Source organism: Homo sapiens, chromosome 11, assembly GCF_000001405.40.
Source record: "Homo sapiens chromosome 11, GRCh38.p14 Primary Assembly".
NCBI lineage: Eukaryota > Metazoa > Chordata > Mammalia > Primates > Hominidae > Homo > Homo sapiens.
Window position 1 is genome coordinate 69,688,043 of NC_000011.10, and position 232,081 is coordinate 69,920,123.

A 232,081-nucleotide genomic window follows, 5' to 3' on the forward strand; every position below is an offset into this window, starting at 1 on the left:
GCAGCCTTGAACTCCTGGACTCAAGGAATCCTCCCACTTCACTTCCCAAGAAGCTAGAACTACAGGCATGAGTCACCACACCTGGCTGATGTTTACATTTTTTTGTAGAGATGACATCTTGCTGTATTGCCCAGGCTGGTCTCAAACTCCTGGCCTCAAGTGATCCTCCCACCTCGGCCTCCCAAAGTGGTACATGCTCTTTTAAATGACAAATTATATTATACTATAGACTGTGTCCTGAATTTACTTCTTCTACTCCACAATATACCTTCAATAACAAACCAACTGTGAAATTGCCAAGACTCAATATAACAAAGGTTTATTTATCCACTGTTCTCCTCCAAGTCCAGCACAGGTCACTGGGGGTTCTGCTCCACGTGGTCACGCAGGGACCCAGGCCTAGAAGGTTCACCAGGTTGTGACACAGTCATTGCAACCTCTTCCACGTGGCTTGGTAGAGAAACAGAGAGTGTGAAGAATTCACAACTGGTTTTTGGTTCCCTTTTTACATAGACATTTCAAACATACCCAAGTGTAGATAGTGTAAACAGACCCCCATATACCAATACCCAGCCTCAGCAAGGATCAATATTTCACTGTTCTTGTTCCAACAATGACCTCATTCCCCACGCCCACCATTTTTGCTGAGTCATTTCACCTGTACATACTTCAGTGCATATCTAACAGATACAGAGTTTTTTTACATAACCATAATACATGATCCCACCTAGCCAATTAACAATATAATTCAGTTTCCAGACCATTTCCATTTGTTTCAACAGTTAAAAACTGTCTTTTTAAAGTGTTTTTTTTTAAACAGCCTCACTCATAAGACTTCATTTAACTTTAATCACCTTTCAAAGGTAATATCTTCAAGCACAGTCATACTCTGAGGTGTACTAGAGGTCAAGTTTTTAACATGTGATTTTTGGGTACACAATTCAGTCGTGTGTGTATACACACACACACACACACACACACACACGGTTTTGGAAAAAACAAACTCAAACTGAAGAAAAAGGTTATAGTAAAAGTTCTCCTTCCTACCCTGTCTCCAGTCCTCTAATTCCTGTCCCCAGAAGCACCCACAGTTTTATCGTTTTCTATACTTGCTTCCAGAGAGGTTATCTGCATATATAAGCATACATATGTATATGCCTTTTTTTTCTTTTTTTTTTTGAGATGGGGCCTCACTCTGTCACCCAGACTGGAATGCAGTGGCACTGTCATAGCTCACTGCAGCCTTGAACTCCTGGACTCAAGGAATCCTCCCACTTCACTTCCCAAGAAGCTAGAACTACAGGCATGCGCCACCACACCTGGCTGATATTTACATTTTTTGTAGAGATGACATCTCGCTATATTGCCCAGGCTGGTCTCGAACTCCTGGCCTCAAGTGATCCTCCCATCTCAGCTTCCCAAAATGGTACACACCCTTTTAAATGACAAATTATATTACATTATAGTTGGTGTCCTGAATTTACTTCTTCTACTCCACAATATACCTTCAATAACAAACCAACTGTGAAATTGCCAAGACTCAATATAACAAAGGTTTGTTAATCCACTGTTCTCCTCCAAGTCCAGCACAGGTCACTGGAGGTTCTGCTCCATGTGGTCATGCAGGGACCCAAGCCTAGAAGGTTCACCAGGTTGTGACACAGTCACTGCAACCTCTTCCACATGGCTTGGTAGAGAAAGAGGGAGTGTGAAGAATCCACATTTGGCTTTTGGTTTTCTTTTCAGTTTCTATTATAGACATTTCAAACATACCCAAGTGTAGGTAGTGTAAACAGACCCCCATATACCAATACCCAGCCTCAGCAAGGATCAATATTTCACTGTTCTTGTTCCAACAATGACCTCATTCCCCACCCCCACCTTTTCTTGCTGAATCATTTCACCTGCAGATACTTCAGTGCATATCTAACAGATACAGATTTTTTACGTAACCATAATACATGATCCCCCTAGCAAATTAACGATATAATTCAGTACCCAGACCATTTCCGTTTATTTCAATAGTTAAAAACTGTCTTTTTAAAGTTTTTTTTAACAGCCTCACCCATATGACCTCATTTAACCTTAATCAACTCTTCAAAGGTCATATCTCCAAGTACAGTCATACTTTGAGGTGCACTGGAGGTTTTTTTTTTTTTTGAGACGGAGTTTTACTCTTGTTGCCCAGGCTGGAGTGCAATGGCGGGATTTTAGCTCACTGCAACTTCTGCCTCCTGGGTTCAAGTGGTTCTCCTGCCTCAGCCTCCCAAGCAGCTGGGATTACAGGCATGCGCCATTATGCTGGGTTAATTTTTTTGTATTTAGTAGAGACGGGCTTTTACCATGTTAGTCAGGGTGGTCTCGAACTCCTGACCTTAGGTGATCCACCCGCCTTGGCCTCCCAAAGTGCTGGGATTACAGACATGAGCCACAGTGCCTGGCTAAGTTTTTAACATATGAGTTTTGGGGCCACAATTCAGTCACTTATGTGTGTGTATACACACCTATACACACACACACACACACATATGGTTTTTGAAAAAAGAAATTCATACTGAAGAAAAGGGTTACAACTAAGAGAGAAGGTTTTGCACCTATTTTGTTGAGCTGAAAACCAAACAAGGCCCATGTGTTGAGTTGCTGGCTCTGTCTCCTGGGTCTCTTTATTTTCGACTTCAGTGATGAGAATGCACAGGAGGAGAGTGGCTCAGAGAGGACACGAAGGGGAAACCTGAACTGTGAGAGGTTTACAGGGAAGAATGAAAGTGGGTGACGCTTTGCCTTAAGCCATAAATGAAGGCAAGGGAGATCAAGCAGGCAGTCTTGACGTTAGCGGGGAAGTGAAAAAGAAGATGGAAGAAAGAAAGGAAGGGCCAGGGAGGAAGGGAAGGTGGGAGGGACAGTGGGTAGGATGGGGTAGAAGGAAGGTATCAACTTTCACACATCATTATCAAGAACAAGGAAAATTTCAACTTCAGTGTGAATAAACAATCATCGACAAATGCGGAGATTAATGAGATGACAGAATGATTAATAAATTGTTGGATAAGGGTTTTAAAGCAGCCATCATAAAAATGCTTCAACTGCAATTATGAATTCCCTTGAAACAAACGAACGCATTAAAAATCTCAGCTGTCGGCCAGGCACGGTGGCTCACACCTGTAATCCCAGCACTTTGTGAGGCTGAGGCAGGTGGATCACTTGAGCTCAGGAGTTCGAGATCAGCCTGGGCAGAATAGTGAGACCCTGTCTCTACAAAAAATACAAAAATTAGCCAGGCATAGTGGCATGTGCCTGTAGTTCCAGCTACTCGTACTAGAGAGGCTGAGGTGGGAGGATACCTTGAGCCCAGGAGGCAGAGGTTGCAGTGAGCTGTGATCAGCCACTGCACTCCAGCCTGGGTGACAGAGCTAGGCCCTATCTCAAAAAAAAAAAAAAAATCTTAGCTGTGAAAACTGATCTTACAAACTGGATTATTCTTGTCATACCCAACTAAACAAAGTCCAGAAGCCCGGGGGGAAAAGCACTCCTGATACATAACAGTATTTCAAAAATGTAATTCTCTGCAAGCCTGGTTGCTGAAACTGCCTGCTATAACCTGAAATCAGTTTTACCCAATAGCTGCTGATGCAACCTGCTGCAACCCTAAGACTAGGTTTACTCACCGCCCTTGCTCACCAATCAGAGCTTGCCAGCTCCCCAAAACCTCCTTCATGCCAATGAACTTTCTTGAAGAGCAATAGGTAATATTTCTCCTTTTTACAAAACCTTTAACCTTCCCTTTGTTTTCTGGACATATTGAAGACTCCCTAGTCTGTATGTGTGCCCCAAATTGCAATTCTTTCTTCCTAAATAAAATGTTTTAATTTCAGAGATTTTTCTCTATGTTTTACTGGATTTTGACACAGCAAAGAAATGGAAGTTATGGAAAAGAACCAAATGGAGAATTTAGGATTGAAAAATACAGCCAGGCATGGTGGCCCATGCTTGTAATCCCAGCACTTTGGGAGGCTGAGGTGGGTGGATCATGAGGTCAGGAGATCAAGACCACCCTGGCCAACATGGTGAAACCCTGTCTCTACTAAAAATACAACAATTAGCCGGGCATGGTGGTGCACACCTGTAGTCCCAGCTACTCGGGATGCTGAGGCAGAAGAATCACTTGAATCTGGGAGGTGGAGGTTGCAGTGAGCCGAGATCGTGGCACTGCACTCCAGCCTGGTGACAAAGCAAGACTCCGTCTCAAAAACAACAACAATCACACACACACACAAAAACCCAATAACAATAACAACAACAAAACCTTTCTGGATGGGCTCAACAGTCAAGTAGAGATGAGGGGGATGAAGTCAGTGAACTTGAGAACAGAGTGATCAAAAAAAATGCAGCAGTGCAGAAGTTGTGGTAATGAACCACAGGGAGAAAGCAGACCAGAAAGAAAATGAGCAGTCCCAGGGCCTATGGAACAACAGCAAAACAGTGAAAATTCCTATCATGGGAGTCTCAGAAGGAGAAGATAGAAGAGTGGGGCTGAAAAAGTAGCCAGAAAAATAGAGGCTGAAAACTTCCCCAATTTGGTGAAAGACATAAACCTACAAATTCAAGAAGCTGAACCAACCCCAAATAGGAACAAAACAAAGAAATACATGGCAAGACACATCATAGTTAAACTTATGAAAACTTAAGACAAACTCTCAAAAATGCTCAGAGAGAAATGACCCTTTACTCATAGGGAACACCAGTTGGAACAACAGTGGATTTCTCATTGGAAATCATGGAAGCTAGAGGAAGTGGCACATCTTTCAAATACGTAGAAAGCAGGGAAGGGGGAAGAACTTTCTGAAAATATCCTTCAGGGTTGAAGAGAAAATTCAGATATTCTCAGATGAAGGAAAACTAAGAGAAGTTGTTGCTAGCAAACTTATTGTTTAAAAAATGGTTGAAGGGGGCTGGGCATGGTGGCTCACGCCTGTAATCCCAGCACTCTGGGAGGCCGAGGGAGGTGGATCACGAGGTCAGGAGTTCAAGACCAGCCTGGCCAAGATAGTGAAACCTCATCTGTACAAAAAAAATACAAAAATTAGCCAAGCTCAGTGGCAGGCACTTGTAATCCCAGCTACTCAGGAGGCTGAGGCAGGAGAATCGCTTGAACCCAGGGAGCGGAGGTTGCAGTGAACTGAGATCACGCCATCGCACTCCAGCCTGAAGGGTTGGGTGCAGTGGCTCATGCCTGCAATCCCAGTAGTTTAGGAGGTCAAGGTGGAAGGATCGCTTGATTCCAGGAGTTCAAGACCAGCTTGGGAAACATAGGGAAACCTCATCTCTGAACAAAATTAGCCAGGCATGGTAGTATGTGCCTGTGGCCCCAGCTACTCTGGAGGATAAGGTGGGAGGATCTCTTGAGCCCAGGAATGCAGAGACTGTAGTGAGCTGAGATTGTGCCACTGCACTCCAGCCTGGGTGACACAGTGAGACTCCATCTTAAAAAAAAAAAAAAAAAAAAGAAAAGAAAAGAAAAGAAAATGTTCAAAGGAAGTTCTCTAAATAGGCTTTGAAGTTCAGAAAGGAAAGAAGAATATCGGACTGATTAAAAATAGGGGTAAAAATACAAGATTGTCCTTCTTACGCATTTTAACAATCATCTTTGATGCCTGACACCAAAAATCATGGCATCTGATGTGGTGCCCAATATAGGCAGAGGAAAGACTTAATGATAATTTAAAAGTGGAGAGAGAAAGAGACCTAAGTAAAGGTAACGCTCTTGCATTTCACTCAAAATGTTGAGCTGTTGATAGCCTCAGACCGTGGTGCCTTATGCAGGCAGTCATGTATGTACACAACCATGCAATGCTAACAATGGGGTACGTCCTCAGAAATGCATCGCTGGGTGATTTCACCATTGTGCGAACATTATAGAGTGTGCTCGCACAACCCTAGATGGTGTCGCCTGCTGCACACCTGGGCTATGTGGTACAGCTGATTGCTCCTAGGCTATACACCTGCACAGCACGGTACTGCTCTGAACACTGCAGGCAAAGGTTGCACAATGGTAAGTATTTGTGTATCTAAACATATCTAAAAACATAGAAAAGGCATAGTAAAAATATGGAGTTTTAATGTTATGGGACCACCATTGTATATGTGGTCCACCGTTAACTGAAACATCATTATGGGGCGCATGGCTGTATTGTAAAACTCAGTGTCTGTCTGTCTGTCTCTCTTTCTTTGCCTCTAGTGGCAAAAGGTACACCTTCTCTCCTCGCTCCCCTAATTGAGGTTCCTTTTTGGTCACCTTGACAGTGGGGGAGGGAGTATGAGACTAAGGCAGGCAGGATGCTGTCTCATGTCCTCCATAACTGAATGGACAATTTCTGCATCTGGGTGGCCCTGCCCCACCCACTCCCTCTCCTCTTTGGTCTTGTAGAACATTTTTGGCTGTCATTTCCCAATCCAAAGAGGGAAGGTCGCCCAGTGGATAGTGAACTGTAGGAACCTGGGGGAATACCTGTGCCGTGGGTTTTCCTCTGGGGAAATGTCTCTCCCCTTCTTAGTCCTAGCATCCCACGAGGGCTGATTTTTCCCCGGGCTACAGAAGGGGACACAGCCCAGCTGGTCAGAGCCTCCTGTGCCCAGTTGGGACGAACAAGGGACACAGGAAGGATCCCTGAGACCCAGTCTGGGGCTCTTGCTGGAGTTGTTGGTAAGAGAAGAGAATTGTCCATCATCTCGGCTGAGGCTGCTGGGGCCATCTTGTCACTACAAAGGGAAAAGATGCTTGAAAATGGACAGACAGACAGATGATGCCTGGTGTGGTGCCGGTTCCCAGGTCCCGCATGCCTAAAGCCCGGCACCTCCTGGCCTTCTCAGTAAAGGTGAGCCAATAAGTTCCCTTGTTTTTCCTACCTCAAGTCAGTTTGAGTTGTGTTTTCTGTCACCTGCGACCACAAGAGTCCTAATGCCGGGGTGGCGGGTTCCAGCCCCCTCCTTGGTTAAGAGGCCTTTCCCAGCCCCTGGGCACTTTGCCAGAATCCCCAGGAGTCAACAGGCCTTGAGGCGACGAAAAGGTTCTCGCTTTACAGATGGAGAAACAGGCCCGAAGAAAGAGTGGGATTCACTCAAGGCCTCCCTGTCCCTGGGATCTTTTGAATTCCATTTTGGAGTCTCACCAGCAGAGAGTCTTGTTCAACGGAAACAGTTTTTTGCTCCAGTCTTCTCTCATTTTTAACTCCATGTCCGTGGTGTGGGCCTAAAGCTCGGCTTGCCAGACAAAACACAGGACACCCGATTTGATTTGAATTTGAAATCAGCAATGAATAACTTTTTAGTATACATATGTTCCAAATATTGCATGGGACACATTCCTACTGAAGAAATGCATTGCTCACCTGAAATTCAAATGTAGCTCAGATGCTGTATTTTTATGTATTTGGCAACGCTATCTAAAGCAGGGAGAGGGGATGCAGGAAGAGGGCAAGGCTACCTCTTTATGAGGAGTAGGGGAAGAGTCGGGGTAGGGTGGATGCTAAGATGCAGCCTCAGAAAAATAATCTTCCCCATCTCCTGCCAGAATGCCCGCATCACCCACGGTCTGTCATCAGGGTTTTGCAGCTGCCAGGTCAGTAAAAATGTGGCCTGGAGAGCAAACATATTAACCATCAACAGTCTAGTGTGAATTAGTTTACGTACATTCACTTGTTATCCTCAGCTGTGCAGAAGGGAGAAGACTCCAGAGAGGGAGGTGCTGATAAGCCTCTTTCTTCATTTTCTCCCTGAAGTGCTGGTCTTCAGAGCACAAAGGATGGAATTTGAACTGGTTCCCTGCACACTAGAACCACAGGGGAGATTTTTTTTTTTTTTTGAGAAGGAGTCTTGCTCTGCCGCCCCGGCTGGAGGGCAGTGGTGCAATCTCGGCTCACTGCAAGCTCTGCCTCCCGGGTTCATGCCATTCTCCTGCCTCAGCCTCCCAAGTAGCTGGGACCACAGGCGCCTGCCACCATGCCTGGCTAATTTTTTGTATTTTTAGTAGAGATGGGGTTTCACTGTGTTAGCCAGGATGTTCTCAATCTCCTGACCTCATGATTCACCCACCTCGGCCTCCCAAAGTGCTGGGATTATAGGTGTGAGCCACCGCACCCGGCCCACAGGGGAGCTTTTAAAAAATCCCAGTGTCCAGACCACACCCATTCCCATTAAATCACAATCTCAGCTGGGCACGGTGGCTCATACCTATAATCTCAGCACTTTGGGAGGTTAAGGCAGGAGGACCTCTGGAGCCCAAGAGATCGAGACCAGCCTGTGCAACATAGCAAGACCCCATTGCTACAAATTAAAAAAAAAAAAATGAGCTGGGCATGGGTCTGTGGTCCCAGCTACTTGAGAGGCTGAGGCAGCAGGATCCCTTGAGCCCAGGAGGTCAAGACTGCAGTGATCAGTGATTGTGCACTGTACTCCAGCCTGGATGACAGAGTGAGACTGTCTAAAAAAAAAGAAAAAGAAAGAAAGAAAGAAAGAAAGAAAGAAAGAAAGAAAGAAAGAAAGAAAGAAAGAAAGAAAGAAAGACAAAAAACTCAGAATCTCCATGAGTGGTTTCCAGCTATCATCTTTTTTTCAATGTGCAGCCAAATTTGAGATCCAGTGGACATAATAGCTCAGGACACATGGTTCTATCCTTGGTGAGGTTTGCTGTGGATAGGCAGCCGGCTCTGTGCCAGGAATCCCGCAGACATCATTTCACTGGATTTCTGTATAGCCCTACCATGCAGACCCTGTTAACCTCATGTCCGCAGAAGGATGCAGGCTCAGAGGGGTGATGTGACTTACTCAAGGTCACACAGCAATCAAAGGGCCCTGCCCACAGCCCCTGAGCTGCCTCCAGGCTGTGTGGCTCCAGGAGAGTGCCTTTCCTGTCTGGCGCCTGCCACGGGTAGAGAAGGCTGTGTCCACAAGCATCATCCAGCCCTGCCTGTCAGCTCTCTAATCAGCATGGTTACATGACAAGGACACCAAAGAGTGAGAGGGGCATCTTGATTGGCAGATGGAGACAGGGAACGCCCCAAGGGTTAACTCTAGATGTCCTGGGCATGTCATCAGTGAGAATGACAAGTGGAGGTCCCTTTTACTGGAGAGCAGGGAGGCTTCACCTGAAATAGCCTTCGTAGACTTGAACAACGACATTACCCCCCTCGCTGCCAACGTAAGCACCTGGGAACTACTGCCCTGAGTGACCCAACCCTCCTCCCCGACTCCCTCCACCATCCCTAATCCCTGGCAAATGCTCATTTGGAATCATGTTTCATGCACACGTTGGTGTCCGGTTGCACCTGCTCCTCCTTGCACTCAGGATGTGGCCCACATCTGGTCACCCTGACCGCTAATTCTTGCCTTCCCAGCCTGCCGTGCAGCTGGGGCTGGCCTGGTCCTGTGACGCAAACCTGGTTCTTAGGATGTAGCCGGAATTTGCTGAAAGGTTCTAAGGAAGTTTTGGCTTTCTTGATGAGAGAGGCCCAGCCCGAAATGATTCCCTCTCCCTGAGTACAGGGCGCTCAGCTGAAGCCACAGCAGCCCTGGCGAGACGAGGCCCCAGCAGGACAGGGACACCAAGGGAATCACACAGGGCACAGCCCAGGCATCGCTGGGTCACTGGGTCCCTCTGGATTTGTGGCTGGACAAAAAGAAATCCTATTTGCTCCGGTCAGTGGTCCTCCGTTAAGGGTGATCTTGCCTCCTAAGAACATGCAACAACTTCTGGAGGTATTTTGGTTGTCACAACTTGAGGGTTTCTACAGGCATCTAATGGTGGGGGGTGGGGGGGGCACTGTTAAATGCAGGAACGTCTTTCCCCAGGGAAGAGTGCTGAGGGCGAGAGGCCCTCACTTAGGCCGCTGTTCCTTGGTGTTTGTTTCCTGCAGCCAAAAACACTCCTGGCAGAGAGGCCGCCCTAACCACTGAGACTGCTAGAGAGAAGGTGGACTGAGGAAGCCAAGCCCCTAGGCATGAGGAAAGGGCAGGACAGCAGGGCCCAAACCAGCCTCCACCACTAGAGCTGGCTGGCCCAAACCCGCTAACTTCCCACCCGAGCTTTTGGTGTCCAGGGCAGACACACCGAGGGTTTCCTCCCGTGGACGGTGCTGCCCCCCACCAGCCCCTTCCCCACCCTCCCTAACATTCTAGGCGGATAATAGAATGCACCTTTTGATACAAACAAACTCCATTTTAATATACAAAACAAACCTCACTTACATACATAAATATAATTTGGGGGCATAAATAATGTAAGAAAATAAGAGATGTACATATCAAAATAAATTACTCATAAATATCATGTTGGAAAACCAAGTGCTGGGGAAAGGGTTCTAGGTCTTCCCCCGCTGCTTCCACACAGCAAGTTATTGACAAGACTTGGGGTCTTCAAATCTTTTCTTTTCCTGATTTTTGAACAAGAAGTGCAGGTTGACATAAGGTGGGGGGCCTGGGAGGCCCCAATCCATGGGGAGGCATGTGAGGTGGGCAGAGGGCTGGTGGGCTGGGAGATGGAAGCAGGTGACACCGGGACAGCAAGTTATTCTCAGGACAGCATCCATGACAGAACTGGCCTCAGGGGGAATTCTCAAGTTGTCCCAGGGCTGGAGTGGGGCTCCAGGCTTCCCCTACTCCTGAAGCCTGGTGGGCCATGCCTGCTCCAGTCAGTTCTGGCCTGGAGGGATTTGGGAAGGGCAAATGGTCCCTGGAAGTAGAGATATAGATCAATTCCCACATGGGGTTGAGTGAAATTTACCTGCTGTTTTACAGAGTGGATCACCTGTTCCTGAAATTAAAACTACTGCCTGTCTTCTGGCTGCTCCTGGGGAAGTGATGAGAAAAAATTAGAGAATTTCAGCTTGACATAAGAATTTTTCCAAAGGAAGTGAGTTCCCCATCGATGGAGGTATTCAAGCAGAACTGAGACAGTGCAGCAGCTTGTCCAGCAACCTCGAGGGAGCAGAATGGGGGCCCAGGCAGCAGCTGGGCAAGCTACAGGCTTACAATGTTATGATCAGACAAGTCTATTGGCTAGAAACTGGCACTGCCAATGGAAAACTCTGAATATGTACAACTTCTAGATGTTTCTTCCTAAAGCTAAACAGAACGTGGACTCAGGACTGTTCTTGTAGAAGCACGTCCCCCACGCTGCAGGTACCACAGCCCCTGGCAGCAGTGAAGAGGCCCGGGCATGGTCTCAGTTACTTCTCAAAGCTGGGACTCCTCACGGCCTCCAGTCCGGTGACAAGCCCAAATGGGTCCATGCTGTCGGTCTCCAGGGGCGAAGAGAACATGTCAGATTCCAAGTGGCCCCTGAGGTCCTCAGGCTCCTCTGGGACCATGGGCAGCATGGGCAGGAAATGAGAGAGTGGAAGAAAGCCTCTGTTCTTGTACAGCTGCCGCTGTTTGGCACTGCTCAGGGAGACCGGGAGGCGGTGCTTCTCGGATCGGTACACATTGTAGCCATCTGGGCGGATCTCCTCCTCGAAAGCACAGTCTTCCTCCGAGTACTGAAGCTGCAGAGAAAACAGGCAGCTCTGAGCAATCCACAGTGGACAGGGAACACGGGTCCACATGGACGTTTGTGCTACAGACTGTCCCTGGTGGCCACCAGCAGTGACCTTCCACATAAGCATCACTTGCATGTTTTATACATACTTCCTGATGTACACACTGTACGTGTAAGTATATATAAAATATACCTTTATATATGTAAGTATATATAATATATAATGTACTTTAAGGCCAGGCACAGTAGGTCACACCTGTAGTCCCAGCACTTTGGGAGGCCCAGAGCAGATGGATCACCTGAATCCAGGAGTTTGAGACCAGCCTGGGCAACATGGTAAAATTCCATCTTGACAAAAAGTACAAACATTAGCAGGTCATGGAGGTGGGCGCCTGTAGGCCCAGCTATTCGGGAGGCTGAGAGGTGGGAGGATGGGTTGAGGCTGGGTAGTCAAGGCTGCACTGAGCAATGATCATGCCACTGCACTCTAGTCTGGGTGATAGAGCAAGACCCTGTCTCAAAAAAAAACAAAACAAAAAACCCACAACTATATATATACACAGAGAACACACACACATATATAAATGTACTGTAAGTGTAAGCATATATAATATGTACATTATGTTAATATATAACCCATTAATAAATTAAATATACATTTATATACCTTTATAAATTATAATCTTTATATAGATATACATGCACACAGACAAAACTGAGGTTTATTATTTCATATATGTATATTTTATGTATATACTTAATACTACATATACACTCTATATAGACCCAAATAATTTCCACTAAATTACCTCACTTTTTCGAGAGCCTTGTCCTAAGCAATAATATCCATCAACCCACAGGAATGCCGTCTGTGTTTCCCTCACCCTTTACATTACAGACATAACTCCTGGCATTTAAAAAGTTCCTGGGTATTTCATTGGCACTTTGGGAAACACTGATAAACTGGGTTGTCATCTTAGGATAGGTCTTTTAAATAAATTGCGTGTGATCCGATCTGGGTCCCAGATGAAAGCATCTGTTCCCCACCTATCTCAGAAATCACTGTGTGCCTTTATCATTCTAAGGCCTTCTGGTCTGCAGCAGTTCTGAGAACCATCAGCCCCGCTGTCTCCTCCATTCAGTCACCAAGGGCCTTCCAGGCAGGCTGCCAGGAGGCAGATCTCAGCAGCCCCTCCCCCAGGCCAGGCCAGGCCAGGCCGGCGCCCAGCTGGTGGCCGGAAATGTGTGCTGAGGGAAGCCTTGTCTTAGAACATTCATAGTCCACGGGGTTGAGAGGTGCCAGTGGGCAAGTGCCATCCCACACCGGTGTCATTACCCCTTGGCGACCCAGGACAGGCGCAGGCGGGAGCCGGAAGGGCTGGGCAGTAAACACACTGCAGGACGGCCTCAGTCAGGTTCCTGCCTAAGTCTGCAAAGGTCACTGAACTGCAGGTGGGTGACGAGGTACCTGTGCTAATAAGCTCCTGATAAGAGGCTCATTGCAGCAACCCAGGCTCCTGCCGAGCCCACGGATGGCTGGGACAAAGCATCGGACAGCAAGCGTGATTTCTCCCAAACTCCCAAAAATGCCAAATGATCAATAAACAAGGAACACAAAACCGAATGATTGGAGGACCTTCTTCTATTTACTTGGCTTGTCCTTTGGGAGAAATTAGTATCACTTTCTCCATACAGAAAACGAAATGACTTCAAGTTTCTAGAAGAATGTGGCATTTTTATTTAAGAAAGAGGCCAGGCGAGGTGGCTCATGCCTGTAATCCCAGCACTTTGGGCGGCTGAGGCAGGCAGATCGTGATGTCAGGAGTTCGAGACCAGCCTGGCCAGGATGGTGAAACCTCATCTCTACTAAAAATACAAAAAAACTAGCCGGTCATGGTGGCACGGTGCCCGTAATCCCAGCTACTTGGGAGGCTGAGGCAGGAGAATTGCTTGAACCCCGCAGGTGGAGGTTGCAGTGAGCCAAGATCATACCACTGTACTCCAGCCTGGGCGACAGAGCAAGCGAGACTCCGTCTCAAAAAAAAAAAAAAAAAAAAAAAGATCCTCAATTTCTGTTAGACCATGCACAGGGGATCAAGAGGCACAAAGGGGGCTGGGCGCGGTGGCTCACACCTCTAATCCCAAAGCACTTTGGGAGGCCGAGACGGCCGGATCACTTGAGGTCGGGAGTTCAAGACCAGCCTGGCCACCAACATGGTGAAACCCCATCTCTACCCAAAATACAAAAGGTAGCTGGGCTTGGTGGTGGGTACCTGTAATCCCAGCTCCATGGGAGGCTGAGGTAGCAGAAACGCTTGAACCTGGGAGGCACAGGTTGCAGTGAGCCGAGATCTGGCCACTGCATTCCAGCCTGGGCGACAGAGCAAGACTCTGCCAAAAAAAAAAAAAAAAAAAAAAAAAAAAGGCACAGAGGGATTTCAGGTGACCCAACCCCCAATTTGGGCAGAATGGCGGGTTAGGTTGACGTCCCCTGCTGGCCTCCCATCATTAGGAACCCCCACACCCCCTGCCATAGTAAATGTCAAAATTAAAGTTGCAAGGGTGGGTTTGGAGCGGCTCTGGGTGGGAGTCAGCGTCCAGCGTGCCGACCACCCCCTTTCTCTGCAGTCCTCTCACGCAGGACTCCGCCATAAAACCTGAAACAGGCGCTCCGAGTACACGGAGCACGGCAGAGGCACCGAGCAATTTTGAGACTCTAAAATGCTTTGTCCCGCTGTTCACAAAGGAGCTGGTTGGGCCGGAGGCGGCCCCGCCTCTGCATCCTTTCTGGGGTGGGGGCCCCGGGCAGGCGCGGCCACCCCCGCCCTGGCCCCTGCTCCGCCAGGGAGTCCGGGGCTGCGTGTGAGGCCTGCGCGGGCCGAGACCTCACACAGCCTCCTCTGCGCGCGGGGCCGCGGGAGGGGCGCGGGTTCGTTCCTTTGAACTCCCAGCCTTTGTTCCCGGCCACCAGAGCCCCAGCGCTCGTACACTTCCGGCCCCGGGACCTCTGCGGTTACCTGGGCCTTCCCTGCCAGCCCCCACCCCCTGCCCCCACCAGAAAGCGTTTACAGGACAGGTGAGGCCCGCAGGAGGAAAAGCACTCCCCTGGCGCAACATGACTCCAGCGCATCTGCGTCTAAGCCACACCGTGCTCCTGGTAGATTAAAAATTAATTCTAAAAAAAAAATCTCTCCTATCCCAAATGCACTGTTTTCTGCCTTGCTTGACAATTGATTTGTTTTTAAAGGAAAGTTATGGGTAGATCCTCTTTTTTCTTTCCCATTCTTTTTTTCTTCTTTTATACTGGAGGGAGGGAAACGGAGGCGAGGACCACACACGCGCAGGCAGAGGCTGAAAAGGCCCGAGGTGGGTTTTCCTGTTTAATATCAAAGGAGGCCGAATAATGGGTTTCCTCGGTCCGGCTAGGCCGGCCTTTGACTCAATTGGAAATGCAAAGGCAGCTTTTGCCTATTCTCTGGCTGCTGGCTGAGACCCTAAATTTCCGTAGGAAATCGTCGGACATGCACTTAATCGGTCTTTGCAATCTTTCCCTCGAAGTTGCACGCGGGTCTGGGCGGAGGAGGCGAGGAAACCCTGGATTCGAACCAGCGCCTTTCTCTCCTTCAGGCCTCCGCCCGGGGACAGGCGCCGGTCCCCCGCCCCGGCGCATCCGCCCCGTGGGGACACTTACCAGCCCCTGCATCTTGCCGTCGGCGCCCATGCAGAGGTACCGCACGCTGTGCACGCCCTTGATGGCCACGGTCCGCAGAGCGACTGCCTTGATCTCCAGCAAACCTAGGCGCAGGGGAAGCGAGAAGCTGCAGCAAGGACCGCTGGGCCCGCACCACGTGGGTGCGGTCGGTCCACAAGCCTGTGCTTCTCCCTAGCGTCCCGCGCTGTTTGGGGACTAACGGAGGGATCCTAACGTCCAGGTGCCAAAACCTGGGGTTCCCAGGAGTTGAGGGGTCCGCAGGAGCCTAAGGGTGGCAAAGGAAGGAAGGGCGCTGGGGTGGGGCGCGCGCAGCGGGGTGGGGTGCGCGCGGCGGGGCGGGCGGGGGTGCTGGCGGGCACTCACTGTGCGCGCTCTGGCCCCGCGCGCAGTCCACGACGCCGTCGGCACGGATGCGCAGGAAGCAGCTGGAGAGCCCGTGGGGGCCGGAGGTGTACAGGTGCCGCAGGCGGATGGGGTCGCCCCAGCCGTAGTGCACGTGGGGCCCCGCGTCCGAGAAGGCGAGGGGGCGCCCGGCCACGGCCAGCCAGAGGCCGGCCAGGATCCATACGTGGACCACCACACACCCGCTCCGCATGGCACCTCCCTGGGGCTCTCGGCGCAGCTCCGGCGATGGGGGTGCGGGAGGCTGGGCGGCGACCGGGATGCGCTGCGGGGCTGTGAGTGCCGGGTTGGGATGGTCGTGGCCCTAGATCCTGGACGCAGCGCTCCTGCTCTGACGGCGCGGCGGCTCCGGGCCGGCAGCCTTATATAGTAGCGCCTTACGGGCCCCACGGGTAGGTGCCCAAGACACCCGAGCATTTCTTATCGGGATTGCATCAAGCCTCCGCCCCCCGCACACACCCACTCACACCCCGCCTCCGGCCCCAGCCCCAGCCCCCTCCCCGGGCCCGGGCAGGCAGGCGGCGGCTTCTTGTCCCAGCCGGGGTGACCCCGCCCAGGCCGTTCGGATCTGCGGGAGGAGGAGGCCTCGCTTAGCGGCCGGGTTTCGGGGAACTCCTCCCCACCGCGCAGCGGCCCCGAGGTTCTTGGCTGGGAGAGTTTGACTTTGTAAAGCAATCGACAACTGGGGCCCTTCCCCCAGGCCTCAGGCTCCCAGTGGATGCACTCGGCGTGGGGCACTAGCGGGGGCGGGGTCAGGAACCCCGGGGCCAGAGGTTGGGGGGCACCGAGTTTTGCCCCCTTCACCCTCTGTCGGGAAAAGCCTCACCTCGGCCTTAGTGCCCTTCCCCTTAAAAGCCCACTCGCACTCCCTCCCCCGACTTTCGCAGCCCCGCACATCTGACGTCAAAGCCGTCCCGTAGAATTTTCCCCGGCAGTTCCGACAGTCTCAGGTTCTTTCAGCTTCATCTTCTTGCAATTCCTGCCCCGCCCCTTTTATCCGGGTAAATTGCCCCCCGACGGGGGGCCGGGCGCGCTCTCGGCCGGCGGGGAAACAATGGAAGCCGCGCGGACTGTAGGTGGCGCCGCAGCCTCGGCGTCCGCCTGGGCTTTGCGCTCCTGGCCCCGCGCCCCTGCCTGCTCCGCGCTCGCCCCGGCCCCGCGGCTGTGCGCGAGATGCAACCTGAAAGGGGGCACTGGGAAGGAGGCTCTCGGGCAGGGTGGGCGGGCCAGCTGCGGGATTGGTGAACCCCAGCTTCTCGGCTGGAGGGTGGTGGAGGCAGGGGCGCAGGGAGGGAGGCCTGGGCCTCCGTTTCCCGTTTTTTGAGCTGTCTTGTGTCGGGGGTCTGGTTTTTGAGTCCCCGAGTCCCTGCGCACGGGGTCAGGAGGAACAGCACGGTCGGGGAGGTCGAGAGCGCCTTACCTGGTGGGGAGGGGTCGGGAAGGGGCCCAGGAACGGTGATGGGCGCCCCTGGCGTCCGGGCAGGTGCCAGGTGAGGAAAGAAATGGGGGCCGCTCCATGAAGCGGTTCCTGCCAATAAAGAAAACGACATCCAGAGAATACCCAGGCGGGGAATAAAGGGGTCCTCCTACGGGGCTTTGGTTTAACTCTAATTATTTCTTGTTATTCTTCCAAACCCCCAGCTCCTGGATGTGGGGCCCCAGGAGGCTGGTTTTGGGGGCAGAGCCCTCCTGGCCCAGCGCAAAGGCGATGGGGAGGGCAAACAGGAGAGACAGCGAGAGAAATGCCAGGCCTAATGAATTTCAATGAGCAGAGGCCACATTCATTCCCCAGTCAGTGACTGGCGTTAATGACTGAGGGCGCAGCAAATGTCACCAGGAAAGTCTTTACAAAAAGACATCATCCCGAAGGCTTTCTAGACCAGGGACCCCCACGCTGTGTGTCTTGGTTCAGAAAGCCGTGGCTTCTGTTAAATCTAATTACTTCCCCCCTGTGGCTTTAAATCGACGGCGGCTCCTATTAAACTTAATTACCCTCCCCTGCAGCTTTCGTTTTAAAGATCCGTGGTAAATGCGTGATAAATGCTCTTGAGGGCGATGGCAGAGGCTGCACTGGGGGACACGACCCAAACCGGGTGGGGGCGATGGCAGCCTCTGGTTCCACCCCTACCCCTCTGCAGCCCCTTCCAGGGACATGGGGAAGAGAGTGGCTGATGCGATCAGGGAGGTGGGGAAATGAGGAAGGCGGCTGCTGTCCCCCAGCCCCTGTTCTGAGCGCTTCATGGAGGTTCTCAGCTCAAATCTCCACAAGAGCCCCCACAGTATTCTATTCCTCCCTCCCCCATGGAGCAGGAGGGAAATGGCCCCAGAAAAGTGGCCGAGTAACCCAAGGTCGCACACTCTGTTAGTGGTGAAGTTGGAATTTGAACCCAAACAGTGGGGCTCGTAAATCCAGGCTGTGCTGCGTCTTATCCCGGGACAGGGGCTCCGGGGTCAGACCCACTGTAGCATGGATCACACCCGGCCACTCCCTGGGTAGGTCGTGGACCGCTGACCCATTGCCCTCTCAGCTTGCTCTCAGGCTTGTCCTGAGGGTGACAAGGAAGAGGGGACAGAGAGGGCCTGGGATGTAGCACTCATGAAGGTGTTGATGGCAGGCCTTGAGGTCAGCTGTGTGCCGGCCATCTCACAGGCACAGCAATGCTCTGAGAGCTTAGGGGATGGATCCTGCTCATGTGAGGTAGCTGACGGTTACAGAGATGGACTGCCGGGCCTCGAGGGTTTGCCCCAGGTGGGCCAGGCACACGATCTTGGGTGTTTGCTGGGCTCCCTGGTGTGTGTGGTTAGAGGGAGCCAAGCCTGCAGAGGACAAGGCAGTGCTGGCCAGCAAGGGGCTCTCCTGGCGAGAGCAGAGGTGTGGCAAGGGCTGAGGTCCTCCTCCCACTCTGTTCTGTGCACACCGGGACCTCTGAAGCCACCTGTGTGCTGCATTGGGCTGACTTTGCTTTTCAGGTTGTGTTTGATTTGCCCCTGGGTGGCTAAGCCGGCTGAATCGCCCAGGTGGGGTTTCATTCATTGAATGGCATGGGCAATGGGTAGCAGGTAGGGTCCAAGGCACCTGGATGTCCCGCTCACCCATGCAGGGGTATGGGGGTCTCCAGCCCAGGTGTCCAGAAGGGCTTGGCTTGGCTTTGTTCTGGATTTGATGTTAGCTTTTTTTTTTTAATTCATTTTTTATTTTTTTATTTAATTGCCCTGTAGAACCGTAAATCCTTTTTCTGGAGTCTTCCTTCTTCCATCTGAGGGTGTAGAGGTTCCTTCTTCCTGATTATGGCAAATGAGTGATTTCCACCATTTCTAAACCCGTGTCCCAGTGTCTAAGAACATCTTATTCGGCTTCACCTCCAATTTTTACATTATGAAAATCATAGTTTTCCTTTCATTTTACAGTTAGAAATGTATGTTTTGCTGTCAAATGTGCATTCTTCTACATAAGCACTCCCTAGAGCCCCTCCCAAACCCCCTGCTCCCACCTTGTGATTGAAAATTATTTTGTAATTGGAGAAACTTCTGGGTGTGGTAAAAGTCTTTATCAGAAAATAAGAACTGCAGGGTAGCGTGGGACCGAGAGAGCTGTGAACACTGAGGTGATCGAGGCCACGCCCCACAGCTGGTTCCTGGCCAACTGGAGGCTGAGACCCAGGGACTCCTGAATCTCAGCCCAGTATTTTTGCTACAACCTGCTAGAACATGCATTATTTCCCCCAAGACTTTCTGATTCACCAACAGCCATTTCTTCCCCCATACGCATCGTTATTCTGAAATGAGGCCACCCAGCTAGCCCAGAAATTGGCAGAGACTGTGACAGAGTAGAAGGAAGACCTCTTTGAGATTCCATTTCCTCATTTGTAAAACAGCAAAAGGAACGCTAATTTACAGGGTTAATACGAGCATTAGAAAAGACATCCCCATCTATCAAGTGACCAATATTTGTAAGATAGAGACAGCCTGGCACATGTAAAGCACATAACAGAAGGGTAGCTATTGTTACTGTTGTAAATGCTGCTCTCTGGCGATCTTTGCTACATTTATTACTTATTTTAAAATTTAATGGCAACTCTAGAAAAAGATATATAGTGACAAAAAGCTGGATGGAGATCCACTAGAAAAGGGTAAATAGAAGGCTGGGCGTGGTGGCTCATGCCTGTAATCCCAGCACTTTGGGAGGCCAACGCAGGAGCATTGCTTGAACCCAGGAGGCAGAGGTTGCAGTGAGCCGAGATCGCACCACTGTACTCCAGCCTGGGCAACAGAGAGAGACTCTGTCTCAAAAAAAAAAAAAAAAAAAAAAAAAAAAAAAAAGCAGAGAAGGATAAATGGAAGATGAAAATGTTCTCTATCTTTATTGTGGTAGTGAATACACAGGCAATGACATTTATCAAAACTAATAGAGCTGTTCCCTTAAAATTAAGGTGCATTTTTTTCAGAGCAATTTCTATTAAATTCTAAAGTAAATTGTGTCTGAATTTTAAATAAGCATTAATAGATACTTTTTTTCCAGTTGTTTTATTGTGTTGAAACATAAACAACATAAAATTTACCATCCTAACCATTTCTAAATGTACAGTTCAGAGGAATTAATACATTCATAAAGCTGTGTGGATCACCGCCACCATCCATCTCCAGAACTCTTTTCATCTTGAAAAATGAGATTCAGCTGGGTGCGGTGGCTCACTCCTGTAATCCCAGCACTTTGGGAGGCCAAGGTGGGTGGATCACCTGAGGTCAGGAGTTCAAGACCAGCCTGGCCAACATGGTGAAACCCCATCTCTACTAAAAATACAAAAATTAGCTGGGTGTGGTGGCGCATGCTTGCAGTCCCAGCTGCTGTGGAGGCTGAGGTGGAAGGATCGCTTGAACCCAGGGAGCGGAGGTTGCAGTGAGCCAAGATCACACCGCTGCACTCCAACCTGGGCAACAGAGTGATACTGAAAAATAAATAATAATAAAAAAAGTATGTATGTATCTTAAAAAAAAATCATTTGAATTGTAACCTCCTTTCCACCAACTCAGTTGTAAACACTTTCCTTGGGATTAAATATCCTAGCACAGCCTTTGACACCAGCACATCTGAGTGATACAATCTGTTGTCCCCTATTGCTGGACGTTTAGGTTGTTTCCAACGTCCCCTGCCAGACCATGCAGGGGAGAACATTCTTGGAGACGCATCTCGCGCATGTCCGCTCTTGGAATTACTGAGCCCTGTCGTCTCTCCCCCAGGTAGGCCCTGGCCCTGTGTAAAGGGTGGAATTCAGGAAGCTGCCCTGCTTCTGTTCACACAAAGGGCAGCACAGCTTCCTCCAGACATCTGCGGTGAGCCTGAGCACACATGGATGTTCTCAGCTCAAATCTCCGCAAGAGCCCCCATGGTATTCTATTCCCCCTTCCCCATGGAGCAGGAGGGAAATGGGGGCCCCAGAAAAGTGGCCGAGTGACCCAAGGTCGCACACCCTGTTAGTGGTGAAGTTGGAATTTGAACCCAAACAGTGGGGCTTGTAAATCCAGGCTGTGCTGTGTCTTATCCCGGGACAGGGGCTCCTGGTGTGTAAGCACCACCACCAGCAGGCACCATGAGGCATAGCAAAGCTGGAGTCGGAGCCCTCCCTTTACTGCCGGTTCAGAAGGCCCAGGACGTGAGCTCCCCTAGCTGGGAGGGCCTGCTTGTGCTGTGAGCCTTACTTTTCTCACCTGTGAGGACAGGAGCTGACAGAAGTAGCCACAAAGGGTATTTCTGTACGTGAATGCTCTTTTCCCTCTGGTCTCCCTCATCAAAACAGATATGAGTTCCCATCGCGAATGTGTTGAGCTGTCAGAGTAGCAACGTCGTGAAAGAATGCGCCCAGGCTTTGAATGTCAGCTACTGAAAGAAAACAAAAAGTAGCTTAATGAGAAAACATTAACCGTGTTCATGCTGACTTCGTGAAAAACCATAAAGTGAAAATATCGAGGTTGGAAATTCTCAGAAGCCCTGGCCTCTGTCTGCTTCATAAACCTTTCGTGGAGAAGGATGAGTCCCAGACTCCACAAGTGGATGGCTCTTCAAACTTCATGCCCAAAGGGAGGGTCTTTTCTCTCCAAAAGCTCAGCCACCTTTCCACAATGTCTTTTTTCTTTCTTCTGTCCGAGATGGTTAGGAAATCCCAGGACAGGCCTGGCCAGCACCATTTGCTGAGTGCTTGAAATCCTCTGGCCATGGTGGTGGTGGTAGTGATGGCTGACACCAAGTGCCCAGAACTGTCCTGGGCAGTTTACATGCCTCACGGTATTTGGGTCTCATAGCTCCCATTCTAAAGAGGGGCAAAGTGAGGCTCAGAAACTGCTCCTTGCCCAGAGTCACAAATAAAGCCAATAAACAGCAGAGTTGGGATTTGAATGCAGTTCTAGCTGAATTTGAGTCACAAAGCTATTTAATCATTACTCTCTTTTTATTTTTTTAAAAAAGAAGCAAAACCAGGCCAGGTACAGTGGCTCACATCTGTAATCCCAACATTTTGGGAGGCCAAGGCAGGTGGATCACTTGAGCCCAGGAGTTCAAGACCAGCCCGGGGGACATGGCGAAACTCCATTTCTACAGAAAATACAAAAATTAGTCGGGCGTGGTGGCGTGAGTCTGTAGTCCCAGCTACTTGTGATGCTGAGGTGGAAGGATCACTTGAGCCTGGGAGGCAGAGGTTGCAGTGAGCTGTGATCCACCACTGAAAAAAAAAAAAAAAAAAAAAAGGAAAACCCAAACAGCTGCTCTTTCAAAAAGTTAAGAGCCCTGACCAAATTCGGAGCCTCAGCTAGGGGCTTGGCCCTACTCTTCGATTCCTTGGCCCCATGACCTGCCCATGTGCTTCCCAGAGTGGTCACTGGAGACCCTGGGCTGACTCTAGCAAGATAGCCAGAGAGCCCCCACTTCTGAGTGCAGCCCTCAGCTCCGCCTGCTCTGCTGTGTGGTACCTGGACGTCATGTCTTGGGGTGGAAATTGACCCTACATGTCTCCTCTTCAGACAAAGCTCTGTGGAAGTGAGGATACAAGTGCGCAGTTTGCGGGCATGACCCTGGTGTCCTGCACGGAGCCAGCCTGGCACTTGACGCTGCCAAGAAATATTGGATGAATCATTTAAAAGAACTGGAAGGGCCGGGCACGGCGGCTCACACCTGTAATCCCAGCACTCTGGGAGGCCGAGGCGGGTGGATCACTTGAGGTCAGGAGTTTGAGACCAGTCTGGCCAACATGGCGAAACCCCGTCTCTACTAAAAATACAAAAATTAGCCGGGCGTGGTGGTGGGCACCTGTAATCCCAGCTACTTGGGAGGCTGAGGCAGGAGAATCACTTGAACCCGGAAGGCAGAGGTTGCGGTGAGCCGAGATTGAGCCATTGCACTGCAGCCTGGGTGACAGAGCCAGACTCCGTCTCAAAAGAAAAAAAAAAAAAAAGAACTGGAAGGTGTTGACATTGCTGTGCACTCACTGGCCTCCTTGCCCATCCTTTCCTTGTTCATCCCGTCTCTCCTTCCTCCTGCCCTCCCTTGACTTCCATTGCCAAACTGATCATTCGTCCCACCTGCAAACTCATTCCAGACACTTCTGATGGGTCACACATCATGTCGAGAAAATTAGGCCAGGTACAGTGGCTCATACCTGTAATCCCAGCACTTTGGGAGGCCAAGGTGGACAGATCACCTGAGGTCAGGAGTTTGAGACCAGCCTGGCCAACATGGTGAAACCCCGTCTTTACTAAAAAAAAAAAAAAAATGGCCGGGTACGGTGGCTCATACCTGTAATCTCAGCACTTCGAGAGGTCGAGGTAGGCGGATCACGAGGTCAAGAGATTGAGACCATCCTGGCCAACATGGTGAAACCTCGTCTCTACAAAAAATACAAAAATTAGCTGGGCGTGGTGGCGCGTGCCTGTAGTCCCAGCTACTTGGGAGACTGAGGCAGGAGAATCGCTTAAGCCCGGGAGGCGGAGGTTGTAATGAGTCAAGATCACACCACTGCACTTCAGCCTGGCTGATAGAGCAAGACTCTGTCTCCAGAAAAAAAAAAAAAACTTAGCTGGGCATTGTGTCAGGCACCTGTGGTCCCAGCTACACGGGAGGCTGAGGCAGGAGAATCGCTTAAATCTGGGAGACAGAGGCTGCAGTGAGCCGAGATCATGACACTGCACTTCAGCCTGAGTGACAGAGTGAGACTCTGTCTCAAAAAAAAGAAAAGAAAAAGAAAAGGAATTCGAATCTCTTCCAGCCCTGTGGTATCTTAGCAACAGGGCTTCTAGCTGGGCAGAAGGGGTGTGTTTGGGGCAGCAGGGGACGCAGGCAGGGAGGTCCCATATGGGCTGATGTTCCTGTTTCTGCTGAGGGCTGTTTTGGGCTAATGGGGCTTCCATAAACAACAACTTTCTTCAAGGTCCACAGCAGAACACACTCCGGGAACTGACCCCTGCATGCGGTTTCATTTCAGGGGCCGCTTCCAGATGCTGAGTCCCCCACTTGCATGATCACTGTGACTTTGTAAATGCCAGTATTTCTCTCCTATCCGTATCAAGAACACTGATAGGAGAGGAAGTCACCTGCCAGTATCCGGTGGCAGCTCATAGGAGAGGAAGTCACCCGCCAGTATCCGGTGGCAGCTCATAGGAGAGGAAGTCACCTGCCAGTATCCAGCGGCGGCTCATAGGAGAGGAAGTCACCCGCCAGTATCCAGTGGCGGCTCATAGGAGAGGAAGTCACCCGCCAGTATCCCGCGGCTCATAGGGGAGGAAGTCACCCGCCAGTATCTGGTGGCGGGGAGTCAAGACAGAGACTTCCAGTTGAGTCACATTCAGTCTGTTCGCCTCAACTTGGAGGTATCAAGGCCTCACCCCGGGGAGTGGCCTGCAGTTATCCCTGCAGCAAGGCGGAGAGCCAGGTGTTGTTCCGTTTTACAGGTGAGAGGCCCACGAAGCCTGCCTGGCTGTAGGATCCACCAGTGGGTAAGGGGACCATGAGCAGACTCCGAGAGGCCAAGTGCATGGCCTGCGGTCACTCAGCGAGCAGAAGCCTCATGGACAGGGTTTCCCTCCCTGTCCAGCTGCCCCCAGGCCTGGCCAGAGATCAGCAGGCCGGACAGATATTCCCGGAGGCTAAGCTTGTATGAGTCTGGAGGGTGTCACTCCAGCTCATTTGCAATAGATGAGCTCAGAATTCCAGGGTTGGAAAGGACCTTCAAGAGGATTTCCTCAGCCAGGTGTGGCGGCTCACTCCTGTAATCCCAGCAGTTCGCCAGGCCGAGGCAGGAGGATCACTTGAGTCTAGGAGTTTGAGACCAGCCTGGGCATAGGGAGATCCCATCACTACAAAATTTTTTAAAAAATTAGCCAGGTGTAGCGGTGTGCACCTGTAATGCCAGCTGCTCAGGAGGCTGAGGTGGGAGGATGGCTCGAGGCTGGGAGGTCGAAGCTGCAGTGAGTCATGATCGTACCTCTGCACTCCTGCCTGGGTGATGGGATGAGACCCTGTCTCAAAAACAAAACAAAACAAAGATTTCCTCCAAGCCCTTTATCGTCACCTAAGCAAAATAAGCAAAGAAAGGGTTTGCCCGAAGACGTCCAGCCACCCGGCTGCAGCGAAGAGGCTGGAAGTACTTAAAAACAGCATCCCTTCCCTCCCCTAAAATAAGCACACACATGGCGGAGTTCCACATTTAATTTGTAATAAAGTCTTTTTTTTTTTTTTTTTGAGAAGGAGTCTTGCTCTCTCACCCAGGCCGGACTGCAGTGGCGCTATCTTGGCTCACTGCAAGCTCTGCCTCCCGGGTTCATGCCATTCTCCTGCCTCAGCCTCCACAGTAGCTGGGACTACAGGCGCCTGCCACTGCGCCCAGCTAATTTGTTTGTATTTTTAATAGAGACGGGGTTTCACCGTGTTAGCCAGGATGGTCTCCATCTCCTGACCTCGTGATCCGCCCGCCTCAGCCTCCCAAAGTGCTGGGATTACAGGCGTGAGCCACCGCACCCGGCCAATTTGTAGTAAACTATTTTTAAATAATAAAACCCCACACTTAGAAGAGATCTTATGAAAAATCCCTGCCTAAGCAGATTGGAGGTTGCCAGAGGTTGGGAAAGGAGAACAGGGGTGACTGTTTCATGAGTCAGGGGCTTTCTTTTGGGGTGATGAAGAAGTCTAGAAACTTGATAAAGGGAGTTTGGGGGAAGGTACTAAATGCCATGGTGAATTGTACACTTTAAAATGGTTAATTTTACGTTATGTGAATTTCACCTCAATAAAAAGAAATCATATAAAAAGAAAGGAAGCAGCCGGGCACAGTGGCTCACGCCTGTAATCCCAGCACTTTGGGAATCCAAGGCGGGTGGATCACCTGAGGTCAGGAGCACGAGACCAGCCTGGCCAACATGGTGAAATCCTGTCTCTACTAAAAATATAAAAATTAGCTGGGCACGGTGGCTACTGGGGAGGCTGAGGCAGGAGAATCGCTTGAGCCTGGGAGGCGGAGGTTGCAGTGAGCCCAGGTCGTGTCGCTGCACTCCAGCCTGGGCAACAGAGTGAGACCCCACCTCAAAAAAAAAAAAAAGAAAAGAAAAGAAAAAAGAAAATAAAATAAAAAGAAAAAAGAAAAAGAAAGGAAACAGCTAGGACCTCACTAAGACACTGAGACCCTCAGGGGGGCTTGGTTATGGAGTGGGAGTTGGTAGCAGCCCTCATAATGGTTGAACTTGCAGGCTTGCTGCTCGTATGTATCAGGATGGCATAGTGAATGTCCTTGTAAGAAACAAGTGCAGGCCAGGCGCGGTGGCTCATGCCTGTAATCCCAGCACTTTGGGAGGCTGAGGTGGGCAGATCACGAGGTCAGTAGATCGAGACCATCCGAGCTAATGTGGTGAAACCCCGTCTCTACTAAAAATGCAAAAAATTAGCCCGGCGTGGTGGCGGGCGCCTGTAGTCCCAGCTACTCGGGAGGCTGAGGCAGGAGAATGGCGTGAACCCGGGAGGTGGAGCTTGCAGTGAGTCGAGATCGGGCCACTGCACTCCAGCCTGGGTGACAAAGAGAGACGCCGTCTCAAGAAAAAAAAAAAAAAAAAAACACCTTGGGAGGCCGAGGCAGGTGGATCACCTCAGGTCAGGAATTTGAGACCAGCCTGGCCAAGATGGTGAAACCCTGTCTCTACTAAAAATACAAAAATTAGCTGGGTGTGGTGGTGGGTGCCTATAATCCTAGTTACTCAGGAGGCTGAGACAGAGAATTGCTTGAACCCGGCAGGCAGAGATTGCAGTGAGCTGAGATTGTGCCACCGCACTCCAGCCTGGGTGACAGAGTGAGACTCCATCTAGAAAGAAAGAAAGAGAGAGAGAGAGAGAGGGAGAATGAAAGAAAGAAAGAAAGAAAGAAAGAGAGAGAGAGAGAGAGAAAGAAAGAAAGAAAGAAAGGAAGGGAGGAAAGAAAGAAAGAAAGAGAGAGGGAGGGAGGGAGGAAGGAAGGAAAGGAAGGAAGGAAGGGAGGAAAGAAAGAGGAAGGAAGGAGAAGGAAGGAGGGAGGGAGGAAGGAAGGAAGGGGAGAAGTATTTGGAGAGAAAATGCCACAACTAACTTCCAAATGGCCCAGGAAAATCCATATGTGTGCATAGGTGTGTGTGATGAGAGTGAACGCAGAAGGGGTGGGGTGCAGGGGAGTGGAGGTGGAGGCTGTACAGGTTTTGTCAGACTATTCTCGAGACTCCTCTGTGGGTTTGAAATTTTTCAAAATAATAAAAAAATGGAGGGGAAGAAACCCAACCCACCTGCCTGGTACCTGCCTGTGTCTTATTCGCCAGAGCCCTCAGCTGCGATGGGCAGGCGTGTGCAGCTCACACACTGGTTTCCAGACATGCTCCTGTGGAAGCCTGCAACACTCTGCGCAGGCACTCGGCACTCGGGTGACCGTCACTGGCCCCAGCTCCCAGAGCAGGAAACCGAGGCTCAAGAGGCTACACGCCGACCCACGCGGCGAGGCCCAGCACCAAAGACGGTGCAGAGGAGAAAAGTCGAGCTATTCTGGGTCCCCGTGGGGCATGTCAGGGGATTCATATTGCATGCCCAATGTGACAGGCGGAGGGCATATTTTCCGAGGCAGCCGGTCCCTGGGGAGTGACCCAAGCTCATCACTCTGTCCTCATCCTGCCCTGATCAAGGATGCGGGGGCTCAGTCTTTTCTCAATCGCCAGCTTCCTTTCGGGTCAGAAGTTATGCTTTGTGTTTTGTTTTGTTTTTTTAACAGAAAAGTTTTTTACAAACTTGGTTGTTGGGTCTTCTTCAGCATGGAGGAGTCAGCGTCCCATCTGAAGTCACTCTCAAGTACGAAGCTGAGAGGCCAATCCACGCCCAGGCCACAGAGAATAGCCCCTTTAGGACTAGAGATCTTGAGAAGGCCAGCTCCCGCATCCGGTGATCCAGAGCTTTCTGCAACTGTTTTCTTACTAATGAGAGGCACCGTATAGCTGAAGGCCCTCTTGAGGCCAGACTCTGTGTGTGTGTGTGTGTGTGTGTGCATGCTTGTGTGTGTGTGTGCACATTTGGTTATATGTACGCATGTGCCATTGTGTACATTTGTGTGAGTGCATGTGCTCATGTGTGCACATGTGTGTGCGTGAGTATACACAAACGCGTGCTCATGTGTGTGTGCACATTTGAGTATGTGTACGTATGTGCCATTGTGTACATTTGTGTGAGTGCATGTGCTCATATGTGCACATGTGTGTGCATGAGTATACACAAATGTGTGCTCATGTGTGTATGCGTGTGCTGCGTAGTTCTTGCAGCAGCGGCTCTGATGGCTCATTCTCCATGTTGCAGAAGAGCAGATAGAAGCTCAGAAAGGCTCAGGAAGAGCCCTTGTCTCCTTTGCAGCACTTGCTATAATTGCCTTAAAATAATCATCTATGGAATTATCTGCCCATGGTCTGCCTCTGCCTAGTGTCTGTAAGCTCCATGGTCTCACACACGTGTGTGTGTCTTGGTCACTCCTGCCTCCCCTGGGCCCAGCATAGCCCTGGCAGGGCATAGGTGTGATGAATCTCCTTCAGTAGAGGGGAGAAGGGTGGGAGGGAGGGAAAGAGAAGGGCAGAGAAAGAGGGGGCTTCAGCCTCCTTCTAGCTTTGCCTTTCCAGCAGGCCAGGGATGTTCCTGCTTTAAGGCATTTAAACAGATGCTCTGGGCTCAGCTCTGGCTAGGGTTTCTGGCTGCATGCACCACAGATCAAGGGGGCTGGAGGATTCCTGCCACAGGCTCCCACTGTGTGCCTTGGGACAAGTCCTTGGCTCAGTTTCCCCACCTAGGAAACAGGATGGACACGGGCTTGCAGAGGGTGGCCAGAGGGAGCCAGGCCAAGCGGCTGGGATGTGGGGGGCTGGACTAGGAGGGGCCTCTTCCCAAAGCCCCAGCCAGGGCTTCCAGTCCCCCCAAGACTTGCCATGCTTTGCCTCCTTGCAAGGAACTCCCGTCAGCTCCTCAACCCTCTGCTCCAGGATGGTGCCTGCCCTGAACCCTTGCCATCCCTCCTCCACCATCATGCTTCTTGTTTCAGGCCCTCTATGGGACAGGGAACAGATGCAAGTGCCTGGTCCAGGCTGTGTGTGTGCAGGATCTAGCACAGCCCCATTCTACAGATGAGAGCACTGAGGTGAAGGGGCTGTCAGCCTTGGCCAGTGGAGAGTGAAAAAGAGCTCCTCCTTCCTTGCTCCTCACTGCCTCCAGTCTCCTTCCTTCTCTCCCCTCCCCTTCTCACCTCCTCCCTCCTCCCCTCCTCTTTTCCTCCTCCTCCATCCTCCTCTCCTCCCTCCCCTCCTCTTCCCTCCTCTCCTCCTCCTCCCTCCTCCCCTCTCTGACTCTCACCCTCCCCTCCTCCTCCTCCCGCCTCCCTCCTCCTCCTTCCTGCCTCTCCCTGTACACTGCTCATTGCCGTCACTACTGGGGCTTGGGGTCTTTTGCTGGGATTAAGTCCATGGTCCTGGTTGCAGCTAGGGGCTTATTCCCACAGGTCCCATGGCCAGAGTGGGAAACACGTGGATTTCCATTTAAACCTCATTTATGGTGGTGCAGTCAGCCTGTGCCCAGCCTGATTCCCAGAGGTCAGTTAGTGGGTGGGTTATGGGGTGTCCCTCGTGGAGAGGCTGGCAAGGAGAGTCAAGCCAGGATGGGGTGACCCCGCCAGTGTGGAAAACCTGGCTTGTGTGGGCAGTGCTTCCTCTTCCATCTCCAGCATCTGATTCCCATGGCTCTGTTTGTTTTAAGGGTTTCTTCTAGAAGCTTCCACACAAGACAGTTGGAGTCACAGTCTCTGCTCCTCTTGAACTTGGCACCAATGACCCTGAATCTTTATGTGACATCCTTATGAGACTCAGCTGAGCTCTGGGCTCTGCTGAGCTGAGCTGGGGTCTTGTGGGGTGTAGTGGCAGCTGGGGCGCCTCCAGTACCCCTGAAGACCCCAAGGGAGCACCCCACCTGCCAGGCATCAAGTGCTCAGGGCTCTTCTGAGCAGTAGCAGCATGCTTTGGCTTTCCCGGTCAGGTCGTGAGAACAGCAGGGGCCGCCCACCGGGCACCTTGGCCCCTCAGGCTTTAATGAGCAAGCGAATGACTGCCAGTCTCACACCAGCCCACGAGGGGGCAGGTTTTCCTGCCTGAGGCCACACAGCTCTTCAGCTGCAGGGTGGGGACTCACAGCCGACCGCGGGACTCTGATGAGTCCCCTGGGGCTCCTGCGACAATGATCACAGATGGCGGCTTAAGCAAGAGATTTCTGCTCTCACCGAGCTGGAAGCTGCAAGTCAGAAATCAAGATGTTGGCGGGGTCAGGGCTCCTGGGGCCCAAGGGAGGATGCCTCCTGCTCTCCGGCCCCAGGTGTCGGCCTCCTCCTTCCCTGCTTTCTGTGTCTAAACTCTTGCTCCGTCTTTCTCTTCTGTGGACATCTTCTTTTTTCAGGACTCTCATCGTCTAACTCAGTGCCCCCTGTCCAATCCGGGATCATCTCTTCTTGAGATCCTTCACTTAATGTCATGCACAAAGACCCTTTTCCAAGTTAGGTGACTCCCACAGGTTCTGGAGGGACACACATCTTGGGGGGCATCACTCAGCTGACTCCGTGAGTCAATGCTCAACCTTCTCAGCACACGGGCCCCAACCCCAGGAGCTCCTCTGCTCCCCAGAGAGGGGGAGTGGGCAGTGGGTCCCCACAGTGTCCCCGAGGTGAACTTGGGAAGTTGTTGAATGATTTTGCAGAAAATAGGGGTGGGCGGAAAGGAAGCCAAACCTCCATCCTCACCCCTGCTTGATTCTTCATGGAGTTTGTCTCTGGATGCACCGTCCTCAGAAGGGAGAGTTAGCAAACTACACCACCGAGCACACACTGTGGGGAGCACATCTGCAGGGAGCACACCGGTTGAGCGGGCCTGGGGGACCTTGGACAGAGGCAGCTTGGAGGGAGATGGCAGGTCCAGATGCCCCTGAGGATGGACTCGGAGGGGTCCTCCCAGCAGAGGGCCAGGGACATTTCTTGATGTTGGTTCACTGAGGGGCCCAGCTCCAGGCACCCCGGGAGCCGATGGGCTCATTGACACCATCCCCTCTTGGCCTGGCAGGCTTGCAAAGCTGCTCCCCAGGTCCCTAGCAACTGCAGCCTGGTTGTTCCCATCGGATGAGACCACCCCCGTTTGGGACCTGACCCTTGACTTCCCTTGGAAGTGGAGACGGTGGTGCAGTTTGCTAACTCTCCCTCCTGAGGACGGTGCATCCAGAAACAAACTCCATGAAGAATCGAGCAGGGGTGAGGATGGAGGTTTGGCTTCCTTTCCACCCACCCCTATTTTCTGCAAAATCATCCAACAACTTCCCAAGTTCACCTGGAAAGTCGTGAGGAACTGTTTGCAAAAGAAGAAATACACATAGCCAACGAGGATAAGAATGTTCAAACTGGAGGGAGAAGCCTTCCTCTTACTTAGCAAACTGACAGAGGCTTATCTGAGAAGTCCTGCTAGGTAGAGGTTCCTAGGTGTCGGGGGAGCAGCCTCTCCTGAGGCCAGTGGGTGGAGGAGTGAATCGGCGAGGGTCTCCAGCCTGGCAGAACCCCTGCAGCATCCATCCCAGTCCACTCCTGTGGGAAGCCACACTGTGATCACGATGAGTCCAGAGTACCTGCCAGGTCCCAGGAGACTCTGCCCAATGCCCATAGACTTTGCCAACTGTTGCCTGGCTTTCTCGGAATGAGACAAGCTGAGGAGAGCAGGGCCTGGCTTCATGGGGTCCGCCGCAGCTCCCACCCTGGCACAGGATCAGCACAAAGTGAGCTGATTCAATGAACGAATACGCTTCAAACTGTTCATCCTCTTTAACCACACAATTCTACTTCTAGGAGTTTAACATAAAGAAAGTCCTTAGGCCGGGCGCGGTGGCTCACGCCTGTAACCCCAGCACTTTGGGAGGCTGAGGCGGGCGGATCATGAGGTCAGGAGTTCGAGACCAGCCCGGCCAATATGGTGAAACCCCGTTTCTACTAAAAATACAAACGAATTAGCTGGGTGTGGTGGCACATGCCTGTAATCCCAGCTACTCAGGAGGCTGAGGCAGGAGAATAGCTTGAACCCAGGAGGTAGAGGTTGCAGTGAGCTGAGATCACACCACTGCACTCCAGACTGGGCAACAGAGCAAGACTCTGTCTAAAAAAAAAAAGAAATTCCTTAAAGAAATATGCAAAGATGCTCATTAGGGCCCAGTTTTGTCCAGTTTTGTGCAACTTTTTTCTGTAAGGGGCCAGATAGTAAATTTCAGCTTTGAGGGCCGTAGGCCTTTCTCACAACTCCTCAACGCTGCTGTTGGGGCATGAAAGTGGCTACAGGCAATGCATTCACGAATGTGCATGTCTGTGTGCCAATAAAACTTTATTTCTAAAAACTGAAACTTGGGGCCAGGTATGGTGGCTCACTCCTGTAATCCCAGCACTTTGGGAGGCTGAGGCGGGCAGATCACTTGAGGTCAGGAGTTCGATACCAGCCTGGCCAGGATGGCCCATTTAACCCATTGAACAATGGGTTACATGAAGAAGAGTTCATTCAAACTATTAGGCCCCCGATAAAAATTGTCACCATGTGAGGCAAGGTACAAACAGCAGGACACCCAGCTCTACAGTAAAATTGGTTCTGTAAAAGCAAAAAAAAAAAAAAAAAAAAAAAAGAAAAGAAAAAAACACACATTCTGGTCCATTTTTTTAAAAGTAAGAGAATACACCCATTCTGTCCTTATTTTTATCTGTCTCTTTTTTCCTGCATTTCCTACACTGAAAATGGATCACTTTTATCATCACAGCACAGAAGCTATTAAACCAGGAAGAGATATTTTTAAAATGTTAACTTGGGGCCAGGACAAAGGAGGCCTGTGGTGTGGTTGAGTGACTCCCATCAGTCAGCAGCGAGCGACCACATGCAGGGACATCGTGCAGCTTCAGTGGTCAAAGGTGTGCAGACAGCGCTGTCTTACCCGTCCCCGAATGTCACCTTCCTCCCAAACAAATCCCCGGGGCTCCTGCACAATGGCTTTCTACTCAAGATCCTCCAGCCGGAACCTCCCCGATGTTTTCCTTAGAGGGTCAGAGGAGCTGCCCCCTGGGATGGAATCCACCGCTCCCTGGCTCACTGGCTTGGCTGCCCAGGGCTGTGACCTCTTGGAGCCAGGCTCTCTGGGACACTTTGTGCTTGCGAAGGAGGCTTTTAACTTTTTCAAATGCGTTCGCAGCCCATGATGGTGTCTTCTCCAAAGGGCTCCATGAAATTCTCGGAGACCTGTCAAACCTGGCGAGTCCGCAAGTGCTTTGATTTACAGGACAGATGTTTGCCAGCCGACACTTGGAGGGACGGAGGAGGCGGGGCGGGGTTACATAAGAATAGGGGTGTCAGCTCCCAAAAGGTGGCAATCTCAGCTCTAATTCCTTAATGCCCAATATGGTTCAGAGGTCGGGCTGTTAATGGGCAGGGAACAAATTGGGGATCGCCACCTGTGCTTCAGCCAAAGGGGGAGGGCACCCCCTTTACAGGCCACAGACCGGCTGCCAAAGCTGCTGTGCTCCTGGGTCTGCCACTGACCAGGTTTGCGATGCTGTTTGTCCTCTCTGAGCCTCAGTTTCCTCACCCATAAAGCAGAGCCACGCTGAAGAGTAAATGAAAGCAGCCCGGAAACACCCAGCCCTGGACCTGGCACGCGGCAGGTGCTGTTTTTCTCTCGCTGCACCTCCCCATAACCCAGACAGGCCATCAGAGGGCAGAGTGGTACCCTTCCAGCGGGCTTTTTCTGTATTATAGAAACTTCCAGGAAGGGTGGACTGGCAGACACCAGGCCTTAGGAACCTTTGTTTATCAGATTCCTGGTCTCTGCGAGATGAAGGGTCCAGGGAGGACAAGGGCCCTTGTACAAGGCTGCTGTGCACAGTGGCACAGGCTTCGCACTGCACAACTACACAGTTGGTGGACAGATGGAAGATGGTGTGACATGGCGGCCTGGGGGGCTCAACCAAAGGGTAGAGGTAGGGAAAGAACAGACTCCAGAGTGCCTGACTTCTGGCTCCAATGCTACATGACCTGACTTCTTTGAGACAGGGTCTCGCTCTGTCACCCACCCAGGCTGGAGTGCAGTGGTGTGATCTCCGCTCACTATAGCCTCAACCTTTCAGGCTCAGGTGATCCTCCGCCTCAGCCTCCTGAATAGCTGAGACTATGGTTGCATGCCACCATGCCTAGCTAATTTTTGTATTTTTGGTAGAGGTAGGGTTTCACCATGTTGCCCAGGCTGGTCTCAAACTCCTGGCCTCAAGCAATCCTCCTGCCTTGGTCTCCCAAAGTTCTGGCATGAGCCATTGCGCCTGCCCTGACTTCTCCTTCTCCTTCTCCTCCTCCTCCTCCTCCACTTCTTCTGCTTCTCCTTCTTTCTTCTTCTTCTTTTCTTTTTTTGAGACAAAGTTTCGCTCTTGTCGCCCAGGCTGGAGTGCAATGGTGCAATCTCAGCTCACTGCAACCTCCGCCTCCCAGGTTCAAGCGATTCTCCTGCCTCAGCCTCCCAAGTAGCTGGGATTACAGATGCCCGCCACCACACCTGGCTAATTTTTGTATTGTTAGTAGAGACGGGGTTTCATCATGTTGGTCACGCTGGTCTCAAACTCCTGACCTCATGCAGTCCGCCTGCCTCGGCTTCCCAAAGTGCTGGGGGCCTGACTTCTTTATTTGTGCATTTAGTGACTCTGTGCTTCTCCTGCTGGAGAAGCAGGAGTGTGACCTCACAGGGGCAGGCAGGCCCCTTGTCCTCCTGAGTACTGCTGTTTCTCCAGCATTAGTTCAGCGCTTGGAGCACTGGAGGTGATCGATGGTTATCTGTGGCATGAGTGAAGTCGGGTTCGGGGGAGATGGAGTAGGAGAAAGAGAAACTTTCTGAGCTCCTGGCTAGCCCAGCACGCCAGGGAGAGGGGCTCAGGGTGAACTGCACTGGGTGCAGGCTTGGGCTTGTCACCAGAGATGATGAAGCCCAGACTACCTTTAACCCCGGGTGAGAAGATCATGGTGGGGTTTTCCAGGGCCACTCTGCCTGGGTTCTGAGCAGTGAGGAAGACTGTGACCTAGAATGCAGACCTCAGTGCAGAAGTGGCTCCCAATTCAGGAAAAAACACAAGCCCAGCACATCGGGTCATTGGTGGGGAGCTCCTGGTGGGCTCTTCTCTTTAGTTTTTTCCTAATTTTCAAATTTTCTCTAAAGACTGTGCAGAACTTTTATAATGTTTGAAAAATACAGCAGGGCATGGTGGCTCACGCCTGTGATCCCAGCACACTGGGAGGCCGAGGTGGGCAGATCACTTGAGGTCAGGAGTTCGAGACCAGCCTGGGCAACATGGTGAAACCCCGTCTCTACTAAAAATACAAAAATTAGTCGGGCATAGTGGTGCGCACCTATTATCCCAGCTACTTGGGAGACTGAGGCAGGAGAATCGCTTGAACCTGGGAGGCGGAGGTTGCAGCGAGCCAAGATTGCGCCACTGCACTCCAGCCTGGGTGACAGAGCGAGAGACTCTGCCCCAGGAGAGAGAGAGAAAAAAAAAAAACACCTGGAAGTTGGGTGGGGGAGGTCACCTGAGTGGGTGAAAATGTCTGTCTGGATAAATAGATTACACTCTTGTTTATCATAGTGAAACATTGGAACCAACCTCAATGTCCAGTCTCTGGGGACACTTTGGTACCCAAACCATGAGTGGCTGTGCCAGTCAGTAGCAAGGTGTGCTTGCTGACATAGACAGATGTCCCTGGCATTCCATAAAACCAGGCTTCAGAACATCACCTGCCATATGAGCCCAAAACAAACATGCTCAGTGTGAGCCATATTTATGTTAAACCATGAAGAGGGTATAAAATGAAATATGAAAGCAGCTCCCCCACCGCTCTCAGTATCCCTGCTGTTAACAGATTTTTGTTGTATGTGCCTAAGAATGTTCTATGTGGGCCAGTCGCCGTGGCTCATGCCTGTAATCCCAGCACTTTGGGAGGCCGAGGTGGGCAGACCACCTGAGGTCAGGAGTTTGAGACCAGACTGGCCAACATGGTGAAACCCCGTCTCCACTAAAAATACAAAAATTAGCTGGGCATGGTGGCGGGCGCTTGCAATCCCAGCTACTCCAGAGGCTGAGGCAGGAGAATCCTTTGAACCTGGGAGGCGGAGGTTGCAGTGAGCCGAGATCATGCCATTGCAATTGCACCCCAGTCTGGGTGACAGGGCGAGACTCCATCTCAAAAAAAAAAAAAAAAAAAAAAAGAGTGTTCTCTGCACACACAGCATTTATAGGAAAACCTTTTTGTTTGACATCTGTGTAGCCACATACTAACCCCAACTTTTCTTTTCTTTTTTCTTTTTTTTTGAGATGGAATTTCACTCTTGTTGCCCAGGCTGGAGTGCAGTGGTGCGATCTCAGCTCACTGCAACCTCCGCCTCCCAGGTTCAAGCGATTCTCCTGCCTCAGCCTTCTGTGTAGCCGGGATTACAGGCTCCCACCACCATGTCTGGCTAATTTTTGTATCTAACTTTCCTTTTCAAAGATCTATACATATCTGCAGAGCAAAATTGTCTGCTTAAAAATCAGAGTGCAGTGGTATCATCTCAGCTTACTGTAGCCTCGACCTTTCAGGCTCAAGTGATCCCCCTGCCTCAGCCTCCCAAGTAGCTGGGACTACAGGTGCATGCCACCACGCCTAGCCAGGCTGGCATCATTTGATAAAGTTGAAGGTCTGAGTGCGGTATGACTGCTGGGTGAATTCCCCTCAGGACCAAGGTGTTCTGAGCAGCCAGGTTCCAACAGCTCCAGATTAGGACAGCCCACCTGTCTCTCTATGGGGAGATGGCTGAATTAATTGTATCAGGTTGATGCAAAAGTAATTGTGGGTTTTGCCATTGAAAGTAATGGCAAAAACTGCAATTACTTTTGCACCAACCTAATAGCACATTCACACTGTGGAATGTGATACAGCAAGGAAAAAGAAAACAAGTACAAGTTCACTCATTCACATGAATAAATCTCACAAATATAATGAAGAGGGAAAAGGCAAGACCTACACACGGGGAAAAGTAAAAAAGGACATTTTTTAGAGAGGAGTATCTAGGCTGTAAAGCTATAAAGAAAGCAGAGCTAAGTCAGAACGGTGGTTCCCTTGAGGAGAGAAGGATCGGCTGGGCTCAGAAGGGATGGGAGAGGCTTCTGTATGCTGGTTGGGGTCTGTCTCTTGCAGGGCCATTGGTTCTGTGAATTTTCACTTTAAAATTATTCACAAAACCACCGTGTGGGCCAGGTGTGGTGGCTCATGTCTATAATCCCAGCACTTTGGGAGGCCAAGGTGGTCAGATCACCTGAGGTCAGGAGTTCGAGACCAGCCTGGCCAACATGGTGAAACCCTGTCTTTACTAAAAATATAAAAATTAGCTGGATGCGGTGGCATGTACCTGTAATCCCAGCTGCTCAGGAGGCTGAGGCAGGAGAATCACTTCAATCCAGGAGGCGGAGGTTGCAGTGAGCTGTGATCGTGTCACTGCACTCCAGCCTGGGCAACAGAGCAGGACTCCATCTCAAAACAAACAAACAAACAAAAAACAAAAAACTGCTGTGTGCTTTTTTTGCACTTTTCAGTATGCCTGAGATTTTCCAGGACAGAAGAAGGAAAAAGTATGCAAGGAGAGACCATAAAAAGGTAGCCATGCCTATCTCTGGAAGGTGAGATTCCTGGCCATTTCCACTTTGATGTTAATAAAACCATCACCATTTATGAAGTGTTTGCGACGGGCCATTGCTTGACAGCTGTCATCTAATTTCAACCTCGTGACAATTTTGAAGAATAGCTTTTGTTGTCCCCTTTTCACACCTGCAAACCTGAAGGAAGAGACAGTGGGATTCACGCTCCTGTCCCTCTGAAGAGCTACGCCCTTCGATGCTTTTCTGTAAAGAATGACCATATATGACTGGAATGCAGTCAGAAAGGAGGAAGCGGCTGTCACAGTGGCTGGGCTTAGGGCAGATTCCAGGCCTCCATGGCCCTGGGTGCCAAATGGCGGGGCCACCATGGTTTCGGGGCCATCCAGGGGGCTGGTTCCCTTTCTCGGTGCTACAAGCAGGTTGTAAAGCACTTTGGAGGCCAATTGGCACCAGGACAAGGAATTGCACCCTTGAGGTGGTTCGTGACCCCATAAATTGCTCAGAGGTGGGAGGCAGCTGGGAGGCTCGGGAAAAGCACAAGCCAGGTCATTGGAGGCTGCTCCTTTCCCAAGGTGCGGCATTCCACGGGGTGATGGCCCTCGGGCCCCAGGAGAGGGAGAGGAACCTGGAGGAAAAGTGGACGCAGACAAGACCCCAGTGGAACGGGCCGGACAGCAGGCACCCCAGGACATTGTGAGTCAGGGTGGACAGGGTGCCTCCCCTGCCGGGGCCTCTCCCTGGGCACCTGCGGAGTCTCCGTAGGCCTGCAGCAAAGGGGGTTTAGGTTTCAGAGCGCACGCACATCAGAGGGACCACATCAAGCGCCTGCAGCTTCCAGGTGTGAATAAACCTATGGGGAGCGCTGGCGCTGGGCGTGGGCCCTGGGAACGGTTTAGATTCCGAGGTAACCCGATAAGCACTGGCTAACACCTGCACTCACTACCTGGAATATACAGACATATCCATCCCCATCCCCTTCCCGTGGGGAGCTGAGGCCTCCATTTCATGCTTGGGGTGCACCTACTTACTGTCTGCAATGTCCCGGCCACATCCACCATCAGAGGGGGAAGGAACCCTGTGTTTCTGAGGGAAAACTGAGGCCCAGAGAGCAAGCCTGACTCTCCGAGGCCAAGCAGAGCTGGGACCCAAGGCCTCCAGCTCGTGCCATCCTGCTGCCCCACTGCGGGCATCCATCTTCTCTGGGATTTTTGGCTTCTGAGGGGGTGCTGCCCAGGAGCTCCCGGGGACAGGGCGTGTGGCTCTCCCTGCCTCACAGAAATGTTTCAGAGGTGGAATGATATGGGCAGAATGATATGCCCATCGTGCCATATGACTCTCAGAACAACACGACAAAATTGCAGGTGCTATGATGGTCCCCATTTAGCCTTGCGTCAGGCGTTTGTCCTGGGCCAGCTCAAAGACCACACAACTGCATCCTCCATTGATTGACGGGCTGCTCTCCAAGGCGCCGGATGGGTGCTAGTGGTGGGCCTGGCTCGGAGGCATCTCCTGGACAGAGCCAGCCTGGATGCAGAACACATGCCCCTCCTGCTCCCAGGGGGTGGCCCAGCCTGTCTGTCCAGGCCAGGCCCAGGGACGTGGAGACCAGGGCAAGAGTTTCACCTGTCCAACTGCTGCACTGCACTGGCCCTGCCTGCCCATGGAGGGCACCGCAGATAAGCAGGGCAGGTACTGGGCGGTCAGAGCCATGATGGGGGTGGCACACCCTAGGGCTGAGGGCCCTGAACTGAGGGCAGCTGATGAGAGGGAGAAGTCATGGAACAGGAGCCAGGGAGCATCCTACAGCTGGAAACACAAGTGTGAGGTGTGGGACTGGGAGTCGAGGAAGCCAGAGTCAAGACTTTGAGAGAGATGGGCATCACCAGGAGGGGAAGGCTGGCAGGTGCTCTGCACTTGCAGTATCTGCAACAGAGAAAAAGATGCCCCTTGCTCTGGACATGCAGCTTGGCAGGCTGTGGGAAGATGGGCATCATCCAGGAGGGGCCCTGGCACAGGGTGTAACCTGCACAGCTGTACCAGGCTGGCCTGCCTGGGCATGTGTGTGTGTGTGTGTGTGTGTGTGTGTGCATATGGATGCGGGCTGCCCAGAGAAATGCCCCCACGTGTGCACACACTTATGCGCACTGTCTTGCACACAAGCCCAGGAGAAAGACTGCCAGAACAGTGGGACCCTGGACGTTCCCTGGGCCAGTTAAGCTCACCGAGGTTTCTCCAGCCTGATTGGTGGGGCCGGCTTGGGAACTGGGAGAGACAATGGCTCTAGAGCCCAGGAGCTTGGATTCACTCTTTCTCATGTGTAGAAAGAATGACATGCCCCTTGTGCCATATGACCCTCAGAACAACACTACAAAACTGCAGGTGCTATGACTGTCCGTGTTTTGCAGAAGAGGAGACTGAGGCTTGCAGATGTTTGCAGAGTTGCCTAGGTCCAGGCAGCAGGTAGGAGGTTGGAACGGCAACAATAGCGACTGCTGCAAGATGAGCCTCAAATCCATGAGATGGGGTTTTGAGGTCCTCCTGTGCTGGCTGTGGTATCTGCATGCCTTTCTGTACCTTGGGAGCTTATGTGCATAAAGAAAGAGTGACCAGCAGAACGCTGGCTGCAGGGGGATGCTCTGCAGGTTGCGGGCACATGAGGAGCTGTCTCCATACTGCATCCTCGGGTGTTTCCTAGTTGGCCATTTGCAGTGAGTACCTCGGGTCTGAATCACCAGGGGTCAGGTTTAAGAGCTGAGGGTCAGAGGTTACCAAGGTACCCATGCCAAGCCAGAGGGCTGACCTTTATTTGACCAAGTCGAGGGACCCCCAGGACCCCAAAGAGGGGCTTCAGGCCCCTGGCTGCCTTCTGAAATGATGCTTGGGGGTTGATCCTAATCGCCCCTAATTTAGGGGCCAAATGGTCAATTAAGGGACTATTAGAGAGTCAGAGAAGCAGAAGGTGAACTGAGGAGACAGATGAGAGGCAGCTGATGCCTCTGCCATCGGAGCTAGGCATGGGTTCTGCCGGCCAGCCCAGGCCTGGGAGGGAGGGTGGCTGCCTCCTCCCCTGGCATTGGCGGGGCTGGGCCTTGTTGTCAGCACCCCCGAGAGACCTGATGGCAACATTTCCTGAGGTCTGCCAGCAGCCAAGTGCCTGGCAACATGCCCCATTGCCATTTCTTCAGTTAATACTCAAATAAGCTAAATATCTACCAAGTGCCTCAGTCACTGGTCAAACACCAGTCTAGGTGCTGGGGACTCATCAGGGAGCGAAGTCAAGTCCCTGCCCTTGAGGAGCTGTAATTCTAGAGGACAGGGTGGGGACTGAAAAATAACTAAGCAGCTAAGTGTGCAATACATCAGGTGCTGCCGGCTTCCCAAGCTTAGTGGCTTCACACAAAACCCTAGTATTGCTCACAACTCTGTGTGCAGGAACTGGGGACTCAGCAAGGTCAGCTTGCGACCGCTCTACCTGCCCGCTGGTCTCCCTCTGAGACTTCCATCCTCAGGAGGCCGGGCTGGGTCGGAGGTCCGAGGTGGCTGCCCTCCTCCACCAGGGACCCCAGGGCTCTTGCACACATGTCTCTCTCCAAAGCAGGGCTGCTTGAGATTGGGCTCCGGCTCACAGATCTGTGGGGTCCTGGAGGCCTTGTAAGAACACTGGCTTTTGCTCTGAGCAAGAGGGTCCCAGAGTACAAAAGCACAAAGGCAGCTGCACTGAGCGGGAAGGGGCGCAGGTAGACTCCGATGGTGGCTGGGACCAGGGGTGGTCAGATTCTGCCTCCATCCTGCAGGGTAAGGGGACAGGGCCTGCTGCTAGATGGGGCTTCTGGCCTGGGAGCAGGAGGGTGAAGTGGCTGAGTCCCCAGCTGGGAGGTGGGTGAAAAGAGCAGGTTTGAGTGGGAGGTCCTGGCACAGTTTGGACTTGTGGAGTTGGAGGTCCTGTGAGACATCCATGCAGCAGTCTCTGGGGCAGCTGGAGGCGAGAGTCTGGAGTCCAGGGAGACAGACGTTCTGGGTCACCAGAGTCAATGAATTTCAACTCGAGGGCATTGGGAAGTGTATTAGTTCATTCTCACACTGCTAATAAAGACATACCCGAGACTGGGTAATTTATAAAAGAAAAAGGTTAATTGACTCACAGTTCCACATTGCTAGGGAGGCCTCAGGAAACTTACAATCATGGCGGAAGGTAAAAGGCACGTCTTCACAGGGCGGCAGGAGAGAGAACAAGAGCCAAGCAAAAGTGGAAGCCCCTTATAAAACCATCAGATCTTGTGAGACTTGTTCACTACCATGAGAACAGTATGGGGGAAATCACCTCCATGATTCAATCATCTCCCACTGGGTCCCTCCCACAACACATGGGAATTATGGGAGCTACAATTCAAGATGAGATTTGGGTGGGGACACAGCCAAACCACATCAGGGAGCTTGCCTGCCTGGTAAGCATGGGGGAGAGGGGTCAGACGGAGCCACAGCTCTGTGGCCTTAGGAGGTCAGTAAATGCAGAGAGCAGCATGCGGAACAGAGGAGGAGGTGACTGGGGCTGAGAGGCACCCACATGGCGTGGAGCACATTGGGGGGCGAGGGGTGATCAGAGGTCCTGCAGGTGGAGGAGCAGCTGCTAGATGTGCCAAGAGCAGGTCGAGGATCCCAGGGAGGGGCTGGCCTGGCTGGGTGGGTTCCACAGGGCTGGGGAAGGAGAGTGCAGAGGACAACGCCTAATGCTGCAGGAGAGAGGGGCAAGTGTGGAGGCGTGTTCTGGGGCCGGGCACAGGCAGGAGCCAGGACAGAGAGGGGGCCAAGCGTCTGGGCCCAGGGGCAGGAGTCAAGGGGTGAGGAGGGGCCGTGCATACAGGCTCTCTTTGGAGGAGAGGAGGCACAATGGGAAAGAAACTTCTAGAAGGTTCTACAGACCAGAGGTTAAGCCACTTGTCCAAGGTCATATCGCAAGAAAGGGGCTCTGTGTGGATTGGACCTCATGCCTCAAGGCCAGGGGCTAGAAAACCTGGGCTTACCCTGAGGGCTGCAGAGTGAAGCCTGTGGAGGCATGGCGGCTGCCTCCTTCTCTCTGTGCTCTGGCCTCCAGGCCCGCCTCACCTCCACCTGTCCTGACCACCACAGAGATCCTGCTGAGCACAGACCCATGGCAAACCTGTGGCAGGAACTGGCGACCTCCAGCTAGGAATGGCTGTGGGGGGCCCTGGATCTGGCCACCTGTGACTATGCCTGGCATTGCTGGTCTCTGCCCCGGAGGCCCCTTCCCTGGGTCACTGGCCCTAACCTGGGTCCTGTCAGGGACCCCCTGAACCGAGGGGCTGCTGCCTCAAGGGTGCCCCTCCGTCCTTGGGCCACACGTCCACTGTGGCCAGTTGGCCTCTGGTTACACCCTTGTCTCCTCACGAGGCCATGGGGACCTCGATGACTGCCCCCCACCTGGGCTGGGTGCTGGCCTGGCCCTCAGAGGCGCTTCACTAAGTGCTTGCTGGGCAGGTGAGAGCCGCAGTGCATCTCCCATGTGGAGAAGGCAGAGCGTGTCTGGGTGGGAGGTCAGCCCTGCCCGCTTCCGTTTGTCAACCTGGGGCTAGGTCTCCTTGCTCCTGGCAGGACCTCCGACATCCTCGCCATCCACGGAGGCAGAGATGGGGCAAATAGCTCTGGTGTTGGTGTTCCCCAGCATCAGCCAGGCCTGGAGGGATGGGGCAGACCCCAGCTTAGGGGTGGAAGGTTTTGGGGGGTCCACCAGGTGAGGCTACTTATACCACTCACATCCTATAGATATGGACCAAGTGGGTCCCTTCTGTACCACCTGCACAGAGGTTCTGGGGCTTTGTTTTTTGTGGGTTTTTGTTGTTGCTATTGTTGTTGTTTTGTTTTGTTTTTGTTTGTTTTGAGACAGGGTCTGGCTCTGTCACCCAGGCTGTAGTGCAGTGGCACAATCACATCCCGTTGCAGCCTCAACCTCCTGGCCTCATGTGATCCTCCTGTCTCAGCCTCCTGAGTAGCTGGGACTGGTCACCTTATTTGTGACATGACCAGTGAGCCTGGGTGGGATCCTCTCTATCAGTGCACCTGCCTCTCAGGACTGTGCTTATGATTCCCTTGGGAAACGTCTATCTCTACATTGAGAGGAAGACCCTCAATGCATCTGTATACAACAGACAGGACCTCTCACCTAATACTTAGATGACAGCTTAACCAGGGAACATCACCACCTCCCCCCAAAAACAAAACATACACACACTTTAGTCACAGGTAAACCCAGCTCAAGAGGGGCCCCCAGTCCTGGCCACTGAATAGGGAGAAGGAGGCCTGGCTTGACCCCATCTCTGCGCTGTGGTCAGCCCACTCTCTTGGGTCCCTCATCCCCTTGTCTGTTCCTTGAACTGTGAGCGGCTTTGTGGTTTGGGGGTCTTATATGTTGCTCTGTGATTGAAAGTGATTTGTTTTGGCTGAAAGTAATTTGTTTTCCAGGCTAATTTGATTATCCCCAGGGGGGCTTCCTACCTGGGGCCCCAGGCTGCCCGCTATTACCATCAATTACCATAAAGACCCTCTTCAAAGGGCAGGACCCCTGAGGTTGGCCCATTAAGGCAGGGCTGAGCCCCTGCGGGCCAGCAATAAACTTTCTGATGTTAAATGATGGCTGAAGTGTCAGACGCAGGTGATGGGGAGCTGGGGCCAGGGCCACTGTGGCTTATGAGGGTGAGATGCCTACTCATTGAAAACCGGGTCTCTGTGGGGTTTCTGCAGCCCCCGGCAGGGACACCCTGAGTCAGCCCTGGAGTAACAGACAAGGTCCATCTACGCTTTCCTATATGAGGCTCCCAAAATGGGCAGGCCCTTGGAAACTCTTTCCCAAATCTTGTCAACAACCCAAGAGGCAGGGGTGATTTGTGCCCATTTTACGGGTAAGGAAACTGAGGCTCAGAGAGGTGAGGGGACCTGCCCAGGCCACTCAGAGAGAAGGTGGAAGATTACAGGATAGAGAGGTAGGCCCAAGTACCACCCACTCCACCCAGAGACCCCCTAGATGTGACAGTTGTTAGGCACGTGCCCAATCTCTTCAGCCTCAGAGTGTTTGGTTCTGAGGTTGGGCTTGTGAGCACCTCCCAAGAGGAATCAGCCCCATGACTCACTGGCCAGGTCTAACAGCCCCAGTACCTTGCACAAATGACTGGGCTCCGTGGGGCATCCGAAGCCAGAACAGGAGACGAGTCTGTCAAGCAGTTGGGCCTCCTTTAAGCAGATATTTCAGGAGGGGCAGGATCCTGAGGGCTGTGCTGTGATCCCACACACGTGGGCAGGGCCACGGCAGGCATCTGAGTGCGAGGAATAGCTGAGACTTCACTGGCAAACAGCTGGTGTCCAACTTTGCCAACTGGGTCCCATCCCCTGCGGGTGCAGGGTCATAAGCCTGGTGACACCCTCTGTGTTTTCTCCCAGCTCTTCCCAAGGGAGTCAGTGGATCTCTGGAAACATTCCGTGGGTGCCTAAAGCCTTGACCTGGGGGCCAGTGAACCATATAAACATTACAAATCCTAGGAAAGAAAAGGAAGAAGGGAAGAAAAGGAGAGAAAAAGAGAGAAGGAAAGAAAGGAGAGGGAAAGAGGGAAAGAAAAGAAAGAAGAGAGAAAGGAGAGAAAGAAAAGAAAGAAGAGAGAAAGGAAATAAAGAAAAGATAGAAAAAAGAAGGAAGGAAGGAGGAAAAAAAGGAAGGAAAGAGAGAAGAGAGAAAGAGAGAAAGAAAGAAAGAAAGAGAAAGAAAGAAAGAAAAGAAAGAAAAAGAAAGAAGGAAAGAAAGAAAGAAAAGAAAAAGAAAGAAAGAAGGAAAGAAAGAAGGAAAGAAAGAAAGAAAGAAAGAAAGAAAGAAAGAAGGAAAGAAAGAAAGAAAGAAAGAAAGAAAGAAAGAAAGAGAGAGAGGCTTCTTTCTCCCCACCCCCTGCAGCCAGAGTCCATCTTCCACTACAGCAGTGAATGTTTGGTTGGAGCCAAGAGAGGAAGAATAAGGACTTTCATAGATGCTCTGGTGGCTGGAAATGCAGTGAAGGAATGCAGGAGACAGGATGACCTTTTACAGAAAAAATTCTCCTTTCTCAGCCCGCCCAAGGCTCTGCTGGCTTTTCCTGTGGCTTTCCCAGGGATTCCCTGTGAACCACTTCCTTTCGCCCCAGTTGGAATATCTGGGAGGAAAAACCTGTCGGGGGACCCCTTGGCTGGGGTTTGTGCCAGGGACCCTCTCAGGTCTTCCTTGAAGATGAAATGTGCCAGCATCCAGCAACAGTGTCCTGCCCAGGCTGTGGATTTCCTCCTGGCAGGTCCAGACCTAGCTCTGCTGCCCACCCACCTCTTCCCACCAAAAGGAGAGTTCATTATGGGGGTGGGGGGTGTAGATGGAGCATAAGCAAGTTGGCCATGGGCTGGGGAGAGGCTACATATAGTTAGTGATCGTATCTGGGGCAGTATGAGATTCATGGTTTGCTTTGATTTTATGACCAAACTTTTGGGGTATTTATAGGATGGCTAATGTTCTCCATGATCTCTTATTACATGGTAAGCCACTTCAAAACTTAGGGGCTTAAAACATCCACCATTTTATTTTTCTCATAATTCTGCAGTTTGGGCAGGGCTCAGCAGGGATGGCTCATCTTGGATCCATGTGGTGGGCTGGGTCACTCCCATGGGTACATTCAGCTGGGAGCGTGGTTGATTGAAAGTTCCAAGATGGCTTCATCCACATGCCAGGTGCCTTGGCTGGGCTGGCTGGACAGGCTGGGGGCTGGCTGGGCATTCTCATTCTTATTCATTCATTCATTCATTCATTCTCTCTCTCTCTCTCTCTCTCTCTCTCTGTTCTCCTGCATGGTCTTTTGCTACATAGTCTTTTCAGCACGGTAGCTGGACCTTTTTACCTGATGGCTTGGGTCTGCAAGAGAGAGATAGCAGAAGCTGGCACAGGTGAAGCTGCACCCTCCTCCCCAGAAACAACTCCTAGGTATATACACCCTAGAAAAATGTGTGTGCTGGAGCCAGTGTTGTTGGGAATGGCAGCAGCAACAACAATAACAAGAAAAGATCTGAACATCCCCAACAGGAGAATGGTCACATGGTTTGTGCTATAGTCATGTGGTGGATTGCTAGGCAGTGGTGAAAAATGAATTTCTAGGCTGGGCGTGGTGGCTCATGCCTGTAATCCCAGCACCTCAGGAGGCCAAGGCAGGTGGATCACTTGAAGTCAGGAGTTTGAGACCAGACTGGGCAACATGGTGAAGCCCCGTCTCTACTAAAAAGCACAAAAATAAGCCGGGTGTGGTGGTGCGCACCTGTAGTCCCAACTACTCAGGAGGCTGAGGCAGGAGAATCGCTTGAACCCGAGTAGGTGCAGGTTGCAGTGAGCAGAGATCACACCACTGCACTCCAGCCTGGACAACAGAGCAAGACTTCTTCTCAAAAAAAAAAAAAAAAAGAAAAGAAAAAGAAAAAAGAATTTTTAGCCATTGGTAGAGATAAATCTCCCACACAAGATAGGAAGTGAAAAAAGGAAGTCTCCAGGCTGGGTGCAGTGGCTCACACCTGTAATCCTAGCACTTTGGGAGGCTGAGGCGGGTGGATCATGAGGTCAGGAGATCGAGACCATCCTGGCTAACATGGTGAAACCCCGTCTCTACTAAAAATACAAAAAATTAGCCGGGCGTGGTGGTGGGCGCCTGTAGTCCCAGCTACTTGGGAGGCTGAGGCAGGAGAATGGCGTAAACCCGGCATGTGGAGCTTGCAGTGAGCCGAGATCGCGCCACTGCACTCCAGCTGGAGCCACAGAGCGAGACTCTGTCTCAAAAAAAAAGGGAAGCCTCCAAATGCAGAAAAATGGTTACCTCTGGGGAGAGAGGGCACGTTGGGCACCAAACTGTTGGTGATAGGTGATATTGTATTCATGAAGCTTGGTGGTGGGTTTATGTGTGTTTGCTTTGTTGGTGTTTTTTACACATTTTGCAGGCGTGACATGCACAATTTTTTTTTAACAGATACCACTCAGGAAAGAATACACCAAACACATTTGCATTTCTTTTCTTTTTCTTTCTTTTTTTTTTTTTTAAGCAAATGACAAAGACCCAGTTTACCAGCTTTACTTTTTTTTTTTTTTTTTGAGACAGAGTCTCACTCTGTCACCCAAGCGGGAGTGCAGTGGCGCAATCTCGGCTCACTGCAAGCTCCGCCTCCCGGGTTCATGCCATTCTCCTGCCTCAGCCTCCCGAGTAGCTGGGACTACAGGCGCCTGTCACCACACCCTGCTAATTTTTTGTACTTTTAGTAGAGACGGGGTTTCACCGTGTTAGCCAGGATGGTCTTGATCTCCTGACCTTGTGATACACCCACCTTGGCCTCCCAAAGTGTTGGGATTACAAGCGTGAGCCACTGTGCCTGTAAAGCCACCAGCTTTACTTTTTTAAACCTAAGCTTAATATTACATATTTAAACACTTAAACAATTGTTTAAGTTGCCAGCATTCATGCACAACTAGAAAACATCCTTAATTTATATTAAACCAGAAATGTATTACCATTAATGCATTAATATCTTTCACTACTAAATACTAAAAAAAAATCGAAATTATTTCTGTAGAAGATTCGTCCTGGCAGTGTTAACTTCACAGCAGGCCGACACTATGTGACTCACATTTCAGACGCCGTGGAAAAGCAGATCCATGCTGGTGTTAGTGTTAGTGTTAATTGTCCTACACTAAAGAATCAAGGCTCACCTTGCAGTACGTTTGATAAAAAAGCAAAGTGCATGCAGAGATTTACACCAATTAAAAAAAATATATGGGCTGGGCATGGTGGCTCACGCCTGTAATCCCAGCACTTTGGAAGGCCGAGGCAAGTGGATCACCTGAAGTCAGGAGTTCAAGACCAACCTGGCCAACATTGCGAAACCCTGTCTCTACTAAAAGTACAACAATTAGCCGGGTGTGGTGGCACACGCCTGTAATCCCATCTACTCCAGAGGCTGAGGCAGGAGAATCGCTTGAACCTGGGAGGTGGAGGTTGCAGTGAGCCAGGATCGTGCCATTGCACTCCAGCCTGGGTGACAGAGTGAGACTCCATCTTAAAAAAAAAAAAAAAAAGACAAACAAAACCAAAAACAAACAAAAAAACCACAAGAAAACAATGGTCCTATTATGTGGCCCCAACAATCAACTCAAAAGTCTATGACAAATAGAGGCTCCAGTGAGCTGTTTATAAATACTTTACATTAGGTACAATTATACTGAAAGTCGAGTTCATTTGAAATCTTCAAAAAAAAGTTCCCGTTAATCCTCCAGTGGCACTTGTTTTAGTTTAACATTTCTGTTAAAAGCGTGCGTTGAATTACTCGTTATCCAAACACAGCAGCTGCTCCTTACCATGGATTGTTAAGGACTTTAACCGGCTGTCTTCTTCAACTTCTACTCTTTCTTGACCATTCTCAACAGTTCTCTTTGTAGTCATTTTTCTGCCATTAACCATTTTAGCAGAAGTTGATATTGATTCGAAGTTGCCCATCCCACTACCACCAAATGATGTGGAAGAGAATGAAGTGAGGCCCCCATGAGCCAGGGACCTAAATGAAGTAAATACTGCATCAAAAGAAGAAAATCCACTTCCAAAAGATGGAAATCCACTGAACGTGGAGAAGAACGACCCCGTCCCTCAGCTTCTGCTTCCTCGGGAACCCCTTTGATTCCCAAAAATGTCCTCAAAAAGGTTTTCAAAGAAGTCAAATGAGAATGGGTGCCTTCCACCAAAAAATTCCCTGAAGACATCATCTGGGTCACAAAATGTGAAGCCAAACTCAAACGGACTCTCAAAATGATTTCCACCTCTTCCTCCACCAATTCATCCTTCTTTGCCTTATTTGTCATAGTTGTCCTGTTTCTTAGCATCTGACAGCACCTCATACGCCTCCACTACTTGTTTGAATTTTCTCTCTGCTTCTTCTTTGTTCTCAGGATTTTTATCTAGGTGTCACTTCAGTGCCAGTTTCCGATACGCCTTTTTACTATCCTTGGGTGAGGCGCATCTCTGCATGCCTAGAACATCATAGTAATCCACCATGTTTTAAGCAATTGTTGGAATATGTCTGAGAACAGAGGCAGCCGGTGACAGGATGCAGGGGAGGTGGGGTGGTGGCCTGGATCTCCTGTCAGCTCCAGCACTGCTGTGCTTGCAATGTTTTGTATGTGTGGAAATGTCAGATTCTGTCACCCATGAACAGATTCCGGTTGTGCTGATGCACACATCTGCCTGCACACACCTTCACATACAGGTTTGCTCATGATGCACCCACACGTGAGCACTCATACAACACACTCAGGGATCTGCTGTAGGGCCCTGGTGGGTGTCTGGGACACTGCCCCCTCCAGAACTCAGGCCTGTCCATTGGCCCCTGAGGTGTCTCTGGGGCTCTAATCTTTAGGCTGGTCTCCCAGGAGAAGATGCGAGGCTCTGGGTGGGCTGCTGACATGGGCTCTGGGTTGGAAGCCTTTGTGGCTCAATGTTGGCCCTTAGTGCCTGCATGAAGGAGCCCCGGTGAGACATGGAGAGGCCTTAGACAAATGAAATTACAGGGGAGCTGCTGGGCATGTGGCCAGATCAGGCTCCCAGCTCCCAGGCAGCTGGCCCCAGAGGCAAGTCCGGACAGCAAAGCCACCTGTTAGGTAGGCTTTTGCCTGGCAGCATCCTCAAGAACACCTTGCCCTCTGACACACAGTGGTAGCCAGCACCCCAATGGCTTCCAATGGGCTACTCTCTGGTATCAGTGCCCGTGTAGAGTTCCCTCCCTCATTGTTTCAGGGTTGCTCTCTAGGACCAGTAGAATGTGGTGAAGTGGCAGAGTATGACACCCAAGACATTACCACTTGCACCTGGCTCTTTCTTGGATCACATGCTCTGGGGGAAGCCAGCTGCCATGTTGGGAGCCCTATGGAAAGTCTGAGTGGTGAGGAACTGAGGCCTCCTGCCCATAGACATGTGAGTGAGGCACCTTGAAAGTGGATGCTCCAGCCCCAGTCAAGCCATCAGATGAGACTACAGCCCTAGCTGACATCTTGATTTCAACATGAGAGGTCTTGAGCCAAAAACATCCAGTTAAGCTGCTCCCACATATCTGATACAGAGCTATAATACTATGTGAGATAATAAAGGTCCATTGTTGTTTTCAGCCTCCAAATGTTGGGGAAATGTACTGTGTAACAGTAGATAACTAATATAGGCCAGGCGTGGTGGCTCACGCCTGTAATCCCAGCACTTTGGGAGGCCAAGGCAGATGGATCACCTGAGGTCAGGAGTTCGAGACCAACCTGGCCAATATGGCAAAACCCCGTCTCTACTAAAAATACAAAAATTAGCCAGGCATGGTGGCACATGCCTGTAGTCTCAGCTACTCAGGAGGCTGAGGCAGGAGAATCACTTGAACTTGGGAGGCAGAGATTGCAGTGTGCTGAGATCGCACCATTGCACTCCAGACTGGGCCACAGAGTGAGACTTCGTCTCAAAAATAAATAAATAAATAAATAAACAAATAAACTAATATAGACACCCTTCCCATTTACTGAACACTTATGTGTGAATGCTTTACATCCTGACCTAGTCTCATCATCACAGAATTCATGGAGGTGGATATAATGGTCCCCATTTCATAAAGAGACAGAGGTTCATGGAGGATCAGTGACTTGTCAAAGTCCTACAGCTAGGAAGGAGCTCAGAGCCACATTCCAAACCAAGGTCTGTCTTTCCCTTATGCATCGCTTCTTCCTTTTTCAATTGCTTTGGAGACAGAGGGAGCTGCTCATCTACAGAGGTCACTGTGGGCCTAAGTGTCTGGTGAGACATTTCAGTGGCTCAGAGAATTCTTTTTTTTTTTTGAGATGGAGTTTTGCTCTTGTCGCCCAGGCTGGAGTGCAGTGGTGCTATCTTGGCTCACTGCAACCTCCGCCTCCTGGGTTCAAGCCATCCTCCTGCCTCAGCCTCCTGAGTAGCTGGGATTACAGGTGTACGTCACCATACCCAGATAATTTTTGTCATTTTTGGTAGAGACTGGGTTTCACCATGTTGGCCAGGCTGGTCTTGAACTCCTGACCTCAGGTGATCTGCCCACCTCGGCCTCCCAAAGTGCTGGGATTACAGGCGTGAGGCATCGCACCCGGCCACAGGGAATTCTTTAGAGTAACAACTACAAGAACAATGACTTGTATTTGGTATTAATTTCCCAAGGCTGCTATAATAAACAACGGCAAACTTGATAGCTTGAAAGATCAGAAATGTATTGTCTCACAGTTCCGGAGGCCAGAAATTTCAAAATCAGGGAGTCAGCATGGCCCTGCTCCTTCTGAAGGCTCCAGGGAAGGACACTTGCTGCCCTTTCCACCTTCTGGTGTCTCCAGACATTCCTTGGCTTATGGCTGCATCACTCCAGCCTCAGCCTCCAGCTTCACAGGGCCTCCTGAATATCTACATCTTCCCCTTGTCTGTCTGTCTCTCTCTCTCTTTCTTTTTTTTTTTTTTTCTGAGACAGAGTTTCACTCTTGTTGCCCAGACTGGAGTGTAATGGCTTGATCTCAGCTCACTGCAACCTCTGCCTCCCGGGTTCAAGTGATTCTCCTGCCTCAGCTTCCTGAGTAGCTGGGATTACAGGTGCATGCCACCACACCCCGCTAATTTTTTTGTCTTTTTAGTAGAGATGGGGTTTCATCATATTAGCCAGGCTAGTCTCAAACTCCTGACCTCAGAGGATCCACCCGCCGTGGCCTCCCAAAGTGCTGGGATTACAGGCGTGAGCCACTGCACCCGGCCATCTCTCATAAGAATACCAATCACTGGATTTAGGGCCCATCCTAGTCCAGGATGATCTCATCTTGATTCTTACCTTAATTACATCTGTAGAGATCCTTCTCCCAAATAAGTTCACCTTGTGAGGTTCCAGGCAGACATACATTTTGTGGGGACACAATTCAACTCAGTACATATTTCTTCAGAGTATTGTCATTTATTACAAAATGCCTATGCTTCGGAGCAAACCCGAGAGGTAGGTTCTGTTTTTATCCTCCACAGCCAATTGCAAAACGGGGACTCAGCAAGGTGAGGGTACCTGCCCAAGGTCTCACAGCAAGCAAGCGGCAGAGGTGGGGTTCACATACAGGGAGTGGGGAAGGGGGGCCAGGCAGCCTAGGCCCTCAAAGTCGTGGCTTCTGACTCCCGGTCCAGCGCTCGGTTGGATGGAGTCCTAGCCTTCCCTGGAGCAGGCGTGGCAAGACCCACAGGTGGCTGCCCCGGGGGCCTCTCCAGGTGGGCTCTGAGGCCATCAGAACCTGGTAATGATTGGGGACTTCTCCTTGCTGTGTTCCCTGATGGTCCATTAAAGGCAAGTTGGGGCCCAATGATTACAGGGAAAGTTCAACTGGCTTCCCCTTTGAAATACACAAAGGCTGCACAGGTAATGGGCTTGAGCCCTGGTGTTTGAAGTGGCAGTCCTTCCAGGGAACATCTGGAGGGCTGTGCCCCTGCACAACAAACGCTCGGAGCACGGCTGGCCCTCAGAGGCTGCTTGCGCCAAACATCGGGGCAGGTTCTGCTTTTTTCTTTGATTTTGATGCGTCCCAAATTCTAGGATGCTCACTTGTGTCTTTCTTTGGTGATGGGTAAGTGGTGGGGCGGTCTTTCTTTTCATTTTCCTCAGAGCTGAACTTCAGAGAATATTAACACCAAAGAACCAGTGTGGCCTCATTAACTCAGGATTAGTGCCGAACCAAGTGATTACTGCAGATTCTCACAACAGTTTAAAAAAAATGTGCAGTTGACATCAGAGAGCCACCCTGATCAGAGCCCTGTTGCAGGAGTGCTGGGGACCAGCAAGCTCCCCTGTTTCTGGTTGCCCCATGCACTCAGCACAGTGCTTATCAAGCACCTGCCATGTGCCGGGGGATGGGGACACGGCAGCCACAAAGCACATGGTCCCTGCTTCAGGGCCACAGCATCTAGGGGAGAAATAATAATCAGCAAGAGAACCAATGCACAAGATGGTTTTGGATGGTAATAAATGCTTGGAAGAAAATCAAATAAGCGGCCAGGTATGGGTGGCTCACACCTGTAACCCCAGCACTTTGGGAGCCCAAGGCGGGCGGATCATTTGAGGTCAGGAGTTCGAAACCAGCCTGGCCAATATGGTGAAACCCTGTCTCTACTAAAAATACAAAAAAAATTTTAGCTGGGCATGGTGGCAGGTGCCTATAATCCCAGCTACTCAGGAGGCTGAGGGAGAATCACTTGAACCTGGGAGATGGAGGTTGCAGTGAGCAGAGATCGTGCCACTGCACTCCAGCCTGGGCGACAGAATGAGACATCATATCAAAAAAAAAACAAAAAAAAAAAAAAAGGAAAATCAAAAAAGCAGATGATAATGGTGGTGTGTTTAGGGGGAATCACTTTAGCTACAGAGGTGAGAGAAGCCAGTATTTAAGCTGAGATCGCCATGCAATGGGGACTCAGCCCCGCAGAGACCTGGAGAAGAGCACCCGAGACTGCAAAGGCCCTGAGGCAGGAAGCGTTTAAGGCATTGGAGCACCAGCCTGGAAGGGTGGAGGGGCTGCAGGGTGGTGGGCATGACAGGGGTCAGTGTGTGGCTGGGTCAGGGGAGGAGAGGACATGGCCGAGGCCTCACCCTGCAGAACACGTGGCTCTTGTTCTATGTGGGGGTAGCACTGGCGATGTGGGCAGGGGAATGACTCGGTTTTAAGCATCTTACCTGGGAACATCTGGTTTTTCAGATGGCTTTCCCGGAGCACACCATCACACAGGGAGCTTCTGTCTGACTCCTATCTGAAGCCCCAGCGCACAGGTTGGGGCCCGGCACATAGGATGGCTTCAGCATAAGATGGCCTGCAGGATCAGGGTCAGCAATGAGGAAAAAGTTACCAATGAGCCTTGAGTGTCCTCCAAGGCTGATTGCAGAAGAGGATGTGGCTGGCTTGGAGAAGACTAGACTGCTCTCTGGGAGGAAGCTTGATGCTGCCAGTATCCCTCCAGCCCAGAAGGGAAGACCAGCTCTTACCACCACAGAGACCAGGGCTTGCAGAGGGAATGCGAGCCGCTGCAAAGGGCTGAACCCTCCTCTTCCTGCCTTAGCCAGTCTCCTGAGCTTCCCAGGCCCTCACATGGGGCCTGAGTGGGCACTCGCCAGGTGTTAGGTCTGACAAAGGTGTGAATGAATGAAGAAATGAATGAGTGATGCTGTCCTACTGGTCCAGGAAGGAAAGGTGCTGGCGTCCCCTGGGTCTGGAAGACCTTCCCCTGCTCTTTGTAAGTTCCTCCTCAGCTGGTGTCCTGTGGTGTCCTGGCTGGAAGGAATGATGGCCAGGAGATATACAGACCATATGGGCGGGGGGCGGGGGCCCTGCCCTGCCTGTTCATCCTTGTCCACTGCCCACAGGGACTGGAGAGGGGCCGCCCACGATGGCTTTCACTCCACACCTCCATATGCTGGGATGCGGGGGTTGGGGGGCTGGACTTTTAGAAAAATCCTGATACTTATTGCTTTTTTTTTTTTTCCTGCTCTGAAACTTTTTCTGGTTACAAAAGTTTGCTGTGGAAATTTTAGAAACAGCTGAGAACAAATGTGCAGGCACAGAGATGCACACACAAAAATGCTCTGTGTCCCATTACCCAGAGATGACCAGCATGAACATTGTGGTGTTTGTCCTTCCAGAACTTCCAAGCACAGTCATGTATGTGTATCTTTTTCAAATACCTTTCTAGTAAACCATTCTAACCTGCTCTTTTAAAGATTTATTTATTTATTTTTATTTTTTAGACAGAGTCTTGCTCTGTCACCAGGCTGGAGTACAATGGTGCGATCTTGGCTCACTGCAACCTCTGCCTCCTGGGTTCAAGTGATTCTCCTGCTTCAGCCTCCCGAGTAGCTGGGACTACAGGCACCCGCCACCACGCCCGGCTAATTCTTGTATTTTTAGTAGAGACAGGGTTTCTCCATGTTGGCCAGGATGATATTGATCTCCTGGCCTCGTGATCCGCCCACCTCAGCCTCCCAAAAACCTGCTTCTTTGACTGAATAGCTTGGGAACATCTTTCTGCATCACTGAATAGTGTTTTGCATCCTTTTTAATGCTGCAGAATATAAATTCCAGTGTTACTTCACCTGTCCCCTTTAGATTGACACTAAAGTTGTTTCTCTCTCTCTCTCTCTTTTTTTTTTTTTTTTTTTTGATACTAAGTCTCGCTGTCACCCAGGCTGGAGTGCAGTGGCATGATCTTGGCTCACTGTAACCTCCACCTCCCAGGTTCAAGCGATTCTCCTGCCTCAGCCTCCCGAGTAGCTGGGATTACAGGCACCCACCACCACACCTGGCTAATTTTTGTATTTTTAGTAGAGACAGGGTTTCACCATGTTACCCAGGCTGATCTCGAACTCCTGACCTCAAGTGATCCACCCGCCTTGGCCTCCCAAAGTGCTGGAATTACAGGTGTGAGCTACCGTGCCCAGCCAAGGATAACAGTTTTTCTCATTGTAGAAAATACATGCCACATAAGACTTCCCGTTTTATCCCTTTTAAAGTTTACAGTTCAGTGGCATTGAGAACATTCCCAATGTTTTGCAACCACCACCACCATCTACTTCTGGAATGTTTCCATCACCCCTTAGCAGTCACTCCTAATTCCCCCTCCCCCAGCCTCTGGTTTCCTGCCTGTTCTGGGCATTTCATAGAGCTGAGTCACTCAACGTGTGGCCCCTGACCCAGCTTCTTTCCCTGGCCATCATGCTGTTAAGGTCCCCCACACTGTGGCCTGTGTCCCGGCTTCATTCCCGTTCGTGCTGAACGACATCCCATTGTATGGGAAGATGGCATTTTGTTGATCTTTGCGTCCACTGACGGGTATTCGAGTTGACATTTGGTTCTTGTGAATTTGCTGCTGTGAACACTTGTGTATAGGTTTTTGTGTAGACGTGTGTTTTGAGTTCTTTGGAGTGTTATTCAGCAGTAGGACTGAGGGATGGTATGAGCCATTCCGTTTGAGGTTTTTTTTTGTTTTTTTTTTGTTTTTTTTTTTATGGAGTTTTGCTCTTGTTGCCCAGGCTGGAGTGCGGTGGCACCATCTCCGCTCACTGCAACCTCTGCCTCCCGGCTTCAAGCAATTATCCTGCCTCAGCCTCCCGAGTAGCTGAGATTACAGGCATGCGCCACCACGCTGAGCTAATTTTGCAATTTTAGTAGAGACAGGGTTTCTCCATGTTGGTCAGGCTGGTCTCGAACTCCTAACCTCAGGTGATCCACCTGCCTCAGCCTCCCAAAGTGCTGGGATTACAGGTTTGAGCCACCACGCCCAGCCCTAGTTTGAGTTTTTGAGGAACCTCCGTTCCACAACCTCTCCAGCCCCCATGTGAGCACGCACTGCATGCCCGTGGTCACTCTCTCAGGCTCCAGGCCTGGAGGGCGAGTGACAGATAGGGGTGGGATCCGTGCTTTGCTTGCTTTGCTTTGCACTGCCTTGCACTGCCAAATTGCTCTCCAGAAAGCCTGTCCCGTGCCCACCCAGGTGCGGGCTTGCTTCAGTGCCTGCTGGGCCTCATGTGGGTGATTGGCACCTTGAGGTGTCATGGACCACCCCGGGGGGACCACTGACACATCCTTCCCTCCCTGGGACCTCGTTTCAGTCTCTGGGGGCCCTGGCTGTCCCTGGCACATCTGGAGGTTGCCCCTAGAGTTGGGGGGGCAGCTCAGGGAAAACTTGTCCTTGTGGGGTCAGGACCCCAGCAGGCGGCACTGGCCTGTGCACTGTGGGGGAGGGAAGGCTGGCCTGTAGGGCCCCCACCAGGGAAGCCAGGGCCAGGAAGGGCCCTCTGCCACACAGCCTCTTCCCGAGCAAGCCCTGGTCATGCTAGAACTGTGTCCTTTGTGAATCACTGATGTGGAGGGCTAGGAAGGGCTGGGACGTGGAATGGGGAATGAAGGAGGGAGGGTCCGCAGGCCCTCTGGGTGGTGGCTGAGGGACTGGAGCTGATTTTTTGCCACTGCAGAGTGACATGTGAGAGTCATTTTAGCAGACATTCCCCAAGTGCAGGGGCAAAGAGATGAAGGAGGGCAGTTCGGAATATTCCAGACAGAGGGCATGGGGTTGTTTCTGTGTAGAAAGATGGCAGGGGAAGTCAGGGGTCAGGGAAGAGCCCCAGTGCCTGAGGTCGGTGGGCTCCACGGATGTGACATCTGAGGACCCCAGGGGTGAGGGGATATGCACACCCAGACTCCCATGCCGGGATCCTGAGCACCCACGAACCATGGCTATGGAGGCAGGGAGCCTCCCCAGGGCTGGACCTCCAGGCACAGACGAGCAGAGGAGAGGACGTCTAGGCTGGAGGAGATCAGGAGGAGGCGCAGAGGTGGCCTGTGTGAGGACAGTGAGGGCCAGGCTGGCTGGGGCCATGCTTTGGAGCCTTGAACGCTGGTCTAAGGCTTCCACTGGCAGCTGTTGCAGAGGGTTCTGATCCATCTCTGTCCCCCATGCAGATGGGCTTGCTGAGGAAGGCCAGAGTGCTGGGGTGCTGCCTAGTGAGGGACAAGGAGGGACAGGAGCCGGTGGTGAGGAGCCTGCTGCTGAGAGGTGCCTCTCAGGGGCCGACATTGCCAGGGTCTAGTCTTGGTGGCCTCTGTGCTTGGGGCCAAATGCCCTTGGCCGCCTCTTTCCTTCTCTTTTATGGGTCTCCAGTCCCGCCTGGGACGGAGAGGGTTACTGGAGACACGCTTTGTACTTCAATAGGCACTTTCATCTGCAGCCTTTGGAGGGCTTTGCAAACATGGCTTAATGAAGGGTCCCAGCACCCCAGCCTCCTAAGCACCGTTTTGAGCTGGATGCATGCAGAACAGAGGGATTAAGTGATTTGTCCAGGATTGCACAGCAAAGCTGAGTGGATTCCCCTGCCGTCCCCTGAGGCTCAGGGCTGCGTTGGGCTGTGCCCTCCACCTTCCCTCTCTGCTTGCTGGGTCTTGTCCTTTGGGAGCCCCCGAGCTCTCAGCTGACGGCCTTCTGCCCCTGGAAATCCATGCGTCCCCTTGCTTGCCAGCTGCCAGCCCACGAGCAAGCCGGTCAAGGCGGTCTCTGATTTCGACGGCCGAGGAGGGGACCTTTCAGGAAGGGGTGGCCGTAGGCGAGGGTTGATCGCTGGGCCTGGAATCTGCTCCCACAGGGCCTGTGGGGCCTCACGGGGCTGCTGCTGGCTTCAGCCTCTGGGTGCTGGGCTGGCAGGGGTGAGGGGGCTGAGCAGAGATGCCTGCGTGTGGGGCGGGGCGAGCCCGGCCCCTGTCCTGCTGGGAAATTCCTGACGTTCTTTCTTTGGGTCTGTGAGCTCATGAGCAAGTATGGTGGGTGCATTTTATAAACCGGAAAATAAATCATTCATTGAAATGGAGACAAATGCATTTCCAACCCAAAGTGTCAGGGGTCATCAAGGTCAAGGGCAGGGAGGCAGCCTGGCTGTCCCTGTGAGCTGAGACAGCATGACGTGTGCAGAGTCCTGGCTCACCCGCCACCTCTTCTCTCCAACCCCAGTTCCCCTGGCATTCCAGGCACCCACCTCGCTCCCCTCGTGATGACAGGAGCCTTCAGGTGGTCTCTCCTCCTTGTTCCACAGTGATCTGTTCTCAGTCCCACAGTCAGAAGACCCTTTTACAGCTCAAGTCTCATCAGGCTCCTGCTCAGCTTAAATTCCCCCAATGGCGGCCAGGCGTGGTGGCTCACGCCTGTAATCTCAGCACTTTGGGAGGCCAAGGTGGGCAGATCACGAGGTCAGGAGTTCGAGACCAGCCTGACCAACGTGGTGAAACTGCGTCTCTACTCAAAATACAAAAATTAGCCAGGCATGGTGGCGGGCACCTGTAATCCCAGCTACTCGGGAGCCTGAGGCAGGAGAATCGCTTGAACCAGGGAGGCGGAAGTTGCAGTGAGCCGAGATCATGCCACTGCACTCCAGCCTGGGCGACAGAGCGGGCCTCCGTCTCAAAAAAAAAAAAAAAAAAAAAAGGCCCAGTGGCTCCCACTTCACTCCAAGCAAAGCTCGAGCCTTGCCATGGCCCCCTAGGCCCTTTGCTTCTGCAGCTCCCTCTCTGCTCTCCACCCACCCGCTGCTGCAGCTGCCCTGACCTCCTCTCTCTTCCAGTCCAGTCTCCTGGCCTTTGTCCCCACTGAGTCCTCTGCCTGAGGCACCCTCCCTGGATCCACTTGCAGGCTGCCCTCTCATCGATGCCCAAGGGACACTTTTTCTTCAGCACAGCTTCTCCCGAACACTGGAATTAAAGTGGCAGCCCCTCCCATCCCGCCCCCTCCCTGGCCTTCCCTGCAGCCCTCCCTTTCTTTCTTCTCCATTCTGCCTCTCCCCACCTCCTGAGACACTGTGTCATTTTCTTACTTGTTTTACTTGTCTTCTCTCCCCCACCTCAGCATAAGTGCCGTTGGAGTAGGATGTTTGTTCATTCACTACCACAGCAATAAGCTGTGGGCACCGGGAGGCCTGGGAGGTCCTCAGTGTGTTAAATTTCCAGAGTTGGCTTTGGGACCGTTCGCTGAGAATCCTAAATTGGAGAGGTAGGTCTCCAGGGATGAAAGGGGAGGGTCAGGGGCAGAGCCCGAACTCCTCAGGGCAAGGGGGTGACTGGCTGGCCTGTTCACCTCCCACTGGGGTTTGGAGGGTGGTGGTTCAGCCAGATAGTGTATTAGACTGCAGAAGAAGGCAAGAGGGAAGACAACAGACAGTTAGCAGAGCTTTCAAGCAAAGGTCTCCTGCGGCTGTCCCTGGAGGTCTTGGAGGTGAGAGGGAGGCGCGCCAGAGGGGCACTGCTTGGGGCACCGTCAGCTGCACCCCAGCATGGGCGCCTGTGATCCTAGGGGGCCCGCAGCACACCCCCCTCAGAAGCACGCATTTCTCCCACTTATGCATGGCCCCGGGTCAGGACCATGCAGAAGCGGGATCCCAATAGCTCAACCTAAAGCCAGGGCCAGGCCTCGATCCTTCCTGCCCTCGTCTTAAGAGTCACAGTCCTGGCCAGGTGCCTGTAATCCTAGCACTTTGGGAGGCTGAGGCAGGTGGATCACTTGAGGTCAGGAGTTTGAGACCAGCCTGACCAACATGGTGAAACCCCGTCTCTACTAAAACTACAAAAATTAGCTGGGTGTGGTGGCTGATGCCTGTAATCCCAGCACTTTGGGAGGCTGAGGCGGGAGGATCACCTGAGGTCAGGAGTTCAAGACCAGCCTGGCTAACATGGTGAAATCCCGTTTCTACTAAAAATACAAAAAATTAGCTGGGTGTGGTGGTGCACATCTGCAATCCCAGCTATTCAGGGGGCTGAGGCAGGAGAATCGCTTGAGCCCAGGAGGAGGAAGTTGCAGTGAACTGAGATCACGCCATTGCACTCCAGCCTGGGCAACAAGAGTGAAACTCCATCTCCAAAAAATAAATAAATAAATAAAATTAAAAATACAAAAATTAGCAGGGCGTGGTGGTGCATGCCTGTAATCCCAGCTACTGGGGAGGCTGAGGCAGGAGAATCACTTGAGCCTGGGAGGTGGAGATTGCAGTGAGCCGAGAGGGTGCCATTGCACTCCAGCCTGGGCAACAAAAGTAAAACTCCATCCCCCCCACACAAAAAAGGGTCATAGTCCCTCTGTCAAACCTACCCTGGAAAAAGGGGTGTGGAAGAGTCCCCAGGGCTCCAGAAAGAAGAGCTACATGTTGGGGTTGCCAGACTTAGCAAGCAAAACAGAACACCCAGTTCAACGTGAACTTCAGATAAACACTGAATAAGTTGTTAGTATAAGTATATCCCCTGCAGTTGTTGGGTTATACTTACACTAAGGAATTGTCATTTATCTCAAATTCAAACTTAGCTGGGCATCCCAGATCTTATCTGACAGCCTGGGGGAGACGACGCTTGAGCCTCTAGGGATCCCCGTGTGAGTCCCCAGAGAGGACTGGCCACAATCAGAGTGTCCAGCAGAGAATCCAGCCGTGCTCTGTCTCCTGCGTCCAGCCCCTTTGGTCCTGAGAGTGAGCGCCTCCTCACTGAGAGTATTCAAGGAAAGACGAGAAGGATTCCTGCGCTGGGCAGAAGATGGAGTTTCTGGAATCCTAAGATTTTCAGAGCCAGAAATGAACAGTAGAAGTGACCAAGTTTCATTTCACAGAGAAGGAAACTGAGGCCCGGGGCGGTGGGCTGACTTGCTGAAAGCCCCTCTTGGAGTCAGCAGCTACGCTGGGGCTGAATCCAGGCATCCTGACCCCTGCTGTCTTGCACATGACCAACTGCCTGGAGCAAGTGTGGCCCCAGCACTAGTGTGACCTGGACGAGAGGCCCGTCATCCTCAGCCTCAGGCCCAGCAGAATTAGACCGGGATGCTCTGGCCAGCCTCCCAGCCCTGCACCTCTTCTGGCCTTGGCTCCTGGCCCCGCACAGGACAGGCACACAGCCCTGCCCACACCTTGATTTTGGACTTCAGGCCCCTCTGCCACTCCCTCTGATCCTTGTTTGTCAAAGCTCCAGCCCCTGGGGACCCCAGACGCCCCTGTGTTTTGCACATGAATAGGTGGAGATTTCCTGAGACCATCTTGCCATGAAAATGCACATTTCTCACCAAAAGGCTCCAAATCTGGGCACCACAGACTCCAGCAAAGAGCCAGGCTGACCGTGCCCCAGGTGTGAAGGTGGCTGGACCCTCCCAGGGGCTGCCTGGATCCCAGCCAGCTGGAGGAAGCCACCCAGGTGTCTGTGAGGAGCCAGCACCCTGAGGTTGCCAAACAAACCCATGGCCCTCTCCGCAGACAGGAGGAGGCGTGGAGTTTGGAACCACCTCCCCAGACTCCAGCTGCCTGGCAGAGATCTTCAGGGCTGGGGGTGAACCTAGAAACCAACCACCTCTCTGTGAGTGCTCACTCATTCACTCAACAAGCATTCATCCAGGCCCTGCTGCATGCTGGGTGCTCTTACAGACACGGGATGCAGCCGTGATAGGGACAAGTGAGACAGGCAAGGGCTTGCTGTCATGGGGCTCGGAGTCCAGGAGGAGACACTCAGTAGACGGGAACTCGATGGTCTGGGCTGTTCACGCAGGCTAGGGAGGGGCAGAGGCCAGGGTTGTGAGAGGGAGTGTCTGGGAGGCTGTAGCTGTAGCTGGGGTTAGGGAGGATGCCTTCCCAGTGTGGGAGAGCCCACCTGTGAAGATCTGGGCACAAACCCTCCAGGTGGATGTGCAGGTGCAAAGGCCCTGGGGCTGGACGGGTTGCAGGAAGAAGGCAGCTCGTACCACCAGGACTGGGGAGAGAGTGGGAGGTGGCACCAGCCTGTGGGCTGGTGAGGAGGATGGCAGGTCTTGCTCCCACCCTCTCAGGACTGGCTTTTAAGGACCTGCCTTCCTCTGGGTTATGTCACTTCTCTAATCACCCACAGCCCAGGCCGGGCTGGCTCCTCTGTCCTCACGGGACTTGGGCCCTGATCTTGGAGGGGTCAGCCAGGCCAGCCTCTGCCTCTTGTCTCCAGAGCCCAGAAGGGGGGGCCCCACCCAGCAAGGCTGGGTGATGTGGGGATGGGCTCGTTCCTCCTCAGCTACAGGAGGTAGAATGGTGTCCCCCTCCACAAAAAAAAGATATGTCCACTTCCTAACCCCTGTGGCCTGTGAGTGAGATCTCACTGGGAAATCGGGTCTTAGCAGATGGAATTAAGCTTAGGATCTGGAGATGAGGTCCTCTTGAGTTTCAAGTGGGACGTAAATTGAATGTAGGCACTCTTCTCAGAGCAGAGGAGAGAAACAGAAGCAGAGAAGCCCACGTGAAGACGGTGGGAGGCACGGGAACAATGCAGCCCTAGTCCGGAGCGCCAGGAGACCCCAGGAGCTGGAAGAGGCAGGAGGATCCTCCCCCAGAGCCTTCGGAGGGTGCACAGCCCTGCCCAGGCCTTGATTTTGGACTTCTAGTTTCCAGAACAGATTTTTGATGTTTTTTTGTTTGTTTTTTTGAGACAGAGTCTCACACTGTCACCTGAGCTGGAGTGCAGTGGCGCAATCTTGGCTTACTGCAACCTCCGCCTCCCAGGTTCAAGCGATTCTCTTGCCTCAGCCTCCCAAGTAGCTGGGATTATAGGCACCCACCACCACGCCTGGCTAATTTTTTGTATTTTTAGTAGAGACGGAGTTTCTCCATGTCGGTCAGGCTGGCCTTGAACTCCTGACCTCATGATCTGCCCACCTCGGCATCCCAAAGTGCTGGGATTGCAGGCAAGAGCCACTTCGCCCTGCCGGATTTTTTATGTTTTAAGCCACCAAGCTTGTGACGTTTGTTAAGGCAGTCCTGGGAAACCCCTGCGCTGCCCTTTGACTCCTCTGTGACTTGGTCAATGGCAATGAGGCCCAAGCACCTCTGGACCCACTTACCTTTCCAGCCTGGGCTGTCTCTTGAGCCTGTCACTGGAGAGAAGGAGCCTGAGGAGGGTTTAGGGTTAAAGAGATTTGGGAGGCTGGGCGCAGTGGCTGATGCCTATAATCCCAGCACTTTGGGAGGCTGAGGCGGGCAGATCACTTGAGGTCAGGAGTTTGAGACCAGCCTGCCCAATATGGTGAAACCCTGTCTCTACAAAAAATACAAAAATTAGCTGGGTGCTATGGTGTGCACCTGTAATCCCAGCTACTCGGGAGGCTGAGGCAGGGGAATCGCTTGAACCTGGGAGGTGGAGGTTGCAGTTAGTGGAGATCGTGCCACTGCACTCTAGCCTGGGTGACAGAGCTAGACTTCATCTCAAAAAAAAAAAAAAAAGAGAGAGAGATTTGGGGCTGAATGTGGCCCTGCATTACCTGTAGGAAGAACTTGGGCAGGTAACTTAAGCTGCCTCTAACCTGGCTTTCCTCACCTGTGAAATGAGGTGGCCACTCATGGGGTCTTCAGGGCCTCTCCAGAAGGCCCCAAAGGAAGAATTTCAGCACAGATGGAGCCCCGGTCCCAGCCCATTCTCTGCCCAGACCCCTGGCTAGGCTCCAGCCACCCCAGGCAGTCCCCCTCCCCAGGTAATTGGGGGCTATTGAAGTCCATTAACATACTCTGGCGACAATCCTAGCCCTAATCACATTAGCTCTGAAGTACAAATCAGGACCTGGCCCTGGAGCTGCTTTCAAAGATCAGGGGGCTCACGGGTTCTGGGGCTTTCCCCAGCCTCTGTTTGCTCCTCTCTTGAAATCCACAATCTCCTGGGCTGGTGTCAAGGAACTGAGAAGAGCCCAGGGGCCTCCCTGGGAAGTGTGAGTGTGTCTGAGGGGCAAACCCGGACCAGGACAGAGACTGCCCACCTGCCCAGGGCATGTCTGGGTGCCCCTTCCTGGCCACAGAGCCTGAGAGGGGCTTAGGCGGTCTCTGCACCTGGATCGGGGGGTTTGCCCGAGGTACGGTTGTGCACACTGCGTTTCTCACCCTGGGACATGCAGATGTGTTCACGGTGGGTCAAGGATACCCCACATTGGAAACTCACCCTGTGGTGGATCCTACGGTGGCTCTGCTGCTCACAGCAGTGTGACCTTGGACAAGTCACTGCACATCGTCTGTGAGGTGCCCCACCCTGGAGGAGAACAGGGAGGGGATAATGCATAATGTCATGAGCAGTGACTGTGCTCGACACCCCACTTCCACGCTGATGCTCAAAGGGTATCTCATGGCTGAATCGTGCCCTCAGTTTCATAGGTTAAAGGCTAATCCCAGTGCCCCCAGAATCTGCATCTGGAAATGGGGTCTTCACAGAGGCAATTAAGGTAAAATGAGATTATATGGGTGGACCCTCATTCCACCTCACTCATGTCCCTGTAAGAAGACATGAGGGCTGGGCGCAGTGGCTGACGCCTGTAATCCCAGCACTTTGGGAGGTCGAGACAGGTGGATCAATTGAGCTTAGGAGTTCGAGACCAGCCTGGGCAACATGGTGAAACTCCCCCTCTACTAAAAATACAAACATCAGCCGGGTGTGGTGGTGCATGCCTTTGGTCCCAGCTACTTGGGAGGCTGAGGCAGGAGGATCACCTGAGCCTGGGAGGTCAAGGCAGCAGTGAGCCATGATCTCGCCCCTGCACTCCAGCCTGGGCAACAAAGTGAGACCCTGTCTCAAAAACAAAACAAAACAAAACACCCAAGAAGGGATGAAGACACAGACACCCACAGAGGGATGACCACAGGAGGACACAGGGAGAAGGTGGCATCTGCAGGCCAAGGGGAGAGGCCCCGGAGGAGCCAGTCCTGCCACACCTTGATCTTAGCCTCCAGGGCAGTGAGAGGATAATCGGCTGTTGCCCGTCTGTGGTGCTTTGTCATGGCGGCCAGAAGGAACACATATGGGACTCCTCTCCCAGCCCTTCTTTCCTTTTTATGTAGAAGATTCACCTTTCTCGGAAGGTGTGAACATGACAAGGCGCTCGCAGTTCGTTTCTTTTGGTGGCAGCTTAGATGTGTAAGCAGAGATATGCGTCCCTTCTAATTTTGTCATGAGTTGAACACTATACACCTTTGCAAGAAACAAATATGCAACTATGCCAAAAGGGAATGATGTTATCCCCTTATGCCACTGCCATCCCCAGAGGGACCCCATGTGGGCTGCCTGGGGACACACACTACCCTCCACTCCATGTTCATTCAGATGCACACATGCTCATGTGTCGAGTTTTTGTGGCTCCTGGTTTTTATATTTATTTGTTCTATGTATTTATGTTTTTATTTATTTATTTATTTTTGAGACAGAGTTTCACTCTTGTTGCCCAGGCTGGAGGGCAATGGCGTGATCTCAGCTCACCGCAACCTCCACCTCCCAGGTTCAAGCGATTCTCCCACCTCAGCCTTCCTGAGTAGCTGGGATTTCAGGCATGCACCACCACGTCCAGCTAATTTTGTATTTTTAGTAGAGATGGGGTTTCTCCATGTTGGTCAGGCTGGTCTCGAACTCCCGACCTCAGGTGATCCGCCCACCTTGGCCTCCCAAAGTCCTGGGATTACAGGCATGAGCCACCGTGTCTGGCCTATTTTATTTATTTTTTTGAGATGGAGTCTCGCTCTGTAACCCAGACTGGAGTGCACTGCCGCAATTTCGGCTCACTGCAACCTCTGCCTCCTGAGTTCAAGAGATTCTCCTGCCTCAGCCTCCAGAGTAGCTGGGATTACAGGCGTGTGCCACCACATCCAGCTAATTTTTTATATTTTTGGTAGAGACAGGGTTTCACCATGTTGGCCAAGCTGGTCTCGAACTCCTGACCTCAAGTGATCCACCTGCCTTGACCTCCCAAAGTCGAGTGGGGCCACCGTGCCCGGCCGGCTTCTGGTTTTTATAAACATGGCATCAGTGTGTGCACATCACTCTGACCTCTGTTTTCTGACTCAGGCTCTGGTCAGTGCAGTAAACGCACATCTAACCCTTCAAGTCTATACTTGTCTCCTTCTTATCAATAAGTGGCTGGGAAGTGCTCTGGACTTTAGAGATAATTAGGAGCCAGCTATAAATCCACTGAGGCTGTTGACTTTTTTTTTTTTTTTTTTTTTTTTGGGATGGAGTCTAGCTCTGTCACCAGAAGAGCAGTGGCGCGATCTTGGCTCACTGCAAGCTCCGCCTCCCGGGTTCATGCCATTCTCCTGTCTCAGCCTCCCGAGTAGCTGGGACTACAGGTGCCCACCACCACGCCCAGCTACTTTTTTGTATTTTTAGGTGAGACGGGTTTTCACCGGGTTGGCCAGGATGGTCTCGATCTCCTGACCTCGTGATCCGCCCACCTTGGCCTCCCAAAGTGCTGGGATTACAGATGTGAGCCACCGCGCCTGGCTGACTTTTCTTTTCTTTTCTTTTTTTTTTTGAGATGGAGTCTCACTCTGCTGCCCAGGCTGGAGTGCAGTGGGGTGATCTCGGCTCACTGTAAGCTCCACCTCCTGGGTTCACGCCATTCTCCTGGCTCAGCCTCCCGAGTAGCTGGTACTACAGGCACCCACCACCATTCCCTGCTAATTTTTTGTATTTTTAGTAGAGACGGGTTTTTACCCTGTTAGCCAGGTTGGTCTTGATCTCCTGACCTCGTGATCCACTCGCCTTCGCCTCCCAAAGTGCTGGGATTACAGGCGTGAGCCACCGCGCCAGGCCTGACTTTTCAAAATAGTAGATCTCTCAACCCGTTTTCCCTTTCTCCGGTGGTTTCATGGTGTGCTTAGGGTTTCTGTCTCTTCAGGGATCAATTCTAGTGTTTGAATTTCACCAAGGTATTGCCCAGTTCCCTTGTATTTTCACCTGTGTGGCTGCAGTGGTAGGGTGTCTATGCTTTCTTCTCTCATAATCAATGGATTCCTTCTTTATTGGGGGCTGTAACCTCTTCCTCATTCCTACATTTGTAACTTTCATTCTCTTTCTCTTTTTTCTTTTCTTAACTGGGATTGCCAGGAATTGTTCTTTTCCCGTTGTACTGGCCTTTTCAATGAACCAACTTCTGATTTTCTTCATGCTTTCTGCTGTTTTTTATTTTCGACTTAACTAATTTCAGCTTTAATGCTATCAAATCCCCTCATTCTAATTTCTTTTAGTTTACTTTCCTCTTCTTCTTTCTTACCTTGAATATTTGATAGATTTTATCTTTAGGCTCTTATAACAAAACCATCCTGGGCTGCGAAAATCCCCCCTAATTACAGCTATTGCTGCATACCTACGTTTTGTTATGAAGTGTTCTCTTTCTAGCTTTCTGGATATTTTAGACGGAGTCTGGCTCTGTCACCCAGGCTGGAGTGCAGTGGTGCAATTTCAGCTCACTGCAACCTCTGCCTCCTGGGTTCAGGCAATTCTCCTGCCTCAGCCTCCCAAGTAGCTGGGACTATAGGTGCATGCCACCACGCCCAGCTAATTTTTTGTATTTTTAGTAGAGACGGGTTTCACCGTGTTGGCCAGGCTGCTCTCAGTCTCCTACCTTGTGATCCGCCCGCCTCAGCCTCCCAAAGTGCTGGGATTGCAGGCCTCAGCCACTACGCCCTGCCTAAAGCCCAGCTATTTCTTTAACTCAGTGTCCACAAGTTGGCTAGGTAGTTCTTCCGCCGTGGGCTGGCTTGGCTCATCTCTCTGGGCACTTTCATGGTGGTATTCCAAATGAATACTGGTCCTTCCAAGAGCACCAGCCTGTGTCTTTGCACTCTCAGTGTTAAAATGTGAGAATCAGCAAGTACTAGCAGGTTGTGAGGGGGACACTGGCATGAGTTGAGAGTTTTCCATTCCCAATCAGAAGGATGAAGGAGAAGGAAAAGGGAACCATCATGCCACTCCATAGTTTAACAAGACTGTGCTGTGTCTGCCAGCCATCCATAGCCATTTCCTCAGCCACCAGAAGTATGTGCCCGCCCTGGGAGACACTCCCAGAACTATGGGAGGCTGAGGTGGGCGGATCATCTGAGATCAGGAGTTCAAGACCAGCCTGGCCAACATGGTGGCACCCCATCTCTACTAAAAATACAAAATTAGCCAGGTGTGGTGGTGTGCACCTGTAGCTGCAGCTACTTGGGAGGCTGAGTCAGGAGAATTGCTTGAACCTGGGAGGTGGAGGTTCCAGTGAGCCAAGATTGCACCATTGCACTCCAGCCTGGGTGACAAAGCGAGACTCCATCTCAAAACAACAAACAAACAAACAAAAAACCAAAGATCTGTCCTTAACCACATATGACAAATTCTAGTCCAGTTATCACAAGATGTTCAGATCCCATTTGCTCATTTACTCAACAAGCTCACACTGTTGGGCCACCGTGAGCACGGCTCCCCTGCTGGGGTACAGCAATGACCAAGGATGGCAAGGCCAACACTTGGCATAAAACAACCCCTGCTAAGGGGGCAGAACTTAAAAATGTGTAATAAATGAATATGATCATATGAATAATTCTAAGTGCCACAAGGGGGGAGTGACGGGGGAGAGAGGACATCTTACGAGGTCCTCAGAAGTGCCCCTGAGCCGGAGCTGAGTGCCGCGTGATGAAAAGAAGCCACCAGGCATGGAAGGTCTAGCAGGGGCTGTGTGCAAAGGCCCGGGGGCAGGACAGAAAGAAGGCGTGTGAGGCTGGGCGCAGACAGAGGGAAACTGGGTGGGGGGTTGGGAGATATCTTTGCCGGATGATCTCGTAGTTCTCAGACTCAGCCATCATCCTTTTTCTTTTTTAAACCCATCTATTGAACATTTAAAAGTTATTGTAAACATCTACACTTTATTTTAGAAGTTTAATTGCTCTGTCGTTTCTAATTCCATCTCTTCTTGAAATGCCCTTCCTTTCCCTTATTGGCTAGAATTCTCAGCTGAGTCTCCATCACACTTTGGCCTGGGCCTTCCTTCCCCAGGCAGCTGAGGGTCCTTGGATAAGTTGTTGTTGTCTTTGATCTATCATGACTTTGTCTTCTCCCAGGCCCCATCCGTTCTGGCTGAAGGTCGAGGGAGACAGACAGTGGATGGTCCAGCAGCCTCTGCCCTGAGTCTGGGAAGCTCAGGAAGGTAGAGGGAAGGGATCAGCCATCCCCTCTCTGCTGGCTCTTGGGTGAGAAGCTTTCAGTGCTTGGGGCCCCAGGTATAGATGAAGGCCCTCTGCCAATTCTAGGGGCTGGGAACAATTCATCCTGCTCTAAGGGACCCCTCCAGGTCCTCAGGGCTCAGCAGGCACTATTAGCCATCTGGGGACACCAACGAGGGTTTGCACTGGCCCTTGATACTGGAGTCCCTTCAGGACATGAAAATCCTGGCTTCTGCCAGGAGCCACAAAGACAGGCAAGCTTTGTTCGCCACCACGGGTCCCAGCTCTCCTTCCAGCCCAAAGAAGCCAGATACCCAAGCAACCATCTTGCCTTGGATGTCCCACGGCCCCGGAGAGGAAGCGGGCTGCAGAGAGAATGGGGTGCGTGCCTCACCACTCTCTTCCCCACCTCTCCATTAGCACCTGTCCCGTCATCTCTTACTGAGTAACAAACCGATGCAAACCTCAGTGGCACGTGGCAACCACCATTTTATTGAGCTCGCTGGTTCTGTTACAAGGAGCTTGGACAGGACACAGCAGGATGGCTTGTCTCTTCCATGACATCTGGAATTTCAGCTGGGAAGACTCAAATGGATGGGAACTGGGACCATCCTGGAGGCCTCTTCACATGTATGATGTCTGGGTCGGGACAATTTGAAGTCCAGATCTAGCTAGGACTGGCCGGAACACCTACACTTGGCCTCTCTGTGCAGCTTGGGCTTCCTCCCAGTATGGCGTCTTCAGGTGGTTGGACTTCTGATCTCTGTGTGGCTTGGGCTTCCTCCCAGTATGGCCTCCTCAGGTATGAACCTGACACAGTGGCTCAGGGCTCCAAGCATCACCTGTGGTGACCCAGCCTCAGAAATCACACTGTGGCACTTCTGCCAATGCTACTGGTGGAAGCAGTTAGAAGCCCACTCAGACTGAAGAGGAAGGGACATAGGCACCCACCTCTCAGTGAGAGGACAGTCAAAGACGTCACCACCACTTAGCTTTGTCTATCATTTTGTCAGGAGTCTGACATTTGCAGAGAGCCACGTGCAAGCAAGTCCTAAGTGGGGTGCTCTGGGACGGCCCAGGGCTGCAGGGTCTCTGGTCGACTGAGGTGCTGTGAGTGGCCCTGGTGACAGGGAGCCCTTTGAAGATATGAGGTCTCTTGCCAAATGCAATTTATCTCCTGGGTCAGATGCCTTGGGAGGTCCTGCAGGGACCTGCCACTGCTTTGTCTGGGAAGATAGCCTCCGCTGCCTCACTGTGTCCACAGTGGCGTCCAACGAGCCATAGGAGTCACTGAAATCACAGCTCACCCTTGTGAGCACTCGCCGGCCTGGGGTTGTGCTGAACCCTTTCTATGGATTAACAGGGTGCTGCCCCAGGTGCCACACTGGCCTGTAGCAGGAGAGGCATTTCTAGGTGGAACATGGGTTGGTTACATTAAGTCACATTGGATCGCCCAGTGAGAAAGCTATTCCCTTTCAGCCATTCTCACTCCCAGGAGAATGTCTCTGTTTGGTGACAGTAAGTCCTTAACACCCCTCTAACACTTGCAAATCTCTCTTGTGGGGGGAGAAAAAGAGACAGCAAGCCCGAGGCTCAGAGCTTTTGGCAGACACCTGCATCTTGCAAGAAATTCTCAACATCATTTTGTGTTTCTTATCATGGGCTACCTTCTGTGTATGACAAGGGACAATGTTTTTCCACTGAAGCTTGTCCTGTAAAATTTTAAAAGAAAATTATTTAAGTAACAAACGAATAGATCAAAACAAAAATTCAGGTAGACAAAAGTACACATGGTAGGCAGGTGTGGGAACCAGGGCCCAGTGGAACCAAGGCAGCCCTGGAGACACTTGGATGTCTGAGTTTTTAGAAGCTCTGCCTTGGTTCCCTCATAATGACTGTGAGAAGGGTTTGTTATTGTTATTTCCATCCCGTGGTTGAAGGAACAGGACTCAGAGGCGTTCAGTCTCCTTGCTCAAAGCTCACAGCAAATGCAGGCAGTGCCAGAGGTCCTGCCCCCTGAACCCAGGCTGTCCCCACTGGGCTTGCTGCCCAGCTCCACTCCCAGGATCGAGGTCCACTCTGAGCTGGAGAGTCAGGGGCTCTCCACACAGAGGGACATTTCAGGACCAAACATGGGGAAGTTCCAGAGAGGGCAACTGACCGAGGCCAGTCCAGAGGCAAAGATGTGGGCACTGGGGCTTGGGGTCCAAAGAAACCAGCACTGAGTGGTAACCAGGGGTCACTAAGCCACTTGGTCCCACGATGACCCACAGGAGTAAGTCCTGAAGCTCTTCTAGTCATCAGGTCCACCCTGTGAGTGTGTCAGGGGGAGGGTGGTGGGTAGAGATCGCAGAGTATCCCCCAAGGGAAGAAATGAGGACTGAAGCTCACATAGGCCCCAAGTCCAGGGTTAGGACATCCCACAGGATGGAACCTGCTAGCTCCAGCCAGTCCCAGGCACCAGAAATGTGGACGGCAGCTCAGTGCATGAGGCCTCCCAAGGCCTGGGGCCCAGGGAACTGCTCCAGCCAGAGCCCCCTGTTCCCCCAGTACACACACCATGGACTGGTGTGCGAAGCTGGGCAGAGTGGAGTAAGAGTTGCCTGAAGAAGCGAAGTGTGTCACCTGACTTTGGATGTGACTTCAGGAAAGGAGTCCCCAAGGCATCTAGGCCTCTGCTCAAGAGCCACTGGGGGTGACCCCGATGGTGGGTGAGACCAGGAAGGGGTGGTGCTGCCTCCTTCCCTCCTGATTCCAATGGACGCCCTGACATCCTGTCCCACCTGCTATGGTCTGATGTCTGTGTCCCCCCCAAATTCATATGTTGAGCCCCAATCCTTAATGTGATGGGTGTTAGGAGGTGGGGACTTTGGGAGGCGATTAGGTCATTAGATGGAGCCTTCATAAGTGAGAATTAGTGCCTTTAAAAAAGGGACCCCATGGCCAGGCACAGTGGCTCATGCCTGTAATCCCAGCACTTTGGGAGGCTAAGGCGGGTGGATCACGAGATCAGGAGTTCAAGACCAGCCTCGCCAAGATGGTGAAATCCCCATCTCTACTAAAAATACAAACAAAACAAAACAGGCTGGGCAGGAGAATCGCTTGAACCCAGGAGGCAGAGGTTGCAGCACATTGGGAGGAAGAGGCGGGCGGATCACGAGGTCAGGAGTTCGAGATCAGCCTGGCCAACATGATAAAACTCTGTCTCTACTAAAAATACAAAAATTAGCCAGTGGTGGTGGCAGGCACCTGTAATCCCAGCTACTCAGGAGGCTGAGGCAGGAGAATCGCTTGAACCCAGGAGGCAGAGGTTGCAGTGAGCCGAGATCACACCATTGCACTCCAGCCTGGTCAATAGAGTGAGACTCCATCTCAAACAAACAAACAAAAAACTAGCCAGGCATGGTGGTGGGCACCTGTAATCCCAGATACTCAGGAGGCTGAGGCAGAGAATATCTTGAACCTGGGAGGTGGAGATTGCATTGAACTGAGATCATGCCACTGCACTCCAGCCTGGGCAATTGAGCGAGATTCCATCTTAAAAAAAAAAAGGACCCCAGAGAGCCCCCTTGCCCCTTTGTCATTTGGGGACACAGGGAGAAGCTGGCAATCTGCAGTCTGGAAGAAGGCTAATAGGGTTTGGATCTGTGTCCCCACCCGAATCTCATGTCCAATTGTAATCCCGACTGTTGGAGGGTGATAGAGTAAGACTCCGTCTCAAAAAAAAAACAAAAAGGCACCAACCTCCTGAGCCGGTGTTGTTCTGCTTCCCATCGGCCAACCGGATGTGGCTGCTACGTGTGCTGGGTCACTGACTGGATGGCTGGAACTGGCTTGGGGTCTCCTCTTTGGCTGGGGCCAGAGCATGGATCAGATGCTCACCAGTGGGCGTGCACACCTGAGGACATCAGGAAAGGCACGGAGCAGCTCCCAGGTGCCCAGCAGCACACTGGGGATCTATATCTATATAGGTGGTGAACCAAATGGGCCCAGCCCCTGCCTGCAAAGATTCCAGTCCTGGGGAGGGAGGGAAAGCAAGCCCCAACAGGTGCGTAACTCACAAGTCAATTACTCTGTGTAGGGGTTAGGAAGGGCTGCGGGGTGTGGTTTGTTTCCCAGGATGGTGTCTTCACCCCCCAGCTGCTGATGGCTTGGAGCTTCCCTGCTCCTGAAAGGGACCACATTGCCTGGAAAGGCCTGGAGGGTCCACTCTCCCCGATCCCCAGGGCAGCCTGCAGCCAGGGACTGATTGACAAGGGGGTACAGATGCTCAGCCCCTTGCCCCAAGGTGGGACAGCTCTAGGATGCTGTTGGTACCCCAGAGCACCCCGGGGAGTGAGGAATCAGGCCAGACCAGGCTGAGTTGTGATTGCCGCTTCTTTGGCCTGTCCTGCTGCTCTCCTTTCCTTGCCAGTTCTTCCTGGGAGCTCCTCCCTTGACAAACTCTTTGCTCAGGGATCCCAGTCTTGGGTTTTGTTGCTGGGGAACCTAACCTAGGATGCCAGAGAGTATGTGATAAGACAACGCATGGCCCAGTGTGGGCTGGGAGTGGCCAGAGAAGGCTCTGGGGACATGACAGCACTAGCTGGCTGGAATAAGCACCTACTGTATGCCAGGCCCTTTATCTTCCAAATGCCTCACTTCTTTCATCCTTAGAGTAAAGGACCTTTGAATCATGACTTTAATAATGAATCTGAGTAACTGGTGTGTGGGCTGATGGGTGTCTTCCCAATGTCCTGTCTCCCTAGAGCCCGTGAATGGAACCTCATTTGGAAATAGGGGCTTGGCAGAGGCAATGAAAGCTAAGATGAGGTCCTGCTGGAATTCTGGGACGAGGCTAAATCCAGTGACTGGTGTCCTCATAAGAAGAGGGAAATCTGGACACACAGACACACAGAGGAGAAGGCCATGTGGTGATGGAGGCAGAATCGAGTGATGCAGCTGCAAGCCAAGGAATGCTGGCAGCCAGCAGCAGCCAGAAGAGGCAAGGAAGGACCACCCCCCAGAGCCTTCTGAGGGAGCAGGGCCCTGCTGACACCTTGATTTCTGCCTTCTGCCCTCCAGAACTGCAAGACAATACATTTCTGTTGTTTAAGGCTGCCTGGTTTGTGGTCATTTGTCACAGCTGCCCTGGGAAAACCAGCTGGGTGAAGTGCAGGGGTGGGGAAGATCCTTCCAGGCAGGAGGTTGGTGTGTGCAAAGGCCCTGTGGCCAAGCGGATGGTACCTGTGTGCTCTGAGAGAACGTCAATGTGCCGGGAGCCGGCCGAGCACAGGGATGTGGGGAGGGAGCTGGCAGGATGGGCACCGGGAAGGGCAAATGGAGCCTCTGCAGCGGATGAAAGATGACCACACATTCCGTGCTAGTCCTCCCACTGTGAGCAGAGGCCTGTTTTCTCCCCTTGAATCAGAGCTGGTCTGATTTCATGACCAATGGCAGGAATGAGGTTCTGGAACTTTCTGGGCCTGGCCCTAAGAAGCCTTGGGCGTCCTGGAGCCCTCTGAGCCGCCTCGTAAGGCCTCCAGCCCCAGGAGAGGCTCCCATGCTGGAGAGACCCTGTGTGGGTGCTCTGGCCGATGCCCAGCTGAGCCCAGCCCTCCAGCCTTGCCCATCAGGGTGCCGGCCTCAGACCCCCAGATGAGCCCATCCAATGCCAAGATCTTCAAAGCCATAAAAAGCAGAAAAATCACCCAGCCAGACCCTGTCCACATCCCTGACCTGCCACACTGGGAGTTATAAGATGGTGGCGGTTTTGTCACTGTTTGGGGCAGCTCATTAGGCAGTAGTGAGTGATCAGAACGGCCTGGCTGACGGCTGTGATCTCAGTCTAAGAGCGTCGCAGGGCTGTGGAAAGCATCCCAGCCCAGGGAGCAGGATGGAGCTTGCACGGTGAGAAGGCCCCTAGAGAAGGGCCTGTCAGGGTAGAGGAAGAAGTTGGGGGGGCCAGTCAAGGGGCTGCTGCAGCCACCCAGGTCCAGGGAGAGGCGGCCTGCACAGAGGTCCTGTGCAGATGGAGAGGTCTTTAGACTGCAGAGTCGATGAGGTGAAACCAACTAGATGGAGTGAGAGGCTGCTGGGGGAGGGGTGGGTGGGGGGAAGGGCTTGCCTTGTCCTCCTGGACGGAAGAAAGGACAGGCTGGGGATGGCTGTGATTGGGTGTGGACCCACGGAGGCTGAGGAACCCTGGCAGCCTCCCAGTGGGGAAGATCTGAGACCCAGCAGAGGAGTCTTGCTGGGGGCAGGGGTGGGCGTGAAAATGATGTTGTGTTGCCTAGCAAGGGTGTTCCAGTCCCTGGGTCTCCTGGGCAGTTTGATTCATTACAGGGGCCCCAGTTCTTCTAGCTCGATCCAGGACCCCTCCTACATGGGGTCCTGGGGGAGGGTGGGTCTGTGCTGGGTTGCTGTCCCCCTTCCCCACCACAGGACATGGACCAGCACGGATGTCACTTTCCTCAATCACAGCTCACTGCAGCCTTGAACTCCCAGGCTTAAAGGATCCTCTCACCTCAGCCTCCCAAGTAGCTAGGACTACAGGTATGCACCACCACACCCAGCTAATTTTTAAATTTTTTTGTAGAGATGGGGTCTCACTATGCTGCCCAGCCTAGCCTTGAACTCCTGGGCTCAAGTGATCCTCCCACCTTGTCCTCCCAAAGTGTTGTAATTACAGGCCTGAGCCACTGTGTCCAGCCTCCCTCCTTCCTTTCATAAGAAGCATATAGAATTTGAATGATGGGCTGGGCGCGGTGGCTCACGCCTGTAATCCTAGCACTTTGGGAGGCTGAGGCGGGTGGGTGGATCACCTGAGGTCGGGAGTTTGCGACCAGCCAAACCAACATGGAGAAACCCTGTCTCTACTAAAACTACAAAATTAGCTGGGCCTGGTGGTGGGCGCCTGTAGTCCCAGCTACTCAGGAGACTGAGGCAGGAGAATCGCTTGAACCCGGGAGGCGAGGTTGCGGTGAGCAGAGATGGCGCCATTGCACTCCAGCCTGGGCAACAAGAGTGAAACTCCGTCTCAAAAAAGAAAAAAAAAAAAAGAGAAAGAAAGAAAGAAAGAAAGAACTTGAATGATGAATTGAGGACACTTAAAATTATTCACATTGAAGAAACACTCTGAGCTCATGAGCCCTTGATCTTATTTTAATGTAGACCAGAGTAAGCCAGTGCAGGCTGCATTTGAGAGGAGCAGTCTTCCTAAAGGGCTGTCTTTTTTTTTGAGACTGAGTCTTGCTCTGTCATGCCCGGCCAGTTTGTATGTACGTTTGTATGTTTTAAATCATGCACTATTCTGAGTGGAGTGATGGAATCCTGTGCCGCCCAGGCTCTGTCCCACCCGGGACGGAATCGTGCCTGTGTCCAGCGTCTCCACACTGTAGACGGTCCTGCTTATGAGTCAGTAGTTCAAGTCACCCGGATTTTACTTGATAATGATCCCAAAATAGGAGTAGTGATGCTGACATATTGTTATAATTGAATTTGATAGTTACTGTTAATCTCTTACTGTGCCTAATTTAGAAATTAAACTTCATTATAGGTATGTATAGGAAAAAAAAAAGAGTGTATACAGCCGGCGCTCATATCTGTGGGTTTTGCATCCCTCAGATTGAAAACATTTGGAGGGCCAGGTGCAGTGGATCATGCCTGTAATTCCAGCACTTTGGGAGGCTGAGGTGGGTGGATCACCAGAGGTCAGGGGTTCGAGACCACCCTGGACAACATGGAGAAACCCCATCTCTACTGAAAATACAAAAATCAGCTGGGCCTGGTGGTGGGCGCCTGTAGTCCCAGCTACTCAGGAGGCTGAGGCAGGAGAATCTCTTGAACCTGGGAGGCAGAGGTTGCAGTGAGGCAGAGGTGCTGTTGTGCCAGGCAACAGCGAGACTCTGACAAAAAAAAAAAAGAAAAAAAAAAAAGAAAAAAGTAAGGAAAGAAGGAAGGAAGGAGAAAGAGAAAGAAAGAAAGAAAGAAAGAAAAAGAAAGAAAAGAAAGAAAGAAAGAAAGAAAGAAAGAAAGAAAGAAAGAAAGAAAGAAAGAGAAAGAAAGAAAGAAGGAAAGAGAGAGAGAGGCTGGGCGCAGTGGCTCACACCTGTAATCCCAGCACTTTGGGAGGCTGAGGCAGGCGGATCACGAGGTCAGGAGATCGAGACCATCCTGGCTAACACGGTGAAACCCTAGTCTTTACTAAAAATACAAAAAATTAGCCGGGCGCGGTGGTGGGCGCCTGTAGTCCCAGCTACTCGTGAGGCTGAGGCAGGAGAATGGCGTGAACCCGGGAGGCGGAGCTTGCAGTGAGCCGAGATCGCGCCACTGCACTCCAGCCTGGGTGACAGCGCAAGACTCCGCCTCAAAAAAAAAAAAGAAAGAAAGAAAGAAAGAAAGTAAAAGAAAGAAAAAAGAAAAGAGGCCGGGCATTGGGGCTTATGCCTGTAATCCCAGCACTTTGGGAGGCCAAGGCGTGGATCACAAGGTCAGGAGATCAAAACCATCCTGGCTAGCACAGTGAAACCCTGTCTCTACTAAAAATACAAAAAAGTTAGTCAGGCATGGTGGTGGGCACCTGTAGTCCCAGCTGCTCGGGAGGCTGAGGCAGGAGAATGGCGTGAACCCGGGAGGAGGAGCTTTCAGTGAGCCGAGTTCGTGCCACTGCACTCCAGCCTGGGCAACAGAGCAAGACTCCGTCTCAAAAAAAAAAAAAAAAAAAAAAAAAAAAGAAAACGTTTGGGAAAAAAGCTGGGTCTGTATTGAACATGTACAGATTATTTTTCCTTGTAATTATTCCCTAAACAGCACAGTATGACAACTATTTACATAGCATTTACATTGTATTAGGTATTGTAAGTAATCTAGAGATGATTTAGAGGACATGGGAGGACGTGCGTAGGTTATTTGCAAATACCATGCCATTTCATATCGGGCACTTGAGCATTCCCAGATTTTGGTATCCAGGGGAGGTCCTGGAACCAGTCCCCTCAGATACCAAGGGATGCCTGTATAGGGTTCAGTACTATCTGCAGTTTCAGGCATCCAGTGGGGTTTTGGAACCTGTCCCCTGTGGATAAGGAGGGACTACTGTATTACTGTCATTCCCTTAAAAGATTTAATTATGGTCTTAATGTCCCAGTCTTTTCTATCTTCCCGTTAATGGGATGATTTTCTAGCCCAGTGCTAGGGGCCACCGTCATGCCGAGAAAAGGCCCTTCCTTAGGGTGTGGCCAGGGTCTTCCCTTGAGAGGCTGAGTCTGGTGGAACCAGCACAGGGCCACTCACTGTGTTTCTGAAGACAGCCCATTAGGGGGCTGGGTGTGGTGGCTCACACCTGTAATCCCAGCACTTTGGGAGGCCAAAGCGGGAGAATCACTTGAGGTCTAGAATTCTAGACCAGCCAGGCCAACATGGTGAAACCCCGTCTCTACTAAAAATACAAAAATTAGCTGGGTGTGGTGGCATGCGCCTGTAGTCCCAGCTACTCGAGAGGCTGAGGCAGGAGAATCATAGCTTGAATCCAGGAGGCTGAGGTTGCAGTGAGCCAAGATCACACCACTGCACTCCAGCCTGGCAACAGAGCATGACTCCATCTCAAAAAAAAACCGAAAAACAAAAAACAAAAAACGTACAAACTGTGTATCCCCTGGAATTTAATATTTTGAGACCGAGGGTGACTACAGGTAACCGAACTATGGAAAGTGAAACTTTGGATAAGTAGGGTGTAATCTAACAGACGACAGTCACTGCTTACTGTGACAGGCACTTTACATGCATCGTCTTCTCCAGCCTCACTCCAGACACAGGTGGTGGGAATCATGAGGAGAGGTGAGGCGGGGTCCCCTGGCTCACCCACGGTCATTCAGCAAGGAAGCTGTGGGTCACCCACCTACGAAGCTGTGGGGCTGGCCCCAAACCCTGCACTCATCCACGAAGATGTTGGTCCCCTAGGCAGCAGGCTGATTCTGAGAAACCCCATCTCCTCTTTTGTTAATTTGACTTTTCACTCCCCACCACACCAGCCTTAAGCAACCTTATACCCAACCTGAATCCCCATAATCGCTTCCTCCTGGGACTCCTCAGCTTCCGACCATCTCATCTCAACCTTCCTCTGCTCCATCCCAGGGCTATGAGATGGCACAAACTCACTGTAAGGAAAAGCCCAGTCCACACCATGGCCTCCAAGGCTCCAGGAGCTGGCCTCTCTGACTCTGCCTCCTCCCTGCCCATCCCACAGTGCCTTAAACATCCCAGGCCTGCTGCCAGCCCCACACCTTCTCATGGGCTGTTCCCTCTGCCTGGACACTGTTCCTCGCACGGCTTCCTCCCTCAGCACCTTGAAGTCTTTGCTTAGACGTCATCACCTTCATAGCAACCCACCCCCACCCCCACCCCCACACCTCCCCATCCTGCTCTCTCTCTGTCTTGGCACCATCCACCTTCCCAGGTGGCCCGTGTTCCTCATTCACTGTCATCTCCCTCATTACGATGAGGCTCTAGGTGAGCAGGGATCCTTGTTTCCTTCGCTAATTGTGCCTGGCACAAAGGAGGCACTCAACAAGTATGTTAAGTGAATGAGTGACTTTTTAATCTCTCTTGGGACCTGTCCTTGACTCCCCATTGTCCCCCTATGCTAGGAGCTGGAAAGCCAAGACGAAAGCTCAGTTCAGCTGATCGATTTTGCCAACGATGGGTACATTTCCACCCCAGAAGCTGGATGAGCCATTCCTTGTTTGGCCAGGACAGATGTGGACAGAGACCTACAGGGTCTGCATGCATGAGGGGTTGCAGATCCAGATGGCTGGATCGTCCGGGTTGCAGTCCCCTCCCCACCCCAGTGTGAAAGGCCGCCGGTGGCAGCAAAGTACCACACACTGTGGGCTTAAACAACAGTAATTGATTATCTCACAGCCCTGGAGGCTACAAGTCCGAGGTCAAGGTGTCCGCACAATTGGTTCCTTCTGAGGCTGGGAGGGAGCCCCTGTCCCAGGCCTCTCACCTAGCTGTTGGGCATTTGCTGGCACCCCTCAGCAGCCCTTGGCTTGTGGAAGCATCACCCATCTGCCTCCATCTTCACGCCGCCTTCTCCCTGTGTCTCTTTACATGGCCTCCTTTGTAGGAGGGCACCAGTCATAGTGGATTAGGGCCCACCCCCAGTAGTCTCATTTTACCCCTATAAAGACCCTATTTCCAAACAAACTCACATACTGAGGTCCTAGGGGTTAGGACTTCAACATATCTTTTGGAAGAGATCTTTTGGACATAATTCACCCTCTAACATCACCTACGTATTTCTTTGTCGTACCTAGATCATGGCTGTCAAGAAATAAGGACAGAAAAGGGCTGGGCTTGGTGGCCTACGCCTGTAATCTCAACACTTTGGGAGGCCGAGGTAGGAGGATCACTTGAGCTCAGAAGTTCAAGACCAGCCTGAGCAATAAAGTGAAAACCCATCTCTATAATGATTTTTTTTTAAGGGTAGAAGAACATAATGCCTTGGAAAGCAAATTACGTACAATTAAGGATTTTCCAACCCTGATTGCCTTTTTGCAAAGCAACTGGATATGTCTTACAGGGAGAGGGGAACCCCAGATTCTAGGTACATTAGGCCAGCATTTAGCTTTCTTAAAAGCAATCCACTGCACTCATGAGTACTTCCTAGGAAAGACTAGTTATAAATACTATAATTGTATATAATTGAACCCAAATTTTCACAAAACAGTTTGCACCCTTACTGTGATTGATACACTCAGATGATTTTAATTCTATAAGATTTAGTTCCATTTCCTCCTTATAAAACAGTAACTGCTGGCCAGGCATGGTGGCTCACGCCTATAATCCCAGCACTTTGGGAGGCCGAGGAGGACAGATCACCTGAGGTTTGAGACCAGCCTGGCCAATATAGAAAAACCCCGTCTCTACTAAAAATACAAAAATTAGCTGGGCATGGTGGCGGATGCCTGTAATTCCAGCTACTTGAGAGGCTGAGGCAGGAGAATCGCTTGAACCCGGGAAGCAGAGGTTGCAGTGAGCTGAGATTGTGCCATTGCACTCCAGCCTGGGCGACAAGAGTGAGACTCCATCTCAAAAAATATAAAAAAATTAGTTAATTAAAAATAAAAGACTAGCTGCAGTTCATTATATTGAGTTCAATACCCATGGATGGTGTCTACTCAGATTTTGAAAAATATTCTCGAGTCTGCCTCCTAATGACCAGCTCTGGAGCTTCACGGCTCCCCCTAGGGAAGTGCAAATTGCTTTAGAGAACAGGAGGCCAATGGGAGGGGCACAGAGTTTAGGGCCAGTTACAGTGCGGGAATGGCGTGAATTAGCCCCATCAGGAGAATGAGAATAAACTGCAAGACTCTGTCATGGCAAAACTTTGTGACACTCACACCCCCCAGGCTCCTGTTTTCAAGGCTACATTTGTGTGGACACAGCTGGCTAAAATTCGTCTCTCCTGCCCCCACCCCAACCCCCAGCCATGTGAGGCTCAGGCCTCAAATAGAAAGACCCCTGGAAGACAGGGGGAGGGAACCAGGTCTTGGCATTTCAAGGCACAATTTTAATAGCTTTTAATTCCTTTCCCAGTTGTGTACATCCAGTCCAGTGGTGTCTTTTTATACACGATAAACGCTTATCATTGTCGGTCAGCATGTCAATGTGCACAGCACATACATCACAACGAGGGTCGGCACCTGTATAAAACTACAGATTCTGAAAACAGTGGCACATACAGGAACCTCGAATCCCCATCACAGCAATATGAAAACAATATTTTAAAGGTACAGTTGTGTTCCTACAGGCATCACACATGATTTGTTGAAGAAATATCTATAAGAAGTGGTCAAGGGTGATCAAACCTAACACATGTTAATTCCTGACAATCTGATTGGGCTCTGAGACAAGAAATCTCATAATAATTTAAGGCATTTAAGACAATCATGGTTTGTTACTAAGTGAATACATTAAAATTCAGAAAGTCGACGGATGATCCCTCCACACCCCCCAACGCCAAACAGCATGGAGACCTACAAACACCATCTTTCCTGAACACTCCTGGAGCCTAGGGTGTGGTTTAAAACTTAAAAACAGTTTAGTGCATGGTAGGAACAGCAGTTTAAGATGTGTGGTCCTGTCTTAGCGGCTTTGCAAGTGTCTTCTTTCTTCCAGGCCTTGGTTAAGAATAGTATTTTAAGTCGATGATTTGCATTCGAACAAAGAGTTTTCAAAAGGAATGTGAAAGACAAAAACTCCAATCAGATTTTCCAGTCTTGCTGTCTGTAGACTCCCATAAAGTTAATTCGGGAGACAGTTCAGAAACATCCTAGGAGAGTATTAAAGTCTTGACGAAACATTCGGAGCATTTCTGGTAGCAAGCTAAGGTCATTTTGTATAAACTCTAAAAAGTCATTCATTAAAATTAAATGTTTGCCATCACCTCGGAACTTTTTTTAAACATCACCGACCCTGCCTCTTCCACGGTTGCTTCAATGACAGGGGTTACATTTGTAAAATATATAAAGAAAAATATAAGGTTACTTGGTGACCATATAGTGTACTGTAACAGCTGTCTGCAAATATTTTCACCATGATCACCCTTACTAAAAGTAAATCACAGGGTAAAGATAGCTCAAACGTGACAAGGTTCGAATGGGACGCACCGACGCTATCTGCAATCCTTTTTGGCTACATATGGAAAAAAAGCCACTTGGGATGGCAAACTCCTGCACCGGGTATGAGCTTTCTGTGGGTTTTGCCTGGGGTTTCAGGGCTTGTGAGGTAGATGTTAAACGCACTTAAACAGGGAATGCATCAGAAAGCAGCAGGCTGCTCCACGCAAACACTGCACCAAGTGCTTTGTACAATTACAAGGACATTTCACCTAAAAATCGTAGCTAGTTCTAGCCCAAAGCTCCCTAAACACAGGGAAGCCCGTTTTGGGGGTGGGGCGGGGGGTTCGATGGTTTGTTTTCAAAAACATATTCTATCACACCATCAGAAGCATCTGCCATCACAAATTATTTTTCATCACTAGGGTTTTGTTTGTGATTGCAAATACACTATCTTGTCCATTTCTAGCCTTCCAGTGGGATATTGATTCCTCTCCATGGAATTTATGAAAGAGCTTCGTCTTTTCCCCAATAGTCACAGCGATGGGGGCTGTCGCTGATCCAAAAAAGGCAAACAGGAGTTTATAAAGTTGTCCAAGGGTCTCTCCCATCTGGTAGATCGAGGAAGATTGACTACAGGAAAGTTCAAAGGTCAGTCTTGGCAGATCTAAAAACAGAGTGGCAGCGAGGACTTCAACACCGCACTTTCTGTACCCGAAGTAAACCGATATGTCCCGATTAATAGCAACAGGGCACAAAGGGAGTGGGCCTCTGAGGATGCTAGCCGAGAGCCAAGCCTGGGAGCTCCCTGAACTGGCTGCCCAAGCCTCAGGCGGGCCTTTCCAGACAGAGATGCTCCACGCCATACTACAGGGGATGACATCGGAATCCAATGTCACCTTTTTTTAAAACACAGAATAGCAGCACACTCGTGACAACTTTTGACAAGTTAAAGAAATCCAATGGTAAGATTCTCCACTGTTGCACCAGAAAAGTCAGAGTTGGTTTTTTGTTTTGTCTTTTTTTCCCCCCAGAAAATTAAAAAACACACCCGCAGAACTATAAATAATTTGGTGGCAATATATACACATTTAAATAATTAATTTAAATATCTTACACCTACTCTTGCATTAAACTCTTCATCCGAAGAAAGTGCACCAAGGTGACCCTCGGCACTGCCCTCCCAGGGGCTTCCCGAGGCTGAGGCAAGGGTCCTCTGGAGGGTCACAGCCTGGGGAGGAAGTGGGTGACCTTCATGGTGGGCGACACTCGGTTCCCCTTCTTGGTCTTCCCATTCTTGCTCAGGGCGATGAACATGCCGGGGTACTTGTAGGACTCGTAGGCGTTGTAGTTGTTGGGAAGGAGAATCTCCTTGAACGTGCACTCATCGGTGAAGAAGGGCTGCAGCAAAGCAGGGCAGTGTCAGGGCTGGGGCACCTCTTGGGCAAGGTACCCAGCCTGAAGCCAGGGGTCAGAACCCCCTTCTGTCCCACCCCCCACCCTGGGCTGAGATGTCTCTGCTGAGCAGTTAAGGTGTCAAGACCCACACAGGGTGAGAAGGGGACATGGCCAGCCCACAACAGCTGGTGCTCTCACCACCTGCCCTGCACCTAGCAGCCAGAGAATTCATTCCCTCCGTGTCCAGCCTCAAGCCCGCAGTTCCAACACTGAGACCTACCCCTCTGGACTAGAGAAGGGAAGGGCTCTCAATAGCGCCCTTTCCTCGGTCTGGGAGGGGCCCACTCAGGGATGGCAGGAACCTCATTGTTCCTGCCTTGGGGCTGCTTCCTTTGTCTGGGGAGGCCTGCCGGTCCCGTGACCTGGTGACCCTGCCACCCCTCCAAGACCCAGGCACAGGTGGGGCTGGAGAAGCCACGAGCCTGCTAGCCATGTCCGCTGTTCCCAACTAGGTGCCTAGCCAGACCCCTGCGGTACTCACCGAGCCATAGAGCTTGCCCTTGCTGCTCATGGCCACGAAGAACCGGCTGGCCACGCCGAAGATGCTCACCACGCCCCGCTCCACGGGCGAGAGCTCCAGCAGGCCTGGGGGCGGGGCGCAGGTCATTGCGGGGCAGGTGATCCCTGGCCCACTCCGCCCCTCGGCTTGTTCGCCTCCGGGGACCCTATTTCTGGGGTGGGGTTGGGGATAAAGGGCCAGGGTTCCCGGCGCAGCCGCCCCCAAGGGCCTCCAGAGCCCAAGCTGCCCTCTAGGGCCTCCGGAGCCCAAGCCTGCGCTAGCTCAGATTAGCTTGCCTGTGTAGGGGACCCCCGGCGGCCGCACCCAGTCCCGGACCTTCAGACGCGAGCCCGACCCCAGCGGTTCCCCAGCCTGGGCCAGGCCGGGGCGCGTGTCTCGGGCCCCCTGTGGCTGCACCGCGCGCCCTGTGCCCACGGGCGAAGGCGCTGGAATTCGGCGCTCGGAGCCCGAGTTTCTGAAGGCGGGAGGCGGCGCCCGACCTCAGGGGTTGCGCTGGGCTGCCGGAGCCAAGAGTGTCTGCGTCCCCAGCCCCGCGTCAGAAGGGACCGGAGCCCGAGTCCGCCCCGGTTCCCGGGGCCCCCGAGCAGGTGCCCGCCGAGGGTCTCAGAGTGTGACTGAGCGGGTTGGCCCGGCGGCCGTTGCCCCCCGCCCCCGCCCCTTCGCGCCTGGCCGCGCCACTCACTGTCGCGGGTGTCCGCGTGCGCGCCGCCGATGCGGCCGTCGGGGAGCGCCTGGAGGTGGAAGCCGATGCCCACGTTGCAGTAGAGCCGCCGCAGCCGCTTGATGCCCAGCAGGTAGTCGCCGGCGCCGCTCTGGACGGCCGCCTCCTTGGGCTGCGCTGCCACCGGCAGGCGCGCCAACGAGAGCGCCACCAGGCTCTCCCAGCGGCGCTCCAGCTCGGCCTCCAGCGTGCCGTTGGGTGCAGTGGGTGCGGCGGCGCCCCCTCGGCCCGCCCAGGGCGCCAGCAAGGCCAGCAGGACCGCCGGGAGCAGCGCTACCGCGGCCGTCCCGGGCCCCGACATCCCGGCCCGAGGGCCGTGCGTCGGTCAGGCGGTCAGTGCGCCCGGGAAGCTGGGGGGCAGAGCTGCGCCTGTGGCGTCCCGCGGGAGCGCACGGCCGACCTCGGGCAGGAGTGCGCAACCGAGGAGGTGCGGGAGGCAAGCGACGGGGCCCCCGGGCGCCGGGCTCTACCCCGGCTGCATGGAGCGGCGAGCCGGGCGGAAAGCGCGCGGCTGGAGCTGGGACTCTGAGGAGCAGTGCGCGCCTCCCTGAGCGCCAGGCCCGCCCGAGGCCGAGCCGCTATATATATAGCCCGGCGCCCCCTCCTACTCGCCCGCTCCCGCGGGGGGCCGTTCGCGTTCTCCTGGGCGCCCGGGGCGCTGTGGCGTTCGCGGCTGGTCGCAGGCCGCCTGCCAATCAGGGCCGGGGGAAGGGAGGAGGCTGGGGACTAGCGCCGCGAGTGCCACCTGGAGGGACCCCGGCCCCCACCCTTGGCTCCGCCCGGCCCACGGACCTGTTCGTCCCGCCCCTTGGCGGCTCCTACACTTCTGCTTTTCAGCCAGTTTTGCCTCTTGCACTTTGTCCCTGCCTGTCCCCGTCCCCGTCTCCCTCTCTGCTCCGGCCGCCTTGGCGCAGCCCTAACTCGGGCATCCGAAGCTCCTAGTGGGCGCAGAAGCCAGCGGCTGCTGCCTGCCCTTCGCCTTTCGGAGGCTCACGGGAACTTGGTTCCTTTGCTGGGGCCTTGAGGACCGGCCTGGGAAGGAGGGGTGGATAAGAGCAGTAAGCGACACCGGGGCCTGGCTGGGCAAGGGAGGACCCTTTGGCTACAGGCGGGAGGGAGGCCACCCCCACCCCCTAGGTCTTGGCCCCACAGGCTTGGCGCGTTTCTGGGCTGGAGTTCTGAATACCTGGTGGAGGTCCACCTGAGCCAAAGGGCAAGGTGGCAGAGATGCACCCAGGGAGGCCTGGTCCTGCACCCCCTACACACACACCCTTCCGTGAAAGGACAGGTAGCAGGGCATAGGGCCAGAGGGGATATTCAGCATCCCCTGCTCCTTTGATTCCACAGCAGAAATATCCATGTACCATAGCCAGAGCCCTCAATCTAGCAGGGACCCAGGCCAGGCCTCTGGAAGCCTCCCCTCTCTCACTCATGGTTCTACCTCCCACTGTGCCCATTATGGCCTGATGGGGACTGTCCTAGCTAGATGCAGGCCCACCTAGGTGTGAAAACCCCTGTTCTTTGTGGTCCCTGAGGAGCCTGCCTGGCCCTTCCTGCAGGCCCGCCTAGCCACAGCTGCAGGGGGCTTGGTGCCTACCCCATCTCTCATACCACCAGCACCTGTGACCAGAGATGTCCCCAGGCCACCGCAGCCTCCTCCACCTCCACCGCATCCCCACAGGGAGATTCCTGGGACCCCTTCAGAACCCTGCTGGGGCTTATTCGTGCCCCTGGAGGGGACCTGGGAGGCTTGAGGGCTCTTCTCTGAGGTGCAGAAAGGGGGGCACTTGGGGGTCATCAAGTGGCTTTGGCAGGACCGGAACCTCAGCTCCGCACCCCTTGAGAGGATCTTTGTTCCTCCTTGGGCCTGCAGCCTGCTTGGGCAGCGCCACCCAGACCTGGACCTTCCTGGGCTGCAGCTCACAGCTTCGAGATGCAACCCGGCTGCCTCTGGGTCCTGGGGTCCCCCAGATGAGCCTGCAGATCTGGTGCCAAATAGACATCGTTGGCCAGGGTGCAGGGTGCAGGGTGCAGGGGACCTAGAACCCATCCCTCACTTGCTGTGTTGTCTTTCCATCTCTAGGTCCCTGACTCCCCATTTGCAAAATGACATGGGAGGTGGGCTTTCCTCCCTCAGCCTGGGGCCAACCGAACACACCCTCTGGGGAAGTGAGACCCAGGCCTGGAGACCCACCTGTGCCAGCTGACCTGAGCAGAGGGACTCTGATGTCTTCCCCCGGCTTTTGATAGGATGAGGCTCCTTTCTTCCCAGGACTCCCACAGCAAGCTCAATTTAGGGCTTCCCAAGGACCCCTCCCTGTCTCTCCTATTTGCTGTGAGTTCAGCAAAGGACGCTGCAGGCAGCTGATATATCTCCCAGAACTGCAGGCCCACCCACACAGGATAGGTGCTTGTGGTGACTGGGGACTGACAGCCAGCAGGGCTTTTGGGAGCTGGGAATTCCCAGCAGAACTGATCTGGAATCTGGCTTCCACTTTGCTCCGGGTGCTCCCTGAGCACACTCTCAACCTCCGCAGGCCCTGGCCTCCTCAGCTGTGCAATGGAGGCAACAAAAGCACAGGTAAGGAAGAATTGCGGATGAAGGATGCACCAGGAAGCACTCACTTATCTGCATCTGACCCCTTTCCGTGCCCCTGGCCCTTGACCTGGCTTCCCACCTGCTTCCTTTCTGCTCCTGTGTTCCCGCCATGCTGACCGCGTCATCTCTCCCCTTCCCACTGGATGACCCCCGGCCCCAGATCTTCCTGCCAATGACTTATCCCATTCAGGTTTGCCTGAATGGAGAAGCCACTCCATTGGAGTAGCCACTCGGGGATGCCTTCTGGATCCCCTGCCCAGTCCTTCTGGTTGGAGCTTCTTTGAGCTCTTAAGAGAACCTTCTGCACTTGTTAGCTGACCCTCCACCGCATTTAGATTGTCATCTCCATGGAGCAAGCCCGGATTTGTGTTGTTGCCAGTTGTACCTCCAGTGCTGGGCACATAGTAGGTGCTCAATAGCTGTTTGTGAGTAAATGGCTGGCTAGGTACACTAGGAGCTCATCCATCAGCAATCCTCACTGCAAGCTGCCCTGCCCAATCTGCCACTGTGCCCCGGGGCAGACAAACAGAGGTACCTGCAAAGGCCTCAGGCAGAGCTGCCCCTATGGGAAGGTCTGCATTGCCTTTTTTTTTCTTTATGTGAAAGAAATAGTTGGACCAAGGTGACTAAATCTTTTCCAGATCTGGTTACTTCTCAGCAGAGAGACAAGGGGACCTATATATAATTTTTTTTTTTTTTTTGAGATAGTATCTTGCTCCATTGCCCAGGCTAAAGTGCAGTGGCTCTATCATAGCTCTACAGCCTCAAACTTCCAGGCTTAAGCAATCCTCCAGCCTCAGTCTCCTGAGTAGCTGGGACTACACACTCAGCTAATTTTTTGTTTTCTTTTTTAGTAGAGACGAGGTCTCGCTGTATTGCCCGGGCTGGACTCAAACTTTTGACCTCAAGCAATCCTCCCGCCTCAGCCTCCCAAAGTGCTGGGATTACAGGCATGAGCCACTGCACCTGGCCAGGTGATCTAGAAACAGGACCCTCACTTAGCTTGGACCCAAAGCCCTTCTGCCATGCTTTACCCCAGGACGCCCGCTTTGCCAAGTCCTGGGGTTCGAGGAAGGCTTGGGGCCATGTTGGGCTTCCGGTTGGGTTCAAGTTTAGGCTGTCTCCCTGTTAGTTGTATAACCTTACGCTATTTCACTTCTTAGCATTCTCAGTTTCCCCATCTGTAAAATGGGCATGAGCTGATGTCGGCCTTAGCAAGACAGTGCCTGACCTCAGGAAGAGGCTGAGCAAAGTGAGCTGTTTAGACTGCAAGCCCCTTGGGGGTGGTTCAAACTGGGTCTGATTAACAGTAAATGCTGGGAATTTGTGAAATAAACAAAGCCATGTCATTATCGGGTGGAAGTCTCCCTGTACGTCATCAGCCACTGGAGGGGTAATAAATTGAGGGAGAGGAGCAAAGGCCCAGAAAGCCTCCTAACAGTGACCTTTTTCGACCTCCAAAAAAAAAAAAACAACAATGTAGGATCTTCATGTGAATGGTCCCGTCTCCCGTGAAGGAGTGAAGAGGCTTCTCAGAGCCACCAGCTCAGGTGTTAGCTGTTAAGAACTTACTTGGCTTAATAGTAATAATAATAAAAAAGAAAGTGCTGCATAATAGTCCACTTATAGTCCTCAGGGCAAAATGACTGAGCTCAGCCCGGGGCAAGGGCCCAGGCTGTGTAAACTTTGTAAATAGCTCAACTGCTTTCTCAATTCAACTTCCCTTTCTTGGCTTCAGCAAGACACCCTCACAATGATGTCTTTCTGCAAAAGTCCAGGAGGATGATAAGGCCGGTGGGATAGACTGGTCTACACTGAGCCGAAGCACCCCAAAGCAAGTGGCATGTTTTTCTTTAGGACCTTCAGAATAAGGGGAGATTGAGCCAATTTTTTTTTTTAGCTTTTTAAAAAATGGTGTTAATTGGGTGCGGTGGCTCACCCCTGTAATCCCAGCACTTTGGGAGGCCGAGGCAGGCAGATCACTTGAGGTCAGGAGTTCGAGACCAGCCTGGCCAACATTGTGAAACCCCATTTCTACTAAAAATACAAAATTAGCTGGGCGTAGTGGTGCATGCCTGTAATCCCAGCTACTCAGGAGGCTGAGGCAGGAGAATCGCTTGAACCTGGGAGGTGGAGGTTGCAGTGAGCTGAGATCGCGCCAGTGCACTCCAGCCTGGGCGCTACAGAGCGAGTCTCCGTCTCAAAAAAGAAAAAAAAAGGTGGTAAAATATACATGATACATAACATAAAATTGATGTTAACCTATTTTTTTTTTGAGGTGGAGTCTTGCTCTGTCACCCAGGCTGGAGTGCAGTGGCGCGATCGTGGCTCACTGCAAGCTCCGCCTCCCAGGTTCACGCCATTCTCCTGCCTCAGCCTCCTGAGTAGCTGGGACTACAAGCGCCCGCCACCACGCCCGGCTAATTTTTTTTTTTTTTTTGTATTTTTAGTAGAGATGGGGTTTTACCGTGTTAGCCAGGATGGTCTCGGTCTCCTGACCTCGTGATCCACCCACCTCGGCCTCCCAAAGTGCTAGGATTACAGGCATGAGCCACCGTGTCTGGCCTGATGTTAACTATTTTTTAAAAGACTTTTTTCAGAGCAGTTTTAAGTTCACAGCAAAATGGAGAGGAAGGTACAGAGAGTTCCCTTACACCCTCTGTCCCCACACACTCACAGCCTCTCTCATTTTAGCCATTGTTAAGTGCACGGGTAAGTGGCATTAAGGACACTCACATTCTAGTGCAACCATCACCACCATCCATCTCCAGATGGTTTTCATCTTCCCAAACTGAAACTCCCTGCCCATTAAACACTTGCTCCCCATTCGGCTCCCCCAGCCCCGGCACCCACCATCTTCGCTTTCTGTGTCTACGAATTTGACTACTTAGGGACCTCATGAGTGGAATCACACAATGTTTGTCCTTTTTGTATCTGGCTGATTTCACTTAGCATAACATCATCAAGATTCATCCACGATGTAGCATGTGTGGGAGTTTGCTTTCTTTTTTTCTTTTTTAGAGGCTGAATAATATTCCAGGTATGGATGGGCCACGTTTTATTTATTTACTTATCTGTCAGCGGTCCCTGAGCTGCTCCCACCTTTTGGCTACTGTGGACGATGCTGCTGTGAACCTCGGTGTGCAAATATCTGTTTGAGTTCCTGCTTTCATTTCTTGTGGGAATATGCCCAGAAATGGAATTGCTGGATGAGGTGATAATTCTATGTTTAAGTTTTTGAGAAACTGCCATACTGTTTTCCATGTTTTTTTTTTTGTTGTTGTTTGTTTGTTTGTTTTTTGTTGTTGTTGTTGTTGTTTTCAAGTTACCTTGATCCTGGGGCATTAAAGAGACAGCAGGTCACTCCTTGGCTTATAGCGATGTCTTACCCAGTTCTGCGTCCAGGAGAGTTTCCCCTCTCCCGTTATTCTGCCCTGTTTCTCTTCTACTCTGAAGGTGGCCCAGCCAGGTCTGGGCGACAGGCTTTGGGGGCGGTTTCAATGACTGCGAATCAATAAAACCACCTGCCTCCCTGTGCACACGCGTGCAGATCTTTTGCACATATCAGATACTCAACCCTGGGAAGATGGAAGACAAGCCATGCCTCAGTTTCCTCATCTGTAAAATGTGGAAAATCAGCGTTCTCACCTCAGAGGGCTTCTGGAATAGTTACATGAGAGAATGTGCGTTCAGCCCTTAGAACGGGCAGGCACACGGTGATGTGTGCCCACAGCCATCGCTGGCTGAGTGGTGTGACTACCCAGCTTGAGTGCAGGGCTAGGGAGCCAGGTCCTGGCGTCTCTCACCACTGAGGGAATGTGGGTGATTTGCTGAGCCTCTCAGGACCCGATGTCTGCCTTCATTGCTTGCTAGGGAATTAGAAGAATTAGACATGTAAAGTGCCCGGTGTCTTATCCACGGGCTGTGAGCTGGCAGGATCGCCAGTACCTCTCCAGATAAAAGTCATCGCTGCCACGTTCATTAGGTGCTGGCAGGAGCGGGTTTGGTGCAGGGTGGGGCTGCTTTGCAAGGCTGATCGTCTTTTCTTCTCACCCAGCCCTGCAGGGTGTGGCCCTGCTGGTCATCACCATTTTACAGAAGAATTAACCCAGACTCAAAGCCTCTGAGCAGCTCACTCAAGGTCATGGAACTAGCAAAGAGCTAAGCCAAAACTCAAACTCCTGCTGTGTACGCCAAAGTCAGGCCCCTGACCATGCTGCTGTCTGCCTCAGTTTCCCCTGCAGCAAAATGGAGCTGGTGGTCTGGACCTTGTCTGCCTCAGAGGGATGTCAGGGGCTCAAACTGTGCAGGTGAACTCTTCTGTCAGCATCAGAGTGGGGCTTAAGCTCCATGAATTGATATCATAACCCCAGTTGATTTGTTCATTTGGAGGATCACAAAACAGACCACCAAGCCTCCAACTCCCGGCAGTCTCTTTAATATTTCAAATAAAAAATGGTCAGAGCCAGAAGGGACTCACCTAAGGGCTGCTAAAGTGACCCATTCCTTGCACAGAAGCCAGTGGAAGGCCAAGAAGGAAAGGGCTCCTCCATGTTACCTAAGGACCCACCTTTCCCGCTCAGGGGTCTGGCACCCCGTCAGCTGAGTGAGCCTTTATGGAGTGCCTGCTCAGGAGAGTCATGGGATCTAGGGACAGGGTCATTTCAGCCGAGACCTAAAGAAAGGGTGAGTAGGAGCCAGCCAAGGTGGAAGAGTGGGAGCTTCAGGAAGCCAGTGTGTGGAAGCTGGGTGGGTGCATGAGGTCAGAGGGATGGGCAGGACTTTGTGGACCCAGGAAGGGTTTCAGCTCCCTTTGAGGGGTGCTGAAAGCCAGGGTGCCATGGGCTCAGCTCACCCCATGGGGCATGCCAGGGAATCCTTGAGGTCACAACCTTCCCCAGCAGAAGGAGCACCCCACAGGCCTGGTGGGCTGACCCTCAGGGTGGTGGGGTTGTGCCTCCTCCCCACTTGCTTCTTCCCTTCCCTCCTCCTCAGGGTCTCCCAGCAACATGGAAGAGAAGCCCACTTTCCTCCCTGACACCACCACTGGGCATGGGATTCCACCTGTCTCCATGAGAGAAGATGGGAAATACCAGTGGGGAAGCAGAGAGGCTCCCCATTCTCCAGATTTCAGACCACAGGCCCCTCAAGGGAAGCATCCTGGTAGGGAGGAGGTGGAAGAAAAGTTCTATTCAAAGTCAGTCTTGGCAACTGTACCCTCCCTCCCCCCTCCCTCTCCCTGGATGGACTCGAGGCCTGGGGAAGGCCTGACCACCCGGCCCTGGCTGTGTGAGACATCCATGCCTCAGGCGGGTTCCTTCTCTTTCCCCCTGTCTCCCTCCAGGACAGCAAAGCCAGGTTCCATCCCACCCCCTGGAAGAGGTGTTGCCTGAGGACTAGATCTAGGGGGGACCCTAAGAAAGGTGTCTATGGTGGCACCTGGATGGGAACATTCTGGAGTCTTGCCATTGGGATTGAGAGGGATGCTCAAGTGATCATAGGACAAAAACTAGAATGAAGCTTTGGGGCCCACCCTCCCCTATCAGGGAGGAGTCCCTTGTTCACACAGAAGTCACGTCTCCTTTGCTCTCGGGTAGTTCTGAACTTGGTGTTATAACATGTGGGTTTGTAAATCTGGATCACTGAAGGCAGGATGCACCCACCCCTTCACTCAAATTTGGATTTAGATTGACCTTGGTCTGAAAAGCATTACTTGATTCTTGGGACATATGTGTGTTTCTTTGTCCAAGAAGATAGGAGATCAGATGAGAGGACTTCAGCAGGGACAAGGGCTCAGAGGGATAAGGATAATCTCTGGTACATTTTAACTATGAATGATTTAAAATACTCTTACTCTTTTTTGTTGTTCTTGTTCTTGGTTTTTTTTTTTTTTTTCTTTTGAGACAGGGTCCCACTCTGTTACAGGCTGGAGTGCAGTGAGGCAATCATCGCTCACTGAAGCCTCAAACTCCTGGGCTCAAGGGTTCCTCCCACCTCAGTCTCCCAAGCAGCTGGGGCTGCAGGTGCACGCCACCATGCCTGGCTAATTTCTTTTTGTTTTTTGTAGAGATGGTGTCTCACTGTGTTGCCCAGGCTAGCGTGGAACTCCTGGATACAAGCGATCCTCCACCTCGTCTTCCCAAAGTGCTGGGATTACAGGCATGAGTCACTGCGCTGGGCCTTCTGTTACTTCTAATTAATTTATTAATTGACTTTTGGGGGAGACACAGTTTTACTGTGCCCCCCCAGGCTGGAGTGCAGGGCTGTGATCTTGGCTCACTGCAACCTCCGCCTTTCAGATTCAAGCAATTCTCCTGCCTCAGCCTCCTGAGTGGCTGGGATCACAGGTGTGCACCACCACGTCTGGCTAATTTTTGTACTTTTAGTAGAGAGAGGGTTTCGCCATGTTGGTCAGGCTTGTCTCGAACTCCTGGCCTCAAGTGATCCACCCGCCTTGGCCTCCCAAAATGTTGGGATTACTGGCGTAAGCCACCACGCCCAGCCTCTTCTGTTACTTTTAAAAATGTGTCCAGTGGAGTCTATAACAATACCAGTTTGACAGCTGCCATCTTTTATTTTAGAAAAAATACATGAATAAGCTTTACTCCAGCAGACAAATATTATAAACCCTCACCCATTATCTTTGTATTTTAACCTCGAAAGTCTTTCATTGATCATTTTATTATTATTCTTTTTTTTTTCTTTTTTCTTTTTGAGATGGAGTTTTGCTCTGTGGCCTAGGCTGGAGTGCAGTGGCACGATCTCGGCTCACTGCAACCTCTGGCTTCCAGGTTCAAGTGATTCTCCTGCCTCAGCCTCCCGAGTAACTGGGATTACAGACTTGCACCAACACGCGGGGCTAATTTTTGTATTTTTAGTAGAGATGGGGTTTCACCATGTTGGCCAGGCTGATCTCGAACTTCTGACCTCAAGTGATCCACCCGCCTCGGCCTCCCAAAGTGCTGGGACTACAGGCGTGAGCCACAGCACCTGGCTGTTCACTCTATCATTATTCACTGCAATAAATGAAATATTTAAAAAACTAATTTCCTAGGCTGGGCGCAGTGGCTCATGCCTGTAATCCCAGCACTTTGGGAGGCCAAGGCAGGCAGATTGCCTGAGGTCAGGAGTTCAAGACCAGCCTGGCCAACATGGTGAAACCCTGTCTCTACTAAAAATATAAAAATTAGCCAGTCATGGTGGTGTGCCCCTGTAATCCCAGCTACTCAGAGGCTGAGGCAGGAGAATCGCTTGAACCCAGGAGGCGGAGGTTGCAGTGAGCCGAGATCGCACCACTGCACTCCAGCTTGGGTGACAGAGCGAGACTTAATCTCAAAACAAACAAACAAACAAATGAATTTCTTATGACTGTTAGCATTAAATGGTTTTGTTCTGGATTTTACTTTAAACAACTTTTACTAATACATAGTTAATCAAAATGCCATGAATGTAATATCACATAATTGATAAGTAAAGAGCACAAATAAAATTCTGGTAGAAATGAATCTTTTTTTTTTTTCCTGAGATGGAGTCTCACTGTCGCCCAGGATGGAGTGCAGTGGTGCGATCTCGGCTCACTGCAAGCTCTGCCTCCCAGGTTCACGCCATTCTCCTGCCTCAGCCTCCCGAGGAGCTGGGACTACAAGCACCCGCCACCACACCTGGCTAATTTTTCGTATTTTTAGTAGAGACGGGGTTTCACCATGTTAGCCAGGATGTCTTGATCTCCTGACCTCGTGATCCGCCTGCCTCGGCCTCCCAAAGTGCTGGGATTACAGGCGTGAGCCACCGCACCTGGCCGAAATGAATCTTTTAATGTGACCTAGGACAGGGCTTTAAAAAAAAATTTCATATGACCACTACTTATTGCTAGAATAATATGGCGTTTGGCCTCAATTTCATTCCCATTTTCTATTTCTGTTGATGGCAAAGCCAAGAAGCCTTGTCCTCAGGTGGAAGACACAGAATTGAAGTTTCGTTATGGTGATGTCACTCAAGGATTTGAACACTCGCCAAGGTATACACTCAATCACCTGGTTTATATAAAAAATGGTGTCTCCTGCTTGATCTGCTGACACCATCAACAGCTCTTTTTTTTTTTTTTTAATTCTTTGAGACAGGGTCTCCCTCCGAACCCAGGCTGGAGTACGGTGGCACAATCTCCCCTCACTTCAGCCTCAACTTCCCTGGCTCAAGCAATCCTCCCACCTCAGCCTCCCAAGAAGCTGGGACTATAGGCATGTGCCACTATGCCCAGCTAAATTTTTTTTGTTTTTGGTAGAGTTGGGATCTCACTGTGTTGCCCAGGCTGGTCGGCAGCTCCTCTCTTAATTCCTTGATAGCAAAGACTCACCAGTCATTGGAGCTGCACTTTCTCAACTTCGGGAAATTTTATCCAAAGGTTTTATTTGTTTGTTTGCTTGTTTGTTTGCTTTGAGACAGAGTCTCACTCTGTCACCCAGGCTGGAGTGCAGTGGTGCAATCTCAGCTCACTGCAACCTCTGCCGCCCAGGTTCAAGGGATTCTCCTGCCTCAGCCTCCCAAGTAGCTGGGATTACAGGCACCTGCAACCCTGCACAGCTAATTTTTGTAGTTTTATAGAGATAGGGTTTCACCATCTTGGCCAGGCCAGTCTCGAAATCCTGACCTTGTGATCCACCAGCCTCGGACTCCCAAAATGCTGGGATTACAGGCGTGAGCCACCATGCCCAGCCCAAAGGTCTTTTTTGCCAAGAACAATTAATTATACCAGTTACTTTTTTACTTGGAGGAGACTTATTAAACCTGATATAATGAAAATGGGGAAGACTGGGAATGAAACTGTTGCTAATTTCAACATGGCTTCGCCAGTACTATAGTGATACAAAGCTTCCAATGCATTGCGGGTTTATATCTATTTCTTTCCGAACCTTGCAGCTGCAGACACAACCTAGGCAACACTTAGACAGCTTTCCCCGTATAGCCACAGAATCAGTAAAGCCAGTTTTCTCAGTGACAGCCATGTGCCACTTACCATTGGAAGACCTCGGATTGTATTTTCCAATTCAAACAAGTGAGTTAATCTGCGTCTCCAGAGTATACCCCCTGCTTCTGATTTCTGACTCTATGAAGTAGGAGGAGATGCAGACATGAAGAGAAAAGGCCAGATCCCTGCCTGGAGCTGGGCACCTGGCGACTTCTAGGCTCACCAGGATTTTTGCCTCCTTTCCTGGGCCTCTCTCTCCAAACTGTGGCCTTGAGACCACAAGTAGCCCAGGACGGCTTTGAATGTGGCCCAACACAAATTCATAAACTTTCTTAAAACATTTTGAGATTATCTTTTTGCAATTTTTTTTTTTTTTTAGTTTATCAGTTATCATTGTTGTTAGTGCATTTGATGTGTGGCCCAAGCCAATTCTTCTTCCAGTGTGGCCCAGGGAATCCAAAAGATTGGACACCCAGCCGGGATTGGTGGCTCACGTCTGTAATCCCAGCACTTTGGGAGGTGGGCGGATCACCTGAGGTCAGGAGTTCGAAACTAGCCTGGGCAACATGGTGAAACCCTGTCTTTACTAAAAATACAAAACTTAGCTGGGTGTGGTGGCAAGTGCCTGTAATCCCAGTTACTCAGGAGGCTGAGGCAGGGAGAATCGCTTGAACCCAGGAAGCAGAGGTTTCAGTGAGCTGAGATCGTGCCATTGCACTCCAGCCTGGGCGACAAGAACGAAACTCTGTCTCGAAAAATAAATAAATAGGCTCACACCTGTAATCCCAGCACTTTGGGAGGCCCAGGCAGGCGGAACACCTGAGGTCTGGAGTTCAAGGACAGCCTGACCAACATGGAGAAACCCAGTCTTTATTGAAAATACAAAATTAGCCGGGGGTGATGGCACATGCCTGTAATCCCAAGTACTCGGCAGGCTGAGGCAGGAGAATCGCTTGAACCCGGGAGGCGGAGGTTGCAGTGAGCTGAGATCACGCCATTGCACTCCGGCCAGGGCAAAAAGAGCAAAACTTCATCTCAAAAATAAACAAACAAGTAAATAAATAAATAAAGTTAAAAAAAAAGATTGGACATCTCTGCTCTAATGCATCTTTGTCAAGGGCATGGGTTTGGGAGGCACAGGTCACTGAAAGAAATAGGCAGGTCCCTGGCCCTCCACTCCCAAGGCATCTGTTAGGAGCTCTCCAGGGCAGGCCAAATGGGTGGCCACTTCTGCCGCCACCCTGCACCCTCCCTGGGCTGCTTCCAGGCCTGAGAGAGCTGGAAGGAGTGTCGGCTCCTGGTCCACATTGCAGCTTTGTTTGGTGCCCTGAGGCTCTAGCACCTAAGGAGCACTCCTTTCTTTTGTAAAGTGGGAGAAAGAGCCTGTGAAAGGGAAGGTGGGGAAAGGGAACCGTGGCTGGGTGCTCTGTTCCTCCCATTCACCAGGCAGGAGGAAGTGGGGGCTCCAGCTGCGGGTGTGGCCTTGGGATGGAGCAGAGACTCTTTGGAGAACTATTCCTTCCCCTATGTGCCCATCAGACCTCAGCTCAACCTTGACCTTTCTGGGAAGCTTTGCCTGACTTCTCAAGTCCAGTCGCCTATCACAAGGTGATCACAGGACAGTCCAAACTGGGCCTTTTCAGAAAGAAAGGAAGTGCCCCTCACTATTACCCTGGGACGAGGGGTGCACCCCTGCACAGTTCCAGGCAAGCAGGACTGGGGCCACCTGACCTGTTCCACTCTCACCACCACGCACCCTGAGCCCGAGAGCAGCCTGCATGGCCAGCTCATGCTCTCGGAGCGCACCAGGAGGGCTCGGGGAACTCACCTGTGCCTGGACACCTGCAGCACTAGGGCCTCGATTCACCCAGTGATCAGCTGTGCATGAAAAGGCTGATGTTCTGTCTCCGAGGCTGGTGGCGTAAAGGACTGCATTTGACCCTGAGGGGCCCACAGGATGGGGCGGATAGCAGCAGGATCCAGCAATGCTGGGTAGAGGGCGAGGGTGCAGGGAAGACGGCCCAGTCCTTGGACACATGCCCCCCATCAGCCTGCCAGTGGGAGCCCCGTTTCCCATTCACTCACGAACCCCAAGAGGTGGGCGGGGATGATCCATCTCAGTTCACCAGTAAAGAAACTGAGGCCCAGAGAGGAGGTGACTTCCCCAAGCATACGTGACAGGTACCAAGTGGTGTCTTAAAGTCAGCGTGGGCAAAGGAAGACCTCACTGAGTCAGTGTCCTGGAAAATTCCTTCCAGAAGCCAATTCCCAGCAGGTCCCAGAGGCATTTTGCCCTCCAGGGTTGGCTATTTTTCTGGATGGGATGAAGCAGGCAGCTTGCCCTTAGGGACCACGCTGGATAAAAAGTACTCTCTGCACTGTGCACTCATCTATTGTGGGGAGGCCAAGCTGAGCCCTGCCTGGTGGAGTAAGGGCTCCCTCACCCCCTCTCCTATCCCCGCTCCAGGGCTCAGGGAACAGCAGGGGGAGTCACTCGTGTTAGTAAATTATTATTTCCCCACCTGCCATGGTCATCATGATTGCTGCCGTTGCATGGGGGGAGTTCACGGGTTCATTGCAGCCTCCAAGGCCTGTAAGGACCGCCTGGCTCTCCCTCACTCTGGGTGAGACCTTGGGCAGATTCTGACCCTCAGTCTTCTCATTTGTGGGAAATCTTAGCACTCACTCACATCTTAGGGCAGTGAGGTGGCGGCTGATGTTAGGTGAACTCACGCCTAAAAGAGCAGGCATCTATTCTGGTCTGCTCTCCCAAGCCAGTCCTGCCTCTCTCCATCAGCCTGCGGGGCTTCCCGCCTCTTTGAGGCCAGGGATGCAGGGTCCTCGCAGGCAGCCAAGGGCCATTCCTGGGCCTCCGGCCTCAGTGACAAGAGGCTTTTTTCTGCCTCTGCCGCCTGCTCCCTGACATCCCACGCGCCTGCCTCTAAGCCTGAGATGCGGCTTCTAAGCCGGGGCAGACCCAGCCTGCTATTCTGGGGTCTTCTTTCAACTATTTTGGCGAAGACCAAATGGCAGCCTCCTTTAAAATAGCTGCTGCAGGCCCAGGGGTCGTTCCCTGAGAACCAGGTCAGGCCAGGCCCGCACTTCTTCCTAGCAGCCCATTCAAGTTAAATACGGCCCCTGGCATCTGCAGCTTCGAGGAGGGCTCAGCTGAAATTCCGACGGGCAAACACGGGGCGGACACCAAAATAAAACCTGGCTGGCCCTCCGAGGTGCCTGTGGCTTCTCAGTTTCACAGACGTGCTTACGTTTTTCATGAAATCACAGGGCTAGTCGCAGGAGGTGGTGGGAGTGCCTAAGTCAATGAGGAGCAGTGGCCAGTCCCCCGGCCCCACGGTGGGTCACTCCATGAAGTCTACTTGGAAATGTGGGAACCCAGGAGCCCCTCACTGCAGCCGAATTCTCTGGGAGGCTGCAGCTCCCGGATAAATGAGTTCACCTCCCCTTGATTTCCAGGACCAGATGGCTGCTGGCTTTGCTCACCTAAATTGGGGTGGGCGGGGGGGGTCCTTTAATAGAATATACACATAATAACTGAGGAAACTTTTTTTTTTTTTTTGAGATGGAGTGTTGATCTTGTTGCCCAAGCTGGACTGCAATGGCACAATCTCGGCTCACTGCAACCTCCACCTCCCGGATTCAAGCGATTCTCCTGCCTCAGCCTCCCTAGTAGCTGGGATTACAGGCATCTGCCATCACACCCGGCTAATTTTTTGTATTTTTAGTAGAAAAGGGGTTTCACCATGTTAGCCAGTCTGGTCTCGAACTCCTGACCTCAGGTGATCCGCCAGTCTCAGCCTCCCAAAGTGCTAGGATGACAGGCGTGAGCTGCCGCACTCAGCTGGAGGAAACTTTTTTGAAAAAAAGCAAGCAGAGCCGGGTGTGGTGGCTCACGCCTGTCATCCCCACGCTTTGGGAGGCCAAGGTGGGCAGATTACTTGACGTCAGGAGTTCGAGACCAGCCTGACCAACATAGTGAAACCCTGTCTCTACTAAAAATACAAGAATTAGCTGAGCATGGTGGCATGCGCCTGTGGTCCCAGTTATTTGGGAGGCTGAGGGCACGAGAATCACTTGAACCCTAGAGGTGGAGGTTGCTGTGAGCCGAGATCACACTGCGGCATTCCAGCGTGGGCAATAGAGTAAGAATCCGTCTAAAAACAAAAAAAAAGCGAGCAGAAAGGACTCCCATGGATAAAGTGATGCCACTTCAAATTCTACTAAAGAGATGGCACCATGGTCCAAAGATAGCATATTGCCAAGTGACTCAGGTGTGTGTCCTTACTGCCTGGAAGATGAAGTGCTTAGGTGGTTTTACTGTCTTACGCCTCGCTCTGGGCTGCCCCCCTCCACATTCCCACCTTGGGAAGCCAGTCTCTGGACAAGTGCTCCTCAATGCCTCGGGTGGGTCCCAGCATCAGGACGACAATAAGTGGCAGCCATGAACCCTCCAGAGCGATGGGAGCGGAAGCCTAGTGGGTGTGTGAGGCCTAGGAGCCAGCCTGGAGTGGGAACACGCCAACCTGCAAAGCCACTCTGGGTCTGTGAGCTCGAGACTGCGTCGCCTCCCTCTCTTACTGGCCTTGTGATGGCATCAGGTCTAGAGTCTAGGGAGTACCTTGCCCACTTTGAATCCTGGCGAGTCATTCAACAAATGTTGGCTGTACTTCTGTGGATGCAAGTTTGGCTCCAGGCAGTGTGGACAAAGCAGAAATGCCACCATGTCCACCGTGGGGAAGCTGACATCCCAGGGGAGAAGCAGACACAGAGCTAGGAATTACCTGTAGGGTGAGGATTAAGAAAGAGGAAGAGAGGGCTCTACAGGTAGGGTCTGAAGGAGACCAGTAGCCACTGACCTAGTCTAAGGGCCAGGGAGGTGTCCTCCAAGAAGTGGCATCTGGTGGACCTACAGCCGGGCTTGAGCGGTGACAGTGCTTCCAGGCAGGAAGCACAGCATGGGCAAAGGCCTAGAGGAGACACGAGCAGCCTTGCTTAGGGAAGCCCAGGCAGCAGCCTTGGGAGCTGAATCCAAGAGGCTGCGAGCTAGCAGGGCTTTAAAAAGCCTGGCTCGGCTGGCCTTGGGTTGGGGCCCAGTCAGCTTTGTGTCAAAAGCAGAGATTTCTGGTTGCTGCAAACACCTCCCAGGCGAGGCAGAGGCATGAGTCGCTAGCAAAAATTCTCCTTGAAACTAGTCACTGGTGCCAAGAAATAGAGAATCACGTTGCACATCAACCAGAAAGACAGCGGAGACCCGGGTACAGTGAGCCACAGGGAAGTGAACCTGGTAGTTCAGGGCAAAAGCCATTTTAAGAGGCTCACAAACAACCTGGGAGCAGGATCTGGACGCGCTTGTGAATTTCTCCTCTCATCTTTTCCTGTAGTCCCACCCATCCCAGTTGGCCGGCATGACTTTTTGGTAACTCATTTTCACAGAATCTTTCCAAAGCAGACAACGTTTCCATGAGAACATCATCTCTCTCTTGGAGGTTCGTATTTCATCAGTGAGTTTTAGGATTCATTGAATTTCCTCGTTGCTGTTACAAGTAGAGTGGGCCCGGGCCGAATTGGGAACAAATCAGACCGACTGCTGCTGGCCCAGGAATGAGTGTGAGCATCTGGGCCCTGGCCTTTAGTGGCCAAGGACGTGGGCCAGCACGTCAGCAGGAGTGAGGGTCACTAGCCTGGTGAGTCTGTGTGGCGGAAGTCAGTGGAACCTCGGTTGACTGGCTGAGGCCACGCCGGGTGCTGTACACACATTGTGAGCTGGCTTGCTGCATTTTTAGAAGCAAACACATGGCCTCCTTGGTGGGAGACCTCTGAGGGGCTCCACTTTGCTCATCGCTTGCTGTGTGACCATAGGCAAGTTACCCACCTTCTCTGAGCCTCACTTCCTCCTACCCTTGCAGTGAGGCCTCAACAAGAATGTGGACAAGGGAGGCAGGGTCCTGTGCATGGGCTGGTGGCATGGTCTGATCTCTATCTACCTGGCACCTTTTGGAGCCGGTGGGCATTTGCAGGCAGCAGGTCCTGCCCTGGGTCACAGCAGAGGGGGCCCCCCAGGACCCATGGTGGTCCCTCTTCAGCACAGACGCATGTGCTTTGGATTGGGGGTAAGCACGCTCTTTGATATCCTCTGTCTTGCCCCCGGCCCCTAATTGTGCAACTCTGCTTCCCAGGACCCAGGGCCTGGGTGGAGGCGGGAGGGACCTAGGACAGCCATCAGGTCAGCCTGTTGTCAGGGGTGCGGGGGCCAGAGCCAGAGGATGTTTGGTTTCTCACGAGCCATTGTAGTCCCAGGGGAGGGGCTGTTGGGCTCTGGGGATGTGGACACGCCAGAAGCAGTGACCGTGGCACTCCGAAGGGGCCCAGACTCTGTCCATCTTGATCACCCAGGCCAGGAATGTGGTGGCAGAAAGGCCGTCGAGATGAAGGCCCTGATAGGTCCTGGGGCGGGGGCAGGGGATCTTCCTCTTACAAAGGATGTGGGTCACGGTGAGTGGTCTTGCCACAATGTGGGAGGACAAGCAACTCGAGGTGGCTCCTGAGAGATGGTCCTGAGGCAATCCGATCCTGTTGCTGCCTCCTTCACCCTCCGTGGCTCCCCAGTGCTGGATAAGAAGGTCTGATGGGTTTGGCTGGACTCTGGCTGCCTCTGCATAGTTCCCCACCCACCACGACCATCTGGCCACACTGCACTCCTCAGATTCCATTTCTTCTCTGCACCCCCTGCAAAGGCTGTCCCCACCTTCTCTGATGCCACCATTTCAAAGGCATCTCATCTTTGAAAAGCTGCCTGGCTCTCGTCCTCCAGGGCCCAGCAGGGCCACCCCCATCAGCACCACCCCCATCAGCGCTCTACTCCAGCAGGTGATAACTGCTGGTCCATGGTCTGCTTCTCCCATGACATCCCAACTCTTCAGTGTAGGGCCTGTCTGGCATAGCCAAGCCCTCCATAAATGTTTATTTGCTGAATTGACAGCTGGATGAATGAATCATCCTGCAAATACAACTTTTTCCCACTTAATAAATATATTCTACCATTTTCCCACAATATTAGATGATCTTTGTAAACATTGTGACTTCTGTCAAGAGAGCGGATATAATAGGCCATGGCTTATTTAACCACACTGCTCTGTTTCTAATATTAGATGATTTCCGAGTTTATTTCTATTATAAACAATGCTGTGATGAACATCTTTGTGTGTAAGTTTGTTTTTCTGTATTTTGGATGTGATTTTCTGAAGCAGAATCTCTGGATTTGGGGGCTATAAATTTAAAGTCCTCAAAAGTAAACAATAATGTGTTTTATATTTCAAAGTAGCTAGAAGAGGGGACTTGAAATGTTTCTTTTTTTTTTTTTTTTTTGAGAGAGAGTTTCACTTTTGCCACCCAGGCTGGAGTGCAATGGTGAGATCTCAGCTCACTGCAACCTCCGCCTCCCAGGTTCAAGCGATTCTCCTGCCTCAGCTTCCCAAGTAGCTGGGATTACAGGCGCCTGCCACCACGCCCAGCTAATTTTTGTATTTTTAGTAGAGACGGGGTTTCGCTACATTGGCCAGGCTGGTCTCGAACTCCTGACCTCAGGTGATCCGCTTGCCTCGGCCTCCCAAAGTGCTGGAATTACAGGCGTGAGCCACCGCGCCTGGCCGAAATGTTTCTAACACATAGAAATGACCAGTACTCAAGGTGGTCAGCACCCCAAACACCCTGACCTGAGCATCACGTGTTCTATGCACAGGGCCAGGCACAGTGGCTCATGCCTGTAATCCCAGCAGATGGGAGGTGGAGGCAGGAGGATCACGAGCTCAAGATTTCAACACCAGCCTGGACAACATAGTGAGACCTTGTCTCTATAGAAAAAAAAAATTAGCTGGGCATGGTAGCACACTCCTGTGGTCCCAGCTACTCAGGAGGCTGAGAGAGAAGGATCACTTGAGCCCAGGAGTTTGAGGCCTCAGTGAGCTATGATTACACCAATGCACTCCAGCCTGTGTGACAGAGCAAGACCCTGTCTCAAAACACACACCCACATTCTCACACACAGGTGTGTGCCACAAAAAAACCCACAAACACATCCTATGCATATAACAAAATATCACATGTACCCCATAAATAGTAAAATATTATGTATCAATTTAAAAGTGTCAGCTGATGCTGTTTGGAGCACACAGGAGGCTGCCTGTTTAACCAATCCTCACCAGCATTGGATACATTTTATGTGTGTGTGTGTGTTTTTCCTACTTTGTTTTGTCTTTATTAATTGGCAAGCAGGCAATGATACTTAACTTTTAGTTTTTAATAAGTTTTAATAAACATTTATTTTAGGCCAGGTGTGGTGGCTCACACCTGTAATCCCAGCACTCTGGGAGGCCGAGGTGAGCGGATCAGGAGGTCAGGAGATCGAGACCATCCTAGCCAACATGGTGAAACCCCATCTCTACTAAAAATACAAAAAGTAGCTGGGTGTGGTGGTGCGTGCCTGTAATCCCAGCTACTCAGGAGGCTGATGCAGAAGAATCGCTTGAACCGGGGAGTCAGAGGTTGCAGTGAGCTGAGATCACACCATTGCACTCCAGCCTGGGCAACAGAGCGAGACTCCGTCTCAAAAACAAAACAAAACAAAACAAAAACATCTATTTTAGAATAATTTTAGATTTCTAGAAAAGTTACAAAGACAGTGCAGAGTTCCTGTATATCCCATGCTGAGTGTCCCATTATTAACACCTTGTGTTAGTGTGGTGCACTTATTATAATTAATGAACCAATATTGATCCATCATTATTAACTAAAGTCCATGCTTTACACAGAGCGCCTCAGTTTTTCCTTAATGTCCTCTTTCTATTCCAGGATCCAGCCAGGACACCAATCGCGTGTAGCTCTCTCATCTTCATGGGCTCTTCTTGGCTGTGACAGTTTATCGGACTTGCCTGGCTTGGATGACAGCTTTCTTTCTTTCTTTCTTTCTTTCTTTCTTTCTTTCTTTCTTTCTTTCTTTCTTTCTTTCTTTCTTTCTTTCTTTCTTTTTCTCTTTCTTTTTTTCCTTCCTTCCTTCCTTTTTTCCTTCCTTCCTTCCTTCTTTCTTTCTTTCTTCTTTCTTTTGGAGATGGGGGTTTCACTCTGTCACCCAGGCTGGAGTGCAGTGGTGCGATCTCAGCTCACTGCAGCCTTGAACTCCCGGGCTGAAGCAATCCTTTCACCTCAGCCTCCAGAGTAGGTGGGATTACAGACATGCACCACCACGCCCTGCCAATTTTTAATTTTTAAATTTTCTGTAGAGATGGGTCCTCTCCATGTTGTCCAGGCTGGATGGCAGGTTTGTTTTGTTTGTTTGTTTTTTGTTTTTTTGAGACAGTGTCTCATTCTGTCACCCAGGCTGGAATGCAGTGGCGTGATCTCGGCTCACTGCAACCTCCACCTCCTGGGTTTAAGTCATCTTCTCGCCTCAGCCTCCCGAGTAGCTGGGATTACAGGCATGTGCCACCATGCCCAGCTAATTGTTGTATTTTTAGTAGAGATGAAATTTTGCTGTGATGGCCAGGCTGATCTCGAACTCCTGACCTCAAGGGATCCGCCCACCTCAGCCTCCTAAAGTGCTGGGATTACAGGCGTAAGCTACTGCGCCCAGCCTGGATGGCAGTTTTGAGACAGTACTTGGTTTCCGTTCCTGCGCTGAAGGTAACTGTGGGGCTGAATGCGGCTCCATGAGTTGCTTTGATGTTCGGGTTTTCTCCTCCGTGTCCCTTTATCTCCTGGGGGTCTTGGTAGCTTTCCTAGAAATGTGAGCGGCTGTAGAGGTTGTCAACATGAGCCCTTTCCTGTCCTGAGCAGCTCACACAGTTCATGCCGGTCTGTGGTCCTTTCACTTTGGGCCTGTCACCTGTCACTCCACGGTACTTGCTGATGACCTTTCCAGGAGACGGGTGCTGGCGGTCTCGTGGGCCAAGCCCTGGGGATATTTCTATTCCTTGGTTCTGTGGGAGTCAGGGAGGGCCTGAGGGGAGCAGGGAGTGGAGGAACCTTGAGGCAGGGAGGTAGTAGCTGCAGGAGCATCTCAGACAAACCCATTGAGAGCAGCGAGGGCCTCTTTTTCAGGGTGGGCCACAAGCAAGATCCCAACGAAAAGTAGCGTGGCTTCTGTACCTGCCCATAGAGCCACAGCCCCAGAGTTAGCCCCTGACTACACTCAGAACAAAATGCAGAGTGCCTGGCTCAGCCCTGCAAAGGCTGCCCTGCCTGCCTCCGTCATCCCAGCCCCTCTGCAGGTCCGAGGCAGCCTCCCTGCTGGCCTGGCTGCCCAGGGCCTGGGCTAGAACTCCTGCGCCCCAGGGCCTTTGCAAATGACGGACACCCTCCCTGCAGGGAGGCTCCTTCTTGCCACTGGGGTCTTCGCTTGATGTCACCTCTCTAGGCAGGTTTTCCTGGTCAAATTGCCACCTGTCTCCCCTGCTGTGTCCCTCTTGTCTGCTCAGGTTTTAGACATGTAGACATGTGACACACTCGCCACCACCTGGAGTGGCTCTGTTTTTTTTTTTTTTGTTTTTTTGGTTTTTTTTGAGGTGGAGTCTTGCTCTGTCCCCCAGGCCGGAGTGCAGTGGCGCGATCTCGGCTCACTGCAAGCTCCGCCTCCCAGGTTCACGCCATTCTCCTGCCTCAGCCTCCCGAGTAGCTAGGACTACTGGCGCCCGCCACCGCGCCCGGCTAATTTTTTATATTTGTAGTAGAGACGGGGTTTCACCGTGTTAGCCAGGATGGTCTCGATCTCCTGACGTCGTGATCCGCCCGCCTCGGCCTCCCAAAGTGCTGGGATTACAGGCGTGAGCCACGGCGCCAGGCTGGCTCTTTGTTGCTTACATTGTGTGAGTGCCTCACTGGTGTCAGCCGCACAGACCCAAGGGCCGGCCCATCCCACGTCCTCTCCCTGCAGGGGCCGGTGCCAGGCTGGCACAGAGATGAGGTCAGTGAGCAGAGAAGGACGCTGGGCCGGAAGAGTGGATGGCACCATGCAGGTCTTCCTCAAGATCAGTGGGATAGCACCATCTGCTGCTGGAGGCAGCCGCGCTGCGTGGCCACTGCCCGGCTCCATCCTCATGGACAGGGGAGCTGCGGATGGGGTGGGGCATGGAAGGGTGGCCTGGAGCTGGGCCATGTCACTCCCCAAGGACCAGGGGGTCACACTCCCCTTGGACCAGGACTCAAGTCCTAGCTTCATCCCTACTCAGCAGCCTCTCCTGCAGGACCCAGCTATCAGGGTGGCCGGCTCTCCGAGAGGCCCACCTGGTCGGTCTAGAGTAGACACCAGACCAGGGGTTGCTGCCAATGTCCTGCCTGCACAGAGACCCTAAGACCTTCTCACCTGAGTCTCTCACACTGCCAGCTCTGCAATGCTCCGTATGAGGGGTGTGGGGCTGGGAGGGGCACCGCCCATTTTATGGGAGGAACGAGGCTCACAAGGGCAAAGCACTGTCCCGCTCATGAAAAGGTAAGAGCCAGGTTGGAAACTGGGTCTGTCTGACTGTTCGACAGCTGCTTTAACCATGGAGACTAAGTGCTGTGTGACCTGGGGCAGATGGCTTCACCTCTCTGAGCTGTTCCCTCATTGGTAAAATGGGGATGATAGTGACTGCACACATCTCCTGGGATAATCCTGAGGCCTGAGTGAGAGAGCACACTTCCAGGACCCAGTGAGGCAAGCGTCACATCACACTGTGGCTTTTAGCTCTGGCCTGCGGGACTAGGACCGTGCTCCTCATCCAGTGCTCTCCCCCCTCTACCCAACCCCTCCTGGGTCATGACAAGGCTGCCCCTGGGGGAACTGCATCCCTAAGATCATGGAGGGAAGCTGATTTCTGAAAGGCTGATCCCTGTCTTTGTTCAGGCATAGGAATCCAGGGCCTCAGCTCTGGGCCCCAAAACCCGATCACCATCCCTGTGGGGTCTCCAGGTGGGTGGAGCATAGCTGGCACCTGGCCAGCAGGGTTTAGAGTCTCACACCTGTGCCGGGCTGGGTTTGAAGTCATGCTCTGGGGAAGGAGAACTGCCCGGTCCCCTCTGCCAGGGAGAAGCTGCATGGCTGGAGCCGAAGTCTACACAGGGCCTGGCTCAGATGAAAGTCCTGCCATGTGCCCGGTGAGGGCCCCTGGATGAGCCTCCTTAACCGAGTGCCCCAGGAAAGGCTACTAGAGATCAGACCTCCAGGAAGGCGGCAGATCAGCAACACATTGCACCCACTGTGCCTGCCAACACTATGGGAGGAGCTGAGGGCCCAGGCAGGGGGACTGAGCACTAGCATTCGGGCGTCGACCACCACTTCCAGTATCCAGGGCTGGGTTAGCTTGGCCAAGCATGTGTGGCCCGAGCACAGAGCCTGGTGCACAGCTACTCTCAGAGACTGCTAGCCCTACAGGCTTCCCTCACCCTCAGGACTGTGGTTCTTTTTTTTTATTATTATTTGAGACGGAGTTTCGCTCTTGTTGTCCAGGCTGGAGTGTAATGGTGTGATCTCAGCTCACTGCAACCTCCGCTTCCCAGGTTCAAGCGATTCTCCTGCCTCAGCCTCCCAAGTAGCTAGGATTACAGGTGCTTGCCGCTGCTCCTGGCCAATTTTTTGTATTTTTAGTAGAGACAGGGTTTTACCATGTTGACCAGGCTGGTCTCAAACTCCTGACCTCGGGTGATCCACCTGCCTTGGCCTCCCAAAGTGCTGGGATTATAGGTGTGAGCCACTGCGCCAGGTCAGGGCTGTGCTTCTGAGGGAGATGCTGGCCTGGCCAATGCCCCTTACATGGCCCCACCCTGGGGGGAGGTTGGGAGTGACAGGTGAGGGCACCAGCCCAAAAAACCTGCCGCCACCCAGGGAGGAGCCTCTGATGACAGCCACTCAGTGTCATGCTGGAAAAGCCTCTGGCGGAGGCCAAAAGGCTTGGGCTGGGGAAGCTCTCATGGCTGGGCCTGGAGTGGGACCAGCAGCAGTCTGACCTCCAGCAGGTGGTCTCTGGCTGAACTGGCAGTAAATAACATCACTCCCACAGTGGGGTCGGAGGACATCCAATTCACCAAGCATTCTCCTGTATTCTTGATATTTGAAGAAGCTGCCAGCAAAAAAACAAACAAAAATGAAACAAACAAAAAAACCACTTGACAGCCCCGGGAGGCACACAGGTGGGTGGATGAGGAATTGTGATGCCCCCTCTAAGGAGAGCTGTGGCACTGACAGTATCCCTTTTCTCTTTTCTCCTCAGGAATAGAAGCCCTGCGTTTTGTCTGGCACTGGCTGTCTGGAGTAAAAACTACATTTCCCAGACTTCCCTGCAGCTTGGAGTGGCCATGTGACTGAAGGCTGGCCAATGGAAGGTATGCAACAGTAGTGGGTGTGGCTTCTAGGAGATGACGTTGGAGGAAGGAAACCAACCCATCGTTTTTGCTACTGCTGAGTGGAATGTGGGTGGGATAGCTGGAGCCTAAGCAGCCATTTTGTACCATGAAGTCAAAGCTACATGACACATATGAAGGAAAAAGATGGAGGGACCTGGGTCCTTGATGAATCTGAGCAACCTCATCACCCTGGACTTCCTTTACATGAGAAACACCAGTTTTTATCTTGTTCAGGGTGCATGTATCTTAAGTTTGCTGGCCTGCATAGCTAGGCTGAATTCCACTATAACTCATAGAGGGAAAACAGATACTCTGGGAGGTTCAACTGGGACCAAGACAAACTGTGGACTCAAACCCACTGGGTTCTGAAAGCAAGCCTTTCCTGTGCACCTTGAGGTGGGCTGCAGGTCGGGTGAGCATTGAGAGGACCCACCCTGCTGCTGTGGGGTCCGGGATGCCCCAGATGAGGCCTTGGCGAGCCTCAAGCGGACCGTGACCCTCCACTCCCACTCTGGCCTGTCTTTCTCATACACAAGGCCTGAGGTGTCCCCAGACAGTGATGCCCATATTTCAGTGGCAATGCCTTCCCCGGAACCCCCACTCTGTAGAGAATGTGTGTATGTTGGGGGTGACAGTCACTATGCCTGGTGCACAGTGGCCTCTCAGACCCAGCCTCCTGTCTAAGCTCATCTCTCCCAGCTAGGGACTTCAGGCTTTACCCCTGGGCCTCAGTCTCCCGACCTGTAAAATGGGAATCATAATGGCCATCCTTGCAGGGTCACTGGGTGAATTCAGTGGATGATGGGTGAAAAGCACCCAGCCATTGCAGAGCACTTTGTACGCTAACTCAGTCGGCATTAGCAACCCATGGGGATGCCCCTTTAAATCGGGGGTTCCTAAATTCTAGGGCATCCAAACTACCTGGAGGGCTTGAAACACACTGATTACTGGGCATCATCATCAGGGTTCTGGTTCAGCAGATCTGGGGTGGGGCCTGAAATGCAAATTTCAAGAACCACTGGTTTAAATCAAGAACCCTAAGACAAGCCGAGCGCAGTGGTTCACGCCTGTAATCCCAGCACTTTGGGATGCCGAGGCGGGTGGATGACTTGAAGTCAGGAGTTCGAGACCAGCCTGGACAACATGGCGAAACCCCGTCTCTACCATGGGCCTGTAATCCCAGCTACTCGGGAGGCTGAGGCATGAGAATCGCTTGAACCCAGGAGGCGGAGGCTGCAGTGAAGTGAGATGGTGCCACTGCACTCCAGCCTGAGTGACAGTCTCGCTCTATGTCTCACACACACACACACACACACACACACACACACACACACACACACCCTAAGACGAAAAACATGGAATCAAGGAATCAAGATCCCGTTAAGACCACCTGGGCCCAAGACCAGCCGGGCAGCTGGGTTTGAATTTGGCTCCAGTTCTTGGAAGCTGTGTGGCCTCGGGAAAGCCTTTCTTCTCTGACTCACCTATCATATGGGGAGAATTAGAACTCAACTCAGAGAGCTGAGGTGGAGTCAAAGCAACATGGCGCCAGGTGGGAAAGGCACCCACTAAATGCTCCCCTTCTCCCTCTCCCCCCAACATTGTCATCATCATCATCATCATCATTTTGTATAGCTCTGCTGTCCATCCTTCCTCCAGTGGCAAGGATGAGCGCCTGCTGCATACCCTACCCAGGCCCCAGGCCCACTGCCTCCTCTTCCGTGCCAAGCCTGGCCCTTGTGCCTGGGGAGGGGGCCCTCTGCCTTCCGTGTGCCATTGGGGCATGCCGGGATGCCCAGGCACGGTCTGTCCTGACTCCTCCCTGACCGCCTGACCAGGGTGAATCAGCAGTCGCCACAAGCATGTCACCGGCAGAGAGGCGCCATTGCCCACCAGGTGGAAAGATGGATGAATGGAAAGACCCGGCGAGGTGTCCTCAGCCAACTCTGCTACACCTGAAGCTTGTCCCTGAGGTCGCTGCCATCTGCTGGTAGGCCTCAGTACTGCATGCAGGGGTGCCCTCCCAGACCACCTGGGACCACCCAGCCCCCACCTCCTATACCCCAAATTGTCCCCAAGGGTGGGGAGGGCCTGCCCAACCCCATTCTCCTAGAAAGACCTGCAGACCACGTGGCTGTGCCAGCAGATTCATTGAGGTATCATTCATATGTGATATCATTCACATACCATACAATCCACCTGTTTAAGGAGTACAATTCATTATTTGTATTCACAGTGTGATGGTGACCATCACCACCATCTATTCCAGAACATTTTCATCATCCCAAAAGAAACCCCATACCAATGAGCAGTCTCTCCACTTTCCCCATCAGCCCCTGGAAGCCACTAATCTACTTCCCATCTCTATGGGTTTGCCTATTCTGGACATTTCATAGGAATGGAATCGTAAGTGTGTCCCTTTGGTCTGGCTTCCTTCACTTAGCACCTGGCCCTCCAAGTTCATGCCTTGAGGGGGTGTAAGACGTTTCAGCACTTCATTCCTTTTGTCTGTGAACACCGTTTCATCCTAGGCCATAGCACTGTATACATATAGCATCGTATATGCTATCTACAGTAGACAGTGGATACGTTGTATTTATCCATTAATCACTTGGTGGGCATTTGGGTTGTTGCCACGCATTGGCTATGATGAATAATGCTGCTAGAAACATTAGTATACGGGTTTTTGTGTGGACGTGAGTTTGCACTTCTCTGGGGCATATACCTAGGAGTGGAATTGCTGGGTCATGTGTAACTCTCTGTTCTGCAGTTTCAGAACTGCCACACTATTTTCCCACTTCTCACTTCTTGGCGACTTCCTGTTCTTGCTCCCCTCCTTGGGCTCCATGTAATATAAACTTTGGAGCCTGAGAGATCTTGGAATCAGCCCTGACATGTCCTTCACTGGCTGTGTGACCTTGAGACAATTGCTTCATATCTCTAAGCCTCAGTTTTCTCATCTGCAAAAGGTGAATCATGACAGAATGTAGCAGACACTGGCGTTGTTCCACCCATAACCCTTCAGGCCTCACCCTTCTGCACAAAGAGGCCCCAGGGCTTCCCATCACAAGCCCTTGGATTTCTTGTCTGAGGGGAGCAGGCCAGAAGTTCAGGGAGTGTCTGTCCCTGGGAGTAGTCCTCAACCAAAGGCAGACTTGAGTTGGTGGAAATAAATAGCCCAGGTGCCTCACCTGCATGTGGGAGACTGATGGGGACAGCAGTGAGTGGACAATTAACTAGATAATTACAGATTATGTTGGGTTCTTTGAAGGAAAATAACAAGGCACTGTAAGAACAAAATGAGAAGGGGCCCCAGTTGGAGTAGGGTGGTCGTGGTAGGTCTCTCTGAAGAGGTGACACCTTTAGAAGTAAAGATTATGAAGGGACTCAACTAGTGAAGAGTGGAGGGAAGATTAGTCTCAACAGACAGCATGTGCAAAGGTCCTGGGGCAGGGGAGAGTTTGGGATTGACAGAGATATCAGAGCGCTTTATCTGGCCTCACAGCCTGTGAAGGGAGCTTTTAGCCTGGGGCCCAGGTTGACCTGACTCCAGGGCCTGAGATCCTAAACACTCCTCATGAGGCAGCCAGTTATTTCTCTGTCCTGTCTTCTCTGCCCTTCCTTCAGCCCTGCAATCTGAGCCTTTCCATATCCCAGGGCCAGCCTGTCCCCTGTGAAACTGAAAGATTCTGATGCACAAGGAGAGGTAGCTCCACCTCTGTCCATCCTGCCCAGCAGAGTATCTGGCATTTAGCTAGCTGTATGGGTGCCTGCTGCATTCTCTACCCAGGCTCCAGACCCACTGATGGATGCCCATATGCTTGCTGGATGGATGGTAGATGAGTGGATGGATGGGGGGATGAATGGATGGAAAGATGCATAGATGGATGGAAGGATGGGAGAATGGATGGATGGAAGGATGGGAGAATGGATGGATGGGTGGATGGATGGATGGATGTGGATGGATGGATGGATGGATGTGGATGGATGGATGGATGGACAGTAGATGAGAGGATGAATGGGTGAACAGATGGATGGATGGATGGATGGATGGATGATGGATGGAAGGACAGAAGGATGGATGGATGAAAAGATGGAAGATGGATTGATAGATGAATGGATAGTAGATGAGTAGGTGAATGGGTGGACAGATGGATGGATGGATGGATGATGGATGGATGGATGAATGAAGGATGGATGGAAAGATAGAAGGATGGATGGATGGATGGACAGTAGGTGAGTAGATGAATGGGTGGACAGATGGATGGATGAATGAAGGATGGATGGAAGGATAAAAGGATGGATGGATGGATGGAATGGATGAAAAGATGGAAGATGGATGGATGGATGAAGGCATAGTAGATGAGTAGATAAATGGTGGACAGATGGATGGATGGATGAATGAATGATGGATGGAAGGAAGGATAGAAGGATGGATTGAAGATGGATGGTTGAAAAGATGGAAGATGGATGGATGGATGGATGGATGGATGGATAGATGGATGATGGATGGATAAAAGATAAGTGGATGGAGGGATGATGAATTACAGTGCCTTTCTCTTGAACTGTACAAAACACAGATAAATGTATTTGTTTATCAGTGATAATAAATGAATTTTTAAAATTTCTGTCTTCAAACCAGCCTGCTCAAGGCATGAGAGCTCCCAGGATCTCCCAGCCCACCACCAACACTCCCTGTGTCCTCTAAACTTTTCCAATCATTCCCCACCTTCTGGGCCCAGGTCAGCAGCCCCTCCAGCAAGAGTGCTGCAGAAAGGGCACCTAGTGGAAGTGTGTTCTGTTTCTCTGCACTGTGCCTCCCCTGCTGCTGGCTAGAGAGCAGGGCCAGGCTTTCTCTTGCATCCTCTCATGGCTGTGTATGCAGCTATTATTTACAGACCTTTTACCATCTATGTGGCCTCAGCAGCTCTCAATGACCACTGTGGGAGCCCCACTTGACAGATGGGGACACTGAGGCTGGGGAGGGGCAGCGGCCAGTTCTGGGCCACGTGGCTGAAAATGCTGTCATGATCAAATAACAGAAGTGACTAAGGCCACATCTGAATCAGCAGGTCTGAAAACAGCACATGTGCTGGCTTTTTACCCACCCAGAAGCCTCTTCTCCCATGGTCCCCTTCCTTGTGTGGACACACAGCCGGCCAGGCACTCAGGCACAAGTGTAGGCTGCCCCTGGTATTCCAGCCGTTGCAGCCAAGTGGGGACAGAGGTCAGCTCCAGGGGCTATATCTGTCACAGCCCTGGAATGCTGAGGCACGGTGGCCCTCCGATGGGTGGGCGCTAATTATAGGCCTGCTGGTTCACCTTTCTGAGTCCTTCCACCCCTGGGAGGCAGGAGGCCTCTGAACCCACTGAGGAGTTCAAAGACCCGCTCCGAGCAGCTGAAGCTCGGGCACCCACAGCCGTCCTACCCTCCCCATTGAAGTACTGACTCCATCCGACGCAGAGAAGGTCAAGCGGGCTCCAGGGCTGGGATGCAGGGGGCCGGGTAGTGTGGGTCCTTAGTCTCTTGGCTTCACCCAGGCAAGGCTGTCTTCCCCTGTGGGGCAAGCGGGGAGTGGACCAGACCCCGGTCAAGCGCTCCCTCTGCCCATGTCCACCCTGGAGAGCACTGTGCAGGCCGACTGGGCAGGCAGGGGACCTACTGGCCACTCCAAGAGGACCTTTTCTTCCTTTTTTTCCTTCATCCAGCAATGGTGATTGGATGCTGCCAGTGCTCTCAACGAGCACTTTCCATGGGGAGGGCACGAAGATGAAGGACAGAACCACTGCAATCAAGGTGCTGCAAGAGTGTCACCATTTTAAGTGTGCAATTGAGTGCGTTGAGGACTTCCACAACCTGTAACCATCACCATTATCTACTTTCAGTACCTTTCCATCTTCCCAAACTGAGACTGTCTCACCATCAAACACTAACTCCCCATTCCCCTCCCCCAGCTCCCAGCACCCACCGTTCTACTTTGAGTCTCTCTGGATTTGACTACTTCAGGAATCTCATCTAAGTAAAATTGTATCATATTTTTTCACTCAACACAATGTCCTCAAGGTTCACCCATGTTGTAGCATGTGTCAATGTCCTTCCTTTTTTTTTTTTTTTTTCTGAGGCAGAGTCTAATTCTGTTGCCCAGGCTGGAGGGCAATGGCATGATCTCGGCTTACTGCAACCTCTGCCTCCTGGGTTCAAGCAATTCTCGTGCTTCAGCCTCCCAAGTAGCTGAGACTACAGATGCACGCCACCACCCCGGCTAATTTTTGTGGGTTCTTTGTTTGTTTTTTGTTTTTGTTTTTGTTTTTTTGAGATGGAGTTTCGCTCTTGTTGCCCAGGCTGCAGTCCAATGGCGTGATCTTGGCTCACTGCATCCTCTGCCCCCCTGGTTCTAGCGATTCTCCTGCCTCAGCCTCTCGAGTAGCTGGGATTATAGGCACCCACCACCACACTCGGCTAATTTTTTATTTTTAGTAGAGACGGGGTTTTACCATGTTGACCAGGCTGGTCTCAAACTCCTGACCTCAGGTGATCCACCTGCCTCAGCCTCTGAAAGTGCTGGGATTACAGGCGTGAGCCACAACACCTGGCCTGTGGGTTTTGTTTTGTTTTGTTTTGAGATGGAGTCTCCCTCTGTCGCCCAGGCTGGAGTGCAGTGGTGTGATCTCAGCTCACGGCAACCTCTGCCTCCTGGGTTCAAGTGATTCTCCTGCCTCAGCCTTCTTGAGTAGCTGGGACTACGGGTACTTGCCACCACGCCCAGCTAATTTTTGTATTTTTAGTAGAGACGGGGTTTTGCCACGTTGGCCAGGTGATCTGCCCACCTCGGTGATCTGCCTGCCTCGGGTAACCTCAGGTGATCTGCCTGCCTCGGCCTCCCAAAGTGCTGGGATTCCAGGCGCGAGCCACCGCGCCCAGCCATGTCTGTCCTTTTTAAGGCTGAATGGCATTCCATTGCATCGATGGAGCACATTCTATACATCCATCCCTCTGCTGATGGATTCTTGGTGTGATGGTTAATACTGTCAACTTGATTGGGTTGAAGGATACAAAGTATTGATCCTGGGTTTGTCTGTGAGGGTGTTGCCAAAAGAGATTAACATTTGAGTCAGTGGGCTGGGGAAGGCAGATCCACCCTTAATCTAGTGGGCACAACCTAACCAGTTGCCAGTGAATACAAAGCAGGCAGAAGAACGTGAAATGGCGAGATTGGCCTAGCCTCCCAGCCTACATCTTTCTCCCATGTTGGATGCTTCCTGCCATCAAACATCTGACTCCAAGATCTTCAGTTTTGGGACTCAGACTGGCTCTCCTTTCTCCTCAAGCTTGCAGACGGCCTACTGTGGGACCTTGTGATTGTGTAAGTTAGTACTTAATCAACTCCCCTTTATATATATATACATATATATATACACACACACATATTTTTTATATATATATAGGAGATATATATATAATATATATGATATATATATATAATAGGATATATATATATATATCTCCTATTAGTTCTATCCCTCTAGAGAGCCCTGACTAATACACTTGGCTTGTTTCCACCCCCAGGCAACTGCGAATGGTGCTGTTATGTACATGAGTGTGCACACATCTATCCATGATCCTGCTTTCATTTCTTTGGGGATATGCCCGGAAATGGAATTGCTGGATCACATGGTAGCTCTCTGTTTAGTGCTTTGAGGAGCCACCGTACCATTTTTCATAGACTGCATAATTTTTCCATTCCTACTCCTGACAGGTTCTGGACCCAAAATCCCAGAGACTCAATAGGCAAAGACCTGCCCCACCTGCTCAGCCTCTTTCTCTCCCTTCCGATTCCCTCTGGGTGACGCAAATGCAAGTAGGGAGGCCACTGTCCCTGGAGCCCCTGGGGCGGCCTTTCCTGACTCAGAGGGCATCTTCCCACAGAGCCACAGGTGTGCGGTCTCCAGGCACTGCCCGCCCTGAGCACACGTGGAGCAGGTGAACCATCTAACAGTGATGGGTGCTGGGTCCCAGGACCCTCTCACCCCCATACCCTTTTCTTTTTCAGGAGAATTCTACCTGCCCCCAGCCCCTCCTGTGTGTAAGGAAGCAGGAGTTCCCACCGTGGCACCGGAAGCAGCGGGCACCCTCTGACCCCTCCCAGGGAGCCCACGCTCTCAGCCTGGGGCCCGCCTTCTCTCCCCTTCCCCTCATCCAGCAGAAGCGGGGTCGCTCTCCTTTTGGAGGCCAGCAGGCCCCTTGCCCTCTGTGCCTGATGCTCAAGCTGTGGTAACACAGCCCCACACAGGGTAGGTGGCTCAAACAGACATTTATCATCTGCAGGACTCTGGGCTGGATGTCCAAGACTGGGGTGTCGGCAGAGTTGGCTCCTTCTCAGGGCTATAGGGCAGAGTCTGTTCCTTTCTTGTCCTTTAGCTGCTGGTGTTTGCTGGCAAACTTTGGCACTCCTTGGCTTGTAGCAGCATCACCCTTGTCCCCACCTTTACGCTCTCATGGCGTCCTCCTGTGTGCACGGCTGTGCCCATGTGTCTCTTAAGGAGGATCCTGGTCACAATGGATTCAGGGGTCATTCTACTCCTATGTTACCTCATCTTCACCAGTTGCATCTGTAATGACCCTATTCCAAATAAGGTCACATGCTGAGTTACTAGGGGTTAGGACTTCAACAGATGAACTCTGGGGAGGAGACATAATTCAGCCCATGACCCCCCAAACACACACACAAAATGAAGTCCCTTGGACTCTGGTGTGGGGAAGAAGGTGACCATGGCACAGCCATCAGCTGCGAAAAATCCACATTCTCTTGTCAAAGCTGTTTTACATGTTAAACAAGAGCCCCCAGTGTCTCCTACGCCTTCATCAGGGACCATCTGTTGATCCTGCAGCACTGAGTACTGCTGCTTCCCCTGTGTTGACACAGCCCCGGGCAAGTTCCCCTTGCCAGGACTCAGGGTCATCATCTGCAAGGAGGGAGTGATGGCAGCCCCTGCCCCATCTCACTCTAGAGAAACAACAAAACCCACAGCAGAGCTCAGCTGCGTGCTGCTCCTGTTGACTGCCAGGAATGTTCGCAGCTGCAGGGGAGCCATTCCGGGAAATCTGACATGCGCTGGGGGCTGAAGGAGGCACCGAGATTTTCACTTGTGTTGCACACGTGCCAGGGAGGAGCCCAGCCTCCCTGTGGGTTTGGCGAGTCTGCACTAACCAATCAGGTGGCTCTGAGTCTGGGCTCTCTGAGTCTGGGCTCTGTGACCACAAGCTCTCTGGCCCTGGACACTCTGACCCTGGGCTCTCTGAGTCTCAGCTCTCTGACTCTGGCCTCTCTGACCCTAAGTTCTCTGACCCTGGGCTCTCTGAGTCTGGGCTCTCTGACCCCTGGGAGGGCATGGGAACAGAGAGCGATGGTCCTCACAGTCCCAGGCTCAGGAGAGCCTCCTCACCTGGACCCTGCCCATCCTGCCAAGTGCCAGGAGAGGTTAGTACACTGCCCATGCTGGCTCTCACCTGGGCCGGCCCAGGTGATTCCACCCATGCCATTGTTGGGGAACAGGTGTGAGGAGGCACCTAGTCCAAGGCAGGGCCCGGCCACTGAGTAATTGCTTCTCTGAGCCTCACCTTCTTAGGTAAAGACAGGGTGCACGGGCCCCAAGAGCAGGTTGTAAGGATAAAGGAAGTTTCTGTGCTGCCTGACCTGACACAGTTGCTCTAAAGGGTCCCTGGAGAAGCACACAGCTTCCAGAGGGAGAGGCTTTTTAGAGTTTTCAAAGAAAGTAAACTCTCTCTCTCTCTCTCCACACACACACACACACACACACACACACACACACACACAGACACACACACATCACACATTCAGACACACCCAGAAACACACACACACATACATGTCCTCACACAGGTACCACTAACACAAGATCACACATACCCACATGCACACTCACGCTTTCAGAAATACACGATCCTTCTCTCCACGCACACACACACGATGCACACACATGCACAAACATGCCTTTGCTTGTTTCCAACCATCCAAAAAAACGTAACTTTCTAAAACCAGGGAACTGAAATGCACCTTTAGCCCGATTTCTGGGAATGCCGTCTTCCTCTTAAAGCAGCAGCTGACGCAGGCTGATGCCAGCGCGGATTCTGCTGTGCTGGAAGCAAGCACGTTCCAGTAAAGGCGGCAAGCGCTCCTCAGCCTGCATCACGGTCTACCAAACGACAGAGTAGAATAAAATACTTTAATGTTGTGATGACACAAAGCCCCACACTGCCCCGCTGCTCCTGGGAGGCTCCTCAGTCTGCCAGGGCTGGCACTCAGGCCCTTCCCTGCCGGCTTCCTGCCACACAGACCCACAAATGCCCTGCATTGCAGGCAGCCCCCTCCGAGCTCCGACTTGGGCCCTCTTCAGTTCCCACTGGACCCTGATTTGAGCTGGCTCTGGAAATAGCTGAGAACCCAGACGCGGGACGCAGGGGCAAGGGCTCAAGGAGGAGAGTCAGAGTCAAGAGGCTGCCACGCCAAGATGTCGCCAGGAGCTCTGGCGGTGGCCACCAGGCCCAGCTAGTGCGCACTGGCCTCCAGCTGGGAGCCCAGTCTCGAAGCCTGAACGTGAGAGGGCTCCAGGTTATCCGGGCTCTGCTTCTGCCGCCGCCGTCGGGGCTGGACCCCCTTACCAGGGGGTCTGGGCAGCCCACTCTGTAGCTGCCGCACCATCTCGTGGTCCCTGTGGTCCAGCACGCGGGGCAGGAACAGGGAGGACTTCTGTGTGCGGCGGGTCTTGAAGCCCCTGCGGGGCCGGCCCTTGCCGTTCACAGACACGTACCACAGTCTCTCGGCGCTGGGCTGCCGGCGGGCCCCAGGCGTACTAGACACCGTCCGGTACAGCCGGGAGGCATACGTATTATAGCCCAGCTCGTGGATCCGCTCCACAAACTCGCACTCGGCGCTGTAGTGCTCCTGCGGGGATGAGATATCATGGTCAGTGCCCCGGGGAGACTGTGGCAGCGTCAGGGCCCAGGGTTGCCTGATGCCTCCCTCCCCTCCTGTGAGGCTGTTCGGTCCAGTGCCAAACCCCAGCGCACTCTCAGCCAGTCACACCTTTGCCTAGGCCCTGCCCTCTGCCCAGCATGTCCTTCCTCCCCTGTGTGCCTGGTGAACTTGGCCTTCTGCCTAAAGGTCACCTTCACTCAAAGCTGTGCCAGACAACTCCCAGCTCCTGCTCTCTGGGTTCCACCAGCCTCTGTCCCCCATCTGAGGGCGCTGACACAGCAAAGGGATGTGTAGGGTTGTCTGTGGAGCAGAGACCAGGCCGGCCAACCCAGGTGCCCTGGCAGTCTGCTGGCAGTGTGGAGGTCAGCAAGGACTGGGCATTTGGACAAAGGAAGATGACAACACCCAGATCTCTTTTAAAGAAATTGCAGAGGCTGGGCACGGTGGCTCATGCCTGTAATCCCAGCAGTTTGGGAGGCCGAGGCAGGTGAATCACCTGAGGTCAGGAGTTCGAGACCAGCCTGGGCAACATGGCAAAACCCCGTCTCTACTAAAAATACAAAAAAATTAGCCGGGTGTGGTGGCGTGCGCCCACAATCCCAGCTACTTGGGAGGCTTAGGCAGGAGAATCACTTGAACCCGGGAGGCAGAGGTTGCAGTGAGCAGAGATTGTGCCACTGCACTCCAGTCTGGGCGACAAGAGCAAAACTCTGACTCAAAAAAAAAAAAAAAAAGAAAAGAAAAAAAAAGAAATTGCAGAAAAGAAAAAAGAAGAAAGAACACAAAAAGCAGGAAGGGAAGGGGACACAGCCAGGTTTGATGAGCCCAGACTCTCCATTAAACGCTGCGCTCAGGGGCCCCAGCTGGGGTCATTGACCCCTGAGCAACACTCTCTTAAGCTGGAGGATCTCGCCTTGCAGGTTGAAGAGGTTACAACACAGAGCAGGGGCTGGGGCCTGGCATGAGGCACATGATCAATCAGTGCCACAGATACTGCTGTTCTTAGGATGAGAGCAGAAGCTGGGGTGTCCCACCACAAGCAGGACAGAGAGGACACCTCTTTGTCATCAGAGATTAATGGGACCCTTGTCAGGCCCAGGGTGCAGTGGGGGAAGGGCAGAAGGGACCCTGCCCTCTCAAAGGCACAGTGAAGCTCTGAACTGAAGGAGCTTACACCAACATCCCCAAGACTTGGCCGTGGGAGTTTCCCTCAAGGGCTGCCTCATGGGGTCTTCTTAGTCTGTGGCGTAGGGAAGAGGTGGGTATGCCTTATGCAGACCCACTAGGCTTCAGTCCCAGCTACAGGCAAGTGGTAATGCCTAGGGCCACCTCCCTCAGGGGATGACTGACAGGAGCTGCTCCCTCCAAACCAGAAAGGGTGGTGGGAGGTGGAAGCAGCAGGTGCAAGGCAGACAGCAGGATCTCTCTTTCCTCCTGGGGACTGGCCGCAGGGAGGAGTCGGAGGCCCTCATGGTCTGTCCCCATCTGGGGTGTGGTGTCCCGTGGCAGAGAGAGAGAGTGGAAATGGCCTCCAGAGGCTCCCAGACTGGACCGAGCAGCATCTGACCTCGCAGGACCTCAGGGAACAAGATGCTTCAAGCACCCCATCCTGTTTTTCAGCGACATGAAAGCCCAGAGCAGGGAAGGGTGGAAGGCTTGACCTGGTGGTAGGGGCTGCCTCTCCCCATAACCCCAAGCCCCCCTGCTCTCCAGCCCTCTTGGAGGCCCAGTGCCCCCTGGGCCACAGTCTGGATGTTACTATCCAAGACCGGTCTCCATGTTTATAGATGGGGAAACTGAGGCCCAGGGGTGGTGCCAGGCCCTACATTACAGGGGATAGAACAGTGTCTGATCTGTGCCTGACCCCCACATAGCCTGGGGCTCAGCGACTATCTGGGAATGAGCGGGTGGGCTCAGGGCCGACTTCCCCACCCCACACACTGGGTACACCATGTTAGTGTCTGGCTCCCATGGCAGACTGTGAGAAGCTCAGGGCAGGACCCAAGCTTCTCCCAGGTCCCTCGATCCTGCAGCAGGTGAGTCCTCTCAGGGCCAGAGAGGCCAGGAAATAGGCTTTCTCTTTGGGGGGCCACTTGAGGGGTGGGTCACTGAAGGACAGGTGCCTGTGAGCCTCAGGTGGCAGGGGGCTCAGGCTCTCCCAAGGTGGGAGATTGGGGGCAGTGTAGATCAATTGCTGACACGTGGTAGGGCACCTGGGGTGGCCAAGATGACCAGGGCAGAAGGTGTTGGCTCAGGGGCCAGGGCCATAGACTCCAGAGCTACTGCAGTTGGGACTCGCTGTGACAACACTTTCCAATGTGTGTCCTGACACTGCCGCCCCACCAGACCTGGTTCCACAGGCCCCTCCCCCAGGGCCGCTTCCACCCCATGAAGGGTGGGGAGGAAGCCGACTCCGAAGCTGCTTTGTTGAGGAGGTGACTTCTAAAGGGAGCTGTAAGGGCGGGGCGGGCACTTTCTCATGGGCATTTTCTGGAGGAGGGCGTTCCAGGCAGTGAAGGTGTGGCCTGAGCAGTACAGATGGCTTGGAGAGTTGAGGGGGCTTCCGGAAGCCGGAGGAGGCTCAACCTCTGGATGACAGCCCCCCTGGGAGCAGATGGCACCTGGGCTGCTGCTCTGTGGGTGGAGCTAAGGTGCCTGGGGGATGCCTGCGCATCATGGGAGTCCTCAGAAGCCATGAACTGGGCTGATTTGCTTTTTTAGGAAGCCCCTTTAACATGCACTAGCAGAGTGCAACACATGGTAAGTGCCCAGGACACTGACTGGTGAACGAAGGACTGAATGTCAGATGGGTGGGTGGATGGATGGATGGATGGGTGGATGGATGGATGGATAGATGGGTGGGTGGATGGATGGATGGATGGGTGGATGGATGGATGGATGGATGGGTGGATGGGTGGATGGATGGATGGGTGGATGGCTGGATGGATGGATGGGTGGATGGATGGATAGGTGGATGGATGGATAGGTGGATGGATGGATGGGTGGATGGCTGGATGGATGGATGGGTGGATGGGTGGATGGATGGATGGATGGATGGATGGATGGATGGATGGGTGGATGGGTGGATGGGTGGATGGGTGGATGGCTGGTTGGATGGATGGGTGGATGGATGGATAGGTGGATGGATGGATGGGTGGATGGCTGGATGGATGGGTGGATTGCTGGATGGATTGGTGGATGGGTTGATGGGTGGATGGGTGGATGGGTGGATGGGTGAAAGGATGGAAGGAAGGAGGGAGCATGGACGGATGGACATGTGAATGGGCAGATGGACAGATGAACGGTTGGAAGGATGGATGGAAAGAAGGATGAGAGAAAGGAAAGAAGGAAGGAAGGAGAGGTGTATGGACAGATGGGTGAAGAGAATAAAGGAAGGGGAAAGAAGGAAGGAAGATGGATGGATGGCTTGACAAACAGATGGACTGGAGGTAGGAGAGGCTGGAGCAGTGATCCAGGTGGGAAGTGATGAGCCTGCCTTTTAAGGCGTGCTCTCAGGGATGAGGCAGAGGGAGGTGAGGTGTGTGGGCTGAAGAGATGCAGGGGCGTGGTCTGAGGACTAGGGATGGACTGAATAGCAGGAGGGGTCTACCATGACTCCCAGCCCACTCTGGGTGAGAGTGAGTGGCTGGTGGGGCGATGATTAAGATGGGGAGTCGGGGAGCTGCTGAGTTCGGTTCGAGTGTCTGAGTCAGCAGGATGTTGGGGGAGGGTGGTCTATACCTCAGAAGGGAGGTCAGGGCCAGACCAGGAGTGTCAGGGTGCAGTGCTCACTGGCCCACAGTGAGATGAGCTGGCCTGAGGGCAAGCATGCTGCCGGCAAAGTCCAGGGAGCCCCGTGGTGGGACAGCACTCCTAGGCAAGCTGGCCGCACGCAGGACTGTGGTATCAGGTGGCAGGTGGCAGGTGACGGAGTTGGCATCCAGGCTACTATGCCTCCCAGGTTGTCTGCAGGGCAATGGGAACTTCTCCACTGGGCACTCTGGAAAGTTCCACACCCTCCAGCCAGACTGCTTGGCTAAGCATCCCTGGTGGGGCTAGGAGCCTCTGTCCACCCTTCTCAAAGCCAGGCTGTGAGTTCTCAGGCACGGAAGCCCCAGGTGGGCTCTGAACCACTGGGACCCCCTCATGTCATGCTTTATTCTGTCTCTCCAAATCCTGGCTCCCCTATGGCAGAAGCTGGCACCATGAGGGCCCCTGCTCCCAGACACAGCTTCCAGGACACTGACTGATGAATGGACTGAATGTCAGATGGATAGGTGTATGGATGGATGGGTGAGTGGGTGGGTGGATGGATGGGTGAGTGGGTGGGTGGATAGGTGGATGGGTGAGTGGATGAGTGGATGGGTGGATAGGTGGATGGATGGATGGATGGATGGATGGATAGGTGGATGGGTGGATGGGTGGATGGGTAAATGGGTGGATGGGTGGATGGGTGGATGGATGGATGGATAGGTGGATGGTGGATGGGTAAATGGAAGGATGGGTGGATGGGTGGATGGATGGATGGATAGGTGGATGGATGGATGGGTGGATGGGTGGATGAGTGGATGGATGGATGGGTGGATGGGTGGATGAGTGGATGGGTGAATGGGTGGATGGGTGGATGGGTGAGTGGATGGGAGGAAGGAGGGAGTAGCCTCTGGACCAGAGAAAATGAAGGGGCGCATCCCGGCTTTCTGGACCTTCCTTTAGCAAAACGGCTAAAAATCTGTGATGAAATCATCAGCTTCTGCGAGAGGGAGCTGCGGGATGTGTCCTCTGTGAGCAGGACTGAGCAGAGAGCTCACTGCAGGGAGATTGTCCTTGGGCCGCGTCAGCCAGGCTACTCATGGATGGAAAACCTCTCATTGCCCAAGGAAGTATCAGCCAAATTGCATGTAATGACTAGTTGGAGGTAGCAAATTTCCCTGTGACATGTATTTTACTCTGTGTATTCCCCACCCCTACCCCTTATGAAGAGGGGCGCTGCCATACCCACAGAGTAAGGAGACCCTTTTTGGTTACACGGAGGCCCAGGCAGTAGATAGACTGGGTCCCAAGCCAGGGCTCCAAGGCTCCTGTGTGCCCGGGACATGGGCGCCATCCCCCTTCCCCTCCTAGGCTTCAGCTCTCGCCTTTCCACCCTTGGAGAGAGCCGGTGGAGCTGGGCCAGCGTCCTCCTCTCCATGCTCCCAGGAGAGCTCTGGCTGCCCCAAGGAACACTCCCAGGTTGTCTTGGGTCCATTTATTTTGGTGGAAATTTGGAGAACAATCACTTCCCTGCTCTCAGCTACTCTCAAGGGAGGGTGGTAGTGATGACAAGGATGGGGGAAACCTTTGCTAACCTGGCATTCTCCAGATCCCAGGTCCCCCAGGGCCAGGCTCCAGGTCACTCGCGGAGCAGCCTCTAACAGACACAGCCAAAGATCACTGGGCGTGGAGCCCTGGGCCAGGGTCTGGTCCTAGCTTGGGTCCCGTGTACCCTTGGCAAAGCATTCTACTGCCCACATCCCCCGTCCCCTGGCTTGATGTGCAGGCCAGACCGCTACTCCGTCAGCGCCCACCCACGTGACAGCCTGGACTCACCGAAGCATAGAGTCGTCCCCTCTTGTTCATGGCCAGGTACCGCCCGGAGAAGAGACCCCTGATGGCCACAATGCCCACCTCCACTGCCGTTATCTCCAAAATACCTAGAAGAAATGAGAGGTGCCTCACTCCCGCCGCCCCCACGGAGGGGGCGGCTGAGGCCCAGCTGGCCCTGCCCAAAGCCACACCCCGGGCTCAGGGCTGGGGAGGGTAGCACACACCCCACAGGTCGGGGAGTGAGTGGAAGTTCAGGAAGGGAGAAGTCACCGGACAGGAGGTAGAGAAGGGAACATCAGGGAAGGCTTCTCTTCATTCAAACTTGGGAGGGTAACAATGAAATTAACATTCCCACCTGCTGACGCTGCCTGCACCCTGGCTTTCATTCGAGCCTCACAACACCTTGCCAGCTGCCATCATCATCCGACAGACAAGCAAGTGGGGACCACTATGGCTGGGTGACTGTCAGGCCCCTGCACATGTGCTTGAGCGGGAAATCAAGCCCTGGCGGCAGCCATGGGAGTCTGAGCTCTGGGACTGCACGGTCCCCAATGCCTGTGCCTGCCAGCGGGAAAGCTGGGCCCTGATGAGCCAGGCTGATAATATAAACCACTGGCAATAACACAGCCAGGGTGCCTGCCACCCAGATCATGCTGGCAATAGACCTGGCGGGAGATCATTGTACTCGCCGGGGGACCTGGAAGGGCAGGAAGCCAGTTTAGACCCTGGAGCCCGCAGAGGGAAGCTGGACGGGTCTCACCCACTCCCCAGGGATAAGAAAGTTTAAATCTCCCCTCCCGCCTTTCCTTCTGGATACACGAGTGCTGTGGTGGGGGCTGGGGGCGGGGGACTACATCAAAGGACGGGTTGGGGTCATTGTCTCCCAATAGAGGCTGCGAGGGGATTGGGGCGACTGCCTGCACCCTCTCCAAGGCATGCCTCTCAGGAGCGCCCTCCTGGCACGCGGTCCGAGCACAGACGCGGTCACCACCGGGCTTTTGCTCCAGCCCAGGGGTGCTGTGGTGCAGGCTGCGAGCCTCCCGCCTTCCCAGTGCGCAGGCTGGGCGGCATCGGCGGTGCCTGACCGGGGACCAGCGAAGCACGAGTCTCGACGCAGGACAGGGGCGGCTGCGGGCGCGCGCCCTCCCCTCCCCGTGAGCAGCCTACACCAAGAAGTTTGGATGCTGTGCGACTCCGAGGGGGAGCCTGGCTTTGGAGAGAACCGGAGTGTCTTAGTGAGACGAATTCCGCGCACTCGGACCCCCTGGTGACAGCTGGTGCCCACCGTGCGGCTCCGGAGGCGCATGTCCCCAGGACGCCCTCTCAGGGCTGCGGCTTTCCTGGAGGAAGCCGCGGTTTGCTGAGGCCGCCGCCGCCACCTTCAAGCGGCGGAACCGCTTCCTGCGCCCGGGGCCGGAGCCGAGCGCCGCGCGGAGCACCCGAGGACAGCTGTGGTCTTGACTGCCCTCCCACGCTCCCCACGCGGTCCTCCCGGGCCCTGAGCTCCGCTATCCTGCTCCTCAAAGGGCTCGGCGCGGGCCTCAGGTCCCTGTGACCAGAGGAGCCCAACCGTGTAGTCCGGCAGACTCCCGCGGTGAGCGCAGCCCGGGCCGCGGGTCCTGCGTGCGGGGGCCGGAGTGTGTGTGTCTGCACCCCCAGGCCCGGGCGGACACCGTTCCGCGCTCGTGATCCGCACGTCCCGACGGCGAGGGCCTCCACCCTCCTGTCGCTGTGCGGCCAGGGCGGAGGCGGGGGAGGTGCAGATTCCAGCGCGGGGAATAACTGTCGGTGGCGGCCGCGGCCAGGGAACCGAGCTCCGCAGGGCAAGAGTCCTCCGCGCAGAGGCAGCAGCGGGGGCGGCCACCTGGGCAGCCGCGAGCGGGGAGGGCGGAGGGGACGGCGGGGCGTCCAGGGGTCGGCAGGAGGAGGAGAAGTCGTCAAAATAATAAAGAGGATGATAAATGCCTTGTCCGGCTCCTTTTCTCCGACACATTCAAAGGGCTTAAACTTGTCAGAGCTGCCCAAAGCAGCAGAGCCTGGAGCCCCGGGGTCGCCTAGCTCGCGTCCCCTCAGACCAGCGGGCCGGACCGGGGACGGACTCTGACAGCCGCCGGCGCCCTCTTCGGACGTGAACGCCCATGCCCCCGAGTTCTGCTCGAACCCCAGCGCGCGCTCTTCTCCCGGACGTGTAGGTTGAGGAGGGCACCCTGGCATTCCCCTTCTGGCAGCGGGAGGCAGACGGTCTTTTCCCGGACACCCCGGGCGCACCATGCCTTCTCCCGGGCCAGACCCCTCCCCGGCGCCGCCTCCCCCGCGGGGCCCCGCAGCGCGCCTTCTCCCGGGCCCGACCCCTCCCGGCGCCGCTTCCCCCGGGGCCCCGCAGCGTCCGGCACTCACTGTAGGCGCTGTTCTCCAGGCTGCCGTTGACGCGGCCGCTCGGGTGCAGCTGGAGGTGGTACTTCGTGGCGCAGTAGAGCTTGCGGCGCCGGGGCGCCCCGCCAAGGTGCTCGTAGACGCCGCCACGGCCGCCCGCATCGCGCCGCAACCGCGCCCCAGGGCCCGCTGCGGGCCAGCCGGGCTCCAGCAGGCTGAGCAGTAGCAGCCAGATTAGGCCCATCGTGGCATCGCGCCCGCCCCGCGGCGGCGGCGGCTGCAGGCGAGCGCGGCGCCCATGGAAGGGGCGGCAGCCGGACAGCTGCGAGGTGCTCGGAGCGGGATCCCGCGCCTGGAGATGCTGACTCCGGCTTCGCGGGAAAGGTGGGGGAAGAAGGGGGAAGGGTGGGCGAGAGAGAGAAAGAGAGGGAGAGTGGGAGAGGGAGAGGGAGAGAGGGAACGCGAGTCCCTTTAATTTCCACCCAGGAGCAATGAAATTTCCGTTGCTGCGCAAAGCGCTGAAAGAAAGGACGGTTCGCCAACAAAAGGCCGACGTGGTCCCCAGGCGGAGGCGCGGGAGGGGCGGGAGGCCGGCGGGTGGGGAGCCCCGCGGGGCTCGGGGTTCGGGCCGGGCGCCGTCTGCATACACTCGCCGCCAGCGCACCGCCGTCGAGCCGCGGCTCCGCTCCGCAGCGCGCCCCACGCCCCCGAAAGCCCTCCTGGCTCTGAAAGGTCCCCTACCCGCCCCTCCCCCGCCCCCTCCCCCAGACCAATTATGCCTCCGAAAATTATAGACCGAGGCCTTGAGGAGGCCGCCCCAGGCCCTGTCACCCCCTCCCGCTCCCCATCAATCCCCCTGCACAATGGGGCCGCCGCCGATGACTGATGTCCGTGAAAACAACTTGCGGGGAAGTCGAGCTGACAAACGCCCATTAAAGGCGGCGCATAATGAAGGGGACCGCGGAGGGCGGCGGCAGGGAGGCTCCGGGGCGCGGGCACGCGTGGGGAGCTCCGGGTTTGTGTCTGCGCCCGGCGCTTCCTGCAGGAGCAGTGGCGCTGTCCTCAGCCTTGCAAGGCGCGGGGCAGGCCGGGTCTGGAGATGCTATCTCCTTTTGCGCACACCAACTGGGCACCCGGAGTGGTGGGGTTAGCTCTCGTCTGGCAGGCCTCGGAGGATCCCGTCCCAGTGACGGTCCAGAGAGGGGCCTGGGGAGGCGGGAGGAGGGACGCGAGAGCCAGAGAAGTGGGCGCCGACAGAGAGCCCTAGAGAGAAAGAGATGCAGATAGAGACAGACAGAAACGGAGGAGGAAAGGACGGGAAAGACATGGAAAATGTGAATGACAGAGATCGCCAAAAAGAGGAGGCAGGGGAGATGGAAAGAAGACAGAGCCGCGGAGAACACCCAGAGAAAAGCACAGGGAGTCTGGTAGCCACAGCGGGTGGGTGATGACAAGAGGAACCCGGTAGAAGCTGGGAATGGGTGTGGGGGAGTCCTGGCCTGGAGGATCTGAATCAGTGCAGATGCCCAGGTGGTCCCCTGGACTGTGTGGGGGTCAAGGTGTATCTCAGGGGGCCCAGTGAAGAGGGGCTTCAAAAAGTATCGGGAAAAGCCATGTCCCCACCCATTTCTCTTGCTTCCTGGTCCTCTGTCCCCCAGGGTCCTGGGGCCAGCAGGAAGCAGGGGCCAGCACAGGGGATTTGCTTCTCTCAACCCTGCCCCAGAGGAGGGCACGCTGTGGAGTCCAGGGGTCTAGGCCACAGCTTTGGCTCCAAGTTGACCAGGGGCTCTGGGGTGAGTTGGGTGGGCTGACATTCCCCAGCCTGCCATCTGCATCAGGGTTTGGGGTCAGGCAAGTGTGCAGGGCACCATGAGCTGTGGCAGTGAGCACACACCCCTGGGACGTGTCCAGCTCCCATGGCCCAATACACACAGGGCAGTGTGTCCTCTGTGAGCCCACTCCAGCGTGCACAGGGTCCAGGTGGCCATCCTGAAGGAGGGCGCCCCCAAGCCATCCCCGAGCACCTCAGTCTTAGTCAGGGTCTCCTAGCCGCTGCCCCAGGGCCAGCTTGTGAGAGTCCTTGAACAGGCCAGAGGCCAGCCACTGAACTACTGGAGCCTCAGACTCTTGATGGAGACTGTGTTACAGGGGTCAGAGGCTGGTGACAGGAAAGCCCCAAAGGACAGCAGCAAGAGGAGAGCTTGTCCAGTGCAGCCCTGTGCAGGCCTGGGCTGGGATGTGTGGTCACCTGGGCTCCCTAAGAGGCATGGAAGAGGCACAGGAAGGAGGTCGCTGCTCTAAATGCCTTAGCTCTGCTACCTCCTGACACCTGGCCAAGAAGAGAGGAGATGTAGTGGCGGGGGTGGGGGGTGCACAAGAAATTCAGAGAGGGGTGCAGTCAGGGGGCACAGTCTGACAGAGAGAGGAGAGAGGACACAATAATGTTTTAAGAGAGAGAGAGCAAGAGCAGCCTGCTGGGGCCAGGGGACTTCCGATGCCCTTTCCTGTCAAGGCTCCGGCTGCCTCCTTGGCAGGACCCCCTCTGGAGGACTGGGAGGAGCCAGAAAAATCTGACCAAGGCAATCTGGGTGTCCATGCCCCTCCTGCTCTACACCTGGGGCCCCCAGCAGTTCCCAGGGAAACTCCCGGGCTCTGGTCTCCAGCCCTGCCCACTGCCAGGTTGCCGTGTGCCCGAGAACCCAAGATGAGGGCAGGGGCTGCTGCCCTGAAGCAGGAGTCCAAAGGTGACCCCTCTATAGGAGGGAAGCTCAGGGGATGGGCAAGAGGTTTCCAGCTCCTAGGGAGAACCTGACACACCAGCCACTCAGTGCATACTCCTAAAATGAATGAATGGTTCGGCCACTTCCTGCCACGAGGCCTTGGCTGTGTAGTGTCGCTCCTGAGATACTGGTTTCTCATGTGTGTGATGCCCCAAAGGTAGGGCCGGAAACTGAGTGGCATTACCTCTGCAAAGCCTCTGGCCTCCCATCAGCGCAGGGCATGCTCCAGCCGCAGGGGACCACAGTTTATGACGCAAACCCTGCTGCCTTTGAGAGTGAAAGAGGGCGCAATTTGCAGTTATACCAGGACAGCCGGTGCCCTGCCTGAGGTCCCTCCTGGTGGCCCTGGCTCACTGTCTGCTGTTCTGGTAAGCATGACTTTTCCGAGGCAGCCAAGCTCTCTGGGCCAAGTTTTCCTCTCTCCTCCGGTCGCTGGCGACAGCCTTCAGCCCGGTCCTTCCATCTGCGGTCCACCCTGCAGTCACGGGAAGTGGTCTGGAGCCCAAAGCTGCCTTCTCCAGCTGCCCCAGCCCCTCTGACAAATGCCGTAGTGTTGGGGGAACCCTGGGGATGCTCACCCACCCGCGTGGACCTCTAGTTCACTTCCCACATCTTCTGGGCTGCGCCTCCAGGCCCTTGCTCACCCACCTATTGAGTTCTTCCTCCTCATCTAAACCTGTTGATCTTTCCAGCCCAGGAAGCCCCCCAGACCCCCACCCTGGGACTCTGGGACCCTCAGGCCCAGCCAAGGGAGGGGAACCTGATTCCTCCACATCTGCCCGGCAGGGGCAGGGGGCTGGGCCACAAAGTCTTGTGTGTGGGGTGGGGCAGAGGCACCCACATAATGGCAACCTCGCCCCTCTCCCTCCCATTCGGAGCCAGGCGGGGGGTGCACCATGCGCTAATAGCGACCCTGTTAATTGCTTCCAAATGGTCAACTGTAGTCATTTGACTAATTGGTCTCTTCCAGAGCCCAGGCTGGACACCCCAGGCCCAGCAGAAGTGCTCCTACCAGCATCCCCCGAACCTCTGCACTGGGACCCTGTCCCCCAGAGCACCCCCAGCCCTATCTGGTACCTGAGTCTGCCCCTAGCCTCTTCCCCTGGAGAGAGAGCTGGGGTGGAGAGAGGGCAGAGAACAGGGTCCTATGGTGTGGCCGCAGGTGGCTGGCCAGGGACTGTCAGATGTGATGCTGACTCCCAGCCCCAAACTCACTCTAATTATGTTGCCTGCCCCCCCATCCTCTTACCCCATCCTTGTCCCCAAGAGCAGTGGGAGAGAGACCCAGCCTGCCTGTGTCACTGGGAGACCATGGGTCCCTGAAATTCTGGGAGCAGCCCTGATCAGCCCCACATTACAGATGAGAAAGGGAGGCTCAGAGAGGTGAAGTGACTTGCCCGGGGTCACACAGCCAGGAGATGAGGCGAGAAGACTGGAATGCCCCTTCTGGCTACGGGACCCAGGACCCGAGCAGTGGGGAGAGGGAAACCATTGCCCCTCTAAGTCCCTCTGGGGCAAAGCTGGCACTTTGCTTCTGGCAAAGTTAGGAGCCCCCGCAGGCAGGGGTGGGATGGAAGGCACATCTCCCCGCAGTGGGGCCTGCGCAGCACTTTGAGGCTCATCCACGGTGTGGCGTGTGCCAGTGTGTCCTCCCCTTTTCTGCCCTAGTGGCATTCCGTCGTGTGCACAGACCACATGCTGTTTATTTTTCATCCATGGATGGATGTTCGCCTTATTTCCTGGCTACTTGGCTATTTTGGAGCCCCAAGCTGAGACATAAAGGAGGATTCTCTCTGGGTAGAGGAGAGGAGGGAGCAGAGGGCCCCCTGGCCCAGGGACAGACACCTCCAGCTGCTCTTTTTCTTCCCCACAACACCGAGGGCAGCCTGTGCCTGTCAGTGCCTGGCATCGGGCTCCAGGCAGAGCAGCCAACAGGGCTTGTAGATGCCATCTTCTCCCTGTGTCCTCACAGGTTCGTCCCTCTGTGTGTGCCTGTGTCCTCATTACCTCTTCTTATAAGGACCCCAGTCAGATTGGACTGGGGCCATTCCACAGACCTCGCTTTACTTTAATCGCCTTTGAAAGACCCTAGCTCCAATTGCAGCCACATTCTGAGGTCCTAGTGAGTAGGGTTCCAACATACAAATCTTGGGGGACACAGTTCCGCCCAAAACAAGTGCAAATGATGAGGTACACCCCCAGTCCTGTGGATGAGGTGGGGTGGAGGGAAGGGAAGAAATTCACATCCCCACCTCCTCCCACCATGAAGTCAACTGCAGCTGGGCGAGGCCAGGCTTGATGGGGAGCTGTGGCAGCTTTGATGGGGAGCTGTGGTGGCAAACCCACACTCAAGCAATCACCCTGTGTCCCTGCCTTGCACCCCCCTACCCCTCTCCACCCTTTGCCCAGGCCAGTCCCTCCACCTGGGGGCCCTTTCACCCTTTCCATCTAGAAGCTCCTGCCATTCCTGCAGACCTGGCCCCGGCCCCTGGAGGGGCCCACACCCCAGGCAGAGCGAGTCTCTTCCTCTGGCCTCCCTGGCCTTTGCTCCTTCCATGCTGCCCTGATACCTAGGCCTGTTTCTCGTCAGCAGCAGCTCAGGCAGGGCAGCTTGCTCTAGAGGGCAGGCAGGCTTTGTTTACCTCTCCCCTGTGCTGACCTGTGCGAGATGTGGCCAGGACACTTGGACAGTGGGCAGGAGGCAGGGATGGTGAGGTGGGGATAGAGGGAGGAGTGCCGGGCTACCCACTCCCAGTCTAGGATGTTCCTCCTCCACACCTGCATGTTCTGTGTTCTCCTTAAACCATCACGGTGCTGCTTTGAGGCTCCTGTGTCTGCTAGGAAAAAGGGGCTGCGCTGCTGGGGCCTTCATTCAGCCGCCTACAACTGGGGGAGGCTGAGGAGTGCTACAAATACAATCACAGGAGCCAGCATCGATGGACTGATGGGCCCTGGTATGCATGGTCTATCTTGGGGGTGGTGGCACATGGGTCCAGGACCACCCAGATTCCATTTTCTGCTCTATTCCTTACCCTGCATAAGCGCTCCTACAGCTGTCAGCCTCTGATATCAATTCCAAGTTACTGGATTTTTTTTGAGGCCGGGTCTCACTCTGTCATCCAGGGTGGAGTGCAGTGGCTAGAGTTTGGCTCACTACAACCTCCACCTCCCAGGCTCAAGTGATCCTCCTGCCTCAGCCTCCCAAGTAGCTGAGACTACAGGCATGTGCCACCATATCCAGCTGATTTTTGTATTTTTTGTAGAGATGGGGTCTCACTATGTTTCCCAGACTGGTCTCAAACTCCTGAGCTCAAGCGATCCTCCCATCTCAGCCTCCCAAAGCACTAGGACAACCAGCATGAGCCACTGTGCCCAACCCCTATTCTAAGTTTAAAGGACAAGCAGGACTTTTTCTCAAGTCCCAGAGTAGCGCACCCCAGTCCCAACACCAGGACTGAGCGTGCACCCCACTTCTAGCATCAGGACTGAGCGTGCTCTGACCTGTTTCCCTGAGCTGAGGAAGGGGCCGAAGAGCTGAGATAACTCCCAAGAAATTTCCAGGGAGGGATTTTCTGGGGCCAAGTCCTGGCCTGGCCCGGCCGGGCCTGTGTGAGCTCAGGGTCCTGCAGCCCCGGTGACTGGCCATCAATGCCCAAGCTGCAGGGACTCTCGAGGAAGTCCGAAAGACGCCACTGCCTCTCTACAGGCTGTTCTCAGGTGGCCAGGAGGACTGCATCGCAGAGGCGGCGGGCAGTGCCTGGGGACCAGCTTCCTGCCTCTGGCTCTGACTCAGACCTGGTGGCCTTGCCCAGCCCAGCCCCACCCTCTCACTAAATCAAAGCCATGCCCTTCAGATGTGGTTTCCCAAGCCTCCCTTGGTTTCATGACTGCGAGGGACCTTCTGCAGCCACCTGGGCTGGTACGTGGATGGGACCCTGTGACTGGAAGCCCCAACCCTGCAAAGGCAGTGAGTGTGCAACGTTGGGGGGCATGGCCGGCCACACACTTTCCTTAATGGGAAACATTGCTCACTTCCAGACTTCCAGAGGCTGGCACCAGGGACTCGATTGTCACTGAGTAAGCTGTATGCAGCCCCTGTGCCCACCATGGCAAGACCCCTGCCGTCACCCACCTGACGGCTGCCCTGGCCCTGCCTCAGGAGGCTCCCTCGCCTCCAGCCACATGGGGGTGAGTCACCGTGAGTGTGCTGCGTCCTTCTGTTTTCTGAGGCAGGGCTGCAGCCCCTCATCTCTGGGGTGAAGCCCATGCTCTTTGCTTGGATTTGGGCATGGTCTGGGCCCTGTCCATCTCTTCAGCTCCTCCTGGCCCACCCTTGGCCTTGAGCAGCTGCTGTGACCCGGACATTCCCAGTGAGCACCGGCTCCTCCCCACTCTGGGGTCTCTGCACGGACTGTTACCACTGCCTGCAGCTACTGCTCCCTCTCCTCCTCCAAACCTTTGGCTTGTTTAGATTCCTCCTGTCCTTCCAGATGCAGCTAAGAGAGTCTCTCCTCGGGGTTGGAGGGGTCCTTAAACCCCCTTGCCCTGGCTGGGCCAGGGTCCTCCTCCCGGCTCCCTCAGCCTCCTGCACTGCACAGTCACCTTCCTCATCAAGAGGCGTCTGTGAGGCCACCCCCAGCCCTCGGCTGTGAGCTCTGGAGCAGGTGGACGGAGTCTGCTTTCCTCCTGGCCCCTCCCCAGGGCTTGGCCCAGAGTCCCTGAGATGCTTCAGGAACAATTGCATGAAACCTCTGTGGCATCCCTGACCTGAAAATGTCCGTCATTTGAGTGAAAACATGGAGAGAGAAAGGTCCTTACATAGATCCCGACAAAGAGGGAGAGGGTGGCCGGGGACAAGCAGCCTCATCCCCTCTCACCCCCTGGCAGGGTGGCATGACCCACTTGGAGACCTTTCAGTAGGGATGCCGGAGGCTTTCTGCAAAATTTGATTTGGTGAACTCCAGAAAAATGATAGACTAGAAAATCGCCCATGAAAGAACTCCTCGGAAGCACAGAGCTAATTCCAGGCACTTCTCAAACTTGAACGAGTTCAACCAATAGATAAAACCATCAGGGCAACTAAAAAGACCGAGAATGGGCCTTGAGCCTGTCTCTGCAGAGATGGGGGTGAGGGGACGTGCAAACCAGGGCCATCATCACAGGGGGCACTGGGCCGTGACTATGACAGTGTCCATCACAATGCCTTTTGCTTGAGGAATGCCACACCTGACACTCTGACACTTTATCTTACAGAGTCTATAAAGAAATATGCACAAGCAGCATCATTCAGCAGGATTTCAGACCAGAAAGAACCCTCCCGTCAGAGACTGGTGGCCATACAAGGGTGCGCTGTGAAGCTTTCGAGACAGCAGACAGCCGGAGTCGTGATCAGGGTGGCCAGGAAGGGAAACAACACGGTAGCAACCAGAGTGCCCTCCCATGTGTGAGTTGCTGGGTTAGAATCCAGATTCTGCCATGTATGACCTGTGAGGACTTGGGCATAGTAACCTCTCTGGGCCTCGATGTCCTCATCTGTAAAATGGGAACGTGCCACAGTGCTCTCAGAAGGCCAACATGAATCCATATGGGTGAAGAGCTGGGACAGTGTCCGGCGAGCAGGACACACCAGATCAGTGCTTGCTGCTGTTGTTGGTATTCACACATGTGATTTTTTTTTTTTTAGACAGAGTATAGCTCTGTTGCCCAGGCTGGAGTGCAGTGGCATGATCTCTGCTCACTGCAACCTCCGCCTCCCAGATTAGAGCAGTTCTTCTGCCTCAGTCTCCCGAGTAGCTGGGATTACAGGCATGCACCACCACGCCTAGATAATTTTTGTATTTTTAGTAGAGGATGGGTTTCTCCATGTTGGTCAGGCTGGTCTCGAACTCCTTACCCCAGGTGATCCACCCGCCTCAGCCTCCCAAAGTTCTGGGATTACAGGTGTAAGCCACTGTGCCCAGCCCACACATGTGATTTATACACAGGGCCCTTCTGCAAGATAGGCAAGCAGTGGTAGGAATGACCACCTCTGGGAAGTAAGGATACAAAGAGGTGAGAGGGAGAACTTTTCTCTTTGAGCCTTTGGTACTAATTTTGCTATTGACTTGATTTTTACTGCAAATAGGGATTCCTTTGGTGACGAATAAGCCAGTTGGTGTGCAGGGTGTTCACTGCAAGGCCCAGACAGGACTACAAGAGACCAGGACTGTCCTCAGTATGTGATCTCTCTCTCCTCTGGCGTCAGCTCTACCCAGGAACGGATGTGAAGGCTGAAGCCCAGGCAAGGGCTCATAGTGTGGGGACCGTGCAGCTGGATTCATGTCCAGTGGAATTTGACACCATGGCCGTCATCATCATGTTTTGCCGTCATCAGCACAGACCTCTGAGCAGAAATGCCAGAACAATGTGGGGCCACCCTGGAGATTTATTTTATTTATTTTTTAAATTAAATTAAAATTGTTTTTAAGAGACGGGGTCTTGCTATGTTGCACAGGTTGATCTTGAACTTCTGGGCTCAAGCAATCCTCCTGTCTTGGCCTCAGAGTGTTGGGATTACAGACCTAAGCCACCGCGCCCGGCCTGGAGATGTATTTTAAACTGACATCTTGGGAGAAATAAAAGCCTTCCTTTTCCCTGTGTGTCGGTAGCGTAAGTAGTGAACTGGGAAGGATTTCTCGGGGCCCCTGCCCTGAGCTCCTAGACCTTCTCTCCCACGCCATGTTACACAACAAAATCTGACTCTGAAAGATCAATTGGGTCCAGCTTGGGGTCTGATGGGCAGACGGGCTTAAGCAAAGCCCCCACTTGACTTCAAGAGAGGAGCTTGGGGCCCACATAGACATCGAGGCCTGCACAACGTAGCTAATTGGCCCTAACATTTTTCTTTCTTGAATTTTAAATCCTTTTAGCAACAGATTATACAACAAAGGCTGAACTCATTGGGGCCGTCATTAGGCTGGCGGAAAACGCTGGCTTGGCTGTTCCTTGGCGAATCTCCTTACCGGGTTATTTAGAGGTGCCGTGTGTCTCTCTTGGGGACATGCACACAAATGTAAAGAATGTCTCTGAGCCACAATGACATTTTCATTAGCCGTGGCTCACAGAGGAGCCTTTCCTGGCAGTTCCAATCCGGAAGGTTCTTATCCTGCTCTCTGGCTTTCTTGCTCTGGGTGAAAGGCAGGCACCGTAATCCAAGCCAAACACCCCGACCTTTGACCCCCACATGGTGCTTGCTGTCAGGGTGGGGGTTCTTCTGGGGTGCATGTCTGAGGCCTGACTGGGCTGCACACTGTCCCAGAGTGCCCTGCCTTTGGCCAGGACAATTCACCTCAGCCCCTTTTGTCCCAACAGCTTTTGATCTTGCCTGCCTGTCACCCAGGGAAAGAGCCTGCCTAGGCCCTGTCCCACACCTGCCTGCAAACTGACAGCCATGGCTCCCCCAGCCCCACTGCAGCAGCCTTAACCCTTTCTCTGCCTGACCTGCAGGGCCTGCACCTACCTGTCTCCAGGGTGCTGGGGCCTCAGGCTTTGGCCAAACCAGAACAGGACTAGAAAAGAATTCTTCTGAGGGTCCAAGGCCTCGTCCTACCGCCCCTACTGTGAGTGTGGGACTGACAAAGGAGTTTGGAGAGCATGAGTCCCCTAGAATGGAGCTCCCAGGAAAAGCCAAAGAGAAAGCCCCAGGCCACTGGGCCTGGACTTCGCCCCACGGCAAGGTCCCCGCCCACTGGCTAGGCAGGTGCTTTTGTGAAACTGACATTTTCTCAGCTGCACCTCTACCGCTGCTGATGAGCTTTTCAATACACTCTTTCTTGTATTGAGACAGAGCCATGTTTTCATAACTTGGCACTACAGCAAAGAAAGACATGGGGTCCTTGCTGCTCAGTCCTGGTGCCCGGCCCAGTGTCTGGGGTGCCCACCTTGCCCAGCGTGTGCTGGGCATGCAGGGGCACTTCCCTAGGGCCAAAACCTGGGAGCTTTCCTCCAGGCCAAGACGCAAGTCTCTTTGTTTTTACGGTAGCTTTGTTGAAATGTAATTTACATACCATGAAATTCACCCGTTGAAGGCATGCAATTTAGAAGGTTTTATTCATAGAGTTGTATGAATTCTCTATTTCCCAAGGCCATTTTTTTAAATATAAGGGTAATCTATGTTCACTGTGGAAAATACAAACAATTCAGAAAATATACCATGAAAAGTGCACATCCTGTTAATCCATTTATTCAGAAACTGTTTCTTTTTTTCTTCTTTCTTTCTTTTTTTTTTTTTTTTTTGAGACAGAGTCTCAATCTTGTCGCCCAGGCTAAAGTGCAATGGTGTGATCTCACTGCAGCCTCCACCTCCTGGGTTCAAGCAATTCTCCTGCCTCAGCCTCCTGAGTAGCGGGATTACAGGCGCCCGCCACCACATCCAGCTAACTTTTGTATTTTTAGTAGAGACAGGGTTTTACCATGTTGGCCAGGGTGGTCTCAAACTCCTGATCTCAGGTGATCCACCCACCTCGGCCTCCCAAAGTGCTGGGATTACAGGCATGAGTCACTGCGCCCAGCCTCATTATCTGTTTCTTAAGCACCTACTATATGCCAGGGTCTGCCCTAGGCGCTTTGGAAACATCAACAACAACAACAAAAAACAGACAAAAGTCCCTGCCTCGTGGGGCTTCAGTTCCAGCGTGGGGAGGTGGACAATAAATATTATACATTAGGCCATTATGTAGCAGGCTAGCAGGGCCTAACAATTTCCAGTGTGGATTCCTTCAGCCCATTCCCCGACGCGTTGCAAGCACACACCTGCATCTAACACACAGGCTGCTCCGCCATTTGCTCTGTCGGGAGCAGAACGTCGTGGACACTTTGTGCGACAGTGCCCAGGCCACTGCTCCATCCCTTTCACAGCTAAAGTGGGACTCCACTGTCCTCCAGTTAATTCAGTGACTCCTGTGGGGGTTGCCGCATGGATTCTATTTAATATCAGTGCAAACTAGGGTGGCACTGAATATTCTTGTTCTCTTATGTGTGTGCACTTGGAAAGTGCCAGAGAGGGCAGGAGGCAGATCCCATATACACTCCAACATATTATCTTCCCCCCCTTTCCTTTCCCTCTCCCTGCCTTCTGTCTCCCCCTTTCCCTCTCTTCCTTTCCCCCAGCCCCCCATGTACAGCAGCTGCAGCTTCCCAGGATCCTTTTCTGCCTGGGACCACGAGCTGGGGGCTGCACGAGCCCTGCGTCATTTTCCGGCCCTCCTAGATGAGCAGTGGGCTCTGAAGGAGCTGAGCAGCCTGAGAGAGGACATCTAGTGCTCAGGAGGAGGAGGAGGAGGATGCCACCTCAAAACGCCCTCAAAAGGGCCAGAACCCCAGACTTGGAACTGGAACTGTCCATCTTTGTCCCGGGATGTAACCCCATCTTTGGCCCCTGGAATGGGGAAAGAACAGGAAAGCCACAGAAGCCAGAGCCCCAGGGACCCACCCTGGAGTCCCATGTACCCAGAGGTGCCAGTCCATCTGGGAAGATGCCCCAGGAGGGGAGTTTCCTCACCACAAACCTCTTGCAAAAATGCCCTAAAAATGTCAGAACCTACTTTCCTTCCCAAAAGAGAGTTCGTTGAGAGCCGTTGAGCATCTGTGTCTATAAATCTTCCACTGGGATGGCTGTGCAGGGTGCCACCCTCTCAAGGTGGCCTCAGGAGAATGTGTTCAAGCCCCTGGAGGTCCACTGTATGACCGAAGTCTGACAGATAGCCCCGCGGCTCTTACACACACCCAGGGCCACTGACGCCCACCTAGGGCCACCGATACCTACATAGAGGCCACTGACACCCACCTGGAGGCCACTGATGCCCACTTGGGGACCACTGATGTTCACATGGAGCCACTGACACCTACCTGGAGGCCACTTAGACCCACCTGGGGCCACTGATGCCCACCTGGAGACCCCACTTGCAGTAGGGCTCCCCCAGGCTGCCGCCTGGCCACCTCCTCAGAAGGTGCATGGTGTGAGCACCAAGGGACCCTGCCTTCTTCATGATGAGCACCCCAGGCTCCAGTGGCATCCAAATGTCTGTCAAGATTCTCCAGGCAAGCCCGTGGTCTGCCAACTATGGAAATTACTGCCTTAGGCCATCTGTGAGACGAAAGTACAGTCTCATAACTCCTCCACTAACTTTTTTTTTGAGATGGAGCTTCGGTCTTGTTGCCCGGGCTGGAGTGCAGTGGCATGACCTCAGCTCACTGTAACCTCTACCTCCCAGGTTCAGGCGATTCTCCTGCCTCAGCCTCCCGAGTAGCTGAGATTACAGGCATGCACCATCACACCTGGCTAATTTTTGTATTTTTAGTAGAGAATAGGTTGCACCATCTTGGCCAAGCTGGTCTCGAACTCCTAACCTCAGCCTCCCAAAGTGCAGCCTCTCAAAGAACGCCTGCCTCAGCCTCCCAAAGTACTGGGATTACAGGCGTGAGCCGCCGCGTCCCGTCTCCTCCACTAACATGTGTCGTCCATTCATTCATTCACTCATTCATTCATTCAGCAATATTTTGTGTTCCCATTTCACACCCAGCCATGAACTGAGGTCACGAGGATGCAATGCACAGCACATCCTTCTAGGCATTTTATAAATATTGACTCATTTAATCCTTATAACCCAGGGGTAAGGACTTTTAATAGCCCCATTTCAGAGATGAGAAAACAAAGGCACAGAGAGGCAGAGCAACTTGCCTGCAATTCTCAGCAGCTGAGGGGCAGAGCCAGGATTGACAGCAGGGAGCTGAGTTCCTGACCACCAGGCTCTGCCACCTCTCTCTGAACTACTTATCACCCAGCTTTAAGGACAATTACGAAGACTGTGTGTTGGATGGGGAAGAGGTCATGATAAGATAAGGGAAAAAAGTAGCAGTGGACATTGTATATATAAACAGGAGACAAAGTATACACATATTTTTATATAAAAAAAGATGACATGCATATATCACCTGGGGCATGTCCTGGTGGGGAGCAGACACACAGCATAAGACACCAGAGTGATTAGCGTGGAGGAATGGGGCGGGCAGTGACTGACCCCATTGTCTGACAACAAAAATAACTCATTTCCCCATGAATGGGTTTCCTAAAAGTGTCACTTCACAATTCCTTTCGGATTCTCCAGGCTTACTCAGGTGCTTGCCATGGGAGTGAAGGCAGCCCATTATCCAGGGACAGAGGGACAGCATTCCCGCCTGTCCTGTGCTTTGATGCTCAGAATGCATCACCTGAAAGAAAAACGGCATTTCTCTGGGCAGGCTGGAACGTCCGGAGGGTAACCAGACCCGTGTAAAGAAATGCTGTGGCCTCCATGTGACAAGGCAGGCGGGAGCTCAGCGGCTCAGGCCAGCTCCTGGTCGGCCCTGGGTAATTCTGTCTAGGCATTTCCCGGAGCCTCAGAAACTCCTGAAGCACCAAGGCTCCTGGGACCCGGGCCATGGGGCAACTGACCTTGCACCAAGACAGGGATGACTCCACACCCTGCTAAGCGAATGCGTATGAAAATGCTTCCTGATGGGCTGGCAGCTTCAGGACGTGAAGGGGATTAAGGCAACGGTCCCTACAGATGGGAAATCAAACAGATATTCTAGCAGATCCAACCTACAAAGGATGCTGCAGCCACCAGCACTGTTTACAACGGGTTTGAAGAGTCTGGGGACACTTCTGTCCCAGCTGCTGGTGCACGGTGCAGAAAGGAAGATTTGAAGGCGGCCTTGCCCCCCTGAATGAGTACCCGCACAGTCCTTGACAAGGTGACCATGGCACAGAGCTTCAGAAGTCCCACCCCGGCCTCACCCTGACCTGTCCTGTGACCTCTCTGTGCCTCAGTTTCCCCACCACACTTACTTCATGGGTTTTTGTGATGATAAAATCTTTAGAACTGCTCAAGCATGTATTAAATATTCAAATAACTCAACGTAGACTGGAACTCAAAGGGCAGAGAGGCTGAGCCACCGGCCCAGGTTATCAGTTGTAGCTCTGTATCTGTGTGGGCCATTCATTGATTCGGTGTCCCAGCAAGAGTGAGCAACACTGGACCCCCAGTTACTGGGCTGCAGCAGGAGCTCCCCCAGAGAGCTCATGGCAGCTAAAAACGTCCCAGCACACATCTTGCCAGTAAGAAAATATCTGCGAAGAATACATGGATTCATTGCTATTTTTTACTCAAATTTATTTGAAAGCCAACTCTGAACCTTCATCGTCAGTAAAGACCAGCATTACTTACTCTAATTCAAATGTAACTGTAAAAATAAATTTGACCAAATAGTATTTTCAAATGCCAACTAAATGCCAGGCTGAGACACGGGCACCTGCTCTTGTTCGGGTAAGGGGCGAGCAGCAGGTGTTGGGGAGGGGTCACAGGTGGACCTTGGTTAGAAAACTTGAAAGAGGCCGGGTGCGGTGGCTCATACCTGCAATTCTAGCGCTTCGGGAGGATGAGGAGGGCGGATTACCTGAGGTCAGGAGTTCGAGACCAGCCTGGCCAACATGGTGAATCCCCGTCTCTACTAAAAATACAAAAATTAGCCGGGCATGGTGGTGTGCACCTGTAATCCCAGCTACTAGGGATGCTGAGGCAGGAGAATCGCTTGAACCCAGGAGGCTGAGGTTGCAGTGAGCTGAGATCATGCCACTGCACTCCAGCCTGGACGACAGAGCGAGACTCCATGTCAAAAAAAAAAAAAACTTGAAAAAGAAGAGACTGGGGTGCCCTGGCTGCACGATGCCTCACCCACACCCCTTGGCTCCCCTGCACGCAGATCAGTCTTTGGTCCCCGTGGGCCCGTGTGGCTGCAGGCTGGGCCTCTCATCCCATTTAGAGTAGTGGGAGAGGGCCTCATCGCACCAGCAGATGCCAGTTGGCTCAGGCCTCCGGTGCTGGGGACATCTGCTTCTCTTGGACTTTGGATCTTCTGGGGTGTGAGGGGACCCGGGCCACCCTTCCCTCTCTGACAGAGGATCTCTGCTCTCTCGGCCAAGCTGCCTGCAGGCCCCCGGCCCAGTCAGCTTCGCCTTCTGGCGGCAATGTGCCAGGCCCTGGGCCTACAGGCTGGGATTGGGAGAGTAGAAAGCCAGACAAGCGTCCGAGCTGCGGGCTGGGATCCCTGAGGACATGAGCCTGGGTTCTGCTGCTGCCCTGCTGCAAAGCAAAGGGTGAGGGGGCACTTGAGCTGGGCTGGGGCCTCCTGCAGCTGCTCCCACCTCCCTTCTCAGGAGTTTTCTCCCTCACCCCCTTACCCGGTTCCTTATTTATAGTAGACATCAGAGGCCCAGAGAGGTCAGGAGACTTGGAAAGTTCACACAGCAGGCAATAAGACCCAAGAGGCTCAACCCCTCACCTCCAGGCTGGGTTCTTTAGATTTAACGATCACAGCTCCAATGATCTGGACTGTGGGGAGATCACACTGGATCCCCCAACACCAGGTTCAGAGGTGGAGTTGGCCACAGACGGCTGAACAACACGCTCAGTCTCATGGGCAGGAAGTGGGTGTAGGATTCGAACTCAGGCCTGCTCTCACACCTCTGTCCTCCACCCGTGGGCTCACCCCCATCCGTCAGCCTTTTGCTGGCATCCACACCAAAGCATCACAGCCACCCACCCTGGGCTGCTGGGCAGGAGGGGGATCAGTGGAGCCCACTGCTTCCCACCTCAGAGCACTCTGCATTCCAGCCTTCCCACCCCCATTTTTCTGGCTTTAAAAAGATGCTGCGGTCTTCAAGAAACCGTTTATCTTCAAAGCTGGGGTAGAGAAAAGGCTCCAGAGGGGCCGAGTGTGTGTTGTGAGCGGCTGGGAGGACATCACTTAAGGCCCTTAAATGACGACTAATTGGAACCCGGGCGGCTACTTTCAAGGGGCCAAGTGGAGCTGCATTGTGAGCTCGGCAGGCGGAGGATGCCGACGCGGTCGCGGTTAGGGGAGGGCGGTCGGGGTGGCGGTCGGAACCGCATCCTCTTCCCAGGCTGGGGAAGCCCGATCTGGCACGGCCGAGGGCCCCACAGCCCTGCTGAGTGGTGTTTACAGCCCCAAGTCCCGCTTCCTGGCTTTGGTTTGAGAAACGGAGAGAACCCCTGGGTCCGGCCCACTGGGCTGGGCTCTCCGGCCGGCCCTGCTGGGATGGAGATTAGAATCAGATCAATTTTGTCTCACTGTCCTGGGGCTGCTGTCACTAAGTCCCACAAAGTGAGGGGCCTAAAACAGCAGAAATGCATCCACCCACTGTGCTGGGGGCTGCAAGTCTGAGACTCGGGTGCCAGCAGGGCCGCACACTGGGGAGACTCCTTCCAAGAAATTTCCAAGGGTTTTTTTTATTATTATTATTTTTTGAGATAGAGTCTCGCTCTGTCGCCCACGCTGGAGTGCAGTGGTGCAATCTCAGCTCACTGCAACATCCTACTCCCTGGTTCAAGCGATTCTCCTGCCTCAGCCTCCCTAGTAGCTGGGATTACAGGCACGCGCTACCGCACCCAGCTAATTTTTGTATTTTTAGTAGAGATGGGGTTTCACCCTGTTGGCCAGGATGGTCTCAATCTCCTGAACTCGTGATCCGCCCGCCTCGACCTCCCAAAGTGCTGGGATTACAGACGTGAGCCACCGCGCCCGGCCACGGGGTTTCTTGGCTCTAGGCCGCATCACTCCAATCTCTGTCTCTGTCTACCCGTGGCCTTTTCCCCTTGCACGCCAGTGTCTCTATTTTTCCTTCCCATAGGCACTGGTCACTGGAGCAGAGACCGCCCTCCCCCAGCATGCCCTCATCTTAATTCATAACATCCACAAATCCCTTCCTTCCAAATAAGGTCCCATTCCCAGGTACTGGGAGTTGGGACTGGGACATGGGTTTTGTGGGGAGACGATTAGACCTGCATTCTCTCATCTGGCTCCCATGGTGCCCGTCTCCTCCCCCAAATTGTGGCGGTGATTCTCTCCCACACAACGGCCCTGCAGAGGAGGCTCGCGAGCCTCGTCGGCACAGTTTTCCTTTTACAGATGGAGAAACCAAGGCACAGAGGCCCTGCTGTCAGCCGCTAGCACAGGCAGCTCGGCTATATGAGAAGGGACGAGGATCCCCTTCCACAGATGGGGACAATGAATCACTGGGGGCTTCAGGAACCCGCTGTCCAGCAGCCACGGCTGTCGGGCTCCAAGCCTGGGCACTGCCCACCACCCCACGCGACTGCCCCACCCCAGGAAGGCTCGTGGCTTCAGCGGATTGTAGACTGGACAGACGTGGGGGTGTTTAGTGCCTGAGTTAGGCTGAGTTGTGAATTCATGAGGTATAACAACAGGGACCAGGGGCCAAAATATGTGATCTGGTCTTCAGTCAGGCAGAACCTGATACGGAGCCTTGGACAAGACACTTCCCCTCTCTGGGCCTCAGTTTACCCAACTGGAAAAGTAGGGAGCCTCTAGGTCAGCACTGTTCAATAACCATGGCTGTGTGTGGTGATTGAGGACTTGAAATTTGGCTGGTGTGACTGAGGAACTGAATCTTTCATTTTACCATATCTTAATGAACTAAATTTTAGTTTTAAAAACAGATGCTCTAGGTGGGCATGGTGGCTCACACCTGTAATTCCTTCGCTTTCGGAGGCTGAGGCGACAGGATCTTTTGAGCCCAGGAGTTTGAGACCAGCCTGAAACCCTGTCTCTAGAAAAAATACAAAAACATTAGCCGAGTGTGGTGATGTGGGCCTGTGGTCCCAGCTACTCAGGAGGCTGAGGTGGGAGGATCACCCAAACCTGGGAAGTCAAGGCTGCAGTGAGCCGAGCTGTGATCACATCCCTGCACCCCAGCCTGGATAACAGAGTGAGACCCTGTCTCTAAATAAATATATATATATATATATATATATATATATATATATATAATAAAAACGGATGCTCAATTTAGTTACTGGAAAATTTTTATGTAGGTTTGGAACAACTTGGGTTTGTGAATCTACTTTTTCAACCACAGATTTATGAAATTTATATCTGAGATCTAGGATATATATCTGAGCAGATATATCTGAAGAAAATTTAGCATCTGAATTGGGATGTTTTATAGCACTGGATTTCGAAGACTTAGTACCCAAAAAAGAATGTAAAATAGCTCATTAGGGTTTTTTTATTGATGACATTCTGAAATGATCGCGTTTTGCATGTATTGGGTTAATTAAAATATTATTCAAATTAATTTCACCTATTTCTTTTCACTTATTTAAATGTGGTTTTTAGAAAATGGAGAAATGACATATTCTAATTGGAATGGTCTAGATCCATGATTTGCATTTCAGATGTTGCAGGAGTTAAGGATTTATTGTGTTTTCCAGGCAGGCTTTTGCAGCCTGGTGCACACAGTAGGTGTATCCTGTCTTCCAGGTGCATACAGTAGGCATCCAGCAATTCTCAGAGAGAGCTCTGGTGGCTGTCTGCAGGAGGTTGGAGGGGGTGATGCCGTGGTCAGGTCCAGGCAGTGCTGCTCTTCTCACCCGGCCCAACAACACCTGTACTTGTGTTTCCAGAGTGTGTTTAGCGGGGTCACTAAATGATTTATCACCCAACCCAGGACAGTGGAAGAGGGTGCGAGGAGCCCATGCACTGACTGGGGCTCTCCTGAGCAGACCAGGATGTAAGGTCCTCTGTGACTAAGCCATGTCAGCCATCAAACCACAACCACTATGTCCCCACCCCAGCGGGAGCAGTCTTGGACCCCACTCCCACCTGATGTCCTCCAGAAATGACTCAATTCTTTGAACCATTGTGACAAAGAACATGGTTCATGGTCTCAGTTATCTCTTGCTGCATAACAAACCACCCCAAAGGAGAGTGGCTAACAAACCACAATTTAGCATTTAGAAAACCAAACCAAAGCAAAACTATTTACAGTTGGCTTTCTGTATCCATGGGTTCTGTATCCATGGACTCAACCAACTTGGATCAAAAATATTTTTTTAAAAAAGGATGATTGCATCTCTACTGAGCATGAACAGACTTTCTTTTTTTAATACATGATTAATGTATATTTATTAGAGAGCAAATTCACGAAACTCTCCACACTGAATACAGATTGATTATGGTGACTTAGCAGAGTTGTCCATTTGGGGCCTAGTGAGGAGTAGTAGAGATTTCTCCTTGTCTTCTTAGAGGATGTTTCAGAAGGAAATTTGTAAAAAGCGGTAGTGCCTACAAGAGCCTGGCCTTGGATGTTCTCATTGGAGGTGAGTTGGTATGTCAGAGTTTTTGATCTGTCTGAGTAGAGAAAAAGGAACTGGAGAGTGATAGAAAGATTGATGGAATGAGGGAGATCAGTGGAGCAGCAGACATGCCCAGTCTTTGGCATGGTAAGGATGCCTGTATCCAGAACTAGCTACATAACTAGCTACATTTTCATGGCTCAATGCAAAATGAAATTGTGGGGCCTCTTGTTAAAAAACAATCAAGTGGGCCGGACACGGTGGCTCACGCCTGAAATCCCAGCACTTTGGGAGGCTGAGGCGGGCGGATCACGAGGTCAGGAGATGGAGACCATCCTGGCTAACACGGTGAAACCCCATCTCTACTAAAAATACAAAAAATTAGCCAGGCATGGTGGCGGGCGCCTGTAGTCCCAGCTACTCGGGAGGCTGAGGCAGGAGAAGGGCATGAACCCGGGGGGCGGAGCTTGCAGTGAGCTGAGATCGTGCCACTGCACTCCAGCCTGGGCGACAGAGTGAGACTCTGTCTCAGAAAAAAAGAAATCCTTGTCACAAGTGGGGCGCAGTGGCTCACGCCTACAATCCCAGCACTTTGGGAGGCTGAGGCAGGTGGATCACTTGAGGTCAGGAGTTTGAAACCAGCCTGGGCAATATGGTGAAACCTTGTCTCTACTAAAAATACAAAAATTAGCCGGGCATGGTGGTGCACGCCTGTAATCCCAGCTACTCCGGAGGCTGAGGCGGGATAATCACTTGAACCCAGGAGGTGGAGGTTGCAGTGAGCTCAGATTGTGCCACTGCATGCCAGCCTGGGCACCAGAGCAAGACTCCATCTCAAAAAAAAAAAAAAATCTTCGTCACAGAAACAGACCTGGGGGACAAGTCTTGAATGGGCTGGGCCAGAACCAGGCCCTCTCTGTGGAATATCTCATTCAATCCCTAAACAGCCCAGGCAGGCTGGCTTGGCCACGTTATCTACTTTAAGATAGAGGGAGGCTGAGCACGTGGTCCGAGGTCCCTAGTCCAAGGCTGCACCAGGACTGCCTGAGCCTGCATCTCGTGTTCATCACTGGGCCCTCGTCCCACACCAATGAACAGCAAGCAGGTGAGGAGGTGACTTCAAAACACAGGTTGGGCCAGGCATGGTAGCTCACGCCTGTAATCCCACCACTTTGGGAAGCCGAAGTGGGCAGATCTCTTGAGGTCAGGAGTTCGAGACAAGCCTGGCCAACATGGTGAAACCCTGTCTCTACTAAAAATACAAAAATTAGCCGGGGTGGTGACACACACCTGTAATCCCAGGTACTCTGGAGGCTGAGGCACGAGAATCCCTTGAACCGAGGAGGCAGAGGTTGCAGTGAGCCGAGATCACACCACTGCACTCCAGCCTGGGTGATGGAGCAAGACTGTCTCAAAAAAAAAAAAAAATTCCAGAGGGTAACCGCTATAAAACCTCTCCACTCGTGCTACATAGGTGTTTCTCTAAGCACTGTATGAGCATCCAATGTTCACCCTCATGGTGCCCGGTTGAGATTGGTGCTCCATTCTACAGATGGGGAAACTGAGGCACCGAGAATCAGGATAGTTGACTTAAGAGCCCATGGCAAAGGGAGTCCATCTCTGTTTCCACGTGGGCCTCACACCTCTTAGAGGCAAGAGTGGCAGTGAAGGGAGCTGTGGTCCCCAGCTGTCCTGCTTCACTGCTGGCCTCCCTCCAGCTTCTGCCTCCTGACCAGCTCCCTGGGTTGCCCAGACCCCTCCAGGCTGACTCACCTGGCCCTGGGCTTGGGGCCAAGTCTCTCTCTGCCTAGAAACTTCTGGCCAGAGCAGCCTGCAAGCGCATACCCTGGGAAGCCTCAGGAACTAACGGCAGGTGGGAGCCAGCGGCCGACCCCCAAGCCCTGAGGCAGCCACCCTGCTCAATGTCATCCTTAAGAGTCCAGGGGCACAGGCCAGTCCTCCCGCCGAAATGGAATAGTCCTCCTGGGAGAGAGGCCCCCTTTCAGCATGCACACCACGCCCCCAGCAGCCCTCGCGGGCAGCATCGCCTTGCCACTGCCCCAGCTCTGCTTTGCTGTGACTCCCGCTTAAGATATCAAAGCTGCGGGGCCACAATGCCCCACTGAAAGCTGAGTCACCCAGGTTTTGTGACACCACCAAATCCCTCCTGCTGTCTCGCTCTGAGCCCAGGGCTCCTAGTGCCAGATGAAAAGGAAATCCCCAGCCACGGGTGGGACAGGGAGGCCTGGCGGGGCCGGTGCCACATAAAGGGGCCTTGTTCCGAAATCAAAAGGGCCTGAACAAAGAGCAGAGAGAAGAAAGGGCTGGGGCTGGGTGGGGGGCAGCTGCAGTCTGGCGCACCTTGAATGGCTCGGTGTGCCAGGTCGGCCCACCTCTCCTGGCTGGCAAAGCAGCCCCTCCTCCACCACCTCCCTGGCAGCCCTGGGCTTTTTCCAGAACCCCTGCTGCAGGAGGAAGGGAGGGACAAGGTTGGGGTCACACATGGAGCCAAGTAGCAGAGCCTGGGACCCACAGGCTGACCACAGCCAGCACCCTCCCAGCAACAGCAGCAGCAACAACCACCAGCACCACCACAACACAACAGCATCATCAACAAGAGCAACAGAAACAACCACCACCATGACAGCAGCAACAACCACAAAAGCAGCAATAACTACCACAACGACAGCATCATCAACAACAGCAGCATCAACAACAGCATCATCAACAGCATCATCAACAACAGCAGCATCAACAACAGCGTCAACAACAAGAGTAACAACCACAACAGTAGCAACCACAAAAGCAGCAACAACCACAACAGTATCATCAACAGCATCAGCAGCAACCACAACAACAGCAACAGCAACAACCACCACCACTACCACAACAAGAGCAACAACTACTACAACAGCAACAACCACCACAACAGAAACGGCAACAACCACCACCACCACAACAGCAACAACCACCACAACAGCAACAACCACCACAACAGCAACAACTACCACCAACAGCAACAGCATCATCAGCAACAGCAACAACCACCACAAAACAACAGCAACAACCACAACAGCAACAGCATCATCAACAGCAACAGCAACAACAACAACGGCAGCAACAATAATAGCAACAGCATATTCAACAACAGCAACAACCACATCAACAGCAACAACCACAACCACCTCAAAAACAACAGCAACAACGACAGCAGCAATAACAGCAACAGAAGTGACAACATTAGCAGCAATAACAAAAGCAGCAGTGACAGTAACACCAGCAGGGACAGCAGCACCCTGAAAACAGCAGTCATAGCGGCACCCCCACTCCCACCAGCAGCAGCCACGGCAACAACCCAGGTTCCTCGTCCATGAAATAAGCGTGCTCACAGTGGTCCTGGCCCTGCAAGGCTGTTGTCAAGGTTAAATGTGTTAATTCACATAGAGCTCTTGGATGAGTGAGGGCAGAGAGCAGCCAGCACTTAGGAAGCTTTCACCGTGCCCCAGGTTCTATTTTAAACACCGAACTCGAGCTGCTTCCTTCAGAGAGGGATATGATTGTCATCTCTCCCATTTCACAGATGAGGGCACTGAAACCTGGAGAGGTGCAGGAGACTGCCCTCTGCTGGAGAGTCGGGCAGTCAAAATCCGAACCACAGGCAATTTGATTTCAGAACCTGCACCTGGAACCAAGTGGCCAGGCTGCCTCCCAAGCTGATGAACCAGGAGAGTGCAGTGTGCAAAGGAGGCTGTGAGGCTGTGCTCACAGGCAGACCCTGAGTCTCTGCCCAGTGCACACCAGTGCTGCACTCCCGGGACCAACAGGAAATATCTGCCTGGACTTTTAATAGGGCATTCCAATTTGACCTGTGGTGCAGAAAGAAGCCACAAAGAAATCTGCACTGGGAAATTGTTCATCCATTGGCTGTTAACTTGAAAACGCTGAAAACCCAATGCTGGCCAAATAAAGCCGGTCTGAGGGCTACAGCTGGCTTGGGGACTTCAGTCTGGGACTTCCAATGAAACAAGGACAGAACCCAGGGCCCAGAGCCAGGCTGCCCTGGTCTAGATCCCAGCTCTGCCAGGTGCCAGAAATGAAACTTCTGTGCCTCAGTTCCTCAATCTGCAGAATGGGGATATTGACATTTAAAGGTAACCTAAGGCTTAACAGGACAGATGTCAGCACAAGGAGCCGTAGCTCCAGGGCTTTTGTCCTAGGGACCCCAGACCCCGTGCCCCTGAGGGCACTTGCAGATGGGCCAAGGGCCCCACAGTCCACTCTTCCTGGCTTCTGAGGAGGTATGAGCTTGGCACCTTCCTCAGTTTACCTGCTTCCACTGAGCTAGGGGTGCCTCCATCCCTATGTTCTGACTCTTGCATGGGCAGGTACAGCCTAGAGCCCAGGTCTCCCCATCTCAATGTGCAGATTTTGCTGGGGTGGGGGCGGCTCCGTGACCTCTTTTAGCAGCAAAACCAGCTTTTTATCCGACACTTTCAGGCAGACTTCACCAACTCAGCCCCACCACTCCCCACAGCCCAGGCATCTTTTTTTGTTTTGTAAATTGCCTTTCAGAAAGCCACCCTGGCAGGCTTTGATGTGGCCCTTTGATAATTTAGCCTCATCAATAGGCAGGCCCTGCCCAGGAAGGCTGACTTTGAAGAGGGAGCCTTCTCCCAAGGCAGGAAAGGCAGGGGCTCCTGTCTCAAGCGTAGGGGGAGCAAAGGAGTGGGCAGGGGAAGGGGTTAACTGGCTATGAAGCAATTTACACAGTGACTCTGTCAGCACTTGGGTGAGGCCAGGGCTCTGACGTTCCCAGGTCATGGAGTGGGTGGTGGCTGAGGATGGAACCTTACAGAGGAAATCCAGCCGAGGCCTTTGGAGATGTGAAGGTTTGGTTTGCATTTCAGCTCTGGCACTTTTCAGCTATATGCCCATGGCTGGTCCCTCATTCTTCATGAGCCTCAGTTTCCCCATTTTAAAAATGAGGAGGGGGGTGGGGGAGGAAAATGGCACCATTGTAGTGAAGATTTAATGAGATGATGCACATGACAGTTTGGCACAGTGCCAGGTACACAGCAGGTGCTCAGAATGAGCTGGAAAGATGGTGATGATGATAATGATAATGATGTGTGATGATGATTATGATGATGAAGATGATGATCATGGAGACAGTGTTGTCAAAGAAGATGATGATGGTGGTAGTGATTATAATGAAGATGATAATGTCAATGAAGGTGACAAAGAAGAAGATAATGAAGATGCTGATGGTGTGGTGAAGATGGTGTGATGATGAAGATAATGATGTCAGTGAAGATAGTGAAGAGTTTATGCTCCCTTGTGATGTGAGGATGATGTTATTATGTGAAGAAGAGGGTGACAGTGCTGGATGATATGAGATGATGAAGATTATATCAATGAAAGTGATAAAGGTGATTAGTGATGATAAAGATGATGAAGAAGTTGATGAAGATGATTATAAATATGGTGAAGATGATGGTGATGAGGATGTTAGTGAAGAAGATAAAGATGGTGAAAATGGTGATGATGATGATGATGGTGAAGATGGTGATAATGAAGATGGTGATTATAGTGAAGAAGATGAAGATGGTGGTGGTGGCGATGATAAAGATGATGAAGAAGTTGATGAAGACGATTATAAATATGGTGAAGATGATGGTGATGAATAAGATAAAGATGGTGAAAATGGTGATGATGATGGTGAAGATGGTGATGATGAAGATGGTGATGACGGTTATAGTGAAGAAGATGAAGACAGTGGTGGTGGTGGTGATGATGATGAAGAAGTTGGTGAAGATGCTTATAGATATGGTGAAGATGATGGTGATGAGGATGTTAGTGGAGAAGAAAAAGATGGTGAAGTTGGTAAAAATGGTGATGATGATGGTGAAGATGGTGAGGATGAAGATGGTGATGACGATGATAGTGAAGAAGACGAAGATGGTGGTGGTGATGATGAAGATGATTAAGAAGTTAATGAAGATGATTATAAATATGGTGAAGATGATGGCGATGAGGATGTTAGTGAAGAAGATAAAGATGGTGAAGATGATGAAGATAGTGAAAATGATGATGATGACGGTGAAGATGGTGATGATGAAGACGGTGATGATAATAGTGAAGAAGATGAAGATGATGGTGATGATGGTGCTGCTGCTGAAGATCTAATCCAATTCTCTCTTTAGAGGTGCAGAAAATGGAGAAAGTAACAACGCAATTAGGGGAGAGACAGACCTGGCACCCGAGGCTCCTTATGCTCATTACAGTGCTCTCTCCTCTGCCCTTGTTACCACCTTGAATTGAAGCAACTGGTCTAGTCCTTGCATGAACTCCTGGGATTCATGGGTGCCCAGAATTAGATGACTCAGGCATAACACCTCAGATGTGTCTAATCTGTCAGTTGCCTCCTTCCCCATATCTGTCTCCCCCTTCCTTCTTTAGTAACAGCAGCTCTTGTACTTTGGTGTGACCATATGACTGAAATCTGGCCAATGAGATAGGAGCAGAAGTTCTTGGATGGGATTTTTAAGAGAATCCCTTTTTGCCTTCACTCCAGCTTCCTTCCCCCTGCCTGGGATGCCAATAGGACGGCTGGAGCTGGAGCAGCTACCTTGGATCATGCAGCCATGAGAAAGGAAGTCACATGCTTCCTTGGGAGCAGACAGGTAGAAAGGGCCAGATGACCATAGAACATCACACCAGTGCTGAGTGCTCACCTGTGCTGCAGAAACAAAGCCTCTGCCCTGTGGAGCATTTGCACTGGTTGAGAGAGACAGGACATAAAACAATAGGTAAGCAAATGTAGTCAAGTCAGGCATTGTAAAGCCAAGTACAAGGATGGAGAATGATCAGATTGTTCTGCTTTTGATGGGGAGTGGGGAGGCAGTCCATGCAGAGGGAAGAAGGGCCTTGGAAATGTGTCTGAGGAACAGCGAGGGGTCAGGGATCTGGGGTCATGTGAACATTGGGGTCTACAGTGGGCAGGATAGTAGCTTCCCAAAAGACACATCCATGCCCCAATTCCTGAAACCTGTGAGTATTACTTCATATGGCAAAAGAGTGAATACTACCTCACTGGGGAAATTCAGGATAAGTTAAGAACCTTGAGAGAGGCTTATCCTGAAGTACCCAGGCGGGCCCTAAATGAAATCACATGTATTCTTTTTTTAATTTTTTTTGAAACACAGTCTCACTCACTCTGTCGCCCAGGCTGGAGTGCAGTGGTGCCATCTCGGCTCACTGAAAACTCCGCCTCCCAGGTTCAAGCGATTCTCGTGCCTCAGCCTCCCAAGTAGCTGGGACTACAGGCGAGTGCCACCATGCCTGGCTAATTTTTGTGTCTTTAGTAGAGATGGGTTTTACCATGTTGGCCAGGCTGGTCTCAAACTCCTGGCCTCAAGTGATCCACCTGCCTCAAGCTCCCAAAGTGCTGGGATTACAGGGATGAGTCACCATGCCCAGCCTCACATGTATTCTTATAAGAGAGACACACAAAGGAGAAGACACAGAGGGGAGAAGGAGGCCAGAAGACAGAAGCAGAGATTGGAGTGACACACACAGCCACCCTAAGCTGCAAAAAACAAGGATTCTCTTTTGGAGCCTTCAGAAGGAGTGTGGCCCTGTAGACATCTTGATTTTGGATTTCTGCATTTTGGATTCTCTCTCAGCATTGTGAGGGAATAAATTCCTGCTGTTTTGCACACCCAGTTTGAAATCATTTGTTACAGCAGTCCTTGGAAGCTAATACGGAGGCAAGTTGTGGCATGGGGGCCAGAGGCTGGGAGGGGTTCAGTCAGGCAGGGCTTCCTAAGGTGCCCTGGGGACTCTGGACCTTATTCTGGATGTGAGGAGAAATCACTGGAGGACCAAGAGAAGAGCATGATGGCATCTGATGTGCATTTTAAAGGACAGGTCTGGCTGCTGGGTTTCTGGAAGGGTGCTAAGAAACCAGCTAGGAAATGTCTGTGGTCATCCAGTTATAAGAAGGTGATGCCTGGCTTAGAGCAGTCCTATTCAGGGGTCACCCCATGCACAATTGGTCAGTTACATTCAGTGTTATGAGTGGTTTTGGAAAGAGATGAGCATGGTTGGGTCCTTCTAATAAGCTAAACTGACCAGACATGATTTCAGTGGGAAGTAAGAGGCCATGTGGCCTCTGGGGCAGAGACACAGTTGTTTGTAAATACTTAGAAAACTGGGTGTGATATGTTCATATTTTTAAACATTTCACTTCCTTTTCAGTCAATGATTTTTTTGAATGACAAAGTGGAACCCCCAAGTTGTTTTTACACAAATTTACAGAGAGGTCAGTAAGCTGTAGTAAGTTGAGGCAGAGGAGAAGAAAAGAAGAGGTAAGCCTAGGAAAATTCAACCCACAGTCTACCATAGGGCAACAAAAGAATCTGGCTCAGCTGACCCTGTAGCTTAAATCCGAGGAAATACACAAGGTATGGGCACCAACAAGAGCTCCACAGGTACAAAGCCCAGCTCTTAGGACACAAAAGCCCAGCAGGTAAATACTCTAGTCCATTATTTTATCAAAGGCCTTTGTAGCTGGGTGAGAAGGCAAATCTACCACAATTGAAATGAGTTTGGATAAAAGACCATTTATTCTCAAAATCCCTGCCCCTTCTCCCTCTACACTGTTGTATACACCACATTGCCTCTTCTCTGCTCTTTAACTAATTCCTGGCTTCAGGTGAGCATATACCCAAGGAGAGCAGAGTATCCAGAAGACCTTGGACTTTAAGGTGAAAGAAGACTTTCCTTTGGGCCACCCAAGAGGAGCAGTAAAATAAAAACCCATCAAGGCAACTGGGTTATCTATCTAAGGGGTTGAGCAGAGCAGGGGGACTCAGGAATAAGCAGCAGGACAGGAACTTGGAAAATAGTTCCAGACAGAGCAGGATATCTCATTCCAGTGTGTATTAGTCTGTTTTCATACTGCTATAAAAAACTGTCCAAGACTGGGTAATTTATAAAGGAAACAGGTTTAACTGACTCACAGTTCAGCATGGCTGGGGAGGCCTCAGGAAACTTCCAATCATGGCAGAAGGTGAAGGGGAAGCAAGGCACCTTTTTCACAAGGCAACAGGAAGGAGAAGTGCCAACCATAGGTGGAATAGATCTTGTGAGAACTCACTATCACAAGAACAGCATGGGGGAACTGCCCCATGAGCCAATTACCTCCACCTAGTCTCTCCTTTGACACATGGGGATTATGGCGATTATAATTCAAGATGAGATTTGGGTGGAGACATAAAGCCTAACCATATCACAGTATAAGACTGAACCTGGAGGCCTCTACTGTACCTCAGAAATATGATACTGTGCTCACTATAGTTGGGGGAACTTTTAAGGGCACCAAAACGCTGCCACGTCACCCAGATTTCTCTCAGCTTTGCTCCAAGCCCTATGCATCCAAGATCACCACTTCTATAATGCATAACTTCCCTCTTCTTATGCTCCTTTAGCTCCCAGAAGGCAAAAGCAGAGAGCTGTCACACATGCTGAGCATCTATTATGTGCCAGGCTCTGTGCCAGGGGTTTTATGTGTTTTATATCACTTAATTCTCACTGTACCTTTGTCATATAGGAACTATTGTGATCCTCCTTTTGCAGATGAAGAAACTGAAGCTTAGAGAAGTAAAAACTTGTCCAGACTCACATAAGTCTGTTCTTACAGTCTTGGAATTCATCCACTTATTCTCCAAGTATTTGTTGAATGCTGCTTGATGCCTGGCACTGTTCCAAACACAGTGTATAGTGTATATCTTAGTGAACAGAACAGACACAAACCCCTGCCTCCTGAGGGAGGTTTCTGGATGCTGGAAACATCCAGATTTCTTTTCTTTTCTTTTCTTTTCCTTCCTTCCTTCCTTCCTTCCTTCCTTCCTTCCTTCCTTCCTTCCTTCCTTCCTTCCTTTCTTTCTTTCTTTCTTTCTTTCTTTCTTTCTTTCTTTCTTTCTTTTTCTTTCTTCCTTTCTTTCAGATGGGCTCTCTCTAAGTTGCTCAGGCTGGCCTCGAACTCCTGAGCTCAAGTGATTCTCCTGCCTCAGCCTCCTGAGTAGCTGAGACCACAGGCATGCACCACCATGCCCAACCTAACATCCTGATTCTTCAGCACAAGTGTGTTCAGTTTGAAAATCATCAAACTGCACCCTCATGATCTGTGTATTTATTGTATATATGTTGTACTTAAAAATTTTTTTAAATCCCTGCCTTCATGGAGGTTATGTTTGGTGGAAGAATTGGGGGGTTTGGGAGAACAATAACCAGTATGTGGTAAACTGAATCATGACCCTCAAAGATACCCAGGTCCTCTTCTATAGAGCCTGTGAAAGTGATCTTATATGGCAAAGGAAACTTTGCAGATGTGGTGAAATCAAACGTATGGAGATGGGGGAGATTATCCTGGATTAGTCAGTGGGCCCTAAATGGGACCACACATTTCCTTATAAGAGGGAGGCAGAGAGAAATTTGACTACACAACAGGAAGTAGAAGGTGGGATGATGGAAGCAAGAGATTGGAGTGATGTGGGGAAGAGGCCACAAGCCAAGGAACTGGGGTGGCCTCCAAAAGCTGGAGGAGGCAGAGAAACAGGTTTTCACCTGGAACCTGCAGAAGAAACCAGTCCTGTGCACACCTTGGCTTTAGCCCAGGGAGACCAACTTCAGACTTCTGGCCTCCAGAACTTGAAGACAATGAATCTGTACTGTTTTAAGCCAACAACCAAATTTGTGGTAATTTGGTACAGCAGCAACAAGAAGCTAATACACAAGTTAATTAAATACATTACACAGCATTACATATTATCTTGGTCACATTCGTTTCTCATGGTTCTGTTCTGTCAATTTATTTTTATTTATTTTTTTATTTTTTTTGACAGAGTCTTATTCTGTCGCCAGGCTGGAATACAGTGGCATGATCTCGGCTCACTGCAATCTCTGCCTCCTGGGTTTAAGCAATTCTCCTGCTTCAACCTCTCATGTAGCTGGGACTACAGGGGCACACCACCATGCCCAGCTAATTTTTGTATTTTTAGTAGAGATGGGGTTTCATCATGTTGGCCAGGATGGTCTCAATCTCTTGACCTCGTGATCCACCCGCCTCGGTCTCCCAAAGTGCTGGGATTACAGGTGTGAGCCACCACACCCAGCCAACTTTTTTACTGCATAAAAATTTTCATGGGCCAGGCTTGGTGGCTCATGCCTGTAATCCCAGCTCTTTGAGAGGTCAAGGCGGGCAAATCACTTGAGGTCAGGAATTCAAGACCAGCCTGGCTAACATGGTGAAACCCCGCCTCTATTAAAAATACAAAAGTTAGCTGGGCATGGTGGTGAGCACCCGTAATCCTAGCTACTCAGGAGGCTGAGGCATGAGAATCATTTGAACCCAGGAGGTGGAGGCTGCAGTGAGCAAAGATTGCACCACTGCACTCCAGCCTGGGCCAGTGAGACTCTGTCTCAAAAAAAAAAAATTCAAAATAGAAAGTTAGAGATTAAAAAAAAGAAAGATTGGGAGGCAGGTCGAGTGTGAGTTTAGGTCACCCTTTCAAAGGAAGGAGCTGAACAAGATAGAGGGGAACCACAGCTCGAGTGAAGAGAAAAATTCTGACAGTTTTTTAATTGTGGTAAAATACTCATAGCTTAAAATTTACCATCCTCATCATTTTTAAGTGCACAGTTCAGTGGCATTAAGTACATTCACAATATTGTGCAACCATCACCACCATCCATCTCTAGAACTTTCTCATCTTCCCAAACTGAAAGTCTGTCCCCTTAAACACCAACTCCCCATCCCCTCCCCGAGTCCTGGGCACCCACCATTCAACTTTCTGTCTCTATAAATTTGACTACTCTGGGTACATCATATAAGTGGAATCATACAGTTTTTTTTAACTGACTTTCAGGTTTCTCTCAAATGAGATAAATAATAATGTATATTTTAAAAAGAGGCTGGGGGTACAGTGGCTTATGCTTGTAATCCCAGCACTTTGGGAGGCTGAGGTGGGAAAATCACTTGAGTCCAGGAAGCCGAGGCTGCAGTGAGCCATGATCATGCCACTGCTCTTCAGCCTGGGTGACAGAGCAAGACCCTGTCTCAAAAAAAACAAAACAAAATAAAATAAAATCCAATTAAGATGGACAAATAGAGGATTCTAGAGAGCGGGGAGCACTAGTGGATTTGTGATCCTGGGTAGGAGGCAGGCTAGTATTTGACATCAAGTGCAGAGATGAGAGCCTGACGTCTGTGCAGAGTAACCAAGAAAGGGATGCATGTGGGGACAGGTGTAGGAGCTTGGGGATCAGAGTGGTGGTGGTGGCTTGTGATCGTTCTTTCTGATGGCACCTGCAATTCTCAGTGAAGCAGAGGACAAGGTGATCAGCTGAGGATGAGGACAGCGGAGGAGGCAGCAGAGATTCATGCAGAGGAGAGAACCCAGTTATCCATTAGAAGACTGAGGAAAGAACAGAATCCAAGAATTAGGGTGAACCTGGTAGTGGCTAAGCATAGCCTCTCCTGTTTTCCAAGCATTGTTAATCTTTTGTCTCCTGTTTTCCAAGCTCCCTGGGAGCTGTATCCTCCAAAGTCCTCATAAGAATAGAAATTCAAAGGAGAGCCATCCTCAGGGCATATGGTGGTCTTCAGATCAACTTTTGCTGAATCTTCAGCACAGTTGGGGCACTGTACATTTGTGGCTGAGTGTAAGCAGCACACATCATTTGAGGCTGACTTGCAGCAGGTTCTCCAACTCTTGGCAGGTTCCTCACCAGCCTGCTCTCCCTCCTGAAAGCCTCAGTCTCCAAGGGGGTCTAAGCAGACAACAACCACCTTGGTCAGAAAAGAGACGGTCCTAATGCTAGTGGATGGTTCTAGAAACTAGAAATCCCCTCCTTGGCAGGTCACAGGAGTGCCTGAAGGGAGCCAGAGGGTGGAGAGACTCCAAACTGCTTCCTGCTCTCCACCCTCCATGCCCCATGGAGTCCTCCAGACGTCCAGCCAGGTGGACATCTGGGGTTTGTGGTTCTACAACAGCTCTAATCCTTGCTACTTTGTGCACCTCTAAGAGACACGGCATCAAAGCCTGCACTGGTCATGCTGCCTGTTAAAAGGGGAACCTCCCTTTTGCACACTAACTAAAGTCAAAACTTACCTTTTTGTCTTCTGTTGGAGTCAAAGAGGCAATGAGGCTGAGGCTGTATTCCATTTCCTGCCTCCAGGCTTTTGGGCACCCGGCCCCTCTACCTGGGAACCCCGCCTTCCTTTCTGCCTGGAGGACTCCTTCTCAACCTTCAGGAGCTGGCTCCCTTGCCTCTGTGAAGGGTCAGGGGGTCCCCAAGATCACCCTCAGTTTCAATAATTCACTAGAAGGGCTCACAGAACTAAAACAAAAGGTGTTACATTTGTGGCTTATTACTGTGAAGGGCTACACACTGAAATCAACAAAAGTAAGAGGGACATGGGGCAGCATCCTGGAAGGAGCAGGCATCAGCTCCTGGTTGGTCTCTTGCTGTGAAGTCGCATGAACAGTATTTAATCCTGCTGGCAACAATGTGTGGCAACACAGATGGAGAACTGCCAACCAGGAAGTTCTCCAGAGCCACGGAGTGCAGGGCTTCATGGGGGTCCATCTCACAGACATGCAGAGTCCACATGACTGATCTTAGCCATTCATCCTCCAGCCTCTCCAGAGCTCAAACAGATCCAAGAGGCTGAAGGTCTCAGGTAAACAAAGACATTGTCACCAGGCAGTATATTTCAAGAACTCAGAGTTCCTTCTAGCCCAGGACCAGCCCTTTCTTTGGAACATGCAGGATTTTGGCAATCCCAAACATTTCCATTTTATGTGCCTTTCCTTGCTTCATTGCAGTGGCTTATATCTTCAGTGTGATTTGAACAGAACCAGTGAGAGCAGGCATCCATGCCTTGTGCCTAATCTTAAAAGAAGTGCTCAGTTTTTCACTATTAAGTATGCTGTTATCTGTGGGGTTTTTGTAGAAGCCCCTTATTATATATGAATACTGAATTTTGTTAAATTTTTCTACTGCATCTAATGAGTTGATCACATGATTTTTCTCATTTATTTTTATTAATATAGTAAGTTACTTTAATTGGTTTTCAAATATTAAGCCAACCTTGCATTCCTAGAATAAATTCCATTAGGTCATGATGTATCATCATTTTGTCTATATTGCTAGGCTTGATGTATTATTATTTTCTTCAGGATTATTGCATTTATGTTCATAAGGGACAGTGTTTTGTACTAACCTTTTCCTGTAATGCATTTCCAGAGTTATGCTTGCCACATAAAATGAATTGAGAATTGTTTCTCCTCCTTTATTTTCTGAGAGTGTTTACATAGGATTAATATTAATTCTTCCTTCAATTTTTGATAGACTGCACCAGTACAAATATATTGTGGAGGAGACTTTAATAACAAATGCATTTCTTTAATAGATACAAGGCTATTTTGTATTTTCTATTTCTCTTCTTGAGTCTATTTTAGTAATTTATGTCCTTCAAAGAATGTGTATGTTTATGTTGTCAAGTTTATTGGCCTAAAGTTGTCTACAATGTGCCCTTATTATTCTTTTAATATTTGTAGGATCTATATGATGCCCCTTCTTTCATTCTTTGTAATCTGTATTATTTCTCTTTCTTGATAAATCTAGATAGGAGATTGTAATTTTAAAAAACTCTTTACAGAACCTATTTTTCTTTTGTCATTATCCTCTATTTTTTAAATTTTATTCCAATCTTCATGATTTCTTTCTTTTTAAACTTATTTTAAGCTTAATTATTCATCTTTTTCTAGTTTCTTATGGTAGAAGTATAAATAATTAAATTTATATATTTGCTTTTTTCTAATGTAAGTATTTAAAACTATAGCTCCTTCCAGAAGTTTTTGTGTTTTCATTATCATTCAACTAAAAATATTTTATAATTTCCTTTGCAATTTCTTCTTTGATCTACATATTAGTTAAAAGTTTTTTGCTTAATTCAGCAATCAAAAAAGCCACCAAACAACCCAATTCAAAAATGGGTGAAAGACTTGAATAGGCATTTTTCCAAAGAAGATACACAAATTGTCAGAAAGTACATGGGAATCTGTTCAACATCTTTCATCAATAGGGAGATGAAAATCAAAGCCACCGTGAGATACTCCTTCATGCCCTCAGGATGGCTGTTATTTTTAGAAAAGAAACAGAAAAGGTGTGTTGACAAGGATGTGGAGAAGTTGGAACCCTGGTACATTCCTGGTAGAAACTGGAACCCTTGTATGTTGCTGGTAGAAATGTAAAATGATGCAGCCACTGAAGAAAACAATTTGATGGTTCCTTAGAAAGTTAAACACAGAATAGCCATATGATCCAGAAATTTTATTCCTAGGTATATGCCCAAAAGAATTGAGGCCAGGTGTGGTGGCTCACCCCTGTAATCCCAGCACTCTCCCAGCACTCTGGGAGGCTGAAGGGGGAGGATCACTTGAGCCCAGGAGTTTGAGACCAGCCTGGCAACATAGTGAGACCCCATCTCTTTAAAAAGTAAAAAAAAAAAATAGCCACAGCTCACTGCAGCCTTAACCTTCTGGGCTCTGGTGATCCTCCCACCTCAGCCTCCCAGGTAGCCGGGACTACAAGCATGCACCATCATGCCTGGCTAATTTTTGTATTTTTTGTAGAGATGAGTTTTCACCATGTTGCCTAGGCTGGTCTTGAGCTCCTGGGCTCATGAAATCTGCCTGCCTCAGCCTCTCAAAGTGTTGGGATTACAGCACTCAGGTGGCTGAGGTGGGAGGATCACTTGAGTCTGGAAGTCAAGTCTACAGTGAGCTATGGCTGTGCCACTGCACTCCAAGCTGGGCAACAGAGCAAGACCCTGTCTCAAAAAAAAAAAATTAGAAGCAGGGACTCAAACAGATATTTGCATGCCAGTGTTCATAACAAAATTATTCACAGTAGCCAAAAGGTGGAAACAACTCAAGTATCCATCAGCAGCTGAACAGATAAACAAAATGTACTACAGTAGTCCTCCCTTATCCATGGTTTTGCTTTCCATGGTTTCAGCTCCCTGTGTTCAACTCAGGTACAAAAATATTAAATGGAGAACTCCAGAAACAAACCTTTCATAAGTTTTAAATTGCACGCCATTCTGAGTAGTCTGATAAAATCTCACACCATTCTGCCCCATCCCACCCGGGACATGAGTCATCTCTTTGTCCATCATATCCTCATTGCCTGCCCCTTAGTCACTTAGTATCTGACTCTGTTATGAGATGGAAAAATGTAATATATATAGGGTATGATAGTATCTGTGGTTTCAGGCATCCCACTGGGGATCTTGAAATGTATCCCCCATAGGTAAAATGGGACTACTGTATCTACCTACAATGGAATATTATTCAGCCTTAAAAAGGAATGAAACTCTGATACATGCTACCATATGGATGAAACTTAAAAATATGATGCTGGCCGGGTGCAGTGGCTCACACCTGTAATCCCAGCACTTTGGGACGCCGAGGTGGGCGGATCATGAGGTCAAGAGATCGAGACCATCCTGCCCAACATGGTGAAACTCCGTCTCTACTAAAACTATAAAAATTAGCTGGACGTGTTGGCACGTGCCTGTGGTCCCAGCTACTCCGGAGGCTGAGGCAGGAGAATCGCTTGAACCCAGGAGATGGAGGCTGCAGTGAGCCGAGATCGCGCCACTGCACTCCAGCCTGGTGAGAGAGTGAGACTCCGTCTAAAAAAAAATTTTTTTTAAACCCATATATTTGTATATATATATATGATGCTAAGTCCAATACGCCAAACACAAAAGGACAAATTGTATGATTTCATTTATGTGAGGTACCTAGAATATGCAAATTTATTCAGACAGAAAGTGAAATACACACTATTAGGTTACTAAGGGCTTGAGGGAGGAGGAGGGAATGGAAATCATTGACTAGTGGTTTACAGAGTTACTCTTTGGGATGATGAAAAAGTTCTGGAAATGGGCAGTGGTGATGGTTGTACAACACTGCGAATGTACTGAAAGCCACTAAGTTGTACACTTAAAAATAATTAGTTGACTAATAACTAGTTAACTAATATTTAGTTAATTAAAAATAATTAATTAATAAAATAAATAGTTGATAATTTTTTGATATCTTTTTATTACCAATTTTAAATTTCATTCCACTGTGGGGAGAAAACATACTCTATATGATTTCAGTCCTTTGATATACATTAAGACTTGTTTTATTGCCCAGAATATGAGCTATGAGCTATGTTAGTGAATGTTCCCTGTGCCCCTGAAAGAAGTGTGTGTTCTCGTCAATTTCAATAGCATGTCCTATAAATGCCACTTAGGTGAAGTTGGTTGATAGCATTGTTTAAATCTTGTACACTATTTTTTCCTAGTTTTTATTGATTTTTGTTAATGATTTAGTGAAGTTTCAGTTTCTCAACTACAGTGTAAATTTATATGTTTCTCTCTTTGGTTTTCTCAGATCTTGCTTTATGTATTTTGAAGCTGTGTTGTTCGATGTATACAATTTTAGGATTGTTATGGTTTCCTCATGACAATCCTTATAACAATTTCTGAAGAAATAACCCCTTATGCCTCTGATAATACTCCTTGCCTTGATGTCGACTATATCAATATAGTAATACTAGCTTTCCTGTGTTTATCATTTGCTTATGTCTTTTTCCATTATTTCATTTTTGACCTGTCTTTATATTTAAAGTACATCTCTTATAAAGAACACATAATTGATTCTCATTCTTATATCCAGGCTGACAACCTTTCCCCATTAATATGAGTAGTTAGACCAACTGAATTTAATGTAGTTATTAATATGGTTGATTTTAAATCTACCATCTTTCTAGTTGTTTCCATTTACCCTATCTGTTCTTTTTACTTTTTTCTCCTTTCCTTTATTTTAAATTAATTGAATTTTATTAGTATTCTATTTTGTCTTTGTGCATTTTTTTTAGCTATAAAACTTTGTTTTAGTTTCTCTGGTTGCTGTAGGTATTATAGTGTGTATTGTTAACTTTTCACGATACACCTTGAATTAATATTATACCACTTCACATGTATTGTAAGACCTTTACAACAATTATGCTTTTTTTTTTTTTTTGACAGAGTCTCACTCTGTCACCCAGGCTGGAGTGCAGTGGCACGATCTCAGCTCACTTGCAACCTCTGCTTCCCAGGTTCAAGCAATTCTGGTGCCTCAGCCTCCCAAGTGGTTGGGATTACAGGAGTGTGCCACCACGCCTGGCTATTAACAATATACTTCTATTTATTCATTCACCTTGCCCTTTGTGCCATTATATAATACATTTTATTTCTGTGTATGTTATAAACCCATAATATACTGTGATTATTTTTGCTTCATATCAGAGATACCATCAATTATCTTGTTCTTGTTTGGGTAATTTCCGTTGAGCTGATTTCAAGTTCATGACATTTTCTTCTACACTGTTAAATCTGTTTTTAGGACCATCCAGTGAATTTTTGATCTTGTCATTTCAGACATTGTACTTTTCAGATCTGGGAATTTCCATTTACTTCTTTTTTAGTTTTCATATATCTGCTGTGATTCTTCATCTCTGTATTCATTATGTGCATTTTCTTCTTTAAGGCCTGGAGCATATTTATAATACAGTTGACCCTTGAACAACTCAGGTTTTACCTGTGCAGGTCCATTTATAAGTGGATTTTTAAAAATAAAAGTTACAGCAAGTGCACCTGCCTCTCCTGCTCCCCCTTCTACCTCGTCCACTACTTCTACTTCTGTCACCCTTGAGAGAGCAAGACCAACTCTTCCTCTTCCTCTTCCTCCTTCTCCTCAGCTTACTCAACATGAAGACAATGACGATGAAGACCTCTATGATGATCCACTTCCACTTAATGAATAATCAACATATTTTTTCTTCCTCATGCTTGCCTGCCTGCTTACCTCTCTCCCTCCCTCCCTCCTTCTCTCTTTCTCTTTCTCTCTCTTTCTTTCTTTTGAGATGGAGTCTCACTCTGTCCCCCAGGCTGGAGTGCAGTGGCCCTATCATAGTTCACTGCAGCCTCAAACTCCTGCACTCAAGCTATCCTCCCATCTCAGCCTCCTGACTACAGGTGTGTGCCACCACACCCGACTAATTTCTAAATTTTTTATAGAGATAGGGTCTTGTTATGTTGACCAGGCTGCCTTATGGTTTTCTTAATAACATTTTCTTTTCTCTAGCTTACTTTATTGTAAGAATACAGTGTATAACACGTAAAACTTACAAAATATGTGTTAATCAACTATTTGTTATTGGTAAGCTTCTGGTCAACAACAGGCAGTTAAGTTTTGAGGGATTCAAAAGTTAAACATGGATTTTTGACTGTATGGGGTGTTGGCACCTCTAACGCTCACGTTGTTTTAAAGTCTGCTAAATCATCTGTGTCATCTCTGCGTTTGTTTCTATTAATTACTTTTTCTCTTCTGAGTATGGGTCACATTTTTTCTGCCTCTTTGAATGTCTAGTAATTTTTCTACTGTACGTTAGACATTGCAAATGCTATGTTGTTTTAGTCTGGATTTTATTGTCTTCCTTTAAAGAATCTTGAGAATTTTTCTCCCCTTAACAGGCTGTTAATTTATTGGTGAAACAGTTTGATTGAAGATTATTTTCATTCCTTGTTATTGTGGGCCTAGAAGAGCCCTTGTTCTAGAGCTGCAATGGCAAGAATGCTGCTTTAGGTTGGGTTTGGCTGCCTTGTGCCTCAGTTTAGAAATTTCCCTCAAGTATAAAGCCAGAATGAAGGCGGGGCTTATTCCCATATGTCTTTCCCCATGAAGGAAAACAGCCCTGTATTTTCTGTTGTCTGATGCCTTCAAAAGTTATTTTAAATATTGCACCCAGTTGAATAGTTGTTTATGATGAAAGGGTGATCTTAATACTCAGTACAATATGGTTGGAACCAAAATTACTTTGCTTCACATAGTTTTTTTTTTAGCTTTTTATTTTGAAATAATTTTCAACTGAAAGAAAAGTGGCAGTAAATAGTCCCAAGACTTCCTTACCCAGCTTCCTTTAATGTTAGTATCTCAAGCAGCCAAATATAATTGTCGAAACTAAGAAATTAACATGGGTTCAACACTATCAACTAAACTACAGACCTGATTCAGGTTTCATAAATTTCATCGCTATGTCCTTTTCCCGTTCCAGGATCCAGTCCAGGACATCATATTGTATTTACTTGTCATATCCTCCTAGCCTCCTCAGTCTGAGACACTTCCTCAGCCTTGTCTTATCTTTCGTGACTTTGACGCTTTTGAAGAGTGATGGTAAGTTATTTAGCAGAATTTTCCTCAATTTGGGTTTATCTGATGTTATCTCATGATAAGGTGGAGGTTATGCATTTTTGCAAGAATACCCTAGAAGCAATGCCCATGTCACTGTATCTCATTAGTGGCAAAGTTAACCTAGATCACTTGGTTAAGGTGGTGTCTTCCTTACTACTTTTCCTGTTGTAATTAATAACTTTAGGAGCAATACTTTCAGACTATGCAAATATCCTCTTTCTCCTCAAACTTGTACCCACTAATTTTAGCCTCAACCAGCAGATATTACCTGTAACAATTATTGAGAAGTGAGGCCAGCTGGACTTTCTGGGTCGAGTGGGGACTTAGGGAACTTTCCTGTCTTAAAAGAGGATTGTAAAATGCACCAATTAGCCCTCTGTAAAACGCACCAGTCAGCGCTCTGTAAAACTCACCAGTCAGCGCTCTGTAAAACACACCAATCAGTGCTCTGCAAAATGCACCAATCAGCAGGATTCTAAAAGTAGCCAATCACTGGGAGGACTGAAAAAAGGGCATTCTGATAGGACAGAAACAGAACATGGGCGGGGCCAATAGGGAAATAAAAGCTGGCCACCTCAGCCAGCAGGGGCAACTCACTCGGGTCCCCTTGGATGTGGTGGAAGCTTTGTCCTTTTGCTCTTCACAATAAACCTTGCTGCTACTTACTCTTTGGGTCCGGGACATCTTTAAGAGCTGTAGCACCCACCACGAAGGTCTGCTGCTTCATTCTTGAAGTCAGCGAGACCACGAACCCACCAGCGGGAACCAACTCTGGACACATTATGACTGTGATGACTTTGTTGTTCTAATGGTGATTTTCTATTTTCCAAATTCTTTCTACATTTATTAATTGGATTCTTTGGTAAGGAAGAGCTGTCGCTTCTTCTCATTTATCCCTTTACTCCCCAGTTCTAAGGTACCAGATCCATTTCTTCCCATGCAGCAGGGGAGGCTTTTGTATTATACGAACTTGCAGTTCTTGTCTTTTCTACAGACTGGCCCACGGGTCACCCACAGCGACACACCTTCAGGCTTCCTACACAAATCCTCCGATGTTCTCACGGTGTAAAAGCTGAGACTGTGATCACAAGTACAATTTTGTTTAATCTGAGAGAATGTTTTCTTCTTTAAAAAATATACACACAAGGGGATGGGGTAATACCAGGAAGAAAAAATAGCCACGTGTAGTTTTGGAGGAAAATGTGAGCTCTACCTCTGAGCTGGACTCCATGTTGCCCTCTGGAGAGGATCCTGTTTACAGTGCGTCTCTCCTGCTTCTGGCCCCACCCCGCTTCAAGTCTTGTTTGTTGGTCCTCGTGGTTAAATGACTGCAGAAATGCCCCTAATTATTTTCCTCCCCAACTCAACACTCCTGGTTGCAGCAATTCCTAGCAAGAGGCAAAGTCTATTTCCCTGTCCCTTGAATCAGGGTTGGTTTTGTAACTTGCTTTGGCCAAAAAAATGTGACTGCAGTGGCTGGGTGCAGTGGCTCATGCCTGTAATCACAGCACTTTGAGAGGCGGAGGAGGGAAGATTGCTTGAGTCCAAGAGTTCGAGACCAGCCTGGACAACACAGTGAAACCCTGTCTCTACAAAAAAACACAAAAAATTAGTTTGTGTTGCCATGGTAGCATGCACCTGCAGTCCCACCTACTCAGAAGGCTAAGGTGAGAGGATTGCTTGAGCTGGGAAGGCGAAGGTTGCAGTGAGCCATGATTACACCACTGCACTCCAGCCTGAGCAACAGAGAGAGACTCTGTCTCAAAAAAGAAAAAAAAAATAGAATTGTGGCAGCAGAGACCAGCCACCAATTCTGAGCCTAGGCCCTAAGAGGACCCAGGACTCTTACCAGGGGCTGGCCTGCTGGAGGAAGAGAGACAGTGGCCCAGTGGTCCACCGTGACTCCAGCTGAGAGCTGCCCAATCTTCAGGCATGGAAGTGAGGGCATCCTAAACCAGCCAGCCCACCTGCTGTCTGCAGACATACGATGAGTCCAGCCAAGATCCCCCGAGCTTCATCCAGATAAGCAGGACTGCCCGGCTGACCCCTGGGCTTGTGAATAGAAGAAGCACTCCTCATGTGAAGTCACCGAGTTTGGAGTGGTTTGCTGTGCAGTGATAACTACTTGGTACTGTCCTTCCTGAGCCACTCTCACTCTAAACCCAGATCCCGCAACACCTCCAGCAGATCCCCAGGACTCTTGGGATGCAGTGCACGGAGCATTCGCTTGGTCCAGCCCATTATAGGAGGGATGACACCAAGAGGGATCAGGTGACCTGCCCAAAGGGAGGCAGCAAGGTACAGGCATATTGTGGGGCTAGAACCCTGGACTCCAGCTTCCTAGTCGAGTGCTTTTTCCAGGACCCTTTCTGCTTTTACTTTGACAACTTCTTCCCCAGAGCTCAGCTCTCACTCCTCAGACCAAGTAGCTCCAAATCCTTGGGCTCACCTGCACAGACCCAAGGCTGACCTTGGCAATCCAGAACTCCTGCCCATCTGGGACAGGTGTCAAAAACGAGGGCTCCTCTTGCTTCACCTGGATAGTGGCCACCTCTACCTCTCTCTCATCTTTCTCCTGCAGGAAACGGCCGTGGTCCTGCCAGCCCCCGCTTTTGGAGGGGCCTCCGACACTCTGGGCAAACCTAGTTTCTGAGGACTCATTGCCCCAGAAGCATTGGCTAAGTGAAAGATTAATGAACAGAGGTTCATAGGATCTGGAAAGGCTTCTAACTGGAATGATCTGAAACTAAAAATTAATGACAATGGCAGCCGCAATGTAATAGCTGTGTGGTTTATTGAGGTCTTACTGCATCCCCGATGGAGCTGAGTGTGTCTCATGCTGTGTGTCATTTCATGCATGCAACAACTGTATGATACAACTACTATTATCCCTGTTTTACGGGGAAGAAACTCAGAGAAATGCAGAAATTGTCCATCATCACACTGGATCACCCCCTTGGAGAAGCTTCCCTGACCACCCTAGCAAGGACACAAGCCCCACCACTGCCTGCCCCTGAGCACTGGTCACATTGGACATCTCACCCACGCATTGGTTTACTGTCCGGCTTTCCCTTGTGGGACACACAGCCACATGAGCCCAGTCTGTCCCGCTCACAGCTGTATCCAAGGCCTGGAGCATGGCAACAGGCAAACAGAGACCCGTGGAGGGAATGGTCGGGGAATATTGGGGTTGTAAGAATGGCCCTCGTGGAGGGGAGCAAGGTGTCAATCAGCTGATGACATAGTGCATATTTGATGACCCCTTGGTGGGTGCAGGTTGCTGGGGACCTGGTGCTATCGAAGATTACAGATGGGCTGGCAGGGGCCCTTTCTCTCTTATGGAATCAAGCACGGCCCGCAAAGGTTGCTACTGAGCCGGCCTGCAGTGGCCCCGACCAAGCAGTGGCCCCGGCTGCAGCCAGGGCCTTTGGAAACCTCATCAAAATGAAGAGTGGCCTCGTGCGTGCTGACCGGGGGGCTGGTGGCCCACGGAGACGGCATTCCCAGAGACTACAAGGAGCCGGTGGCCCTTTCTTCAACCGCCAAACAACAGCCAATCTCGGCCCCACAAAGACGGGCGCATGAATCACTTCTGCAGAGACTGCATTTCCTTTGAGGGGCTGTCACTGGCACCGGGCGGTAAGAAAACATTTTGTCATGCACATCAGCTGCCTTTCTCTGGGCCTTGGGTGGCCCAGGGCCACTCCCCCACCCAAGGGGACGGCTGTCCCGGTCAGTGCTCATCCATCAAGCTCATAATGAGGTGGCAAATTGCTGTCTTGGAGAGACACTCAAAAGCCAACTACTTCAGCCTGTCCATGGAGGTGTCAACGGCCGGGCCCCAGGAGATAGCTCCCTCCAGGAGGCCTTCTATGGGGGCAGAGGTGGGAGTTTTACTGATCACTAAAGAAGTTGCAGCACCCACCAGCAACTCCCTGGTCCCCTGGGGGTCAGGCTGCCCTGGCCCCACTTACTGCCCATTGCAGCCAGAGGCTGACATCTGTCCCCACCCCTGGGATCCCCATAACCCTGAATCCTTGTTGGCTTCAGAGTCAGCTGAGAAGACCTCCTCTTCCTCCTCCCCCAAGTTCCAGGCCTCAGGGACAGCCAAGGAGAGCAGCAGCAGCGCCTTCCCTGGCCTTTGACCTGAAGACATCTATGATGATGATGATGATGGTGGTGGTGGTGGTGGCTACAGGGTGGGCAGCAGCTTCCTTCACTCATAACTGAGGCTTCCACACTCTATTAGCCCTCATGACCACCCAGGAGGGATGTAGACCTGTGCCCCCATTTCACAGATAAGAAAGGGAGAGGTCATGTGAGCTCCCCACATCACCGCACCAGTGGGAGAGCCAGCCCACTCCAGAGCCCAGGCAGCCGCACACTCGCTCTCAGACAACATCCACCCAGGCCACGAAGAGACCAGTGTCCCGCCAGACCACTCGCTCCCCAGCCCTGACCCTCGGGGACTCACTTCCCTGCTCGTCTGTGTGGTGTGACCGCCCACCTGTGTCCCCCAGCAGGTTCATTTGGGCTCTTTGCAGCTCTCTGTACGTGGGATCCCGCTGGATGTGCTCCTCTGTGGCCGCTCTGTGGCTTCTCTCCATCCAGGCCATTCGGGAAGGTCTATCTGAGCTGCCGCGTGGTTTGACACTTTACTAGGCCCACTGCTGTGTCATATGTCCCAGCATGGATGCTTCCAAGTCCACGGCCCTGTCATTTCTCAAGGCCAGGAAGGGCTCCCAGCTCTGAGGCCCAGGCACTGGTGAGCACCTGCTGCAGTTGGGCCTTCTGAGCCCCCAAGAGCCCCCTGAGGCTTCCTCCTTCCCCAGTGAGGTTTGGTGGGGTGGGGTGGGGCACAGAGAGGTGCAGCCACGGCAGGACAGCCTCTGGGACCCACCCAATGCAGCGCCCTGCCTTTGCACACGCGGAAACCCTTTGGCCCTCAAAGAAGCAGCTTCCATCCTGGCTCCCTCCGGCTTCCAGGCCCTCACTGCGGCTTTGGACCTGGGTTCACAGGGCAGGTGGGTGCAGAGGGCCTCCCGCCACCTGCAGAGCCACAAGTAGCCGCACACGGCCGGGGCCTCAAGTGTCCACCTTGATTTAGGTCAATGCTGCCTTCTTTCCCCCACCCCTCCTTTCATCCCACCACCCCCTTAAATGGTGGGCCAGGCTATGGTGCCCTGGAGGCCACTGTTCCTTTTGCTCCAAGTTTTCAGCTCTGTGGGCTGTGGGGCAGGTGACTCAGGCCAAGCAGATGCGTTGCATCCTGCTGGGAAAACTCGATTTTGTAGACATTTGCCAGGATTGCCACTGAACATTTGGGGGGGTGGGGTGGGTGCAGTGGGGGACAGAAATGGCAGGAGTAGGGGCCGTGCAGTGGCCAGGCTGTGGGGGAGGAAAGGCAGGGAGCACGGTGGCCTCTGCCACCTCTAGGAATGGGCAGAGAGCCCCAGGGAGGCCCCTTTGACCTGCAGTGTGACCTCGGGAAGGCCCCTCCGCATCTCTGGTCTTGGGTGAAATCATTGAAAATACAAGGAAATAGAGAGAAGGCCATGCTAGGTGCGTTCTGAGGGCTGGAGGTGCCGTGGGACCCATCCACGTGGTCTCTCCTTCCCTGAGCTCACACCACAGGGAGGGAGGGAACCAGTGCCCAGTCTGGTTTCTGGGGAGGGGAGAAGCGAGAGGAAGAAAGTAAAGCAGAGGTGAGCAGGAGGCAGCTGGAGCAGCGTAGGAGGGGGACGTGGAAGCAGCGTTAGGGCGGGAGGGTGACCTCTGAGCAGAGGGTGGAGAAGAGCCCAGCCATGCCCGGGAGTGGGGATGCAGGAGAGACTGTAGGCAGAGGCAGCTGCTGGAGGTGAAGCCCAGGGCTGGCTGGGCACCTTCCCATGGTGGAGACCGAGCTCGTGCCCAGCACAGAATGGTGGATGGGGTGATGGGGGGAGGCTCAGCCAGGAGGGTCCCTGGGACTGCAGAGGCAGCCGCTGGGGCATGGATGTGAGTGGGTGGCGGGTGCACAGGGACTGAAAAGAGCCTGGCCTTTGGGGGTCAGAGCCCCGGGTTGGCATCCGTTTCCTCTCTCACTGGGGTGGAGATACTGGCAAGGACGGGGTGATGGCCTGAGCTCTGGACATCAGGAGCAAGGTGCTGTCAGCCCAGAGAGGGGTGGCTTCCTACTCACGGTCACACAGCCGGTGAGTCACAAAGCTGGGTTCTCAGCCCCTCTCTTTGGCTTGGGCCCAGTCATGAGACAGCTGTGGGAGCCCCGCATACAACAGGCTCCCGTGGAGGGAGAACCCAAGGCACCCGACAAGGTGGGCGTATTGAAGAGAAGAAACCAGGGGCCAGAACCGACTCAAGCCTCCGTCCTGAGAGCAGCACCCTGGAGTGGAATCCCACGGGCCTGCAAGAGACAAGCCGGGCCGTGCTTCCTGCCAGCACCTGGCCTGCTGCAGCCCACCTTTCTGTCCACCTGCGGGGCTCGACTCCACCACAGCCACCTCCTCCAGGAAGTCTGCCCAGATCCCCCCTCCCCTGCTGGTGTCCCAGTAAGCTCCTGCTGTTTACCTGCCCATCTCCCCTGCTGGCCCACAACTCTCGGTGTTTTATCTCCATTTCCCTTTGGCTGCACCCAGGAGATGTGACTTCGAACTAAGTAAGTGGATGTGTGGAAGGCGGGGGTGTCACAAAAGGGCTCACCCCAGGATCCCTGAGGTCAACCCTGACCCCCTGATTCTTATGTTTACCATGAGAACTGACCCCTGAAAACTCTATTTCCTAGACATTTGCCAGGACTGCCACTGAGCATGCAATGGCGGGTGGGGGCGGAGGTGCAGCAGGAGAAATGGCAGGAGTAGGGGCTTGCAGTGGCCAGGCTGTGGGGGAGGAAAAGCATGGAGCACGGTGGCCTCTGGCACCTCTGGGAACAGGCAATGCCCCAGGGAGGCCCCTCACCCCATGCTCACAATTCCATCTGCAGCTCAAAGGCTCAACGCATCATGTGATCACAAGCTTGACCTCCTCCTCTTTGTGCCTCAGTTTCTCCATCTGGAAAAACGGGTAGCTTTTGCCAGTCTTTCCGAGCTTCAGAATTCCAAGGGCAGAATTTCAGAAAGATGGCCACCAGAGGCTCCTTGGGGCCTACATATGTCCTTGTGCTTCTTTAGCTTAACATTCTGACAGTTCTCAAACTCCTCTGCTCACTTAAAGGGCCTTTCTGGAGTGTGTCGTGGTCTATCAGCTTTTTTCCACCCTTAGTGGAGTATAAAATAATGTTGTATCTTACAACAATTGGTGATACCTTATATTCTATAAAATATGGTGATGCCAACCGTTTCCCATTTCTAATAGTGCCTTATCTTCATTTAATCCTAGCAACAACCCCAGGAGGTAGTTACTATTATTATCCCATTTTACAGAGAAGGATAAGAGAAGTCAACGCCTCACCTAAGGCCACACAGCAATTTACCCACGGAGACTGGACAGTGTCAGACAGCCTGGGCAAGGTGCTGGGGCAGCCTCCTGGGATGTCGAGGTTTTCACAGGGCCTTAATGAATGGTGCAGTTTCTGGTGGAAAGACATTTGCTCCCTGTGACATTCTGGACAGAAGCGTGGCTTAGCAACAGTGCAGAGGCAGGACAAGGGAGACATTTAGGAGCCAGGGAGGCTCTCGGTGGGCTGAAGCTTAAACGGAATGTCTGGAGTTTTGATCATCAGGGGTGTTAGGCCCAGATTGTACAGGGCTTTGAATCCCTGTGCAAGAAAGAGGTCCTTTGGGAGGCAATAGGGAGCCATTGAAGGCTTTAGAGTAGGAGCATTGCAAGGCTGGAGCAATGTCTGCATAGCCTCTATGCATTCAGCCTAAAACCAAGCTCCTTTGGCCGGCATGCAAGGCCTGCTACAACCAGGCCTTTGTCAGTCACCCCACCAGTGCCCTCCACCCCATGCCTTCCCCCACACACTGCTTTAGCCACACTGACACTTTCTCTGTTCCTGAGCTGACAAATGTGTTCTTCCCACAGGTCTCCCCAGGCTCAATGTCCCTCGCCTTCGCCTCCCACCATCGCCCAGCTTCACTGTCTTTAACACACCGACCACAATCCGAAACCATCCTGTTGTCTGTGTCGTCATTACCTGCCTCTCACCAAGCACAGATTCACTCAGGATGGGGCTATCCTGTTCACCAGTCTATGCACAGCGCATGCCACAGAGAGGGCTTTGAAATGAGTCAATCAATCAACGGATGGGCTTATTCCTCCCACAGGGCATGTGTGTGTCTATTTTATGATCACGTGGGTAGCAGCTGGCTGCGAAGGGGATGAGCTTGGACATCCCACCACCGTTTTCTTCCCTCTGCTTGTTCCTGCTGCCACAGCCCATGGGGTCAGATGATCAGGTGTGGTCCTAGCCAGGTCCCGAGCGTGTCTGAGTAACAGGGAGCGAGGAATAGATCAACACAGGCTTAGCCACAGGCGGCTGTACCAGGCATTCACGTTCGGCCCCCTTCCCCATTCTGATGCTCCATCAGCATTTCCATGGCAGGGAAGCAGAGGCTGAGAGGAGATGTTTCCTGAGCTTTTCTAAGCACTGAGCACGGGCTGAGGCCTTGCCCTGTGTAACACTTTGGCCTTTTCCGTGGTTCCTCGCAACAGCCTTGTGCTGCAGCAGTGGCTGGTGGTTTCATGAGTTCCATTTATCGGATGAGACTCAGCGAGACCTCAAGGCTTGTCCTCAGCCGCCAGGCCAGGGACTCAGCTGGATGGCATCCGGGCCAGTGACTCCCACTGGCTCTTTGCCCGGGCCCCACTGCTCCAGCTGCCCCATGCGTGACCTGGTCCCAAAACCTTGTCCAGCCTGGTGTGTAAACAGGCTTCCCTCACGGCTGAGGCCAGTTTGATGTGCCTGGCACAGGGCCTGACACCAGCATGTGCTCCGCCAGCAGCAGCGTGGTGACATCATCATCGTCATCGTCACCATCCTCAACTGGGGAGTTTGCATCTGACTCAAAGTCGAACTCGCCCTCTGGAAGCGGGAGCTGTTTACGGGGAACAGAAGAGCAAAGCCCAGGTCCTGAGCTGCCACCCCTTGTATGGGGACAGGGACCCAGGCCCTTGTGGGCACCCAGGGAGTCTCTGGCCCACCCCACTCATGGGGGCCGTGCACCTTTGGAATCCCTTGTGCCTTGCCCCTTCTTCCGTCCACCGGCAGAGCTAGGTCCCACATAAAAAAGGGCTTGAGGTGGGCGAGCGCCTGCCTTTGTCATCCAGTGCCATTAAGGCCGGAATTTCTCATGGGAAAAGGAGCATTTTGGCTGCATGAAAGGTGGGGGGGTGCAGCACGGCCTGGGTTCCAGGGACGCCCGACCTGGAGCCGTTTGAAGTCCACCCGTTATCTGCCGCTGGGGCTGTTTGGCTTCTGTGGGGGCATAAACAGGGTGATTGAAGTAGGCGGTTGTGTCTTTCCGGACGACAAAAGTCCCCTTGCTAATTGCCACATCAAATGATCGGGAACCCCCCAGTGGAAGCCCTCAAATTACCGTGAATACTCACTGCTGCCTCAAGGCCGCCGCGGAGCCCCCACCCCGGGCAGCCGCCCCGCGCACCAGCTCGGGTTGCACGCGGGGGAGGCACAGGAAGGCCTCCGAGGATTTGTTCTGCTTGGCTGCCGGCTCGCTATGCCAGCCCCCAGCCCGGCCGCAGCCCCCTTTGTCTCTGGCCGCCAGAGCCAGCACACAGGCCAGCCGCACGAAGTCCCCCGCGGTAGAGGGAGGTCTTCTCTCTGTGGCCACGCTTCGGGACAGGGTCCCCGCTCAGCCCCAGCCTCCGCACCTTCAAGGAAACTATCACAGAGCTGAGGTCACCTTGTGCCCATACACACCAAAAGCATCCAAGCACACAGTTTCTTTGGTCTCTTTGTTGTCCCTGCCTGGTGGGAAGACGTGGACACCCACTGGTCAGCACCCCTCACTGTCCCACGCCTGTAACAGGCACCCAGTGGGCCCGGCTCCTTTATCAATCCGGGGATGCACTTCTCTGCGCGCTCCCCGTGCTGGCCGAACCCTTCACACCTGTTGCCTTGTTCAACTCCATCAGTCATTACCCCATTTAATAGAGGAAAAACTGAGCCTTGGGGAGGTCAAGTGTCTCACCCCAGGACCCCAGGACATGCTCCCCACCTGTGCTCTCTGGTTGCTCTTGGGCAGGCAGGGGAGAGACCCTGGTCACTCAGTGGTGAAAACTAATCCTGCCCTACCACCACCTGGGTGATTTCAGGGTTGTGCGGCCACTGCTCCTGAGGAGCACACGGCCCCCAGTGGCCCTGTCCCAGGCTGGCCACCTCCTGAGGCCTAGCATAGATTACCCACTGGGGTGGCCCTGACTACCCCCAGGCCAGCTTCATACCCACCTGGCATCCAATGACAGGCAACACCTGCCTCAGTCCTCACTCACCAACTCTCAGCATGATGGGAGATGATAAAACGACAGAAATGGGTACGATGGGATCCCTGGAGCACAGGACACGAAACAGAGCCACCCGGCCCCTCTGAAGGAGAGCAGGTGTTAGCCAGGTCAGGGGTGGAGGGAGGAAGGCCAGGAAGCCAGGGTGTGCCAAGGTGCCATGGCAGCAGAGTGGGGCCTGCAGCCGCAGAGGATGGGGACGAGGCTGTGAATGGGCTACAGCAGCGGTGGCATTTTCTGCCTCCAGCAGACGTTTTCTGAGTAGCCGCTCATGCAGGTGGCCTCTGCCGTGCCCTGGCTGGCCTGGGCTGCCTGGGGAGGAACACATGGGGGGCCCTCATGCTGCCTGTCAGCAGTCGGAGCAAGGCAGGGACAATCTCTGGGTGCCTCAGTTTTCTCATATGTAGAAATACACATAATAATAGGAGTCATCTCGCAGAATTGTTTTAGAGAATCAGTGACTTCATTGACACACACGGCGCAGCAGGGCCTATCACACAGCAAGTGCTCAATAAATGTTAAATATTATTACTCTATACAATACAAAAACAATCAATGCGCTAGAATCAAAGGAATGCCCACTACAACCACATTTTTTTGCCAAAGGGTACAAAGTTTTAGTTACATAGAATAAATTCTGGAGGTCTTTGTACAGCATGGTGACTGTACAAAGTTAGTTAATAATAACGTGTCATATAATTGAAAATCACCACACTCACAAGTGATAACTTGAGACGATGGGGATGTTAATCAGCTAGATTGTGGCAATCTTTCCATGATGTATACATGTATCAAAACATCACACTGTGCGTCATAAATATGGACAATTTGTACTCATCAATTATGTGTCAGTAAAAAAATGCAGAAAAAAAAAAAGAGCTTTAAACCACTACATTTTGGCTGGGGGTGGTGGCTCATGCCTGTAATCCCAGCACTTTGGGAGGCCAAAGCGGGTGGATCATCTGAGGTCAGGAGTTTGAGATCAGCTTGGCCAATGTGGGGAAACCCCGTCTCTACTAAAAATGCAAAAATTATCTGGGTGTGGTGGCTACCGCCTGTAATCCCAGCTACTTAGGAGGCTGAGGCAGGAGAATCACTTGAACCCAGGAGGTGGAGGTTGCAGTGGGCCGAGATTGTGCCATTGCACTCCAGCCTGGGCGACAAGAGCAAAACTCCATCTCAAAAAAAAAAAAAAAAAAAAAAAAAGAGAGAAAAAGAAAAAAAAAGCCACTACATTTTTTTGCCTCCCTAAATGACAGATATTTTTTGAAAAATCATAATGTCCAGAATTAGCAAAAAATCAGGGAAACAGGCTCTCTCATGTGCTGCTTCTTAGAGGCAGTGAAATAAATGAAACAACGTTTACCTTTTATTTGCAAAGCCTCCTTTATATATAATTGGCTGTTTAAAGCCAAGGTCAGAGTAGAGTGTTCTGGAGTTTGTAAAATCTGTGGAAGGAAATAGATGACAACTATTGCACAAAAGCTGAGAGAGTAAATATGTTACATAATTCTCCCGCCATGTGTGAAACTGCACGGCATTCTGGAATGGTAGATGGTAACACAGAAACTTCAAAGCAAATGCTAAATGAGGGGTGTCTAATCTTTTGACTTCCCTCAGCCACATTGGAAGAAGAATTGTCTTGGGCCACACATAGAATACACTAACACTAACAATAGCTGATAAGCTTAAAAAATGCAAACAAATCTAATAATCTTTTAAGAAAGTTTATGAATTTGTGTTAGGCCACATTCAAAGCTGTCCTGGGCCACATGCAGCCCAAGGGCCATGAATTGGACAACATTGTACTCAACAAATAACCAGAGAAAGAAAGCCAGGAGGTAAAGCCAATCAGCAAATGGAGGAGATGAAATGGAGTCATACTCAATTGATCCAAAAGAATGCAGAGAAAGAGGAAAGACAGGGACCAAGAATGCAAGACAGAGAGAAATGGAGAGCACCATGGGAGATGCTGGCTCAGCCACGGCAGGAACCACATCTAATGGAATGGCCCAGGTACAAGGCAGAAACAGACAGGGGGTGAAAAGGTGAGGCCCAATCACACGTAGCCTGTAGCTAATCCACCTTAAATATGGAGACAGAGAGGTGAAAAGCACAGAGAGGGAAAATTATATGCCATGCCCCACCTATCTGGGCCCACCACATCCACCTGGACCCGTCTCACCTACCTGAACCAATGCATCACGTCCACCTGAACCAATCGTTTCTACCTAGGCCCATCACATCTACCTAAGTCCATCACATTCACCTGAACCTATCACATCCACCTGGCCCATTATGCCTACCTGGTCCCGTCTTATTCACTGAACCCATTATATCCTCCTGGGCCCGTCACATCTACCTAAACCTATCTCACCCACCTAGACCCATCACACCCACCTGGACCCATCACACCCACCTGGACCCATCACACCCACCTGGACCCACCATACCCCCCTGGACTCACCATACCCTCCTGGAACCATCATTCCCAACTAGGCCCATCATGCCTACCCAGACCAACACACTCACCTGGACCCATCATGCCCACCTGGATCCATCACGCCCACCTGGATCCATCACGCCCACCTGGACCCATCACGCTCACCTGGATCCATCACACTCACCTGGACCCCTCACGCCCACCTGGATCCATCACGCCCACCTGGACCCATCACGCCCACCTGGACCCATCATGCCCACCTGAACCCATCACGCCCACCTGGATCCATCACGCCCACCTGGACCCATCATGCCCACCTGGATCCATCGCACCCACCTGGACCCATCATGCCCACCTGGATCAATTACACCCACCGGGACCCATCACACCCACCTGAACCCATCATGCCCACCTGAACTCATCACGCCCACCTGGACCCATCACGCCCATCTGGATCAATTACACCCACCGGGACCCATCACACCCACCTGAACCCATCACACCCACCTGAACCCATCATGCCCACCTGGACCCATCACGCCCACCTGGACCCATCACGCCCACCTGGACCCATCACGCCCACCTGGACCCATCACGCCCACCTAGACCCATCACACCCACCTGGACCCATCACACCCACCTGGATCCATCAAACCCACCTGGACCCATCACATCCACCTGGATCCATCAAACCCACCTGGACCCATCACATCCACCTGGACCTATCACATTTATCTGGGCCCATCATACTCACCTGGACCTATCACACCCACCTGGACTCACCACATCCACCTGGACCCATCACACCCGCATGGACCCATCACATCCACCTGGACCCATCACACTTACCTGGGGCCATCCTGCCCACCTGTACCCATCACACTCACCTGAACCCCAGTCTTTGTGTATCAGGTTTGTTTGGAACGCATGTTGAAATACGCCTACCTGGCTCACATGTCAACCAGAGCCAGGCTTTTTGCCCATTTTTTAAATGGTGCAGTGCAGGGGATTTCTAGGGTGATGAAACTCTTCTATATGATGCTGGATTTGAAATTACACATTTGGCAAAATGCATGGAACTGTGCAACACCAAGAGTAAACCCTAATGTCAACCGTGGACTTTAGAGAATAACAATGTGTTGATATTGGATCATCAATTGTAGCAAATGTGCCACACCAAGGCAAGATGTTAACGACAGGAGAAACTGTGGGTGGAACCCTATGTAATAGCTCATCAGTTATTCTGTAAATCAAAAATTGTACTAAAAATAGCCTATTAATTATTAAAAAACCAACTGACCAACCAAAAGGAAGTGGTGCAAGGCGTCCAAGAAGCGGAAGAGGCTGTAGCTTGACCTGGAAGACGAGAGCAGAGGCAGCGTTCTGGTAGGTGACAGGCGCGTGTTCCACCTGCTGGAGCTGCCGGTTTTCTGATTCTTCGCCAAGTTCTCCTTCGGCTGCCCCACGTACTTCAACACTTATCACTTAATAGCATTAATTATCACAACTCCTCCCTATTTACACGTAGCTTATCAACAAACAACTTGGGAGTCCAATAAAGCTTCATGGCTGGATTGAGCTTCCAGAACCTTCCAGTCCCACAATAGACAGCAGCTCCAGGCCCCATTTCACCAGGCCCTGGGCTCCAGTCCCCCAAAGACAGGAGGCAAGAGGTTAAACGCAGGGCTCGGATGCTGTGTGAGGTTGGGCCAGTTACTCAGCTTGCCTGTGCTCACGTTGATTTTGAAAGTTACACTTAAAAACAGCCCCCAGATCACAGGAGAGAGTGTGGCCAGCACATTGGGAAAACTTCATGATAGGTTTCCTTTTTCTTAGCAGCTCCTGTGCCCTGGCTGAGGGAGGGAAGGTAGAGGGTGGAGAACCTTCTCAGAGAGATCAGAAGGGGCCAGCATATTCCCAGCTGTATTCATCAGCTTGGGCCGCTGGAACAGAGTGCAGCTTCCACAACACAAATGGATTCCCCAACAGTCCTGGAGGCTGCAGGCCCAGCTCAAGGTGTGGCAGGACTGGCTCCTCCTGAGACCTCTCTCTCTTTGGCTTACAGGCCCCCTGTGTGTGTCTGTGTCCTCATCTCCTCCTCTTACAAGGACATCAGTCCTACAGCATTAGGACCCACCCCAGAGGCCTCATTTTAGCTTAATTACCTCTTTATAAACCCATCTCCAAATACAATCACATTCAGAGGCACTGTGGGTCAGAATCCCAACAAACTTTTGGGGGGACACGATTCAGCTCATAACCTCAGCAAATTTCTAAAACACCCACAGACCTGGTCCCACCATGAAGATGGCCAGGCGCAGCTGAGACGTGAACTCGGGAGCTGGTAAAGGCGGGTGGAGGAGGGTCTCCTGTGAGGCTTCGTCCTGGGGTGGAGTGGGGGCTGCTGCAGAGAAGAAAGGATGATGCAGCTGTATCCTAGGTCCAGCCCTGGGCTGCCCCAGCTTCCACGCGGCCCTGATGGCTTTCTGGCCCTGCGTCTGCATCTGTAGAATGGGTGAACGCTCCTCCAGACCCCATTGGTTTTTTAAGGGTACATGAGGCCGAGGACATGGGCAGCTCCTGGAACCCTGAGAGGAGGTGGGATCCTTTATATAACTGGCATCTGAGAAACCCCACAACAGAGAGGCAGGAGACCTGAGTTCCCGTCGCAGACAAGCCTACCTGCTTCCAAACCTCCCTCCTGCCGAGGCAGTTCTGAGAACCAACGCTGGTATCAGGACAGCAGCCATGGGATGCTTCCCACACTCCCGCCTTTGAACCCCACAACCCTGTGGGAGAGGCCCCCCCAAGCACCCACTTTTATGGAGGAGAAGTGAGGCTCAGAGGTTAAATGTCCCTCCCGGGCTCACCCTGCGCTGGGATCAGAACCCAGATGTCGGGCTCCACTGTGATTTGCCAGGAAGATCTTGGATGGGAGGGAGGACTCCCCGGAGTGGCCCATGGGGACCGCTCATGAGTCTCCCTGGCTCCCTGGGGACAGTTTCAGGTCCACAGCCCGGCAGGCTGAGGTGCAAATGGTTTCTTTGCGGTGCCTGAGGAGTTGCCGGCATTTGGAGTCTCCGTGCGTGTGTCTGGTTTTGTTTGCCTTGGAACTACAAAGGACTCACCAGTTATTTTGAGTTAACTCGGTTATTTTGCTTCAACTGCAGGGAACTTTTACATCCACCACAACCGTGTCCCAGCAGCCAGGAGGGCCCTTCGTCCTGCAGAGGGCTCCGGCGGCTTCACCACCAGGCAATGGAAAGAACTTATTTTTAGGAAAACGAGAAGCTACCTACCACTTAGCGAGGAATCCGGGTTAATTGTGAAGCTGTTCTCAGTTTCTTTATTTAGCTATTTATTAAACTGGCTCAAACTAGAATTAATGGCTGTGCCAGCCTCGCGGCTCCTCATGTGCCTGTTCAGGGCAGCCACAGCAATTTGGGCCTGATTAAAGGCTCCGCCAACCCCCCTCCCCACTCACACACACAGCTCGAAGCCCCCAGCTCAGGAATGCGCGGCCCACAGCTCGCAGGCCCGGCTGCAGGGAAGAGTTGTTTTTGCCTCAAATCCACACCCTGGGCTTCCACCCGCACAAGCATGTTGCTGAGCCTGTCCAGGGGCACCAGCCTTGGCCATCCACCCCAGAAAGGCGGCCCCAGACCCTTGCACCCTGCTCTGGGTCCCCTGGCCCCAGATCCCTCTTGGCGTCACCCCACTGGTGACTTTAGGCAGTTTCTGCAATTTGAATAATCTCATGTATCTATTTGCCTGCTCCTTTAGGCAGTTTCTGCAATTTGAATAATCTCAATCTCATGTATCTATTTGCCTGCTCCACCAGAATATAAGGTCCAGGAGGCTAGGTCCCTCACCCCTCCATTCACCCCGAAGCTCCAGCTTCTAGAACATGGCCAGATGCACGGCAGGTCCTCACCCCTCCATTCACCCCGAAGCTCCAGCTTCTAGAACATGGCCAGATGCACGGCAGGTCCTCACCCCTCCATTCACCCCGAAGCTCCAGCTTCTAGAACATGGCCAGATATACGGCAGGTGCTCCATCAGGAGATGCTGAGTTTCTCATTCTTGTTTGAAAACAGAAGGCTTCAGAGGCCAGCCCCGGGGGAGCCTCAGCCCTGAAGAGCAACGCACAGTGGAAATTAGAGAGACACTGCCTGGTGGTTCCACTGCTTGATGGCTCCGGATCCAGCCTGGGGGCTGCAGGGGTCTCTACTGAGGCTTGACGTTAGGGATGACCCCAGATCCCAGAGCCTCCCAAGCTGAAGAGAAACGGGAAGAGGCATGGGCACTCCTGTCCCCCAAGGAAGCCTGTTGGGCAGTGTTGTCACCTGCACATCCAGGCAAGAATGACAGCCTCGCCACTGCACGGCCCCAGGATGATGATGGCCAGAAAGTCAGATAATGTCAAGTGTTCGTGCCAATGTGGAGAAATCGGAGCCCTCTTATCTGGCCGGTGGGAAGGCTGCATGATGTGGCTGCTTTAGAAAACGGTCTCTCTTTTCCTCAAAAGGTTAAACCTGGACCTACCATAGGACCCAGCAATTCTGCTCCCAACCGTATACCCAAGAGAAACAAAAACACGTGTCCACACAAAAATGTGTAAAGGAATGCTCATGGCAGCATTATTCGTAATAGCCAAGAAGCAGAAATGAGCCAAATGTTCATCAACTGACAGAGGGATAAATAAAATGTCCAGAATAGGCAAATATATAGAGACAGAAGGTAGATTAATGGTTACTTAGAGCCAAGAGAGATGGAAGAAAGGGGGGAGGTTCATAGCTAAAGGGCTTCTTTTTGAAGTGACAAAAATGTTCTCTGGGTGCGGTGGCTCAAACCTGCAATCCCAGCACTCTGAGAGGCCGAGGCGGGTGGATCACCTGAGGTTGGGAGTTTGAGACCAGCCTGACCATGACCAACATGGAGAAACCCCATCTCTACTAAAAATACAAAAATTTAGCCGGGTGTGGTGGCGCCTGCCTGTAATCCCAGCTACTCAGGAGGCTGAGGTAGGAGAATGGCTTGAACTCGGGAGGCAGAGGTTGCGGTGAGCCAAGATTGCACTATTGCACTCCAGCCTGGGCAACAAGAGCAAAACTCTATCTCAAAAATAAATAAATAAATAAAAAACATAAAAAAAGAAACCTTCTCAAATTGGCTGTGATGATGGTTGCACAACTCTTTTAAATGGACCAAAACCAGTACGTTGTGTACTTTAGATGGGCGAACTGTATGGTGTGTGGATTATATCTCAATAAAACTGTTACCAGAAGAGAATGAGCCTCTCCCAGCCCGTCTGCTCCCAATAGGTATCCAGCAGAGGTGTTTAGCCTCCCACATCAAAGGGCTGTGCTGAGATGGTCACTGTAGCTTCAATCAGGGCTCTGAGCTGGACTCTACACAAATGCCTTTGGATGGTTTGAACAAGTGAGGAGACTGTGGGGTCTTCACATAGTGGAGTGTCGAACAGCAACGAGAGCATGCAGCCCGCACCCACCCCGGAGAACAGGGCTGCATCCGACACACCTGGGTGAACAAGCCACACATGACACACAGGCAAGCAATTCCTGTCTACGAAGCACAGAACCAGGCAAGATCCAGAGGGTGTTAGAAGCAGGATTGTGGCTAGCCCTGGAAGAAGGTGCTGGGTGGTGATGACATCTCTTGGGTGTTGATGGCGTTTGTGTCTTTTTTTTTTTTTGAGACAGAGTTTCACCCTTGTCACCCAGGCTGGAGTGCAGTGGTGTGATCTCGGCTTACTGCAACCTCCGCCTCCTGGGTTTAAGTGATTCTCTTGCCTCAGCCTTCCAAGTAGCTGGGATTACAGGTGACTGGATCACACCCAGCTAATTTTTGTATTTTCAGTAGAGACAGGGTTTCACCATGTTGGCCAGGCTGGTCTCAAACTCCTGACCTCAGGTGATCCAACCACCTCGGCTTCCCAAAGTGCTGGAATTACAGGCATGAGCCACCGCGCCCGGCCTGTGTTTGTGTCTTGATCCCTAACAATGACCTATGAGTAGCTTGGTGAGTCCTATTGATCCGAATGCTGGCTATGTGGGTGGGCTTATTCGAGAAAAAGCTGCACACTTTCCTGTATGTACATCATATGCCAATAATTTTTTTTTAGTTAAGGCTAAAAAAAAAAGCACAGAGGGCTGCAGGGTTGGGGCATAGTAGTATGTGGGTTGTGGGGTCAAATGTTCCCCACTCCCTCGGCCAGATTGAAGCCCCGGCTCTCCTGGCTGACTTTGGTTTGGTTACAATTCTCACCTGTGCAACAGGGATGATATTAACACCTGCCTGAGAGGGCTATTCTGGGGACCGAGGGAAGTCCTGCCGGTAAGAGGGAAGCCAGGGCCCGACACAGCAGGAAGAGGACCCAGTCCTGCCGACACGCTGATTTTAGCCCCGTGAGCCCATTTCAAACTTCTGATCTCCACATCATGAGAAGGCACTTGTGCTGTCTTCGGCCAGTCCATTTGGGGTCATTTATTATAGCAGCCACAGTAAACACATACGATGGGTCTCTCATCCTGCCAGTGCAGGCCTCAGACATAGCCTAGAGCTGTGTCCTCTACCTCTGGCCCCCTCTCCCAAGCCCCAATCTCCTCGTGGACCTTTGAGGTGCTGGGCAAAGTGCAAAGCCCCCACTTTTGTCTCTGGCTGGGCAGGTGCCCACCAGTGGAGGGAGGGCTGGAGGAGGTTTCAAGCTGGAAGCCCCAGGGCTCTGCCCAAGGAGTCACCTGAGGCCTCAGCTGCTCTAGCCCCGGGCACATCCCTCCCACAGAGGGAGGAAAGGCTGGTTCCTGTCTGGAAAGGTCCCCATTGGGCCCCCTCAGCCTGTCTGAACACAGAAGGGCACAGCCTCAGCCCTATAGGCAGAGTTGACCAGGACACTTGCAAACACCCTACCCCATCCTCACTCCACCAACACACCTGCCATGCCCAGCCTGTGCTATGGGGTTGGGGGAACAGAGGTGAGCAAACTTCAACAGGGTCTCTCCCCCAGAGAACCCAGAGTTCAGCAGGAAAGACAGATGTTCATCCAATCATCACATCTGTAAAGCAATGTCAGTTCAAGGAGAGGCACCTGGGGGCCAAAGGGGGTCAGGAAGATCTGGAAAGACCTACCCGAGGAGATGCTAATTGCACTGATATTGGCAGTGGGGATGTGCAGGCATGATGATGGAGGAGGTTGAGCAGGGCCTTGAGACCCGTGGGAGGGGGCCTGGGGGAAGAGGCCACAGTGGCAGGGCAGCCAGGACTCTGAACCCAGTGGAAGGCTCTGGAAGGCTGTAAGCAGAGGGACTGGGGATCCCATCCACTTTCGTAAAGACCACTCTGGCTGCCCTGTGGAGACTGGCTGGGCCAGTGGCAGTGGCGGCCCCAGGGCGGGTGGCTGCCATGCATCCCCAGCAGCTGCCGCTTCTTGCAGGAAGCAGGACCTGGCACACCCACCTGTGGCCACATCCCAGGCCTGTGACCCTAGCTGCATTCTGGGAGCTGGCTCTGAGAGACCACCCTCCTGCTGGCCCAGGGGGAGGTGGGGGTGGGACGTTCAGGGGGAGAAAGAGCCCACTAGCAGCTCCAAAAGGTGCCAGCTCTGTAGGCTCCAGCTTCCCGGGGCCAGGACCCCAGGCTGTGCCGCCTCCCCTGCCCCCATCATAAACGCATCTCAGCTCCTCTTGGCCCGTTCACTGACCTGCAACCAGGTGTGAATTGGGCCTGGCCAGGGACAAAATGGCTTTGATGAGCCAAATGGTGGGACCCTTTTTGTTGGGGGGAGGGGCTTTGGAATCTCCACAGTTCACCCAGGCATGGTGTCCTGCAGAGACCCAAGAAGGGGCCGGGAAGATTTCTTTTACGAGCCTCCCTCCTCCCCGGGCAGCTGCCCCCACTGCTGGCCAGGCCTCTTTGGAGAGCAAGGAGGCTGGGCTGCCCCAGGCCTGGCCCCTTCCTGGGCACAGAGATGAGCATCTGCCATGCCAGCCCACGTCACTTTCCTGGAGGGCAGGCCTTTGAGAAAAAAGGGACAGACGCTTTCAAAGGGACTAAAATGGTTGTTTTTTAAAATAACAAACGAACCCTATGCATCTCAAGGCCTTTTTGGAAGCCTTAAGAGAAGCGGGGAGTGGAGAATGCTGGGCCCCTTGCCAGGGGCAGGGATGGCCCTGCCCAGGGTCAGCTGCCCATGCTCAGGGGGGCAGTGGCTGCCCGTCAGCCCCCAGTCCCTTGTTCACGCACACAGACTCATGGGCAGCTAGTGGGGAAGGTCAGGTCCCAGTACCTGGTTCCCGCTCCCAACAGACACTTTATTCAGTGGCAGCCGGGATGGCCAAGTCCTTTCCCAGGCATCCCCCAGCCACGGATTCTGTGAGCGGGGGGCAGGACCAGCTCTTCCTCACTTCACAGCTGGGGAAGCTGAGTCTCCAGCCACTGGGGACAGAAGCTGGGAAACCCTGGGTCTTTCCCTGCCCCCTTATCAGACCTGCTCCTTCCCTTTCTTGAGGAATTCCCATCGACCTCATGGCTCCTACAGAGAGCAGGGTGGGCTACACTGGGTGGTTCCACCTGAAATGACAGCCCCACCAGCCTCCAGGCTGCCTGTCTGGCCGGGCTCCTGCCTCCTCCCCAATTGTCCTCAGGGACTGACAAGCTCCTGCTCTGTGCAGGCGCTGCCCTGGGCCTGTAGACCTTACACAGCTCAGCAGGGCTCAGGCCGGAGAGCCCCCAGGCCTTCTCTGAACCCCCACTCCAAAAGACCCCCAGTCACTGTCCGGGTGCCCCCGCTTTGCGACCCTCCCTGCCTTGGTCACCCCCTCTTGCTCGGGCGTGCGCTTATTTACTTATGTTTCTATGAATGGCGAGCTCTGTGAGGCACATAGTAGGTGCTCAGTAAATATCCCTCTAAGGATTGGATGAGGGAACCCTGGGCAGAGCCCAGCAGCAAGGTAAAGTGAGAGACAGGATGCACTGAGCTTCAGTTCCCAGCTGCACTGCACGTCAGGAGAACCTGCCAGGAGGCTCTGCCCGGGAGGTGGCCTGGCTGGCCCCACCACCCGCCCCTGTGGGGTCTCGCACCCAGCACTGCCCTTCCCTGCTCTGTCCAGTGAGGTGATGCCATATACCTGCTCACCTCACCAGATTGAGACGGACTCTGGATTTGAAAGTGCTCAGACGCTCTCATGGGCTGTATGACAACGTCGGGGTCCCAGGGTGATGACAGAGGACTGCCATTTAGGGTTTTCAGGGAAGGCTACCCTAACACCAGCTCCTTGCAGGCTGCCCTTGGCCTGGTGTCCTGACCACACTCTGTTCCCACCAGGCCCCCTGCCTGAGTACCATCAGGAGCCGATGCCCCACCCCATCTGGGTGCCACTGGCCATGGCCCTCTTGGCTGTGGGGTGCACCAGTGCAGTTCCTGAGCCCCACAGCCCACTCAAACCCACACCACCACCCAGAAGCTGAGAGGCTCAGACAAATGATACGGCCATCCTGGGACCAGTGCTGGTTCCAAGGCCAGGAGGGATTGGCAGGGAAGATCACCATGGGTGACCACCGGTCACGTGTGTGGGAAACGCTGGGCTCTGTCCACCCTGATGAGATGGGAAGACGCTGACACGTGAAGGAGTTCTTTATTCCAATTAGAATTTCCCTGGACCCAGCCGTCTGGGACAGAGCCCTGGGTGCCCCAGGAGAAGAGGCCCCAGGTCCCACACCACCTCTAGGCCAGAGCTGCCCCCGCTTGGCTGAGTAGGTTAGCAGCACAGGGCTCTGGAAAGTGCTCTGGTCTCACCTGCCACTGGATCCAGGCAATGTGGCCTGGGGCACAGGACCAAGCCTGCTCAGCGCTCAGCCTCTGTGTGGCCAGGCGAGGCCTCCCAGCTCCTCTCCAAGTCCGTTTCCTGGGCTCAGCCCTGCTCACCAGCATTCACCCCACAGCCCCACTGGGGGACTGGCAGCGGGAAGTTCTTCTCAGGTGCTTGTGGTCATGGCCGTCAGTGCCAGCCGGGCCCATGCTTGGTGCCCACCCTTCCAAGCCCATCAGAGCCGCCCCTGGCCAGGCTGCTGCTGGGGACGGGACAGGAGAAGATGGCCAAGCTGGCTTCCTCTAGTGCCTGCCAGCTGCCTGTCCACCCTCCCACACGAAGACCTCTGTACCTCACAGGCCTCTGCTCAGGAATCCCCTAAACCATCACCCACCTACAGCCCCCTCTGCTGGACACCTTGGACCCTCACGTTAACCTCAGGCCCCCGTGTCGGACGGGCTTCCAGGGTCTCACTTCCCCTCCCTGACTTGTGTGTGTCTTCAAAGACATTCCACCCCTGCCGCAAGCATGACCGGGCTAGAGACCCCCATCCCTGCTTCCATCCACTGACCCAAGGCACTGAGCACTGACTATGTGCCAGCCCCAGTCAGAAGTGCCGGAGATGCAGGCGGTCATTGGACAAAGCTCCTGTGCTCCTGGATCAGGCATTTCCTGAACTCCACGCGGAGCTGTTTAGCTTAACCAGTGTCACCTTTAGTGACAACACTACAGGTCCTTCAGGGGGCCATCCGTATGTGCCCATTTTCAGGGTGCCACAAAGACCTCATGAGCATGAGCCTTGCCTGCTGACAGACCTGGGTTGAAAGATGAGCTCCCCACTACAAGCTGAGCTCCCCACTACAAGCTGAGGGACTGGGCAAGTTATAAAGTTGCACGACAGTGTCAGTGAAAATGGATGCCACATCAACCAGGTGTACGTGCTGCTCCAGCCCCCTGAGTGATAAGACTGTTTAGTCATCCCCAAACCCTACAGGGTAGGTCCTGTTGCCTCCTGAGTGGTAGGGAAAAGGAAATGGAGGCGTGGGGAGAAGTGTGTTGGTCACGGCCATGCCTCCACTCTCTGAGCCCCAGCTCCAGCCCCGACAGCCTGAGGGCAAGGTGCCCTCAGTGCCCCGCAGCTGCTGCACTGAAATCCCACAGACCAGGCAGTATGAACAGCAGGCATTTATCCCTCGCAGTTCTGCCGGCCTCAAGTCTAAGATCGAGGGGTTGGCAGTGCCACATGCCCTCTGAAGTCGCTAGGGGAGGACCCACTCTACCTCTTCCAGCTTCTGGGGCTCCAGCTGCTCCTTCGCTGTGGCCGCCTCCCACCAGCCCCTGCCTCCGTGGTCACACGGTCACCTCCCCTCTATGTCTTCTCTTTTTTTTTTTTTTTTTGCCTCTTATAAGGATCCCATCATTGGATTTAGGGCCCACCTGGGTAACCCAGGATGATCTCGTCTCAAGATCCTTACCTTAATTATATCTGCACAGACCCTTATTTCCAATAAAGCCATCTTCTGAGGTAGCTGTGGCTTAGGGGCCGCCAATCAACCCTCTACCAGGCCGCTGAGGCATGGGGCTAGGGCAGGGGCGTCTCTAGCTCAGGTCTGGGGGGGTCTATGGGTGATCCTGGCAGACACAGATTTTCATCATGCCGAGAGGTGTCCACACAGCCCTGTGAGCTGCGCTCCCCTGGCTGGCACCCCAGGCTGACTGTCTCAGGGCAGACTTGCCTATGGACCCAGTGTGGAATTCCAGCCACCACGGGATGCTGGGTGTGGTCTCTGCGGGATGCTTGGTGGCCCAAAGAAATCATCTGTTCCCATGAGCTGTGGCCGCCAGGGCTGTCCCGCCACCACGGAGCCAGCTCAGAGGGCACACGGCCCCGAGACAGATTGGCATTCTGGCTACATCTTGGGGAGCAGCCTTGGCATCGGAGGGGCTCTGAGGCAGGAACCTGGTGCACCCACGGTGGGGGACAATAGCTGCCTCTGGCCGGGGGAGCCCAAGGAAGGAAGCTCAGGCAGCCCAGCTCCTTTCCAGTGATGCTGAGTGCCTAGCTCGGGCCAGACACAGGAGCAGGGAGCTGGCGGGGATGCTGCCACCCACAGGGCCCTGGGAGTTGGTCAAGGGACTGGGTGGCAAAGGCCAGCACGCCGTGGCCCCTCTGGAGGGGAAGGAGCCTGGAGACAGAGAAGCACGTCACCACCCCCATTCCAGGTGCAGAGACAAAGGGAACAGAACGAACGAGACCAGGGTCCATCCTTCAGAGAGCCAGGGGCCAGGGCCTGAGCCCTGCTTGGCCAGCACTTGCTAAGTGGCCGGAGGCCGGCGGCTTCCTCTCTCTGTGCCTCTGCGTCCAGTCATATCTGAAGCTGGAGCTGGTGGTCTGATAGAATGCAGGGCACTGCACGTAGGCTGCACACGCCACACGGGCTGTCACCAGCACTGCCTGCACCAGCGTGGGGCCGTGACTGGAACAGCGCTGGGCAGAGTCTGTGTTCAGTAACCATCCTTGGCTGCTGTTATCAAGGAGGCACTAAAAGAATTCCTGGGATCCCCAGAGAAGGAGTAAATGCCTGCATTTGTTGGGGAGGGAATAAGGAGGGTGGAGAAGAAATCAGGGACAGCTGAAGGGTGAGCGACATGCCAGGGTATCGGGCGGTGCCAGTGAACAGAGAGAGCAGAGGCCCAACTGCAAATTCCTTAGGAGACCAGCTTGCCTGGGGGCGGCCCCACTGGGGCTTTGACGTTCACAGAGGAGTTCGGACCTTCGTACTGCAGGAAGAAATGTTTAGGGTGGGAAGCAAGATTAGACTGGCACTTGGAAATGCCACAGGCGATTCTGTGAACAGAGCGAGTCTGATTAAGATAAAATAGGAGAATTACAGGGACCCCTGAGTCTGGGTGTAAGGTCGCATCCAAATTCTCCCTCAAGGTCCCTGCACGGCCCCAGGCAGCATCCCTGGTCTTTTCATATTGGTCTTCTCACCAGCCTTTGCTGCTCCTGCTCCAAATCCTCCTGGCTTGAGAGTCCCCACCTTGGTCTCCTGGACCCCTCTAACCAGGGCCCCTGCTCTCTGGTATTGCAGTTACTCTCACCTCCAGGCTTGGCTGTGCAGGAGCGCAGAGGTGAGAGGTCATTGCAGTGCATTGGCTTGGGCAGAGTCGGGACTTGTTGTTCAGGGCCGCAGGGACCAGCTGCCCCCTCCCCGGGCACCTACAGCCCCACAATTGGGGACCTCGCCAGCCACCGAGGTCTTTCTTCTCGGCACTGCCCCCACCCCCACCCTGGCTGTCCAGTCTTCAAGCAAATGTTTTTGATTTTACAGGAAGTAGAGCAAGGACCTAATCTGAGTTTAATTTTTGAAGCAAGGCCTTTGATTTAATACTTATTCATTTAAGTAATTAATGCCTCCGAGTCCAGAGTCAGAAGCCATCTCAGTTTAGCCCCTCTCTTTCCTTACACGCAAAAGCAGACCTCACAGCACTTGGTACCTCCAAACCATTAATTTATACCAACGGGGACATTCCAAGGCCTGGAGCAGTTACTGAACACGACTGTGCAGCCTTCTCTGCCATATTAATGTACTCTTGTCCCCAAAGACCTGGGACAGGAGTGGCTGCCTACTTAGCAAGGACTCTGCTCACAAGCCCGGTCCTCTTGTGGGTATAGAATATTCTGGGTTATGAGACATGTTTTTGAACCCAGACTTGATGCATTCAGTCAATAAACATATATGAAGTGCTGTCTCCCATGCACTAGGTGCACCCTGGAGAAGCAACTCTTATCCCCAAAGAGAAAACACACAGGCAGCAAATCTGTAGGAATGAGGGCAGAGTGGGGAGGACAGAGTGGGGAGGGCAGAGTGGGGAAGGCAGAATGGGGAGGGCAGAGTGGGGAGGGCAGAGTGGGGAGGGCAGAGTGGGGAAGGCAGAATGGGGAGGGCAGAGTGGGGAGGGCTGAGGGGGGAGGGCAGAAGGGGGAGGGCAGAGTGGGGAGGGCTGAGGGGGGAGGCCACTCCGGGACAGGGATGGTCACTGCCACATAGTGGGAAGATGTTCTGTGGGGACCTTGAAGAGTGGGGAGATGGAGAGTGATCGGGAGGGAAGGGTGATACAGAGGTGCGGGCAGAAGGCAACAGCCAGGAAGAAAGAGGGGTGTCGAGGTGGACGGTGGGATTCCAGAGAGCTTTTCTTATTGAGTTACTGGGGGAAGTTTGTTTTTCTTTTTTTCTTTTTCTTTTTCAGAACACAGGATGGATGTGCCTGTCTCCTCTGGGAAGCTCTCCTCTCCTTCATCGTGTTATACTCGTGTTCACTCTACTCTCATCCTGTGTAGGGCAGGCAAACAGGGCCGTGACTCTGGCCCCTCAGAGCCCCTGGTTTGATAGTCTGTGTACAGCGTGGGGTATGTGATAGCAATTGCACCTCTTATTTTATAAATGGGTAAACTGAGTCCTGGAGACAGGGCTGTCCCTAGATGGATGTGGGTTCCCTGAGTTTAGCCCATCTCTTTCCTTACACGCAAAAGCAGACCTCACATCACTTGGTATCTCCAAACCATTAATTTATACCAACGGGGACATTCCAAGGCCTGGAGCAGTTACTGAACACGACTGTGCAGCCTTCTCTGCCATATTAATATACTCAGAAATTAATCAATATACTTAATTAATATATTAATTAATTAATATACTTAATTAATATAATTAATGTACTCAAAAATTAAACTCAGATTAGGTCCTTGCTCTACTTCCTGTAAAATCAAAAACATTTGCTTGAAGACTGGACAGGACAGCCGGGGTGGGGGTGGAGGCAGTGCCGAGAAGAAAGACCTCAGTGGCTGGCGACGTCCCCAATTGTGGGGCTGTAGGTGCTCGGGGAGTGGGCAGCTGGTCCCTGCGGCCCTGAACGAAAAGTCCCGACTCTTCCCAAGCCAGTGTACTGCCCCCCCACTTGCAGGAGGCTCCACTGTCGGCCCTTTGCCTGGGGATTTGGGGATACTATTCAGAGTCTGAATTCAAAATTCAATCAAATTCGGCTGGGGTGGTGGCTCACGCCTGTAATCCCAGCACTTTGGGAGGCCGAGGCGGGCGGATCACGAGGTCAGGAGATCGAGACCATCCCGGCTAAAACGGTGAAACCCCGTCTCTACTAAAAATACAAAAAATTAGCCGGGCGTAGTGGCGGGCGCCTGTAGTCCCAGCTACTTGGGAGGCTGAGGCAGGAGAATGGCGTGAACCCGGGAGGCGGAGCTTGCAGTGAGCCGAGATCCCGCCACTGCACTCCAGCCTGGGCAACAGAGCGAGACTCTGTCTCAAAAAAAAAAAAAAAAAAAGAATATTTGTGAAATGGCTGAAGAAGAAGTGTCTAGTGCCACGCTCCCCTCTCGGAAACAGGGGCTCCACTGGCCGTCGCCAGCTGCGTCTCAAGTTAGGCAGGTGTCTCTATCATTTCAGGGCTCTAGCCGAGGCCCAACATTGAGCTGCATTGTCAGTGAACCCTCTCAAACTGGGGATGATTTCTGTGCACACCTACATGATCCCAGCATCTGGAGCTTTTATCAGATTTCTTCAGATCCTCAGTGGCTCCCCAAAACCCTGGCTTCTTGCTCACAGGGTTGGAAAGAATTTATGCACCTTAGGACCTCCAAGTGGAAACCTGAAGTCTGCAGGAACACAGAGAATCAGAAATTTTCTCTGAGAGAGGTCAGGTAGGCTTCCTGGAGGAAGAGGCATTTGAGCAGGACTGCCTATGGCCTCCTGCTCTGGGCACAGAGGGTTTATGATCCCTGTAACAAAATGCAGATAAAGCACCTCCTGCTAAAAATATATATTCAGGCCAATGGAATAATTTATTCATCTCAACCCACAAACATCGATTCAAACCTGGGCTGGACGCTGGTTCTGCCTGTTCATAGCTGGTGGTTTTGGGTGAGTCACTTAACTTCTCTGTGCCTTTGTTTCTTCATCACAAGATGGAATAATTATGCAGCCTGCCTCAGAGGACTGTCGAGCGAATTAAATGAACTCTCAGATATTTCTGACAACTGGACCCTCGGTATTCGGCCTAGAAACCTGATTGGTCTCTAGCGAACTTCTTACTCTAGGCCAGGTCCTGTGCCCAAACCTGGGGAGCCCTGGTTGAGCACCACCCAGACCTGGCCTCCAGGAGCTCAGAGTACAGTAAGGGAGACAAATAGCAGACAGTGCTCCTGCATCCAGGTGCAAGTGGCCATAGGGCGGCATGGAGCAGCGCCCGGAGGTGCCCCCAGCCAGGCCCAGCTTTCGCCTGCCGATGCAGGCTCTGAGCCACATTAGCCAAGAAAGAGAGGAGGGGAGGGACCACTGAGGACAGGAGATGGACCTTGCTCCTTCTTGCTGTCCAGCAGACACACACACAGACATACGTGCACACCATGCACGCAAAAAGGCATACACATGTGCCTCTGCACACATCCCCACACAGCCCAAAATATACACATGTGCACACACTGGCGCACACATGTACCTTGCAGGCAAACACACATGTACATATACATACACACGCATACAATACCTACTGACACAAAGGTACACATATGTCCATGAGCACAGGCTCACACATGAGCATACACAGTGCTACAAATATACACACTCCTGCACACATGGGAGCATATAACACACATATTCACATGTATGCACACATGCACACACAAGGCAAAGACATACACAAACACACAAGAGCATATGCCATGCATACCAAGATTCACACAGGTACATATGCACACACATGCACCTGCACGCATGATCACACACGTGGACACATGATCACACATGTGCATGCACCCTACAAGAAGGCATCTTCTGCCCTCTGCACCAGGACGACAGAATTACCTTCAGTGCCATAAACCCAAGAACATCAAAGGTGGGAAAGACCAGGTCAGTGTGCTCAGGTTGTAAACAGAAACAAAAACCCCGCAAAACAGCGCCATCTTGTGGTGGCAGTGGGACCAGGCTGAAGGCAGCTGGCATCCTTCTTCCTTAGGGAGGGGTTTTTCCTAGAACCTGGCTTCCAAGGTGGGCTGAGTCAACTGTAACTCTCAGGCAGTACCAAAGCCACCCCTTTTATTCGGGGGAGGTCGGGATGCTCTGGACCAGCGGCTTTCCCTACCTCCACGGCCCCTGTGCTGGGTCCTGGCCAGCCAAGGGTGACCAGGGCCCTGAGTCTGGCTCTGCTGGGGACTCTGGGAGCCTCCTTCTGTCCTGGGCTTTACTCACCTCATTCAAGAAATGAGGTTATTACACTGATGCTCGAGAGCCCAGATCCATGTGTGTCTAGAGCCACGCCCCTTAGCCTGGGGCATCCATGAATAGACTGGGCTGCCCCCATATCAAACCGGAAAGCAAAGCCTCCTGGGTATCTCTGGCTTAGAGACCCGCTGGGAAATTGCCACCAGGGTCTCCCTTGCTGGAAGCTTCGGAGTGACATGAGATCTCAGGCCCTGCTTGGACCTTCTGACCCCTCAACTTTATCTTAAGAGCCCAGGGGATCTGGGCAGTGCCCCCAGAGCTCCCATCAGCACCCAGCACCCCTCACCTCCCCGAGAATCCCCTTCCCCTATGAAAGCCTCAGCTCTGAGACATAGACTGTTCCCCACCTGGTCCTCAGCCTTCCTCCCTGGCCCCCAGCCTGCAGGGACAAGGGCTCGTAACCATTCAGTGAACAGAAAACCAAGACACTTTCCTAGTGGAAATCGAGGCACGGGATTTCTCCCCACCTGCCCATTCAGATCACTCGCCTGGCAGGGCACAGGTAAGGACCCAGCTCTGAGACAGGCCACTGGGGCCAGATCCTGGTTCTGCACTCCCTGAATGGGTCCCCTGAGGCAAGTCACCTCCCCTCTCAGTGTCCTTCTCTGTAAAATGGGAATTACAATAGAATTTATCTCCGAGTTGTTTTAGGGAACAAAGGAAATATAATCCATGCAAAGTGCCTGGTCCACAGGAAGCGCTTTCGCATTGTCAGTGTTGGAGGTGATGTTTGCTTTGCAGGGCTGTTCAATCCCCTGCCCACTTCTAAACACATTTAACTTTGGGGAGGGGCCTCTTGGGGAGGACAAAAGAAGGAGGCTGGGGCTTCCGCTGCCCTCTGCAGACCTGGTGTGCGATGACGCTGCAGCGGGGGACCGCGGTTTTAAAGGCATCATCGGTAGAAACGGCCTCACGCATTTCCATAATTCACTCTGCATCAATTAATCTTTCACTGTCGATAGGAACCTGCGGCTGAATTCCCTCCCCGGGAGGACTCGCCATTCTCAAGCTCTGAGGGGTTTTCTTCTCGGCTGGCATCATGCTAATTTCCCTCGAGTACCCCTGGAAAGAGGTTTTAGAACAAGACGTGGCGCTTGGCAGGAATTTGACATCTGAAACAACTGTCGCTCAGGGAGGAGGGGGTTGTGACATTTGCTAATTGCCAATCGAGCACTAATGTGAGCATTGAGATGCTTGGAAAAATGCTTCTTCCTGCTGAGGCTGGATGGAGCTGGCTCACGGGCCACTGATACACCTGCAGGGCATCATCCTTTGCCATTGATAAATACCCTTCATGGATCTAAGGAGGGAAATAATAGGGAAATTTCCTTTTGGAAAACCAGAGAGCATTGGCTGGGGATGGGGGGCCCAGGTTCTGAAGCCATCACTGCCAAAAACCAGCTGAGCCACCAAGGGTGAGACCCTGCTCTTCCTCAGTGTCTGTGCGATGAGGGCCATGGCCCTTGCCGTCCTCTGCCTTTCCCTGACCGCAGACCCTGGCTTCTGCTGGAGCTCTCCCTTGTGTAAGGATGCATGGAGCAAATTTTAGGGGCCTTAGAGCCCTACGTCCAAACCTCCTCCAGCAGAGTCCCAAAGGGCCCCTGCCTACCTTCGCCTGCCTGCCAAGGGGTGCTGGCAGAAAGCAGGCAGGCGGTGCAGCCTCACCCTCTCCCACAATGGGCATGGGCCATGCCTGCTTCCTGCATGGCAAACCCCTGCTTCCAAGAGAAGCCTGAGGCCTGTGCTGAGAGGGCCCAGCCCCTCCTAGCATCTCTGGGTCATTTCCCTCTCCTCAGGCCTGGCAACCTCTAAGTTCAGCTCCTGGGAGCTGGGGTCCCCCAGAAAGGAGCTCTCCCCATTGCCAGCGAGAAGCAGCTCTAGCTCATTCTGTAGGCTAATAAGAGGGACAGCTCGAGAAATGAATGTGAGAATGGGACTGTGTGGGAACCCCCTGGAGAATCCACGGGGCAAATATCTTTATGTTCCAACCCGATTTCCTCTTGTGGAATCTCGACTATAAAATCAGCAACACAGCTGTACTAATAACAAAAAAAAGCATCAATGTTCAACCACCTATGCTGTGCCAGGCTCAGTGCTAAGCACTTCATTCTATGAAATCTTCTGGAATCTTCTCAATAGCCCCACAAAGGGGGCTCTGACACAGCCCCTATTTTATGCAAACCAAGGCTCTGAAAGGCTCAAGTCTTCCCAAGGTGATTTAGGGCACGCTTGCTGAAATAATAACCAAGACATTTATTTGGGGTTAAAATCCTGATATTCCAGACTGAAATAGCTGCCCCTCACATCCTCCTCCAGCCCTGCACCCATGGCCCCGAGCCCCACTGTGGGTGAAAGAGCAGGAGGGCCCTCCCTGTGAAACAGCGTCGGCCGCTTGGCAGGGGTATTGCTCTGCCCTGAGTTCACGCTGATAACGCGCCCAAGGGCAATCACATCGTAACAGCCCGGAATTGTTCTCAGTCTAGAACGGACAATAAACCGCCCGGGCAGAATGTCTCCTCATCATTCTGCCGCCAGCCAACGGGCTCCAAGAGTTGTCATCTTGAATTTGTGCCCAACTCAAGGTGCCGGCCCAGGCTGGGTCACGGGGCCACAGGGCGCTTTCCAGGAAGGCACGCAGAAGGCATTCCAGCACGAGAAGGTGAAGCAGCGCGGAGGTTATTGACTTGACATGGGTCATTTTGCCCCGGCGTACCCCACGGGATACTGCTATCCTATATCTCCGGCAGGGCATTCTCTGGGCAAACAAGCCCACAGCCATAAATGGTGGCCTTTGCACACCCGGAATCGCTGCCTCATGGTGTTTGGATCACTGACCCGGTTTGTTTATTTATTGAGAGTATTTTTAGCTCGCCCGCGGTTACCCCCGGGGTCACCAATTTTCCTTTTTAATCTTCTCTTTGAATAGAAAGGAAATGGACAGTAAGGTGCCTGTCACTCGAACGCTGGGGTAAGTCTGGGGCAGTGCATACGCCACCGAGGTCACACTCACGTCAGGGACGACACTGCCACAGCCAGCAAATCTCACTCAGCCAGCCCTCGAGGGCACCAGTGTGTGAGCCGACCCCGGGCCTGGCCAGAGAAGAGGGTCGCGGTGTCCGTGCAGGGATTCACCGAGAGTCCAGACCCCAGAGGGGCAAGCGGTCAGCACCACAGTCTCGCCCCGCAGCGCTGACCGCAGGGTCTATGGAACCCATTGGCCCCCCTGCAAGAGCTCCAGAGGTGATCCCCCACATCCTGTGAGAGATCAAGTGTATTCCAGAGAAGATTCCCAGGTCGCTCCGGTTTCCTCCCAGTTCTGGTGTCCTTGACTACTGGCTCTGCCATCTACCACCCTCATGCCTCAGTTTTCCCATCTCTAAAGTGGGGGCTAACAAGAGCGTCTACTCCATAAGTTTGTCCAGAGAGGTGAGTGGGGCGAAGTGCGCCTGTGTGCAGTGAAGCGCGCCTGTCCGCGGTGGAGCGCACCTGTCCGCGGTGGAGCGCTCATGTGTGCGGTGGAGCGCGCCTGTGCGTGGTAAGTGGTGGTGATTGTTGCTACCATCGCTGTTCCCATCAGTTCCCGCCACATGCATCTGTCAAGGGCCCCCAGGAAGCAGATGACCCACCCCCAGGGGTGGGCGAGATCAGGAAGCCAGGAAAGGATGGTTGGTGAAGCCCCTTGTTATTGTCTGAGGCCAGAAGGAGGCAGTTACAGAACCCAGCAAGAGAGGGAGCTGTCCATGGAGCCGGATGGGAGCTGTCGTGGCTGTGCGTAGGGGAGGCACACACTGCCCCCTGCGGCTGGGCAGGAAGGAAGCCAGCCCCTCTCTCCTTCCCAGCTCTGATCGGTTGCTGGCAACCCCCACTGGCCGCTTCAAGTGGGGACTCCAAAGCCAGGAAGCTGGGGAACCAGCTGGTCTCCTGCGGCAGAGAAACAGGGTGAGGAGTCGGGGCTGGACCTGGAGGGGCAGGCGGAGAGTGACTAGCAGAGTGAGTGTCCAGTCCCTCCCTGTCCGGGTGCCTTTCTGTCAGCCACACTCCAGGTTCTGCAGGGAAGAAAGGCTCTGAGTTGGGGTCTGGAGAGGCCCGAGCCTGGCACCTGTGGCCAGGCTGGGTCATTATCCCCTGAAGGGAAGCAGGGCTGGGCTGAAGGTGGGGAGCCTCCCTGACCTGCCTAAGCAAGGCTTTGTGCACCTTGTGTCAATAAATCCAAGAGCAGGAACGTATGTCATCAAGCGGCTGGCGGTGCCATCTGGCCAAAGCAGGAGGCAGCCTCTGGGACAGTCACATGGACGATGAGGCCAGACAGGGCTGCACCCCTCCCTCGGAAACCAGAAGCACTGACTGCCTTTCAGCCAGACATCCCTCAGTGATGCTGAACAACAATTAGGAATCAAATCCCCAAATGTCCTCCTGGCCTCTTTCCAACAGGAAGAGCCGCCCGGCCTTCCCTTTTTGCAGGACTGGGGCTGTGTCCTTGCTTTTGTGCTAATAATCCAGGAGTGCTTTAGGCTGTCAGAGCTGGGTACAAATTGCATTTTTGCAAATCGAAGAATGATTCCCCACCCATACTTCATTTCAGGGACACACGGATCGGTCTTGGAGCTAGACACTCTGACAGGAATCCAGGCCAGGGGCTCCTTCCCTGGGGGCCATGGTCCTCACCCTCTCAGCCTTGGGGGTCTCTTTGGGAATCCGTTGAAAGCTACAAAATCTCTACTCCAAACAGGGAAATGAGGTTGTGTGCAGACACGCTGCATTTGCTATCATTTCAAGGGTCTGCCGACCTCAGGTTCTGAGCCCAGGCCTGGGTGGGGCCGGAGGAAGGCCCTCTGGGCTCTGCGAGAGTGAGACATCAGTGTGCCTTCCTCTGTCTTCACCGCCCACCACCAAAAATTGCCACGTCCTATAGATCCAAGCTCCTGAATATCAGGTGGCTCTGCACTCCTGTCCCCACTCGCCATCTCACTTGGGTTATTAAACCAGCCTCTAACTAGTCCCTCCACCTGCTGTGACCACCCCCAGGGCCCCCACCCCAAATCTATCATCTTCATGGCAGTAAGAGGGACTCTTCCTGAGCACCAGACTCAGCTTGTCCCTTCGTGCTGCAAACCCTGCAGCCCTTTACCACGTGGGGGCCCCTCGTTACCCGCAGAGGCCATCTCACTGTCTGGGAAAGTTCAGACCTACGGATGCAGCGTGATAGCTGGCATGCTCCCTGCCCCTGCCGGCTCAAGCAGACACTGTGGCTCTGCCTACCATCTCCAATCCCTCGCCCGGCCAAGCCATCCCTCGGGGCTCAGCTAAAGTGTCACTTGAATTGTGCATTCTTGCAGCAAGCACTGGGCATTTATGTGTGGCTTTACAGCTCTGGGTGCCAGTGTGGACAGCCTCGGAGCTGCCGTCAGCAGAGTTGTCAAAAATTGCACTGCCCCCAAAGATCCGGCCGGGCCCCGTGGAGCCAGTCAGGTGGAACTTGTTCCTGGACAGTTGACACCTGCAGTTTCAGGATTTGGATGTGGTTCACTTGTTAACATTCCGTGTCAGCTTGGCCAGGCTGTAGTGCCTGGAGTTTGGTCAAACACTAGTCTAGGTGCTGCTGGGAGGGTATTTGGTCGACGTGGCTGACATCTGCAGTCCATTCACTTTAAGTCAAAGAGATTATTCTCTATCATGTAGGTGGGCCTCGTCCCACCAGTTGAAGGCCTTACAAGCAAACAAACAGGTTTTCTGGAGAAGAAGGAATTGTGCCTCAGGTCAGTAACGTAGAAACTCTGCTGGGTTTCCACCCTGCTGGCCGGCCTTACAGATTAGGAATTTGCCAGTCCCCATGGCGGTGAGTCAATCCCTTAAAATCAGTCTCTCTCTCTCTCTCTCTGTCTCTCATCCCCTATGAGTCTATTGCTTCTGTTTATTGATTCTTTCCTCTGGGGAATCTGGACTGATATGCTTACCTAAAGCGAATGCCACCGGAAACACAGGCCTTTGGGTGTGAAAATCTTTGGGTTGCTTTAAACCTTGTAAGAAAGAACCTTCTGTTACGTGGTGCCTTCCTAAGCTGGCTTGTCCTCAACTGCCAGGCTTCACTTGACTCCAGGGCCCTGTCTGTGCCAGCCAGGGAGCCCTGTTGGTGAATAACACAGACCTGGTCCCTGTCCCCAGGAACACACCATCTGTGGGGTCTTCCTGCCATCAGCACCCAGACACCCACCCAGCCGGGGTCTGGGCACCCTTTTCCTCCCACACCTCCCTTCCATCACTGCCTGGCACTGAGGCATGTAGTCAATATCAATATCTGTTGAATGACAAATCCATTAGCATAGGGTACTCAGACATCTAAAAAATACATATTCTAAATATCCGTTCATTTCTTTGGTTATCCCAAGCAAGTGTTTTCTGACCAATGATGTAGCCAGCCAACAGTCACCTGGCTGTGGGTAACCTCATGCCTCCAAACAGGGGGCTCAGGGGTCTAATAGACCCTTAAGGAGTCTAGGGACTTGAATGGGTGAGTCTCACACAGACTGGCAGAGAAGCTGGCTTGGGTCAGTAACACTCCCTTCTCAGCCTTTGTCTTGCTTGTTTTACTTATTTAATCCCTACACCCTAATCCAGTTCCTTGCCTCCCATAACAGCCCTTCTAATGGGAATTGTATGCCTTTTAGTGGGCATGCGGTCTTGCTAAATGAACATTATTGGCCGGGCGCAGTGGCTCACGCCTGTAATCCCAGCACTTTGGGAGGCCAAGGCAGGTGGATCACCTGAGGTCGGGGGTTTGAGACCAGCCTGACCAACATGGAGAAATCCCATTTCCACTAAAAATACAACAATTAGCCAGGTGTGGCGGTGCATACCTGTAATCCCAGCTACTCGGGAGGCTGAGGCAGGAGAATCGCTTGAACCCGGGAGACGGAGGTTGCGGTGAGCTGAGATCGCGCCATTGCACTCCAGCCTGGGCAACAAGAGCGAAACTCTGTCTCAAAAAAAAAAAAAAAATTGAACATTGTTGTTTGGGAGGCATGGATTTTTTGTTGGTAGATTTAGTGTGGTGCAACTGATATGCAATCAACTGCACGTTCTTAAAGTGCTCAATTCCATCAGTTGTTACATGAATATACCTACAAAGCCACCACCATGATCAAAATAATGAACATATCCATCACCCCAAAAAGCCTCCTCATGCCCCTTTGTAGTTCCTCCCTCCCACCCCTCCCCACCCCACCAGTCAACCACTGGTCTGCTTTCTACCACTGTAAGTTTGCATTTTCTAGATTTTTATATAATTGACTCATACCACATGTGCTCTTTTTTGTCCAGCTTTTGCATTCAGCTTATTATCCTGAGACTCTTCTATGTGGTTGCTTGTAGCAGTCATTCATTCCTTTTTGTTGCTAAGTAGTATTTCATGATGTGGATGTGAAACCACCATTTGTTTATGCATTTTCCTGCCATTTGAGTTGCTTCCAGTTTTTAGCTATTATCAGCAAAGCTGTTATAAACATTTTTTTGACATATGGTTTTATTTCTCTTGAGTAAATGCCCAGGAGTGGAATGGCTAGATTGTATGGTAGATGTGTGCTTAACTTTCCAAGAAACTGCCCAACTAGGTTGCAAAGTGGTTGAACCATTTTGCATTTCCATAAGCAGTAAATGGAGTTTCAGTTTCTCCTCAACATGCTTGCTTCTGAATTCTAGTCATTCTACTGGCTAAAATTCTACTAGTGTAATATCTCGTTGTGGTCTTAGCATGTATTTCCCTAATGCCTAATGACATTGAGCATCTTTTCATGGGCTTATTTGCCATACATATCTTCTTTGTTGAATTTGTCTCAAATCCTTCGCCCATTTAAAAAATTAGATTGTTTGTTTCCCTGTTTTTGAGAATTGAGAGTTCTTGATGCATTCCGGATACAAGCTCTTCATCAGATATATGACTTGTAAATATTTTCTCCCCGTCTGAGGTTTATCTTTATATTCTCTTAACAGAACAATGTCTTTGAACGAGCAAGCATTTACAGTTTTGCCTAAGTTCAGTTCAGTAATTATTTTCTTGTATGGGTCATGCTTTTGATGTCTGTCATAGTCTGTTTTGTGCTGCTATACCAGAATACCACAGACTGGGTAATTTATAAAGAAAAGACATTTATTTCTCATGGTTCTGAAGGCTGGGAAGTCCAAGACTGAGGGGCTGCATCTGGTGAGGGTCTTCTTGCTGCATTATAACATAAAGGAAGAACAAGGGGAAGGAGAGAGAGAGAGCTCAAGAGGGGGCTAAACTCATTCTTTATAAGGAACACACCCTGCTGATAACAAACCCACTGCCATGATACTGGCATTAATCTATTAATGAGGGTGGTGACCCCATGACCCCAACACCTCCCATTAAGCCCCACTTCCCAATACTGCTGCACTGGGATCTAGTTTCCAGCACATGAACTTCAGGGGACACATTCAAGTCACGGCAGTGCCATAGCGCAGTCATATTTGCCTAACCCAAAGTCATAAAAATGTTCTCTTATTTTCTTCTTGAAGTTTTATGTTGTAGGTTTTATATTTAGGTCTATGATCCATTTGAGTTAATCTCTGTATGTGATGCAAAGTATGCATTTAGCTTCTTTTTGTTTTTTTGCTTTGCTTCATTTTAGCACATGGATATCCAATGGTTCTAGCACCGTTTGTTGAAAAGACTATTCTTTCTCTACCAAACTGCGGTAGCATCAATTGTTTAAAATAAGTTCTCCAAGTGTTTCAGTCTGGTTCTGGACTCTCCATTCTGCTCATTGATGTATTTGTCTGTATTTATGTCCATACACACCTCGACTATCGATTTAATTTGCTTTTCTTTTTTCTAGTTTCTCAAAGTAGAAACTTGGGTCATTGATTGGAGACCTTTCTTCTTTTCTAATATAGACCATTAGTGTTATCTAGATTTCCCCCTAAATACTGCTTAAACGGCATCCCACAATTTTTGGCATGCCGTTCTTTTTTTCATTTTTGTTCAGTTTCAACTACTTTCTAATTTCCTTTATGATTTCTTCTCTGACCCATGCATTAGCTAAAAGTGTATCTGTGTCCTAAATCTGGTAGGGATTTTTCAGTTGTTTTTCTCTTATTAATTTCTTTTAATTTCCTTTGCTCAAAAGGCATGCTTTGTATGACTTGCAGGGTCTGAGGGAGTGGGATCCTGGCAGTCCCTGTGGCCTTTCTTGGAAAGCGCAGGGCCAGAGCTCAGCAAAGGAGTAGATTCTGTGGCAGAAACCTCTGGAGAGGAGCACGACACCGCAGACATGCTGTGGACCAGGTGGCAGCTGCCAAGCAGATGGAACCTGCACCTGCCCAATTTGGCCAAAGAAGCCCCCATACTCTCCGTGAAAAAGTCTTCCAGAAGCTATTGTGTCCATGACCAAGTCTCTCTCACACACACACACACTCACACACACACACACACACACACAAAAGATCATTCTTGAGTCTGATTTGAAAACTAAGGTCAAATTCTGCAGAGGTATTTGAGTGGTAAGATAACACCCTAATATATATATATATATATATATATATATATATATTTTTTTTTTTTTTTTCTTTTTCTTGGTGGGAGGTGGGGACAGAATCTCACTCTGTCACCCAGGCTGGAGTGCAATGACACACTCTCAGCTCACTGCAACCTCTGCCTCCCGGGTTCAAGTGATTCTCCTGCCTCAGCCTCCCAAGTATCTGGGATTACAGGCACCTGCCATCATGCCTGGCTAATTTTTCTATTTTTTGCAGAGAAGGGGTTTCACCATGTTGGCCAGGCTGGTCTTGAACTCCTGACCTCAGGTGATCCGCCACCTCGGCCTCTCAAGGTGCTGGGACTACAGACGTGAGCCACTGTGCCCAGTCTGTATATTTTTAATTGAAGTGAATAGGACTTTGTTATAGATTTCAATCCATTCTTCACTTTCAATCGAGTGTTGTTTTTACATAAACTTATACCTTTGGAATGACTGTAGAATTATTAAAAAGTTGCTAGGATAGTGCTAACAGTCCCCACGTGCTCTTTGCCTCCATATTAACCTCTTACATAGCCATATAAACATTTAGAAAATGAAGAGACCAACATCAGTACAATGCTGTAGCTGAATTCCAGACTTTATTCCCGAGGGCTGCATTCTAAAGATGCATCCATGTTACAGGCATGGGGCCCCTGACTGTGCACCTGCTATGCAGTGCCTGCTCACTCTGCTGGGGGTGGACACTGGCTGAGGCCCCCTCCCCATTCTGGTTACAGAGCTGACACATTAGAGCTTCGCCTGCCTTCCAGCCGAGGAGAGAGCAGGGGAAGTGGCCTAGATATCTTTTTGCTATATTGATTTCCCACTGCTCTTTTCTGAAAGGTGTTAATGACCTCTAAGGCCATGATAGCCTAGACTGGCCGGTGGATGCAGTTCCACCAGGACAGCCCCAGGCCATCTGTGGCCACGTGGCTTGAACTGTGGCAAGTCCAGTTGAAGACATGCTGTGAGTGTAACATGCACATGGGATCTTGAAGACTTTGTATGAAAATAAGGCCGGGCATGGCGGCTCACGCCTGTAGTACCAACACTGTGGCAGGCTGAGGCGGGTGGATCACTTGAGGCCAGGAGTTCAAGACCAGCTTGACCAACATGGCGAAACCCTGTCTCTACTTAAAAATACAAAAAATTAGCCTGGCGTGGTGGCACATGCCTGTAGTCCCAGCTACTTAGGAAGCTGAGGCAGGAGAATCACTGGAACCCGGGAGGTAGAGGTTGCAGTGAACCAAGATCACAGCACTGCACTCCAGCCTGGGTGACAGAGTGAGACTCTGTTGAAAGAATGAGAAAGAAAGAAAGAGAGAGAGAGAGAGAGAGAGAGAGAGAGAGAAAGAAAGAGAAGGAGAGAACGAGAAAGAGAGAAAGAGGAAGAAAGAGAAAGGGAGGGAGGAAAAGAAAGAAAGAAAAGAAAGAGAAAGAAAAAGAAAGAAAGAGAAAGGAAGAAAGAAAGAGAAAAGGAGGGAGGGAGAGAGAGAAAGAAAGAAAAAGAAAGAAAGAAAGAGAAAGGAAGAAAGAAAGAGAAAGGGAGGGAGGGAGAGAAAGAAAGAAAAAGAAAGAAAGAGAAAGGAAGAAAGAAAGAAAGAGAAAGGGAGGGAGGGAGAGAAAGAAAGAAAGAGAAAGAAGAAAAGAAAAGAAGGAAGAAAGAAGAAAGAAAGAGAGAAAGAAAAGGAAAGAAAGAAAATAATAAACATGGACAATATCTCACAAATACTTAGATATCGATTTCATGTTGAAATGTTAATATATTGGGTTTATTGGGTTAAACAAAATATAGGGTTAAAATTAAGTTCACCTGTTTCCTTTTACTTTTTTATTGTGGCTAGTAGAAATTTTTAAATTACCTATGTGACCAGCCCCAGGAAGGGGAAGGTTTGAAAGGCCCCCTTGCCCTGGTCTAACCCCAACCAACCTTTGCTATCCTGCCTGAGTTGCGGCCACCAGCACACCCCTACCATCCTGCACCCAGACGGCAAACACAAATGCTGGAGTGACCACCGAGGGCTGGGATTAGACTACAGGCCAGCTCCCCAGGGCTGCGGAAGCAGAATGAGTGCCCAGCTGGCCAGCCGGGGTCAGTGACCAGCAGTGTATGGCCCCGGCCACCACTGGGGTGCCTGCTAGCTGCTGCTGAGTCATAGGAACAAGAAATTTCTTGGCCAAACTACAAGGAAACTGCTTCCCCACGGCTGGTGTCCCTATTTTGACAGTGGTCAATAGGTCACCTGCCGGTCACGTCCCCAGGAAACCCAGACTTGGAAGCTGTCACAGATGCCTGGATTACCTCCACTGCCAGAAAAGGGTGTGTGTTGGAGGGGGTGTCTTTCACAATATATTTTTAATTTTGACTACCTCAGAAAAGAACAAAGCAGGCCAGTTGTGGTGGCTCATGCCTGTAATCCCAACAATTTGAGAGGCTGAGGCAGGCAGATCACTTGAGGCCAGGAGTTGAAGACCAGCCTGGCCAACACAGTGAAACTCCATCTGTACTAAAAATACCAAAAATTAGCTGGGTATGGTGGTGTGCACCTGTCGTCCCAGCTCCTCAGGAGTCTGAGGCACGAGAATCACTTGAACCTGAGAGGCAGAGGTTGCAGTGAGATGAGATCGTGTCACTGCACTCCAGCCTGGGCAACAGAGCAAGAGTCTGTCAGAAAGAAGGAAGGAAAAAAGGAAGGGAGGGAGGGAGGGAGGGGCAAAAAGTAGGAATCATCTATATTCCTCACCCAGAATTAATCATTTTTAAGCTAATATTTTAATAGCTTACTTACTTCCTTAGTCTTTTAAAATATGTATTTATTATCTTGAAACCATAGAATGAATAGATAAGAATATGTTGCCCTGAAAAAAAAAACGAAGAGAAAATGGTATTACTAATCACGCTAAAGCTCCTTCCGCCTTCCCCCAACTCTCATCCACTCCCCCTTCCCAGGGAAATCCCCTCTGTGTATTCCAGGCAATGCGCTTCATTCCTTTAAACATAGCTATTGGCACCTGACTTGTTTGGGGGTCAGGTTCTTTCTTTCTTTCTTTCTTTCTTTCTCTTTCTTTCTTTCTTTCTTTCTTTCTTTCTTTCTTTTCTTTCTTTTCTTTTCTTTTCTTTCTTTCCTTCTTTCTTTCTCTTTCTTTGTTTCTTTCTTTCTCTCTTTCTTTCTTGCTTTCTTTCTTTCTTTTTTTTTTTTTATTTGAGACCAGGTCTTGCCATAACATCCAGGCTGGAGTGCAGTGGCATGACCTCAGCTCACTGCAACCTCCGTCTCCTGGGTTCAAGCGATTCTCCTGCCTCAGCCTCCCAAGTAGCTGGGATTACAGGCATGTGCCACCACACCTGGCTAATTTTTTGTATTTTTAGTAGAGACAGCCATGCTTTGCCATGAGGGCCAAGCTGGTCTTGAATGCCTGACCTCAGGTGGTCGCCCAGCTTAGCCTCCTAAAGTGCTGGGATTCCAGGCATGAGCCACCGCGCCCGGCCTTTTCTTTTCATTTATAAGACAGCATCACATCGTGTGTATTGTTTTCAGCTTGTTCTTCTTGAGGCAATGGGCCTGGTGTACCCTGAGGTCACACTCCTCCCACCCCCACCCCATCGCTGCTCCGGACAGTCGTCTGGGACAAGCTTTTCAGAGGGCAACGAAGCTGTGTCTACCAGTGTTTAAATGAGCACACCCTCTGAGCTGGCCTTCATGGTCTTGGAGTTAACCCCACTAATACCTTCCCACCTCTGCGCAGAGGCAGAGGCTCAAGGGTGCTGCTGCCACGTTGTTGATAGAAAAACAATAGCAACGAATGTGACAAATTATGACAACTGATGGAACAGACTTTCACGAAACCATGAAAAAGAACAAGCAAAATCTATCTGAGCAGAGCCAGAGATCTCTCGATAAGTCAGGCAAGACAGAGAGAGGGCACAGCTGGGCGCGCCAGGCCTGGCTGTGTGCTCCCCGGGATGGCTGTGCCTGGAGCGTGTTTGAGGACCCGTGAGAGCGCTGAACATGGACCCTTGAGGAAGTGGTGTGAAGGGAAACTACTTCCCCATGGCTTGTGTCCCTATTTTGACAGTGGTCAATAGGTCACCGGTTGGTCACGTCCCCAGGAAACCCAGACTTGGAAGCTGTCACAGATGCCTGGATTACCTCCACTGCCAGAAAAGGGTGTGTGTTGGAGGGGGTGTCTTTCACAATATATTTTTAATTTTGACTACTTCAGAAAAGAACAAAGCAGGCCAGTTGTGGTGGCTCACGCCTGTAATCCCAACAGCTTGAGAGGCTGAGGCGGGCAGATCACTTGAGGCCAGGAGTTGAAGACCAGCCTGGCCAACATAGTGAAACTCCGTCTCTACTAAAAATACCAAAAATTACCTGTGTATGCTGGTGTGCACCTGTCGTCCCTGCTACTCGGGAGTCTGAGGCACGAGAATCACTTGAACCTGGGAGGCAGAGGTTGCAGTGAGCTGAGATCATGTCACTGCACTCCAGCCTGGGCAACAGAGCGAGTCTGTCAGAAAGAAGGAAGGAAAAAAGGAAGGGAGGGAGGACCTTGTCTCTGGAAATGTGGTCCGGGGGTTCAGGTGCAAGGAAGGGAGAATTTCACACTTCCCGAAGCATGTGATTTTCTTCCGTCTAACCACACAGGAATGGTTTGCTTTTACTTAAGGACAACTAAGCACATCTCTGAGGAATGCCGCCAGCCCCAGGGCTGGGCACGGGAGTCTGGATGGGGTGGCCTTCATGGTCTCTGGCTTCACCCTAGGAACAGAACTGGCAGCCCAGAGGCCCCTCGAGGCCCTGCTCACTGCCAGGGCGGTTGGCCATGACAATTTGAATGTGGACATGTGGAGGCCACATGCCAGCTCCAGGCTCAGTCCGGCTGCTCCAGAAAGCCCAGCCTCCAGACATGCTATATCCTCAGGCCTCCTCCAGGGAAGCCCAGGAGGTCAGGCCCAGGTGACCCGTGGGCAGCCCCCGGAAGGGGCTTCTTTTTCTCTTTTCCTCTGATGGACAAGGAAGTAGAATGTGCAAGAGTTAATGCTCGGCCAGGCGCAGAGGCTCACGCCTGTAATCCCAGCACTTTGGGAGGCTGAGGCGGGCGGATCAGGAGGCCAGGAGATCGAGACCATCCTGGCTAACACCGTGAAACCCCGTCTCTACTTAAAAAATACAAAAAAAATTAGCTGGGCATGGTGATGGGTGCCTGTAGTCCCAGTTACATGGGAGGCTGAGGCAGGAGAATGGCGTGAACCCAGGAGGCGGAGCTTGCAGTGAGTGGAGATGCACCACTGCACTCCAGCCTGGGAGACAGAGCGAGACACTGTCTCAGAAAACAACAACAACAACAAAACAACAACAACAACAACAACAACAAAATAACAAAGAGTTAATGCTGAAGCAGATCTCTGAATTCCGAGGAGCTTGGGGAGCAGCCCAGCTCCACCCTGTATTAATGAGGGGCCTGGGGCAAGTCTCTAGCCTCAATTTCCTCCTCTGCAAAATGGGGACAGTAACCACCTCACAGGACACAAAAAGGACCTAGGACTCGTCACTGGTGGTGATTGCCAGGCTTGTCCTTTGGGGGACTTCACGTCCCCAATCACCTCACTCCCTCTCGCCTTGTCCCCCTACCTTTGAAAAAAAAATATAAAGACAAGAGCCAGGCAAAGAGTCTCACAGGGGCTGTGAGCTCAGGACCGCACGTCATCCCACTCATCTGAATCTCTAGGGCTGGGAGCCGGCAATCTTCCTAGGCATATTGATTTGAGAAGCTTCCTCCCAGGATGTATGGTCAAACCACAAAGCGCACACGGGACATGGTGGGTGATAACCCACACCAGGCAGAGCCACGACCCTTGCCCCATGCTGCCTGGCAAGAACTGACCCAGCACCCTCTAGAACCCTCTAGAACCCAGGGCTTGGGGTCCCAGTGGAGCAGCAACATCAGCCCCGCTCCCCACACCAAGCTGCTCCCACAGCCTCTGGCTTCCATGGGGATCTCTCACCTTTGTAGCTTTGGCTGGAGTCTGCTCTCAGCATCCAAGGGTGCTGCCCACAACCTCGTCCCAATTTTTCATGGAGACCACTGTCCCTCCCCAGGTGCTGGTGGGCAGTATGGGCCCCCCCATCCACACAGTGTCCCCAGGTTCCAGTGGACGGTGTGATCTCCCCAATTCCCACAGTGTCCCCAGGTCCCAGTGGACAGTGTGGCCTCCCCCATCCCCACAGTGTCCCCACTTCCTGCTGGATGGTGTGGCCTCCCCATTTCCAGTGTCCCCAAGTCCCAGTGGATAGTGTGGCCTCCCCATTTCCACAGTGTCCCCAGGTCCCGGTGGACGGTGTGGCCTCCCCATTTCCACAGTGTCCCCAGGTCCCGGTGGATGGTGTGGCCTCCCCATTTCCACAGTGTCCCCAGGTCCCAGTGGACAGCGTGGCCTCCCCCATCCCCACAGTGTCCCCAGTTCCTGGTGGATGATGTGGCCTCCCCATTTCCACAGTGTCCCCAGATCCCGGTGGACGGTGTGGCCTCCCCATTTCCACAGTGTCCCCAGGTCCCAGTGGATGGTGTGGCCTCCCCCATCCCCACAGTGTCCTCTGGGCAGGCCTGGGTCAGGCTGCATTCCTGACCCTGAGGTGTGGAACTCTCTCTCCCTGAGCTTTTGCAGAAACGTGGGGGCAACTTGCTCTCCTTCTGCAGGACTCAAAGGTGGGAGATGCTGGCCTAGAGCAGCCAGAGGCTTCCTACCGGGTGACGGGGAGAGGGTGCCTGCCCCAGAGTGAGGCCAGCAGAGACCAGACTCACAGAACAACAGAGACCAGCCACTCACTCAGCTGTGAGCCAGATGCACATAGTCTGTTTGAGGTGATTTCTTCACTGGCTACCAAGAAAAAACAAATAAAAATACATACAAAGCCCACTGGGCTGAGTCCTCCACCTGGAGAAAGCACTGCAAATGTCACCAGTGTTCAAGGGTCCTCCTCCCCCATCCAGCCCCCATCCCACCACCTTCTGCTGTGCGTCCCACAACCCTGTTCCCTAGGGGAGTGGTGGGCACAGAAAGCCCTCGGGTCTGTCCTCTTATCTTTTGCAAGCCTAGCTGGCCTCTGCTCCACCCCAGGCCTGGTTCTGGAGCACGCGTGTAGAAATGGGGCTGGCTGCTACGGCGGGCTTATCTGGGCCTGCAGGGCCGCCTTATCTCCCACAGCTTCTCATTGCCAGTCACTGGTTTATGCTTTTATGAGTGCAGTTTGCTCCTTCTAGGGAAGCACTGAGCGATCTCTGAAGGTGCCTGGCCATGGGGGCACAGGGTTCCTTCCTCCTAAAGCGCTGGTCCCATGCCAGCCCTGGCTCTGCAGCTGCTGTGGGTATCTTGCATGGGTGGGTGCCTGAGTGGAGGCTGTGGTGGTCTCAAGGGGCTTTTGCCAGAAGTGATCAGAAGAGGAGCCTTCAGGAGGGAAACCCCAGGTGGCCCCCACACCTTCTTTTGTTTGCCCATTTGATCTGCCCCACACCGGACACACTTTGATCTCACCAGCCCAGTCTCTAAGGTCCTGCCTGAGAGGGTGGGCCAAGTCCTGCACTGGAAGCTGGGAGGCTGGAATCAGATCTTCACACTGTGCCTCCACTGTCCTCTGAGCCTCAGTTTCCTCACCTGTAACATGAGCAGAAAGTTTGCAGCCACCTCGCCTGGCAGGATGGCCATGGGGAACCACAGGAGGGGAGGGGGCAGCGTCGAGGGTCCCATGGCCAGCCAGCATGGGCCAACCCATGTGTCACAGTTCATAGAAGGTCTTAGGAGCCTGGTCCCTCCCCCTCCCCCTCCCCCCAGGATGTTTGTAGGGTGAGGCAACCGGCAGGTGCCTGGTTAAGCCCTGGGGTCTGGAGAGCGGTTTCTAACTCCAGGCCCCTGTGAGCTGCCAAGACCTCCACCTCCTCCCTAGGGCCCCCGGGGGTCTGTTTGCTCTGTCTGCTTTTGAGAATCAGATTATAATGGGAGCCTGGGTCAGTTTCTGGATTTGTGGCCTCAGGACCTCCCAGAAGGAGCAGAGCTGAAGGCCAAGAGCCTGGCTCCTGTCCTGTCCTGTCACTTACTGCCCTGTGACCACAGGCAGGTCACTGCACCTCTCTGAGTCACAGCTTTCTCATCTTCCAAGCGGGGAGAGTCCTTGAAACAGGCTGCAACCATTAGATTCATTCATTCAACAAATATTTGCTGAGCATCTACTATGTGCCAGGCATGTGTGCTGGGGACACAATAGAGATCTAAACAGACAACAAACAAGATATTACTTTTAATGACAAAACTGTTTTGCCATTCATTTTAATGGCAAAAACTTTTAACAGCCATTACTTTTAATGGCAGAAACTGCAATTATTTTCGCACCAACCTAACACATAAGTAAAATGTATGGTGATGACACAAAGCAGGAAGGTTCAGTAGGGAATGGAGACAGGCACGTCTGGGGTGGAGGTGGAAACTCAATTTTCAATCGTGTGGCTAGGAAAGGCCTCTCCAAGGCAGGCGACAACTGAGTCAAGACCCAAAAGAGATGGGAGAGTGAGATGTGGAGATTCTGGGGTCCAGACACAATCACGGCATGAGCTAAGGCCCTGGGACAGGAGCTGGTGTGTGCAGAGAATGGCAAGGAGGCCAGAGGGACAGAAGGTGAGGGATCAGTACCAGGTCCAGAGAGGAGGTGGAAGGGGCAGGTAACTGGTCATGGTATGTCTTTGGCTGTGAAGCCAGTGGGATGGAGCCTGGGGGATTCTGAGCCCAAGAAAAACAGGATGGGTTTATGGGCTAGGCATCTTGCTTTTTTTTTTTTTCACACAGGTGACAACATTCTGTCACCCAAGTTGGAGTGCAGTGGAGGAATCCCAGCTCACTGCAACCTCCACCTCCCAGGCTAAGCCTTCCTCCCACCTCAGCCTCCTGAGTGGCTGAGACCACAGGTGCACACCACCATGCCCAGCTAATTTTTTTGCACTTTTTGTAAAGACGGGTTTTTGCCATGTTGCCCAGGTTGGTTTCAAACTCCTGAGCTCAGATGATTCACCCACCTCGGCCTCCCAAACTGCTGGGATTACAGGTGTGAGCCACCACGCCGTGCCTAGCATCTTGCTTGAGAGATGAATTCACCGCTGGGTAGAGTAGACTGAAGGGGCGGGCCAGAAGCAGAGGAAGCAGGCAGGAGGCCCCTGCAGCCACTCGGGCCACAGTTGGAGCTCAGAGACTAGAGGCAGCAAAGAAGGAGGTGGGGCCCAGCGGCTGCACACTGGGCCTCCATGGAGGCCAGAGCAGGTTGGCGGATGGACGTCCATGCTGGGGCTGCAACCCAGAGGGGACACAGCGTCGAGCCTGCATGGGGGACCAGGCACCATTCTATGCATTTCACATGTCCTAGACTCAGAATCCTTTCTACCAAGAAGGTACTCTTACCACACTTTCAGGGTGGGGAAACTGAGGCAGGGAGCGGCCACAGAGCTTCAACTTTAGGTTGGGCCCAGCATTCATGCCCCTCAGGGCTCCTGTCCCTGACAAGGAGCTCCTGGGAGGTGGTTTTCCTTTAAAACACTGCTGAGCACATACCGTATGTGGGGCACTGGGGTGTGTCTCATACAGACCTTTTCTTGTTTCACCTTCATCCCCACTCTGTGATCTGCAGGGCCGCTCAGTAAGCCCAGAGGCGGACACCAAAACATGAGAAGTATTAAAAAATGTTGTTTTTTAAAAAATTCATAAAACACACAAACACCAATGTAGCCGGAACTGACATTATCATGTAACAATATTTTTATCATGAATTTTGTATGGGAGGTATAGTGGGTTCAACTACATCCCCCAAAAGATACATCCACCTCTTAACCCCTGGAACCTCAGAAGCTGGCTTTGTTTGGAATCAGGATCTTGCAGATGTAATGAAGGTGAGGATCCCTAGCTGAGATTCGTCTGGATTAGGGTGGCCCTAAATGCAATGATGTGTGTCCTTATAGGCGAACAGGAGAAGAGACACAGAGACAGGGCACAGGAGAAGGCAGAGGCTGGAGCATCTCAGCCACGGCCAAGAAACGTCTGTAGCCCCAGGAGCTGGAAGAGGCAGGAATGTCCCTCCCCTAGAACCCTTGGATGGAGCGTGGCCCTGCCGACACCGTGATCTCAGACTTCTGGCTCCCAGGCTACAAGGGAATGGATTTCTGTTCTAAGCCACCAAGCACGTGGTCATTCGTTACACATCACGGGAAACTCATACGGGGGGTGTGCACCCAGCAATTTGAGTCTGTGAAGTCTTAACCCAGCTCTGGGTGAGGTGAATATGTTTTACAGGTGCAGGAAACCGAGGTCTATAGAAAACCAGCACCTTGCAAGCGCCACCATGCTGGTCAGCTCTGATGTGGCCAAGGCTGGTGCCAGGGTGAGGCGAGGGTGACCTGGACTTTGGAATCCCTCAGCCCTGGGCAGGTCTCTTCATCTCCCCAGGTGGCCACTTATTCATCTGAAAAATAGGGCTAGCCCCGGAGACGGTGGGGAAGTTGCAAGGAAGGAATCATGGCTGCGCCCCCGCCGGGGGCTGGCCCAAAATTAGTGCTCCAGAGCACTCATAGTCCACCCTGAATAATGATGCTAACTGTAAGCACTTACTGTGCACGGGGCCAAGCCCCTGACCTGCAGTGGCACAGGTAAGTGTCACAAAAAGTGGACACACGTGCTGTTGGACGCCAGCTCCTCTCTGGGTCACCATGAGAGATTCCTGAACCTCAGCTCCCTTGTCAGCGCCCTTCCAGGAGGGAGGGAGGTAGCAGCACTACCCCCATCTAACAGAGGAGGAAACTGAGGCACGAGAGATGAAGACACTGCCCACGTCACGCTGCTGGTCAGTGACAGAGTGGGACCGGGTGCAGTTGTCCAGCAGTGCACCTAGATGGGGGAGAGGAGCTTGGTGAATATTAAAAGAGGTTTTGTCTGGGAACAGAGAGGCGGCTGCTGGGTGACCCCAGCCTCCCATCCAAAGGCGGGCTGTGGGGTGACTGGCTGGACCTCCTCCAGACCCTCCCATCACACGTGTGCTCAGCCGGCTCAGCCAGCAGCAGGCGCCCACCCACCACGGGCCCCTTCTCTGAGCCAGCGTGCACAGCTTCCTGGAAGGGACACGGAGCGCACAGATGTGCACAGCAGGTGGCCTGTTCTGCTCTCCCTCCAGCCAGACAGGGCCGGGACCCAGGACTGGCAGGAAGACCTGGCCAGCCATGGCTGTGAACACTGAGGAAACACTTCCCGGAGCAGCCAGGGCCCTGGGAGCTGGAGTCGATCCCCACATCTGGGCTCCTCCTGGAGCCAACCAGGGCTGTCTGGAAGCCTGTAGGGAGATCCACCGAGGTTTCGGGAGAGTCAGTGCCCGCCCACATCCCCTGGCCCCAGGATGAGGCCGTGGCTCCCCACAGTCCCTCCCACAGGAGCCTCTCGCCCTCCCACTCACACAGTGTGGCCAGGCATGGTGGCCCAGCCTGCCCTGAACTAAGAGCTTCTGCTCGGTCCCCAGGGGCCATGGCCCTTCTGTTAGGGGCTGCCGCCCTCCTCTTGCCCACTCCCCACACCCCGGGGTCCCTGCAACAGGCCCCCACCCAAAGGGCCTGAAAGTCTCCACAATGACATGATGGCCAGCAGAGGGCGCATGGCCCTGGGGACCTCGACCCCTCTCCAGGGGACACCCTCTCTGGCTTTAATTTCTATTTTAAGGTGGGCTGTGACTATCATAAGTAGGTGGGGGTGAGACCTCAGCAGCAGTCCCAGCCGAGGGGTCCTGGGGATCCCCAAGTGCTCCTGAGGCCCGGGACAGGCCCCTCAATGTTGCCAGGAAGTCCCACGGGCCCACGTCTTCCCCTCCAGCTCTGTGGAGCGGGTGCTGTGCCCTCGTTTACTGACAAGGAGGCTGAAGCTCAGGACTCTTACGGTGACACAGTGAGGGCTGGGTGTCCACCAGACATGGGCCCACAAGACATCCTCAGTGTGGGTGCTGACGGTCACTGAGAAGCCCTGGCCCAGTGGAGCTTGTGGTGGGACGGAGGGTGGGGGTCAGTGTCTAACCACAGGCCCATCCTAGCAGGACTCCAGCAAAGACACCTTCCATAGGGTTGGGTCCTTCCCCACCCCTGGGAGTCTTGACCAGTCCCAGGAGAGGCCACTTTCTCCCGACCGGGTCCTTTACCTCTCTGCCACTGTCTCCCTCCTGACAGGGTCCTTTACCTCTCTGATCCCTCCTGGTAAGGGAAGTAGAATCATTGTCACTGAGGCAGTCAGGAGAGCAGCTCCCCCAACCTTGGCAGAGAAAGGGACAGTCCCTCACCTGCAATCCTTCTGCCAGCCCTGGCTTGCGTGGTGTCAAGGGACATGAGCTTGGGGAGGCCACTCATTCCTTCTCCCGGACGGAAGATTTGGGTGGGAGGCACCTCCTAAAAATGACGTTTGGGCAGCAGACATGATGAGGACAGGGCCTTATGAGTCCCCTCCCCAGGACACCTCAAGACCACTCGGCCAGGAATGCTGACGTGCCATGCACATTCACTTGGGATCCTGAACCTCCCTCCCAGGTCTGTCCTTCCCCCTGGCCAGCAGAAGCCACCAGGGGCCACTCCTTCCCTTCCCCTGAGAGGTCAGAAGCAGCGTGTGCTGCGTGAGCCAGCCCGCAGGCTCCGGGCAGGTCCGCCTGGATCTGAGCTCGGCAGTACTGGGTGTCTGCAGCGAGGGCACACGGGGCCATGAGGGGTTTTCCCCAAATCTGAAAACAGCCCCTTCCGCAGACGGTGCCTGGGAGGGGAGCCAGAGGGAGCAGGTCCAGAAGGACGGGACATCGCCACCGGCTGGACAGCACTGAGGAGGCCGACGGGAGAGAAGGTCACACCTGACTGAAGCAGAGCTGGCAGCCTGGAGATCCCTGATTCTCTCCTCCCAAGTGGGGGGACAGGAGGTGGCGGAGGCTGCAGCGGCCCCAGAGAGCAGGGCAGAGCAGAGTGCTGGGCCCAAGCAGGAAGGGTGGGTTTCACTCGGGAGCTGCAGGCACCGCGCCTCGCAGGACTCACTTTGACCACAGTGGGAGGATGCATCGGCCCCAGGGAGGCCAATGGGGAGGCCAGCGTGAGCTCCAGTGGAGGTGCTGGCACCCGGACCTGGGGCTGGGCGCGGGGATGGTGGGAAGCGAGCATTTAGATTTAGGAGGTTGAGTGCCCAGGGTGGGGGTGTTGGGGGATGTGGCCCTGAAATGCCAGCTGGTTTTGGCTCTGGGCCAGGCCAGGGGCCGAGGGGGGTGGACCCAGGACAAGAGTCCCATGCCCCACCTGGCATTCCTGCAGGGGGAGGCCAGGCAGAGAGGCACAGTTTTCTGGCTCCAGTGAAGCGGGGGCCGGCAGTGTCTTCTGCTGGGATGCGATAGAGATGTAAACAGACAACTAACAAGATAATTAAGTAAAACGTGTGGCGATGACAACAAACAGGATATTCCATAAGGAATGGGGGCCTTGGGTGAAGGTGGCCCAGAAGGTGAAGTGGGTTTGGAGGGAGGGTGCTGGTTCCGCTTTGGGAAGACACAGAACTCAGGTTCCAGAGGACACACAGGTGGGACCTCCCAGTGGGCAGTTAGACCAGCGGACCCCAGCCGGGGGAGCGACCTTCACATCTGCTCTCCCTGCTGTGGCCCTGCTGGGGCCACAGTGTGCACATTGCCATCTGCTGCCCACCTAACAGTGGCCCACTCTGGCCCTTCCCCCTCATCCCCTACTATGTGGAGCCACATCGTCCCAGCCCCAGCACTGGCCCTGAGTCCCCTGGCCTTGGCCCAGCTGGCCTGGCTAGGACGCCATGTAGGGCAGTGTCTCCTGAGGACGGAACCTGCACTTGGTCACCCTCAGGGATGCCTGGCACACAGTTGGCGCTCAGTACATGTCCGATGAATGAGAGCCGCTCCGTGGACATGCGGCAGAGGCAGCACATACCGAGCCATCCCCTGGCTGGAACAAGGGCCCAGGTGGGGCGTGGATCACTTGCCCTGGTGTCCACCTGACTTGACCCCAGGCCTGGCCCAGAGCCAAAACCAGCTGGCATTCCAGGGCCACAGACCCAAGACCCTAAAGTCCACCCTGGTTGTCTCCATCAAGCATCTCCTGTTTGTCCAGAGCTGTGAGCCCAGGGCAGGTGAAAGAGGCCGAGCCACAGCCCTGCCGTGGGCCCAGGCCGGTGCACGAGTGGGTCACGCAGCAGAGGGAGAACCGGATGTGGTCTCTAAATGGAGTTATGCGTTGAGGGACTCGGATGGCACCAAGGCACACGGGGGAGCCGGTGTGGACTCTAGAGCAGGGCAGTGCTGTGCCGAGGAGGGTGCTGTGCTGGAGAGCAGCTCCCTGCCTCCCATGATGGAAACCGAGGCCGGGGCAATCCCAGAGGAGGCTGCTGCAGCATTAGGGGACCCGCTGTGGCTCTCACCAACCCGGTGGCCCCCGGGAGGACTCTGGCCTCCGGGCAGGGCTTGTGAGGAGAAGACGGGGTGCACACTGCCATCTGCTGCCCATGCAATGGGGCGCACACTCCCAGGCACCACGTGGTAGGACCTGATTCAGATGCAGCTCCTGGGTTCACAAACTTTGAATTTGGGCTCTGGGAGGAGGTGACTGCTCCCTTCCCTTAGTGATAACAACTTCCAGGGCCCTGCTGGGTGGCCCCTTCGGCTGGTGGGCTCAAGGGACTGCAGGGAGCGGGTGGGCCACCGGCCATCTTGCTGCCAGCTGGGCCCTGCTCCTGCCCTCACAGAAGCCCCAAGTCACACCTTTCGGGGTGAGATCCCAGATCCTGCATCTCGGGGCTAGAAAGGGACCCCTCTAAGAAACCCAGCAGGTCCCTGGGACTCCACCCCAACCTCTTGCTTCCTGCCAGGAGGTAAACCTCAGGCTTTCCTATCCCCAATGTCTGGATAAAGAAACAATCTCAGCTATCTTGTTAGTTGTCTATTTACATCTCTGTTATGTCCCAGAGGTTCTGCACCTGGGGGGCACTTGCCAGGAGCCAGGCTGGAACCCAGATCCCGGGCCCTGTTGCAGTGCCTGAATTGTGGGCCAACTGCTGCCCGAGACTCCCACTTGGGACTCGAGGACCCCCAAGAGCCCCATCTCTGGGGCAGGGACTCCCCAGGGGCCGTGGGATAGCCAGTAGCATCATCGGTTCACTGGGCAGATGGTGACGGCCCACCGCCCCTGAGTGCCCAGGTACTGGGCTAGGCAGAGAAGGCAGGAGCCTCCCTGAGTCCCTCCTCCTTACGGCCCCACAGTCCTGCCCCACCCCACCCCTGCCAAATGGGACTCTTTGGGGCTGACCCCCAGGGACCCTAGTTTTTATGATCTCCCACCTAAGTGGGAACATGGGCCAACATGATGGGGCAGGTGTGGCTGGGACCCAGGCCTGGGCTCCCCCAGGCTCCTCCTTGGATCTGAAGCCAGATCCACCGATGGGAAATAAGCCCTTTGGAGCATGACGTTGCCAGGGAGGGGGTTGTGGGGACAGGAGATGATAAGGCACCCACACTCCGGGGGTCCACCCTGTAGAAACTCTGAGACCCACCTCTCTGTGACCATCAGGCTCTCCCTGGCCAGAAGCAGGGAGCAGCGTCCAGGCTGGGCCCAGCCCTGCAGCCCCAAGGCTCTCACTGGGAACACAGGGTCTCAGGCTAAAATAGGTGGAGCCCCTCAGCCGAGCTCAGGAGCCCTTGGGCAGCACTGGGAGCTGCTGGAGCCAGCGCCTTGTCTTCCCTCTACCTGTCTAGGCCCCAGAAGGCTGCAGCCAGGGAGGGGGCTGGGCATCTTAAGGAGGGCCGGCTCTCTCTAGCAGAGTCCTGGGAGAAGAGGCCAGGGCCTTCACCGACAGCGCAGCACCTCCAGTTTCCGCGGCACCTCCACGGCCCTCTCGCCTAAGCCTCTCCACCCCTGTGTGGGGGGCTTGCTGTGGTTCTGCTTTACAGGGGGAGAAACTGAGGGCCCAGAAGGTCAGGCTGCGGCTGAAGGTGCAAGGACTCAAAGGCTGACTCCGGGGTGGGGACGGGTTTGGAATTTCCTGTTCCTCCTCACCTTTGAGAGGTGTCCTGGCTGGGCTGTGCCAGGCTGGGAAGTGTCTCCGGAGGCTCCACACCCACCCACACCTGGTATTTTTGTTCCCAGGTGGGTCTGATGCCAGGAGGATGTGGTTAAGCTCGAGGCCCTGCTGTCTCCTTCCATGCCCGGGGTCAATGGATCCTTATCTGGCAAGATCTTATCTGTGTGTCCTTGACAGACTCTGGAGCAGGCTCCTGGAGGTACCAGGAGGCCCAGGTGGGTAATCACGGGTGCCAAGAAGTGGCCTGTGGGGGGGGGGCCCTCCATCTTGGGACCCAACCCGGGACCCCCCTGCCCCCGAGACTGCTTCTCAACCATGACTTCCCCTTGCCCTGCTCCTTGCTGCCTGCTGGGAGGCACAGGCAGTGTACTAGGAAGCCCAAAAGAGAAGCCCAAAGCAGAACAGGGCATCCTCCAGGGCCCAAGGGGAGAGGCTTTGGACCTCACTTACACAAACTGGGTGGGAGCTTCCTAGCAGCCAAAGCAAAGAGGAAAGAAGTTGAAGGAAGGTGGAGGTGGTGTAAGAGGTTGGTCTGAGGCATGGACCCCAGGATGCTCCCCAGAAGTTGTCTGAGTCATCCTTTGGACATAGCAGGACTCAGTACATTCATTGAACAAACAAGGCACTAGACACTCATTGCTATATTTTTAAGGCCCCTCGTTGAAGTGAATCACAGCCTCGTTCCCAGTCTCCTGGGCTTTCACCCTGCCCCACGGACGGGATGCTGGCTCTTCCCTGTCGCCCCGCATTGTGACTGGCTGTGTTCCACATGGTGCAAACTTATTCCCAATTGACCCGTGGGGTCTGCTGGAGCCCTAGGGCTGACCACAGGGGCTGCAGGGCATGGTTGCCCTGGGAGCCCTGCAGCTCAGGTCCACTTAGCACTTTCTGGAAAAGCAACCGCCTCTAGGGGGCAGCACAGTGTCACCGGGAAAAGCCGGACGTGGCTTCGGGGACCTGGGCTTGGATCCAGGATCCAGCCCCTGCCGCTTCAGCAGTGGAGTGATGGGGGCCAAGTCACTTCCGCCCCAAGCCTCAGTGTCTCCCTGCACCCCTCCACCCCCTATAGAGTGGGACTAAGAGTGTTCTGAGCCAGGCTTCCAGTGAGGTGGGGGTGGGGAGGGCAGGACAGACGGGTCAGTGTCCTCGCTCCTGGCCCCTTTTCACCTCTGATGTTGAAGTTAAACATTCAACAAATTATGAGAAAATAAAGCAACAGTTTAAAAATAGGAGAAAACGTATCCCAAAAGAATGTTCTATGATTTCCGGCTGGGTCACTCTTGGCAGGCTCCAGCAGGGAGGAGCAGGGCAGGGCCGGGGCATGGCTCAGGGAATGGGGGAGCGCTCTCCCTAAGACCCCAGCCCCAGCCTCCGCCTTGTCCTCAGGCAGCCAGGAGCAGGCACAGCTGCCTCGCTTCCCCTGGGAGAACGCTGGCTCCTTCAACTTCCCCCCGAAAGGCATCCAGAGGCCTCCAGCTGGCCCCCTCCCCTCTTTCCCCCAGCTTTGGGGTCTGGGCAGAGTGAGGCTGGAGTCCACCTTCCGGGCATTGGGAGTACAGGAAACAGTCCCAAGGGACCTCTTTCACTGAGAAGGCACAGAATCCCTTCCTAGAACGGGATATGTGTTTGTTTCCAACGGCTGCTGCAATCAATGCCTGCAAACTTACAGGCTGGAAATGGCACAAGTGGATTCTCCTGACAGTTCTGGAAGTCAGAAATGCCGCTCATCAGCCGGGCATGGTGGCTCACACCTGTAATCCTTGCACTTTGGGAGGCCGAGGCAGGCAGGTCACTTGAGGTCAGGAGCTCAAGACCAGCCTGGCAAACATGGCAAAACCTCATCTCAGCCAGGTGCAGTGGCTCACGCCTGTAATCCCACCACTTTGGGAGGCCAAGGCAGGTGGATCACGAGGTCAAGAGTTCAAGACCAGCCTGGCCAACATGGTGAAACCCGTCTCTACTAAAAATACAAAAAATTGGCTGGGCATGGTGGCTGGCACCTGTAATCCCAGCTGCTCAGGAGGCTGAGGCAGGAGAATCACTTGAACCTGGTAGGCAGAGATTGCAGTGAGCTGAGATTACACCACAGCACCCCAGCCCTGGTGACAGAGCAAGACTCTGTCTCAAAAAAAGAAAAAGAAAAAAAAGAAGAAAAAAGGAATGCCACTAGTCTAGAATCAAGGTGTCTGCAGGGCTACATTTCTCCTGGAGAGTCTAGGAGAACCCAAGCCTTGTCTTTTCCAGCTTCCAGAGGCAGCTTGTGCTCCTTGGCTTGTGGCCCCTTCCTCCATCTTCAAAGTCAGCAGCACTGCCCCTCCTGGGAAGATTTTCCTCTCTCTCCCTCTCCCTCTCTCCCTCTCTTCTATCTCTCCCTCTCTCCCCTCCCTCTCTCTCTCTCTCTCCTTCTCTCCTCTCCCTCTCTCTCCTGAGCCATGCCCTGGCCCTGCCCTGCTCCGCCCTGCCTCTCTCCCTCTCTCTTCACTCTCTCCCTCTCTCTTTTTCTCTCTCCCTCTCTTCTCTCTCTCTCCTCTCCCTCTCTCCTCTCTCTCTCCTCTCCCTCTCTCCCTCCCTCTCCTCTTTCTCCTCTCCCTCTCTCTCTCCCTCTCTTCTCTCTCTCTCCCTCTCCCCTCCCTCTCTCTCTCTCCCTCTCTTCTCTTCTCCCCCGCTTCTCTCTCTCTCCCCCTCTCCCCTCCTCTCTTTCTCTCTCTTCTCTTCTCTCTCCCACTCTCTTCTCCCTCCTCTCTCTCCCTTTCTCCTCTCTATTTCTCTCTCTCTCCCTCTCTCCTCTCCCTCTCTCTCCCTCTCTCCTCTCTCTCTCTCTCCCTCTCTCCTCTCTCTCTCCCTCTCTGGCCCCCTCCCCTTCTCTCTTCTCTTCTCTCTCCCTCTCTCCTCTCTCTCTCCGTTTCCCTCTCTCTCTCCCCCGTCTCTCCCTCTCTTCTCTCTCTCCCTCTCTCCTCTCCCTCTCTCCTCTCACTCTCTCCCTCTCTCTCCTCTCTTCTCTCTCTCCCTCTCTCTCTTCTCTGCCTCTCTTCTCTATCTCCCTCTCTCTGTTTTCTCTTTCTCCCTCTCTCCTCTTTCTCTCTCTCCCTCTCTCTCTCTCCCTCTCTCCTCTCTCTCTCCCTCTCTCCTCTCTCTCTCCCTCTCTCTCTTCCCCCTCTCTTCTCTCTCTCCCTCTCTCCTCTATCCCTCTCTCTCCCTCTCTCCTCTATCCCTCTCTCTCCCTCTCTCCTCTATCCCTCTCTCTCCCTCTCTCCCCCTTCTCTTCTCTCTCTCTCCCTCTCTCCTCTATTCCTCTCTTTCTCCCCCCCCCCCCCGCTTCTTCTTGTCACATCTTTTCTGTGACTCCCTCCTGCCTCCCTCTTACAGGAAGCTGGAGGTTACCCACGACCGTCTGGGATCATCTCCACCTCAGAATCCTTGCTCCGTGACATCGGTAGAATGTCTTTGGCCACGGAAGGGAACATGTTCATAGGTCCTGGGCACTAAGATGTGGGGGATTCCATTACTGGTGGGGGGTTCCATTATTTGGTTGACCACCGACCTGGTACACAGTGGGTGCCCCTGGGATTTGTTGTAGCAGGGAGCACTGGCTGCAGCAGGAGCCTGACCCTCGCGGGAGCGTCTAGCCAGCCTTGGTGCCAGGTAGGCCGTGGCATTTAGCTCTCCGGCCCAGAGCCTCAGCAAGGCCACGGCGCTCGGCCAGAGGAACACAGCCACCCAGCGGAGAGCCAAGACTCAGCCCAGACGTCCCAGACGCCAGGCCCTTTCCTGGGTGCCCTCAGCACGCCCCACCCCCACCCCGTGAGGACGTCTGCCCGGGCTCCGGATGCCCCAGGGCCTTGGACCACCAGGGACTGTGCCTTAGGGGCAGGGTGACCCTGCGGTGCTGGGCGTTTGACACGGCCTTTCCCCCTGGAAGCCTCTGTCGCCCTCGATACAATGTGAAGAGTTGGGCTGTAGGGTCAGGCGGAGAGATTGGGGTTCACATCTGGATTCTGGCATCCACGGGCAGAGCGACCAGGACCAGTCTGAGAAACGGGGTCCTCACTCTAAACGTCCGGACGGCCCCTGCCTTAGAGGGAGTGGGGGATGAAATGTAGCAATGTCCCCTGCACATGGAGAAGCCTCCTCAGGCGAGGCCGGGGGATCAGGCAGCTCGCGCCCGGAAGGCTTCGCATATAATGCACCGTCTATTTCAGCTCGCCGGGGTCTTGCTGCAAAGTTGCGCAACAGAAAATGTGAGAGACGCGGCAGTCACTCCACTAAGCGGGACAGGGCCAGGCCCGCCGCCAGGGGGCAGCATCGCCTCTCCCGGCCGAGCCTTCCTGGGAGTCCCGCGGGGGCTGCTCCCCAAAGGACAGAGCTCCGGGTTCATGGGGAACGGGGTGCCGAGAAAGCCTGCCTGGCCCTCCCAGGCCCCACTTCCTTGTTCTTACAAACCTAAGGAAGAGTGGGCTCCTGGGATTAACTCGGCGTCACGAAACCCTGGCCCTGAGGGACGGACCTCTCAGCCTGGGTCAGGCCAAGGACATCTGAGTGGCCCCACCGCGAACTCCTGTGAGCCCCTGGAGCGAGCAGTGGCCTCGAGTCTGTGCCCACCTCCTTTCACGCCCCTCTTCCCTGGCTGGCCATCTTGGCATCCCTCCTCCCCTGCCACTCTATCTTGGCCTCCTGGGCCGGCTCCCACCCCCCGGTTCCCATGCTTCCTCCCCGCAGAGAGGGACCCAGAGGTGCCACCACCTTGGGGTGACCAAGTCCCAGTGCTATGTTCGGCCCCAGGGCTCCTTCACTTCACTCACAGGCGCCTTTCCCTGCAGCTCACACAGGCACAAAGTAACACACGTGCCCGCACACTCGTGTATACACGCACACAGGCACACACTACTGCTCACATGCACATAAGTGCAATGTGTCCTCACATGAACATGAGTGCAATGGGAACACTCTTACACACCAGTTCACAGACACCCACATGCACACACTCCACCACACATGCATACACACAGACAGGTACACACTCCTCCAGGGCTCTTGGGAATAGTCCTCTGTTTTGTCACCAAGCTCCCAGGAAAGCTGCCCCTCCCTGCTGGCTCCAGGGCCTGTCACCAGCCATCCAGCTCTTGCCTGGAGTGAGTCCTCCCTCCTCAGGGTGAGTCCTTCCTCCTTGGGGTGAGTTCCCCTCCTGGGGTGAGTCCTCCTTCCTGAGGTAAGTCCTCCCTTCTCAGGGTGAGTCCTCTCTCCTCAGGGTGAGTTTCCCTCCTGGGGTTAGTCCTCCTGCCTCTGAGTGAGTTCCCCCTCCTCAGGGTGAGTCCTCCTCAGGGTGAGTTCCCCCTCCTTGGGTGAATGCTCCCTTCTCACGGTGAGTTCCCCTCCTAGAGTGAGTCCTGCCTCCTCTGGGTGAGTCC

The 232,081-nt window shown here is 52.4% G+C and overlaps 3 protein-coding genes, 1 long non-coding RNA gene and 1 pseudogene across 4 annotated transcripts, besides 66 other annotated features; 1 reads left to right on the plus strand and 4 right to left on the minus strand.

The window, feature by feature from the left end:
- Nucleotides 518-1,717: an enhancer, noted in NCBI's record as "MED14-independent group 3 enhancer chr11:69503328-69504527 (GRCh37/hg19 assembly coordinates)". NCBI's record gives its function as "activates an origin of replication core promoter dependent on BRD2, BRD4, P300/CBP and CDK7 cofactors, and independent of MED14, by STARR-seq in HCT116 cells {active_cell/tissue: HCT116}" and the evidence as "EXISTENCE:reporter gene assay evidence [ECO:0000049][PMID:35650434]".
- FGF19 (fibroblast growth factor 19) lies at nucleotides 10,196-15,980 on the minus strand. The gene is made up of 3 exons (NM_005117.3): nucleotides 15,603-15,980; nucleotides 15,219-15,322; nucleotides 10,196-11,534 (listed from the first exon to the last, which is right to left on the minus strand). The coding sequence occupies exons 1-3, from the start codon at nucleotides 15,832-15,834 to the stop codon at nucleotides 11,220-11,222; spliced, it is 651 nt and encodes a 216-aa protein (NP_005108.1). The 5' UTR covers nucleotides 15,835-15,980; the 3' UTR covers nucleotides 10,196-11,219.
- Nucleotides 11,239-11,533: a silencer, noted in NCBI's record as "tiled region #8818; HepG2 Repressive non-DNase unmatched - State 4:PromP". NCBI's record gives its function as "represses a minimal TATA promoter and a strong SV40 promoter by Sharpr-MPRA in HepG2 cells {active_cell/tissue: HepG2}" and the evidence as "EXISTENCE:reporter gene assay evidence [ECO:0000049][PMID:27701403]".
- Nucleotides 12,299-13,251: an enhancer, noted in NCBI's record as "OCT4-NANOG-H3K27ac-H3K4me1 hESC enhancer chr11:69515109-69516061 (GRCh37/hg19 assembly coordinates)". NCBI's record gives its function as "activates a minimal SCP1, AML or CMV promoter by ChIP-STARR-seq in naive H9 embryonic stem cells {active_cell/tissue: H9 hESC(naive)}" and the evidence as "EXISTENCE:reporter gene assay evidence [ECO:0000049][PMID:30033119]".
- Nucleotides 16,053-18,250: a promoter, noted in NCBI's record as "-1954 to +244 promoter fragment". NCBI's record gives the evidence for it as "EXISTENCE:reporter gene assay evidence [ECO:0000049][PMID:17696253]".
- Nucleotides 16,065-16,085: a protein binding site, noted in NCBI's record as "AARE". NCBI's record gives the evidence for it as "EXISTENCE:protein binding evidence [ECO:0000024][PMID:23205607]".
- Nucleotides 16,162-16,201: a protein binding site, noted in NCBI's record as "FXR site P4". NCBI's record gives its function as "positive regulation of transcription" and the evidence as "EXISTENCE:protein binding evidence [ECO:0000024][PMID:22561792]".
- Nucleotides 17,389-17,751: an enhancer, noted in NCBI's record as "RC13". NCBI's record gives its function as "enhancer in hindbrain, spinal cord" and the evidence as "EXISTENCE:transgenic organism evidence [ECO:0001131][PMID:16930954]".
- Nucleotides 17,677-17,732: a protein binding site, noted in NCBI's record as "FXR site P2". NCBI's record gives its function as "positive regulation of transcription" and the evidence as "EXISTENCE:protein binding evidence [ECO:0000024][PMID:22561792]".
- Nucleotides 18,117-18,167: a protein binding site, noted in NCBI's record as "FXR site P1". NCBI's record gives its function as "positive regulation of transcription" and the evidence as "EXISTENCE:protein binding evidence [ECO:0000024][PMID:22561792]".
- Nucleotides 18,291-18,920: an enhancer, noted in NCBI's record as "H3K4me1 hESC enhancer chr11:69521101-69521730 (GRCh37/hg19 assembly coordinates)". NCBI's record gives its function as "activates a minimal SCP1, AML or CMV promoter by ChIP-STARR-seq in primed H9 embryonic stem cells {active_cell/tissue: H9 hESC(primed)}" and the evidence as "EXISTENCE:reporter gene assay evidence [ECO:0000049][PMID:30033119]".
- Nucleotides 24,245-24,445: a silencer, noted in NCBI's record as "peak1327 fragment used in MPRA reporter construct". NCBI's record gives its function as "represses an SCP1 promoter by STARR-seq MPRAs in K562 erythroleukemia cells {active_cell/tissue: K562}" and the evidence as "EXISTENCE:reporter gene assay evidence [ECO:0000049][PMID:32103011]".
- Nucleotides 32,787-33,438: an enhancer, noted in NCBI's record as "NANOG-H3K4me1 hESC enhancer chr11:69535597-69536248 (GRCh37/hg19 assembly coordinates)". NCBI's record gives its function as "activates a minimal SCP1, AML or CMV promoter by ChIP-STARR-seq in naive and primed H9 embryonic stem cells {active_cell/tissue: H9 hESC(naive and primed)}" and the evidence as "EXISTENCE:reporter gene assay evidence [ECO:0000049][PMID:30033119]".
- Nucleotides 32,787-33,678: a biological region, named in NCBI's record as "FGF19 upstream enhancer".
- Nucleotides 32,929-33,678: an enhancer, noted in NCBI's record as "RC15". NCBI's record gives its function as "enhancer in posterior midbrain/rhombomere 1, pharyngeal epithelia" and the evidence as "EXISTENCE:transgenic organism evidence [ECO:0001131][PMID:16930954]".
- Nucleotides 49,312-49,974, minus strand: DNAJB6P5 (DNAJB6 pseudogene 5; annotated as a pseudogene).
- Nucleotides 52,745-53,330: an enhancer, noted in NCBI's record as "H3K4me1 hESC enhancer chr11:69555555-69556140 (GRCh37/hg19 assembly coordinates)". NCBI's record gives its function as "activates a minimal SCP1, AML or CMV promoter by ChIP-STARR-seq in primed H9 embryonic stem cells {active_cell/tissue: H9 hESC(primed)}" and the evidence as "EXISTENCE:reporter gene assay evidence [ECO:0000049][PMID:30033119]".
- Nucleotides 53,331-53,915: an enhancer, noted in NCBI's record as "H3K4me1 hESC enhancer chr11:69556141-69556725 (GRCh37/hg19 assembly coordinates)". NCBI's record gives its function as "activates a minimal SCP1, AML or CMV promoter by ChIP-STARR-seq in naive and primed H9 embryonic stem cells {active_cell/tissue: H9 hESC(naive and primed)}" and the evidence as "EXISTENCE:reporter gene assay evidence [ECO:0000049][PMID:30033119]".
- Nucleotides 62,362-62,951: an enhancer, noted in NCBI's record as "H3K27ac-H3K4me1 hESC enhancer chr11:69565172-69565761 (GRCh37/hg19 assembly coordinates)". NCBI's record gives its function as "activates a minimal SCP1, AML or CMV promoter by ChIP-STARR-seq in primed H9 embryonic stem cells {active_cell/tissue: H9 hESC(primed)}" and the evidence as "EXISTENCE:reporter gene assay evidence [ECO:0000049][PMID:30033119]".
- Nucleotides 62,952-63,542: an enhancer, noted in NCBI's record as "H3K27ac-H3K4me1 hESC enhancer chr11:69565762-69566352 (GRCh37/hg19 assembly coordinates)". NCBI's record gives its function as "activates a minimal SCP1, AML or CMV promoter by ChIP-STARR-seq in primed H9 embryonic stem cells {active_cell/tissue: H9 hESC(primed)}" and the evidence as "EXISTENCE:reporter gene assay evidence [ECO:0000049][PMID:30033119]".
- Nucleotides 76,217-77,217: an enhancer, noted in NCBI's record as "H3K4me1 hESC enhancer chr11:69579027-69580027 (GRCh37/hg19 assembly coordinates)". NCBI's record gives its function as "activates a minimal SCP1, AML or CMV promoter by ChIP-STARR-seq in naive H9 embryonic stem cells {active_cell/tissue: H9 hESC(naive)}" and the evidence as "EXISTENCE:reporter gene assay evidence [ECO:0000049][PMID:30033119]".
- Nucleotides 82,980-87,299, minus strand: FGF4 (fibroblast growth factor 4). Its single transcript, NM_002007.4, has 3 exons — nucleotides 86,703-87,299; nucleotides 85,982-86,085; nucleotides 82,980-85,443 (listed from the first exon to the last, which is right to left on the minus strand). Exons 1-3 carry the CDS (start codon nucleotides 87,040-87,042, stop codon nucleotides 85,267-85,269), a joined length of 621 nt encoding a protein of 206 aa, NP_001998.1. The 5' UTR covers nucleotides 87,043-87,299; the 3' UTR covers nucleotides 82,980-85,266.
- Nucleotides 83,412-84,012: a DNaseI hypersensitive site, noted in NCBI's record as "DH site A; the nucleotide coordinates are approximate for this feature". NCBI's record gives the evidence for it as "EXISTENCE:in vivo cleavage assay evidence [ECO:0001075][PMID:1836454]".
- Nucleotides 83,412-84,127: an enhancer, noted in NCBI's record as "NdeI/SalI fragment; 0.7NdS". NCBI's record gives the evidence for it as "EXISTENCE:reporter gene assay evidence [ECO:0000049][PMID:2188089]".
- Nucleotides 83,581-83,750: an enhancer, noted in NCBI's record as "53 enhancer fragment; 3548 to 3717". NCBI's record gives the evidence for it as "EXISTENCE:reporter gene assay evidence [ECO:0000049][PMID:8143853]".
- Nucleotides 83,635-83,642: a nucleotide motif, noted in NCBI's record as "nucleotide_motif; octamer". NCBI's record gives the evidence for it as "COORDINATES:motif similarity evidence [ECO:0000028][PMID:1723621]".
- Nucleotides 85,273-86,198: an enhancer, noted in NCBI's record as "H3K27ac-H3K4me1 hESC enhancer chr11:69588083-69589008 (GRCh37/hg19 assembly coordinates)". NCBI's record gives its function as "activates a minimal SCP1, AML or CMV promoter by ChIP-STARR-seq in naive H9 embryonic stem cells {active_cell/tissue: H9 hESC(naive)}" and the evidence as "EXISTENCE:reporter gene assay evidence [ECO:0000049][PMID:30033119]".
- Nucleotides 87,188-87,583: a promoter, noted in NCBI's record as "R/A promoter fragment". NCBI's record gives the evidence for it as "EXISTENCE:reporter gene assay evidence [ECO:0000049][PMID:8143853]".
- Nucleotides 87,188-88,300: a promoter, noted in NCBI's record as "PstI/ApaI promoter fragment". NCBI's record gives the evidence for it as "EXISTENCE:reporter gene assay evidence [ECO:0000049][PMID:2188089]".
- Nucleotides 87,188-88,971: a biological region, named in NCBI's record as "FGF4 promoter region". NCBI's record gives its function as "regulatory_interactions: FGF4 | LOC109117331".
- Nucleotides 87,423-87,446: a protein binding site, noted in NCBI's record as "Y probe". NCBI's record gives its function as "positive regulation of promoter activity" and the evidence as "EXISTENCE:protein binding evidence [ECO:0000024][PMID:7929190]".
- Nucleotides 88,048-88,971: an enhancer, noted in NCBI's record as "H3K4me1 hESC enhancer chr11:69590858-69591781 (GRCh37/hg19 assembly coordinates)". NCBI's record gives its function as "activates a minimal SCP1, AML or CMV promoter by ChIP-STARR-seq in naive H9 embryonic stem cells {active_cell/tissue: H9 hESC(naive)}" and the evidence as "EXISTENCE:reporter gene assay evidence [ECO:0000049][PMID:30033119]".
- Nucleotides 93,625-94,162: an enhancer, noted in NCBI's record as "H3K27ac-H3K4me1 hESC enhancer chr11:69596435-69596972 (GRCh37/hg19 assembly coordinates)". NCBI's record gives its function as "activates a minimal SCP1, AML or CMV promoter by ChIP-STARR-seq in primed H9 embryonic stem cells {active_cell/tissue: H9 hESC(primed)}" and the evidence as "EXISTENCE:reporter gene assay evidence [ECO:0000049][PMID:30033119]".
- Nucleotides 94,163-94,698: an enhancer, noted in NCBI's record as "H3K27ac-H3K4me1 hESC enhancer chr11:69596973-69597508 (GRCh37/hg19 assembly coordinates)". NCBI's record gives its function as "activates a minimal SCP1, AML or CMV promoter by ChIP-STARR-seq in primed H9 embryonic stem cells {active_cell/tissue: H9 hESC(primed)}" and the evidence as "EXISTENCE:reporter gene assay evidence [ECO:0000049][PMID:30033119]".
- Nucleotides 100,802-101,347: an enhancer, noted in NCBI's record as "H3K4me1 hESC enhancer chr11:69603612-69604157 (GRCh37/hg19 assembly coordinates)". NCBI's record gives its function as "activates a minimal SCP1, AML or CMV promoter by ChIP-STARR-seq in primed H9 embryonic stem cells {active_cell/tissue: H9 hESC(primed)}" and the evidence as "EXISTENCE:reporter gene assay evidence [ECO:0000049][PMID:30033119]".
- Nucleotides 101,348-101,892: an enhancer, noted in NCBI's record as "H3K4me1 hESC enhancer chr11:69604158-69604702 (GRCh37/hg19 assembly coordinates)". NCBI's record gives its function as "activates a minimal SCP1, AML or CMV promoter by ChIP-STARR-seq in primed H9 embryonic stem cells {active_cell/tissue: H9 hESC(primed)}" and the evidence as "EXISTENCE:reporter gene assay evidence [ECO:0000049][PMID:30033119]".
- Nucleotides 102,324-103,028: an enhancer, noted in NCBI's record as "H3K27ac-H3K4me1 hESC enhancer chr11:69605134-69605838 (GRCh37/hg19 assembly coordinates)". NCBI's record gives its function as "activates a minimal SCP1, AML or CMV promoter by ChIP-STARR-seq in naive H9 embryonic stem cells {active_cell/tissue: H9 hESC(naive)}" and the evidence as "EXISTENCE:reporter gene assay evidence [ECO:0000049][PMID:30033119]".
- Nucleotides 103,029-103,731: an enhancer, noted in NCBI's record as "H3K27ac-H3K4me1 hESC enhancer chr11:69605839-69606541 (GRCh37/hg19 assembly coordinates)". NCBI's record gives its function as "activates a minimal SCP1, AML or CMV promoter by ChIP-STARR-seq in naive H9 embryonic stem cells {active_cell/tissue: H9 hESC(naive)}" and the evidence as "EXISTENCE:reporter gene assay evidence [ECO:0000049][PMID:30033119]".
- Nucleotides 109,506-110,217: an enhancer, noted in NCBI's record as "H3K4me1 hESC enhancer chr11:69612316-69613027 (GRCh37/hg19 assembly coordinates)". NCBI's record gives its function as "activates a minimal SCP1, AML or CMV promoter by ChIP-STARR-seq in primed H9 embryonic stem cells {active_cell/tissue: H9 hESC(primed)}" and the evidence as "EXISTENCE:reporter gene assay evidence [ECO:0000049][PMID:30033119]".
- Nucleotides 110,218-110,928: an enhancer, noted in NCBI's record as "H3K4me1 hESC enhancer chr11:69613028-69613738 (GRCh37/hg19 assembly coordinates)". NCBI's record gives its function as "activates a minimal SCP1, AML or CMV promoter by ChIP-STARR-seq in primed H9 embryonic stem cells {active_cell/tissue: H9 hESC(primed)}" and the evidence as "EXISTENCE:reporter gene assay evidence [ECO:0000049][PMID:30033119]".
- Nucleotides 112,928-113,458: an enhancer, noted in NCBI's record as "H3K4me1 hESC enhancer chr11:69615738-69616268 (GRCh37/hg19 assembly coordinates)". NCBI's record gives its function as "activates a minimal SCP1, AML or CMV promoter by ChIP-STARR-seq in naive H9 embryonic stem cells {active_cell/tissue: H9 hESC(naive)}" and the evidence as "EXISTENCE:reporter gene assay evidence [ECO:0000049][PMID:30033119]".
- FGF3 (fibroblast growth factor 3) lies at nucleotides 121,926-131,374 on the minus strand. The gene is made up of 3 exons (NM_005247.4): nucleotides 130,672-131,374; nucleotides 128,278-128,381; nucleotides 121,926-122,658 (listed from the first exon to the last, which is right to left on the minus strand). The coding sequence occupies exons 1-3, from the start codon at nucleotides 130,889-130,891 to the stop codon at nucleotides 122,263-122,265; spliced, it is 720 nt and encodes a 239-aa protein (NP_005238.1). The 5' UTR covers nucleotides 130,892-131,374; the 3' UTR covers nucleotides 121,926-122,262.
- Nucleotides 128,914-129,434: an enhancer, noted in NCBI's record as "H3K27ac-H3K4me1 hESC enhancer chr11:69631724-69632244 (GRCh37/hg19 assembly coordinates)". NCBI's record gives its function as "activates a minimal SCP1, AML or CMV promoter by ChIP-STARR-seq in primed H9 embryonic stem cells {active_cell/tissue: H9 hESC(primed)}" and the evidence as "EXISTENCE:reporter gene assay evidence [ECO:0000049][PMID:30033119]".
- Nucleotides 129,498-130,998: a DNaseI hypersensitive site, noted in NCBI's record as "HS6; the nucleotide coordinates are approximate for this feature". NCBI's record gives the evidence for it as "EXISTENCE:in vivo cleavage assay evidence [ECO:0001075][PMID:10749884]".
- Nucleotides 129,498-137,592: a biological region, named in NCBI's record as "FGF3 5' regulatory region". NCBI's record gives its function as "regulatory_interactions: FGF3".
- On the plus strand, nucleotides 130,666-140,065 carry LOC107984368 (uncharacterized). Its single transcript, XR_001748071.2, has 3 exons — nucleotides 130,666-131,031; nucleotides 138,681-138,870; nucleotides 139,552-140,065. It is a non-coding gene; the product is annotated as an uncharacterized LOC107984368 (long non-coding RNA).
- Nucleotides 130,989-131,826: a promoter, noted in NCBI's record as "BamHI fragment; BB". NCBI's record gives the evidence for it as "EXISTENCE:reporter gene assay evidence [ECO:0000049][PMID:10749884]".
- Nucleotides 131,156-132,156: a DNaseI hypersensitive site, noted in NCBI's record as "HS4-HS5; the nucleotide coordinates are approximate for this feature". NCBI's record gives the evidence for it as "EXISTENCE:in vivo cleavage assay evidence [ECO:0001075][PMID:10749884]".
- Nucleotides 131,237-131,383: a promoter, noted in NCBI's record as "AvaII/NaeI fragment; E0". NCBI's record gives the evidence for it as "EXISTENCE:reporter gene assay evidence [ECO:0000049][PMID:10749884]".
- Nucleotides 133,090-133,890: a DNaseI hypersensitive site, noted in NCBI's record as "HS3; the nucleotide coordinates are approximate for this feature". NCBI's record gives the evidence for it as "EXISTENCE:in vivo cleavage assay evidence [ECO:0001075][PMID:10749884]".
- Nucleotides 134,484-135,484: a DNaseI hypersensitive site, noted in NCBI's record as "HS2; the nucleotide coordinates are approximate for this feature". NCBI's record gives the evidence for it as "EXISTENCE:in vivo cleavage assay evidence [ECO:0001075][PMID:10749884]".
- Nucleotides 136,862-137,462: a DNaseI hypersensitive site, noted in NCBI's record as "HS1; the nucleotide coordinates are approximate for this feature". NCBI's record gives the evidence for it as "EXISTENCE:in vivo cleavage assay evidence [ECO:0001075][PMID:10749884]".
- Nucleotides 136,912-137,592: an enhancer, noted in NCBI's record as "H3K4me1 hESC enhancer chr11:69639722-69640402 (GRCh37/hg19 assembly coordinates)". NCBI's record gives its function as "activates a minimal SCP1, AML or CMV promoter by ChIP-STARR-seq in naive H9 embryonic stem cells {active_cell/tissue: H9 hESC(naive)}" and the evidence as "EXISTENCE:reporter gene assay evidence [ECO:0000049][PMID:30033119]".
- Nucleotides 137,096-137,537: a promoter, noted in NCBI's record as "NcoI/XhoI fragment; NcX". NCBI's record gives its function as "drives expression of reporter gene; orientation dependent activity" and the evidence as "EXISTENCE:reporter gene assay evidence [ECO:0000049][PMID:10749884]".
- Nucleotides 137,593-138,273: an enhancer, noted in NCBI's record as "H3K4me1 hESC enhancer chr11:69640403-69641083 (GRCh37/hg19 assembly coordinates)". NCBI's record gives its function as "activates a minimal SCP1, AML or CMV promoter by ChIP-STARR-seq in naive H9 embryonic stem cells {active_cell/tissue: H9 hESC(naive)}" and the evidence as "EXISTENCE:reporter gene assay evidence [ECO:0000049][PMID:30033119]".
- Nucleotides 144,281-144,872: an enhancer, noted in NCBI's record as "NANOG-H3K27ac-H3K4me1 hESC enhancer chr11:69647091-69647682 (GRCh37/hg19 assembly coordinates)". NCBI's record gives its function as "activates a minimal SCP1, AML or CMV promoter by ChIP-STARR-seq in naive H9 embryonic stem cells {active_cell/tissue: H9 hESC(naive)}" and the evidence as "EXISTENCE:reporter gene assay evidence [ECO:0000049][PMID:30033119]".
- Nucleotides 146,683-147,488: an enhancer, noted in NCBI's record as "H3K4me1 hESC enhancer chr11:69649493-69650298 (GRCh37/hg19 assembly coordinates)". NCBI's record gives its function as "activates a minimal SCP1, AML or CMV promoter by ChIP-STARR-seq in naive H9 embryonic stem cells {active_cell/tissue: H9 hESC(naive)}" and the evidence as "EXISTENCE:reporter gene assay evidence [ECO:0000049][PMID:30033119]".
- Nucleotides 148,296-149,101: an enhancer, noted in NCBI's record as "H3K4me1 hESC enhancer chr11:69651106-69651911 (GRCh37/hg19 assembly coordinates)". NCBI's record gives its function as "activates a minimal SCP1, AML or CMV promoter by ChIP-STARR-seq in naive H9 embryonic stem cells {active_cell/tissue: H9 hESC(naive)}" and the evidence as "EXISTENCE:reporter gene assay evidence [ECO:0000049][PMID:30033119]".
- Nucleotides 149,985-150,185: a silencer, noted in NCBI's record as "peak1329 fragment used in MPRA reporter construct". NCBI's record gives its function as "represses an SCP1 promoter by STARR-seq MPRAs in K562 erythroleukemia cells {active_cell/tissue: K562}" and the evidence as "EXISTENCE:reporter gene assay evidence [ECO:0000049][PMID:32103011]".
- Nucleotides 154,857-155,523: an enhancer, noted in NCBI's record as "NANOG-H3K4me1 hESC enhancer chr11:69657667-69658333 (GRCh37/hg19 assembly coordinates)". NCBI's record gives its function as "activates a minimal SCP1, AML or CMV promoter by ChIP-STARR-seq in naive H9 embryonic stem cells {active_cell/tissue: H9 hESC(naive)}" and the evidence as "EXISTENCE:reporter gene assay evidence [ECO:0000049][PMID:30033119]".
- Nucleotides 158,895-159,492: an enhancer, noted in NCBI's record as "OCT4-NANOG hESC enhancer chr11:69661705-69662302 (GRCh37/hg19 assembly coordinates)". NCBI's record gives its function as "activates a minimal SCP1, AML or CMV promoter by ChIP-STARR-seq in primed H9 embryonic stem cells {active_cell/tissue: H9 hESC(primed)}" and the evidence as "EXISTENCE:reporter gene assay evidence [ECO:0000049][PMID:30033119]".
- Nucleotides 164,161-164,330: an enhancer, noted in NCBI's record as "experimental_21658 CRE fragment used in MPRA reporter constructs". NCBI's record gives its function as "activates a minimal promoter by MPRAs in K562 erythroleukemia cells, with activity observed for both the introgressed and non-introgressed 11:69667056 variant alleles {active_cell/tissue: K562}" and the evidence as "EXISTENCE:reporter gene assay evidence [ECO:0000049][PMID:34662402]".
- Nucleotides 176,715-177,272: an enhancer, noted in NCBI's record as "H3K4me1 hESC enhancer chr11:69679525-69680082 (GRCh37/hg19 assembly coordinates)". NCBI's record gives its function as "activates a minimal SCP1, AML or CMV promoter by ChIP-STARR-seq in naive and primed H9 embryonic stem cells {active_cell/tissue: H9 hESC(naive and primed)}" and the evidence as "EXISTENCE:reporter gene assay evidence [ECO:0000049][PMID:30033119]".
- Nucleotides 177,273-177,830: an enhancer, noted in NCBI's record as "H3K4me1 hESC enhancer chr11:69680083-69680640 (GRCh37/hg19 assembly coordinates)". NCBI's record gives its function as "activates a minimal SCP1, AML or CMV promoter by ChIP-STARR-seq in naive H9 embryonic stem cells {active_cell/tissue: H9 hESC(naive)}" and the evidence as "EXISTENCE:reporter gene assay evidence [ECO:0000049][PMID:30033119]".
- Nucleotides 177,831-178,388: an enhancer, noted in NCBI's record as "H3K4me1 hESC enhancer chr11:69680641-69681198 (GRCh37/hg19 assembly coordinates)". NCBI's record gives its function as "activates a minimal SCP1, AML or CMV promoter by ChIP-STARR-seq in primed H9 embryonic stem cells {active_cell/tissue: H9 hESC(primed)}" and the evidence as "EXISTENCE:reporter gene assay evidence [ECO:0000049][PMID:30033119]".
- Nucleotides 190,789-191,420: an enhancer, noted in NCBI's record as "H3K4me1 hESC enhancer chr11:69693599-69694230 (GRCh37/hg19 assembly coordinates)". NCBI's record gives its function as "activates a minimal SCP1, AML or CMV promoter by ChIP-STARR-seq in naive H9 embryonic stem cells {active_cell/tissue: H9 hESC(naive)}" and the evidence as "EXISTENCE:reporter gene assay evidence [ECO:0000049][PMID:30033119]".
- Nucleotides 195,400-195,900: an enhancer, noted in NCBI's record as "H3K4me1 hESC enhancer chr11:69698210-69698710 (GRCh37/hg19 assembly coordinates)". NCBI's record gives its function as "activates a minimal SCP1, AML or CMV promoter by ChIP-STARR-seq in primed H9 embryonic stem cells {active_cell/tissue: H9 hESC(primed)}" and the evidence as "EXISTENCE:reporter gene assay evidence [ECO:0000049][PMID:30033119]".
- Nucleotides 200,559-200,853: an enhancer, noted in NCBI's record as "tiled region #8845; HepG2 Activating non-DNase unmatched - State 12:CtcfO, and K562 Activating DNase unmatched - State 12:CtcfO". NCBI's record gives its function as "activates a minimal TATA promoter and a strong SV40 promoter by Sharpr-MPRA in HepG2 and K562 cells {active_cell/tissue: HepG2 | K562}" and the evidence as "EXISTENCE:reporter gene assay evidence [ECO:0000049][PMID:27701403]".
- Nucleotides 203,049-203,644: an enhancer, noted in NCBI's record as "H3K4me1 hESC enhancer chr11:69705859-69706454 (GRCh37/hg19 assembly coordinates)". NCBI's record gives its function as "activates a minimal SCP1, AML or CMV promoter by ChIP-STARR-seq in naive H9 embryonic stem cells {active_cell/tissue: H9 hESC(naive)}" and the evidence as "EXISTENCE:reporter gene assay evidence [ECO:0000049][PMID:30033119]".
- Nucleotides 217,532-218,033: an enhancer, noted in NCBI's record as "H3K4me1 hESC enhancer chr11:69720311-69720812 (GRCh37/hg19 assembly coordinates)". NCBI's record gives its function as "activates a minimal SCP1, AML or CMV promoter by ChIP-STARR-seq in naive H9 embryonic stem cells {active_cell/tissue: H9 hESC(naive)}" and the evidence as "EXISTENCE:reporter gene assay evidence [ECO:0000049][PMID:30033119]".
- Nucleotides 221,233-221,734: an enhancer, noted in NCBI's record as "H3K4me1 hESC enhancer chr11:69724011-69724512 (GRCh37/hg19 assembly coordinates)". NCBI's record gives its function as "activates a minimal SCP1, AML or CMV promoter by ChIP-STARR-seq in naive H9 embryonic stem cells {active_cell/tissue: H9 hESC(naive)}" and the evidence as "EXISTENCE:reporter gene assay evidence [ECO:0000049][PMID:30033119]".

What these genes read in the sequence shown, in the direction of transcription:
- FGF19 (NM_005117.3), bottom strand. Translation starts at nt 15,834, where the DNA reads ATGCGGAGCGGGTGTGTGGTGGTCCACGTATGGATCCTGGCCGGCCTC. An exon ending in GCGGGGCCAGAGCGCGCACA is followed by an intron (nt 15,323 to 15,602) that starts GTGAGTGCCCGC and finishes CCCTGCGCCTAG; the next exon opens with GTTTGCTGGAGATCAAGGCA. An exon ending in ACGGCAAGATGCAGGGGCTG is followed by an intron (nt 11,535 to 15,218) that starts GTAAGTGTCCCC and finishes TTTTCTCTGCAG; the next exon opens with CTTCAGTACTCGGAGGAAGA.
- FGF4 (NM_002007.4), bottom strand. Translation starts at nt 87,042, where the DNA reads ATGTCGGGGCCCGGGACGGCCGCGGTAGCGCTGCTCCCGGCGGTCCTG. An exon ending in GCACGCGGACACCCGCGACA is followed by an intron (nt 86,086 to 86,702) that starts GTGAGTGGCGCG and finishes CCCCGCCCCCAG; the next exon opens with GCCTGCTGGAGCTCTCGCCC. An exon ending in AGGGCAAGCTCTATGGCTCG is followed by an intron (nt 85,444 to 85,981) that starts GTGAGTACCGCA and finishes GCTTTGCTGCAG; the next exon opens with CCCTTCTTCACCGATGAGTG.
- FGF3 (NM_005247.4), bottom strand. Translation starts at nt 130,891, where the DNA reads ATGGGCCTAATCTGGCTGCTACTGCTCAGCCTGCTGGAGCCCGGCTGG. An exon ending in CCTGGAGAACAGCGCCTACA is followed by an intron (nt 128,382 to 130,671) that starts GTGAGTGCCGGA and finishes CATTTCTTCTAG; the next exon opens with GTATTTTGGAGATAACGGCA. An exon ending in GGGGACGACTCTATGCTTCG is followed by an intron (nt 122,659 to 128,277) that starts GTGAGTCCAGGC and finishes TCATCCCCGCAG; the next exon opens with GAGCACTACAGCGCCGAGTG.